This window comes from Pinus tabuliformis, chromosome 1_1 (genome assembly GCF_031772625.1).
Source record: "Pinus tabuliformis cultivar Carrire ecotype Pingquan chromosome 1_1, CPIR1, whole genome shotgun sequence".
Taxonomy (NCBI): domain Eukaryota; kingdom Viridiplantae; phylum Streptophyta; class Pinopsida; order Pinales; family Pinaceae; genus Pinus; species Pinus tabuliformis.
The window spans coordinates 702,947,086-703,235,443 of record NC_142297.1 but is presented as its reverse complement, the minus strand read 5'-3'; the positions used below and the strand labels follow the sequence as shown (position 1 = coordinate 703,235,443).

At 36.2% G+C, this 288,358-nt stretch overlaps 3 protein-coding genes across 3 annotated transcripts; all 3 read left to right on the top strand.

The window, feature by feature from the left end:
* The first annotated feature begins 9,455 nt into the window (after positions 1-9,455).
* On the top strand, positions 9,456-42,414 carry LOC149215452 (pectin acetylesterase 8-like). Its single transcript, XM_089389718.1, has 12 exons — positions 9,456-9,578; positions 9,648-9,728; positions 10,051-10,180; positions 10,267-10,346; positions 10,440-10,530; positions 39,989-40,112; positions 40,392-40,452; positions 40,601-40,657; positions 40,868-40,945; positions 41,106-41,211; positions 41,808-41,953; positions 42,280-42,414. The coding sequence occupies exons 1-12, from the start codon at positions 9,456-9,458 to the stop codon at positions 42,412-42,414; spliced, it is 1,212 nt and encodes a 403-aa protein (XP_089245844.1).
* Positions 42,415-54,305: 11,891 nt separating this feature from the next.
* Positions 54,306-217,729, top strand: LOC149215451 (pectin acetylesterase 8-like). The gene is made up of 7 exons (XM_089389717.1): positions 54,306-54,432; positions 54,509-54,591; positions 54,873-55,002; positions 55,089-55,168; positions 55,262-55,352; positions 216,614-216,737; positions 217,630-217,729. The coding sequence occupies exons 1-7, from the start codon at positions 54,306-54,308 to the stop codon at positions 217,727-217,729; spliced, it is 735 nt and encodes a 244-aa protein (XP_089245843.1).
* A 10,784-nt stretch (positions 217,730-228,513) lies between these two features.
* Positions 228,514-288,151, top strand: LOC149215450 (pectin acetylesterase 8-like). Its single transcript, XM_089389716.1, has 14 exons — positions 228,514-228,640; positions 228,714-228,796; positions 229,150-229,279; positions 229,366-229,445; positions 229,539-229,625; positions 251,579-251,703; positions 251,982-252,042; positions 252,191-252,247; positions 252,450-252,527; positions 252,629-252,734; positions 256,028-256,173; positions 256,498-256,593; positions 284,903-285,045; positions 287,956-288,151. Exons 1-14 carry the CDS (start codon positions 228,514-228,516, stop codon positions 288,149-288,151), a joined length of 1,515 nt encoding a protein of 504 aa, XP_089245842.1.
* The last annotated feature ends 207 nt before the right edge of the window (positions 288,152-288,358 follow it).

Sequence of the window (288,358 nt, the reverse complement as noted above, 5' to 3'; positions counted from 1 at the left end):
ATTTGCAATACATATTTCTAGTGATAAAGGTAAGGATGTTGAGGATGCAAAGGTAATGATTAAGTACCTAGTTTTACAACAGTTTCAGGATGCTTTTCCCATAGATATTTCAGAGTTACTACCTCACAAGAAGTGGAATTTTTTATTGAGTTGGTACATGGCGAAGCACCAACATCTAAGGCACCTTAAAAGATGAGTACACCAAAGTTACTGGAACTGAAGTTGTCGTTAAAAGAAATACTTGATAAATGATACATTAGGAAAAGTGTGTCGCCTTGGAGTGTACCAATGTTGTTCGTGAAGAAGAAGGATGGCACTCTCAGGTTGTGCATGAATTACAAGTAGTTGGACATGGTAACCATCAAGAATAAATATCCGTTGCCAAGGGTCGATGATTTGTTTAACCAGTTGAAGGGAGAAACAATGTTCTGAATATTGACCTGAGATCAGGGTATCATTAGGTACACATTAAATAAGAGGACATATACAAGAGTTCTTTCTAGACCATGTATGGGCATTATGAGTTAGTTGTAGTTCCTTTCAGTTTGAATAATGCTCTAGCTACTTTTATGTGCTTGATGAATAGTGTATTGTTTCCTCATCTGGACAAGTTTGTTATTTTATTCATTGATGGAATCTTGATATATTCTAAGAATGAGGAAAAATATGTCAAACATTTAGTAGCAGTATTGAGATTGTTGAGAGAACATCAATTGTATGTTAAGCTCATTAAATATAATTTCTTTCAACCATAGGTACATTATTTGGAACATATGGTTTCCAAGGAATGCATAGAACTGGATTTAGACAAGGTAAGAGCTATCATAGAATGTGTAGCTCTTAGGAAAGTGGATGAGGTAAGGTCCTTTATGGGGTTATCATGTTATTATAGGAAGTTCATCAAGAACTTTTCTCAGATTTCCTATCCTATTACATCATTACAATGAAAAGGTAAGAAATTTTAATGGATAGAGGAATGTGCAACAAGTTTTCAGAAGTTGAAGAAAATGTCCAAAAATTCTTCAGTTCTAAAGATTGCATATCCAGATAAAGAGTTCATACTATGTATAGATGCTTAAAAGAGAGGAGTTGTTAGAGTCCTTATGTAGGAAGGATAGGTGATATGCTATGAGTCATGGAAACTAAATTAACATGAGTAGAATTATCCGACACATGATCATGAGTTGGAAGCGATCATCCATACATTGAAGATGTGGAGGAACTATCTTCTTGGAAGGAGGTTTGTATTGACGAGTGATCACATTGGATTTAGGTATCTATTTGGGCAACTAAATCTGAATGCCAGACAAGCTAGATGGTTAGCCATGATCAATGAGTTCGAATTTGATATTAGGTACATTAAAGGTAAAGAGAACAAAGCTGTATATGCTCTTAGTAGAAGAGTGCAGGTGAATCATATAGAATCTATGAGTTCTTACAGGACACATTTACATGATCGGAACTTGCAGGCAGAACAAAATAATGACAGGTATAAGGAGCTTATGCATAGGTTACAATAGGGTGTAGGTAATCAGGATGTGGACTATCGTCTCACAACATATGGTTTGGTCAGATTGAGGGATAAGATATATGTGAAAGAAAACAATGAGCTCAAGAATATTATATTGATGGAATTTAATGTTAAGTCATATTCAAGTCATCTGGGATATCAAGAGACATTGACATCAGTGAAGAAGTTCTACTACTATCCGAATATGAAGAAGGAAGTGGCAGATTTTGTGGCTAGATGTTTAGATTGTCAATATGTAAACATCCACATGGATTACTACAACCGATTCAAATTCCAGAGTGGAAATGGGAGGTCATTTCCATGGATTTCATTATAGGTTTTCTGCGGACATCTAGACAATATTGTTCTATTATGGTTGTGGTTGACAAGTTTAGTAAGGTAGGGCACTTCATCCCAGTGAAGTCTACATATTCAGCTAATGATGTAGCATAGGTCTTCATCAGAGATGTAATGAGGCTTCATGGTGCTCCAAGAAAGATTATGTCAAACATGGATGCTAAATTCACTTCCAAGTTTTGGAAAGAGTTATTCGCAAGCTTGGGTACAAAGTTGGCCTTTAGTAAAACTTATCATCCATATACAGATCTATAGAAAAAGAGGGCCAACAAGATATTGGAGGATATGTTGAGAATGTATGTGATGCATCAACAATGAAATTGGGAAGAGTATCTTCCATTATTTGAGTCCGCCTATAACAATGGGTATCAGGATTCTCTGTGGATGAGTCCATTAGAGGCACTCTATGAGTAGATTTGTAATACTCCCATCAGTTGGAGTGATCCAGTGAACAAGGTATTGATTGGACCAGACATGTTGACAGAGATGGAACAAGAAATATAGGAAATCAAGAAGAATCCGAAGACAACACAGGATAGAGAAAAGAGTTATGCAAATCATCACAAGTTGTTTAAGGACTTTTAGATTAGGGAACAAGTGTACTTCCTCATCAAGCCCAAGAAGAGGTCCTTAAGGATTGGATCATGAGCCAAGATGGAACCTCAGTATTGTGGACCTTTCAAGATTCTTGAGAGGATTGGATCAATAGCCTATCTACTTGTAGTACGTCCGACAGTGAAATTCCATGATGTTTTCCATGTGTCATTTCTTAAGAAGTACGTTAAAGATATTGATCATGTGATTGACTCGTCTGTATTGGAGGTGTAGCCAGAAGGAGAATTCCAACCGAAACCTCAGTGCATTTGACAATAAAAGATGCTCATGCTCTAGAATCGAGCAATCAAGCAAGTTAAAGTGTAATGGAAGCATTTTGGGCCTGGTGAGGCTACATGGGAGATGGTTGATCAGATGTGGGCTATGTATCCTTCTCGATCGGCTGGTTGAGTAGATGTGCTTTTGGTATATGTGTGTGTATATATATATGTGAGTTTTGTTATAAATCTCCAATAAGCAATATGGGTGTCATGACACTATGGTTGTTATGATTGTTATGTTTGTCATGTTCGTTTTCTTTTCAGCAGGTTGTTCATTGTAAGAACTGCAACAAGATATGTTATAAAGATCCATGGGTAGTATGTTTTGGTTTTCAGCAGTCTTGTTCGATGTAAGTGTCATTCAACACTGCAGACGCTTTTCCCACAAGGGGGAGGGTTATGTAACAACCATGGTTAAAAATCCATGTAATAAAGTCAATAATGACATATTAATAACCAAGCTCATGGGACATGTATTCCAAGTTGAATGTTGGGGAAAAAATAGTGATGGAGATCTCTTATTATTAGTTAATGGCTATGGAAATTGGCAAAGGCAATGGCAAAGGCTTTGGAAAGGCGTGAGACATTTATTGGCATTTTATTTATGAAAATAATGGAAAATAGGAGAAAAGGAAGGTGAAAGGTCACAAGCTGCATGTGAGGAGGAAAATAAAGGAAAATAATAGAAAACGAAGAAAATAGAGACCTCAATGATAAAAAGTCTTATGAGGATCAGTTCATGGATTTTGTCAGTTAAACTTTTGATAATTCAGTTTTAGAGCTCTCTCATTCTACTCTCTTTCTCTCATAAACTTGGACACTTAGATTTTCCTTAGAGCACCCTTGGAGGAGTGTGGCATACTTTTGATTTGGAGTTAGAAGGTAAAGGAAGAGCAGGAAAGCATAAGAGGACGACGAGATCAACAACTACAACAAGTTTTGCTTACAGGTATCGAGTTGCATTAATGATTTCCTTGCTAGTTTTGGCATGCATGACATATGGATGTGGTTTCTTGGTTATGATATGTCATTGGCATGGAGGATTTCCTGGATTGATATAGCCTTTCCATTTCTGAGATAGCCATGGGTTTGTGGGTTTTACTCTTATTTTTTGGTTAGTTCTCATGTTCCTTTGGTTGTGGGTTGAGTTACTAGTTCCTGGAGCCTTGGTTGGACAAACGATTTAGAATCCCTATAAAAACTTCAGTTGAGTTACTAGTCCTGGAACCCTTGGTTGGAAAAATGCTCTGGAGCCATTGGTGGGTTGAGTCACGCATCCTGAAAGCCCTGGTTGGACAAATTCTCTAGAGCTTGGTGACATTTGTGGGTTGAGTTACTAGTCTTGGAAGCATTGGTTCGAACAAATGATTTGGAGCCCTAGACAACTTCGGTAGAGACAAATATGGTGATGGTTAGTGATGTCCAACTATGAGGTGGAATCATTGGTTGAGAGTTGAGGTGCTTTGTCCTCTGGAAGCCCTATTTTTTTTTCTTGGTTTATTCCATGAGATCCCACATTTATGCTTGGAATATGTTGCAGGGGTGATTGGCTTACAAAGGGATTTGGTTTAGCTCAATCTATGGTCGAGTGGTACGTGGGAGCCCCTGACTTGGTTGTATTTGCATATGTTAATATGAGCTCCTTTTCCTTTGGTATTTTATGAGTAAATGTGCTTGTCATTATATGGATTTAACGGTTGTTTCATCATGGATATATCTTTGGTTATTTGCTGGTTATAAGCATGATTTATGACAATTTTGATTTATGGTTCTCATCATGTTTTGGTTAGTATAATAAATGTTAGTGAAGGAATGACCTAATAGATAACATTGCATCTATTGGGAGGAGACATCTATCCTTCTTGACAATTCCCAGATAAGTATGAGATCCCTATGTTCAGATCTATTATTATGACCCGTAGATTACAACTTCATGATTTGTTTGACAAAATTCATGTCATGGCTGGTAGGGGTCCGGTCAAGTACTTGTTCAAATTTTTGCATTAGTAGCATTCTTTCATTGTCATTTATCATTTCTGGAAGTTTCATGAAGTTCTTGGGATTGGTGTGAGTTCTAGCCCTGAAAAGGTGGCTCAAAATCTGGGGTCACTGGCACAAAATTTCCTGCGAAAGGCATTAGCCACATGGATTGCTTGTTGTGGGAGTGATTGGAGGGTCTTAGTTGCATGCATGCCTTGTCATGGGAGTGACTAGGGGTCTAGTTTAGCAAAGCATTAATTTCTCTCAGGGGTTGGACACTTGAAGGTGTTGGTTGGCTCCTGAAGGTTCTATAGCTCCCGAGGAAGGGAAAATTGGTCTTGTCTTGTTGATTCCACTTCCTTAACTGCACATGGGGAGTTGAATCATATCATGGTAACTCTTCGTCACATGTTTAGCCTGATGGACTGATTATCTTGGGTAAATGTGGGAGGAAGGTGTTACACTTTACTTCAACATCATGTTTTATCATGTATACCCATTTGTTTTCTAGGGCATTTCTTTCTTTCAGAAGCCTTACTAACTCCCAATTTTTTTTTCCAAGATGGAGTCCATTTCTTCCTCCATTGCTTTCTTCCACTCTTTTTGAGTCTCCATATTACAAGCCTCTAGAAAATAATGCAGTCAACCTTCATGAGTTAAAAAAATATAAATATGATTTGAGGGTGGATATCTTTGTGACGGCTTATGAGGCATAATAGACCTGCGAACCAACTATGGTGGTGTGCTTTCTAGTTGGATCTATTTTAATAAATGGTGCAAGGTTTCTCCTTCCTATTGTCCACCATTTTCCACTTCTTGTCCATGATTTTATTAAATTCTTTGCCCAGTTTCTTGTAATCATGGGGTATTTTCTTGCTATTCTGAAAACTTGTCAACAATTTTCTTGACCTCCGTGTCACCTGTAGATGACTTATACATATATGACTCATTGAATACAACATTATTGATTATAACAATTTTGTGTTTAACTAGATCCGTTAGACGACAACCAAAATCACATTTACATATCCCATAAAAATAAATTTCATTATTTATCATCTAACTTGGTTCTTTGTTGTTTGGGAATATTCATAAATGCTTCGAATCCAAAATGTTTCATATGAGAATAGTTTATCTTCTTACCAATCCAAGCTTCTTTAGGAATGCTACCATCTAAGGCTATATCAGGTAATTGATTGATGAGGTAACAAGTTTTCCTCACTACTATCTAAAAGTGTTTCTCTAATCCAAAGTTTGACAATATACTCCCCACCTTCTCGATGATAGTGTGATTCATTTTTTCTAAATTACTATTTTGTTGAGGGAGTACTAGGTATAGTCTTCTCATGTTTTATGCCAAACATATTGCAATAATCCTTGAATGCATTGGAGAAATAATCTCCACATTTATCTATCCTCAAGCACTTGAATAGTTTGTTAGCCTCTCTTCCAATAACAACATGAAATTTTAGAAACATCTTAAACACCTCACCGTTTTCTTTTAGTGGGGTGGGCCCAAGCCTTATGGGATGTATAATCTATGAATGTGACAAAACATGAGGCTCCTTTTAAAGACTTAACATTGAGTAGCCCAAACACAATGGAGTGTATCAATTCTAATAGATGTTTTTTCCTTTAATGACCACCTCTCATAAATGAAAATATTTATTGTGTATCATATAAACAATGCTCATAAAGGTCATGTTTATAGGATTTCAAACATCGAAGTAAATTTTTTCCAACAATACTTTTTAGGCCATTTTCACTCCTATGATCCAAGCTTCTATTCCATATATCCACCGAGTTTTCTTATTTTTTAATAGAAACCATATCTTATGTTATTTCCCTCAATGTGCACAATGTTCTTTTCTTGAATCCTTTTCCCCATAACCAATGACCCTTTACTAATTTTCCATCCAGCTTTACCAAAGCTTGTGGAGCAAATATTCATCATCTAATTGTGTGATAGAGATTAGCCTCCTCTTATGTATCTCTAAAATATGCCTAATCTGTTGTAGCAAGTGATTATGTCTACTCTTCATCTTGATTCAAACATCTCTCACTACAATAATATTATATTACATAAGTGATTGATTTTGAAATGTACTCTACCATAATCACTGACCTCATATCCAATAAAATTATGTTTACATGGAATTACATGATGAGATGCCAGAGAGTCAAGTAACCTATTATTCCTTCTATTACAAGTATATGACCATTCTTTAGTTTTTGAAGTGAGTCCACTAGTCCACTAGTCTTCATAGTGCTTAACAAACTAGCTTACATGAATAATAAGAAGAACCTTTGATACCTATTGTTAATAATAATAAAAACAAAGATAAAAGTAAACTTAAAAATAGATATAAAATTTATCACAATACACTATATTTACGTGGAAATCACAACAATGGGAAAAACCAAGGGAAAATAAAATTAAAAATCAACATAGATCCATCTTAAGCACGGATCTAACATGAAACAAATCAAATTTATTCAAGTGCAAACTTGTTTTAGAGTGGAGAAAATAAGGTGTAATTTCTCATTCTTATTTTCAAATGGTATAGAGATCTCATAACTTAAACTTGTAAGTCCAAAAATTCTCTGTTATACCTACAAATATTGAAACCACTTCTAATTACTTTACATGAAATTATATTAGGCTAATTAAAGATGAATAACATATTTTTTTGTTTTTTATTATAACCAATATTTCATTTCTATTTAGATGATATTTTATTTTTATTTTTATTTTAAGAGGGACATTGTCTTTTTTTTTTTTTTTTTTGTAGGCTTCGGGACCCTCTCATTTTCCACATTACAACATTTTACACCCTCTGCAGGGATTCGAACTTGGGTGGGGGGTGTGAAAACCATCCTCCCCAGCCATTACATCATGCACGGATATACTTACACAAATCCTTCACATTAGGGTGTAGAATGAGCCAATAGGTTCAATAAATAAGTAAAGATAAAATTTAGCACAAAGTGTGCCCCATGATAAATGCCTTATAATGTATTATATAAACCATGAGATTCAATGTTCAAATACCAATGCATCAAACTAACAAAGAAATTATTTTTTACCACAATACAACATATTTACATAAAAAAACTAACAAAAATAATAATTAAATATTTATTTAATCAACAAATAAAAATACATATATCCACTCACTTCTAATAAATATGCTCATTTTTTATTATAAATAATTTCTCAGTTGTAAATATATTTTATTATAATACTTGGAATAACATTTATTTTTTTTCACTTACTGGTTCACAGATACCCGGGTCAGTGGGTAGCCGCTACCTCGAGGGTTTTAAACACCCCTCGGCCTATTTAATGACCTAACCCCAAGAGTTTTTGGGATTCGACCCTGTAACCTCCCATTGGCGAGGCACTTGATTTGACCAATTGAACTAACTCTTGGAGCTTTATACTTGGAATAACATTATAAATTAAATATTACAATTTTTTTTATAAATAATTTCTCACTTGTAAATATACTTTATTACAATGCCTAGAATAATACCTAGAATAATATAATGAACTAATATTATAAATTAAATGTTACTGAATTGTCAACCCTATACACCAAAAAAAAATGTTAACTCAATTGACTTCTTCTCAAACATTATAAAAGCATGAAGAAGCCACAATATTATATATTTTAAAGAAGCCACAATATTATATATTTTAATTTAAATTGATTTTCTCTCACATTTAACACTTCTATTTATCCAACTAAATTTCCAAAACATAGATTTTGAACCAGTTTTAATTATTAGCTCTTTATGCTCCATTTTTGCTCATCAATCTAGATTTGTCAAACACTATTTTTACGCTATATTTAATTGGCTCCTTGTACTCTATTCTCACCATGGTTTACTAATGTTATTGCAGGATTTAAACTCAGACTTTTTCAAGATAAAAAAATTCATAGCAAATCCCCAAACAAAATAATATCTTTCACCCTTATCGCTGAATTTGAGATGTTGCCTGCAAGACAAAAATTGACCCTCATAATACGCTGATATTAAGCAAATAATTAATACAGACACTATTACAGTATTATTATCGGAGAAGAATAAGTGATATCAAACAAATAATTAATACAGAGACTATTACAATATTATTCTCGGAGAAGAATACGCTGATATCAAAAATATAAATAATACAGAGACTATTCCAATATTATTCTCGGCCAAGAATACTATGATGTTAAAAAAATAATAATACAGAGACTAAGTTAATAATACAGAGACTAAGTTAGGATGGGAACCAATAACATAATTTAATTTTTATGGGTATTTGGTGAGATTATTTGTAAATCAATTTTAAGTATCAAAATTTTAGAGGCTAAAGTTAGTGATGGCATTTATTTTTATATGGATTATATTTTCTTTCATTAGAGTGATGCCAAATTTAAACACAAATAAAATTACTTACAAATCAATTTCAAACATCAAAATTCCAAAAAGTCAAATTGGTGATAATACTCTCATTCTTAGTCACACTGCAAAACGAAAAAATATAATAATATTAATTTAAAAAAAATCTAAAATCATGTTGGTTTAAGCATTTAAGAAGCACTGACTGAACTTTCTCGCAGCGCTGTTTGATCATATTTGGTATGTTTAGGCATAATTCGCTATCCAATATGGTTAACTCGCGGGGATCTGTCAAATAATTTTCCCTTGTAGTATTTGTCATGACAATGGCACGAATAATGGATGCAGACATACTCCATAGTGCGGATTCTGTGATAACAAATGAGTTATCACTTGCTGATTCGTCCAACATCACTGTGTTGCAGGACGCTGTAGCCAAAGGAGCTGGTAAGTGTATTTGTGTGTCTCAAAATTTGAAGTTGATTTCTGAGCAGAACTAATAAGGCCATTGCTTATTGCAGTTTGTTTAGATGGAACTTGGAAGCCCACCAGCGTACCATTTAGACCGAGGATTTGGATCTGGAGCAAAAAACTGGCTTGTTTTCATGCAGGTGAGTAATTTGTCTGGTTATTTTTATATTTATTTATTTACCGGTTGTTTTTGTTAATTAAATATTGATATTTTGTTTATTGATATTTTGTTTTGTTATACTGATTTTTTTCTTACCGTAATTATTTTTATTTAAAAAAAAATATCTTTACAGATTCCAGATAATATCTAACATCTTTATATCCATTACAGATTCAAGATATTAAAAAATAATATGTTTATAACTTTTACAACCCATCTACCTCTATGGAATTGTTTATAACTTTTATAACCCATCTACCTTGATGGAATTGAAGTCTTATTTAGTGCAAATTATTATGCAGGGTGGAGGATGGTGTAACGACACAGCAACCTGCTTGAACCGCTCTCACTCTGCATTGGGTTCATCTCTGTACATGGGGGAATCAATAGCATTTACAGGAATTTTAACTGATGTTCAAACACAAAATCCAGGTATCTCAAGGCTATACTCTAAAGCAATGTGATGATAAATTGGCTTTTTAAAGGATTTATTGAAAGCAGAGAAAACTGTTGAACAGATTTTTATAGTTGGAACCGCGTTATGATTAGATACTGTGATGGGTCTTCATTCACGGGAGATGTCGAAATACTAGAGCCGGTATGTTAATTTCAATACATAGGTGAATAGGAATTTTAATTCTCATAATCCTATACCAATGGAAACTTTTGTATCTAATGAACAGTATTTCAGGGTATCGAACTTTATTCGAGAGGACAAAGGATAGGGGAAGCTGTAATGGAAGATCTTTTGGCTCAGGGAATGGATAAAGCAGAAGAGGTACGTTTTGAAAAGTCAATATTTCTTAAGTATATATTTAAATGCCCAGCCATTCTGAATATGATGGTTATAGAATATTTATTATTTTAAAAATATTATAAAGTATATATTTTAAATATTCTAAGGGTTATTTATTTATTTATTTAATAAATAAATAAATAAAGTTATATATTAATTAAAGTATTTCAATTTATTTAAATTAATTGAAATAGTTTTGATTTAATATTTGTTATTTTGTTAATTAAATTCATTAATTTTTACATGAGTATGAGAAAAGAAGAGAGAATATTTTGATTTGGGTGTTTATATATATATATATATATATATAGAGGTAGGTATATGTATATATTTTTATATTGTAATTTGCATTTTTATTGATATTAACAAGTAGAATTGTGCTCTATCTTTATCCTTTTCCAACTATTTATTCTAAAAATTGATTCAGTTCTCTATAAATAGTGAATAAGTTTATAATTAGATTACTTAATGTTAAATTAATATTTCAGCTCATGGGCATCTATCTTATGAATAAAATGCTTGAAACATGTCAAGTTCTAAGAACTAATATAATTGGGAAAAATAAATTGTTTCATTTGGTAATGATCATATATGGGGAGAGAGGGATTTAACCCTCAAAATCTATAAAGCCAATGACTTTTCCCACTAGTGAAATTTGCATTGTTGTTAACATTAACACGTAGAATCGTGCTCTATCTTTATCCACGCTCAACCATTTATTCCAAAAATTGATTGAATTCTCTATTTATAGTGAATACATTTATAATTGGATTACTTAATGTCAAATCAGTGTTTCAGCTCATTGGCATCTATCCTATGAATAAAATGCTTGGAACATTTCAAGTTTTAATTACCAGTTTTATGTAACGTTATATAAAATTCCAACTTTTGAGGTGTAAATAGAGTGTTCTATAAATATAGTATTGGACCAAATTAGATTCATTCCTTAGAATAGCTTCCATTGATTCTTTTCACATATCCCCTTTCTATCTTAGGAGAAGAAACATTGTCTCCATGAACCGTATTAGGCTTAGGAATAGCCATTGAAAATATCCGAAGGTTCCCTTGCTTGGTAAGATATCACTTGGTACATTTCCATCCCAAGGCTCAATTCGATCAACTTGTAGCATCTACCAATTCCACCATATACCATTCTCAAAGAATGAGACCATATCTTGATGTAATCCTACTATGTGATATCCATTAATGTTTTTCAATGGATATTTGTTCAATAGTGGTTTGGAGAAATATCCACCTTTACTTCCCTTCTCTCGTCATCATTACACCTATGCCAATTGAATATGATTAGGAATCATTATATTATTTCTCCATTTGAAATGAGATGTTATTATCCTCTCATAGTCGATTTGGAAGAGTGAGTAAAACAATCCATATCAATTGACCCTTACTTCCCTTTTCTTTCCCTCAAAGGAATCTACATGTAGGCAATGTTTTGTTGTAATTGTAAGCTAGATTATGTCATTAAATTTGATTCACACTATAATAGTTAGGATTCCAAAAGAACCTATGGATCTCATACTAATGAAATGGGGAGTTATATTCCATTGAGCCTAATTACCTTAGAGGTTAGGGCATCACACTTGTAATGTGATGGTTATCGATTTTATCTCGATAGCTTGCTCTTTTTCGTTCCTCTCATTCCCATAATCCATAGGATGAAGATGGAATGGAGAATAATCTTACAATAATTTGTTGGTTGTGTCATGCCATGATCACTTACTCCCAACTAGGAATTGAAGGAATGAAATGATTGGAGCTATTAGGATCTATAACAAATTGAAGAAAGATCTTTGTTTTCCATATAAAAGAATTCCAATATTACTCATATGGGTTATACTATTTTTGTTTGTTTGTTAAGCTTGGTAGATATTTCTTTTTCATTATAAGATAAGCAAGTTATAACCACATATAGCGATGTTAGGTGGTCTCAACTTTCCCTTCAGTAAACCAAGTCTGTTGACCACCTAACCGCATGATAAGCCATCCAATAACAAAAAATACTAAGTCTATCTATCCAAGCAAAATAAGTTTGATTTCCATGTCCACATCCATATTCTATTTGCCTATATATAAATATGACTGCAAACTGGAAATTAAAAGCTATCCGCGTGAAAAGTAGTCAAAAATAAATGAAAGCCAACATTCTATCCATCCTTCTCGGTGGAGGCCGAAGCGACTGGGGGCAGATCTTTAGCACCAGAGTCTGTTAGCTCTGTCTGCGAAAACATGCAGGGGAAGTGTCTCTCCATGCGTTTAAGGCAAGCGTACTATTTTTGCAATTCAAATTACAACTTCTGAAACTCTTGTTTGTGATTTGGGAAATCCTGGATGGCGGACATCTATATTTGCTCCATGGCCTTACCAAGGAGGCCTTTCATTAGCCAATAAAGATGCAGGGTCTATTTAAATTTAGTCGCTTTTTCTCTAGTGTTGCCCAGGTCCAGAACCAAGAGCTTACAGTCCTCCAGATCAAGTTCATCCACACTCACTTGTCGGTTTATGTCTTCCTCCCATTCTGCTATCATCCACTTGATCTCCTCCTTAGTGCCTTCCTTGTATGTATTAGTCGCTTCACTTATCATGTTGGCCACTGGTTTTCTACCTCGATGTTTACCCAAAGTGCTTGGTTTAGCCTCGACCTCGATCTCTCGTGGCCTCTTTCCTTGGCCCTTAACTTTCCCCATTCTTCCCATTGTCGCCCTGTCACGGTATCTTCCATTCAAATCCTGAGGATGGCCTAAAACTAGCCTCTGTGCTCTTCGCATCCGATAATGATTATGGTTCGGTGGACCTGATATGGGAACAAGAAACCAAGATTGCTATAACATTATTTTTTTTATTTCCAACACTTGAAGGCTCCGCCTTTTCACAAAATCCACCACCCTTGGTTCATTTGTATAACCCCCGAAATGCAGGATCCCCCACCCAACATGACCATGAACTGCACCCTGGTAAATTTGCCCCAATAGACACCCCGAAATGCCCATTTCTTTGCAAATTCTTTGGCCTCGGACTTGGGAGTGAGCTGCCAACAACTGACCAACTATATATCATATGGAATGGTATCGAAGCCGATGGGTTTCAAGTCTCGCACCTCCCTTATCCACCATTGTATGAACATTCCCCCATCCCCCATGACTCATCACCGTTTTAGTCTTGCCTTGACCAACAATGTAGCGGAAAATCTAACCCCCGGCTCTAAGAGGTAGCTAACCCAAACTCTTCTTGCCTCTTGACTTCCCCTCAACCAGTCGAGGCCGACACGGCCAATGCTCAATTCATGCCAATTACTCTCAACACCCATGGAGAAAACCAAGAAACAAACTTTCATCAAAACATAGACATTGATAGAATCCCAGCTCCCGACCCCCAGGATTGCAAGCAGGCAAGACAAAGGTATTCTCTCGGACTACCACCCTGCCCACCAAGCCCACTAAGCTCTATGTGAGAAAGGTAAATCCCACAATAGATTGACACCAGGGAGGAACCCATGGAGCTAGGATTATTCGAGAAAATGCTCGACATCATGCATATCTCCCAGCTAGAATTACTTTCACCCACAAACCCAGTGCCCCCATACAGACCCCAATTATCAAACCAGACATAGGGAATCATTGTGTAGTGGAGGAAAAGCCAATTTACATACCCAGTAGCCAATGTTTGGAGCTGATGGAGTCCCCATCCCTTCCAAAGCCTCTACTCCACTCTTGCCTTTGGTACCTCTGTGCTTTCAAACCCCGACCTTCTATCCTTCACTGCAGTCGGTAAACTTGCCCAAATATGTTTGCCACCTTCCAGCATTCCTGATGTCTTAAGCGTGCTGAAGGCCACCGCACCCTTTTCTTCAAGTGTGTGGGGCGTGGTGGAAACATTTCCTTGTGTCCTTATCATAATCATTGCCTTAATGGGTCTGTCTGACAGCTCACACCCCGATTGGGGGCGTATGGGTTACACTATTATTTCTTCTTTTTGGCACTACTTTTTAATTAAATAAGTAGTTCCTATGTCCAATTATTGGGGATCTCATTTAAAAATAATATGTCATCTAAAAATATTAACAAACCTCAATAGTAAAATGTCATGCTAGGAGTAACTCCATGAATTTGAATTTATTTGCATTAAGGTAGAATATGAATATATACAAGGAGAGGAAGACTATTCGGTTTCATCTCCCAATGTTTCTTTGTCTTCCAACTTCATTTTATTTTTACTATTTACAACATTTACATCAATTTACCTAATCCCAAAGATTAGGTGTCAAGATTCCCCCCCTAATCTGAAGGGACGTTGGTGAGTCCAAACATCATTTTGAATCTTTCAAACTTTTCCGTTCCAAGCACTTTGGTGAAGATGTCTATAATCTACTCATTTGTGGAACAATGTTGTAGGTGGATTGTTTTGGCCTTAACATGATGTCAAATCAGATGGTATTTTTTATTGATGTGCTTCGTTCGATCATGGAAATTTGGGTTCTTGGCCAACTTTATTGCAGAAGTGTTATCAATGAAAAGAGTTGAGTGCATTTGTTTCTCCTACAAATCTTCCAAAATTTTCTTGAGCCACACAATTTCCTCATTGCTTCAACTGCTGCCACATATTTTGCTACAATTATGGAATCTGCTAGAGCTGATTATTTGCACGACCTCAAGAAGCCAACTCCTGATCCAAGACTCATAACATAACATGAATTAGATACTCCAGTTTCTTTATCTCCATCAAAATCTAAATCATAATATCCAATCAAGCTGAAGTCATCCACCTGAGTATTCTTGAGTCCAAAGTCTTGAGTTCCCTTCAAGTACTTTATAACTATTTTTGCGGCAGACTAGTGATCCTCATAATGATTTTGCATAAATCTGGAGAGGATTCCAACATCAAATGAAATGTATGGTTTGGTAGTATTCAGGTAGTTGAGAATTCCTACGAATTGTATATACTTTGTTGCATCCTCAAATTATTTTCCTTCATTGGATGTGAGCTTTATGTTTTTCTCCATTGGAGTAATAAAAGGTTTACACTCAGCCATGCCAAACATGTTAAACATATCTCCAATGTACTTCTTTTGAGAGAGGAATATAAACTTTGGATGTTGAGTTACTTCAATACCAAGATAGTAGTGAACATAGCCCAAATTTGTCATTTCAAAACATTTCCTTGGTTCTTTATTTATGGATGCAATGTAGCTCTTTTTTTACCCTGTGATCAGAAGATCATCTACATAAAGAAAAATATATACAATTGTTTTTCCAACTTTCTTGACAAAAAAAGAGGCATCATCAAGATCATAATGTTTGAAATTGAGTTTGAAAATATGCTCAGTTAACTTCTCGTACCAGGATAGCGGTGCTTGGGCCATACAAGGATTTTACAAGATTGCATACTTTGTGTTCATGGCCCTTCACAACAAATCCTTCTATTTGGGACATTAAAAAATTCTCTTTTAGATCTCCATTCAGGAAAGCATTTTTTACATCCATTTGATGGAATTTCCAACCGTTCTGACCTACCAAGGAAAAGAGTGTCTAGATAGTAGCTTGTTTTTTTGTGGGGAAAAAATTATCCTCATAGTAAACACCTTCCCTTTGTGCAAAAACTTTTTCCATAAGCTTAGATTTATGCGTGTCGAGTGAGCCATTTGCTTTATACTTGTTCTTGAAGACCCACTTTTAGCCAATTGGTCTAGTTCCAAATGGAGGATTAACCAACTTCCAGACACCAATCTTGATCAACCCATCATATTCTTCATGCATCACTTCTTTCCATTCATAATGAGAAGTGACTTCTTTGAAGGAAGTTGGTTCAAAATATGTAGACAAATTTAGTTCAAAATCAAAGAAACATCCATATCAATAGGTGAATGAAGACCGTCTACATCACCTCCATTTTTTTTAACAAAGTTTCGTGTTCCTGTTTGTCCAACCTCATCAAGATGAATAGTTTCAAGTGTCTTTGTAAACCATTTTGGAGGATCTTTCTGAGATGGCCCAAGTTGCTTAATTAGTTGACTGAGATTGGGTTGAATCAAGATTTAGTCTCCTAATTTTATCAATCACATCACTCAAAGTTTCATTAGTGGATGGATCCCCCCTTCAAGATGTAGAATCTCATTATCAAACTCTCGAAAAGACTTTGCATGTCTGAATATATCCAAGCGATCAAGCTGCTGTTCAAAAAAATTATCAGTCTTGGAAGATTCAAGAAAGATCACATCTCTAGATATTATAAACTTCTTATTCACTTCATAATAGAGATGGTATGCCTTAGAGGTTGTTGAGTACCCTAAGAAGATACATTTTTGATGCCTTGCACCGAGTTTGTTTCTTTGTTGCTTAAGTATCAAGGCATAATAGGCGGAACAAAAAACCTTGAGATGCCTCATCGAAGGAATATGGCCATACCACATTTCATAGGGAGTATTATTTTTTATAGCATGAGATGGACACATATTCTTTATATAAACAACACATAGATTTGCATAAGCCCAAAACACCAACTTAACATTCTTGAAAAACATCATCGAACGTACCATATTTAATATTGTACTCTTCATTCTTTCAGCTACTATGTTCTGTTGGGGGGTATAAGTCATGGTTGTTTGATGTTTGATCCCATGCTGGTGAAGATAGTTTACAAATTCATTTGAAGTGCATTGTTTTCCATTATCAGTACGAATAGAGCCAATATGAGCTTGTGCATCATTTTCAATCCATGCATGACAGTTCTTGAATGTTTTGAATGTTTCAGATTTGTTCTTCAATAAATAAACCCAACACATTATGTTGTATTCATCAATAAATGCCATATTATATTTATTACCATTTTCAGAAGGAATAGGAATTGAGCCACATAAATTAGAATGAATGAGTTCAAGTTTTCTATGTTCTCTAGAATGAGAATCATGAAAAGGCTATTTGTTGTGATTTCCTAAGATACAAGCATCACATTTCTTAAGTTTCCTAGGAATTTTAGGTAAACTAGTAACACCATTTTTATTCAATAAACGAAGGTTGTCATAGTTCAAGTGTCCAAATCTAGCATGACATAAAAGAATTGATGTAAATGTACCTTCATCATAGTGAGAAATGTATGAAAATTTATTTGCATGAGTAGAGGTTCCTTGCAGCGTCAGAAGTCTTTCTTCCTCTATCCAAGTCATGACAAGTGATTGATTTAATGCTTTCTTGACCTCGAATTTTCCATGAAATATCTGAATGGATTGTCCTTGCTGGCAGATGTGGACCAAAGACAACAAGTTTCTCCTCAAATATGGGAGGTATAGAACATCATGTAGAAGAAAATCTGGAAGTCCAAGCATTTTGAGCTTGATGTTGCCAAGCCCTGATGGCTTGATATTTGTCTTGTCTGCAAAGTATACTACTCCATCAACATTGTCAGTGAATTTTTCAAAAATATCTCTTTTGAAAGTCATGTGGCAAGTTGCTCCTGAATAAAGAAATCAAGCATCTTTCCATGAAGCAAGTGAAGCATCGAAGAAGTCTTGAGTTACTACAATATTGCAATGTACCACAACATCTTAAGAGGACTCGGGTGCTTTTCCTTTCCCTTTACCTAGTGTTTTACCCTTTTCTTCATTTATTTCCTACTTGATTATGTCCAAATGAAACTTACAGGTGGAAGCGTCATGTCCATCTCTATTGAATCGTATGAAATGAAGATCAAACCTTTCTCCTTGGAAATGTATTTCACCCCTACATCTAAACTTATTCCTTCCTCTTCCTCTTTGGCCACCTCTTCCTCTAGAAGAATCTTGTGCATGATTCTTATCTTTTTGTGCAACAACACAATTTCTTCAGAAGGCTAAGGAATTGTCTTATTCCCAAAATCCTTCTCTCTTTCAGAAAAATTCTTCTTAAGGGATTAAAAGGTAATATCCTTAAGTTTTCCACTTGCTTGCAAGGACTCAAGATAATGTGAATAGGTGGGATATGGTGCCTTGAAAAAATCTATGGGAGGAATATATATTTCAACACTAGCGGATTTTATGTCATGCATAAGAGATCTTACTTCTGATGCGAAGGCAAGAGGGTCATCATTTTTCAATTCAATATTGAACAACTTAATCATCAATTGAACAACTTCAATTTCAGAGTGCGAGTCACACAATTCCTTCAACTTCTTTAAGGCTTCAAAGTCATTTGAATATGCCGAAATATGTTTACTCAACTTTTCATTTATGGAGGCTGCAATCAAGGCATAGGCCTTGTTGTTCTTGTTTCCCCAAATGGTAAGATCCTTATCTGAAGTGGAGTTTTCAAGTGCGTTGTCTCTTTCTCCTTCACAAATCCCTTTCCACAACTCATTTAAAATAAGGGTGTGTTTTATCTTCCTGGACCACTCATGGTATTTCTCTTTGTCACAGAGAACCACTCCAACTATAGATATAAGTGAATGCATCATATGATCTGATATGTGCCCAAAATAATTACAATGGTTGCAACAAAAGCTTGATGTATTGTCAATAGAACTCACTGGATATGTCTTTAAAAAAACAATTAAAAATGTAGTCTCTCAAATATACCTTCATACAATTTCATTACCATATAAAATGGAGTGAATTGTACATCCCATACTACAAGAACTTTGTAAACATTATTATTCCAATATTTGAATTATTAACTCAACATACTCACTTCATATTACACCATACACACTTCACAAATTAATATACCTTATGCACTTCATATTATACCATACGCACTTCATACCATATCACTTTATATGACCCAATGATATAAAAAATTCAACGAAGGTACTCAATAGGTATTCAACGAATACCATATTCACTTCAGCAAACAATTCGATGACCCAAGCTCGCACATCAAATTACATGATGTTCAAAAAATTAGAGTAATTAATCATATCCATTGCAATGTAAAAGGCGAATGCACATGTATATACTTCATCTAGGTTAGAAGTTTATTGCAACATAGGATTTAACTTAGTCATGACAGAGCCACCACACATGGAATTCAATGCACCATTTGACTAGCTTTTGTCCAACGCCCAAAGTAAACATTCATGCACAACATTCAATCAATCCAGCAGTGCATACATACATGTTTAATGATTCAATCATAGTGTATATAATGCAAACTGTTCCACGCTCACTGCACCATATGTATCACAACACTAATCACGACCTTTGAGACTTTATGCACCATTATTCAACCAATTTAAGCTTTTCAACACAATAGGTTGCAATGAAATGCCTCAATGCAATAGAAATACAACCCCTTCAACACATAAAAACACAAATTGCTCCAGAACTCAAAGCTAGCTTTCACAACACAATTTTTTGGTATCCAATACAACTCACTATAAAATTTAACTGCGCAATAGAGTTATGTGTCTACTCAAGTCATGCAAAAACTCTCTCCTACAAATGAAACCCACAACTTCCACATACAATGCATCAGAGTCTTCAATGCACCAAACACACAGCGATAGAGAGTAATGGAATATGGCCGAGAATGTAGGATTTATTCGGCAAAAAAATGTTAATAATGGGGCATTTCTTTGATACCATGACAAGCTAGGAGTAACTCCAAGAATTTGAATTTATTTTCATTAAGGGAGAATATGAATATATACAAGGAGAGGGAGACTATTGGGTTTCATCTCCCAATGCCTCTTCATCTTCAAATTTCCTTTTATTTTTACTATTTATAGTATTTACATCAGTTTACCTAATCCCAAAGATTAGGTGTCAACATAAAATATCCAAAAACCAAAAGGATTCTATTAATTGATATTCTTTGAGGAAAATCTCTCAATATTGTATCCAGCTTGAATAAAAGTAGAAATCATTTTTTCATTACGGACTAACGGTGTGACAATTTCTTAAATATGTTCATATTTCTAGAAGAGATAAAGGATCAAAGGGTCATTTCCTATTCCAATTACTTGAAATGAATTTGAATAATATTATTTTCCAATTAGGTGTGGTTTTCACCATTCATGGAGCTAGACAATTAGTTAATCATGGACATATTTGGGTCAATGAGCATATGGTAGATATATCAACTTACCCTTGAAAACCCCACGAAGTGTTGATTTGGGGTAGCATCAGATGTTCTCTAGCCACGAAGATTGGTGGCGAGGCTAAAGCGCATGAGATATCCAATACCAAGAAATGGTTTGGGCATATTATAAACAGTTTGGAAGATATTAAAATAATTAATATTTTTAATGGTGTCCCTAAGTCTAAACTTTGAGAAAATAAAATATTAATGTGAATTAATATGAAACTGTGTTAGAAGGGTCCAAAAGTCATGGATCAAGCCAGAGTTAATCTTAGCCTTTTATTAGGGACTTAACCTCAGCCATTGAATTGTCAATGAGAAAAGTATAAGAGGAGGCTTGAGGGTCACTTGGAGAACACACCGAGTTGATGAAGATTTCTATTTTCTCGGGCAGGGTTTGCTGAGGAAGGCAAAAGAGTGATCAGAGTTACATCTGAGGGGCTGTGAATACAAAAGCAAAGAGGAAGAGATAGTATCGGGAGGATCAATGTAGAAGCCGGGAGAGAGGGATGCAGACCCAGCCAGAGGTTCACGTAGAGCCAGCCAGGCATCACGCAGAGCCAGCCAGGAGCTGTGCAGTGCATCAGAGAGCTAGTGTGGGTGACACAGATGCTCTTAGGGCTGACACAGGGCAAGCCAAGATGATGCTGGGCCAGAAAGGCTGACACAGTCCCTAGAGAATGACATTGGGGTTTTCGTGGGGAAAATTGGTGTTGGGAGCTGTCGGAGTGTTTATCCAGGGTTTCAGCCAAAATATCTGCTTCTGAGTAAAGAGGTACTACTGTCGAGATTATTCTCCATTGGGTGAGCTAGTTTTGGCACTGAGATTGTATTCAGAAACTGCATAATAATAAAACCCTGAGATAGTTGCACCAGTTTTCCCACATTGGGGTTTTCTGGGGACATTGGTCCAAAAACAATGGTGTCACTTGTGTGCTTGTTTTTCTTCCTTTAGTTGATGATATGTAGTGTGTTGAGCATGTACTTGTATTTATTTTCAGTATTTACATGGTAAATAACTTTTTAATTAATCGGAACAAGTAGGTAGAAATAAATCATAAATGTACATGAAGGGTTTCTAACAGTTAGACTTAGAAATTTCAACATGGTATCAGAGGGTGGTTGCAGATCACAGGAGAACTGAGGACATCAGCCAAGCAGAGTAGTAGCAACAAAAAACAGTTGACTCATTTGACAAAAATTGTTCCTAGTAGAGAAGGAGCAAGGAAGGGGTGATGCAGTGTCTGTGTCATCGAGTTTGATCCAGGAAGTGGATTAGAGAAGTGGAAGAGGGGAGAAGACTTGACCTACTTAATGCCTGATCATCTTTCTTAGTCAGGAAGGATTGACACCAATGGCTAGGAGGTGCGGATTTCGCTGGTGTCGGGATTACGCAAAGCCTAGAAGCTCTAACCTTCAGTTTGTTAGGGCTTAGGAGGCTGCGGGCAAGTAGCAGAGTGAAGTTGGTGGGGTACTGTAGTCAAAACAATACCTAATAGGGAAAGACCAAGGAGGAGGGAGCTGCTACCAAGGATTTCTAGCGAAGAAATCCGGATCACTGGTGCAGATGCACTAAGGATCGAAGTGGGGGAATCTCAACATTGGAAGAGGGGTTTCCAGGAGGGAAATTCAGGCTCAAAGGGAGTCACACTGAGAACATCGAGAAAGGAGGTAGAGGAGTAGCGAGATGGAAATGAATGGGGTAAGAGAGCAGGACAATCTGGATGGAGCCTCAAACTTCGTAGTCTAGAAGGCCAGAATCTTATCCGTTCTAGACATGAACTGTCTCAAGCAGTTCACCTTGAGGACAATAGCAGTCCCAGTTGACCTGGCTGATAATGATAAGTACAAGGATGCAATGGTGATGGACAATAGCATCATCCTTGACAGGGTCAAGGACCATGTAGTACCACACATTGCTGAGATGAATATGGAAAATGAGATGTGGGAGGCCCTAAAGAAGTTGTATCAACATACTTCTGTTCAGAGGAAGATGCTACTAGAAAATCAGCTGTGGTCATACAAGATGCAGAAGGGAGAACAGATCGACACCTTCCTCTGTCGATTGAAGGAGATCTGGGATTAGCTGACTTCCATGGGGGCCACATCAGATCAAGAATTGATGGTGAGAACAGCCTTGAATGTAGTCTCAAAAGACTGGGAGGTGTTTGTCCAAAGCATACTAGGCAGGGTGACCCTTCCAGATTGGGAGGAAATGTGGGCAACTCTTTGCCAAGAAGAGATCAGAAGGCTAAGAAAGGTGGGAAGCAATGGTAAGGGGATCAGAGTCAAGAAGGAGGAAGAGGAGGATGTTGCCCTAACATCTGAGGGAAAGAATGAGAAACGAAAGAAGAAGGACCTCTCCAAGGTCAAATGCTTCAACTGTGGGGAACTGGGTCACTATGCAAGCCAGTGTCCGAGGAAGAAGAGCAAAGGAGAGGCTTCCGAGACCAAGGTTGTGCCAGCAAGGAAGAGAAGGAATTGGCTTATGACTGTGCCATGAGTGCTCACACACCACTTGAGCGAAGGTGGGGAGACATTAAGTTGTAGTCGGACGGACTATAGCCAATGAGGGGCAGGATCCTCGAGGTACCCAACCTCTTGGATTATACCTTGCTACAGGATCCCCAAAGAGGAGTAGCAGGATTGATGGATGTCAGTAGAGATGGATGTGGATGAAGCGAGAGAGAGGGCTACAATACAGGAGTCCCAAGACATCGTGATGCAGTAGTCTGAGATGCATGGAGTTGTTGCAGTAGCACAGAGGTCAGAGAGGGAGAAATTTTTAGTGACAGAGGGAGTTTCAATATCCAGGGTGTCTCTAGCCTAATAGAGATGTCAGGGTTGGGAGATCAGTTACTTACTTCTCAGTAACTGAGTTGTAGTGCAGCAGTTAACAGTGGCAGTGCTATGGGCAGCATGATGCAACATGATGAGATGTGTTGTCATATGTTTGCAGCAGTGGAAGTGGCAGGGCCATGGGTAGCAGTACATGATGTAGTAGTGTAGAGGATGTTGGGCAGCAGGCCTAGCATCAACACATGGATCAATGTCGGATGATCAGGGTGATGCTCAGTGTGGAGTATTACTAGAGCACAGTCCTCACTAAGAGGAAGTGTTGATTTGGGGTAGCATCGGATGTGCTCTAGCCATGAAAATTGGTGGAGAGGCTAAAGAACATGAGATATCCAATACCATGGAATGGCTGGCGCAGATTCTAAACAATTTGGAAGATATTAAAATAATTAATATTTTTAATGGAGTCCCTAAGTCTAAACATAGGGAAAATAAAAGATTAATGTGAATTAATATAAAGCTGTGTTAGAAGGATCCAAAAGTCGTGGATCAAGCCAGAGTTAATCTTAGCTATTGATTAGGGACTTAATCTTAGCCACTGAATTCTCAACGAGAAAGTATAAGAGGAGGCTTGAGGGTCACTTGGAGAACACACCGAGTTGATCAAGATTTCGATTTTCTTGGGCAAGGTTTGCTGAGGAAGTCAAAAGAGTGATCAGAGTTGCATCTGAGGGGTTGTGAATATAGAAGCATAGATAGTACCAGGAGGATGAACATAGAAGCTAGGAGATAGGGACGTAGAGCCAACTAGAGGTTCACGCAGAGCCATCCAGGGCTCATGAAGAGGCAGCCAGGAGTTGCGCAGTGCCTCAGAGAGCCAGCGTGGTTGACACAAAGGCTCTAAGGGCTGACACAGGGCCTCCAGAGGCTAACACAGGGCAAGCCAAGGTGAGGTTGGGCAGACACTAGGCCAGAAAGAGCTGACACAGTCCGTAGAGACTCACATTGGGGTTTTCGTGCGACAGATTGGAGTTGGGAGCTGTCGAGGTGTTTATCTGGGGTTTCAGCTAGAATATCTACTTCTGATTAGAGATGTACTACTACTAAGATTATTCTCTATTGTGTGAGCTAGTTTTGGCACCTAGATTGTATTCAGAAACTGCATAATAATAAAACCCTCAGATAGCTACATTGGTTTTCTCGCATTGGGTTTTTTTTGGGGACATTGGTCCATAAACAATGGTGTCACTTATGTGCTTATTTTTTTTCCTTCAGTTGATGATCTATAATGTGTTGAGCATGTACTTGTATTTATTTTCAATATTTACATGGTAAATAATTTGTTAATTAATCAGAACAAGTAGGCAGAAATAAATCAAAAAAGTACATGAAGGGTTTCTAACAATTAGACTTAGAAATTTCAACATGGTATCATAGGGTGGTTGCAGATCATAGGAGAACTGAGGACATCAGCCGAGCAGAGTAGCAGTAGCATAAAACAATTGTCCCATGTGACAAAAGTTGTTCCTAGCAGAGAAGGAGAAAGGAAGGGGTGACACAGTGCCTGTGTCATCGAGTTTGAGCCAGGAAGAGGATCAGTGTAACAGCATAGGGGAGAAGACTCGACCTACACAATGCTCAGTTGTATTTCTCAGTCGCGAAGGATTGACGCCCATGGTGAGGAGGTGTGTATTTTGCTGGTGCCAGGATTGCACAGAGCCTAAAAGCTCTAACCTTTAGTTTGCTAGCGCTTAGGAGGCTATGGGTAAGTTGCAGAGTGAATCTGGTGGGGTACTGTAGTCAGAACAATACCTAACAGGGCAAGACCAAGGAGGAGAGAGTTGCTACCAAGGATTTCTAGCCAAGAAATCTGGATCAATGGTGCAGCTGTAGTAAGGATCAGAGTGGGGGCATCTTGACATTGGCAGAGGGGTTTCCAGGATGGAAATTGTGGCTTAGAGGGAGTCACACCGAGAAATTCTAGAAAGGAAGTAGAGGAATAGTGAGATGGAAGTGAAAGGGATAAGAGACCAGGATAGACTAGACAGAGCCTCAAACTTCATAGTCTGGAAGGCCAGAATCTTATTCATTTTAGATAGGAATTGTCTCAAGCAATTCGCCTTGAGGACAATCGCAGTCCCAGATGACCCGGATGATAATGATAGGTATAAGGATGAAATGGAGAGGGCCAAGAGCATCCTCCTTGACGGGGTCAAGGACCATGTAGTACCACACATTTCCGAGAAGAATATGAATAATGAGATGTGGGAGGTCCTAAAGAAGTTGTATCTGCATACTTTCATGCAGAGGAAGATGCTACTAGAAAATCAACTGTGGTCATATGAGATGCATAAGGGAGAATAGATCAACACCTTCCTCGGTCGATTGAAGGAGATCCGGGATCAGCTGACTTCCATAGGGGCCACGCCAGATCAAGAATTGATTGTGAGAACAACCCTGAATGCAGTCTCAAAAGACTGGGAGGTGTTTATCCAGAGCATACTGGGTAGGGAGACCCTTCCAGATTGGGAAGAAATTTGGGCGGCTCTTCGCCAAGAAGAGATCAGAAGGCTAAGCAAGGCAGGAAGTAGTGGAAAGGGGATTAGAGTCAAGGAGGAAGAGGAGGATGCTACCCTACAATCTGAGGGAAATTAGGAGAAATGGAAGAAGAAGTACCTCTCCAAGGTCAAATGATTCAACTGTGGGGAATTGGGTCACTATGCGAGTGAGTGTCTGAGGAAGAGGAGAAGAGGAGAGGCTTCTTAGACCAAGGTTGCGCCAACAATGGCAAAGAAGGAATTGGAGACAGATGATGACTGTGTCATGAGTGCTCACATGCCACTTGAGTGGAGGTGGGGATACATCAAGCTATAGTCAGACGGACTACAGGCGATGAGGGGAAAGATCCTCAAGGTACCCAACCTCCTGGATTATACCTTGCTACGGGAGCCCCGAAGAGGAGTAGCAGGACTAGTGGATGTTGGTAGAGACAGATGTGGATGAAGTGATAGAGAGGGCTACATTGCAGGATTCCCAAGACAGCGTGAGGTAGCAGTACGAGATCAATGGAGTTGTTGCAGCAACGCAGACATCAGAGAGGGATCACTTGTGAGCGAGAGAGAGAGTTTTAGCATCAAGGGTGTCTCTAGCTTGACAGAGATGTCAGAGTTGGGAGATCAGTTACTTACTTCTCAGTAACTGAGTTGCAGTGCTAGTGCTATGTGCAGCACAATGCAACATGATGAGATGGGTTGTCGTATGAATGCAACAGTGGTAGTGGTAGTGCCATGGGTAGCAGTACATAATGCAACACTGCAGAGGATGTTGGGCAACATGCCTATCATCAACATAGGGACTGATGCCGAATGATTAGGGTGATGCTCAGTGAGGAGTATTACTAGAGCATAGTCCTCACTAAGAGGGAGTGTTGATTTGGGGTAGCATCAGATGTGCTCTAGCAATGAAAATTTTTAGAGAGGCTTAATCACATGATATATCCAATTACCCAAAAATGGTTTGGGCAGATTCTAAATAGTTTGGAAGATATTAAAATAATTAATATTTTTAATGGAGTCCCTAAGTCTAAACTTAGGGAAAATAAAATATTAATGTGAATTAATATAAAACTGTGTTAGAAGGGTCCAAAAGTCATCAATCAAGATAGAATTAATCTTAGCTGTTGATTAGGGACTTAATCTCGGCCATTGAATTGTCAACGAGAAAAGTATAAGAGGAGGCTTATGGGTCACTTGGAGAACACACTGAGTTGATCAAGATTTTGATTTTCTGGGTCAGGGTTTGCTGAGGAAGTCAAAAGAGTGATCAAAGTTGCAGCTGAGGGGCAATGAATATAGAAGTAGATAGGTAGAGGTAGTACCAGGAGGACCAGTGCAAAATTCGAGAGTGAGGGACATAGAGCCAGCTAGAGGTTCACGCAGAGCTATCCAGGGCTCATGTAGAGGTAGCTAGGAGTTGCGCAATGCCTCAGAGAGCCAGAGTGGGTGATGCAGAGGCTCTAAGGCCTTATGCAAGGCCTCCAGAGGCTGACTCAGGGAAAGCCAGGGTGACGCTGGGCCAGAAAGGGCTGACGCAGCCCCTAGAGACTAATGTTGGGGTTTACGTGGGGCAGATTGGAGCTAGGACTTGTCATAGTGTTTATCCGAGGTTTCAGCCAAAATATCTGCTTCTGAGTAGAAAGGTACTACTGTAGAGATTATTCTCTATTGGGTGAGCTGGTTTTGGCACCCAGATTGTATTCAGAAACTGCATAATAATAAAACGCTCAGATAGTTACACCAATTTTCCCATATTGGGTTTTACGGGGACATTGGTACAAAAACAACGGTGTCACTTGTGTTCTTGTTTTGTTTCCTTCAGTTGATGATTTGTAATGTGTTGAGATGTACTTGTATTTATTTTCAGTATTTACATGGTAAATAACTTGTTAATTAATCAGAACAAGTAGGCACAAATAAATCAGAAAAGTACATGAAGGGTTTCTAACAATTAGACTTAGAAATTTCAACAAGAAGTGATTACTATAAGAGATTAACAAAGACTGCAATCAATCATTAATAAGAATATAGATCTATTCCAGAGAGATAAATTTTCAAAACATTTTACTTTTAATTATTTACATTATAAAATATAAAGGAATCATCAATCACATAATAGCTAGTAAATGGATCAGTTTGAGGATTAATGAATTGTTGATCAAAGAGTATTAATTTCTTCAATCTTGATTCAAGAATGAATCAAAAGGAGGGGTTAGTTGTTGGGCATCGAGAAATTATGTTCTTCTTCCTTCTCCCCCTTCTTGAAGAATAAATTTTATAATCCTTTCCTATGTTACATGCTATCCATGATACTTTTTTTTTATTTCTTCTTAAAATAGTCTTTACCCTTCCAATACTATGAACCAATGTTCATTGTTTTTTCTCTATTACATATAGAGGGAGATTGATATCGAAATTAGGAAATTGTCTTATTGGGATTCAATAGATTGAAAAAAGAATGGATGAGAAGAAAATAGTAGTGCCAAGATAGAAAAAGAGAGGGATTCAAACCCTCAATAAGTAGAGTCCTACATAGTGATTTCAATGTTATGCCTTGAATTGCTCGGCCATCATTCCTATGATACATCTTGGTTATAATTAACAAAATTAGGGAATACAAACTTCCTAATGAATTCTTTCTGTTTGGGTACAAATGTTTCAATATTTCAGAAATAAATAGATAATAAATAAGGTAATCATTCAATCCCCCCAAGAAAGACAAAGGGACATTTTATCCCATACCTCCCATTTTAGGAAATCCTCAATAATCCATGTTAGTCTATTGTATTGAGATCTCCTAATCAATAATTTAAGATAGATTAATTGATCCATTCCATATTATGATCATATATGTATTTGTAGTGATCACCTTATCATTCGTATAAAAACTAATTCTTTGGCAATGATTATGTTTCATGATGACTATATTTTTCTTGATGTTCCTTTATCTATATGGATAAGGCACATACTTGTTGGTTGGGAATTTCATTCTCATTATGAAATACTCGATCTTTTAAAGTTTTCATTATTCAGATCATGATCGAAGGACTTCCCAAGTTTATGAATATAGTATTGTTTTGGTACGAATCCCTTTTCCATGTTTTTTTTTTGTGTAAGCTTGGTAGTACTTCCATTTTCTATTAGTTATCTATAAGCAGGTAACAAAATATATTTCCTACTCGAAGGAAACTAGGCCTGTTGGCCACCGATTAGCTTCAAAAGTTGTCCAAAATTTAAATAGTTTGATCCTTATCATCCATGCTAAGTTTGCTGCTATATCTACTATATACTTAATGCTATATCTATTGATTATCTATATTCTTCAGTCAATAGATGATTCGACTGGAGTCAGGTCTTTAGCACTTGACCCAGGTGCTTCACTCTACAACGAGGTCTACATTTGCTTTTCCATCCTCTTAAAACAAAGGTTTTGGTGTTATTGATGCACTTGTATCGGCTGTATTTCCTTCTGAATATATTTTAAACCTGGTTCCTCTTTCCTGTCCCTCTCTAGTTCTTCTTTGTCCCTGAATGTTATCATTTCCCTGACTAGTAGGTTTTTCATCACCTAGTACTGATGTATGGTCTCCCTGAATAGAGTTTGGCAGCCTCTAGTATGGCCCAAGTCGCTAAGTAATGGATCCCATTCTTCCATTAGGAGCTCTTCATTTTCCACATGGGCATTTAACTCTGCTTCCCACAATGCTATTATTGCCTTTACTTGTGTTGGGGTGCCTGCATGGTAGGCATGCAGTAAATTCTGCATGCTTTCCTCTCCCATCCTTCGACCCCTTTTCTCTACGTTTTTCTCGCTGATGCCTCTGAGCTCTTCATCTTATGATCTTCCTTCTTTCCTGCTCGTCTTCCTCCTTTTCATCCTTGTTTCCCTCCTTCTTTCATGATGTTTTCCTGCTCCAGCTTCCTCCATCCCCTCCCCTCCCGCAGCCTCACCTGTTTTTTGTGCCAGAGCTTCGAAGACAGAAGAAAACCAAAATTAATGCTACCTGTAATGTTAACATGAATGTATTCATTAGAACCAGTATGAAATTTTACCATAACATTCTGTCATTCCTTTTTAGTCTATTTTTCAACATTAGAACTTCTAGTTTTCTTCTCAGCTGCCCAATTGTCCATAAGTCGCAACCATTCAATTATCACTTATGGCCTTCGCTCTATGGCCCCCCTAGTTCCCATCCCCCGGGGTCTCCACAGAGGTCCCCCACCTCTCTTGTAATCTATCCGACTAGGGGTTAGCTTTTCGACTACAGGGGAGATGTGTTTTTGCAGCCATTCCATCACAGAGAAGGACCTTCTCAGTTTTATACATTTCACCCCTCTCCTCTTGGATTTTCGAGGTTGCTCCTTCCTTCAAAGACCATTACTTTATAGAATCATAGAGATTTGTTTTACCTCTGTCAATGTAATGTACTTCAGGTCTAGAATTTCCCCCTCCCTAACCCCCTGAACCTTTTTTCATCCCCATTGGTGTAAGTAACCCCCCCAAAGCCACTCTATCCTAACAGGGCCTATTTTCCAATTATGATTCCCTCCTCTCTCCCCCTACTATTTCTCAAGGCAACAGGGCCCCTGAAAGCTAACAAAGGCATCATAGCATTTTCTCGGCTGTGGTCTGCAACATTTCCTTGTGACAGAAAACATTATCTTCCCCCCAGGTTCTAGCTGCCCTCCAAGCCCTTCACAAGTTTCATATCCCCCCCCCCCCCCACTCGCCCTTCATGGAATACCATTAATTCATACCCATGCAATATCAACAGGAAATTATACTTGAAATCACGAAGTTTTTCATTTCTTTCCATTGTTACGAGACTAGAAATTATCTTATTTCATTCATTACCTCTCTCTTTATTTTCCAAACTCTCCTCCAATTATGCGACATTGTTGCCAAATCGACACAAAGGGGAGCTTTGTTTACATACTAGTTGTTGCAGACGAAGTCCAGATGCTGGCCATCGTGCCCTCTCCAGCACTACGCTCAGCGTTCACCCACTGCTCCCTTCGATCGTTCTCCCTCTATCCTTTGCATGCATTCCCCCAGCTTCCTTTCCACCTTTCTTTCCCGTCTACTCACCCACCTACCTATTCTCATTACCGATGTGTCCTCCACTTGCTGCTTTTCCCTATCCTCCTCCCCTTCCTTCATGTGAGGTCCTTGATAGAGGCACCCACTTCCCCTCCGTTTAATTCCCTCTATCATGACCTTCCAATTTCTGGTTGCCCTAATTGTAACCTATCTTCCCTCTTTGTTATCCCCATCTAGCTGTCCTGCCCACCATCCAATTGTCCTTCCCATATTTTTTCTGGCACCAATGTCCCTCCACTCCCCAATCGAGCGTTTTGTCCTTCCTCCCTCTCTTTTCTCGAAATTTCCTTAAGGCTATTCATTCCTTCTGTTTGATTTATCTCTTCACCCAGTATGTCTAGGTTTCCTCCCGATTTGCCACATCCCTAGTTTTCTAAGAATTTGACTGCCATGTTCCCCGATGGGTGGACATGTTTCAAGATGAGGTAGTCTATACATTATACCATGATTCCTATTTCCTGGATGAGTCTTGCTATTCTCCAGCCCTTTCTTATCATTTTCCATCGAGTTCCCTATTGTAGTTTTTTCACTATGTCAATCACCAAAGTAGAGTCCCCTTCCACCTCCATCTTCTGGAAATTTTCCCTTCAAGAAATTTCTAGGCCTTGTTTGAGTGCATAGAGTTTCAGTTTGTTGTTGCTCGCTATTCCATAATCTATTGTAAATAGCCAGATTCTTTTTCTAGTTGGTCTCTAAACACTCCTCTTAGGTCTGCTTCTCCTAGATTTCCTTTGGCTGCACCATCAAAGTTTAGTTTTTAAAATCCTCTAGGGGAAATGCGAAGTAGGCTAAGGATTATTGGGGTGTATATTTCATCTTCCGAGTGTTCGGCATCAGCATTCATGGGCTCATATTTAACATTTCCATTATTCGGCTCTCCTCTGATGAATTTTCCCAGTCTTCTGGGTGCCATTTCTCTGCTAGAATTGTCTCCTACATATTCGATAATATCATTTCCCATACCTCCATTTCTATATTTTTTTCCCCTTTAAAAATTCCTCGATTCCTCTCTTTCAACACCGCCCATAGGAGAAATCCTAAGGAGATGTTCCAAGATCGGTTCAAGATGGGACTCTGGTAGATTTGTTTTCTCTAGTTTTCCATTATTTTATGTGTACTTGATTGATCCCTATTTGTATGTCCGAAGAGAATTTCATGATTCTGCCATAGGACATTATTGTACCTGCAGATATTCAAAAGATGTTCCATCGTTTCTATTTTTCCTTCACATATGCAGCAAATCTATGGTCCTAGCATCCCCCTTATTTGTAATTGGTACCATGTTAGGGCATGGCCATGAAGGACCACCAATAGTAAGAAAGATACTTTCGGCCATAGTTTATCATTCCATATTTGTTCCAATATGGATAACCCTTACTGTTGTTGTTGTTCTTCTTTTAGCTAATATCCTTCTTGGATAGTAAACATTCCTTTTATTCTATATCCCCACCTTATAATATATGATCCTTCCGCTATCACTATTCTTCTGGAGTCCATCTCCTTATCGTAGGCTTCCCACTTAATAGAATCTAGTGCATTTGGACAGTGTTGTATCCTCTTCCATTTTCTCCATAGTAATTCTATCTCTGCTTCCCAGAAGTTACTCACCATCTGATTTTCTTGGAGATTTGTATTTAAGAATATTTCCGTTAGGTCCTTCCTGCTGAATAATTTTTCTCTCTACTGCCACGCATCTTGATAATACCTAGCTCCCCAAATCTCCCAGAAGCTATGGTTTCTTATAAATTCCTTGTTTTTTGCTATTAGGTTCCATATAGTTGACCCTTTTACAGTTTCCTGGGTTCTTAGTCTTCCTTCGGTCGACCTAGGCATTCCAAATTTTCTTCCTCATATTTCTTTCCATAAGTCTATTCTTCCCTGTATCCATCTCCACCATAGCTTGGCTCCCATAACCTGGTTCAGAGTATATGGGTCACGAAGACCGAGCCCCCCTTATTTGCTTGGCTTAATTAGTTAGTTCCAAGAAAATAAAGCCCATTTCTTTGCTATTTGTGGCCCTTGCCACAATAATTTCTTGAATATATTTGTCATCTCATTACACATTGTTTTGGATACTGCCAAGCTTGAGAGTTGGTAGATCAGAATTGATTGCAACACCACCTTTAGCAGGATGACTCTACTTGCCATCTTTAATGCCCAGAAAGTCCAATTCTAAGGACAACCTTGGATCTTAGCCAAAAGAACCTTCCAATTTTCCACAATGAGTGGGTTAAGTCTTAGTAGGATCCCCAAATATTTTGATGGTAGGGTTCATATGCGGAAGCCCATTATTCTTTCCAGGAAGACTTGGGATTGAGCTATTGTGTTAAAGAAGAAGATATCCGACTTCTGTTTGACGATCTGCATTCGTGAGGCATTCATGAAATCTTGTAAAATGGGCAGGAGGGATCTGGCTTCCTTGAGAGTAGCTTGAAAAAACATCATGATGTCATCCAAGAACTATTGATGAGTTAAAGGAAGGTCATTTCCCCACATACGCAGGCCCTTAAATTGTCCTGCTTGCACCTTTTCCTTTACATATCTTCCTAGCCCTTCAGCTGCTAATATGAACAAGAATGGGGAGATCGGGTCTCCTTGTCTTAGCCCCCTTGTTTCGTTGAAGGCCTCAAATGATGCTCCATTTAGGAGGATTAAGAAAATAGGGGCCCATATGAGGGAATACATCCAATTTATCCAATGGGGGTCAAAGCTAAAGGATTTTAGAATACTTTGGAGGTAGGTATAGCTTAACCGATCGTATGCTTTCGATAGGTCTAGTTTGATCATCATTCCTTTGCCTTTGAGGTTCTTAAGGGAATGGATTGCCTCTTGAGCAGTTACTATCCCATCCACAATTTTCCTTCCTTTGACAAAACCATTTTTCTCTTCGGAAATTACTACTAGGAGGATCGGTTTGAGCCACTTTACCATTATGGTTGAGAGAATTTTGTAGATTACATTGCATAAATCTATAGGTATAAACCCTTGCAGCTCTTTAGAGTGGTAAATGTTTGGAATAAGAGCTATAAAAGTTGATTTTAGGGTACGATGTACCTTTTTTGTTCTTCTGGATTCTTTCGTTACTCCTAGGATGTTGTCTCTTAGAATCAGCCATGTTGCCTAAAAAATTTATGTCGTGAATCCATCCGAACCTGACGCTTTATTCTTTGCTAGTCATTTCACTACCTCATCCACTTTTTCCAAGGTTATAGCCCTCATTAGTGCTAGGTTCTGGTCCCTACTGACAAGCTAAGGGATATGCCTATTTATCCTATTTATTACTTCTGCCGTGTCAGGATTCGGTTCTGTCATGATATTTTGGAAGTGATTGACCAATAGGTTCTCCATCTCATCATTTTGCACTAGCTAGTTTTCTTCCTGGTCTAATAATGAAAATATTATGTTATACTGTCTATGTTGAATCATTGCTTTGTGGAAGAATCTAGTGTTCCTTTCTCCCTCCCTGAGCCACTAGACTCTCGATTTTTGTTTCCACATGATATCTTCTTGCTTCCTCCTTTCCTCCATCCTAGTCATAAGTTTTCCTTCTTCCTCCAATAAGGATTCTGAGCGACCATTTGTTATCATCTATTGTTGCATTTTTTTCATCCTTGCCTTTAACAGTTCTTGGTCTTGTCAAATATTCCCAAATAATTCTCTGTTCCATTTCATTATTTTACCTTTGAGTTATTTCAGATGCAGTTGGAATGTATGCATTTTTTTCCTCCCTTGGTCTGTAGTTGATCTCCACCATTCCTTCATTTTTTCTAAGAAGGCAGGTTCGCGCAGCCAGAAAGCTTCGAATGGGAATGGCCTCTTGCTCTGCCCTTGTTTCATGTCTACTTCCAGCCTAATTAGTGAGTGATCAAATCCCATACATGGAAATATTGACGGTTCATAATATACATCTCTACTTATTAAATTCTCCATTGCCAAGAACTTATCTAATATTGACACGATTTGGTGGGTTCCTCCTCTTCGGTTGTTCCATGTATATGTTCCATTATTGCTGGGAATATCTACTAGATGGAGCTCTTACATATCCCTGAACTATTCCATTGTAGGTTCTTCCCTTCTTATCCCTCCTTTCTTTCCTCCAATGAGGTTATCAGGTTGAAATCCCCTTCTATTAACCATAGTTTTTCTGCATGCATTTGGCTTAGTTTCCTAGTTCTTTGTGTAAATTTTTCCTTTTCTCCAGGAGTATGCGGCCCATATACTGCTGAGATTATGATCCACTCTTTTGTCCCTATATTTTGAAAGCATCCAGTCAGGATTCATGACATTCCTATCCAATGATCTACCATTATCTCTTTCGAGTTCCACAAGATGGATATTCTACCTGCCTTACTACTTCGTATCTTGGTTTCATTTTCTGTAAGATCTCCTCTAATTTTTCCCATTTTACCTTTATTTCTTGTAGGAGAAATATTTGAAGCTTTTACTTTCTCAATAAATATTCTAGGTACCTCTGTTTTCCTCACCTGTTAAGTCCCCTTATATTCCATGAAATCACTATCATTGGTTAACTTTATTAAGTTGTTGGAATACCACTAATATAAATACTACCCTTCCTATGTTTGCCAGCATCTCTTCTATTATTTGGATTGACTCCTGTAGATTTCGTCTCCCTCTTTTCTTTCCTCCTTTACTTCTGCTATGTTGTTCCTGGGAGTTTTCTTGTTGCGTGCCAATCTTCTCTACTATGTCTACTCGTTCCTGTCCTTGGTTAGCCTTATACTGTTGCAAAGTTCCCTTGTATAGTTTCTTTTGAACCTCTAGAATGAATCTTTCGTCCAGGTGTCTCCACTCATTTAAAATTCTTTTCAGAACTTTCTCTTCCATGCTCAACTCCTCCCTTCTTGCATATACTTCCATTATTGTGAGATCTATTCACTCCCTCTCTTCATTTTCTGTCAGCTCTATTTGGGATTTCCTCTTCGGGTTTTTTTTTTATTAACCCTGACTACTCTGATGTTCTTTCTCTTGATAATCAATTGTTTCTGTCTCATTTTTTGTTTCTTCTTCTACTTGCAGTACCTCATATCTATTTTTACTGGCCTTTTGCTTTTGGTTATTGTTTCCTAGATTTTGCTGCACTCTCATGGTCTTTCTCTTGTGCATGACTTCTTTAAACCCCTCATTTGCCTCTTGTGGGGGTTTCATTTGTTGCTCCTTTAGATCCGACCATTCTTCTTGGTTTAGCAGGCATTCTTTGAATAAGTGGCCATACTCATGACACTAGCGACAACAGAATGAGATATTCTCATAATCCAAGGTCTGTTGCCATATTTCGTCATGATATTCTAGTTCTATCGATTTAGGGATGGGCTCCGAAATATTCGTATACACACAGATCCTATCATATAAAGTGTATCGGCCCCTTCTTGTGGTTTTTGCTATTTTGACAAATCTTCCTATTGCATTGCCTATTCCTTCCAAAATTTATAGGTGCAAGAAATCCATTGGGAGACCAAAGAGTCACATCAAAATAGGGGCTACCAAGAATTTCTCCTTATCTAGGTTATAGATTTCTTCCCAATATCTCATGAATAGTCCTGCATTATAATGAAAATATGGACCGCTTTCAAAAACTCTTTCCTTATCTTCCAGGTTTGAAAAAATTACATTGAAAAATCCTCTGGCTCTGAGCCTGAGTTCTACACTTCCTTTTGGTTTCCATTTCTATCAAATCCACTTTATTAGGTCCTTCTCCGTCATCCAAATGCCAATGAATTTGCATATCATTGCATGATACTTCATGTAGCTACGATATTGCTCCAATTTGTTTAGGGGTATTACATATCTGGTTTTCTCAGTTGTGCATGGAAGACACTTCCCTCTACTTCTTGCCTTCCATCTAGCTCGAAGGATAAGACTATTATTAGGGCCTGCAGCTTCTGAGGAGCTTTGCTAGTTTATGACTTTCCCGCTTGCATCGCCGGTTGTTACATTCTAGTAGGAGGGGATCTCCCCCCCCGGCTGGAGCTTGCATGTCTCTTCCTTCTGTGAGTTGTTGGTCATATATGGTAGTGCCTCTAGAATTGTTAGGGTTTGTGCAGGTTTTCAAAACCTAGTTGTGCTTCGTCTCTTGTAGAGCTCGATTCCTTTGCATGTTATTGCTAACTATAATCCCTTTTCCATTATTATTCATATTACTAATAAAAATTTATTCTAAATATTCCCTATATATTCCCATTTTATAAATTGGAATGATAGAATGTGAGAACATGTTTATGATTTTTAGGAGGACTAAGAAACCCCACAAAACTCCATTCTTTCCAACAGAGAATTTAGAATGCATGCTTATTGGATTCATTAAGGAATGAGGTGATGGGAGCGAGTGGCCCTCTTTAAAACACCTTCTTGTAACCCTAATCCTACATTGGCTTGGGTATCATCCAAGAAGATTTGTCCCCTTAAAATAGGGAATTCCTCCAACTTATTAATGCATGTAATAAATAACTTGATTCATGACCACATATCGTGAGAGAAAAGGCACTAGATTAGAGTTTAAATAATTGATTGATAACTAGACTCGAATCCTCAATTACCTTAACCTGGTTCATACTTTTATAAATTTCTAGGTTCATCTACATCAACAGTGTCGATTGTTCCACTCTATTCGTAGCAGTTGTTCGTAATCCCCAAGAAAACATGATTTTTTCTTTTTAAGTGGGGAAATGATGACCCCTTCTGCTCTTTCCACCCTTTCTATTTTGGTAATCATCAAATCATATCTTCCAATTTTGAATATGAGTATATTTGTAATTATGTTATGATCATGAATTCATCAGAAATATTTCTACACTTGAATAGATGTTTTATTTTTCAAGTAGAGTTGGATAGTATAGATAAATAAAAAAGTAAAATAATAAAGATAAAAATATGTCTAACTGTGAAAACCAAGACACTCGCACAATTAAACAAGGAATTTATTTGAAAGTCAGGTTACTGGTTGGAAATGTTCTCAATAATCTCTATATCGTGTTGTTGGTCCTATAAAAGAACTCAACAATAGTTGAACCATTTCTTTTTGCAAATAAGAAGGGCATATCGATGGATGGATAGCTAGGGAAGCAACAAGTCACACCTTCATGAATTAATGAATTCTAATTGTGTGTTGCATTATTCTTCTCGAGCCTTGTGTGCCTTACAAAGAAGTATTGGAGACCATGACTTTGCATGGTGGTTGAGTAAGTTCCACCCATAATCAAATTGTTGATGTAGATAAGTTGTGTGCCTTGAAAGCAATGCAGTTATGAGATTGAACAAAATTTCCTATCCCAAGTAAAATGATCCATACCAAAGTACACTGAGACTGTGTGATGAACTGACAAACTGCATTTTTCTTTATGTTACAGAGGAACAAAACCAGGGATGGAAATTGTGAATGGGAGGGGGGGGGGATGCAAAATTATTAGAGAGTTGTGTAGATATCTTTTTGTGTATGAGAGTTGTTGAGAGAGGATGAGAGATGTTGTGTAACATCAAAGGCTGAGAGATGCTAGTTATGCAAACTGAATGAAAAAGGCTGAAAGCTTATGTATGGTGTTGCAAGGTGAGAAGAGAGAGCATAAGGCATAGAGCTACGTGGGCTGAGTAGAGTGAAGTTTGATGAGGAGAACATAGACCTAAAATCAGGCTAAGTGGGTGTCATAACAATGAGTAGATATTTCTTTATTGAGTGTGGGTTGGAGCCTAAAAAATAGGGAGTTGGATCTTCCATCTAGTAAGTGTCTATGGAGTGCTTGGAAGTTAGTTCCTCTTGCAAGTGGGTGTTTGCATAAATCCATGAAGTTGGTGTTTTATGGTAAGTTGATCAAGTGTCTGCAGAATAAGGGAGTTGGTGCTTCCTACTAGTGGGTGCTAGCAAACAATGTAAGGGAGTTGGTGCTACCTGTGAATGGGTTCTCAAAAGAGATAAATGTAAATAGAGTAGGAGCTCATATTTTACATCATAATACAAACAAAGATTTTGGTATTTTTTCTACCAAATTTAAACTATTGTGTCTTATGTGTATGTTTTCATGGTGTGTGTGTTCATGTGTTTATTTGTGTTGTTGTTATATGATATGGTGATAATGGCTCACATGAATGATTGCCAAACCTAAAATGAAAATATAAATTGGCATAAAAGTAAAAATTAACCTTAATATTGATTCACCATCCCGACCCCCAACCTCCCATCTCAGTATTAAACGTTGTTTCCAACATACTATAATAAAATAAAAATAGAAATGAATGTACATATTTCAGTTTTAATATCTAAGGCATAAATAAAATATTGCTATGTATATGTGAGATAACATACTTGTGTGTTTTGACATAGTAAAATATTTTAATGTTTAAAATAAATAATTAAAAGTAAAATAATTCTCTTATCTCATAAGAAAAGGGAGATGTGTAATTCATTTAGTTCTTATCATAAATTTGATATGTGGCATTTGAATAATAATAATAATAAAATCAATACAGCTTAAAATGCAAAGTTAAGTAAAATTGATGTGTATTTAAAAATAACTCATTATTAGAGAAACATTTTAATATACACAATGGCATTAATAGATAAAATATTTCAATGTCCATATTAAATAAAATATTTCATTCAACTATGTATATATTATATAAAATAATTTTAAAAAAAATGTTATAGTTAAAAAATTTAGAATAATCTTAAAATCTAAATTAATTTATAAGAATCACAAATTTAAATGGTATAATTTATGCAATCCAAATGACTAAAAAACATTCAAACATATATATATATATATATAAATAAAATTATCATAATTTGTTTCCTCTCCTTACTTGCTAAACTGGTATTCCCTTAGAATTAAATCTATTATTTAGGACCATAACAAATTAAAGATTGCTCTTTTATAACCTTATTGAAATGGCAAAATGTAATAAAATTTCATATGGCAGGTCCTACTCGTGGCTGCTCAGCAGGTGGCCTCGCAACATATATTCACTGCAATGAATTTGGGGATCTTCTTCCAAAGAGTGTTAATGTCAAATGCATGGCCGATGCTGGATTTTTCATGGATTTGTATGTTTTCTCTGACATTTATTTCGAATAATATATTTATTATTTATTATTCATTTAGAATATGTTTAAATATCGTTTATTTGAAGGGAATTATTTATATTTTTATGGAAAGAACAATGAGATTTATAATCGAAAATTACAAAAGTTTAAGTTTAATATTGTCGTTCTCTACTTTAATCTACAACCTGCATGCATATTTTCTATTATATACATGGATATTTAATACAAAGTCTATTGCAAATTTTGATAATTCGATTACATATTGTCGCATGACTACAGAGACGACATAGCTGGTCGAAATCTATTTAGACTTTTCTATAATGAAATCGTCACATTTCATGTATATACCTCGACTCTTTTCTACTTACGTATCCTAATCTAATTAACATGTTGTATTTGTTTTCTTCATCTCTATTTTTTATCCTTGCAATTCCATGAAACTTATTTTCCATTCTCATGGTTTTATGGAATATGATATTGTCTTTCAGGGTTCTTTAAAAAACTTACCAGCTGCTTGTACATCAAAAATGGATCCCGGAAGTCTGGTGACCTTAAGCAATTATTTTCATTTTTAATTATGATTGACGATTTTTTTTTTTTTTTTAAATATCCCAAAAAAATCTATCTAAAGAGATTACTTCCTTAACTTATTAGAAAAACCTAACTAATAACATCCCACTGAGAAACCTCTACCTATGATGGCAATTATCTTATCTATAAGAGTTGTTACTAACATTGATTTTACATAATGGCAGTGTTTCTTTCCCCAGTATCTTTTACAGTTGATCAAACCACCACTTTTTGTTGTAAACTCTGCATATGATACCACACAGGTAGATAAAATCTCTGGAGTCTTTTTCACTGTTTATTCTACATCATAGAATAATTGAATGCGATGTCATATCTTCTATGGCTGACAATTTGTTTTCTACAGGTTGCAAATAATTGAATGCGATGTCATATCTTCTATGGCTGACAATTTGTTTTCTACAGGTTGCAAATATTTGGGTGCCTACTTCAGCAGATCCCAACGGTATTTGGGACGAGTGCAAGGCGAATATCACGACCTGCGCTCCGTGGCAATTGGAAATAATGAAAGGTTACTTTCTGCATAAGTACTCGAAGCTTCTCTTTCTAGTAACATTATGCATTTTTGTTTTCTCGAATTCAGGTTTTTGTTATCATACTTGATCAATTATTCGTTCTGAAATAATTATATAGTAAATGTTTTTTCCAAAAATTTGTTATGAAATTATAGAAAAGAGATGAACTATTTAAAAGAGAAACTTTTTTTACATTACACGTTATAGTATATAAATAAACAATTTTTAGATGATAGAAATGACAGGACTTCTTTTCTATATATATAAGAGTCTAAGAGATCTCAATACAATGAAAACCTAAATAACAATAATATTGTAAGGCTACAACAATAACAATAGTAAATTTCTATCAAACATAATAATAATAACATGAGCCTATATAACAATAACAATAACGAGTTTTTATGACACATAATAATAACAACATGGTCACTGTATAGCTATAATAACAATAAAAAATTTACACTAATAATATAAAAAATTAACAAAAACTCGAATTTATGAAAAAATATTCATATATTTTTCGATATTATCAATCCCAAGATTAAATAATGTTATGTTCAGTGCAATAACATACTGTTACCAATCACAGGATACGCGGTCAAGACGATCAATGCATTAACACCTGTGTTTGACTCATGCGACGGAGGGTTGTTTATCGATTCATGCTATTCACACTGTCAAACAAACGTACAAGCTCTGTGGCACTCACCGAATTCTCCAAAATTGAATTCGAAGGTACGTCATTATTGGTCTTTTTCCAGATAATGTTCAAAATAAGTTATCTTCAAACTTTCAAAGTTCAGTTGATGTACAGATATATTTGTTCATGGTATTCCAAACAAGATACAATTTAGTTATAAAAATAATAAAAAATAATAAAATTTTGGTATATTTTGAAAATATTTAGTTGAAATTTTTAAAATTTTGCATTACATCGGTAGAGTTTATCTCAAAATCTACCATTGGAAAAAAAAATATACACTTTCACAATCTCTAAACCATTTAAACCCCTTTATGTTTTTGTTTTATAACCTATCATATACGTTTTTGTTTTGTGACAGACCATTGCAGAAGCGGTTGGTGATTGGTATTTCGATCGCAGTGTTGTCAAGTATATTGCTTCAGACGGTCCCCACCCTTGTGGTTCTACTTCGTGGAGAAAGGGAAAAAATGTTTATTTGAAATATTCATTTTGATCTTATTCTTTTAAGTTAATATAAAATAAAAATCATGTTTATGAAACTGTATTATTTAAATAAAAATTTGGTGGGGGAAATCCAGATTGATGTTAATGGAAATTTTAAAGTAATTTGTTTGATAGTGATGCAGTAAATTATAATTATATAGATTTTATAATTAAAATGTTTTTATGGCTAATTGTTTTACTGTTTTGATGATGAGGTTTTAAAATAGTTTCTAAATGGATGAAAATATGTATATTGTGAGGAAAAAGGAAAAAATGAAAAGATAATGTGTAAACAATAAGCACTTCAAAACTTGAATTCCAGTTATATAATAAAAATATTAAAGTAGTTTGAAGAAAGTTTGATGGTGATGTTGTTAATTAGTATTATAGGGATGTTAATGGAGATTTTAAAGTAATTTGTTTGATAGTGATGCAGTAAATTATGATTATATAGATCTTATAATTAAAATGTTTTCATTATTAATTGTTTTACTGTTTTGATGATAAGCCTTTAAAATAGTTTCTAAATTGATGAAAATATGTATATTGTGGGGAAAAAGGAAAAAATGAAAAAATAATGTGTAAATTGTTGAAAATTTTAAAACTTGATATATATGATATGGTAATTTTTAGAATTAAATATATGACTAAAGTTGTGATTTTCTTTTTATAGCTAATATAGATTTACATATTGATTTATATTAAATGAAACTAAATTTCCATCAAATTTCTTAGGGTGGAAGTTTTTTTACGATTAAAAAGTGAAAAAAGATTTGTACCTCAAAAAAAATTGATTTTTCTTGGCATTTAATATATTAGTGGCTAAAAGAATTTACACTGGTTATATATAAAAACTTTTGATTGTTTAAATTGAATTTTGAATGTATAAATGGATTTAACTTTAAATTTGCTATTCTAATTGATATTGGTTAGATTTTACACAAAAATAACCAAAACAATATACATAGAAAATGATCTAAATGTAGAATAATGAGAATATTTGAAACATTTTTACCATTAAAATTTATTTTTTCAATTGTTTTTTTCTTCTCTAAAAAAAAAATCATTACAAATATTTTATTTATTAACCACATTTTCAAAATCAAAATATTTTGCATTATTAATATATTTTCAAATATGTGTCATTATTATTTATAGTTGCATGTTGAAATATTTTATTCATATCTCAAATTGAATATTTTTATTTGAAAATTCCATATATTAATTTTATATAAGTATTGAATGAATTATGCATCTTTCTCTTATTACTTTTATTAGGAAAGTAACAAAAAAATTTATTTTAATTTTATTATACTTAACATTAAAACAAATAACTTTTTTATATGAAGTTGATATCAAAATAAATTAGTTAACATGAATATACAAATATTTTTTAAGTGGTGTATTGAAATATTTTTAAAATTTGTAAGAATTAATCTTGTTTCTCACAACCAAAATTGAAAATATAAGATTTTTTAATTCTTAATTACTTTATATTTCTGGTATAAAACTATGTTACTTCATATGATATCAAAATACTTTATTATATTGTTGAGAGTGAAAGTGAAATATTTTTACCACGTCCTCTTCATACTAGAGTGTAATATCAAGAAATAACGAATAGAATTATTCATATTTGTGCATATAGGCATGACTATTTTTAAATGTTCCTTTGAATTTTAATTTAATTATCAATTATAAAATCTCCAAGAAATGTTCAATATTTGTTACAAATAAAAGATTGGCATTTATTTGAAAATCAATTATGCCCTTTCTACCTTGTTAATTAAATTGGTTAATTAAAGAAAATGTCCTATGAATCTAAGTTAATCTTTATGATTTTGTTTTAATGTTGGTAACTTCAAATGCACTATGAGTTCATTTCTTTATGCTTGTTCTCTCTTAGTAGTTGCAACATTGTTGCTAATTGGTCCTCATGCACCTCCTTGGTTTCGGAATAAACCAATATATCATCCATGAAGACCAACATGAACTTGTCCATGGACTTAAAACATTGTTCATTAAACACATAATTTTTTTTGGGACAATTATGAGCCCAAATAGCGCAGTTACAAATTATAGTGCCCATACCTAGTTCTAAATTTTGTTTTATGAACATCTTCATCTTTGATGCACACCTTATGGTACCTAGACCTCAAATCAATCTTTGAGAAGACTACAACTTCCCTGAGCCAGTCAAAAAAATCATCAATCCTTGGCAAGTGATATATGCTTTTTATTTTGGCTCTATTGGGCTATCTATGATCAGTTTATGACCTCAATGTTTCATCCTTCTCCTTCAAGAATAATATAGGTGCTTCTGAGGGTGACACATTGGGTCTGATGTATCCTTTGTCCTACATTTCTTTTTACTACAATTTTATCTCTATCATGTCTAGTGTACTCATTTGGTATGGAGATTTTGATGTTGGCATTGATCCCAAAAATATTTCAATAGAGAAATCAATTTCCCTCCTTTGGGAAAATCGTAAGATCTCATCAAGGAACACGTTGTGAAATTTCTTTATTATAAAGTACTCTTCAATTTTACTCCTTTCCACCTCTGACTCATTGGTCACTTGGATAATGTGTTGATTTCTCTCCATTCTATGGTAGTTCTTCAATTCTAGCATGGTGATTTGCCAAACTATCACCGAATTCATTTTTCCTTGGAGCATCATTGTTTCCCATTTTCATTGAGACATTCAATTGATTTTCTAAAGAAATTAGCTTTGGTTCTATGTCTTTTAGTAAATCCATAATGTGTAATATGTTGTATGAATGCAGTGGTAATATGTTTATTTGTACAGTCATGGATGTGCCACCTATGATGACTGGACATGAATTCAACACATGTTCAACATGTTCCCTAGTCCTAATGGCCAAGTGGATTAGCCACGACATATCATTATTGGGGCTCTACAATGCATGCCTCTCTAAAATGTTGGGGTTCACGTAACTAAAATTAGAACTTAGGTCTATTAGAATTGAAAGTCGTTGGTTATGAGTCATCGCTTCCATTTTGATCACAGACACTTGGTAGTTAGCCTGCCTATTGTCCAATGCAGAATAGATCTGTGACACACTCTGAGCCCCATTTTTAATGGTCTCTAGCCCTTCCACATTATATGCTCTTAGAGGAGTCCTTCATTATTGAGGGTAGTCTCTTCACCGATGGTTCTCTCCACACGTCCAACAGTGCATAGGTCCTCCTCTGAACTGGTTTTCTTTTACTCCAACAAGCTTGGTGAATCGGTCCTTATTAGTAGTATTATTGTTTATTGTTACCCATCCTTATTAAAAGTGGAAAAATTCACATTTCCTCTTACATATTTTGATACGTTCCCTTTAAAACTAGGTTGTACCTTCATTTTCCAGTCAATTTTGAACTTAGGCTTGTGATTTGATTATTTATACCAATACTTAAATTTCCATATTACATCCTCCAATGTTTTAGGCTCATTGAATTCTATTTTGTCCTTGAATTCCTAATTCATTCCATTAAGATATCTCTGAAAATTTGTTTTCTCATCCTTAATGAAAGGCACACATCTCAACAACTCCAAAAAATTTGGCTTTATATTCATCAGTTGATAGCGACCTAATTTTGTGCTCATATAATTTGTTAGCCTTGCTATCATAATATCCTTCAAATAGATATGTCTCCCTAAATCACCTTACAAATATTCTCTAGGAAATATCCTTATCTATGATATCCTTTACATTCCTCAAATCTGCCTACTATATATCAACCTTTCCCTTTAGGCTAAAGACAAATACTCATGCCTTCATGTTCTCAGAGTAATAATGTACCCTGAAATATTGCTTAATCACTAACAACCATGCCTCTTCTTCCTCTCCCTTCTTCACCTCTCCTTTCCTTTTCTGTTGGTAATATCTTTTAGTGGTAGCACTAGACAACTGCACTTGACTACCTAGCCTCCTTTATGGGATACTTAGTGGAGTTCCACTTCTCACTGTATCCTTGCTTGCATGTCCATGCCTCTTCCTAGATCTACTACCTTCTACATCGTCAAACCTGAATTCATGCTTTCCAAGTTCTCATGGGCCTTGTCTTCCTTTATCATTTCATAGGTGGTTAGTACGTAGATCATGTCGCCTCTACCTTTACAAGTATGACATATTGTAAAATGTGAAGGAATTTACTTCTTCTTTCTTTTTTTGAGCCACTATGATCCTCTTTTCATCAACCTCGTAACTTCTGAACTCATCTCTTATGCTTCTAAGGGAATCGTTACAGTGAGGGGAGTCTTCCTCTATTATCTTTCGGACCGTCTCTTCTTCTTGACATGGGTGACATTTATTAAGGTTATACAACACCATTTTGTTTCTCATTCATCATGTCTTCATATGTGTTGTTATACACAAATATATGTTAGACAATCCATAATATGAATTAAACATTTCCATGATATCCTTTCCAAATCTACCATGAGAATATGGATGTGAGGCATCTGAAACACCATATTCCAAGTTAACGTGAAATTTATAATCAAAATGATACAAGAAGCACATATCGCACACTACAAAAATCATTAGAATTCACTATACTTTGTAGTAGAGGTCCAAATCTGTGTACATTCAAGCCCATACAAGTCTAATGTTGAACCATACTCTGATACCACTTTGTAAATTTCCCTCCAACCCCCTCGGAATAATCCCAGTGGAATGGTAAGTGTTGGGTTCAATTAAACTGAACTCCATTGTCCGATCATAGACATGGAGTTACAAAATTTCCCATCCTTCTCTAAACTTAACAAAATTAATCTTGGCCTTTGCCATCACATTCAACTTATGGAGATATTTCCAAGGATACAAAAATTTCCTCATTATGACCTCTGAATTGATACTTATTCTCGTTTGAATTTCAAGACATTAACCCTCGCCACATCAGTGAGGTATGCCACATGGAAACGAAGTGTCTATGTGGGCCCACCACATCCTTTGTGGCCTACGCAATCCCACCACATCATCGCACCATATTTACTTAATTCTTTACCTCACATTTATGCTTTATTTAAAATGTTCTTGATGTGACAGCAATGTATGTGTTAAGTATGGTGTCATTCCCCACCTCACACCTTCCATAAGTTTGTGACTTTACCACTTTGGTGTACACAAGTTTTACCTCCATGACATGTTGTGAATGCTTTTTAAAAGTAATTGAGGGAGTCTTTGTGAAGTGCCTCCTACTTATTTCATAAGATGTATTATATTTGTATCCCTGTTACAAAATGACACTATTAGTTTTCCTCCACGATCCTGTGGTCTGTGGTGAGGCGGTCCCTACCCACATGATTCAGCGCATCATCACCACATTTCAATCCTATTCCAAGTGTTGCCATAATCTGTAGCCACAAGTACTCTTGATGACACATCAACTATGCTCCACATCACCCACTGCAACCTTTTCCTAATGACGTATTAATGCCAAGGTGATATCACTTGATCACATGGAATTCTTGGAAGGTGCCACTTCAACTTAGGTTTTGCATCCCACCAAGTTCTCAAAAATTTGTGCAAACAATTATTTCTCATTTTTAGATAGAGAGGTATGTTTTTCGTGCCCTCTATCTATAGCACCAACATTTCCAATGCATAATATCTACTTGTCACACCATCCATGTCATGAAACGAATATTGGCAATAGAATACATAAATTTTCCCTCTTGCAATCTCTATTAAATATTCCTCTTTCCATAAGAAATATCCTAGCTTATTCATCATGGCATGACATAAATATTTTATTGTGGCTATCGGGGATTTCCTCTTCCTGTTCTTTGTTAACTCGACACCTTTGTTCATCACACTTCTTCATTAGAGTAATATCAAGGATAATTCCACTAGGATACAAGCCTCCTCAATGTGAGCCCAAAGTCAAATTCTTATAGACTTCTATGGCTATAATTAGCCATCCCAAACCTTACAATGTAAGATCACAACTTTATACTATGTCCAAAAAGAAAAGTCCAACCATCACACATGTAACATAGACTCACATTGTCCTTTAACATGTTGTAGGCAATATTTTAATGGTAGATCTTGTTGGTCTTGATAAATGGAGACTCCATCTCCATCATATCATACAACCCATGGATTTTAAGCACACCACATAATTCAATGAAATTCCTTAACCATTATCCACACATTACATATAATTGAAAAACTACACAAATTCATAGTCAACTAGTTATACCATCAATTGACATAAGCATCTATAAATATCCTCACCATTCAAGAACACAACAACATGAAAAGGATCTGCAAGTCCCTCACAACCATAATAACCATTTAAAAACCATCATATTGTAACACTCAAGAATACATGTTCCTCATTAATAGTGTTGATATACCCATTGCCAGATAATAACATGAATCATCGTTGATATTGCATAAACATACAAAAGTTACTAGTAAACAACTTATATCTTAATAGTTGGATGAGCGGAAACTAAGAGAGGGACTTGAATTCTCCTCCCAACCATAGGTACAATGAATTAAAATCCTTTCTTATAGTTAACCACCCTTGAGCTAGATTCAAATACTCAGTAAATGCTTAAGAGAATTTTACACTAGTCATTCACAACACATGGGAATCCAAAGAACATAGTGCCTCCACCTATAATCCTTTTCCTCAAGAACCCATACACCAATGTAAATTATTTTTACAATGCAACAAGGATGTGGGTGAGGGTGATTTTCAATCATTTAAAACCTGGCTAATTCCCTAAGTCATTCCCAAGTAGCTTCATCCTGGAGCTATAAATCCATGTCCTCTCTATCTTTCCAGTCATTTTTATATATCACGATTATTAAAGTCACACATGAAAATATTTACATGAGTGGGAAACAAAAAAGGATTTTCACACTTCCATTTATTTGGTTTGGATTAGCAACATTTTTTCTCTTTCCTTTGCCTCTTATAGATGTAGTTTAAGGAGAGAGAATCTTTATTCAACAAGATAATATTTCTTTTATTTCTTATGTTTCTACAAGAAGTGCTTCTGATTTTCAATGAATCTTTCTATTTCTTCTAATGAAATGATATGTTCTCCCTTAAGATATACCTCTCCATCAACATTGGCTTCATGTGAATCTAAGTTTTCTTTATTGGTGTATTGAGCCTCCATCAAAATTGGTAGGAATTTTTTTTTCTCATTATTAGATGCATATCCATTACTACCTTTTGTTGAGCCACATTCCTCGCTTTTATACTCATAGGATTTTCTTTTATCTGCGTGCTCTCCTTTATCATTACTATTTTTCAAAAATTGCATGTACATCTAACAACAAGGTGACTTATTATACTACAGTTACAAGGGAATATTATCATACCTTTTCCTTTTTTAGTTCCTCTTGAAATATATTACACATATTCTACAACTAATACATCGTTGGAATAATCATAGGCTTTGAGATTTTCTTCTCTCTTTGAATCCTTGAGAATTTCTTCCTCTGAATGTGATATCTCTTAATCAATGTATTGAGACTTCTTGGCCATTAATGGGAATCATTATTTTTCTTCATTGGATCCATATTGATAACTCATCTCCAATGAGATGCCACCTTCCATGGAATAGATGATTTTCTCCTTGAGAGATATTCCTTTCCTATTTTCATGAAATTTTCCTCTATTCTACATTTATGAGATTTGCTTCTATATTTATATTCTTCTTCATCATCACCATCTTCCAAATTTTTCATATGGATATTTAGAAGCATAACGACCTATTCTACCACAAGACATTTGAATGTTATCCTCCATTTATATTTTCTAGATCCTATTTCCAGCTTCTTTACCATTGAAATTCATCTTCATCTAATTTAGATCTAGAATGATCATGGTCCTTGTTTCCTTTTATTTTCATTGATGCTTTGAAGGCTACTTCCTTTAATCCTAACTTCACCTTTCTTGTTCTCGTCTCATATGTAGTGAGGATTATATGTAATTAATACATATTCATACTTTTATATATTTCATTTCTTTAATGGTAGACACCTTTGCATTAAATCTTAATGGAAGAGATATCAACACTTTATAAACAATTACTACTTCGTTAATCATTCCACCAAGTCCTCTAACAGTATTCACAACCTCATCTGCAAAAAGAAAGAAGCATTCAATGTCTTATTCTTTGCATTTTGTGTGTTTGCAGCTTAGCCAGCTTTACCTTTTTGTCTCCTTCATATATTCCTTGAATCTTGTTAAAAATTTCTTTAATTGAGTTGCACTACATTACATTGATCATTTTTGAATCTAAAAAACCACTTAGAATGGAATTCATTACTCTAACATTATTTAATTTTTTTTTCTCTCATTTCTATCTATTGAAGAAATTGTTGGAACTTTATAATCATCTACCATAAAAAGTCAAAATTTATCACCAAGAGACCTCATATACACTGATATCATTATCTTCCAAAATGCATAATTTTTTCCATCAAAGGGTGGGTATCTATTTCATAAATAATTATCTTTACTAGCCATTTTTCCCTCTAAGATTTACCTTCCAATGGTTAGAAGTTTTTGAAGTTACCTTCCAATGGTTAGAATTTTATGAAGGAACTCACTCTAATACCAATTCATGGATTTGAAATTTTACTAAGAGAGGCAAAATGAATCAATATACTTCTTTTTTTTACTTATTTAAACATTCAAACATCATAAAACACCAATCACATAAATGGAAAAAAGTAACAAAAAATATATGTGGAAACACTAATGGGCGAAAACCACAAAAATTCTTTATATGAATGATCTTATAGGCACCAACCTATAGGAGAGACCAATCCTCTCTACTTTTTAGGAACCAACCTTTATGAGAAATTGAACCCATATATTACTTTGTAGGAACCAACCTAGAAGAGAAATTAATCCCCTTTGTTGTTTTGTAGGGATCAGGCTACATGAGTCATCAATACCCTTTGCTAATTTTTAGGCACCAACCTAAAAGAAACATCAACCCCCTATGTTGTGTCATAGGAACCAACCTATAGGAGACACCAATCCCCACGTCTAAAACTATTCCTAGGCACTTGTTAGGGGAATTTGGAGGTCTAAAATGGGCCTCCTAAGAAAAAAAAATACAACCAAAATAAACTTTATAAGAACTTATAGGATTCAAGATGACGATGTCAACCATGGGGCATGATTCACCATTTTTTGAGTAAAAAAGTGAAAATATTAAAAAATAATAAAATAATAAAACTACTTTTTCAACTCGTATTTTCATCTTATCTCCCAAATGTTTTACTCAAATTTCAAGTGGGAGCACTTGTTGGATGAAAAATTTAATTCCTCATGCAAGAAGTACCCATGTTCCATACTTTTGATGGACCTCGCTACATGGAAAATGAGAAATACATGAAAAACGTGATTGCAATCATGTTTTTCATGTATTTCTCATTTTTCTTGTATCAGGGTCTATTGGAAGTATGCAACGTGGGTATTCCTTGGATGAAGAATCAAATTATGCATCTAATGAGTGTTTCTGCTCAAAATTTTAGTAAACCCATAGGGAGATAATTTGAAAATATGAGTTGAAATAATGGTTTTTTCTTTTTCTCCCTCTAAACTTTGATGATGTAATCTAATATTATTCTATTATTTCCACTATTATTTTATAATTTCCTTAGGAGGACCATTTTAGACCTCAAGATTCCCCTAATAAACCTATTTCCCCGAGTATGGTTGTTTCTTCACAATATTCGTTAGTTGGTTCTACTTTCACCAAGTATGATTGTTTCTACTTTTATTATAACCAATATTTCATTTCTATTTAGATGATATTTTATTTTTATTTGTATTCTAAGAGGGGCATTGTCAAGTTCAAGTTGAGCATGGATATACTTACACAAATCCTTCACATTAGGGTGTAGAATGAGCCAATAGGTTCAATAAATAAGTAAAGATAAAATTTAGCACAATGTTTGCCCCATGAAGTGTAGTTCATTTGGTGATAAATGTGTTATGACAATATTCGTTAGTTGGTTCTACTTTCACCAAGTATGATTGTTTCTACTATTATTATAACCAATATTTCATTTCTATTTAGATGATATTTTATTTGTATTTGTATTTTAAGAGGGGCATCGTCAAGTTCAAGTTGAGCATGGATATACTTACACAAATCCTTCACATTAGGGTGTAGAATGAGCCAATAGGTTCAATAAATAAGTAAAGATAAAATTTAGCACAATGTTTGCCCCATGAAGTGCAGTTCATTTGGCGATAAATGTGTTATGATGTATTACATAAACCATGAGATTCAATGTTCAAATACCAATGAATGAAACTAACAAAAAATTATTTTTTACCACAATATAACATATTTACATAGAAAAACTAAAAAAAAATAATTAAATATTTATTTAATTAACAAATAAATATACATATATCCACTCACTTGTAATAAATATGCTCATTTTTTTATTATAAATAATTTCTCACTTATAAATATACTTTATTACGATACTTGGAATAATACTTAGAATAATATAATGAGCTAATATTATAAATTAAATGTTACCAAATTGTCAATATATGAACTAATATTATGAATTAAATATTACAATTTTTTTTTTTTAATAAATGATTTCTCACTTGTAAATATAGTTTATTACAATACCTGGAATAATACCTAGAATAATATAGTGAGCTAATATTATAAATTAAATGTTACCAAATTGTCAACACCATGCGCCCCAAAAAAAAATCAATTGACTTCTTTTAAAACATTATAAAAACATGAAGAAGCCACAGTATTATATACTTTAAAAAAGCTACAATATTATATATTTTAATTTAAATTGATTTTCTCTCACATTTAACACTTCTATTTATCCAACTAAATTTCCAAAACATAGATTTTGAACCAGTTTTAATTATTAGGTCTTTATGTTCCATTTTTGCTCATCAATCTAGATTTCTCGAACACTATTTTTACACTATATAATTGGCTCCTTGTACTCTATTCTCACGATGGTTTGCTAATGTTATTGCAGGATTTAAACTCAGATTTATTTTTTTTAAGATAAAAATATTCATTCCCCAAACAAAATAAACATCTTTCACCGGACAAAATTGCCGCTCATGAATCTAAATGGCGGACAGGACAAACAAATAACTTTCGTGGAAATTTCAAACCTGCTCCAATATTATTCTCGTAGAAGAATACGCTGAGATCAAACAAAAAATTAATACAGAGACTATTACAATATTATTCTCGGAGAAGAATACGCTGATATAAATAATACAGAGACTATTCCAATATTATTCTCGGAGAAGAAGATGCTGATATAAAAAATATAAATAATACAGAGTATATTCGAATATTATTCTCGGCGAAGAATACTATGATATATTAAAAAAAAAATAGAGAGAGGCTAATTCATGATTGTAACCAATAATATAATTTTAAAGGGTATTGGGTGAGATTAATATAATTTTAAAGGGTATTGGGTGAGATTAATTGTAAATCAACTTTAAATACTAAAATTTCAGAAGTTAGAGTTAGAGTTAGTGAGGGGACTAGTTTTTATATTATTTATATTTTTTTACATCATAAGTATATAGGTATATAGTAAGGATTGATGCTTAGAAAAAAATTTAAAAGACTACTTACAAATCAATTCCAAACACTAAAATTCCAAAAACTGAAGTATCATTCTACACCCTCTATACAATAATATTAATTTAAAAAAAAAAACCTAAAATCATGTTCGTTTAAGCATTTAAGAAGCACTGACTGAACTTTCTCGCAACACTGTTTGATAATATTTGGTATGTTTAGGCATAATTCGCTATCCAATATGGTTAACTCGCGGGGATCTGTCAAATATTTTTTCCTTGCAGTATTTGTCATGAGAATGGCACGAATAATGGATGCAGACATACTCCATAGTGGGGAATTTGTGATAACAAATGAGTTGTCACTTGCTGATTCGTCCAATTTGACACTCTATGTAAACATCACTGTGTTGCAGGACGCTGTAGCCAAAGGAGCTGGTAAGTGTATTTGTGTGTGTCTCAAAATTTTAAGTTGATTCCTGACCAGAACTAATAAGGCCATTGCTTATTGCAGTTTGTTTAGATGGAAGCCCACCAGGGTACCATTTAGACCGAGGATTTGGACCTGGAGCAAACAGCTGGCTTGTTTTCATGCAGGTCAGTAATTTGTCTCGTTATTTTTATATTTATTTATTACCAAGGTTGTTTTTGTCGATTTAATATTGGTATTTTTTTTGTTAAGGTGATTTTATTTTTGTTATAGTGATTATTTTTGTGTTTCAAAAAATCATTTTATGTTTATGGCAGATTCCAGATGTTATCTAACATCTTTATATCGATTGCAGATTCAAGATATTAAAAAATAATGTGTTTATAACTTTTAAGACCCATCTACCTTGATGGAATTGAAGTCTTATCTAGTGCAAATTATTACGCAGGGTGGAGGATGGTGTAACGACACAGCATCCTGCTTGAACCGCTCTCACTCTGCATTGGGTTCATCTCCGTACATGGGGGAATCAATAGCATTTACAGGAATTTTAACTGATGTTCAAACAGAAAATCCAGGTATCTCAAGGCTATACTCTAAAGAGATGTGATGATCCATTGGTTTTTTAAAGGATTTATTGAAAGCAGAGAAAATTGTTGAACAGATTTCTATGGATGGAACCGCGTTATGGTTAGATACTGTGATGGGTCTTCATTCACCGGAGATGTGGAAGTACTAGAGCCGGTATGTTAATTTCAATACATAGGTGAATAGGAATTTTAATTCTCATAATCCTATACCAATGGAAACTTCTGTATCTAATGAACAGTATTTCAGGGTATCGAACTTTATTCAAGAGGACAAAGGATATGGGAAGCTGTAATGGAAGATCTTTTGGCTAAGGGAATGGATAAGGCAGAACAGGTACGTTTCCAGAAGTCAATATTTCTTGAAGTATATATTTAAATGCCCAGCCATTCTGAGTATGATGGTTAGAGAATATTTATTGTTTTAAAAATATTATAAGCAATATCTTTTAAGGGTTATTTATTTATCTAATAAATAAAAAAATAAATTTATACATTAATTAAAGTATTTTAAATTAATTTAAATTAATTGAAATAGTTTTGATTTAATATTTGTTATTTTGTTAATTAAATTCATGAATTAATATTTTGATCAGGCTGTTTCTATATGTATATATCAGTATATGTATGTATTTTTATATTGCAATTTGTATTGTTGTTGATATTAACACCTAAAATTGTGCTCTATCTTTATTGGCCTCCAACTATTTATTCTAAAAATTAATTGGGTTCTCTATATATAGTGAATATTTTTATAATTGGGTTCTCTATATATAGTGAATATTTTTATAATTGGATTATGTAATGTCAAATCAATATTTCAGCTCATTGGGACTAATAAAATGTTTGAAACAATTTAAGTTCTCAGAACTAATATAGTTGAGAATAATAAATTGTTTCATTTGGGAATTATCTTATCAATAAAATGTTTGAAACATTTCAAGTTCTAAGAACTAATATAATTGGGAGAAATAAATTGTTTCATTTGGGAATGATCCTATATGGGGATAGAGGGATTTAACTCTCAAAATTTATAAAGCCAATGATTTTTCTCACTAGTGCAATTTGCATTGTTGTTGATATTAACATGTAGAATTGGCTCTATCGGTATCCACATCTAACCATTTATTCCAAAAATTGATTCAATTATCTATCTATAGTGGATATATTTATAATTGGATTACTTAATGTCAAATTAGTATTTCATTTCATTGGCATCTATCGTATGAATAAAATGCTTGGAACATTTCAAATTTTAATTGCTAGTTTCATCTTACGTTATATAAAATTCCAACTTTTGAGGTGTAAATAGAGTGTTCTCTAAATATAGTATTGGACCAAATTAGATTCATTCCTTAGAATAACTTCCATTGATTCTTTTCACCTATCCCCTTTCTATCTTAGGAGAAGAAACATTGCCTCCATGAAATGGATTAGGCTCAAGAATACCCATTGAAAATATTCTAGGGTTCCTTGCTTTGTAAGATATGACTTTGTAAATTTCCATCCTAAGGCTCAATTCGATTGGCTTGTAGCATCTACTGATTCTGACATATACCATTCTCAAAGAATGAGACCATATCTTGATGTAATCCTATTATGTGATATCAATTAATGTTTTTCAATGGATATTTGTTCAATATTGGTTTGGAGAAATTTCCACCTTTAATTCCCTTCTCTTGTCATCTTTACACCTATCCTCATTGAATATGATTAGGAATCATTATATTATTTCTCCATTTGAAATGCAATGTTATTATCCTCCCCTAGTTGATTTGGAAGAGTGAGTAAAACAATCCATATCAATTGACCCTTACTTCCCCTTTTCTTTCCCTCGAAGGAATCTACATGTAGGCAATGTTCTGTTGTAATTGTAAACTAAATAATGTCATTAAATTTGATTCACACTATAATAGTTAGGATTCCAAAAGAACCTATGGATCTCATACTAATGAAATGAGGAGTTATATTCCATTGATCATAATTACCTTAGAGGCTAGGCCATCACACTTGTAATGTGATAGTCATTGATTTTATCTCGATATCTTGCTCTTTTTCATTCCTCTCATTCCATTAATCCATAGGATGAAGATGGAATGGAGAATACTCTTAAAATCATTTGTTGGTTCTGTCATGCCATGATCACTTACTCCCAACTAGAAATTGAATGAATGAAATGATTCGAGCTATTAGGATCTATAACAAATTGAAGAAAGATCTTTGTTTTCCATATAAAAGAATTCCAATATTATTCATATGGGTTATACTATTTTTTTTGTTAAGCTTGGTAGATCCTTCTTTTTCATTATAAAATAAGCAAGCTACAAGCACATAGAGTGAGGTTAGGTGGTATCAACTTGTCCATCGGGAAACCAGGTATGTTGACCACCTAACCGCATGATAAGCCATCCACTAACAAAAAATATTAAGTCTATCTATCCAAGTTAGATAAGTTTGATTGTCATGTCCACATCCATATTATTTTTTCCTATATATAAATATGACTGTAAATTGGAAATTAAAAGCTATGCGCATGAAAACTAATAAAAAATAATTGAAAGTCAGCATTCTATCCATCCTATCGATGGAGGTCGAAGTGATTGGGGTTGGATCTTTGGCACTAGAGCCTGGCAACTCTCTTTGTGAAAACAAGCAGGGGAAGTGTCTCTCCATGTGGCTAAAGAAACTGTACTATTTCGCCAATTGAAATTGCAGCTTATAAAACTCTTGTTTGTGATTTCGAAATCCTGGATGGCAGACATCCAAATTTTCTCCATGGCCTTACCAAGGAGACATTTCATCACCCAATAAAGATGTAGGGTATATTTAAATTTAGTTGCTCTTCCTCTAGTGTTGCTCGAATCCTGAACCAGGAGCTTCCAGTCCTCCAGATCAACTTCATCCATGCTCGCTTGTCGATTTATGTCTTCCTCCCATTCTTCTATCAACCACTGATCTCCTCCTTGGTGCCTTCCTTGTATGCAACAGTCGCTTCACTTATCAGGTTGGCCATTGGTTTTCTACCTCGGCGTTTACCCGAGGTGCTTGGTTTAGCCTCAGCCTTGATCACCCGTGGCCTCTTTCCTTGGCCCTTACCTTAACCCGGTCTACCCATTGTCGCCCTGTCGCGGTACCTGTCGGTCAAATCTTGAGGATGGCCCAAAACTAGCCTCTACACTCTTCGCATCCGAGAATGATTACTATTCAGTGGACCTAATATGGGAACAAGAAACCAAGATTTCCATAACATTATGTTTTGTATTTCCAACCCCTGAAGACTCTGCCTTTTCACAGAATCTTCCACCCTTGGTTCATTTCTATAACCCCCAAAATGCATGATCCCCCACCCAACATGACCATGACCCACACCCTGGTAACTTTTCCCCAGAAGATGCCCCAACATGCCCATTGCTTCGCAAATGCTTTAATCTCAGCCTTGGAGGCGAGGTGCCAATAGCGAACCAACTATATATCCTATAACATGGTAGCCAAGCTAATGGGTTCCAAGTCTCGTACCTCCCTTACTCGTCATTGTATGACCATTCCCCATCCCCCAAGACTCATCACAGTTTTATCCTTGCCTTGACTAGCACTGTAGCGCAAAATCTGACCCTTGGGCTGCAAGAGGCACCCAACCCAAACTCTTCTTGCCTCTCGACTTCCCCTCAACTAGTCGAGGCCGACATGGCTAGCGGTCAATTCATGCCAATTCCTACACTTTAGAAAACCCCTACCCATGACAACCTCCCCACTACTAGCTTTCCTTGGGTACTTGTCATCGACCGTCAGGAGCCAACCCTACCAATTACCCTCAACACCCATGGAGAAAACCAAGAAACAAACTTTCATTAAAACATAGACACTGATAGCGTTCCAGCCCTCGACCCCCAAGATTGCCATGCAGAGAAGACAAAGGTATTCTCCCAGACTTCCACCCTCCACATGAAGCCCAATAAGCTCCACACGAGAAAGTTAAATCCCATAACAGATAGACACCAGGGAGGAACCCATGAAGCTCGGATTATTCTAGCAAACGCTTGACAACATGCATATCTCCTAGCTAGAGTTACTTTCGCCCATAAACCCAGTGCCCCTAATACCCCAATTATCAAACGAGACATGGGGAATCATGGTGTAGTGGAGAAAAATCCAGTTCACATACCCGGTAGCCAATGTTTGGAGCCAATGGAGCCCCCATCCCTTGCCAGGACTCTACTCTAGTCTCGCCTTTCGTACCTCTGCTCTTTCAAACCCTGGCCTTCTATCCTTTACCATAGTTGGTAAACTTTACCAAATACTTTTGTCACCTTCCTGCATTCCTGTTGTCTTAAGCATGTCAAATGCCACGACACCCTCTCCTTCAAGTGTGTGGTGGGCAATGGAAACATTTCCTTGTGTCCTTATCATAATCACTACCTTAATGGCTTTATCTCACACCTCACACCCCGATCTGGGGCATATGGGTTATACTATTATTTCTTCTTCTCATAACTATTTTTTAATTAAATAAGGAGCTTCTTTGTCCGATTATTGATCTCATTTAAAAATAATATTTCATCTGAAAATATAAACAAATCTCAATAGTAAAATGTCATGCCAGGAGTAACTCCATGAATTTGATTTTATTTGCATTAAGGGAGAATATGAATATATACAAGGAGAGAGAGACTATTGGGTTTCATCTCCCAATGTTTCTTTGTCTTCCAACTTCCTTTTATTTTTACTATTTACAATATTTACATCAGTTTACCTAATCCCAAATATTAGGTGTCAACATTCCCCCCATTAATCTAAAGGGATGTTGGTGAGCTAAACATCATTCTGAATCTTTCAAACTTTTCCCTTCCAAGTGCTTTGATGAAGATGTCTACAATCTACTCATTTGTGGAACAATGTTGTAGGTGGATTGTTTTGGCCTTACCATGATGTCAAATCATATGGGATTTTGTATTGATGTGCTTCATTCGATCATGGAACTTTGGGTTCTTGGCCAACTTTATTGCAGAAGTGTTATCAATCAAAAGAGAAGTCGAGTGTGTTTGTTTCTCCTACAAATCTTCCATAATTTTCTTGAGCCACATAATTTCCTTCATTGGTTCAACTACTACCACATATTCTGATATAGTTATAGAATCTGTTGGAACTGATTGTTTGCATGACCTCAAGGAGACAACTCTTGATCTAAAACTCATAACATAACCTGAATTAGATACTCTAGTTTCTTTACCTCCATTGAAATCTGAATCAGAGTATCCAATCAAGTTGAAGTCATCCACCGAAGTATGCCTGAGTCCAAAGTCTTGAGCTCCCTTCAAGTACTTTAGAACTATTTTTGCAGTATACTAGTGATCCTCACAATGTTTTTCCATAAACCTAGAGAGGATTCCAACATCAAATGAAATGTATGGTTTGGTAGTATTCAGGTAGTTGAGAGTTCCTACAAGCTATCTATACTTTGTTGCATCCTCAAACTATTTTCCTTCAATGGATGTGAGCTTTAAGTTTTTCCCCATTGGAGTAATAAAGGGTTTACACTCAACCATGCAAAACATGTCAAACGCATATCCAATGTACTTCTTTTGAGAGAGGAATATAAAATTTGGATGTTGAGTTACTTCAATACCAAGATAGTAGTGAACATAGCCCAAATCTGTCATTTCAAAACATTTCCTCGGTTCTTTCTTTATGGATGCAATGTAGGTCTCTTTTCACCCTGTCATGAGAAGATCATCTACATAAAGAAAAATATATATAAATTGTTTTTCCAACTTTCTTGACAAACAAAGTTGCATCATCAAGATCATAATGTTTGAAATTGAGTTTCAAAAGATGCTCAGTTAACTTTTTGTACCAGGATTGTGGTGCTTGGGCCATTCAAGGATTTTACAAGATTGCATACTTTGCGTTCCTCACCCTTTACAAAAAATCCTTCTATTTGGGACATAAAAACATTCACTTTTAGATCTCCATTCAGGAAATCATTTTTTACATCCATTTTCTGGACTTTCCAACCGTTCTTAGCTACCAAGGAAAAGAGTGTCTAGATGGTAGCTTAATTTTCTGTGGGGGAAAAAATCTCCTCATAGTCGACCCCTTCCTCTTGTGCAAAGCCTTTTGCCACAACCTTAGCTTTATGCTTTTCGAGTGAGCCATTTTTTTTATACTTGTTCTTGAAGACCAACTTGTAGCCCATTGGTTTGGTTCCTAATGGAGGAGAAACCAACTTCCAAATGCCATTCTTGATTTTAGCATCATATTCTTCATGCATCGCTTCTTTCCATTCCTAGTGAGAAGTGGCTTCTTTGAAAGAAGTTGGTTCAAAATATGTAGACAAATTCAATTCACAGACATAAGAAACATCCATATCAATAGGTGAATCAAGACTCTCTACATCACCTCCATTTTTTCTAACAAAGCATCTTGTTCCCATTTTTCCAAGCACATCAAGATGAACACTTTCAAGTGTCTTTGTCAACCATTTTGGAGGACACTTCCGAGATGGCCTGGGTTGCTTAGTTGAATGAGATGGGGTTGAATCAAGATTTAGTCTCCCAATTTTATCAATCACATCAATCAAAGTGTCATCAGTGGATGGATTCCCCCTTCAATATGTGGAATCTCATTATCAAACTCTTGAAAATACTTTGCATGTCCGAATATATCCAAGAGATCAAGTTGTTGCTAAAAAACATTGTCAGTCTTGGAAGATTCAAGAAAGATCACATCTCTAGATATTATAAACTTCTTATTCACTTCAACATAGAGATGGTATGCTTTGGAGGTTGTTGATTACCCTAAGAAGATACATTTTCGATGCCTTGCACCGAGTTTGTTTCTTTGTTCCTTAGTTATCAAGGCATAATAGGCACAACCAAAAACCCTGAGATGCCTCATCGAAGGAATATGTCCATACCACATTTCATAGGGAGTATTGTTTTGTATAGCATGAGATGGACACCTATTCTTTATATACACAACACATAGATTTGCATCAGCCCAAAACACCAACTTAAAATTCTTGAAAAACATCATCGAATGTACCATATTTAAGCTTGTATTGTTCATTCTTTCAGCTACTCTATTCTGTTGTGGGTTATAAGTCGTGATAGTTTGATGTTTGATCCCATGTTGGTGAAGATAGTTTTCAAATTCATTTTAAGTGTGTTCTTTTCCATTATCAGTACGAATAGAGCCAATATGATATTATGCATCATTTTAAATCCATGCATGAAAGTTATTGAATGTTTCAAATGTTTTAGATTTGTTCTTCAATAAATAAATCCAACACATTATGTTGTATTCATGAATAAAGTTCATATTATATTTATTACAATTTTCAGAAGGAACAGGCATTGAGGCACTTAAATCAGAATGAATGAGTTCAATATTTCGATGTTCTCTGGAATGAGAATCATGAAAAGGTTGTTTGTTGTGCTTTCCTAAGATACAAGCATCACATTGCTTAAGTTTCCTAGGAATTTGAGGTAAATTAGAAACACCATTTTCATTCAGCTTACGGAGGTTGTCATAGTTCAAGTGTCCAAATCTAGCATGCCATAAAAGAATTGATGGAACTATACCTTCATCATAGTGAGAAATGTATGAAAATTTATTGTGCATTAGTAGAGGTTCCTTGCAGCTTCAAAAGTCTTTCCTCCTCTATCCAAGTCATTACAAGTGAGTGATCTAATGCTTTCCTCACCTCAACCTTGCCATCAAATATGTGAATGGAGTTTCCTTGCCGGTGGATGTAGACCAAAGACAACAAGTTTCTCCTCAACTCTCGGAGGTATAGAACATCTTGTAGAAGAAAATATATAAGTCCAAGCAGTTTGATCTTGATTCCACCAAGACTTGATGGCTTGAGTTTTGACTTGTCTACAAAGTATACTGCTCCATCAACATTGTGAGTGTATTCTCCAAAAAAATATCTTTTGAAATTCATGTGGCAAGTTGCTCCTGAATAAAGAAATTGAGCATCTTTCCATGAAGTAGGCGAAGCATTGAATAAGTCTTGAATCACTCCAATGTTGTAATGTACCAAAAGATATTAAGAGGAATCAAGTTCTTTTCCTTTCCCTTTACCAAGTGTTTTACCCTTTTTTTTCATTTCTTTCCTACTTGATTTAGTCCCAAGGAAGCTTACAGGTGGAAGCATCATGTCCATCTCTATTGCATCGTATGAAATGAACATCAAACATTTCTCCTTGGAAATGTCTCCCGCCCCTACATCTAAAATTATTCCTTCCTGTTCCTCTTCGACCACCTCTTCCTCTAGAAGAATCTTGTGCATGATTCTTCTCTTTTTCTGCAAAGCACACAACTTCTTCATAAGGCTGAGGAGTTTTCTTCTTCCCAAAATCCTTCTCTCTTTCCACAAACCTATTCTCAAGGGATTCAAAGGTAATATACTTAAGTTTTCCACTTTCTTGCAATGACTCAAGATAATGTGAATAGGTGGGATATAGTGCCTTGGAAAAATCTATGAGAGGAATATCTATTTCAACACTAGTGGATTTTATGTCATTCATAGTAGATCTTACTTCTAATGTTAAGGCAAGAGGGTCATCATTTTTCAATTCAATATTGAACAACTTAATCATCAACCAAACAACTTCAATTTCAGAGTGCGAGTCATACAATTCCTTCAACTTCTTTAAGTATTCAAGTCATTTTAATATGCCGAAATATGTTGACTCACCTCTTCATTTATGGAGGATTCATTATCTAGAGTGGAGTTTTCAGGTGCATTATCTCTTTCTCCTTCACAAATACCTTTCCACAACTCATTGAAAATAAGGGTATGTTTTACCTTACTGAACCACTCATGGTAGCTCTCTTTGTCGGAGGGAATCAATTCAACTACAAATAAAAGTGAATGCATCATACAATCTGATCTGTGCCCAAAATAATTACAATGGCCCCAACAAAAACTTAATGTATTTTCAAAAAAATTGACTCGATCTATCTTAAAATAAAATCAATTAAAGATGTAGTCTCTCAAATATACCTCCATACTATTTCGTTACCATATAAAAAAGGGAGTGAATGGTACATCCCATACTAAAAGAACTTTGTAAACATTATTATTCCAATAAATAAATAATTATTAACTCAACATACTCACTTCATATTATACCATACACACTTCACAACTTAATATACCATATGCACTTCAACAAACAATTTGACAACCCAAGCGTTGCACATCGAATTACAAGGTGTTCAAAAAATTAGAGTAAGGAACGATAGCCATTGCAATGTAAAAGGTGAATGCACATGTATATACTTCATCCAAGTCAGAAGTGTCTCGCAACATAGGATTTAACTTAGTCATGACAGAGCCACCGCACATGGAATTCAATGCACCATTCGACTAGATTTTTTCTAATGCTCAAAGTAAACATTCATGCACAACATTCAATCAATCCTGAAGAGCATACATACCTGCTCAATGCTTCAATCATAGTCTATATGTTGAAAATAATACTGAGAGGGTGGGTGAATCAGTATTATCAGATCAATCAAACTTTTCAATGCTCAGAAAAATATACGCTACTTCAGTTAGGTGAACCAGCGTGTACACGCTACTGTGATTAAGTAAAACAGCGTATAAGAAGAAAACTCATAATTTAGTTAGCTTATTCTTCAGTTAAGTTCATCAGGACATTATTCACCACATTAACAGTAAGCAGGTGCAGTATAACAAAACAGATCAAAAACCACACACATGAACACCAAGATATAAGGTGGAAACCCAATGTGGGTGAAAACCACCTGCTGCAAGTTGTCTCTATCTTTCTTTAATAAGAAACTTCAGTTTACAATATTTTGTACTGGTGCAGCCTTGTACCAGTACGCAGGCTACAACCTGCAGAAGGCTACAACCTTCTCTCGTTCTCCAAACTTCCTTGGAAGGGAGCTCCAACCCCCTTTGCTCTTGTACTAGCCAAGATACTAGTACGTAGGTGCTGACCTACAATCTTCTTTCCTTCAGGTACCTCCTTTCATACATTTTCAGACTGGATATTCCTGAAGCACAACATTACAATCTGTAGACCCCAATTCATTCAACTTTCACAACAGATCCATGAAGCATAAAACAACCAATACTAGAATTATCAAACTTTGAATCACTGAACCACTGAACCCTGTCAATCACCAGATACCAGAACACAGAGCAGTCTACAGAACTCTGCAATAATAGTCAGATCCAACTGCAAACCCAAAAATCAAGCTTTAAGAGATATACGCTACTTCAATGAGCGAAACCCGCATATACACGCGCTTTTACCTAGGCCAACCTGCGTACAGATCTAAAAATAGATTTTCTCAACTTGCAGCTGTACCAGACATCAGTTAGATCCAGAACATAATATTGCGACAGTATGCAGATCTAGAAATACGCATAACCAACCATATCATAATAGAGCATTTCAAACCATTAGATCCCGATTTATCCTTAGATCTAGTCTTCCATCCACCGATGTGATTTCTCCTTAGCTCATATCAAGCAACCCAGACCCTGCATATCAGATCTCTTTCTCTCTTAGATATTCAAGCCTTGTCGAAAGATGATTTTGCCTAATGATCTTCTTCTCCTTATATAGCCTTAGGCCTTGCTCAATACCAAGAGCCAAAACCATAGTAACTCAATACCATCAACTTCAAAACTAGGGATCGACACGCCCATCGAGACACAATGGTCCGAAACCATAGGCACAACTTCCAAGGACTAACCACCATGGACCAAAGGTACTTTTCCACATACACGCGCTTTTTCTGAATCCAACTAGCGTGTACACGCGACTTGGGTTTAACGAACCTGCGTATATGAACTTCCTTGGCATGCTGAACTAAGATCTGTCTTCTGATTAAGTTGCCATCACCTGTACCAACCTCTGAGCACCTGTACCAACCTCTGAGTGAGTTGCCATCAAGGACAACACTTGAATCATAATGCCAACAATCTCCCCCTTTGGACTTGATGGCAACCACCACACCAAGTCATTCTCCCCCTTTGACATCAAGGGCAAAGGGCTGTGCTCCCCCTGAGGACATGCTGATACCTCTGCTTGCTGTGCTGACTCATGCTCCCCCTGACAGTAGGCCAGATCTGCAAAAGATGTTCTTCAACAGGACTTATACACCATAAGGGACCTTCCTATCACCAAAAGACTCAATACATACATCCATATTCCCTACCAAGAAGGGACATATCAGAAACAACCAATTATATTACATCATTCATCCCAGGCATAGTGGGGAAACCAACATAGGCCGTTACATGACCTTGACAAGAGAGAAACATGACATAGAGACAACAGATCTAGACCAAGACTTATGAAAGTCACCAGCAGCATATGATAAACATCTTTTTAGATCAGCAACCAGGATTTCTTTCCGAGCTCCTTTTCCTGAAATCAACAACCAAAACATCTGAATGCCAACAAAACTTTATGAGACTTTTAAGCTGCTCCCCCTGAACCTGTGCCTGCTACACCCCCTGAAACCGTGCTTGAAGAATTCTGACATACCCATTGCTGTTCAGGACTCCAGAGTTTGCCCTTGCTGCTCAGAACTCCATATACGCGTTTTATCCTGCACAAAACGGCGTATGAACGCGGATATACTCTCTGCAACATGCGTACACCATACACGCGACTTTCCCACCATAAATCCGCGTGTATACGTGTATATATCTTTCGTAACTTGCGTATACCAACTTTTCTGTAGAACAGACAAGCTTCAACAGCAGGATGAAGCATCAACTACTCCCAGCTTTTGTCTGAGATATTCAAAAGTTTCCCTGGGCAGTGGTTTTGTGAGAATATCAGCAACTTGTTCCTTAGAAGGAACATACTCCAACTTGACCTTCTGCTCAAGCACTTGTTCCCGAAGGAAATGGTACTTGATTGGTATGTGCTTGGTCTTTGAGTGCATGACTGGATTCTTTGAAATGCTGATTGCACTTGTATTATCACATAAGATAGAGATGGGTGGAGTGCAAGTGATTTGAAAGTCCTGCAAGGTCTGCATCATCCAAAGAAGTTGTGTGCAACAAGATGCTGCAGCCACATATTCTGCTTCAGCTGTAGATAAGGCAATCGAACTCTGCTTCTTGCTGAACCAAGATACTAATCTGGAACCCATGAAGAAAGCACCACCACTTGTGCTTTTCCTATCATCCACACTTCCAGCCCAATCTGCATCTGTGTAAGCATGAAGAGTGAGATCTGTATTTCTAGGATACCATAAGCCATAGTTTTGGGTCCCTTGAAGATATTTGAAGATTCTTTTGACTGCCTGAAGATGAGTTTCCTTTGGGTTGGCTTGAAATCTTCCAACCATTCCTACTGCATGTGTAATATCTGGTCGAGTACCTGTCAAATAAAGCAAACTCCCAATCATGGATCTATAAGTGGGTTGGTGAACTGCTGCTGATTCATCATTTGCACTGAGGCTGCATCCTGTAACCATGGGTGTACATACTGGCTTTGACTCTTCCATGCCATACTTCTTCAAGATCTGCTTGAGGTATTTGGTTTGAGACAAGAAGATACCTCCTTCATTTTGTTGGATTTGCAATCCAAGAAAATATGTCAATTCTCCAAGAAGTGACATTTCGAATTCTTTCTGCATAACCAAGGCAAAGTTTTGACTCATAGTCTCTTCATTGCTGCCAAAAATAATATCATCTACATAAACAACAAGAATTAGCAATTTGTTATTTTCAACTTTTATATAGAGATTGCTATCTGCTGATCCTTTTGAAAAGCCTTGTTGGTGAAGATATTTGTCCAACCGATAGTACCAAGCCCTTGGAGCTTGTTTGAGTCCATAGAGTGCCTTTTTCAATCTGCATACAAGGTTTGGATCATTCCCAAGAATGAAACCATCTGGCTGCTCAATATATACTTCTTCTTCTAAGTCTCCATTCAGGAAGGCTGATTTCACGTCCATTTGAAATACCTTGAAGTTTTGAAAGCTTGAGAGAGCAAGGAACATTCGGATGGCCTCAAGTCTTGCCACAGGAGCAAAGGTCTCTTCAAAATCTATTCCTTCTTGCTGTGCATACCCTTTACAAACAAGTCTGGCCTTGTTTCTAATTACTTCTCCATTTTCATTTAATTTATTCTTGAAGACCCATTTTGTTCCTATTACATTCTTATCTTTTGGTCTAGGAACTAATTCCCAAGTGTTGTTCTTTTCGATTTGCTCAAGTTCTTCATCCATTGCTTTGACCCAACATTCATCTTTGCATGCCTCTTTCACATTTTGTGGTTCAGTGGAGGAGAGTAATGCCAAGTAGCTTGAAGCTTCTGCAAGTGTCCTTCTTGTTTGTACTCCTGCTTCTTTCTGCCCCACAATCTGAGTTTCTGGATGATTCTTTTGAACATATCTGGATGGAGTCTTCTCTTCCGTTCTTGTCTGCTCCTCTGGTTCTTCTTGAGATTCTTCTTCTTCTTGAGGTTCTTCTTCTTCATTATTTCGCCTTTGAGAGTAGCCTTCATCTTCTTCAATGTCTTCATGATGAACTTGCCTAGGAATATATCCCTTCTCATCAACCACTATATCAATACTGTCAACAATTCTGCCAAGTCTTTTATTGTAGCACTTGTATGCTTTGCTATGTGGAGAATAACCAAGAAGAATGCCCTCATCTGCTCTAGGTTCAAGTTTGCCAAGTTGCTCATCAGTATTCTTGATATAACATTTGCTCCCAAAGATTTTGAAGTGCTTCACGGAAGGAGTTTTACCACTCCAAAGCTCATGAGGTGTTTGAGTGCTGTTTACTCGGACATTTGTTTTGTTAAGAATAATAACAGCAGCATGTGCAGCTTCACCCCAGAAGGTTGCAGGAGTACCTGATTCATCGAGCATAGCACGAGCCATTTGTTGGATAGTTCTGTTCATTCTTTCCACAACCCCATTTTGCTGAGGAGTTCTAGCTGTAGAGAATTCTCTTCTTATCCCATGTTCATCGCAGAAATCGAAAAATTCATTTGATGTGAACTCCCCACCTCTGTCAGATCTGAGGCACTTAATTTTGTGTCCTGATTCATTTTCAGCCAATGCTTTGAAGGATTTGAATTTTTCGAATGCTTCATCTTTGTGCTTCATAAGCCCTAACCAAACAAACCTTGAGAAATCATCAATGAATAATATCAGATATTCTTCTCCTCGAGGTGTCCTTTTCCTAAATGGACCACATACATCTGTATGGACTAGCTCAAGAGGCAAGCTAGCTGATCCTTCCTTCTCTGGAAAGTTAGTTCTGGTTTGCTTTCCAAACTGACAAGATTTGCATATGGTGTTGTCTGGAATTTTGATATCTGGAAGATCGCGAACTGCCTGATATTTGCATGCTTTCCTTATTTGTGAGAAACTTAGATGTCCCAACCTTCGATGCCATAACCAGTGCTCTTCATCCTTGCTAAGATAGCATTGTTGTTGTCCTTCTTCAAATATGTACAGATTATTTGGAGTTCTTTTGCCCTTGAGAACTGTTTTCCTGTATCAAGATCACGAACAAGACATCCATTCGATCTAAAAATAACCTCGGTTTTTTGATCACACATCTGGCTGACACTTAGAAGATTATGCTTCAATCCATCAACATATAAAACATTTCCAGCCTTGACCTTTTCTTTCAAAGGAGCAATACCTTTTCCTTTTATAGTTGCAGGAGTATCATTTCCAAAAGAAACTTTCTTTCCCTTTTCTAAAGTAGAATAAGATTCAAGTTTTTCTTTATCACCTGTCATATGTTTCGAACATCCACTGTCAATGTACCATAGATTTTCCTGTCCTTCTGCATAAAATGCTATCCCACATCTTTCTGTTTGAGGTTCCTTTATTCTCCATGTTTTGGTGCTCGTGGCTTGTTCCTTTTTCTCCTGAAACCTGCTCCTGCATTCAGAGTCTTTATGACCAAAATTATTGCAAATAGAACATTCAACTTCATTTTCAAGAACCGAAAAGTTGTTATAGGTCCTTTTTGTAATCCCTGTCATACTTCTTTGTTTTTGAGCTTCCCTAGTCATGATTGTTTTATATGCAACACATTGAGCTGCTCTGTGACCAAAGTTGTGGCAAGAAAAGCATTGTCCATTGAAGAAGCTTCTGCGGTTATTGAATCTACCAGCCAACTGATTGTAATTTCTATTTTCATCTATTCTTGAGCCAAACTGAGAAGATTTTACCTGTGGTTGGTTGTAGCTTTTGTTCATCCTTAAGGAGGATTGTCCCTGATAGTTTCTGTTTGTAATTCGTCCCTGCTTTACCTGATTATCTTCATTGTTCTTCCGCTCATTTCTTCTTGCTGCATCAAGATAACTTTTTGAGGTGGATGCTTGAGAGGTTTCTCCATTATAGCCCAAACCTGTCTTGTTTAGAGGAGACCGCTGCACACTGATAATCTCATCCAAAGTTTCAGATCCTTTGACAAATTTAAGATTAATAGTTTTTGTTTTCTCAATTTCTTTTCTGAGACCAACAATTTCACCTTCTAGTTTTTCAAGATGTTTTTCCTTTTCATCAATTTGAAATTGCAAAGTATCAATGATCACATTCTTTTCTTCTATGCCTCTCTTGAGTCTAGTGATTTCATTATAGAGATTATCCACATCTACAGCATCCTCATAATCATCATCTTCAAATGCCATTAACAGCTTATATTTATTACCTTGTTCATCTTCATCACTGTTTGATAAGCCATCACTATCTTCATGGGTGTAGTAGCTTTTCTTATTTGCACTTTGTTTCTTGTTCCATCTAGCAGGTTCTTTTCCTTTATCCTTATAAGGACATTTTGCAGCATAATGACCTACTCTCCCACAAGCAAAGCATTTGAAAGGTAGCTTACCTCTGAACCTTCCAGAACCCCTTTGAAGATTTTTGACAAAATTTGATTCTTCTTCCTCTTCTTCTGGAACATGGCTTGCTTCATAGTAATCTTCTTTTCCTGATGCCTTAAAAGCAGCTTCCCTTCTGTCAGATGGACCTCCCTTTCTCATTTCATAAGCGGTTAGAATTCCATGTAGCTGAGACATAGTGAGAACACGGAGATTTTCTTTTTCTTCTATTGCAGATACTTTAGATTCAAACTTGGGGGATAATGATCTTAGAATCTTTTGAACTACTATAGTTTCTCTTATTTCTTCACCCAAATTTTTCATACAATTAACAATCTCATCTACCCGAAGAAAATAATTAGCCACACTTTCATCATTATACATCTTGAGAGTCTCATATTGAATCCTGAGAGTTTGAAGTTTAGCTTGCTTTACCTGTTCATCTCCTTCATAGCTAGTGATCATTTTGTCCCATATTTCTTTTGCTGATTTGAAGTGCATGACCTCATGAATTCTGTTTGAGATATACTTCCTAATAGAGTACTGACTGCTTTTGCATTTGTTTCATACTTCTTTTTCTCAGCTGGATCTGTAGGAGTAGCTGAAGGAAAAGCATAGCCTGTTTCTACAATGTTCCAAACTTCTGTACCAAGAGATTGAAGATATGCAGTAACTCTTACCTTCCAATAATTGAAATTTGTCCCATCAAAAATCGGTGGCCTGATTGATGCTTCTTTCTCGTAGCTGCTCATGATGAATGATCTACCTTCAAGCGATCAAACTTCTCTGAAGGACCTGCTCTGATACCAATTGTTGAAAATAATACTGAGAGGGGGGGTGAATCAGTATTATCAGATCAATCAAACTTTTCAATGCTCAGAAAAATATACGCTACTTCAGTTAGGTGAACCAGCGTGTACACGCTACTGTGATTAAGTAAAACAGCGTATAAGAAGAAAACTCATAATTTAGTTAGCTTATTCTTCAGTTAAGTTCATCAGGACATTATTCACCACATTAACAGTAAGCAGGTGCAGTATAACAGAACAGATCAAAAACCACACACATGAACACCAAGATATAAGGTGGAAACCCAATGTGGGTGAAAACCACCTGCTGCAAGTTGTCTCTATCTTTCTTTAATAAGAAACTTCAGTTTACAATATTTTGTACTGGTGCAGCCTTGTACCAGTACGCAGGCTACAACCTGCAGAAGGCTACAACCTTCTCTCGTTCTCCAAACTTCCTTGGAAGGGAGCTCCAACCCCCTTTGCTCTTGTACTAGCCAAGATACTAGTACGTAGGTGCTGACCTACAATCTTCTTTCCTTCAGGTACCTCCTTTCATACATTTTCAGACTGGATATTCCTGAAGCACAACATTACAATCTGTAGACCCCAATTCATTCAACTTTCACAACAGATCCATGAAGCATAAAACAACCAATACTAGAATTATCAAACTTTGAATCACTGAACCACTGAACCCTGTCAATCACCAGATACCAGAACACAGAGTCTACAGAACTCTGCAATAATAGTCAGATCCAACTGCAAACCCAAAAATCAAGCTTTAAGAGATATACGCTACTTCAATGAGCGAAACCCGCGTATACACGCGCTTTTACCTAGGCCAACCTGCGTACAGATCTAAAAATAGATTTTCTCAACTTGCAGCTGTACCAGACATCAGTTAGATCCAGAACATAATATTGCGACAGTATGCAGATCTAGAAATACGCATAACCAACCATATCATAATAGAGCATTTCAAACCATTAGATCCCGATTTATCCTTAGATCTAGTCTTCCATCCACCGATGTGATTTCTCCTTAGCTCATATCAAGCAACCCAAACCCTGCATATCAGATCTCTTTCTCTCTTAGATATTCAAGCCTTGTCGAAAGATGATTTTGCCTAATGATATTCTTCTCCTTATATAGCCTTAGGCCTTGCTCAATACCAAGAGCCAAAACCATAGTAACTCAATACCATCAGCTTCAAAACTAGGGATCGACACGCCCGTCGAGACACAATGGTCCGAAACCATAGGCACAACTTCCAAGGACTAACCACCATGGACCAAAGGTACTTTTCCACATACACGCGCTTTTTCTGAATCCAACTAGCGTGTACACGCGACTTGGGTTTAACGAACCTGCGTATATGAACTTCCTTGGCATGCTGAACTAAGATCTGTCTTCTGATTAAGTTGCCATCACCTGTACCAACCTCTGAGCACCTGTACCAACCTCTGAGTGAGTTGCCATCAAGGACAACACTTGAATCATAATGCCAACAGTATATAACGAAAACTGTTCCACGCTCACTACACCACATGTATTACAACACCAATCATGACCTTTGAGAGTTTATGCACCATTATTCAACCAATTTAATATTTTCAACATAGCAGGTTGCAATACAATGCCTCAATGTAGCAGGAATATGACCCCTTCAACACATAAAAAAATAATCGCTCGAGAACTCAACGCTAGCTTTCACAACATAATTTTTTGTTATCCAGTACAACAAACTGTAGATTTAACTATTCAATACAGTTATGTGTCTACTCAAAGCATGCACAAACTTCTCCTACAAATGAAACACACAACTTCCACATACAATGCATTAGAGCCTTCAATGCACCAAACACGCAAGAATAGATAACAAAGGAATATGACTGAGAATACAAGAGTTATTGGGAAAAAAAATGCTAAAAATGGGGGTTTTATTTTGTTGGACACCTGATCCTCTATGGGTTAGTGTGGAAGCAGAATAGACTAAGAAAGTCCAAGAGACCTTAGGATGTGGAACCCAACAGTCACACCATGTACTATAAATGTTTATCATTTGTTAATAAAAAATGTACTCTCATGTTTTATCTTTCATACTCTTTTTGCCATGTGTGTGTTTAACATGGTATTAGAGCTGTAGGCGAATTTGTGCCCTGCTCAAATTTGATCCACTAGTTGGGGCTTCTCTGTGCATGTCAGTTCTGCATTGCTACGAATATAACTGTCATTATTGTGTGCATGCTGCAAACTACCTGGCTGACCTCTCTCAGCAAGATTTGTGCTAGGTTCTCTATCCATTGTCTCAAATAAAAAAAAAATGCACCTGCATTCGTCACACATCTGCGTTCTGCTAGTGCAAATTCCTAACTCTGAACAATGGTGATTCTCTATGCATGAATGAATGGCTCCCTCAGTGTTCGGTTATATACCACTGTCTGTTGTCTAAACGCTTGTGAAGGTTGCTCTTACACTTGTGTTTAAATGCCCCTTCGCTCTGCGTCCATACGCCCCTCATACCTTGGCATCGAAGCATTTTGTTTCGCCCATCCATCAAGCAAAACAAATGTAACTATAGTTCCAGAAGTTTCCTCCTTCCTCTGGAATTCCTTGTCAGTTTTAACAAATCTTGCTACTTTCTCGCCATAAAGCTCGCAGTCATACAGTAATGGGTTTCACCAGAAATCATATTGATGTAATTGAAGTGGGTTTGGATGATCACCGGGAGCTCCATTAACTACGTCGGGTGCCGTCACACAAGACTCGTGCAGGTTGAAGTTACATCGTGGTTTATGACAGCTATATCTGAATCCATAGACGGATTCCTTGCAACCGTCACAGTGGTATCAGAGTGACATAGTCCAGGAATAGTTGGTTCTTGCGATATAAAGATATGTTGTGTGTCTTTTTGTTGAACTCTTTTTAAAAGGTTGAGTCTTGATGTCTGTGAGAAACTCATACATTGGTTAAAAAAAATGTTAGCCTGAGTGCTAGATTGTGACTAAACATTGTTACTCATTTTCTCAGTGCTGGAAGATTGAAGGAATTTGCGTTGAATATGTTGGTCAAAATCGTTGTCGTGGTGAACGTTAGTCTGAAATATGCATATTTTTGTGTGTTGGAATACTGAATGAGGTGAAGAAATGAACATTCCTAACGTTGAGACGATCGACATATATATATATGCGTTGATTATGTTGTACTACGTTTGCATGTTTGGAGATTGGTGAGTGGTGTGTTGAACCTTCATTGGCATGTTCTTTTGAATTATTTGAGGTCATGCGATACATTATATATGGAGACTAATCATGGTATGTAAATCGAAATCGATGTTGCAATAAGGGTTTTTAAGAAAAGGTTGAATGGTTGCATACATAGTCTAGTAAATAGAAAAATATCAACCTAATTTTTGTTGATTTTTGAGACTTGTCTGTAAGGGATTTGTGTTAAGCTGCCAAATAGAAGAGAGGATCTACACTGCCGTGTTAAGATTTTATGCACTGAAAACACGTGGAATTTCTTTGAGTGTCCACTGTGAGAACTGGTTTTTGAAGCATTGAAAAGACTGTGCATTGAGTATATGGTGGAAGTCTTAACCATGTCATGACTCTTGGTGATGTGAGCTTGGAATGGTTGGAGTGTATGGGTCGTATGCAATGGAGGGAGAAACATCCTGTTTGTGTATTACTACTCTGCATCAAGCATTGAAAAGGCATTAATTCTGGTCATATTTCTACTGCGTTGAGGCATTACATTGCAATATGGTGCATTGAAAAGTTTGAATCAGTTCAAGAATCGACATAGAGACTGGTGCATTAAATTCCTAGTATGCATTGGTCCTGTCATCCTATACGTTAAAATACTAGTATAATATTTTGTTTATATATGTTGTGTTTTTCCTCTGGTCATAAGTTGAATCACTATGGATTAAAAAAAAAATGAAGACTGTGAATACTCGCTAAGGAACCATTATCATTGTCCTATTGCTAATACTACCCTTACAACCCATCATCATGAAGGCCAAACTTAGAAGATCAAGGAGGCAGTTTGGGACAAATGTCTCCCCCATAATCACCAGAAATATGTTTCATTCCTTTTCACCTTCCTAGATTTTAATAGCAAAGACATTTGTCATTAGCTGTTCCCAGTGCATACCAACATTGTTGTTAGCGAATGAAATACTGGATTGAGCTTCAGCAGATTGATGTACTGGAAGTTATTATAGAATGTTATATCGACTTCTCATCATCTTAAATATGGTTGGTTTCTTCAATATCTTTATCCAGCGCTCATCAATTCAACATATATATCTCACATAGTTCTAAAAGATACATTGATCACTATATCACAGAAAGATGAAGGTAGACGTTATTTTTTATATCTGTAGTGTGTTTGGAATGGTTTGTAATGGCCATTGTAGCGCACATGGAAGGATGAAGATTAATTTATTAGTTAAGGATGTAGCCCTCAATAATCCTGGGATGGCTTTCATGTAAAATATATAGAATAAAACAGCCTTGATTGAAATAATAATCAAGAGACATGTCAGCTGAACTGTACAATATCATTCATATGAAGTTCATATTGTTGAACCTAGGCCATATCTGTTTTGACAGCTCTATATAAAGTGAAATAGTGAATACCGCAATAGTTTCTCCACCAGATCTCGATCATCATGACCATGAGTTATAGCATGTGGAATTTTCGATATTTGAACTACTTTGGAGATTGGAGACTATTTAAAGCTTCTTTGTTTTAACATGGTATTTCTAGTGTGACAGTAGTCGCTATTGAACTTGACTATCCTTTTCCACTGGCAGAGAAAGTGAAGGAGTATTTGAAGGATCCAAGCAAGTTTGCAGTTGTTGTTGCCCCAGTTGTGGCATTGTATTTAAAACTCATTATGGTTTTTGTGTTTAGTGTTGAAGTTCCCGTAGAGTATTAAAGTATATAGAAGTTATCCCCTTATTCCAAAAGTTGTATGATTTCACCATTCAGCCAAAACCTAGTGCAAATCGAAATTGGAGCAACTTCTAATATCTTTGAAAATAAGTTAAAATAAGTGTATTTAACAGAGTTTGATTTGTTGATAAAATGGGAAGAATTTATGGAGTATTAGAGTTACTGAATACACTAATACATTCTAGTGTCGAAAACATAGTCAAAATCAACAAAGACTCTCTCTTTGAAATTTAGACATGTCTACAATATGCACAAGAACAGATTGATTTTTTGCAGCTTGAATCTCAACTACAACAAGCAAAATTACAAAAATGGAGTCATCATTATGAACCTGTTTCTGTTCAAAACAATGAAACAGAGTCCCATAAACAACAAGACAGTGATGTTACAATTGATTTAGATCTAGTGCCCAATAAATTAGTAGTTGTACATGCAGATGCAGAACTTCAGTTTGCATGTCCCAAGCCCATCATCAGACCTCGGGAATAGCTTGTCCACAACAAGCACATAACTGGTCTTGGATATGACAAGGATGTGTCCTTTCATATTCCAGATTACTCAAAGCCCATCTAGTTTTAGAGTGCTGGATTACTTCATGACAATTCACCTTCATTTGTTCTAGATTCTGCCCCTCCTCCACAGCAACAACAACAACAATAGCTTGTGAAATGCCAACACTGTGACCGAGTTGGCCATCTAAAAGATCACTATTTTGATCTTCATCCGTGTAAGAACTATCATAAAACCAGTCATTCTTCAAATAGATGCTTTAGAAACAAACCTCCTGCAAGAATAAGGATTCATCTTGGATGGATCGCTTCTTGGAAATGGGCATCAACAACCAAGAAGATATTCCAGTCACATATCAGAACTTGTTCTAGAGTATTAAATAGTCTTGCAGTTGAGTTTCCTCCATCATCTCACCTTGTATCTAACAGGGGGGGAAATGATGGTCATCCACAAGCTTCAAAGTCACATCAAACGAGCCTGAGCCACAACCTGCTACACCAGTTTCAGAGTTGTAGCCAGAGACAAAGATGCCCCTGAGCATGCCTTTAGTTGGTAATTTGGGACACTTCCTCTAGCAAAAGACTTCAACTTCTTGCCAATTTTGAAAGAATTCCAGGAATAGAGTTGGGGGCACTTCCTCTAGCAGAAGACTTCATCTTCTTGCCAGAATTGGAAGAGTTCTAGGAATTTCATTAAGCATTCTAGAGTTGTTGGTCATCCTTAAACCATCACAGGTTGAGACTTCTCTTTTCAGGTTGAAGTTCTCCCTTTTATGCGGGTTGAGACCTCCCTTTCATGGTTAAAGGTTTCCCTCTTCAAAACATTATGAACACTTCCTCTAGTAGAAGACTTGAGCTTCATGCCAGAACTGGAAGAGTTATGGGAACTGCACTAAGCGTTCCAATGTTGGTGGTCATCCTTAAACCATCACCCTTTATACCAACATTTCAGAGAGCACATTCAACCTAGTGCTTCCATGCATTTTTTGCACATTTCGTATTACAACTCTCTTCTTGGACTCATACATAGCCCTTTGGATTAATGGGGGGAATGTTGGACACCTAATCCTCTATGCATTAGCGTGGAAGCGAAACAGACTAAGAAAGTCCAAGAGACCTTGGGATGTGGAGCCCAATGGTCACACCATGTACTATAAATGTATACCCTTTGTTAATAAAAAAGGTACTCTCATGTTTTATCTTTCACACTCTTTCTGTCATGTGTGTGTTTAACATCTTTGATACCATGACAAGCTAGGAGTAACTCCAAGAATTCGAATTCATTTTCATTAAGGGGGAATATGAATATATACAAGGAGAGGAGACTATTGGATTTCATCTCCTAATGCCTCTTCGTCTTCCAACTTCATTTTATTTTTACTATTTACAATATTTACATCAGTTTACCTAATCCCAAAGATTAGGTGTCAACATAAAATACTCAAAAACCACAAGGATTCTATGAACTTATATTCTTTGAGGAAAATCTATCAATATTGTATCCAGATCAAATAAAAATAGAAATTATTTTTCATTACGGACTAATGGAGTGATAATTTCTTACATATGTTCATATTTCTAGAAGAAATAAAGGATCAAAGGGTCAAGTCCTATTTCAATTAATTGAAATGAATTTGACTAATATATATTTTTTTAATTAGGTACGGTTTTCACCATTCATGGAGCTAGACAATTAGTTAATCATGGACATATTTGGGTCAATGAGTATATGGTAGATATATCATATTACCCTTGAAAACCTCAAGAAGTGATTACTATAAGAGATTAACAAAGATTGCCATCAATCATTGATAATAATATAGATCTATTCCAGAGAGACAAATTTCCAAAACATTTTACTTTCAATTATTTACATTGTAAAATATAAAGGATTCAACAATCACATAATAGATAGTAAATGGATCAGTTTGAAGATTAATGAATTTTTGATCAAAGAGTATTATTTTATTCAATATTTGATTCAAGAATGAATCAAAAGGAGGGGTTAGTTGTTGGACATCGAGAAAGTATGTCCTTATACCTTCCTTTCCCCTTCTTAAAGTATAAATTTTATAATCCTTTCCTATGTTGTTGATGATGATGATGATGATGGTTAACGTCCACTGAGACCAAATTGGTCTATCAGACCTATAATTTTCTTAGTTTTTAATTATCTGGCTCCTCGTCTTTCTTGGCGAGATTGGTGTTGTAGCTTTCTTTTATTTTCTCTATGGTCTTCCAACTTCCTTTATCTTGCATCTCCTTCATCTCTTTTGGTTCTTGAGACATTGGTGTCTTAGCTTCGCGATCTATTGTGTTCATCCTTTTGAAGATAGTCGTTACATGTTATCCATGATACTTTTCTTTTATTTCTTTTTAAAATAGTGTTTACCCTTCCAATACTATGAACTAATGTTTATTATTATTTCAGTAGAGGGAGATTGATATCAAAATTAGGAAATTGTCTTTTTGGGATTCAATAGATTGAAAAAAGAATGGGTGAGAAGAAAATAGTAGTGCAAAGATAGAAAAAGAGAGGGATTCGAATCCTAAATAAGTAGAATCCTACATAATGATTTCAATGCTATGCCTTGAATTCATCGGCCACCATTCCTATGAGACATCTTCATTCTTGTTAACAAAATTAGGAAATACAAACTTCCTAATGAATTCTTTTTGTTTATGTACAAGCATTTCAACATTCCATCAATAAATAGATAATAAATAAGGTAAACATTCAATCCCCCTTAGAAAGACAAAGGGACATTTTCTCCCATACTTCCCATTTTAGGAAATCCTCAATCATCCATGTTAATCTATTGTATTCATATCTCCTAATTAATAATTTAAGATAGATTAATTGATCCATTCCATATTATGATCATATATGTATTTGTAGTGATCATATTATCATTTGTATAAAAACTATTTCTATGGCAATGATTATGTTTCATGATGACTATATTTTTCTTGATATTCCTTTATCTATATGGATAAAACGCATAATTGCCGGGTGGGAATTTCATTATCATTTTGCAAAAGTCGCTCGTTTAAATTTTTCATTGTCCAGATCATGATGGAAGGACTTCCCAAGTTTATGATTATAGTATTCTTTTAGTATGAATCCTTTTTCCATTATTATTCATATTACTAATAAAAATTTATTCTAAATATTCCCTATATATTCCCATTTAAAGAATAAACTGTAATGATAAAATGTGAGAACATGTTTACGATTTTTAGGAGGACGAAGAAACCCCACAAAACTCCATTCTTGCCAACAAAGAATTTAGAATGCATGCTTATTGGATTCATTATGGAATAGGGTGATGGGAAGGGGTGGCTCTCTTTACAACTCCTTCTTGTAACCCTAATCCTATGTTGGCTTGGTTATCATCCAAGAAGATTTGTTCCCTTAAAATATGTAATTTCCTCGACCTTATTAATGCATGTAATAAATAACTTGATTCATGACCATAGATCACGAGAGAAAATGAGCTAAGATTAGAGTTTAAATAGTTGATTGATAACTAAACAAGAATCCCAATTACCTTAACCTGGTTGATACTTTTATAAATTTCCAGGTTCATCCACATCAATAATGTCGGTTGTTCCACTCTATTCTTAGTGGCAGTTCCTAAACCCTAAGAAAACATTATTTTTTCTTTTTAACTGAGGAAATGATGACCCCTTTCGCTCTTTCCACCACTTCTGTTTTGGTAGTCATTAAATCATATCTTCCAATTTTGAATACGAGTATATTTATAATTATGTTATGCTCATGAATTTAGCATAAATATTCCTACACTTGAATAGATGTTTTATATTTCAAGTAGAGTTGGATAGTATAGAAAAATAAATAAATAAAATAGTAAAGATAAAAATAAGTCTAACTATGAAAACCAAGACACTCACATAATTAAACAAGGAATTTATTTGAAATTCAAGTTACTGGTTGGAAAGGCTCTCAATAATCTCTATATCATGTTGTTGGTCCTATAAAAGAACTTGACAATAGTTGAAACCATTTATTTTTGCAAATAAGAGGGGCATATCGATGGATGGATAGCTAGGGAAGCAACAAGTTTAACCTTCATGAATTAATGAATTCTAATTGTGAGTTGCATTATTCTTTTCGAGTCTTGTGTGCCTTACAAAGAAGTATTGGAGATCATGACTTTGCATGATGGTTGAGTAAGTTCCACCAATACTCAAATTGTTGATGTAGATAAGTTGCGTGCCTTGAAAGCAATGCAATTATGAGATTGAACAAAATTTCCTATCCCAAGGAAAATGATCCATACCAATGTACACTGAGACTATGTGATGAGCTGACATATTGCATTGTTATTTGCGTTACAGAGGAACAAAACCATGGATGGAAATTGTTAATGGAGGGTGAATGCAACATTATTGGAGAGTTGTTTAGAGAGCTTTGTGTGTATGAGAGTTGTTGTGAGAGGATGAGAGATGTTATGTAACATCAAAGGCCGAGAGATGCTAGTTATGCAGATTGAATGAAGAATGCTAAATCTTATGTATCGTGTTGCAAGGAGAGAAGAGTGAGCATAAGACATAGAGCTACGTGGGATGAGTGAAGTGAAGGTTGATGAGGAGAACAAAGACTTAAAATCAGGCCAAGTGGGTGTCATAACAATGAGTAGATATTTCTTTATTTAGTGTCGGTTGGAGCCTACAAAATAGGGAGTTGGATCTTCCATCTAGTAGGTGTCTATGGAGAGCTTGGAGGTCAGTGCCTCTTGCAAGTGGGTGCTTGCATACATCCATGAAGTTGGTGCTTGATGGTAAGCTGATCATGTGTCTAAATAATAAGGGAGTTGGTGCTTCCTACTAGTGAGTGCTAGCAAACAATCGAAGGGAATTGGTGCTTCCTATGAGTGGGTTCTCAAAAAAGATAAATGTAAATAGAGTAGGAGCTCATATTTGACATCATAATACAAAAAATATTTGGTAGTTTTTCTCCGGAAAGGGTTTCCACGTTAAACTATTGTGTTATGTGTATGTTTCTCATGGCATGTGTGTTCATGTTTTTATTTGTATTGTTGTTATTTGTATTGTTGTTGTAGTGTTTCTTTCCGCAATATCTTTTACAGTTGATCAAACCACCACTTTTTGTTGTAAACCCTGCATATGATACAACACAGGTAGATAAAATCTCTGGAGACTTTTTCACTGTTTATTCAACAACATAGAATAATTGAATGCGATGTCATATTGTCTATGGCTGTCAATTTGTTTTCTACAGGTTGCAAATATTTGGGTGCCTACTTCAGCAGATCCCAACGGTATTTGGGACGAGTGCAAGGCGAATTTCACGACTTGAACTCCGTGGCAATTGAAAATAATGAAAGGTTACTTTGTGCATAAATAATCGAAGCTCTTTTTTCGTAACACAATGCATTTTTTTTGGAATTCAGGTTTTTGTGATTATATTTGGATTACACTTGAATTATTTTGAAATCATAGGAGATGTTTTTCCAGGAAAACCTATTATGGAACTAGCTCACAAAAAGTTAGAAAGGATAGATCAATGACTTAAAAATCAACTTCTTCGAGGGGGAAACCTCCTTTACATTAGACAAATGAACAATTCTTCGATTATACAAATGACAATACCTCCTTTCAATATATAAGAGTCTAAAGGGTCCCAATACAATAACAATAATATTGTAGAGGCGCAACAATAACAATAGTGGGCTTCTATGGGGCATAATAATAACAACATGGAAACTGTATGCACACAATAATACAATAAGGGGGTCAAGGGGGTCACACTAACAATAGTAAGGGGTTACACTAGTAGTATAGGGACCTAACATGCCCCTCTCCTTCAAAATGTGTTGTCCTCAAAGCTTGAGTAATTCTGAATGCTTCTGTATAAAATTCGCATCTTCCCATGTGGAATCTTCAGCGGGTAACTTCTTCCACTTGATGAGATACTCTAAAATTTATTGATTCCATAGCTGTCGATTTTATTGATTCCATAGCTGTCGATTTCTTGTTTTCGTGACTGCTTTAGGTTCCAATATGATTTTCCCTTCCTCATCAAGTTTCCGACAATATTGTTTGAATTGGGAGCTTGTCACTTATAACCTTCTTTAAGCACGAAACATGGAAAATTGGGGGCACTCGGGAAGATGCAAGAAGCTCCAATTTGTATGGCATAGTACCAATCTTTTGCAGCACATTGTAAGGACCATAGTACTTTGGTGATAATTTATTATCATTCTTAGCTTGCTTGAGGGACATTTGTTTGTATGGTTGTATTTGTAAAAATACAGTCACTTATATCAAAACTTATTTCACTATGATGTTGGTTTGTTTGTTGTTTCATTCAATTCTGTGCGAAAGTGGGGTTATCATTTTTCTTCTTGATATGTCATTCTATCTTGAGAGTTTGAGGAGTGGTAATTTCTGTGAATGCATTAAAAGATATGGTCATATTTCTTTCTTCTTTCTCTGGGGTTGGTTCCTGGTGTATATCCTCTTATTTTTACGTTTCATTATCCTTTTGTTCCTCCTTTTCACAATCAATGTAAAATAATTTCTTCTCATCACATTATGACCTTTAGTGTATTTTCTATCAAAACTGTAACAAAGTTCATTTTCTTCTTTTTATTCCAATTGTTGGGGTGTCAACCTTGTAATTTGTGGAAGGTTAGGAGCAACAACACTTCCATCTTTATAATTGTAAGTAGTAGTATTTCTTGTTGCCATAATTTTGCTTTCAATTTTTCTTTCTAGCTTGAATTATTTCTCCAATGAACCAGTTTCCAAAGGACGAACCTCATGTTAAATGTTATCCTTTAAAGTCCCTATGAAGACATCAATCCTCTGCTTCTATGGAATATCATTTACCCTTATATTCAAATTTTGGAAGTCTTCAATGTGCTCTCCCTTTGAACCCTTTTGTTTGATATTTACCAATTAGCTAAAGAAGGTGTTTCTCTTTGTATTCTCATAATGTGCTATCATTTCTTTTGTGAAAATTGAACAAGCGACAAGTGGTTTACGAGAATAAAGCCCTTTATACCATAAAAATTGTTTCAGTTCTAAATATAAAGATGCAATACGTACCTTTTGTAATATTTGCATATCATGTAGATCAAAATATTTCTCCATCTGTAGTATCCATGTTATGGGATTCATGCCATCAAACTTCCTCATATCGATCTTTGGAATACGGTGGGTCTTTAATCCAATGTTGAACTCTATGAAATCATGATTAAAATTATATTTTTTCATCATCATGAGTTTCCTCTACTACCTCTCCGTCATTAGGAGGCCTTTGTTGTAGCAGCTTTGTCCCACCTTGCTTCAAACCTTTCATGTGTTTCTTTAAATATTCCATGTCTTTTTTCAAATCTGCTTCCATGCCATGAATATTAGCTTCCATGGAAAATATAAACCTATCTATCTTATCTTCAATCACATCTTCAAATCATCCATCCAATTTTGCTTACTAGGAGTTTCTATTTTCTTGATTTGAGTCATTATTTTTATTGCTTTCAGGAGCTCGATATTAAACCATTGTAACTATGTAATTTCAGAGCATCAAGTTATGAAATTTTGGTCTGTGGTAGCCCTCTAAGTCCTATTTTTAACCCCACCAGTCTGATCAATATTGGATTCTTCAAAAAAGAGTTATGACAAATCTACTATGATGCCTTTATTATAGACATGTTCAGTAGAGCAAACTTGTACAACCTGCCACGTGTCCCTGTTTCGACCTCTTGAACTAAAATATATATATATATATATATATATATATATATATATATATATATATATATATATATATATATATATATATATATATATATATATATATATATATATATATATATATATATATTATATATATATATATATATATATATATATATATATATAAAATCAAAATCCGTCCTCTTTCTATAACTTCTTACGAAAATTCAATCTGATGCTCAGAGATAACATTAGGAAGATTTTCCCAAGGTCACTTATTTAGAATGTAATTCGAGAGTCTGCAAAAGCCCTAAATGTCCTAGACTCTATCTTCAAAAATATAGTGAAACAAGATATGAAATTTAGGCTCGAATTTCACCAAGATTTCAGCTCAAATGGGTTTTTAAGTTCAGATATTGGAAATTTCTAGAAAACAGATTATAGTGAAAATTCCACAATGACTTGTTTGAGATGGAATTTTGGAGCTTGCAAAAACACTAAGTTCCTTAGATCATATCTCTGAAAATATAGTAAGACAAGATCTGGAATTCGGACCCGAGGTTCAGAATGATTTTGGTTCAAATGGGCTTTTTTAGGTTTTGAAAATTCGTCGAAAAAACATTATAGTGAAAATTCCACGATGGTTTGTTTGGAGTAGTGAAACCCTAAAATCCAAAGCTCCCAAAAAAATGCAAAAGATAAATCAACTACTTAAGAGTCCCCCACTTTGAAGGGTAAACTCTTTTACATTACACAAATGAACAATTCTTTGATGATACAAATGACAATACCTCCTTCCTATACATAGGAGTCTAAGGGGTCCCAATACAATCACAGGCTACATAACAATAATATTGTAGGGGCACAACAATAACACTAGTAGGTTTTTATGGGACATAATAATAACAACATGGGACTATATAAACACAATAATACAATAAAAAGGTTACACTAATAAAAATAAGATATTACACTAATAATATAGTGACCTAACAAAACCCAAAACCCAAATTTGTGAAGAGATGATTCATATATTTTTCGATATCGTTATCACTGCCAAGATTAACTAATGTTATGTTCAGTCCAATAACACACTGTTACCAATCACAGGATACGCGAACAAGATGATCAATGCATTAACACCTGTGTTTGACTCAAGCGATGGAGGGTTGTTTATCGATTCATGTTATTCACACTGTCAAACAAACGTACAAGCTATGTGGCACTCAGCGAATTCTCAAAAATTGAATTCGAAGGTACGTCATGATTTGTCTTTTTGCAGATAATATTCTGGATAAGTTATGGTCAAACTTTCAAAATTCAAGTTTATGTACAAATATATTTTCTTAGGGAGTCTAAATAAGATACAATTTAGTCATAAAAGTAATTAAAAAGTGATAAAAAGTTTGGTATATTTTAAAAATATTTAGTCAAAATTTAAAAAAAAAATTAAATTACATCTATCAAATTTAATGCAAAATTTATTTTTTTAATAGATCCATTTCTACCATTTGAAAAAAAATTAAACACTCTCACAATCTCTAAACCATTTAAACCCCTTTACGTTTTTATTTTATAACGGACCATTGCAGAAGCGGTTGGTGATTGGTATTTCGAGCGCAGTGTTGTTAAGTATATTGCTTCAGACGGTCGCCACCCTTATGGTTTTACTTCGTTGGTGATTGGTATTTCGATCGCAGTGTTGTCAAGTATATTGCTTCAGAGGGTCCCCACCCTTGTGTCCCCACCCTTGTGGTTCTACTTCGTGGAGAAAGGAAAAAAATGTCTATTTGAAATATTCATTTTGATCTTACTCTTTTAAGTTAATATAAAATAAAAATCATGTTTATGAAACTATATTATTTACTGTTTTTATGATGAGTTTTTAAAATAGTTTTCAAATTGATGAAAATATGTATATTGTGAGGAAAGAGAAAAAATAAAAAAAGAACTTGTAAATTTAAAAAAACTTGATATATATGAGAGGGTAATTTTTATAATTAAATAAATAATTTAAGTTGTGATTTTATTTTTATGGCCATTATAGATTTACTATTGATTTATATTAAATGTGGCTAAGTTTGTATAATTTTTCAGACTGAAATTTTTTTATAATTAAAAAGTGAAAAAAGATTTGCGCCTCAAAATATTTGATCTTTTTTGGCATTTAATATATTAGTGGCTAAAATAATCTACATGGGTTATATATAAAGTTTTCACATTATATGCTCTTGGAGGAGTCCTTCATTAATGAAGACAATCTCTTTAGTGATGGTTCTCTCCACATGTCTGACACTGCATAGGTCCTCCTCTGAACTGGTTTTCTTTGAATCCTACAAGCTTGGTGAATTGGTCCTTATTAGCACTATTAATGTTCTATTGATACCTATACTTATTAAAAGTTGAGAAATTCACTTTTCCTCTTATGTATTTTGATCCTTTCCATTTAAAACTAGGTTTTACCTTCATTTTCTAGTCAATTTTGAACTCAGGTTTGTGATTTGATTGTTTATACCAATACTTCAATTTAATTATTACATCTTCCAATGTTTTAAGCTCATTCAATTCTATTTTGTCCCTGAATTCTTGAGTAATTTCATTGAGATATCTCTAAAAAATATTTTCTTATCCTTAATGTAAGGCACATAACTCAACAACTCCAAAAAATTTGGTTTTATATTCGTCAATTGATAGCGACCTAATTTTGTCCTCATAGAATTCGTTAGCCTTACTATCGTAATATCCTTCAAATAAATACTTCTCCTTGAAGTAACTTACAAATATTCTATAGGAAATATGCTTAACTATGATATCCTTTACATTCCTCAAATATTCCTATTATATATCAACCTTTCCCTTTAGGGTAAAGAGAAATACTCACGCCTTTATGTTCTTAGAGTAATCATGTACCTTGAAATACTTCTTCATCCCTAATAACCATGCCTCTTCATCCTCTCCCTTCTTAACCTCTCCATCAAATACAAGATGTTTTTCCTTCTTGAATTATTTGAGCATGAACTCCTTTCCTTTCCTTTTTTGTTTGAAATATCTTTTAGTGGTAGCACTAGACAACTGCACTTGACTACCTAGCCTCCTTTATGGGATAATTAGTGGAGTTCCACTTCTCACTCTATCCTTTCTTGCATGCCTATGCCTCTTCCTACATCTACGGCCTTCTACACTGTCAAACATGAATTCATACTTTCCAAGTTCTCATGGGCTTTGTCTTCCTTTACCTTTTCCTAGGTGGCTAGCACTTAGATCATGCTACCTCTACCTTTACAAGTATGACAGACTCTATAATGCGAAGGAATTTACTTTTTCTTTCTTTCTTTGAGTCACTATGATCCTTTTTTCATCAACCATGTAACTTCTAAACTCATTTCTTATGCTTCTAAGGACATCCATACAGTCAGGGGAGTCTTCCTTTATTCTCTTTCTCATTAACTCTTCTTCTTGACATGAGTGACATTTATTAAGATTGTACATATTCATTCTGTTTCTCATTCATCATGTCTTCATATATGTTGTCATACACAAATACATGTTGGAAAATCCATCATATTAATAAAACATGTCCATAATATCCTTTCCAAATCTACCATAACCATATGGTTGTGAGGCATATGAAACACCATATTCCATGTTAACGCGCAATTTATAATCAAAATGATACAAGAAGCATGCATTGGACACTACAAAAAACCACTAGAAATCACTATACTTCATAGTAGAGGTACAAATCTATGTACATTCAAGTCCATACAAGTCTAATGTTGAACCACACTCTCATACCATTTTGTAAATTTCCCTTTGACCCCCTTTGAATAATCCTAGTGGAATGGTAGGTGTTATTTTCAATTAAACCGACTTCCATTGTCTCATCATAGACATGGAGTTACAAAATTTCTTATGCTTCTCTAAACTTAACAAAATTAACCTTGGCATATGCCATCACATTCAACTTATCAAGAGATTTACAGAGATATAAAAATTTCCTTAATATGACATTTGAATTGATAGTTATTCTCATTTTAAGCACAAGCCATTAACCCTTGCCACATCACTGAGGCATGCCACGTGGAACTGAAGTGCCTACGTTGTCCCACCACATCCTTTGTGGCCTACGCAATCCCGCCACATCATCTCACCATATTTCCTTAATTCTTTACCTCAAATTTATGCTTTATTTCAAACCTTTGTGGTGTGACACCAATGTTTGTGTTAATTATGGGGTCATTCCCTATTAGGTAGTGGAGGCCTTGCATAACAGTTTTGGGGCTTGAAGCCCATAAGTTAGGGTAATGATATTGTAAAAAGTTTCGCGAAGTGCACAGAGTGCGAAATGTAATAGGTCGAGTCAAAGGGTTTTCCGCTCGAAAATAATGTAAAATAATAAAAGTAAGTTGGCCTACCCATGGTTCGCAGACCATGGGAATGTGTAAATAGAGCGAGGCTCTAAAGGTAGAAGGTAGCTTTTTGAAAGAACTTAATGCTATGGGTCTATGAAGGAAATATTCTCTCTGCATCTATAAGTCTGAGTCGAGGGTGTTGGTAGATAGATAGAAGCTCTGTAGCTGTGTGCACAGAGGCCTGGTAGAGTCTGCAGCTATGTGCGCAAACCCCTGCAGCGGAGTGCGCAGGGTAGATCTGGTTGTAATGAGCAAAGAAATTAATAAAGATAAGTTGATTCTGAAATATTCTGTTGGCTCTGAAATATTGTGGATCTGTTTATATTCTGGTTTATGTATGGGTTTTATGAGTTGATGACTGTCTTTAAGAATTATGATAGTGCGTAGTGGGTATTGTTGTTAAATGTTTGCTTAAAGACCTTGCAAACTCATTCTCATCTATAATAAATGCATATAAATAATAAGATTCGAGAAGTGACTGGCGGGATCTACGCAAAGGACAGATCTCTGTGCACAGTAATGCACGAGCGCAGAACAGTTCGCGACCATCCAGACCACATCCAGAAATCCCAAGGGTGTAGAAACCTGTTTCTAGCACCCTCTCATACTACCTCGAGTGAGACTTCAGTCCGCGCTCCACGGATTGTTGTCGAAAGGGAAGGTAGTGCGGGATTTGTTCGGCTAAACCACTTTTAAACCAGGGTCAAGCCCCAACAAGCCAAAAAATCCTTCTCTAAACTTAACAAAATTAACCTTGGCATATGCCATCACATTCAACTTATTGAGAGATTTCCATAGATATAAACATTTCCTTAATATGGCCTCTGAATTGATAGTTATGCTCATTTTAAGCACAAGCCATTAACCCTTGTGAAATCAGTGAGGTATGCCACGTGGAACTGAAGTGCCTATGTGGGCCCACCACATCCTTTGTGGCCTACACATTCCCGCCACATCAACGCACCATATTTCCTTAATTATTTACCTCAAATTTATGTTTTATTTCAAACCTTTATGGTGTGACACCAATGTTTGTGTTAATTATGGGGTCATTCCCCATCTGTCACCTTTTGTCAGCTTGCAGCTTTACCACTTTCGTGTACACAAGTTTTACCTCCATGAAATGTTGGGAATGTTTTCTAAAAGTAATGGAGGGAGTCTTTGTTAAGTGCCTCCTACTTATTTCATAAGATCTATTATCTCTATAGCCCCACTACAAAATGACACTAGTAGTTTTACTCCACGGTCCTGTGGTCTATGGTGATGCTATCTCTACCCATATGATTCACCACATCATCACCACATTTCAATCCTATGTCAAGTGTAACCATAATCCGTAGTCATGAGTACTCTTGATGACACATCAATTATGCTCCACGTCATCCACTCCAACCTTTTCCTAATGACATGTTAATGCCAAGGTGATGTCACCTGATCACATGGAATTCTTGGAAGGTGCCACTTCAGCTTTGGTTTTGGGTCCCACCAAGTTCCCCAACCTTTTTGAAAATAATGATTTCTCATTTTTAGATAGAGAGGTATGTCTATTGTGACCTCTATTTATAGCACCAACATTTTCAATGCATAATATCTACTCGTCACACCATCCATGGCATGAAAAAATATTGGCGATAGGAGACATAAATTTCCCCTCTTGTGGCCTCTCCTAAATGCTCCTCTGTCCATAAGAAATCTCCTAGCTTATTCATCATGGCACAACATAAATATTTTATTGTGGCTATTGGGGATTTCCTCGTTCTGTGCTGTCTTAACTCAACACCTTCATTTATCACAATTCTTCCTTAGAATATTATCAATGATCATTCCACAAGGATACAAGCCTCCTCAATGTGAGCCCAAATTCAAATTATTATAGACTTCAATGGTTATAATGTAAGATCACAACTTTATACTATGTCCAAAAAGAAAATTTCAACCATCGCACATGTAACATAGACTCACATAGTCCTTTAACATGTTGTAGGCAATATTTTAATGGTAGATCTCGTTGGCCTTGATACATGGAGACTCCATATCCATCATATCATACAACCCATGGATTTTAAGCAGACCACATAATTAAATGAAATGCTTAACAATTATCCACACATTACATATAATGGAAAACCATTCATAAAAAATCACCTTGTAACACCCAAGAATACATGTTCCTCATTAATAGTGTTGATATACCCATTGCCACATAATAACATCAATAATCACTGATATTGCATATACATACACAAGTTACAGGTAAACAACTTTTATCTTAATACTTGGATGACAGGAAACTAAGAGAGGGACTTGAACCCTCCTCCCAACAATAGGTAAAATGAGTTAAAATCCTTTCTTATAGTTAACCAACCCTGACCTACATTTAGATACTAAGGAGTAAGTGCTCAAGAGAAATTTACACTAATCATTCACAACACATGGGGATTCGAAGAACATAGTGCCTCGACCAATAATCCTTTTCCTCAAGAACCCATACGACAATGTAAATTATTTTTACAATGCAACAAGGATGTGGCTGACGGTGATTTTCAATCATTTAAAACTTGGCTAATTCCCTAATCCATTCCCATGCAGCTTCATCCTAGAGCTGTAAATCCATGTCCTATCTATCTTTCTATTCATTTTTATATTATCGCAATTATTACAGTCATGCATGAAAATATTTACATGAGTGGGAAACCAAAAAGGGTTTTCACACTTCATTGCCTCGTAAAGATGTAGTTTAAGGGGAGAGAATCTTGATTGAAGAAGATAATATTTCTTTTATTTCTTATGTTTCTCCCACAAATCTTTCTAATTTTTAATGAGTCTTTCTATTTATTCTAATGCAATGATAAGTTCTCCCTTAAGACATACCACTCCATCAACATTGTCTTCCTCTGAATCTAAGTTCTCTTTATCAGTGTATTGAGCCTCCATGGAAATTAGTAGGATTTTTTTTTCTCATTATTAGATGCATATCGATTAATACCATTTGATGAGCCACATTCCTCCCATTTATACTCATAGGATTTTATTTTATCTTCATGCTCTCCTTTATCATTACTATTTTTCAAAAATTGCATGTACATCTAACAACAAGGTGACTTACTATACTGTAATTACGATGGAATATTATCATACATTTTCCTTTTTTAGTTCCTCTTGAAATATATTACACATATTCTACATCTAATACATCGTTGGAATAATCATAGGCTTTGAGATTTTCTTCTCTCTTTCAATCCTTGATAATTTCTTCATCTAAATCTGATGTCCCCTAATTAATGTATTGAGACTCCATGGCCATTAATGGGAATTATTCTTATCCTTCATTGGATCCATATTGATCTCTCATCTCTAATGATGCCATCTTCCTTGGAATAGAGGCTTTTCTTCTTGAGATATATTCCTTTCCTATTTCCATGAAATTTTCCTCTATTTCTATATTTATGACATTTGCTTCTATCTTCATATTCTTCTTCATCATCACCATCTTCCAATTTTTCATATGGATATTTAGAACCATAATGACCTATTCTACCACAAGACATTTGAATGGTATCTTACATTTTTATTTTCTAGATCCTATTTTCAACTTCCTTACCACTGAACTTCGTATTCATCTAATTTAGAATTAGAATGATCAGTGTCCTTGTGTCCTTTTGTTTTCATTGATGCTTTTAAGGCTACTTCCTTTAATCGTAACTTCTCCTTTCTTGTTCTCATCTCGTACGTAGTGAGGATTATGCGTAATTAATCCATATTCATACTTTTATATATTTCATTTATTTAATGGTAGACGCCTTGAAATTAAATCTTAATGGACGAGATCTCAACACTTTATATACAATTACTACTTCATTAATCATTCCTCCAAGTCCTCTAACAGTATTCACAACCTCATACGAAAGGAAAAAAAAATTCAATGTCTTATTCTTCACTCATCTTTAAACTTTCGAATTGAATTTTGTGTGTTTGAAGCTTAGCCATCTTTACCTTCATATATTCCTTGAATCTTGTTCAAAATCTCTTCAATCAAGTCACACTACATTACCTTGATAATTTTTAAATCTACAAAACTACTTAGAATGAAATTAATTACTCTTACATTATTTACAATTCTTTTTTCTCATCTTTATCTATTAAAGAAATTGTTGGAACTTTATAACCATCTACCATAAAAAGTGAAACTTTATTACCAAGATAGCTCATATACGCCCATATCATTATCTTCCAAAATGCATAATTTGTTCCATCAAAGGGTGGGTATCTATTTGCGAAATAATTATCCTTACTAGCAATTCTTCCCTCTAAGATTTACCTTTGAATGGTTATAATTCTTCTCAAGGAACTCACTCTAATACGAATTTATCGATTCACAATTATACTAAGAGGGGCAAAATGAATCAATATAATTATTTTTTTCACTTATTTAAACATTCAAATATCATAAAACACCAATCACATAAACTAAAAAAGTAACACAAAATATATGTGGAAACCCTAATGGGAGAAAACCCCAAAAATGCTTTATATGAACGATCTTGTATATTGGTACCTACTATTACATCAATTCTTAGGCACCAAGCTATAGTAGACTCCAATCTTCTCTACTTCTTTTTAGTAACCAATCTATAGGGGACATTGAACCCCTCTACTACTTTGTAGGAACCAACCTAGAAGAGAAATTAATCCCCTTTTATTGTTTTGTAGGCATCAAGCTACAAGAGTCATCCATACCCTTTGCTAACTTTTAGGCACCAACCTAAAGGAGACATCAAACCCCTATGTTGTGTCATGTGAACCAACCTGTAGGAGACCCCAATCCCCTCTATTGTAATATTTATATGCACCTATAGGAGACACCAATCCCCACTTCTAAAACTATTCATAGGCACCCATTAGGGGAATTTTGAGGTCTAAAATGGGCCTCCTAAGAAAAATATACAACCAAAATGAACTTTATAAGAACCAATAGGATTCAAGATGATGATGTCCATCATGGGGGATGATTCACCATTTTTGGAGTAAAAAAGAAAAAAATATTAAAAAATAATAAAACAATAAAAATACTTTTTCAACTTGAATTTTGAACTTATCTCCCTAAGGTTTTACTCAAATTTTGAGTGGGAGTAATTGTTGGATGCAAACCTCATCCAAGGATTACCCATGTTGCATACTTTCGATGGACCCTCCTACACGGAAAATGAGAAATACATGAAAAATGTCATTGCAATCACATTTTCATGTATTTCTCATTTTCTGTGTAGCAGGGTCTATCAAAAGTATGAAACATGGGTACTCCTTCGATCAGGAATCAAACCATGCATCCAATGAGTGTTTCTTCTCAAAATTTGAGTAAACCCATAGGGATATAATTTGAAAATACGAGTTGAAAAAATAGTTTTTTCTTTTTTCCCTCTAAAATTTGGTGATGTAATCTAATCTTATTTTATCATTTCCATTTTTATTTTATAATTTCCTTAGGAGGACCATTTTAGACCTCAAAATTCCCCTAATGAACCTACTTCACAAAGTATGGTTGCTTCTTCAAAATGTTCATTAGTTGGTTCTACTTTCACCAAGTATGATTGTTTTGTATACCCACACTAAGTTTTTTAGTTACTTCTACCTTCATTGAGTCTACTTGCTACTTCTTCCTTCACCTATTCTACTTCACTTTGAACTTTTTTCTTTTGGCTTCTTCCCAAGAAAATACTTTCACAATATTCAACATATCAAATTTTGAAAATTTAGATCTAAAATTTGTCAAAAATACCTAGATATCTCTTCTCTGTATCCTCCATATTTCACATTTTGAAACACTTCCGAAAGAAGGTTATTGCAGAAATTTCAGGCTCATATGTTTGAAGAATGTTTTGGGAGCATTTAGGAACATTAAATTCTGCAAATCATATGTCAGAAATTGTGTCGAATAAAAGGTTTAAAATTTCTACTAAAGGTACCATGACATCTCTTCCTTGTCTCCTCTATATTTCATAATCGAAATCATCTCAAAAAGAAATTTATATTTTTGGAAGATGACTTGTTTGAATCATATGGAAGGAGCATTCAAGAATATTACCATCCTCAAATCATATGTGTAAAATTATATAATAAAGTCATACCATGTGTACCTTTACATGTCTTCTCTTTCTTCTCTATATTTCAAAGTTTGAAACATCTCAAAAAGAAATTTATGGAAAAAATTCCAATATGGCCTATTTAAAGCATGTTTCAAGAGCATTCAGGAAGACTAACTTCTTAGATGATATATTCACAATTATATTGAAACAAGGTATAAAATATCTAGCATATGTACCTTGATGTCTCATCCATATTTCACATTCTACAACATTATAGAAAGAAAGCTATAGATTAAATACCAAGCTGACCTATTTGAAGTAGATTTTAGGATAATTTAGGAAGACTAACTTCCTCAGAGAATATCTTTGAAATTATATCAAAAAAAGGTTTCAAATTTTAACCAAGAATTTATGAAGATCTTCTATCTATATCCTACGAGTTTCATTGTTTGAAACATCCCATGGGAAAGTTATAGAAAATTTTCCAAGATGGCCTATTTGAAGCTTATTTCAGGACCATTCAAAAAACCTAACTTCCTTAGAGCATATTTCTGACATTATAGTGAACCAAGGTATGAAATTTCAACCACTGGTACATTAATATATTCCATCTATATCCTCCAAGTTTCATAGTATTAAACATCCCATAAGAAAATTTATAGTGAAAATGGCAAGATGACGTGGTTAAAGTAGATTTTAGGAGCATTCAAGAAGCCTAACTTCCTCAAAGCATATCTCTAAAAAATATAATGAACCACGGTATAAGATTTCATCCACGGGTGCATGATGATATTTTATCTATATCCCCCAAATTTCAGGGTCTAAAACATCCTAGAAGAAAAGTTATAAAAAACATTCCAAGATAACTCGTTTACCCCATAAATCACATTTTTTCTTCCAACTTTAAACTCCATCAATCACCCCACAAATATTCCCTAGCTCCTCTTGTGAATCCTAGATGCATTCTTGCTTGGATGTAATTCAAATAAACTCATCTATCCTTTATTTATAATGTTTCTACATTCACTTATGGGGCCAGCTTATAAAATTGGTTGGGTCAACCTGCTTGTATTTTGGTTGGGTCATCATGCCCAAATCTTTCATATATGCTCATTCCCATGGAGATTGAGGGATTTCCATATACTATTGGAAATTTATTTGAATAAGGTTTCAAACCATACATTTTATGTGCAAATTTTTATAGGAAATTAGATTAAAAATTTCTTCAAAAAGGGTATCCAAAATAGGTTTCAAAATTCCAAAAACAATATTTCCAACAATCCTCATTTTCCACTCTTTATCTTAGACATATGTAGTCTCACCCTATATTTAACATTAATGAAAAAATATTTCCAATGCTCATCAAATTTTTGGTAGTGCATGCACTCTATCAGGCAGGTTGAACCTGGAATGACCTAATGAGGAGATTAAAATCAAAGCCACCCCTTGCATAAGCACTAGAAACACCATGAGTGGAAGGAGATAAGGAGGGTGTTTCAACACCAAAATCATCCATGATTATGAGACTTGAAATATATACAATAAATCTAGCTTCTATTAAATTTGAGACATCCATAGCAGGGGTAGTTATTGCAACACCCAATACATAAATAAATTCATAGTCGTTGGAGGAGGAGGCTAAGGACATCCATGGCAGTAGCCATAATATCACTAGGATTCTTCTTCTAACCAAAATAATCCAGCACATGATCAAGAGGCCATCACATATGGCCATTCCCTAAAGGAGAGGACAAAGTTTTGGAAAAAGGAGGGCTTGGAATGGCCTCTTATAACTCAACTAGAGGAATAAAATAAAGAAGAGGCAATAGAAATCCCTCTCGACACATAAGAACCAATAGAGAAAGTATAAGGGAATATGGAAGAAGAATCAATAAAGGTATTTATTGAAATACAAGAACTAGTAAGGATGATGAAATAAAAGGTGTAAAACCTACTAAAACACAAGAACCAATACGGGTAGAGGAAGAAGAAATGGAAAACCCTACTGACACACAAGAACCAACACTAGTAGAGGAAGAGAAAATATAAATCGCTACTGACATGTAGGAACTAGTATAGGTACACTTCAATTTACACATATGCATGCATTTTCTATTAAAATATATAAGATATTGGAAAATAACAAAATGGAGACACAACAAAATGTTAAAACCCTAGAATCCTAACTAAGGGAAAGATAATATTTTGAGAGGTTACATAATATTTCCTACTAAGTAGGTCTCCTTGGTGAAAGTGAACCAACTCTTAGGGAAGGAGAATGATTCCAAGGATAAGTACATAGAAAGAGAGCCTCTATTTAGGAGGTAATTATCTAAGAAAAAGAAGACAAATGTGAATTACAAGACAAAAACACTCAAACATAAGTCAAACTGAAAATTGAGAATCTTTTTGAACAAATGTCAAATATGTGTGGGAAAATTCCAATGATGATAAGTGGAAAAAAATGATGGGATATTACGAATAGGGGATTCTACTGGTAGGAGAGTATCACCAGGATATCAAAATCCTTAGAGAAAATGAGTGAGACATCTAGAATCCCATAGGGCTAAGTGGGATCAAATGAAGAAATAGATGGAAGAAGAACTAGAGAAGACCTTCAAATTACAAAGAAAGTTGGACAAGATAGAACCTGAGAAAATAGAGATTTCTTACTAGTAGATTTTTCCCTCAACTATAGGGCATCATCACCTATCTACACATATATGTAAGAAAACCATCTCATGTTTTAGAGGAAAGCATTGATAACTAGTAATATTTATGAGAAAATTTCTCCAATGACCACCTTAGAGACATATTATGGAGACACCAATGAAGAATATAACTTGTTGTGTGAAATATACAACAATAATGTTTTGTATCATCGCAATCCAAAAGGGAACTCTAACCACTTTCTGGTGGATGTCCAATTAATAGCCTTTGTGTCATATTTGAACATTTATGGTAACTAGATAATTGTTGATTGAGTATTTAAGAATAACAACAATTTTAATATATGGGTTATAGGAGAGTACTAAAGACCTAAGATTTTCCTCATCACACATTTGAGTTGGGTAAACTCCTACTAATTTTCACAATTCAATTCATGGCTCGCAACAGATATGAAGTTAATGATCATTCTATGATAAAAATAAAGTTGTTTTCCAAAATACATGTAGAGGGATGTATTCTATGGTGGAAATAAGACATAGAAAATATGCACCAAAAATATCCATTCAATCCCAAAAACCTTACATTTCCTTTGGAAAAAACACTAAGGTATATCATATGTATGGAAATTTGTGAGAATAAATGGATAGAACTCAAGTTTTACTACATTATTTAGGAACTAGCCCCAAAATACCAAATTTGTTATGACATGTCTAAGAATGAAGAGGCTTCCTTTAGAGAGAGATTGTGAGGAGAGAACATTATTATTTGTCCATGACATAGGGGAGGTTGAATACGACATCAAAAACCTCCATGGAAGTCAATCAAACTTTTATTCAGACTAACTGTTTAGTTGCATTAGCGCATGCAACATTTTTTGCTAAGGTGAGATGGTGGAAACCCAAATTGGAATCATTTTAGCACCCATTAAACAAAATTTTTTGATACATATTTTCCATCCCCATGCAATATTATATCCTATATTTCTCAGAACAATGCATTTTTCATAAAGGCAAACCCATATAGGTACTCTTGGAGGTGACAAAAATGGAGTTGAGAAATTTTAGCTACTGCAACAACTTTAAGTTGTTGCAACATATTTATGTTTCTATAACACTTGGGATTGTTGTGCTACAACACCTCCAACACGTCATTTATTCAACACCTCCGGCACATCATTATTGCAACACCTCCAACATGTCATTACTACAACACCCCATTAATGTTGCAACACGTGGATTATCAACACTACAACATGGTCAAGTACTAGTGTTGCAACATATTGGACTATTGGTGTTGCAACATGGATAACTATTGATTCTTTAACACCTCAACACACCAATTATAAACTACTACAACTCCTTACTAATCACAACCGTATGGATAGTTGTAGCAGCATAAGTGCAACCAACAATCGAGCTCACAACCTATCATTGCCAATTGCCCAAGAAAGGAAATGACAAGGGGCAGTTGGTCATCTACTGTGGACAGCCTCACCATAATATATTTTACCCAACTTCCTGCATATTGTAGTGGCTAAGTGATTTAACGAATGTGAATTTTTTTATCTTTTTGTTATGTCATTGTAATGGAGGGGAAAAACATGTTAATCAAATATTCTCGTGGTTTTATCTTGATTTTATGATCAATTTGAAAGATTGAATATTGTATATATACCTTGCTCTGCTCGAGCAAGGATAGTAGTAGAGAAAAAGGAAGTAACTTAAGAAATATTATTTTAACTGTGAATATTATTAATGGGATGCTTGTCGATTCATGTTTTTGATTCCCTATGTGTAATGTGTTGCTAATGTAAGCATTCTATGGTAAGTTTAATCAATGCCTCACCTAAGGAGGTAGGGCGCCCTCGTTAGTCAAGCAATTCATCTATTTTAGTTAAGGTGATTTATAATTTCAATAACATCTTACGTTATATGATTACTTACCTTGTTTCCTAACTTCTTGTAACTCATTTATCATTTTCTCTATTCTCTTAGTTACTAGTTCTTCCGTGACTCATTTATTTGTTTACTTTATCTTCTAGAATTTTGTGTGTTGATAGATTTAAGCAGAGATCCATGATGCTTTCCAAATTCTACAGTGTCAACCTTGATTCATCATGTAAAGTAGATAACATATCTTGCAGTTTTTTCTCAATTCATGATTATTTCAATTGTAATGTTTATGAATGATTAGTTAACTTAATCAAGTCACCTATTTATTTTTCTTCCTATGTGTTTCCTAATTCTAGTAGAGTGATTTATTTCCTTTCTGTTTGTTTACTTTCCAACAAAGAGTTAATTACCTTTCTGTAATAGTGTTGTAGTTAGTATTTCAATTCCTACAAGTTTCGACTGTTATATTTCAATTTGTGCAAGTGTGAAGCATGATATTTCAAATTCTGCAATATGAGGCTTTCAGTTTATTAAAAGTGTGATTAAGTGACTTGAGAAACAACATTAAAACACCCAAAAATACCATATTTAATTAATACTATAATCACATTGGCACTTAATAGATTGTATTAGTATATATGGTTCATGATAGTTCACAAGTTCCATACAAATACTTACTTGACAATTAAATGTACAACTTCTTAGTTATCTACTAAGTAATCAAGAGATAGTTGAAAGGCCCTTCACCCAACATTCTTTCCATATTCTTAAAATTTGTGGTTTACTCTTATACACTATGCCCCTACCTATTCCTAAAGTAATGCCATCAAATCCACTGGTCCTTTACAAAACTAATCAGGTAGAACTAGGCCTTTATGAGAATTCTAAATTCCTCCCACTTAGTCACTAAAGGATCCCCCTCCATCCTCGAGGATTTTCTGTGGCTTTCCCACTAGGTCAAGGCATGGCCCTTTAGCTTTAGATGAGAAAATTATTTTTTTTTCTCTTCCTTTATGTAGTGAAGACTAAAAGAAACCTCTAAGTACTACAACTATTGTTTTAACTTGAAAAGATCAATATAATTTTGATATGGCGTGATTTCAACCTTTGCTTTCATCTTGAATAAGGAATTTGAATGCTTCATTGGACTCAAACTAGGTTGTTCTCTTTTATGTTCTTTCTTAGACTTCTTTAATGATTCTTCCTAATCCCCCAATTTGTTGAAAATGCAGAAAGAAAAGTCTCAATTTTATTTTTTCTCGAATTAAACTGAGGAAATTCTAAATTCCATATCAACATATATCCTGGATGAGTTAAATTAGGTAACTTGGTTGTTATCACTTAGTTATATTAGTTAATTCTATTTAGGGACATGCAGTTCAGTTGTGTGCAGTGGGTTCCTAAATTTTAGGAACCTAGGTTGATTTAATTTCAATTGTAGCAATTTAATTCAACTAAATTGAGTGATGGTTAGCTAAACTAGTTTTAACTATTGGAGGAACTAGTGGAATGACAAGTTGTGGAAGTGGAACTTCATCCATAATCATTTATTAACCAAATATCTAATAAATAAGTCTAAGATAGCTCATGCATGCATGTGGAGAATTCGAGCTACCCAGTTGAGATGGAGATTCCAAGGAAATGTACTATCATTTGTAACATATTCCAATGTGTAGAGATGGTGCATGAAGTCAAAGGAAGGACCTAGAATAATTACACAATCCAGATGAGGGAATCTCCTCATTAATAAGGGCTTAATTCCCATATGAACATCACAAGGAATTAGGAGCTTGGAGGGCTTGAAAATTGGCTAAGTATTAGCTATGTTCAGTTAATCAACCAGATTATAGAAGATACAGGTGAGGTTGAGCTCAAGCTTGAGCAATGCATATTTTATTCATTTTGATTCTTCGATTAGTGAAATACAGATAGTAAGGGGTTTTGAGGAGATTCTTTCCTCTAGATAAATATATGTGTGTGTTTGTTTAATATTCATGCATGTTAATGTTTTTTATTCTCGATCATGAATTTACTTCCGCAGATTAGTAGAGTAGCTTCTAGTCTTGTGATTTAGAAAATTTAATGAGAAGTTTTTAATCTACGAATTAATTTCCTCGTGGTATCAGAGCATGATCCAAATTAGAACTAGTTCTTTAAGTCCTCATGTACAATGATCATGGAAGAACTAATGGTCTGTTAGGAGATAGAGTTATGGAGCCCTAGTTTAGGGCATATACAAAAGACCTTGTGTGAAAACTTCTTAATGGAGCTAGAAGGTTGCTAGTGGGAAGATCAGTGAACCAATTTTTAGTGACACAAAAAGGAGTTGTGATCACTAATATTGGTAGACCGAGGAGCAAAAATATCTCCCATGAGGAGATCAAAACCCAAAGGGAATCTATTTTTAAAGGGAGCAGCCCCATGGAATCTAGGCCTTCATGTTATTTTTTCGTAGGGCTACATTGTTCTTTGCTTTGATAATTTCATTTCTTCATTAATACATTAAGTTCACCCCATATAATCATTACATTATTCATATCTACATCATTATTCATCAACATATGAAAATATATAGAAATAAAAACATCATTATCATCAATGCAATGAAACATTAAGGAAAAATAGAAGAAAATCATGCACACACATAGGGACACCAGGATTGGTTCAAGACCAGGGAAAAACCCACTATGGGGAAAACCCTTGCAAATATTCCTCTTCTTAGATCATCATCAAATAATTAAGAAAAAATAAAGTACAATTATCTATAAATTTATCGATGCAACAAAACAACTATGATATCCATGAAATAAATCAAATCATGCTTATAATCAAAACCCTCATTCTGATGGTTGTAATGTGTTGTCAGTGACTATAGTCAACTGCTGGATATTGTTGTCATTGCGCTGAACATTGTTTTCACTGAGTGGAATCTTTGGAATACTGAAATCCCATCTTTGAGTCTTGGAAACAAGGAGGAGGGGTTGTGCGAGCATCTATAACAATCCTGGATGCTCTTTATGAACTGTATGTCAACATCTATGGTAGCCCTGATGCTTCCTAGACCATTTTGTGCATCCATCTAGAGGACCAACTAACCAGATGTGCTTAACAACCTTAGATGCTCTCTTCCAGTTACTGTGCATGCATCCAAGACTGTCTGGATGCTCTCAAGACCACCTTGTGTTACGGCCAGGGATCGCACCTCTAGATCTTCATCTAAAACCCAAGACACTCCCATAGGATTTTGTGCCATCATCGACGGCTCTCTGGAAATTTTCTTAACCACTGTGTGATAGTGTCTAAGGACTAGAATGTCCAGTTCTATGCCAGTGTCTATGAATCAGAAAACTCTAGATCGATGCAAGCATCATCCCTCAAATTTCAGACCCTTGTGTGAACTTTCCTTCGACAGACATGTGCGAAACAATACAACAAGAGAAGAGAAGATAGATTGATCAATGTGTCCAAATGAGAATGAGGTATCTTCTATTTATAGGATTTCATGAGAGTTCACTTCGGGTTGAGGCCAGCCTATCCAATTTAACATGTGCTTAGGGCTGACCAAACCTAATATACATGACTCAATAAATAATTTCAAAAACCAAATTTCACTTGTCCAAATAAAGTGATATTTAGGTTGATTTTGGTCCTATAAAAAATATGAATATAATTCAACCATCATCTCAGTTATCTAAGTTGTCCAAGGTGAAATTTGACCACAGTTGCAAAAATTAACACTCCCTCTCAACTAGGGAGAAATCCAACTACCAATATCTGTCCATCGATCAATATGCCATTCCTGTGTCTTCAAGTGTCATGACTTATCATCCCTCATCATCTCTGCCATGTAGTCATCATGTGATGACCACCTCAACTATCTCATCATCACAAATCATCAACGTACATCTCGATCTATCCCTTGCTTATTCCTGCTTATTTCTTGATTGTTCCTACTCATATGTTGAACATTCTTGAATCTATAGGAGGAAGAATTTGCTACCGGAGGGGAGATTAAGCTACTATCCTCTATTCATCATGCTACTACCTAGAATCTCTACCAATGGGATAATATCATCAATCATCATCAGAAAGCATATCATCAAGGATCACATATCAAACTGTAACCACATCGTGGAGCACATCTCAACCCAAAATCTCATGGGGGAGGTATACATCTACAACCCCATATCTAGAAATAGGATATCCAAGCACAAACGTGAGCACATCTCGACCCTGGGATCTCATTAGGGAGGTCAATCTCCACCTGGAATTGCATAGAGTTATCTCAACCCATCATATTGCCTACTAATTCTCCCATCGATGAACCTGAATAGTCATGTGGTATACACTTGAATCAGAATCGACTTGCATTGCACACCCCAAGTACACTCTCAGCTTGTTGGCCAAACGAGAAGCGGTATTCCCATCAAGCCCATCTTGTGTTTATGATTCCAACTATGGTATACTCTGCAAAGACCAAGCAAGGGATCAACATTCTCCAACCCTATGAAGACAGGGGAGAAGCATGTCCAACCCTATGGGTAATAGATAAGGGTCATACCCTATTGTCCAAAATTCCCTCAACCCCATGAGCCCTCCATCTCAATTCATCACCCTGGGAGCTTAGATAGGGAATAAGAGTTGGCTCAGTGTCCTCGATTAGCATTGATCTCATCATACTCGTATTTGGTATCAACTTATCTCAATAACAATTTTTCCCTATACATATAAGACATCAAATGAAATATCATGTTAGAACATAAATAATCATATAAATCACAAAAGGATACCATAATCATCCTCCCTCCTAAGGAGGTGTCAACCAAAATCCTAAGCTTGTTTTGAACAACTACAATGTCTCAATATATGAGAGTATCTCGGTCCCAACTATAGATATGGGATTTTCTACCAATCGAATATCACACTATGTCATTAGAATGTATCCATGTCATATCCAGATGATGCTCAGACAACTCTCTAAGGAGTTTCTTCATCGTGCCTCACAACAAGTCATGCTAGCAACATCGTACTCATCCTCAATCATATTATGGGCCTCTCATCTAGGATATCATGGAAGATATCATACTAAAGAATAATCAAAATGCGCATAACAAAAGTCCCTATAAACAACAATACATTCATGTAGTCACATATTATAGGAGAAATATCTCATCCTCAAAAATAGAATATCTCATGTAGATATTTCAAAGGATGCTCAGTGCAAAATCTATGTTAGTGAAGCAACCCACTCATGAATTTATTCAGGTTTTATGCAAATTATATATATATATATATATATATATATATATATATATATATGTATGTATGTATGTATGTATGTATGTATGTATGTATGTATGTATGTATGTATGTATGTATGTATGTATGTATGTATGTATGTTCAAAATAGAAAATCAATGCTTTAATCAATAGTCGCATACCATGTCAATTTCCACAAAATGTTAGAACTTGAAATGAGAGTATACAAGGATTTTTATTTTCATTATTAAGAAACATTTTCCAATAACTTTGCAATATAGAATTTATTTTTGAAATTCCAGAAATTGATTCATCATGCCATGATATATCATTTCGATTTTTAGAATCTATATCACTCTAATTCATATCATCATAGGCTCATCTCCTATCAAGACTAGACCATCAGTATATAAAACCAAAACCATTATAAAAATCAAAGCTATACCTTGGAATTCATCATCTTGAATTCATCAGATAACTGTCAAATATAGACATATCTGGATTGGGGAGCTTGCTTCATCAAATTCTCTAAGCATAATTCCTTGCTAAGCCAAGATAATCAAACTTATATAGATCAGTGTTGTACCATCACATCAGAAAAGTTAGCTTATCAAAGTTTAGAAGTCATATCACAACCATTATCAAAGTCATCAACATCGCAGTATCAATTCTTTTAACCAGGAGAGAGGTGGAGCTCATACCACATCTTTACTTCATTTATTCATCATCCCAACAAGTAGTCACAAACCATGCATTATCAATCCGAAATTTATCAATTCATTCTCATAATCATAATACAAGTCATTTATGTCACTAGGTGAAATTGCATACACCAAGGATGAGTCAAGTAGGTTCCATGTTCATGCTAAATCAAAACTATCAATAACTCAACGATTGTGCTAGGGGTGAGGAGGCCAATTTATGAATACCCACATAAGTCATTGTTCCCACATAACATAGATATCATGGAAAATCAATAATCATTAGATAAAATCATTAGACGTCAAGTCAATTCCAAATTGCTATAGTAGAGAGATTTATAGTCAAAACATATCGCAGTCAATAATTCAAAATTCCAAGTTATTGTCAAGTATCATGGCACAACACTAAAGACTGCTCATCTATATCAATCATCCAAATCATGCCAACCCCTTGTAGTACAAACATACTGACATATCTATATCTATGTCCCAGTTACCTGCAAACACAAGTTTTGTCTGCATGTTCTTGTTATGGAAAACATTCAAGATTTTCCTACTTCCAAATTTTTTTATCTGCAACAAAACTATGGAACTGACATTTTACAGGTGACCATCATGATTTCAAGAAAGATACTTCATTTTATGTGATAAAAAATTTAACCCATCAACTTCAGAAATTAGATTACAATGCCATAATATGTCTGAGATGCCTTGATTCAAAGTTTGGACAACTTCATAACGATTCAGATGATGGTTAACTGTAGTCAAACCCCTAGATGCTCCCTTCGTGTTACCATGGGAGTGTCTCTAGATACTTGAACGCTAACTGGGCCTAAGCATGCATGCATTTAGGGATGAGATTTCCTAGTTCAGTGCCCGTGCCTAGAGAAGAAACCCTAATTTATGTACAAGCTTCAGATCTAAGACTTTATTGTAGATCAATTATGTCATATGAACATAAATCATACTTCAATGGTATAGAATTCACATGGTGATAAGAGTAAGATTCTTGAAAAGAGATTCTCCCTCTGATAAGGAATCTATGTCATCAACGTGTCTCTATTAGAGTCAAGCAATAACAAATCTGGTATATCATAAACATATATCTATCATGGCTATGACATCAATCTTTCATCAATGGTTAGACTCAAAGAAAAATATAGATGCAACATCATATCTTAGAGATTATGAACACAATAACACATTCTATGAAATCAGTTCATCAAGTTAGGGTATTTAGCTTTACCATATGCCATCAAGATATGACCACAGGAAGTAAGAGATCTAGAATATCAGTCTCATAGTTATACCCCTAACATCAAGGCTACCATTCTTATCATGATCAATGAGATTAAGTTAGGTCATTCAATAAAACTTTACCAAAACAACAAGACTGCCAATCTCTCTTTCCATATGCTTTCATCATGCTTATCAAAATCATTCTCAACGGACTCATGTATAGGAGTCAATGAGCTACCCTTCTATATAAAATCCATCATGACAAGTGTTGAAGCCCAAAATTGTCTCCTTTTTACCACCTTCTAATGAAAACTTGACTAAACTAAGAGGGGGGTGAGTCAATTTAGTATATTCATGGACATTAAAATTCTTTTCCTTAATCTCATTAATTGAAACATTGCATGAGAAACTTAACAAATAATGGCCATCATATTCAATATGTGAAAAACAAGTAATAAGCTAATGAAAACATCACATGAACACATGATAATAACACATATTGACACCAAATATATGTGGAAACCCATAAAGGGAGAAAACCACAATTTTTTAATTGTTGTGATGTAAAGACAAGCTCCTACTCCTTATTACATCGGGTTTTCTATAGGTTCCAACCTACAAGAGGTCGCTACCTCAATTTTCTACAAGCTGCAACATGCAAGGAAGTTCCAACTCCCATATGTTTTCTGTAGGCTACAACCCATCGGAGGATCCTACCATAACCAACTCCAAATGGGTATTTATCAAGTCACAGCTTGAAAGGAGACTACCATCCCCTGATGCAAACAAGAAATAACAATGTGTTGGTTTACTTGCTCATAATTCTTCATATCTCTATCTTCATTTTTGCATCTTCTTCCCTTCAAATCTTCTTCACATTAGCTTCATAAGTGCCAGGTAACTAATTCATAATAGCTCAATAAGATCCCTTACATTCTCCCATTCTTTAACCTCTTCACGCCTTCCAGAATTACATATTTTATAAAGATAGTTTGTTGGTTGCATATATCCCACTTAGGAATATGAAGTGAATCGTATTGACTCTTTGCCTTCCACTCATTCGTTTCCAATCTTGAATATTAGAACACACACAAAAAAAAATCCATCCAATATTAATTGCAGCCACATGTAATGATTAAATGCATCAACCTAATGTCAACATCAAATAACAATAATTATCATTAGTGCATCACAACAATCTTTGCAACGTCTATGCCTTTGCATCAAAACAATTTAGCTAGATCAACAATTTTACATCACAATAAATTCTTCAATATAGCAATCTTCCCAACATTATCAAAACATTTCAATGTATCACAAGTCCTCCTTCTTCTGCTCCTTTTCTTTTTTTTGCTGCTTGCTTATCCTTGCATTATCGCTGCTCCTTGCCTTGAGCTTCTCCTTTGCTTGTTGCAACTTTGCCATCAATGACAATATTTCCAACAATATGCCCCTTTCATTCTGAGAAGTGTCTTTCTTCCTGTGATTACCTCCCCCTTTGACATCAATGGCAAGGGGGTTACAAATGTATTGTAGCCTGTAAAATAGTCCTCAGTGTAACTGTCATTATTGCATTAATGCTCTATAACCTTCAATGTATTGTTTTATATAAATAATGTTGACACTATCGTTAAATGAATGATACTCCAAATAGCTTACTAGGCCTCCTCCATATTGAATAAACGCTGCTCCAAGGTGAACATTGCTCTATATGACATATAAACATTGTAAGAGTGGTGCAAAATATTGTTGTGACAACGCTCTGAACAAGAATATTGTTGAAAGAACACTTTGTAAGGAAAACATGATATGAATTATAAATGCATTATATTGAGGACTGCTTGATATTAGAAAAATGTAGCATATTTAATACTACATGAATATATTAAAGCCATTTAAAAGAAACACATTGAAGCACGAATAAGACTCTCTTGAATGATTAATTTAAACCAATAATTCATATTTTCTTCGAGAGTCTTGATTACCCACAATAAGAAATCAACAAAGGCTTCAACAGCCTTGAACAGGCCTCTTGAATGTGTGTTTGAGATGTTGCCTTGTAGCAATTTCAAAAGCTCGAGTCCAATACATTCTCAATGTAATCCGATATGCTGCTCCAATCACTGCATACCAATATGCTCCTATGTTCTTTACTAATATACTGAATTCTACTTATATGTTGTGTATAATATGTTGGGTTTCCCATGAATGCTATGTATTCATATGTACTCTCCATCACAGTGCATACGCTACTGATCTCCACATTGTATTACCAAGCACGTTGTGGAAGAACTGTTTGGTTGTTGAAATTAAATGCGGAAATGAGTGCTTGGTTACTAGATTCAGCAATCAGAAGATTTTAGCAATATAGTTACAAAGCCATGACTGCAAAATCCCAGGAAGAGGCGACCAAATGTTTCGAGGCACTAAAAACCGAAGTATTTGACACTTCGTTTACCACCCGGGATTGAATCAGTAGAAGTTTTCAACGACTAGGAAGTAGTTGATGAAGCAAAAAGTAGGAGAAAAGCCTCAACGAAAAGACATAACTTCACCATTGATAATCAGGGCGTTACCCCATAGAAGTTAATGAAGTCTGACATGCTAGGGGAAGTTTCCTTGCATTTATATTTCCCTCAAAGTTGACTTTAACACTTTAGCAGCAAGAAAACTGTTATTCGCTTGCATGTCAGACTGCATTAACTTTTCTATGGGGTAAGAAATAGGAGTTGCAGATCAGGGGGGATTTCCTGTATTTTCAATCTTGTCAGAGATGTCACATCTCTACACCAAAAGAAAGATTTGATCTTCAGAATTGGATTTTTCTTCAGTGCCTACAATACCCTTGATTAGCTGCCATGGAACATGCCCTGAATTTAAGTCCATTGCTGATTCCCCTAGGGAATCAGATGGACATGGGCGCGGTCAAAAAATTGACGGCACCCATGTACATCTGATTCCTGAACAGCAATAGAATTAAAGATGCCCACAAACATGGAGGGATATAACCAGAATAACCATTCTGGAATTTCTGATCAAAATTCAAAGTGTCAGTCAATGATGGAGATTTTGCTTGTTCGTAACCTCATTTAATATATTGTCGTTCGCTGTTCCAACACCAACTCCATTATTATATATTCAAGACGGTTGATGAAAGTTGTAAGTCATGCAATGTTGAACTTTCAGAGTCATGGATTCCGCATCTTTCATTAATCCATATACATGCAAAAATTATACTTCATGCGTTGTTCATTTTGTATCATACATAACATTCCTTGGATAACGCATCATAATATCAAAGTATATATAAGGGAAATATAACAGAGAAAGACAAACAATTCGGGGGTATTTTCTGCAGCCGTGCAAGACATATTTGACTATGTAGGAGGAAAAACAACCATGGTCAGTTCGTATGATATAATAGTTCGCTGTCAAACCAGGTATATGGTTTCAGCAAGGGCTTGCATGAAACTTGTACTAGCAAGTTTTACTGCTGGTGTTATTGAGGGATTTATGTTCACTGAACCTTTTGTATTTTTTATTTTCATTAAAAAAATATAAGGCTAATGATGCAATACCGATGCATACAAACACATTACAACCAGTCCAAATATTTTTCCTACCACCTTATATAACGCTGATACCATATATCGCTGAGACCATATGTTGTGATCATAGAAGTCGAATTATACGATAACCAATGTTGAGGCAGCCTTGCAATAGAGAGGCATGGGAATACGATTCAATATGTTCTATGATGCCCAAAATGTTTAAGGCCTAATCTTTCCGACCATGTTTATACAGTGACCCAACCTTGCCACCACAACCTTGATTCAACACATTCAATTATCAACATGTGGTTTGTAATTAGGGCATGAAACCCTAATATCCAACATATTCAACAATCTTTTACGATTAGCCATTGGAGGATAATGCCTGATACTTAACCATTGCAAATGTTGAAGTGAATTTAATTCCAAGCCATCACTATAAATATAATAACCATATAATTCCATATCATTAATGCAACTCCAATAGATATCATCCCCACCCATAGATCTCTTCCATTATGCTTCCTCGATCGTGGTCATATCCGGCTCCGCCATGAGTATGGTGCAGTCGCTTCATCATTCACGCATATGAGAACATTAAACATTCTATTAATCATCCTGTAATATGTTTTCCCTGTGGTAACATTGTCTTGTTGTGATATGATGATATTGTCACAGTGTATTGGTTAACAATTGCCACTGTTATTAATATAATGCGCAACTATAATATATATGCCAACAGCTCAAAAACTATCAACTTGCATCATCGAGTTGGGCCGGTTGAGAATTTTCTGCTAAATTCGAAAACAACTTAACTAAATAGAACAGAGAATGATGCTCTGTTTTCCAAAGGATTGCACTGGGCATGCTCTCTAACTTTGATAGTTGCACAAATAAAAAAGGTAAAGCCGGACTCAACTTAACGCAAGGGCTCGTTGCAGACCTCTATTAGGGCGTAAAGCATGGAATTCTGCCTAACTAAGTTTGATCGGGCCTTAAAGCCTACCCATAAAAGGTGTCACGCCCCTACACCTGCGGTAGTCTTCCAACCACTTATAGCGAGGTGCGGCACCACCGAATGCGTTCTTTTCACCAATACTAACATTCGTGGACTACGCCTACTTTCACATTAACATACTTAGCTTGTGTTTCGCAACTAAGTAAAAGCAATTATCCTTTATACTTAATGAAGTCCATACTCATTCATTATCGTCATGCAATTAAACCGAGAACAACAATTGCAACAAGTATAAAGGGGAGGGGCAATTCCCTGTAGTGTGAGTCTGTCCGACAATTTTATTAAGAATATCAGCTTACAATACAACAGTGTGTCTTGCCCGAACCAAGTCTCACACTAAACCAAATTTTACAATAGACAGACCACCTGCCTTTTACAACATGTTGTGCACCCTTGCACGAAGGGAGGTGCTCACCCGAGCCACCCAAGATCCCTTAGCCAAGTCCTACACAAAACCGTACACTAGAATTCACCCCAGGCACACTAGCCCAACCTTCGCACTTATTTCAAGACTCCACCAAGCATGCAATATTCTTTAGAACAATGCGCATGAGATATGCACAGTCCCCTCTTAACTGCACACCTGTTCTTTGCCTTATGCGAAGATGTGAGAGCGAATGTCTTGTTGTAAATGAGCTCTCATGCTCCTTTATATATACCATACTTAACGTGGGTTTACATGGTGGTGTGCAGCCCCATGGCCGACCCCCAAAACCACCATCATATGCCCATGTGCATCATTTACATGTCGGCTTCATATATTTCCACCATCACATATAAAGGTGCTCACGTCCACACTTAGTCGCATAAGTGTTCCTTGTTTCGTCGCACTATTGTCGCATGCGTTTGTCGCGTTCCCGTCGCACTTTCTTTCGCGCGCCCGCTCTCGTGCACGAAAACTTGCGGCACCCGTCGCACCATAGCTCGAAGGCCTTACATCCTCCTCCACCTGAAATCATTGTCGTCCTCGACAACATACCATCTTGGTAGCTCTCCACCAAGATCATCATCATCCATGATGTTGACTCCTCCACATAAAGCAACCATCATTGCAACATATGTAGAGCCTCATCTCCATCATGCTTCGGCTTAGTGACCAACTGCCACCAAGCTCACCATACCAAGGTATGCACCTCAACGGTATGCTCTCCATCAGATGTCATCTCGATCCATGATTACCGACCTCCTGTCTTCATCATGTGTCCCCATGTGAACTGCTGCCATGATAATCCAACATAATGCCAACACATCTCTGTACACTTCGCGACCCCATGTCTGAACTAGTCGGGTGATCAGTCCAACTATCACGCTCAACCCATGAGAGTGAACATCCTCATGCCACCATGAGTCGTTTCTCAAAACATCGTGTCACATCCTCGACTCATCAAGAATCTATCTCCATAATCCATGCTCAGGTCCATGGAACTCCATCCATCTTATCTGCAACATGCTGTCCATGATGTTTGGTGTCAATGTGCTACAATAAATCAGCCACATCTATCCCAACATCATCATGTGTGAAAAGTAGTTGAGTCTCGGCTCAACCCATGCCCAAGTGTAGCCACCAAGGCATCATCATCATCATTGTAACTCCATCACTCCAAAGTGTCTCATATCAATCCTCCACATCAAGTCACTCTTCCAAGCCATGCCCATACATGTACTTTGAAAGTATGCATCCCATACTGCATCAAAGTCTCTCGACCTCAGCTCCTCAATGCATCAAATCCTCTAAGTCCACCATGTATGAAGTCCCTAAAAGTCACAACAATCTCATGTCATCATGAGCTCCTTGAGTCATCTCCAACCAACATCTCCATGTAGTAGGAATGCTCCATAATCTGCTCACAAATCCAACCAAGTCCATGGTCTTGTTGCACAAGAGTGTACAACCTCTCCATAGGCTTATAAGTAATAAGTCTCCATGTCACACTAGCAAATCCATCTGCACAACATCCTTGTCTTGGCACTCCTCATTGGATGTCCATGACACCTCTACAAGTGCTCCCACACAATGTCCCTGCATAAGACTGCCATGCTCCATGCCTCCAACCTGATGTCCATGACTGAGTTGCCCATGTAGTCCAATCAAGTAGACTCATTACAACCATCGGTCATCTCACCCAAGTCTTCAATCTTCGGTTTAGTGAACTCGGTCACCCAACCATATCATCATGTCATGAGTCCCTCCATCATAGCTCCTCCACCAAAGTGTCCACCAAGACTATCTCTTGGTCTCGGCCATGAGAAGTCCACCCAAGAGTGTGTCGTCCAATCTGTCCATGAGTCATGCCGGGCACTTAGCCATGTGGCTAAAGCACGACTCATTCATCCACAACGGTCATCAAGTTCCTCCCTTGTCACCGGCCATTGCACCTTCTACCATAAGGTCACAAGCAGCCCCAACAAGTCCTGCAACAATTGACAATCCTTGTTCCTCCATACAAGGTCTCATCATAGACACCCATGGAAAGATCCTCCATAGCATCCGCAAACTGGCTTTGCCCTTCCCTGCATACGGTCCATCTACCAAATGCCCAAATGAAACACAAGTATTAATACTTACTTCATCATCATGAGGCTCTTCCTCATTCATCCATGTCCGCAAACTGCACAATCCTGGTCCAACTTGATCATCCTCAAGTTCATCCTCCATCATGGTCATGTCTGCAACATCTTCAATTATCACGGCTTCCTCTTCCTTGTTAGCACAATCTGCAACTTCATCTTGCTCCATTGTCCAACCAAGTTGAAGAAGCTCTTCTTCAACATTCTTTTCCAAGGCTTCAAGTTCTTCACGGATACAGGGCTTCTCTTCCTTCAACCTTTTCAACCTGTCCAAGGTAAGCAAGAGCTTCCTTCCACCTTCTCCCAAACTTGCCATGCCTTATCGTTCAGCTTGGTCCAAGCACCGAGCTTCACCTCTGCTAAACCTGCTTCCACTATAATCAACTGTCAAGTTTCCAAGTGTACCCACGCTTGCACTTCGTCACAAGCAACCCTGCTCTAACACCAGCTCCAACCGAGCTCCGATACCAACTGTCAAGTTGAGTATCGGCTTTAAACCTCCACGAGCAAACCTTGCTTTGATACCAATTGTCATGCCCCTACACCTGTAGTAGTCTTACAACCGCTTATAGCGAGGTGCGGCACCACCGAACGCGTTCTTTTCACCAATACTAACATTCGTGGACTACGCCTACTTTCACATTAACATACTTAGCTTGCGTTTTGCAACTAAGTAAAAGCAATTATCCTTTATACTTAATGAAGCCCACACTCATTCATTATCATCATGCAATTAAACCGAGAACAACAATTGCAACAAGTATAAAGGGGAGGGGCAACTCCCCGTAATGTGAGTCTGCCCGACAATTTTATTAAGAATATCAGCTTACAATACAACAGTGTGTCTTGGCCGAACCAAGTCTCACACTTAACCAAATTTTACAATAGACAGGCCACCTGCCTTTTACAACATGTTGTGCACCCTTGCACGAAGGGAGGTGCTCACCCGAGCCACCAAAGATCCCTTAGCCAAGTCCTACACAAAACCGTACACTAGAATTCACCCCAGGCACACTAGCCCAACCTTCGTACTTATTTCAAGACTCCACCAAGCATGCAATCCTCTTGGAACAATGCGCATGAGATATGCGTAGTCCCCTCTTAACTGCGCACTTGTTCTTTGCCTTATGCGAAGATGTGAGAGCGAATGTCTTGTCGTAAATGAGCTCTCATGCTCCTTTATATATACCATACTTAACGTGGGTTTACATGGGGGTGTGCAGCCCCATGGCCGACCCCCAAAACCACCATCGTATGCCCATGTGCATCATTTACATGTCGGCTTCATATATTTCCACCATCACATATAAAGGTGCTCACGTCCACACTTAGTCGCATAAGTGTTCCTTGTTTCGTCGCACTATTGTCGCATGCGTTTGTCGCGTTCTCGTCGCACTTTCTTCCGCGCGCCCGTGCACCCGCCCGCGCGCCCGCTCTCGTGCACGAAAACTCGCGGCGCCCGTCGCACCGCAGCTCGAAGGCCTTACAAAAGGGAACCTAAACTTGATTGCTGAAGAACACAATTTCAGATGCACAATAAATCCTTTATATTCAATAATAAATTCAACAGTTACAAAAAGATTTTCTTAAACCAGGAACACTTCAGTTCCAAAAACCTTCACTGTGTCAAAAAAAATTACTATGTTTCAGCTGCAAATTTTTACACTACTGTGTGTAAAAATAAAACTTACATTTAATGCTCTAAAAAAATCTCTTTTGCATTTGCTGCATTCTTCACATTCGTTACATCAACAAACAAATCAAAACAGTTTTACTCCCCATGCTGCGCATTCCATTTCATATTAACCAACAAAAAACTTTCACTTCATTTACACTGCTTTGTATATTTTGTTTTTCTTCCTGCTTGGACACTACTCCATTTTTACATTGCAATACCTGTGCAATGAACAACACTAACCTTCACACTGATTTGTGAATTTTCATATCATATATCGCACACACCAAAAACATAACAATACATTCGTTTTTACTTGTCCCATAAAAAACTACACTTGTGAATAAAACTAAAAACAATATAATTAAAGTGCTTTACCTACAATCTACGACCACAATAAATTTTCATTAATTACTTTACTGAGACAAACGGCGGTCAAACCCAAAACTTCACACAAGGTTCATGGACCAATGGCAGAGACCTGTACAGCAACTTTAGTTCCAATCGGACGGTGGACAGCCAAGCTTTTCGATCGAACAGATATGGCTCAATCAAACCAAACGAATGTTATGCTACGATGAAACGCTGTTTTGGAAAACGTACTGAGGACACGCATCAAATGGTGACTGTATCGCTGCCCCTCCAGAGAATATCACTTGCTGATAAAACGTGGTTGTTTTGCTGGAATAAATGCGCCGCATGACAGTTGAAATTATAATTTCAATACTCCCCTTTAATTTCAACTGCTCGGTTATCAGTCATACCCAGACATTTCCTCAAAAATTCAAAACTTTTCTGGCCCAATGGCTTGGTCAGTATATCAGCAACGTGCTCCTGCGTTTTGCAATGTTCTAAGACAATTTCTCCACTGTTTACCAATTCCCTGATGTAATGAAACATTGTGTCAATGTGTTTCGTTTTCTTATGAAACACCGAATTCTTGGATAATGCAATAGATGATCTATTGTCACAAAAAATCATTGTTCCTTTTGTTTGCTCTTAGCATAAGATCCTCAACATCCTTCTCATCCAAACTGCTTGGCATGCTATTGCTGTAGCTGCCACCTATTTTGCCTCTGCTGTAGACAATGCTACAATAGGTTGTTTCTTAGAAGCCCATGAAATGGCTCCTGAACCCATATGAAAAACATAACCGGATGTGATTTTTCGGTCATCTACACTTCCAGCCGAATCATTATCAATGTATCCAACTAAATCTGAACATTCTGAAGTAGTATATAAAATGCCAAACCTTTTAGTACCTTTAACATACCTCAGAATCCTTTCTGCTGCCTGCCAATGTGCTTCTTTTGGCCTCTCCATGAATCTGGAAATTAAAATAACAAAAAACATTATATCCAGCCTAGTTGCAGTCAAATACATGAGGCTGCCAACTATGCTCTTGTACAAACTAGGATCAAAATCCTTGTTGCTATCCTCTTTGCTGAGTTTTAATCCCATCACTGTGGGAGTGATTGCTGCTTTGCTCTCCTGCATATTAAATCTTTCCAATACTTCATTAACATATTTCGCTTGTGAGATAAAAATCTCATTTTCATTCCGTTTCTATTCCTAAGAAGTATCTCAACAAACCCATGTCAATCATTTCAAATTCTTCTTTCATTATTGTTTTGAAATTTTCAATAAGATAAACATCATTGCCTATGAAAATAATATCATCAACATACAACAAAACAATTAGTAATTTACCATCCTTTTCTATGATGTAGAAGGTGGGTTCTCCCTCACACTTTTCAAATCCATTTTCCAGTAGATAGGAATCTATCCTACTGTACCACGCTCTTGGTGCTTGCTTCAGCCCATAAAGAGCTTTTTTCAATCTGAACACTTTGAGCTCTTGGCCTTTCTTTTCATAGCCTAAAGGTTGTTCAATGTAAACCTCTTCCTTTAACACTCCATTTAGGAATGCTAACTTCACATCCATTTGGTAAACTATCCACTTGTTTTGTGCTGCTATGGACAACATTGCTCTCACGGTTTCCATTCTAGCAACCGGTGAAAACGTTTCCTCATAGTCTTTCCCATACTGCTACTTATATCCTTTGACAACTAGTCTTGCCTTATGTCTTTCTATTTTTCCTTCAGCATTACTCTTGGTCTTGTAGAACCATTTGACTCCAATGACATCCTTTCCTTTTGGTAGTTCAACCAAATCCATGTCTTGTTTCTTTCTATAGCATTGATCTCCTCATTCATAGCGTCTATCCATTTCTTATCCTTAATTTCTTCCTCGAAATGAACAGGGTCATCAACATGAAAATATAAAGCAAACAAAGAATTCATACATTCATTTGCTGCCTCTTGCTCATAAATATCACTTAAATTTCTGAACTTCTTACTTCTTTCTTTTGGTGTACAAGTGCTTGAAGAAGCACTTGAATTTCCTCCTTGTGGTGTGCTTGTAGAAGCACTTTCATTTCTCCTCAAGGGTGTCCCTTTCTATCCTTGTGTTGGTGCTGCTGTTTGGGGATGTATTTCAGCCATCTCCTCATCATCTACATCATATGACAAAGAGATTTTAACATTCACTGTTTTCTCTATGCTTCCATCCCAAGCTTTCTCCTCAATAAACTGAACATCTCTACTCACAATGAGCTTCTTGTTGGATGGGCTATACAACCTGTAAGCTTTGGATTCCTCACTGTATCCAATGAAAATACATTTATCCCCTTTGCTGTCCAACTTCTTCCTTAACTGATCTAGAATGTGTGCATAAGCTACACATACAAAAACTTTCATGTGGGTGACTCCTTTCTTTATCCCACACCATGCTTCTTCCAGCACTCTATTCATGACTGCTTTTGTAGGGCATCTATTCAAAATGTATGATGCACAGTGTACAGCTTTAGCCCAATAACCATTTGGCAAATGCTTTGCCTTTAACATGCTCCTCGCCATATCCATGATTGTCCTATTCTTCCTTTCAGCAACTCCATTTTGCTGTGGGGTGTGCGTAGCTGTAAACTGCTTATGAATTCCATTTTCTCTACAAAAACATAGAAATTCCTTGGAGATATACTCACCTCCTCTATCAGTTCTCAGAACTTTGACATGCAGCCACATTGGTTTTCCACAAGTGTCTTGAAATTGCAAAATATTTCAAACACTTCATTTTCGTTCTTAAGAAAATAAACCCAAGTTTTTCTTATAAAATCATCAATGAATGTTAATATGTAGTGGCTGCCTGCAAGTGATGAACTTTGTATCGGTCCACATAAATCTGAGTTGACAATCTCTAAGGGTGATTTTGCCCTTACGCTTTTCCCAGATGGAAAACTTTCTCTGTGTTGTTTCCCCAAGATGCAACCTTCACAAAGGCTGTTTGGTTTCTCTATCAATGGTAATCCTCTTATCATTCCTTTTATACTCAACAAATTAAGACTTCCAAAGTTGAGATGTCCAAATCTCAAGTGCCACAACCAATTTTCATTTTTTGGTTCACTTTGGAAAGTCTCTTGTGTCACTGCTGCAATTACTTCTTTATTTCTTAAATATGCCTTCATTCTGAAAGGGAACATCCTGTTCCTTGTCATCTTCACTTCATCAATACATTGTTTGCTCGGTGCTCTGTCCATGATGGTGCATACATCATTTACAAAGAAAACATTGTAACCCTTTTGAACACACTGTCCAATACTGAAGATGTTACATTTCATTCCAGGAACATAATAAACATCTACTATGGTTTTCCTTTCGCCTTTCTTTGTTAAAACTTTTACTTCTCCTTTTTCCATAACATAAACTTTATTATCAGTCCCTAGTGTGACTTGTGACTTCACATTCTGATCTAACATAGAAAACAAGGCTATGTTTCCTGTCATATGGTTACTGCAACTGGAGCCTGAACACCATACATCTTCACTCTGTTTTCAACCATATTACAAGCTAAAAACAAATTATTTTCGCTGATATTTTCTCTAGTGAAATTTTCACTAGTTCTATTATTCATATCATACTGCTTCTTCCTACATTCATTTGCATAATGCCCATATTTTTTACAATAATAACATTGGACAATTGATTTTACATACCTTTGTCCTTGAGCATCATATTGTCCACTTTGTTTGCTGCTGCCTTGGCCTTGGTTCTGATTTGGATTGCTGCCTCTTCCTTGAGCATTTGCTGGACTGTTTCTTCCACCTATGTTTTGGCTTCTGCATCTTCCTCTCTTGTTTCCTCTACCCTGACCTATTCCTCTTCCAAAGGACATCTGGGTCCTGAAAGCATGTTATAGAGATGAGTTTTCATTTCTACTCAATCTATGCTCATGTGTTATCAGTGATGCATGTAGTTCATCAACTCTTAAGTTTGTGAGATCCTTTGTCTCTTCTATGGTCGTTACAATCACATCGAATTTTGAGGGTAGCACCCTCAACAATTTCTCTACAATCCTCCTTTTTTCAAGAATCTCTCCATGAGACCTTATCTGTGTGACCAGACCAATGACTTGTGTGAAGAATGATTCAATATTTTCTGACTCCTTCATGCATAGATTCTCAAAATCTCTCCTCAGCAGTTGTATTTTTGTTGTCTTCACTTTCTCCATGCCTTGATAGGCTATCTTGAGAGTTTTCCATGCTTCTCTGGATGTCTTTGTTGTTGCTATCCTTGGAAACACACTCTCATGCACTGCTTGATACAAAAGTAAGAGGGCTTTAGAATCCTTCTTCTTATAGCTCTTCAACAGATCTTTCTCTACTTGAGTTAACCTATTAAACTCATCTTCATCTGCTGGTTTTTCAAATCCATTCTCAACAAATTCCCATAAGTCTTATGAGGCAATCAAAACCTTCATGGTTATTTTCCAATAGTCATAGTTTTTCCCATTAAACTGTGAGAGCTGAGTATTAAATATAACCATGCTAGTGCTGGTTCCAGCCATCCTTGCACTCTCTCAGCTATGCTTCAAAATATAGTCAAGTATTTAAATAACTAGCTTGAGAAATACCTTTGAATCTTTTTTGACTGAGTCTTCACTCTGCTGGAGAAGCTGCCTCAGCAAGAAACCTTCCTTCAGCTTCTTTGACACCTTCAAAGGGCCTAGACAAGCTCTGATACCACTGTTGGGAATTTTATGCTAAATTCCAAAATAAATTAACTGAACAGAATAGGAATGATGCTCTGTTTTCCACAGGATCTTAACACATGGAAGCTAAACTTGATTGCTGAAGAACAGAGTTTCAGATGCACAATAAAGCCTTTGTATTCAATAATAAAATCAACAGTTACAAAAGGATCTTCCTCTTAACAGAGGGATTAAACCAGGAACACTTCAGTTCTGAAAACCTTCACTATCTCAAAAAAAATTACTCTGTTTCAGCTGCAAATTTTTACACTACTGTGTGTAAAAATAAAACTTACAGTTATTGCTGTAAAAAATCTCTTTTACATTTTCTGCATTCTTCACATTCGTTATATCAACGAACAAAACAAAACATTTTTACTCCCCCTGCTGCGCATTCCATTTCATATTAACCAACAAAAAACTTTCACTTCATTAACACTGCTGTGTACATTTTGTTTTTCTTCTTGCTTGGACACTGCTACGTTTTTACATTGCTATACCTATGCAATGAAAAAAACTAACCTTCACACTGTTGTGTGAATTTTCATATCATATTTCGTACACACCAAAAACATAACAATACATTCGTTTTTACTTGTCCTGTAAAAAACTACACCCGTGAATAAAATTAAAAACAATATAATTAAAATACTTTACCTACAATCTACAACCACAATAAATTTTCATTAATTACTTTACTGAGACAAACGGTGGTCAAACCCGAAACTTCACGCAAGGTTCATGGATGAATGGCGGAGACTTGTACAGCAACTTTAGTTCCAATCGGATGGTGGACAACCATCCTTTTCAATCGAACGGATATTGCTCAATCAAACCAAATGAATGTTATGCTCCGATGAAAAGCTATTTTGGAAAACGTACTGAGGACACGCGTCAAATGGTGATTGTATTGCTGCCCCTCCAAAGAATACCACTTGCTCAGTGAAAGCGATGCGATAAAACGTTCACTATTTTTCTGGAATAAATGCGCTGCATGGCAGTTGAAATTATAATTTCAACAGGGCCTTAAGGAGGAAAGGGTGAGTGCATATGTGAATGCCGGTAGTGAGAATGAATTGGTTCCTCCTACTACATCTGATGACAAATCTGGAATTCCTGCGCCTGGATATGAGGAAACCAGGGATATGCTACGTGATACCAAGTGCTGGAAAACTGGTATTGACTATGGGAAAAGAATTTCCATGAATGTATGCATTCTAACCGGTAACGGAATGAATGTCTGCATTCCAACCAGTAACGGGCAAAGTCAGTTTCACATACCAAATCCAGACCTATGGCTTCTATTGGCTATATCTAAGTCGAACTATTATGATGCATCCAGGTCGATAATTTGCTCTGCATCGTCTGACTGATCCTTTCGATTGTTAGTCCAGAGCAAGCATAACACACAGCAGATTTATACTCAGAGAAATAGATGGCAATAGCAGAGAATAATTCATAGACAAATGGATAAACAACAAGATTACCTAGTCAGAAACAGTGGAATAGATAAAACAATCACTGGAGAACAAAAATCACTTTTCATTACATAACAGGATTGGGCCTTGGCTTGCTTTCCTTGGCCAGAGAAATTACAAATTTATAGAGACAGAAGGAGGATCTAGAATCCTGTGTGTGATTCAGATGGAGATCTAGAATGATCTAGAAACCACTGGCGGTGTAGGAGGATCTAGAATCCTGTGTGTGATTCAGATGGAGATCTAGAATGATCTAGAAACCACTGGCGGTGTAGGAGGATCTAGAATCTTGCATGTGATTCTAGGAACTAATGGCAATGTAGAAAGATCTAGAATCCTGGAGATCTAGAAAGATCTGATCTACAAAGATCTGATCTAGAAACCTCCGTGAATTTTGCTTCAGACTTAACATTCTCCCATTTGAAGCCAAATAAGAGTCATCAAGTCACACCGATTCCTACCATTCATTTACATAACTCATGTTTATTTTGTGGTAGAATTTAGTGAGCATATCAGCAGGGTTCCTATCTGTATGGATTTCTTCAAAGGATAACTGTTCTTCCTCCAACACATGCTGGATCCAATGGTACCTTAAGTCAATGTGCTTGGTTTTTGAATGAAATGTTGGGTTTTTTGCCAAGTGAATGACACTCTGACTATCACAATATAACACATACTTGTCCTGCTTTATTCCTATTTCTCCTAGGAATCGCTGCATCCACAACATCTCTTTACAAGCTTCTGTTGCAGCTATGTACTCTGTTTCTGTTGTAGAGAGGACTACTATTCTTTGCAACCTTGACACGTAAGATACTGTTGCACCTGAAAATTTATACAAATAACCTGTTGTGGACTTTCTGGTATCCATATCTCCAGCCATATCTGCATCTATAAATCCTTCAAGCACAGTCTCATCATGACCAAAACATAAACAATAATGACTAGTACCCTTGAGATACCTTAAAATCCATTTTACTACTTGTTAATGTTGTTTGCCAGGATTGGTAAAGAACCTGCTCACTACTCCCATTGAATATGCAATGTCTGGTCGTGTGCATACCATGGCATACATTAAGCTACCAGCCGCTAAAGCATAAGGAATCCTGCTCATTTCTTCTTTCTCTTTGTCATTACTAGGACATAATTCAGTGCTCAGCTTGAAGTGGGCTGCAAGGGGTGTACCAACTGGGTTGGCATCCTTCATATTAAACCTGTCAAGCACCTTCTTGATATATTTTTCTTGTGACAGCCACAACCTTTTGTTTTTCCTATCACACATAATCCACATGCCCAATATCTGTTGCGTTGGTCTCAAATCCTTCATTGCAAATTTGCTACCAAAATCTTTCTTCAACCTATTGATCTTATTCTTATCATGCACAACAATCAACATGTCATCTACATATAACAATAATATGATATACTTTCCTTGATCATACCTCTTGATATAGAAACAATGGTCAACTTCCAACTTTTGAAAAACATGTTCCAACATGAATGAATCAAATTTCTTGTACCATTGTCGATGTGCCTGTTTCAACCCATAGAAACTCTTCTTCAACCTATAAAAAATATCTTCTTTTCCTTTTTATATGAAGCCTTCTGGTTGCTCCATAAAAATTTATTCCTCTAATTCACCATGAAGGAAAGCAGTTTTTACATCTAACTGTTCACATTCTAGGTCTAAAGCAGCAACTAGACCAAGAATGACTATAATGGATGACATTTTAACAACAGGTGAGAAAATTTCAGTGAAGTCAATACCTTCTTTTTGGGCAAAACCTTGCACCACTAGTCTTGCTTTATACCTCTCCTTCTTTTAGTCACCTTCATGCTTAATCCTGTACACCCATTTGTTTTGTTGAGCCTTTCTACCTTTTGGGAGGTTTACCAACTCCCAAGTTTTATTTTCCTGCAAAGAGTTCATTTCTTCTTCCATTTCTTTCTTCCACTCTTTATTGTGCTCGACTTTATAAGATTCTTGAAAACAATTAAGTTCACCTTCATCAATCAACAAAATATAGCTTGAAGGAGGATACCCTTTTGAAGGCTTATAAGGCCTAGAAGATCTGCGAACCAACTATGGTGGTGCATTGTCAGGTTAAATCTCCTGTAAAGGTTCCTACAACATTCCTTCTTCTTGTTGTTCACTATTTTCTACTTTTTGTTCTTCATGCTCCTGAATTTGTTGTTCATTTTCTTGTATTGGTGGTATGTTTTCTTGCTGCTCTTCAAACCTGTCAATAACCTTCTTGACCTCCAACTATCCTACAATCCTCTTGAACATTTCTAACTCATTAAATATAACATCCTTGCTTCTAATAATTTTATGTTTGACTGGATCCCATAGACGATAACCAAGATCTTCATCCGCATATCCCAAAAAAATGCATTTCATAGATTTATCATCTAGCTTAGTTCTATTTTCTTTGGGAATATGTACGAATGCTTCACATCCAAAGATTTTCAAGTGAGAATAATTCAAATTCTTACCAGTCCAAACTTCTTTAGGGATACCACAATCCAAGGCTATAGTTGGAGATCTATTTATGAGGTAGCAAGTGGTCGTGATTGCTTCAACCCAAAAATTCTTCTCCAAACCGGAATTGGACAACATGCTTTGCACCATTTCAATAATGGTGTGATTCCTCCTTTCTACAACACCATTTTGTTGAGGAGTACCAGGCACAGTCTTCTCATGCTTTATGCCAAACCTGTTAGAATATTTCTTAAATGCATTTGAGCAATATTTTCCACCATTATCTGTTCTTAAACACTTCAACAATTTTTCAGTCTCTCTTTCAACAGTAACATGGAATTTTTGAAATATTCCAAACACTTCACTTTTATTTTTCATAGGATATGCCCAAAATTTCCTGGATGCATCATCTATAAATGTTACAAAATATGATGCTCCTCCTAATGATTTGATGTTAACAGGCCCAAAAACATCCAACTGTACCAATTCTAACACATTTTTCTTTCTATCATGGCCACCTCTAAGGAATGAAACCCTTCTTTGTCTAACATATATACAATGCTCACAAAGATCAAGATTGTAGGATTTCAAACGTGGCAATAAATTTTTACCAACAAGGATTTTTAAGCCCTTCTCGCTCATGTGACCCAAACGCTTATGCCACAAATCTACTGAATTTCCTTCTTTTGTGACAACAGCCAAATCTGATTTCCCTATTAGTGTCTTTAATGTGTATAATGTTCCTGTCTTGGGTCCTTTGGTCATGACCAATGCACCTGTGTTAATTTTCCAGCCTCCTTTTCCAAAGCTTGTCAAATAGACTTCATCATCTTGTCGTCCCATAGAGATTAAACTCATGGGCATTTCTACTACATGCCTAGCCTGTTTCAACAATATATCTTGTCCATCTTTCATCTTGATCTGGACATATCCCACTCCAACAATGCTGTAAAAATGATTATTCCCCAAATGCACTCTACCATAATCACCAAGATTATATGAAACAAAACCATCTTGGCATGGGGTTACATGGTGAGATGCCCCAGAGTCAAGGATCCAATCAAAGCTACTGCTAGATGTATGTACACATGCATCCTCTACTGAAACAGTAAAGAACACATCACAATCTGTCTCTACAGCAGTAGTCTCACCTTCATTTTGTGCTGGATGACTTGTGATTTGAACTCGACGGTCTCTAATCCTTTTCTCCTTTCTTCCAGAATCGACATTCTTTCTTCATGTGCCCGGGTTTGCCACAATGAAAGAAGATGATCGTTCCTCTCCTTGATTTTTATCGGCCTCTCGATCTTGATCGCCCTTGCTAGCCTCGATCCATTCTCCTACCATGATCAGCTAGAGCTAGAGCCTCTCCTCCCTAGTTTTCACAATTGACTTGCGTCGCAGCTCCTCATTCATTAAACTAGAACACCACGTTTCAACTCCAATCTCCACAGATCTCCACTTTTCAAACTCTAGCAACACGTTTCAACATAGGTCCACGACCTTGTTTTTCTTGCAGCAACTGTCTTTTAGTTCCAGCATTCCTCAACTATTTCCTGGACAGATCCTTCAACAGCTCTAGGGGTAACAACCAACGTTTTAACAAATGCTGCTAGAGCAAGGCAATGGCACTAAGCGGCTTGCATGGTGGATATTCGAACCTAGCTCTGATACCAATTGTTAGTCTAGAGCAAGCATAACACATAGCATATTTATACTAAGAGACTTAGATGGCAATAGCAGAGAATAAATCACAGAGACAGACAAATGGAGAAACAACAAGATTAATTAGTCAGAAACAACAGAATAGATAAAACAATCACTGGAGAACAAAAATCACTTTGCATTACATAACAGGCTTGGATCTTGGCTTGCTTTCCTTGGCCAGAGAAATTACAAATTTATAGAGGCAAAAAAAGGATCTAGAATCCTGTGTGTGATTCAGATGGAGATCTGGAATGATCTAGAAACCACTGGCAGTGTAGGAGGATCTAGAATCTTGCATGTGATTCTAGAAACTAATGGTAGTGTAGAAAGATCTAGAATCCTGGAGATATAGAAAGATCTTATCTAGAATCCTCCGTGAATTTGGCTTCACACTTAACATCGACCCCATTGTTAGTGAAGTGAAATCTATTTTTGGTGTTTCTTTCGCTTTTTCTTGTTTGTAGTAATTTAGGCACGTGCCTCTACTAATAGTAATAAGAATTCGATCAGAAGGTTTTGATCATGGACAGATGTAACCAATTTCAGGTACTTGGAAAAACTAGCAAATTCATCAAGTCGAGGGGAGTGGGAATGGTTCGAGTATACCATGACAAGATTGAAGCGTTCTAGTTGGTATTTCTGCTACACCATCAAAGTGCTCCTAGCCCTATCCTCAGAGTCAATAGTAGAAGGTTCATGAAATGCCAATATTGAGTAAAAACAAAATCCATCAACATGAAAGGAAAGCCACCTTCGCACTGGTCATTTTTCCATCCCAATAGGCCACGTTCACATCTTGATACGCAACGTTTCTCTAGTGGCCAGGATTGGAGTTTGTGGGAAAGACATTGCCCCAAAAATAAAGAGGGATTTAGCCTGAATTATCTCATTTTCTAATTGAAAGCTAGTTGCTAGTTGAGTTGAATTATTTCAAGTAAGTAAAACTGAGTGTCAAAAGCCTTTCCAACTAGTAGCTTTTGATCCTTGTCCTTCTTTGAAACAATGCCATCAGCTTGCCCTAGTTTTCTTCTATATGAAACGTAAGGGATCAAAATGATATTGGCTCCTTCAGGAAGCCATCTAGCCATCTAGCCAGGCATCTCCATCCAAACCCATCTTGGGGTTCTACCAGCCTTGATTTAGCTCAACCAGCCTCAAGTTCAACCACCCCATTCCTGCTCTATTCATTTACTAGCCCTTGGTTCATTGACCAGCCAGTAAGCAGAAATATCAGGAATTATAGTTGTGGCATCCCTCTATCCGTTAGAAAAATTGTGAAATTCAATTTTTCTTGAATAACCAATCACTTGAAGTTCCCCAATGACAATATGTCACATGCCCACTCAACCTTGGGTTTTCGTAATCAAAAACCTATGGATTGATGTGAATATTGTTTTATAAGCTGATGGTTCTGTAAGGATGTGCTATCATCATGACTAAGTGAACAACCTCTCCATGTCGACTTAGGTGTTATAGCTTTCTAATAAATCTAACCTATGGATTGATGTGAATATTGTTTTATAAGCTGATGGCTCTGAAAGGATGTGTTGTCGGCATGATTGAGTGAACTACCTCTCCATATCAACTTAGGTGCTATAGATTTCTAATAAATCTGATTTACTTCCAACTTCAATAAAGCTCTGAGAGTGTTATTGACAGCGTAGACATCAGTAGGGTGCTAAATGATTTCGCATCACTGTTCTGCAGGATCCTGGAGGGTGGTGTCATATAGTAGTGGACTATTAACATTGTATCTGCACATATAAAATACCACACCATTGTAATATTACTCCACATATCCATCGTTGAAATATGATGTTTTCTATCATCCTTCATAACAAGAGAGCATGCAACCACCATGACACCTTGACCAACTATTAGGTTTCCTAAAATTGTTTCCCAAGCTCCAATTAGAACTCCTCCAATTTTGGGATTTCGATCACTAATATCCTTTTCTGTGCCCCCTCAAGTCACATCCTGCAACATTGATACTCTATCTCAAACAATGGCAATTTCAGCAATGACTACACCTGTGCCATGATCAAGCAAAATTTCCTTTCCAATGCGACCAACTGGATGAATTTTCACTGTGAATACCTCACTTATGTGGCTTTGCAATGCTAAAGCTAACACACATTTCCCTAGAATCCATAATGCATGTGCAACTGGATATGACTGCAAAGCATGATATCCATTCAAGTACAATAAATCCCATCTACATGAAAAGAATGTAAAATTTTGTCGAAGAAAAATAATAAATTTACTATCCATTGTAAAATCAACAAATCAACCCCCAATATAAAACGATGCCACCATTGTGATACCAATGCCACCAGAAATTGCTGCCACCATTATAATATTATTGTTTTGTTGTTATACAAACATATGTACTACAAATATCAAGCTACAAATACGAATGCATTCTATTGATGTCAGAGCATGATAAACTTTGACATGGGTTAAACTAGAGCATGACACCCTAAAATTCATAAAACATGCTGCAATGTAATTAATATTGTTTTGAACTAACACTTCCACCAATACATTATGGAATCTATAATAGGTCTAGCGAATGTAACACCTCTCTTTCATTTGAATCTACTTCACCTACAAATGACTGAAATATAATTGTAATTCATACCAATCCAACGCACCTCTTTCATCAGAATCTCCTTTACCCTGCTATTGAAACCGTAATGTTTATTTATTCAAGTCCATTGGTCACTTCCCCTTGGCATAATTTTGATGTCTATCCATACAGAATCGTACTTGAGGTTTCTACTCTGGGATTACAGTCTATATGTATGAACACCTTTCCTCATTGACGTTTACAAAAAGTAGCTAGTGCTTCTCTATTCAGCTCATTGTCAAGAGTTTCTGGCATCTATCTCCTCATAGTTAACAATTCCAACTGGGATATCCATTTCAACGATAGTCCTTGGAATGTTAGCTTTTTAATTGCATTGTTTTATGAAAAAAATATTTCAAGTAATCCCAGCTAGCATGCCTCTTGTGACAGGATGGTTCAACATGCCTGTAAATGTTGTTTTTGTCTTAGTTTTCTTTTCGATCTAAAGAACATTTTCACCATCGATGTCAATATATTCATTCATATGGACACCATATGCCTTTGTTTCAAAAAAATAGACCAGGTGTACATTCTAATGAGAACATCAATTTTATGCCAAATTCAAAATCCCTTCGATACAACTCATTTTTTCTTGGGAAAGAATCACATCTTCTTTATGTAACCACTTAGTGGCCCTTTATATTGTATTTTTAACTTATAGTATAGAGTGGTATATCCACCTTTGCGGTTTCCATTGGTAAACAACCAATGTTGAGGTCAAAGGTGTTTACTAGTGTAACAATATTTTGAAATTGTTTCAAGTGTGCTACACATTCGCACTTTGTTACCAAATTTATCCAAGGCCAAGTCCTGGGAGGATTTTTATCATCCTAAGTCATTCCTTTAACAAGCATATTTTCTATGCTCAATCCACCATCTCTCGTACTCCAAACCAATTTGATTTTTTATAATGGAAACTTGTTAAAGTGAGTCATGAATGAGGCACATCTTATGCTACTCAAATACAATGTGTGTTAGCATGGAATGTTTCAAAACATAGTGGTGCTAATGTATTTTAAAAGGGATCTATTTTGGAAACTATGATGTCCACTTAAAATCCCGAGTTTGATATGAAAAAAAGATAAAAAATATTGGATATCTAATAGCTCTTTCCAATTTTATACCCTCAAAATAATTGATGTTTATATGATTTTTGTTTCTTTCACATTTTCCTACTTCTTTTCATAACAATCTCATGACATCCTACACACAACCCATAAAGCCTTTGAATCACATTTATTTTCCAATCATGTCTTTAAGGAACATTGTCTTAACATGGATGTTGACAAGAGTGTTCATTGCTTCATGAGAAACTCCCCTTGATATTATGATGAATCCATTATATTATTGAAATCATAGGATGATCATTTTTCTTCCTATTCCATATTTTGGTAGGTTGCTTTCTAATGTCTGCATTTATTTTTAATTCAAAGTTTGGTTTGTTTTGATTTTCTTCCATCATATGTTTAGGATTCTTTTGGGTATATAGCCTGCAGCCATTGGCTTTGTGTCAAAGGTTGTCACATAAATAACATCTGTTTTTACCAAGGTATGGCAGAGTTGGTGTGTGTCTTTTTGTGCCCCTTTTTTCATATAGTTTACATTCAAGAAGTTTATGTCCAAATTCATTGCACAAATAATAGTAACTATGGAAATGGTTTGTGTACATGGTGAATGACTATCCTTTTTGTTTTGTTTCTTGAGGGGGTATTCTCATTTACTTCATATTTTGCTAATTAAACTTTATTTTCTTGGTATTATATTTTGCTCCAACATGTCCTCGTTCACGACAAGAAAAAAAATTGATATTTTTCCCAGGAGAAAAGAATCTCCTTTGAGATCTTCCAAATTTGTTCAACTCATTTTCAGGATAGAATGATCTTCTTATAGTGAACCCTTTCTACATCTCATTCATTTTCTTTTGATGTTGTTGTTTTTTTCGTTTTATTTTTTGTTAATCTTGGTTCTTGTCCCTTCTCCTACGAGTCCTTTTCAAAAATCTTCATTATCATCATTAATGTTTTCCTTTTTTGCATTCTTTGTGGAGGCAAGGTCTGTTGGCAATCGCAATTGTCGTTAGACCAAAACCCACAGGTGTTAGTCAACAACCACATTGCCAAATATAAAGACCCACAAGAGGTGGTTTGTCCATGTCATGAAACACATGGGGAGCATTGGTTTATCCAATGTCCAACAACATCCCCCCCAACATGAGTCGAGTGTGTATCGAGCTTGTGACCTACACTCTAATACCACTTGTTGGGAATCATGATTGTTGTTAAACCAAAACCTATACGTGTTAGTCAATGATCGCATCGCTAGAGATAAGGATCCATGAGAGACAATTAGTCCATGTCACGAAACACATGGGGAGTGTTGGTTTATCCAATGTCCAACAAGGTCCTCTTCTAGATGGTTACACAACCTATTCTTTTCTTCTAACTTACTTCTCACTAAATCAACCTCAGCTTCTAATCTTTTACATTGTAGGTCTCTCTCCTTGATTTTATTTCTCATCACCTCTTCTAGCCTCCTTCCTTATTCCAGTTGTGTCTTTAGGCTGATAATTTCCTCCTTGTACTCATTCTCTTTCTCATCACATATGTACACCAGTTTATTCAGTTTTTTTTTTTCATTCTTCAATCTTTCTATACTAGCCAATGATAAGTCAAGCCTAGCTTGTTTTTCATCTATGTTTTCTTCATGAGAGCTAGGCACATTCACACAGGTAGAGATTTTGTTTAACTAAACACTTTCCTTTTGACATGGGTTTTTCCCTTTCCTCTTTCTCTTTTCGTTCTCTACATTGTTGTTTCTAGCCTCTTCATGCATGAGCTGCAATCGATCCCAGATTTATTTTGCATAAGTTAAATATATTATTGTATCAAGATCTTTATTCTGAATATTGTTATACATGACACATTTTTCTTTAGCATTCCATTGATTTCTTGGAAAGGGGAAGAGACTTTGCAGTAACAGTCACACACGAGATTCCATACACCAAACCCATAATCTTCCAGTTCATATTTTACCTTATCTCTCCATTCATGAAAGTTTGTTGTACTCAACACAGGTACAATTTGATAGTCCATGACTCAACCAGATCTACCTTCAAGTCGTTAGACTTACACAGAAGGAACATTCTCTAATATCAATTGATGAAAACTTGACTAAACGGAGAGAGGGGGAGGGGGGTGAATTAGTTTAGTATATTCATGGACATTAAAATTATTTTCCTTAATCTCATTAACTAAAACATTGCATGAGAAACTTAAGAAATAATAGCCAACTTATTGAATATGTGAACAACAAGTAACAAGCTAATCAAAACATCACATCAACACATGATAATGACACATATTGACGCAAGATATATGTGGAAACCCATAAAGGGAGAAAACCATGATTTTATTATTGTTTTGATGCAAAGGCAAGCTCCTACTGCTTATTACATCTTATTTTCTGTAGGCTCAAACCTACAGGAGAAAACTACCTCAATTTTCTACAAGCTACAACATGCAAGGAAGCTCCAACTCCCATATGTGTTTTATAGGCGACAACCCATAGGAGGCTCCTACCTCAACCAGCTCCAACTAGGTATTTATCAAGCCACAAATTGAAAGGATACTACCATCCCTTGATGCAAACAAGAAATAACAATGTGTTGTTTTACCTACTCATAAATTCTTCATATATCCATATTCATTTTTTCATCTTCTTCCCTTCAAATTTGCTTCACATCAACTTCATAAGTGCCAGTAAATAATGCATAATAGCTCAATCAACTCCATCACATTATCCCATTCTCTAACCTCTTCATGGCTTCCAAAATTACAACTTTTATAAAGATCTTTTTTGGGTTTGTTTGTATCCCACATAGGAATATGAAGTGAATAGGCTTAACCCTTTGGCCTCCACTCATTCATTTCCAATCTTGAATATTAGAACACAAAAGTAAATAATCCATCCAATATTAATTGAAGCCACATGTAATGATTAAATACATCAACCTGATGTGAACATCAAATAACAATATTTATCGTTAATGCATCACAACAATCTTTGCAACATCTATTCCTTTGCCTTGGAGCCTTTCCTTTGCATCACAACAATTCAGCTAGATCAACAATTTTACATCACAATAAATTCTTCAATATAGCAATCTTTGCAACATTATAAAACCATTTCAATTTATCACAACTCCTCATCTTCCTTTTTCTCCTTTGTTTTCTTTTGTTCCTTGCTTCTCATTGCATTGATGTTGCTCCTTGCATTTTTTCTAGCCTTTTCCTCGCACTTCTCCTTTTCTTACTACTCCTTTTCCATCAATGGAAATATTTCCAACACCGTCTTCCACTCCATCCTCCTTCTTTTTTACTCCAATAACTCTAATTGAGCATAAATCTATAAGGTTCATGGAAATAGAAGGCACTTAAACATATTTTATTTCATAATTTTTATTGGTATTTATTATTTAACTTAATATTTGAATGAGCTACAAAATTTCATCAACTCTGCAGTTAATGACTAATTCTACAACAAGGTCGAAGTTTTGAGAGTTTCTGAAACTCCAGTTGAGGAACAAGATATATGGGTAGGTGGCTAATTGTTGGCACAAGTATATGTTCCTATATTCATGATCTGGATCGATGATAAGAACACCACATAGGGTCAGTCAATGCTAAAGTCAACCAACGATGAAGGTGCCCAATGAAAACTAAGCGAGTGAGGGAATTAATTGAAGCACATATTTAGCATCATGATTTGCTTCTGCGATAAAAAATAATGAGGAAATCACGAGATATTATATTTTTATGATATTTTTAGTCTCTATCAAGTAGGATACGCTCATAAATCTCTAAACAGTTATTTGATGGAGGTTATAAATCTACCTCTTGGGATGACAAGCATAGTCTTTCATATTGTTTGAAAAACTTTGTTTTACAGTTATAAAACCTTGTTTTATTTGATATATTTGTTGTGTGTTTCATTGATACGTATGTAGTCAATTTGAAGAGTCATGGTGTTTCTTACGTATCATAGGAGGCCCCCTGGGGTTGTAAGGTTTTATTGTTTTCAATTAACATTTCAATTATGCATTTTATATTGCTTTTAATTCATTAATCTAATTGTCCAGTTTGATTGCTAGTGAATGCTTTTAATAGTGATCACAAAGTTTATAACAGAGCATGTTTTGTTTAGTCATTTTGTTGTAGGATGAATGAGTGAAGCTGAGATTTCCTGTTCACATGATAATTAGTATAGCATAGTGTGGATTGATTTAAAATTTTCAGTATAGTTAGAGTTTGGTGAAGAGGATTTCAATTTCCAATTAGCGTTAATTTCTCTTTTTCTATGATTTATATTTAGTTTCAATATTTAGTTGAGTAAGTGTGTATTCTTTTTTGCAAAGTGTGGTCTTTCTTTTGAGCAAGTGCGACAATCCTTGCTTCATATATCTTTCAAGAAAGTATGATCTTTCTTTCAAGTAAATTTTGATAATTTTGATTTCATTTTTGTTAGAGTGTGTTGTAGTGACGACAAGAACCCTCCAAAATTTTGCTTGCATGCAAATTTCAGAGCTTGTCTTGGATTCCCTAATCGATCATTCCTTGGTCACTTATTGGTAAGATGATGAGCTCAAGCCTCCCTCCTTGATCTTACAAGTTGTTTGCATTCTCATCTTTATGCAACATGTGTCAGCCTTAGGCATGGGCATTATTGTTTGTCATGCAAAGGGAAATTTGTTCTGCTTCAAGGGGAAATCTTTATGCGTATGAGTCATTCTCATCACATAAACATGTTTCACTAATCCAGGTGGATATTGGTGGCCACCTGCCAATTCCACTTGGAACCCCACCATTGTTTCTTTCAGTTTTTCATTTTCCTTAACTGTAGCACAATTTACTATTTTTAGCAGTTTTTCAGGTCATGAACTTCCAGAGCCATTTTGAGGCCCTAAACAATGTTTTTTTGGGAAAACTAGGAGCAACATGTGTCCATGTGCCAATGTTTCTCTTCCAAAAGTTGTATTCCTCAGATAGATCTTTCTAATGAGGTATTTCGCGCATCAAACAGAGATCGTATGCCAAAGTTACGACCCCAGGAAGTTGATGTACCAATTTACCCAAAACGGGGCCCACAATTTGGCACTTCATCTCCTAGGGTTAGGTTTTTGGATGTTTATGGTTTTTCATTATTTCTCAAAAATAAATAGGCCTTTGAGCCTCATTGTAAGATGGTTTAGAGGCATGTAGGTGCCACATCTCTTCTTAGACATAAGCTACCATCGCCCTAGCTACTTTATTTCCATTTCTGTTTGTAAGAATATTTCAGTATTTTACAGTAATGAAATGAAGTATTATTTCTGCTGCATCTTTGTATGTATGATTATATATGTAATTTGTTGCTTTCCTATTTAAATACGGATTAGTGGTATCAGAGCGGTCTGATATTTCTCTCTCTTTCTTTGCATGTCCCCAATGAGGTCATGATATAAGGAGTTAGGGCTTGAACTGATCGAACCTTTCCAAGACCAGCCTCGCAAATCTCGATGACCTCCCATGGCGAATGAAAAGAAAGATGAGGGTGCAGGAGATCCTATCAAAATATTTCTCAAAGAGGCCCTCGAGCAACAAAGGAATGTGGTGATGTACAACTTTGTCTAGATCCTTCAGTGGCTACCCAGGGGTGACACATCTACTTCCAGTAGCTACTCTGGAAGTGCCACACCCTTTAAGGTACAAGTTAACTTTGACATTCCCATATTTGAGGGTAAGATAGATGTAGAGACCATAGATAAATGGTTAAATCTACTAGAAGGGTATTTTTTTTATTCATGATTTTTCCGTCCGTGAAAAGATTACTTTCGCTCTTCTCAAAGCTACCCCCTAAGTCAAGGACCTATGGGAAACCTACTGTGAGCAGAATGATGAAAGTATGACCTCACTGTTCTTAGTTGCACCCAATTGGAATTCATTTCGGGCTGCCATCAAATAGCAGTACTACCCTGCAGGAAGCTATGAGGATCAATACATGAAGTGTACCATGCTACGGTAGGGAAGGGACCAAGACGTACCGAAGTTTACCAATATTTTCCATACCCTTCACACAAAGTTGGGTATCAAGGATTCGTAACGGCATTTGGTACTCAAATACCGCATTTGCCTACACAGGAACATCCAGGATGAAATATAATTCTTGAACATCTCCTCGATTGGCACGGCCTACCGACATGCTATCAAGATCGAGCAAAAGTTTAAACAATAGAAGCGAGACTTTGGATTTACAAATCTGAATCAAGGGAAAGGTGTCCCCAAACCACAGAACAAAGGAAAAAGCCAAGGCAGGGTGGCCCAAGACAACCTGCCAAAGCTGCAAGCAAAGAACAAGGTTGTGAAGCCGAAAAATGACACAGGAAAGTGGTGTGAGTTCCATAAGATCTCCACTCACAACACAAGTTGGTTTCTGACCAAGTAGTCACTAGTGGCCGAGATAAAGGTTTCAGAATCACATGAATGTTCTGACTCTAAGTCAGAACCTAACAAGGGGAATGCCAAAGGGAAGTAGATTATCGATGCGAAGCCTAACGCCACTGTTGCCACCATGAAGATCCAAAAGGAGGAACCCAAAGATCCAGAGCAGGAGGAGTGCCTCTTCCACTCCCAGATGTGGGTAAAGGGCTCCCTGCTATAATTCATTATTGACAACGGGAGCCAAAATAACCTCATTTTGGTAGAGTTCGTGAAGCGGTTGGGCTTACCGACCACAGCACATCCACAATCGTACACCATCGGGTGGCTTCACGAAGGATAGGATCTTGCATGAGCCAATGGTGTCACCTTCTATACAACATCAAGCCCTTCATGGATGAGGTATTGTGCGACGTTGCTCCCCTTGATGTTTGTGATGTATTATTAAGCCAACCATACTTGTGGAAGTGACATGTTGTGTATGAATCAAGGCCTCATGTTTTTATTGTTACTTTGGGAAATAAGTTGTACAAGATATCAGAGGTAGCACTACCTATCGCCATCTCTTTGGTTACTGTAAAAAAATGCAATCAACTTATTTCCAAAACCGGGAAATTTGTTTTCCTAATGATACGCTCTCAAGGAAAGAAGAAGACTGTGGCCACGACCTCTAGATAGGGCCCCTCCACACGACAACTATAGATGGACAAGGTCGTGGAGGAGTATGAGGACATCTTTACCTCCCCCTCAGGGGTTCCTCTGCACTGTCAAGTCAAGCACTCTATCGATCTGACCCCAGGTGCACTGCTGCCGAATGGACTAATCTATCGGTGCTCCATTTTGGAGAACGATGAAATCAAGAGGTAGATTCAGGAGCTGTTGCAAAAAGATCACATATAACCGAGTTCATCTCCCAGTGGGAACCCGATCTTGTTAATACAGAAGAAGGATGTGACTTGGAGACTCTATATTGACTATCAGGTGCTGAACAGGATCACTGTCCAGAATAGGTACTCGATCCCATAGATTGATGACCTTGTGGATCAACTGAAGGGGGAAAAATATTTCAGCAAGATCGATTTGAAGTCAAGATATCACCAAGTACTAATCGAACCCTCGGATGTGTGGAAGAATGCCTTCAAATCCAAGGATGGCCTTTTGGAATGGTTGGTTATGCCTTTCAGGTTGACGAATGCTCCTGCAACCTTCATGAGGCTAATGGATGACATCTTGCGGCCATTCACCTACTCATTTGTAGTGGTATACTTGGATTACATCCTGATCTTCAGCCAGAGTTGGGAAGCACACCTCCACCACATCCGATAGGTTCTCCAGACACTGCGACAACACAAATTATGTGCCAATTTGGAGAATTGCACTTTTGGCATGACCCAAGTTTAGTATCTAGGATACAATATTGATGAATAGGGGGTGCATGTGGATCCATCCAATATCCAAGTCATTCATGATCGGCCATCTCAAATCACTCTGATAGGGCTCCAAAACTTTCTGGGCCTTGCCAACTTATACCTCATGTTCATGTTGGGATTTTCTCATATCACTTGGCCCTTGAGTCAAGTCACCAAGGGAGGAGAGAGAAAAATTCTTTTGGTCTGAATCTCAACGGAAGGCATTCATAGAGTTGAAACATCACCTCTGCTCGGTACCAACGCTCACATTACCAGACTTGCAACAACCATTTGAGATTGAGACAGATGCCTCTGACTATGCTATTGGGGAGGTCCTTACTCAACACGGGCTTCCAATGGCATATCACAGTGAGACACTTTCAGACATAGTCTGGAAGTATCCCACTTATGACAAAGAGATGTATTCCATTGTGCAAGCCTACCGACAATGGAAGAATTGCATTTTGGGGAAGGAAATGGTCATCCACATAGACCATCGACCCCTACAGTTCATAGAGATGCAAGGAAGTTGCAGAATGATTTCCATCAAAAATGGTCCACATACATGCAACAGTTCCATTTAAATATCATGTATGAGAAGGGAAACACCAATAATCTTGCAGATTGCCTCAGTCGACCACCTATCACGGCATTAACCATTGTGCTCAACTCTTGTGGGCATAAGAATTCTGATTGGACACTTCTCTACAAAAGTGACCTAGAATTCGACCACATATACCAGACACTCTTGGAGGGTCAGCATGCTCTAGATTTTGACCTCCAGGATGCCTTATTATTCCACCTGGGTCACCTTTGTGTTCCTTCAAGTGAACATGCCAAGATGATTTGGGAAGCACACTATAGTCGAGTTGATGGCAATTTCGGGGTCGAGAAAATGGTGGCAGTACTACAAAAGCATTTCTATTGGTTGAATCTTCAATAGGATGTCAGGAAGTACATCAGATCTTGCACTGCTTGTGCCATTGACAAAACGACCATCAAGAAGAAAGGCCTCTATACTCTGCTGCCTACACTTAGTCGAAATTGGGAATCCATCTTCATGGATTACATGTCGGGCCTTCCTTCTACTAAGCATGGAAATTAATGTGTTTTTGTGGTCATTGGAAGGTTCTCAAAGATGGCCATTACGGCGGCCTGCAAGAAGAATATCACAACATAAGCCACTGTTAAACTCTTCTTTGAACAAGTATGGGTACACTTTGGGATCCCACAGTCTATCATCTCAGACCGGGACAGAAGGTTCCGCAGTACATTTTGGTCCAGTCTCTGGTCGATGCTAGACACCAAACTCACTAAGTCCATAGCCTTCCATCCCTAAACAGATGGCTAGACATAGGTTGTCAACAGGATGATCATACACATTCTGTGCATGTATAACTCAAATCATCCACGCACATGGGATGAGAGCCTGATCTGGAATTGATCCAAGACAATTAATTAAGGTATTACAGACTCATGTGCATGGATGTGCCTATGTTACTTTATGCAACGGATCGATAAGATTGCGAAGTACACAAACACTGAAGTAGGTAGAGAAAACATAATAGGAAAAACACATAAACACAAAAAGTTTAATAAGGAGTTCACCCAACACTCCTCGGCTATGTCTCCTAGTCCACCCTTCAGTGGTGGCCTCTCTATTATGTTTTCAAAGCAGAGTTTTTACAATAGTGAGCTCAATCTGAGTCTCACACAACAGATATAAATTAGTGGGACTGTATTTGGATCCCCCAAGACTCTGGAGTACACAGACTCTCCTTACTAAAACTTGACCTCTATTGGTCATATTAGTATGAGCCCAATCTAAGACTCATGCATGACAGGCATATACATAGGAGTTCGCTTGAACCTCTCAAGCCTTCTCTGGAGTACAAAGACTCTCTGACTCTCTCTCTGGATCTGTTTGGCTCGATGCTGCCTTCAGGTCAGCTCAGCTTCTTCTCTCTGTTCTGTACTCTTGGCTTTCTCCGTCTAACTAACTTGTTTCTTTCTTTATCAATTCATGGCTTTAAAGCCAATCTACTTTCTGACTGTTCGTTTCCACTTCCCAGCTTTCTAGTTTCCCTATCCCTGTCCATTCAAATTCCTCTATTTTGCATCATCATCACTGTGTACTGCCTCACAAGGAGGTGGCCACCTATTTCGTAGCAAGCTAAGTGTCAGTTCTCTTGGAAATCTATGAAACGATCATTTTTACCATTAGCTCCAAGAATTCCCATGAACATGATCCTCTGCGAACTCATCATCCATGTCGTACTTCAAACCTTATATAACTCGGCCTGTTTACCCCATTGAATCTATTCATCCATCGGATCGTATTTTTGCCATCGATCCAGAGCCTCAAGATCATACGGTCTCCATCCATATCAGGTGGGTAAGTAGCATGACGTTTACCCATCTTCTGTGAGCGGTTTTCTCTCTCTTCCCCCAGACGTGTGGCACCCAGTGTGTGGCATTGGGCGCGACTCAGTTGAAATTGCTTACCGCTTGAAGCCCTTCCGATATCGAACTAGTTTTTGTGTGGGACCCACCTCAGATGGAAACAGCGCGATATCCATATGGTTTTATGACTTTTTGGGTCCGAGTTGTTCAGGGATTTTCATCTTTGAGGGGTTTTCCCGGCGATATGTGATTAGTGACTTGTCACTAATCCCATATCAAAAATCCTCCCTCATTTCTCAAAAATACCTCCCATTTTTCCAATTTGTGATAGCAAGCGTTACCATGGGCCAATGGTCTACGCGCTTGACTGAGGGTCCTCGTTTCTCTACGCTGCCCACAAATTACAACCGTTTAGAGGATATTTCTGATACGCTCGACCTTTGTAAGTCTTTGAAACTTTGGCATGAATTTTTCAAAGTTATGAAAACTTAGAGAGTGTTTTAGGATCCAATTCGGATCATGGCCTTCCCACTAAAAAAGATTTTGGACCACTAAAAGTTTGTTTTTAAGCATCCATCAAGTGTGGCTATAGATTCCTCACTTGCCCAATTTCTATCCATTCCACACTGCTTGGTTTTGGACCTTTGAGTCCAATCCTGAGGCACTCAACATGCCCTCTGTGCGTGGTTCTCACCTTCCTGTCCAGAACTGTATCTTCGTACAATTCATTAAGATATTCAGGCAACAGATCATCAATAGAAGGCAATTGACTCTGCTCTTCAGGATCTTCAATTAATGAAGGTTCAAATAGTCTCAAACTATTTGCATGGACAACTAAGTAGATGTGCATGTAAGATGGTAAATCAAGGCAAAAAGCATTCTCACCAATTTTCTCAAGTATCTTGAAAGGTCCATAGCTTATTGGCTTGAGCTTATTACCTTCACCTTGCATTCGGTCTTTGTTGATATACAGCCAAACTTGATCACCAACTTGGAAATTATGCTCCATCCAATGCTTATCATGCCTTGCCTTGTACTTGGCTTGGCTCTTTTCCAATTGTTCCTATACTGCCTGGTGATTCTCTTGGATTTTTTCAATGAACTTGGTTTCCTTGTCCACATCATTGTGTCCATCAACCATTGTGTCTTCACCAAAGACAGAATTCAAGGGAGACCTTGGTGTGAAGCCAAAACAGGTCTCAAAAGGAGATCTCTGTGTAGAAGAATGTTTAGCTTGGATGTAAGCATGCTGCACATAACATAAATGTTCATCCCAAAGCTTGGGATTCTTGCTGCAATAGCCTCTCAGCAACTCGATCACTGACCTATTGATCACTTTTGTTTGGCCATCTATTTGCGGATGAAAATCTGTCCTCTTCTTCAGTCTGGTGTCCATCAATTCCCACAAACTTGACCAAAATTTCCCAACCAATTTGTTCAGCTGTAAACTGTTTGTTACAAGGTACTAAAATACACATTTCACTGAACCTATCCACAATAACATATAAATAGTCATGACCTTTACTAGATTTAGGCAGTCCCCCAAAAAAGTCCATGGAAATACTTTCCCAAGGATGAGAAGGAACTGGTAGCGGAGTGTACTAGCCTAGTTTTATATCTCTCAGCTTGCTTTTAGCACACATAGTACACCCTCTCACATATCTAGAAACAACCTCATTCATTTTTCGGCAGTAACAAATTTTTTGTAGTTGTGCAACTATTTTACCCAAAGTGACCTGATATTAGAGAAGTGTGTGCTTCTCGAATTATCTTTACTCTTTTAGTTTGTGGAATGCATAACTTTCCAAAATGATACAAGAGTTGGCCCTTAACATGATAATCCAATTCTTCTACTTCTTTCCCGTGACTTAAAGTTGCATATACATATTTAAAATATATATCTTGAGCATACTGTTCAATGTAGCTTTCATGCAATACTGAATTATGCTTAAATATAGTAGATGCATTTATGATTGGTCTAGACAACATATCTGCAACTTTATTATGTATGCCCTTTTTATATCTAATGACAAGATGAAACTGTTGTAGAAAACCCATCCACCTATAGTGTCTTGATTGCTACAACTTAGTTTGGGAGTGTAAATATTGAAGTGGTTGATGATCAATATGTATAACTATCTCTTTCCCCATTAAATAATGTTTCCACTTTTTCACACTCTATACTAATGCATACAATTCCTTATCATATGTGGGATAATTAAATACTATAGAATTAAATGTCTCAGAATGATAACATATGGGTTTACCGTGCTGCATTAACACTGCTCCCATGGCATAGTCAATGGCATCCGTTTCAATCTCAAACGGTTTTTGAAGATCGGGCAGTGCTAGTACTGGTGCTATACTAATCTTTTCTTTCAAGGTGTCAAAGGCTTTCTGTTGTTTGCCTCCCCACTGAAACACCTTGTTTAATCCTGTTAAAGCATGTAAGGGAGCTGAAATTTAAGGAAAAGTTAGAAATAAACTTTCTCCAATACTGTGTTGCTCCTAGGAAGCTTCTAACTTCTGTAGCAGATTTGGGTTTAGGCCAGTTTACAATAACTGCAACCTTAGAGGGATCTATCTCAATTCACCACCCCTTACAATATGACCCAAATAATTCAAAGAGGTTTTGCCAAATTCACATTTTGAGAGCTTAACATAGAGATTTTCTCTTTTCAAAACTTCTAGAGTCTGCTTGGCATGCTTTAAATGTGCTTCCCATGTTTTACTAAATATAATAATGTCATCTAAATATACAATGAAAAAATCATCAATAAAAGGTCTAAGTACATCATTCATTACTCTCATCAAAGTAGTAGGAGAATTAGTCAAGCCAAAAGGCGTAACCAACCACTCATACAATCCCTGCTTTGTTTTGAAAGAAGTCTTCCATGCATCTTGCTCTGTAACTCTGACCTAATGATAGCCACTATGCAAGTCCAACTTGGAAAAATAAGCAACTTCTTTCAACTGATCTAATAGATCATCTATGCAAGGAAGGGGATAACGATTTTTTATTGTTATCTTATTCAATGCTCGGTAATCAATGCACATTCTCCATGAGTCATCTTTCTTTCTCACCAAGACAATAGGAGACCCACATGGTGATGTGCTAGGTCTTATGAACCCTTTCTCGAGTAGCTCTTGTACCTGCTTCTTGATTTATGCATTTTCTAAAGCCGACAACCTATAAATTCAGATCTTAAGCAATGGAGCATCCTACTGCAAATTAATATCATGTACTATTTCCTTTTTAGGTGGCATACCTTCAAGTTCTTGAAATAGTATTTCATATTCTAAAACAACCTTCTCTAAATCACCTTGCTGTTTAGCATTACAACCCTCAAATACATTGGTTTTATTAGGTTTCTTTTCTTTTACAACCATCAATAAAAATTGTTTGCATGAATTTACAATTCTTTTCATCCACCCTAAGTTTATGAGAGTATAATTATTTTTGAGTTTATGAGCTCTTACAATATATTTGATTCCATATTTAACGAGTTGATACTTGTTTTCAACTCTATAGAAAATAACTTTCCTATCATATAAGTAAGGACTTCCTAAAACAATTCCACATATATCCAAATGAACTATAACTCAACCTCATCTACAAATGCTGACCCAAAAGAAAACTTAAGTTTACATTGTCTAGTCACTTGTAGCTTTTCTTTATCACATAACCAACCTAATGGATATGGCTTCTCGTGAGGTGTAGTTAGTAATCCTAGCTTCTTTACAATTGCTTCAGAAATTAGATTTACTTGTGAGCCACTATCAAAAAAAGTATCAATATTTTGATGCTTGGAAATAACTTGAATATGAAAAAGCTCATGTCTTTTCCTCTCGTTTTGTTCATTATTAGTAGATTGTGTAGAATTACTAGTAGATGCTTCAAAATTTTTACCTTTTATACCTATGGCTGCAATCGTTGTTTCATCTCCTGAGTCTGACCCCAAATCCTTTTGAATAGCTGCAGTAGTCTTCTTCTTTTTTCCGTTGAACTTCTTGGGTCTTAGCTTTGCATGTAGAATCCAGCAGTGTTCATCATCATGTCCATCCTTTGCAGTGAGTGCATGAAGGCTTCGTCTTTTGTACAAAATTTGTCTTCCTCTCTTTTTGTTTCTATTTTTCCTTCTTATTCTTTCTTGCAGTCGGGTTTGATGATCCTCCAACTTCTGGGTTGACATTCTTTCCTCTAGCCTCTAGATGTGTAGCATGAACAGATACCTCATCTATGCTAGTCGGATTAAACATGAGAATGGTATGTCTTAAATAACTATGTATACCACCTATATACTTCAGCAAAGTTTTAGGTGAGTCCAAAGAAATGCCTAGAATCAAAGCTCTTTTCCTAAATTCTTGGGTGTAGCCTTGTACACTTTTCCCTTTTAATTGGTAAAGAGTTTGCCAACTCATCATGGCTTGTTTCATATAAGCTAGTGGATAGAATTTCCTTTTAATTGCAGAAACAAATTCACTCCAGATAGAAAGAATTATACCATGCTTCTTCATGTTAGCTTGTGTCCTGCCTTCCCACCATACCAAGGCAGTGCCTCCAATGCGTAGGCTGGCAAGCTGAATCGTACTTTTTTCTGAATCAATGCTCTGCACCCTACAATACACATCAATATGTCTAATCCAATTATCCATTTTCTCTGCATTTAACTCTCCATCATATATCGACAAATCCAATTTAACATCTAATTTAATCAAAGATGTTTTCTTTTTATTTTCAGGGCTACTAGGAGGTGTGGGAAACTTTCCTTCTTTCCCTTTTCCTTTAAAATGGTCATGGAGGAGAGATTCTGCTACTCCTTTATCTTGTTTCGAGTTCGCTGAATCTTCTTCTCTACCTTTCTTAAATTCTCTATACATTTCCTCCACCATGGCTCTCATGGTCATAAAACTGTCCATGAACTGGGAGTCTAATTCCAAGGGACTTTCTTCTGACATTTTCCTCTTGGGATAGACTCTTCAAATTTCAGGGTTAGCTTCAACCGACTCTCATTATCCCAATTTAAGCTCTGATCTAGTTAGCATTCAACAACAAAATCCAGCACAAGCTTGTCTAACCTTAGTAACCTAGAGCTCTGATACCACTTGATCTAGAATTGATCCAAGACAATTAATTAAGGTATTAAAAATCATGTGCATGGATGTGCCTATGTTACTTTATGCAATGGATTGATAAGATTGTGAAGTACATAGACACTGAAGTAGTTAGAGAAAACATAACAGGAAAAACACATAAACACAATAAGTTTAATAAGGAGTTCACCCAACACTCCTGGGCTACATCTCCTAGTCTAGCCTTCAGTGGTGGCCTCTCTATTATGTTTTCAAAGTAGAGTTTTTACAACAGTGAAGTCAATCTGAGTCTGACACAGCAGATATAAATTAGTAGGACTTTACTTGGATGCCCCAAGTCTCTGGAGTACATAAACTCTCCTTACTGAAACTTGACCTCTATTGGTCATAGTAGTATGAGCCCAATCTGAGGCTCATACATGACAGGCATAAACAAAGTAGTTCACTTGAACCTCTCAAACCTTCTCTGGAGTACACGAACTCTCTGACTCTCTCTTTGGCTCTATCTGGCTCGATGCTGCCTTCAGGTCAGCTCAGCTTCTTCTCTCAATTCTTTGCTCTTGGCTTTCTGCATCTAAATAACTTGTTTCTTTCTATGTCAATTCATGGCTTTAAAGCCAATCTACTTTCTGACTATTCATTTCCGCTTCCTGACGTTCTGGTTTCCCTACCCCTGTCTATTCAAATTCCTCTATTCTGCATCATCATCACTATGTAATGCCTCACAGGGAGGTGGCCACCTATTTCGTAACAAACTGAGTGTTAGTTCTCTTGGACGTCTATGAAACAAACGCTTTTACCGTTAGCTCCAAGAATTCCCATGAACATGATCCTCTGCCAACTCATCGTCCATGCTGGACTTCAAACCTTATACAACTCAGTCTCTTTACCCTGTTGAATCTGGTCATCCATCGGATTGCATTTCCGCTGTCGATCTGGAGCCTCTAGATCCTACGATATCTGTCCATATCGGGTGGGTAAGTAGCACAACGTTTACCCATCCAATGTGAGCAGTTTTCTCTCTCTTCTACCGAATGTGTGGCACCTACTGTGTGGCATCGGGTAGGACTCGGTTGAAACTTCTTACCGCTTGAAGCCCTTCCGATATCCTACCGATTTCTGTGTGGGACCCGCTTCTAATAGAATCAGTGAGATATCTATATGATTTTATGACTTTATGGGTCTGGGTTGCTCAAGGCTTCTCCATATTTAAGGGGTTCTCCCGGCGATATGCAATTAGCGACTTATCGCTAATCGCATATTAGAAGCCTCCCCCGTTTCTCCAAAAGACCTCGCATTTCGCCAATTCGTGACAGTGCACGTTACCATGGCCCAATAGTCTGCGCGCTTGACTAAGGATCCTCTTTGTTCCATGCTGCAGACAAATTACAACTATTCTGAGGATATTTCTGATACGCTCGACCTTTGTGAGTCTTTGAAACTTTGGCATGAATTTTTCATTGTTATGAAAAACATAGAGAGTGTTTTAGGATCAAATTCGGATCAGAGTCTGCCCTATGTTCAACACAGCTATAACCGATCTCTCCACAACTTGACTAGCCACAACCCTTTTCAGGTGGGCTTGGGATTCTAGCCACTATGTCCCATTGATGTGGTCATGCCATTTGTAGCTACTCAGGTAGATTCGGCTCATGTCTAGGCTGAAATAGATAAGGAAAACAACTTCATTGAGCACATCCAACATATCCACCAGTAGGTCCATGAAATTCTTTAGAAATCAAATGCCAAGTACAGGAAGTGACATGAGCAACATTGGGTGCCACACAAGTTTTAGGTGGGCGACAAAGTCTGGTTGCATTTGCAGAAGGAACGATTTACCGGAGCCTATCGGAAACTCGAACCAATTTGATATGGTGCTTACACCCTTACTAAGGTTGTGGGAGACAATGCATTTGAGCTCAGCATTCCCCCATTCCTTGGCCTGCACCCAGTGTTCAATGTGGACCACCTCCAGCCATAATTTCCACCATTACTAAACACATCTGACATTGCAGAACAACTCACACCAAAAGAGTTAAGTCTAGATTGCATGGAACGAGTTGCAACTGATCGGATCATGGAAACACAGATCAAGCACATTCACGAGTAGAATATCCAACTATATCAAGTTGTCAAAGCTGGCCAACTCCTTCGCCAAGGCAAGTGGCTCACCAGCGACCAAGTTTAGTAGAAGTTTCCTCATCTCATGGAGGAATTCAACGCAATGGGGACCATTGATTCCTAAGGGAGGAGGAATGATACAGGTGGATATTGGTGGCCACCCACCAATACCACTTAAACCCCGACCATTTTTTCTTTCAGTTTTTTAGTTTCCTTAATTGTAGCACAATTTACTATTTTTAGCAGTTTTTTGGGTCCTGAACTTCTAAAGCCATTTTGAGCCCTAAATGTGTTGGGTGTGGAGCCTGATTATCTTCTGTATTCAAAGGCTTCAGCCAGATGTATACACCAGGAAGACTGTACACCCCTCAATGCGGGAGGGTGCGAGGGGACATGTGCCCCCCGTGGGGTTTCGGGGGTCCTAATTCCCCCTGGCTGGGGGGTCTGGGGGCTAGCGGTCCCCTGGTGGGGATTCGGGGGTAGACCCCCGAAGCTAAAAACAAATGTAAAATTGCCTTGTAAAAGTCTAGTAATTTCTAGTCAATCAGGGTCGTTCATTAGGTGAATGATCTGATGGTAGAAGTTATGTTTAGTTTAGGGTTTTTTTCCCTAGAAGGAAACCCCTCAGTATATATGAGGGAATTGTATTGCGTCTATGTAGATATCTGTATTCCGAGTGAGGAAGAGAGAGGAGATTGAGAGTGAAGAGGGTGTTACAGCAGATCTGCGGTAGGTTGCATCTCCTTAGTTTGTTGGATAATATAAAAGGAAGGACTGGCTATTTCTCTGTGGATGTAGCCCAAACTGGGTGAACCACGTATATTTGTGTCTCTCTTGTTTTATGTGTTTTCTGTGTTTATATTTCTATAATATTTTATGTGATCCATTGCTCTATAATATATAATTTTCTAACAAAATGACGTTTTTTGGGAAAAACTAGGACTGATGTTGCTTGTCTCAAAGTTGTAGCCCTCGGATAGATCTTTCTAACAAGGTATTGTGTGCGTAAAACGGAGATCCTATGCCAAAGTTATGACCCCGCGAATTTGATGTACCAATTTACCCAAAACGAGGCCCATAGTTTAGTGCTTCATCTCCTAGGGTTAGGTTCTTGGATGTTTAGGGGTTTCCATTGTTTCTCAACAATACATAGGCCTTTGAACCTCATTGTAAGATAGTTCAGAGGCAAGTAGCCGCCACATCTCTTCTCAGAGATAAGCTACCATCACCCTAGCTAGTTTATTTTCATTTTTGTTTGTAAGCATATTTCAATATTTTATAGTAATGAAATGAAGTATTATTTCTACTGCATCTCTATATGTATGATTATATCTATAATTTGTTGTGTTCTTGCTTAAATCCGGATCACTCACTCTCACTTCATGAACTCTTGTCACAAATTTTTTTACCTCAAGCGAAGTATGTTTAATATGTTTTGGGTGGTCTATGTTGTATCACTAAGTGTTCTAGTGTGTGATCATAGTAAATGTTCTATCACTGTTCACATGAGTTCCACTCATCCCACATTTAGCCAAATTTTGGAGTTCCTTAGAAACTTAGCCTCATCCATCTCTCCGAAACTACACACTTTGCATCTACAACCCTCAAGCTTTTTTCGCTTGCCCGCAGGAGTTGCGCAATGCGCAGAGATGCCAACATCCCTTGGCATCCAGAACTGCACAGTTATTTCTTCAAGTTTCCTTCCCTCAACTGGAACCCACTATCTCTAGAAACTGCACAATGTTGTCCCTCAGATGCCCACTCTACCTTACATCAAAAAAATGCACAGAGGTGTCCTCCCAGGACCTCATCCCATAGTATTTTCTTGCATCCAGAAACCGCACAGTATTGTCCCCAATTGTCTAGTCTTCCTTGCATCAAGAAACTGCGCACATATGTCCTCCCAGGACCTTATCCTGATAGCACTCACTACCCACTAAAACTGCACAGAGGTGTCCTCCGATGACCTCATCCTGGAAACAATCACTACCCGCTAAAACTGCACAAATTTATCTCTCAGTGACCACAAGGAAAGGTGACATGCTATATGACTTTCAAGGATTTGAGGAGAAATACCAAGGAACTCAAGTTATAGTTGAATATCGGGACCGCATGGAAACTCTATTGGATGCATAACCATTTGGAGGGTATGTATGGTAAGTAAAGTACACCTTTTTGAAATGTATCTCTTAGTGTAGCTTGAAGGACTTCTTATCATTGTCATATCATTCTATCTTCAATAACATGCATGTTAGCAAACACTAAAAGTCATTCTGTGTGTTTCCTTTACATGTCTTGCTCCCTTTCGCTTGTTGGACTAGCAGTCATATTTAGCATATTCAATTCTTTGTCATGTTTTCGATCTTGTTCTAGTGACATTGAGGGTTTGTCTTTGTGTGTTGGGTTTTCTTCTCTATGTTAACATCTATCGTACTCACACAAGGTTGTAAGAACTATCATGCAAGTGTCGTCATAGTCATCTGAAGGTCTATCTCAAGTGTCGAGCTTGTCTGTAATAGATATGACCTGCAAATTATATGAAATGATGCCAATATACCCAATAACTGTAAATAATCTCAAGAGAATTACAAACACAAAATATAGAAATGTTTCTTTATTGCTCAAAACCCTTAAGGTAGGGTAACAGCATACAATCACCCCTTAAGGAAGGAGAACACTCCACAAGCCTTATGCCTATTCATATAATATATTCCTTGACATCTCTCAATGGGGAGCTTCTAGCCTTTATATATGATTCATACATACAATACCATGGATCATTACCATGCTTCTCTCAATACCATCTATCTAATACAATGGGCTTATTACATTATTTCTAACTACTTGTATTCCCTTACAAGATGCGGGTTAACCACTTTATTATTAACTATGGCCCATCCCATTATTACATTATTCCCTTGGGTACCTCCATTTGTACCCCATAATATCCCCCCAAGATATACTGCATTGTCTGTCTCATCTCTAAGACAGTCTCACAAAGGGCATGCTTTGTCTTGTTGTACGGGTGGTTTGTGTCATCTTGCCATCAAAGGATTCTCAGTGTGTGATCACAATGTCACATTTTTACAAGTTCACTTGCTTTCAACACAACCATTTTCCTGAAAATTTGTCCGACTGGACAACCCTCTTCCACTAGACCTCGACAGAGTTGCACTACATAGTCTTAGCCCTCAGTGACCCTGATTTTCTACCTAGAACTATGTAGTCCTTAAGGCTTTCCTCCAGGTAATCTACATTGCACAATCTCAGAGGTGAGAAGCCTATCTAACTTCCAAAACTGTCAAAAACTGCCTCCATGTCCAAATTGAACTGCACATTTCTCAAGAACATTCATCAAGCCTCCTTCTAGTCCATTCAAAACCTACACTACACTGGGACCTGGGTCTGCACTCCTCTCCAAAATTGTGTAGACATGCCCAGCTGATCCCCCTACTACATGCTCTGCATTGCCTCCAAACTGCGCAGTCATGTCTAGCAATCCTCCTGCTTCCTTACTCTACATTGCCTCCAAAACTACAGAGCCATGTCTAGTAGTTCCCCTGCTACCTGTCTTGTACTATCCTGGAAAACTACATAGATATGCCCCAGGCTAGTTCCCGACTACCTATCCTTCATTGTTCCCCAAAATTGTGTAGTCATGATCAACAGTTCCCCTGCAACCATTTCATGCACTGTTCCTAAAAACTATGAAGAACCACCCAACAGGTCCCATGCAACATGTCCTATGTTGTACCCCAAAACTAGAAGTCATAATTAGTAGTTCCTCTGTATCATTGTCATTCATTGTTCTTGAAAACTATGCAAAAGTTCCTAGAAGTTCCCCTATAGGCTTGTCTTGCCTTCCCTTCAGAAACTGCATAGAACTTACGAGGAGGTTCCCACCTTTTAGCTTCCACTAGTGTCCTTCCCTACATAATTATGCCTCCCAGTGGTCACTATGCAATTTTTCCTGAATGTACAGGTTGTCCACCTAGACTTCCTCATCCTAGCCTGAGTTATTCTTTGTGTTGCCTCAGTGACTTTTCCTCCCTCCCTATCACCTGAACATGGATGAAAATGAATCATGCTAGACTAGGAGGTTTTGGATTTGATGGCATCCCATCATGAGTGAATTGCATGAATAGGTACATTGACGGATCATGGTGAGATGATGAACGAGATGAAGAAGGATGGTGCATGGTTGAAGACGTACTTGTAGCTAGATGAATGAATAAAGGAAAATATCAAGCAACAAATGAAAGAAACACATGCATGGAACCATCTTGCAAAGACCAATACCATTGAAGACCCTACAACACCAAGCTATGCAAAGGTGGAGACAAAGCACATCCAATAACACATCCATCAGTTAGAAGCACAACAACTTGACATGGATAACATAATCAACCAGTACATGTCATTAGTGTCATGTCGAGTTGTGTCATGAGTTGTCTTGACTACCTCACTACTATGATCCATATCAGTTGTAGTTAAATGTAATGTAAAGTGAAATTCCAAGTGTCATTAATGGAATGAAAATAGTCACTATGTAATGTAAGGAGTTATATGCAATGAAGTTGAAGAATCATGAGGGTAGTCCAAGAGTGAAAGGGGAATGTCAAAGGGTCACCCCGCCATTTTCAATATATATATTACCTCATAACTCATAGACCAGGCTTTTGGAAGCCAAGATTTTGCTAGTCATTGCTTAGAGAGGGTTTGGAGAGTATTGTGACGAGTTGTGTATTCTCCATAGTGCAAAGAAAGTACATATTTTGGAGGAGCAGGCAGTGTTGACTGTAATTTTCCACTATTGGGGCTAGTGGCTATCATGGTGTATGTATGGATGGAACTTTTAGTTTATATAATATAACAGAGCCAACACATTTTCATGCATATGTTGTTATTGTAGTTGGACTATTCTAGTTCGTCTAGCAATGTATGTTATTTAACTTAAGCATTTATGTATGAACTATTTTGTATATGACTGTATGAATCTTGTTGGAGATGTGCTATTGGTTTAACCCATCATCTTGGATTGTGGACTACTCTGCTTCCCGTGATGTGATTATGCTTGTATGCACCTTTCAGGCTACATACTATTACAGGATTCTAAGCGACACACTTCCTTTTCCCCTCCATGTGTTGTAAACCCCATGCATCTCTCTTGACTAGCCGCAAGGTCACACACTTTCTTCCGAAAAGGTTATCTTACTTACCTCTATGCTCTACCGCAGTCAAGGCACTACTGTACTACCCACTGTTGGGAATCCTATTCCAAACGGTCTGAGGTCTAGTTGGGACTTCTTATTGGGGAGATCCCCTGACATATTGGCAGGTCAAGTACCATCAATAGAGTGACATATTTATTTTCATGTAAGAATGATGAAAACATGTGCATCTTGATATCTCAATTTAATCTAGGAATTTTTTGAATAATTGGGACTTCTAGTACATATAGTACATATACACTTCATCAATATACTAGCCATGGTTGATAATTTATGTAGTAATTTTACATCAATTAAATTACCAAAAACTTTGGCGTCATTGTCAGGGAGGTGTATATATGAGTCTTTTTATTCTTCTTTTCATTAAAAATAAAAAATAAAAATGATATGCATAGGGAAAGAGATTGTAGAGCTAGATTTGTAGGTAGAGGTAGGAGTTTTACTCCAATATCGTAACTCACCCCACTATGACCTCGTAGCGCCACACCATCCATCCAGGCTCATATTCCATCAATTGGAGGTAGAAATAGACTTCCTGAGGTACTTAGATTTTAAATCCAACCTAAATATTCACCAAATTCCTTTACCGAAGTTGTAGCAGAAGAAGAATATCCTACATCCCCAATAGAAGGAGTAATTTTTCTATCTTCAATTGGAGAAAAACTTCTAGGACAAGAACAGGAAATCCCTAGTGAAGAGGAAGAAGAACAAACTTATTTTAATATTCCATTGATAGAAGAACCAGGTGAGCTAGAGGAGGAACTAGAAACCCCAATTTCGGAACCTTACATTAGCTCTAAGAGAATATACAATGGCAGGAGAAGGTGAAGGAGAAGTACATAATGTAAATGGTGCATAACCCAGGATTGGAGATGGAAGAGGAAGAACTAGAGGAGGTGGAGGAAGAGGAAGAGGAGGTGGTAAAGGAGATCCATAACCTTTTGTATTTCCCATCTTTGATGAATGTACCACATCCGCAATGAGAATGATCTCACCCTATGTCCTCCCTAATTTCCATGTATTATGAAATGAGGACACAGAAACATTTCTCTTTGAGATTGAAGTCTTGGGTAGATACTATATTGACTACTTTCTTGATACTCAAAATTTGAAATTGTTTCCAACCATTTTTAAGGATGCAACAATAAAATGGTTTATGGGCTTAGGAGTACATTCTATAAGAACATGGGAACAAATGAAAACTACATTCTTAGAAAAACACATGGATTATTGTATGCATCATAACCTTAAATATGATGTCTTTAAAATGATGCAAAACTAAGATGAAAATCTGAAAGATTTCGTTGAAATATTTTCTTATAATGTAAAAAAGGCTAAAATGCATAATCTAGATGAAGAAACTTTGAAATTTCTCTTGCTGAAACCTAGCAAAGATGAGTGGATAGATATTCTTAATTTGATGGGTAAAAGGAGATATTTATCAGTTATCATTTCGAGATATTTGTGATTTATGCATACACATTTCAAGAGGAGAGGCAAGAACTGGGAAAAATCCAAGAGATCTTGTTATGTGTAGGATTAATAAATCCATAGTTGGGATAGTAAGTAGGCTTAAATTGGGAATTTGGTTGATAAATTTAAAACATATATTTTGGGGATTTTTAGTGAACATATAGATACCCTTAAAGTAAAAAACAAGAAAAATGTTGAAAATGCTACATTATCTATCTTTTGTCCAAAATGTAGAAAGAAGCATGCCTTGATAGAATGCCCTCTTGACTTAAAAAATGTAGAAACCTATCTTATATGTGTAGAAAATCATGATACAAAGGAATGTACTTAAATACTAGGTCAAAGTTTTCTATCAAGAGAAAGTAATGCAAAATCATGTAGAACCTCATTGTTTTATTTCCAATATACCATGGAAAAATCCACAATCGAATACGACTTTAGGTTTCAACACTCAAACATATGTAGAACCATCACAAAGCAATTGGACTTCACCCATGCCTTGGAAACCTTGGCCTCAACCTTGGGCACAAGGATGGAAAAAGCCTTATCGAAAGTATCCTCAATATCCTTAATTTCAACAACCTTACCCTGTTTTTCCACCACAATATTTTCCTTACTCTGTTCAACCCTCTCAACCTCAAAATCCAAACCCACAACTTTCACTACCATTTCCACAAAATCAGAATCAACTTCCTACTTAGCCACTTCCAAATCCAAATAATAAAAACTAACAGCCTGTTTACAACATGGAAGGGCATAATTCCCAAACTTACATCATAAATCCATTAGATCTAAACAATATCCAACTTAGATCTGGTAGAGTATTAGAAAATAAGTCATAAGCATAGTTTCCGCAGCTGCCTGAACAAAAATCTAAACCAAACAACAGTCATAAGCATAGTTAGAAAACCATGTCAGAAGCTCATTTTAGACTATAATGCAATGATTTAATAGCTTGGTGGATGAAGTAAGTGGAAAAAGAAGGTTGAGAGGGTGTATAGGAAGGTGCAGGTTTGAGGCTCAACATACCCCCACTGTGAAGGTGTTGCGTGTCCTCATGTAACCAAAATTTAGTTGTTTCCCTCTAATCCATATGTTCTGAGGCTTATGCTAGGACATCTAGCCATCTTTTCTTCTTCTTTGATGCTAACATCATCCTGGGTTTCCTGACTAGACATTTGAACTTGAGATTAATCAATGCTCTGCTTAACTTTTTGCAATTTTTCTTCAATTTCCTATTTTTCTTTTGCCACAGTCCTAAATGGAGCATAGTGTTATCATGGAGAATCTTATCTACCTTGCTCTACTCTTTGAGTGCTTCATTTTCCTGTTTGATATGCCTATTTAGGACTTCTAATTCAAATACCTACTGTTTCAAAGACTGAACTTGTGCATCTAATGTTAGATTGGTACTTGGTCCTGCAGCTGATTGTTCTAAGGATTCTAGGTAGTTATATACCTCTTGCTAATTAGGATCTACCTCAGCTGTCTTTCTCGGACTAGGCTCAAAATCTGGTGGAGGAGGATTGCTCTCTCTTTCCGGCCGAAAAGGGCTTTCATCATGTGGAGGACTTGGTTCAATGCTTGGCTGAGCTGGAGATTTCTCAAGTGTCTCTTCACCTAAATCAATAAAGTGAGGTTGTTTTTCATGGGTTTTATTCACCTTTCCTTTTAGCCTAGTGCTCCTCCTTAAGTATGGACTAGTACTCTTTTCTTGTGCACTTTGTTTTCCTTTTTGCTTTTTCTTTGCTATAGCAGCTACCTGAAGATGTATTAATCTTTCTGACAGTGGTGGATAATCCTCCTCTATGGATTTCTCATGGGATGGATAGACTTCTTGAATGGTTCTTTTGCCTTTTTCTTTCTTCTATTTCTTATTTTTAGCTCTATCTTCTTCTTCTTTTTGGATAGTTTCTTGAGTTTCTATAGTAGGGGAGTCTTTACGCGATGGCCCTTACCGCGGTGGCGGGACTATGTGCTTGCTCCTCCCGCCCCGGAAGCATGGGCTTGTGGAAGAATCCTGCCCCCTTTTGGTGTCCGCTGGGTACTCCAGGCTAGACCAACAATTAGGAATGGAAGTGAAAGAGACGCTATTTCCACCCGCAGGTGACCGAATAACACGCGTGGACTGTAGTGTTCTTTTCTCTCCTCCTACTTTTCCTTGGAATCTTTGGTGGACTACTTCCAGAGGCCTCAGATGGCTCTTGGAAGTAGTTTCTTGTCAAGAATTGCTCCCAAGTATCTTTAGTTTTCTTCAACTGGTCCTCAATAAGAATTTTTATGAGTCCATGATGGTAGAGATGAGGTTCAATGTTGCCTATGTGTTTTTGAACTGTAATACTCATCTTTTTCAGACTCAATAGTAGAAAATGAGGCAAATTAAGAGTGTAACCTTCTAGGAAATTCATCATCAGTCTAGCATGATACATATACATAGAACCAAAATGACCTTCACACGTGATACATTTCTGGATAACTAACAGTAGACTAGACCATTCCTCTTTTAGTGCATGAACAGGGATGCCTGTTGTAAATACGGCGGTATCCATACCTTGGTTTTGTAGTATGATTCTCCATATCTGATCATCCACACTTCTATTTTTAAACCACCTTTCACCTTCTTGAGGTAGGCCTGTGATAGCTGCTACTATGGCCTCAGTCACTGTGAACTTCAAGTCTCCAATCTCCACTGTTTGTCCATCAAAAGACTGTGCAAAAGCTTTGGTCACCTCCTTGTTATGGCCTTTAAACTTTTGGATAAATCGTAACCATCTGGCTTTCTTCAGCAATTCCTTAGTTTGAGGATAACCTTCCAAGTATTTCGGTCCTTCCGGCTCTGCTCTCAGTAATTTTCCCATCCTCTGTTTTAAATTCCAACTGAGAGTTCTTCTGCGTGTGAGGGTTCAGAAAAAAAATGGCTCGGTTACAGGATTTAGGATAGACTGTAGTGGCTACAATCAGGGTTTAGAACAAACTGTAGTGGCTGCAGTCGGGGTTTAGGATAACTGTAGTGGCTGCAATCGGGGTTTAGAACAAACTGTAGTGGCTGCAGTCGAAAATGGAGAACAGGGAATGGAAGTACCTGAATTATCAGAGGAACAGAGGGTGAGCAGCAGTAAACAAGTTCAAAATAAAATGCGGATGCATGCGAGGAGTATGGTATTAGTGGAGTGGTAAACGAATGGAGTAACGTCGGGATTTTTTTGAATCGGATGACTGTGTATGAAATTTTTACACGTCTCAACAGACGGCTGTGGAAATTACGGCTAAGAAGAACCGTAACACAATAGGTCACGTCTCAAGAGTACGGGTAATAAATGGAAGTGCAGTCAGTCTTGAGTTTAAACTCGGAATAATCATGAGACCGTTGGAGAAATGAATGCAAGGTGTGTGGAGTGATATCGTGGAATAGGAGTGGTAATGGAGCTATCGTATCAAATCATTGCACATAGTAGAACTTGTTATGGTTTGATAACTATGCGTAATTATGACTTGAATTGTTATTTGATAAAAAAAATTGATCATACCTTTGGAAACTTTGTCATTTCTTGCTCAAGGCTTCTAACCAATTGCTCTTCCTTGATGTCTTGGAGATGCCCCATGTCTTTAGCTCAATTACACCTGCATTTCATGATTATTGCACTAACAGTTGACTGTAAATTTGAAAACAGAGTGATGCTGGCTACGGAAACTGCTTCTGGCTGCGGAAACGGCTTCCAGCTGCGGAAACTGAGACAACACCCACTTAACTGAACAAAGGTAGTTAGAGAAGAACTAACTGAATGAAAATAGTCCTGAAAGGGACTTTTATTGATGAAATGAAATGGAATGAGTGGAATGAAATGAAAATGAAGTGGAGTGAAGTGAAATGGAAATGAGAATGAGATGGAGGTGAAGTGAAATGGCAAATGAGATGGAGTGAAGATGGAAAGAGAAGGAGAGGAGATTTTTTTTTGGAAAATATAGAGTGTCAGGTGTCCCTGATTTTCACTCTACATTTTCTGTATAAGACCGCCAATCTATGATTGGTTTTCAGGCTTATACAATTTATTTTTTTTGTTTCTTTTTTTTTCTTTTTTTTTTCACTGAAAGAAACAAAGGCTAGGCTGATGGGGGAGAAGGATTCTTCTCCACCAGCCTTATTGTAGAATTCTCTTGGAACATTTTGACAAATTCCTCTTTTGAGAGTGGCTTATGATAAATTTTCAATCGGTGGCCATTCACAATGAGAGGAGTTTGAAATTCATCAATGGTCTTGATTCTTACTGCTCCATTTTTAAAGACTTTGTCAATCTCATATGGCCCAAGCCAATGAGTCTGAAATTTTCCTTTGAAGTCTTTAAACTTGGAATCAAATAGTAACGTCCAATCTCCCTCTTGAAACTTTATCTCTTTGATGTATCTATCATGCCACTTAGCTCTTTGATGTTGAAATAGATCAGTCCTTAAAATTGCATCTTGTCTAATCTCATCTAGCTCATTCAGCTGCTCCATTCTATGCTTTTGGGCTTCTGATAGATTCATCCCCAACTGGACTACTGTTACACTAAAATTTGTCACCATGACTATCTACAGTTAGTATGGCTCTATCAACCATCATACTATCCTCCTTGGCAAGTCTCATACCTCTACTCCTCATGTCAAACTCCAAGAAAGAGAGAAAGTCCTTAAAAAGTCAATTAACTCTGGTTACGCAGTTTCTCTTAGCCTTACCCGCGTGTACGCACCTCCAGTTCATAAAACCTGCGTACTTGTATGCTCTGTATATAAAGGGGTGGGTGCGTACTCCTATAAAGGTCAAAAGGCGCAAGTTTCACTTCAAGAAAGTTACTTGTGGTCATTTCTAGAGCATTCTAGAAGATGGTTTGACGTGGATTGAGCGCCTCCAGATGGTTCATGCATCCCTATGTAAGAGGAACTTATCCCATGAAGAGGGGAGCTATCCCATTGAAAGAGGGGCTTATCCCATTCATGGTGGACCTGATTAACTTCCTCCAAAGCACTATAAATACAGGCATTGGGCCAGAGGGAGAGGAGGTTGAAAGCTGAACATTCCTAAGGGTAGATGTTGCTGAGATTAGGACTCCCTTATAGAGCTTGAGAGGAGAGATTCCCATCCTTTCTTAGCTTCATTTGGAAGTGGGTGAGCTGATCAAAGTAAAGGAGAACTCTTGCTGGACCCTGGAAGAGACCTGCACAACACCAAGGCACAAGTTGTAATGGTTTCTTTTGTTTCCACTTAATACAATTAAGCTCATTTTTCTCAACAAGTTGTTATACATGATTTGTTTCATATACTCCTTGGTCTGTTTGATGAATATGTTTTATTTTATGAGTTATTCAGGTGCTATGTAATCGTTTGCTTGTTAGTGAATGTAGGTTTTGAAGAGAAGGAGGAGCTCATCCGGATCGGCGAGGCTGGACTGCTACAAAGCGTTGGACTAAAGGTATTTTATAAACACCTGATTACTTGTATTCTAAACGCATATTTAGGGAAAGATAGTGTTTAATTGTCTTGTTTGTCACTAGAAAGCCTTAGCTTCTAGGGAGGTCGGTTTTGTCTGCAAAATTGACTCTTTCCGCATGACAAAATGGCGACCATACTAGGGAACTCCATGATTTGAATGATTTCTCCTTTGTGTGAAACTTTGATTTGAGAAGAGTCGATTTCTTTCTGGTTTTTGGCTGATTGACTGTGCATTTTGGTGGAATAGCTTAGGGTTAAATTAGATTTTATTTTTTCTTAGTTTTGCTAGCCGTACGCACCCTCTGCGTTAAGCACAGTGCGTACCTGTACGCACTTTTGCTGTGTACACAGAGCGTGGCCGCACCTGTGCAAACAGGCTGCCTGCGTACCCCTGTCAAAAGCTTAGAAAATTTCCATTTTTCCTTTTTCTCCTGTTAGATTTTGTTTATAGCTTCTTTCTACTGCCCAGAACCACTGGTTACCTGTCAGAAGCTTTCATCTTGGCTAATTTCATTGGCATTCCTGCTTTAAGCTTTTATCAATTGGGTGTTTTGAGTCTCTTTTTTGAGAAATTCTAAATTTGATTTCCTTTGGTCATTACTTGGAGGTTTGTCTCAGTCTTTTCACAATTTTGCATCTTTTTGCTCTTGTTTTTTGCAAAAAAAATTCCCCCTCATTCGCCGGGGGGGGGGCTAAATTGTGTATGAGTGTTAATCGCCTTTCAGTGTTTTTATTTTTTGATCTTTGGAACTCTCACCCAATTTTCTCGACTTGCACTTGATTGGTTCTTAGATTACATTAGAATCATCTTGTGTTTGAGAATTCTCTTGCATAGATCACATTTGCATAATTAGAATTCTCATTTTCAGAATATCAATGAAAAATGTGCATAGATTACATTTGCATACTTTTCGAGTGAATTGTGCATAGATTACAGTTGCATAGTTTACATTCTGAAAAATCAATCGTAGATTTAGATCAGTTTTCTTTTATTTGAATTTACACAAAAAATAAAAATAAAAATAAAAACTATTTTGGAATTGATTTGCATTAGTTTTTCTTGATGAAATTAGTGCATTAGAGAATTTGTTATATTTTCTCTTAGTGATCAATTTTTTGCATTGTTGGAAGTGAATGGAAACTCTCTCCTTACCATAGTTAGGATTCATCGAATTGAAAAGATTACATTATCATATTCGATTGCATTCAGTTTTGGGTCGGGTCATAACACCATTGGTTTCGTATCCATTTACCCATTTGAGTAATAACAGCCTTAATAACACAACGCTTAATTAAAATTCATCTAGTAATATTTTTATTTTCTAGGGTTCTGATACACCAACTTAGCTTAGGCTAGTGTCTTGGAGTAGGGAGTAATTAACTCTCCAAGACAGTAAAACCAAACAAGTAGCTTATCTTGTGGTAGAATAAATTCAACTGTTTCATTTGTACTCTGGGAAAGCTCCTCTTAAAGGAGAAGCACGAGACTGTGTCCGAACCAGTGAGGGGATCAACGCTCCTTCATTGGGAAAGACGCCAGATACGCACGTACTACAAATGGTAAACCTCAGATTATTGTCGAGGAGCCTGGGGTCACTTGTCGGTAAACCTTGGATTATTGTCAAGGAGCCGGCAAGGGGATTGAGCTTGTTACTCTGCCCTTGCGTGCTATCGGGTCGTAGACTGTTCCCCCAGGTATATTTTTCGTTGTTGGTAACCTTAGTGACCATTATCTTTAGGATTCTACCCAAGGTGACGGTGGAGGGAAGATCCCACTGTACCTGGAGCAGATGCCGGCTAGACTCACTTAGATTTTCTGGGGGGTTCACTTCACTCGAGACGGTTAAAGTGGAGGAACTTGGTCCAGTCTATTCATTAAGCAGGTTGCCGGGGTAACTGTTCCACCCACCACTTCTGTACTGAATTCTGCGATGTTGGATTTCATCACCAACTAGTGTTTTCGGTCCGGAAGGCTACTGTTTGTGTGTGGTTTGACTCCTAGATTTGATAGCGCGTGTTAATTTGTTTGTTTTTACTTTTAGAGACCATAGGTGTGAATTGTGAATTTTAATTGTTAGGTGTGAATTGTGAATTGTTAATTTTAGTTTTAAATTGTTAATAAAATTCACTGAAGTTGAATATAATGGCAAATGTTCCGGAATTTACCAACCTAGGAACCCCTCCTAACGAGAATCCTAGTACTTTTCCTTACTTTGGAAATGTTGGTCCTCCTTATATGGCTACTTTGTCATTACCTGGATTTACAATAGGTTTACCGATATGGTTATTTTCAACTTCGTTGGCCCAAAATACTCCAATTGTTCCACCTCAACCGAATGCTTCACCTCAACAGAGTTCACCATCTCAACATCACCAACCTTATGTTGACCCTTTACCTTCTTCGCCTAATTTTTCTTCCTCCATTTCTTCCTCTTCACTTGGTAAAAGCCTTGATGCTAGTAACCAGGTGTCTACGAAGAAGAAGAAAGGGAAGAAGAAGAAGAAGAAGAAGAAGAAGCAAGATAAGAAAGAAGTCAACCAACCAACCATGGCTGTAAGTGTTAGTTGTGTTGAGGAAAACTCCAACATGCATCGTAAACCCAAATACCCTTGCAGGCTTTGTAAGGGTGACCACTTCCTTGTCAATTGTCCTGGTATTCTAAAGGTCTTGGAAGTATGGTCAGGAAAATCTCATCAATTTTCCATTGATCCATCAACCAGTGATAGTCAGGTTCCTGGGAAAAAGGGTAAAGTTAGGTTTCCTTGTAAGTTATGCAAAGGGAGTCATCAAACTCACATTTGCCCTCACATGGATGAAGCCTCGAAATTGTTGGAAAACCTTACTGTTCCACAGCAAGAATTTCTAGCTGGTTACCGTAAACTTTCTCCCAACCTACCGTCAACTGACGGAGTGGTCGATTCAATTTCACATACAGTCGATCACACTCTTCCATTGGAGAGTGAAACTCATGTCACTCAGGTTGATGATCCATTAGTTGATCAAGTGGTCAATTCAATTTCACAAAGAGTCGATCCCACTTTCCCCTTAGAGAGCGAACTTCATACCGCTAAGGTTCTTTTTGTTACATCAGATTCTTCTATGCTGGGGGGCATTTCACCTGTTTCTATAGAACCCCCTCCAAGCACTGAGGTTTTTTCCTTTGATTGGAATAGGCTGACAGAACCTCGTCTTCCTTCCTCCATCCCTTTCCAAATCATTGTCAAGGTTGGTAGTAGGGATATACATCGTACACAGGTAGATGAAGGTGCTTCTGTTAGTATTTTATCCTCAACTGTTTGGAAAGCTTTGGGTTCCCCTTAGCTTGCGCCTATTACGCAGAATCTGAAAGCTTTTAACAGAACCATTAGTGAACCTTTAGGGATCCTTCCTGAGTTTTCTATTACCTTGGAAGGTAAAACTGTCTGTATTGATCTTATGGTAGTTCGAGGTCCCTTGGATTTCAATTTACTCCTTGGGCGAGACTATGTTTATGCAATGAAATCTATCGTATCGACACTCTTTCGCGTGATGCCTTTCCCTCACAATGGCAGTATTGTGACTGTAGACCAGCATTCGTTCCCTAGTCTTGTCTCAACTACCAATAATATGACACCCCTAAAAGTTCCTGATTCTAAAGTGGTATCTACCCTGCCACGGGTTAATTATGTGGCAACTAGTCCCATGTTTTCAGTTACCAATGTAAGTGAGCCTCTCTCTGTGTGCTCATCTTCCTTTGATTTAGATTCGGTAATTGACATGGAAAACTCTATGGGATTACTTGAACACGATGTTCTTATCCCTTTTGAGTCCCTTGACATGTGTTCCGTCCAGAGAAGTATTCTTCCTTCTGATGAAGAACTCTTGGGAGCCATGATCAAGGTGTGTCCATTGACATGTCTTTCTTCCAGTTGGAAGCCATGATCAGTGTGTGCGAGGATAGTTTTTTCCTGTATCAACCTCGTTAAAAAATGAAACAGGCTAGTACGAGGATAGTTTTTTCCTGTATCAACCTCGTTAAAAAATGAAACAGACTGCTATGAGGATAGTTCTTTTCCTGTGTCAACCTCGTTAAAAAATGAATCAGTTAAACGAGGAAAGTTCCTTTTACTGTGTCAACCTCGTTAAAAAATGAATCAGTTGGTCAGAGGATAGTTCTTTTTACTGAGTCAACCTCGTTCAAAAATGAATCAGGGGTGAGGATAGTTCTTGTTACTGAGTCAACCTCGTTAAAAAATGAATCAGGTATGAGCATAGTTCCTTGTCTTGTGTCAAGCTCATTAAAAAATGAATCAAGGTTTTGCGAGCATGGTTCCTTGTCTTGTGTCAAGCTCGTTAAAAAAAAAATGAATCAAGGATTTTCGAGGATAGTTCCTTGTCTTGTGTCAACCTCGTTAAAAAAATGAAACAAGGATAGGTTAAATAGGTAGATTGTAGAGAGTAGTCATGAGCATAGTTCCTTGTCTTGTGTCAAGCTCATTAAACAATGAAACAAGGATTTTAGAGCATAGTTCCTTGTCTTGTGTCAAGCTCGTTAAAAAAAGAAACAAGGAGTCATGAGCATAGTTCCTTGTCTTGCGTCAAGCTTGTTAAAAAATGAATCAAGGTTTTTAGAGTAAAGTTTATTGTTAGGTAGATTGTAGAGAGTAGTTATGAGCATAGTTCCTTATCTTGTGTCAAGCTCGTTTAAAAAATGAAACAAGGGTTTTGAGGATAGTTCTTTTCCTGTGTCAACCTCACTAAACAATGAAACAACTCCCACGAGTCTTTCCAAGATTTCGAAAGTAAAGCTTCATTCCATCCACCTCATTGAATGCAATGAAGCTTGGGGGGCATGTACCTCGTTTTGCGTCATTATGCTGGGGGCATGTGAACTTATAACAAGCATAGTTTTTCGTTTCAAGCTTGTGTAAACATGAAACTGAATCCGAGCACAGTTCTTTTCCTGTGTCAAGCTCGTTAAAAAATGAAACAAATCCTCCTCTACTTGAGTCGAGAGTTTGACTAGATCTCAAATGTTAAGTTGTATATTTAGGTTAGTTTTTTCAGTTTTTTGCATAATTTTCTTACAGTTTTAGGTCGAATCTTTCAAATGATCTCGTTCATGAACCTTCATTCCATCCAGCTTGTACTTAGTTGAATGAAATGAAGCTGGGGGGGCATGCGCTCTAACAGTTATGCTTAGGGGAAATCAAGCACAGTTTTCTCTCTATTTCAAGCTTGTGTAAAAATGAAACTACTTTGAAGCATAGTTTTTCTCAGTTTCAAGATTTTGTAAAAATGAAACCTATCTCGAGTCAATTTCAGTTATTTTCAAGACTCGTTAAACTCATGAAAATCCCGAGATTATTTTGCTATCTTTCATTCTCATAAAACAAATGAAAATGCCGAGTTCTTTCCGTCTTTTCCTGCTCGTAAATTAAATTGAAAGTCGGCCATGTGAGTACATTTTTATCATTTTTTCGAACTCATTAAAACTTACGAAAAATGAAAACCATGAGTACATTTTTATCATTTTTTTGAACTCGTTAAAACTTACGAAAAAGTGAAACCTTGGAGTTATCTTTTAAGCCCTTTTCTGACTCCTAAAACATGAAAATATTGCTGAGTGTTTCTTTTACACTCGTTAAAACGGAATTAAAAGACGGTCCCCTTGTAGCCCTTTTCTGACCGTAAAAAAAGGAAAAGATTGCCGGGTTTTTGTCGTTTCAAACTCGATATTGGAAATAAAACGACGTGTCCTTGATCGCTTTTTACTTTTCAGGTCAAAGACACTAACTATGAAAGTACTCCTTGGTCATAAAAGATCAAGCGGTTTTCTCAAGTATTATTTTATACTTTTTCGGGCTTGGGAGACACAAATTTACGAAAATGTTCAACCCTGGAGTCTTCTTAAGTTTTTCAGATTCTCTAAAATTGAAAAATACCGAGTTTCTCCTATACCGGACTCGTTAAAATTTCACAGTAAAGGACCTGTTCGATTACAAACAGGAACGGACCACTCCTTCTTAGGGTTCGAATCTAAGCGAAGTTGGACTCATCCAAAGGATGAGCTTATAATCAAGCATATGTTATCCTCCTCAAGCTTGTAAAAAATAAAGAGGTACTTGCCAGAAATGGTGGGGGAAAAGAGAGGAAAATGAGCCTATTTGCTATCCTTTGTCTCAGAAGAAACCTTATCACCACTCTTGAACACGACACTTTTAATTCACCTGGGTTGGGAAACCCTTTGCCTCACATTTGACTGAACCACATTGAAAGTCTTCAGCCGGGTATTAACTTTGGGTCAAATGTCACCAAGCCATCTGTTGTGTCGTTATGTGTTCAAGAGGTCGCTGCAAATAAACCATTCATCTGCAAAATATCTGTCATCCATCTTGACCATCCCTGGGTCAGTCCTTACAGCTACATTTCTTCAACTTGATTTATGATTTCATGTTGTGGGCTTGCCTACGACGGATCGCTTTCTATCGACGTCAGCACATTATCTAGAAAGATGATCTAGAAATCGTCAGTACCTTGAAATCCACATGCATCAATGGCAGATTTCTTGCCTTCGACGACAATTTACATCATTGACTTCCGATCGAAGGATTCCGTGACATGTTCGACATCAGCGCATTCATTCACATCTCATGGATTGTACTGGGTACTTTGAGAACCATTGACATCACTGGTGGTTTCTCTCACACTTGTTAACAGTTTACATCATTGACTGGTAATCAAGTGGTTTCTACCATGCTCGACATCAACTCATTTATTCGCATGGATAGAATCGTACTATTTCGGGAAGTAGAAATGAAGACCCTGGATCTAGTTTCCACCATCCAGGCTGCGAGGAGTTTTGTATTCATTGTATAGTAGACTAACTATAAACATATGGCTGCGTCCATACTGTGTCTACATAAGTCTATGATTATGATGTACTGCGAAATCATTCCTGTATCAGAGCAGTAGTTAGTTTGTTAGTTAAAGTTTTTGATCTGAGTATGGGAATGCCTACCTCAACGATGATATGATCTCATACATGTATTTTGTGTTGAATACTTGCAGGTTCCATCCGGGCTCTCCACAAGATAATCCTTGAAATGATAAAGTACTTCACCCTTCCTAGATGATATGAAACCCTAAATCTACTACAGGCTTCGCACTTTAGGGGGCAATCTGTTACACTAAAATTTGTCACCATGACTATCTACAGTTAGTATGGCTCTATCAACTGTCATACTATCCTCCTTGGCAAGTCTCATACCTCTGCTCCTCATGTCAAACTCCAAGAAAGAGAGAAAGTCCTTAAAAAGTCAATTAACTCTGGTTACGCAATTTCTCTTAGCCTTACCCGCGTGTACGCACCTCCAGTTCATAAAACCTGCGTACTTGTACGCTCTGTATATAAAGGGGTGGGTGCGTACTCCTGTAAAGGTCAAAAGGTGCAAGTTTCACTTCAAAAAAGTTACTTGTGGTCATTTCTAGAGCATTCTAGAAGATGGTTTGACGTGGATTGAGCGCCTCCAGATGGTTCATGCATCCCTATGTAAGAGGAACTTATCCCATGAAGAGGGGAGCTATCCCATTGAAAGAGGGGCTTATCCCATTCATTGTGGACCTGATTAACTTCCTCCAAAGCACTATAAATACAGGCATTGGGCCAGAGGGAGAGGAGGTTGAAAGCTGAACATTCCTAAGGGTAGATGTTGTTGAGATTAGGACTCCCTTATAGAGCTTGAGAGGAGAGATTCTCATCCTTTCTTAGCTTCATTTGGAAGTGGGTGAGCTGATCAAAGTAAAGGAGAACTCTTGCTGGACCCTGGGAGGGACCTGCACAACAACAAGGCACATGTTGTAATGGTTTCTTTTGTTTCCACTTAATACAATTAAGCTCATTTTTCTCAACAAGTTGTTATACATGATTTGTTTCATATACTCTTTGGTATGTATGATGAATATGTTTTATTTTATGAGTTATTCAGGTGCTATGTAATCGTTTGCTTGTTAGTGAATGCAGGTTTCGAACAAAAGGAGGAGCTCATCCGGATCGGCGAGGTTGGACTGCTACAAAGCGTTGGACTAAAGGTATTTTATAAACACCTGATTACTTGTATTCTAAACGCATATTTAGGGAAATATAGTGTTTAATTGTCTTGTTTGTCACTAGAAAGCCTTAGCTTCTAGGGAGGCCGGTTTTGTCCGCAAAATTGACTCTTTCCGCATGACAACTACCATCTTGAAAGTCTTGACTTGAAACTCAATGGGGAGCAGGACCTCTTTCCCATAAACAAGTTCATAGGGAGAATGTCCTGTTGTATTCCTCCATGTAGTTCTGTAGGCCCATAAGGCTTCAGGAAGCCTTTCTGCCCAATCTCTTCTATGTAGATGAACAGTTTTGGTGATGATGTTCTCAAGAACTTTGTTTGTAGATTCCACTTGGCCATTTGCTTGTGGATGGTAAGGAGTAGATTTTCTGTGCTTGATTTTGTATTCTTCCATCATCTTCTCCATCAAGTTAGATGTAAATTGACTTCCCTGATCTATCACAATTTCTCTTGGGACACCAAAACGAGTAAAAATATCCTCAAAAAGAAATTGAACAACTGAATTTTCAGTGGCAGAAGGCAATTCTTTGGCTTCTACCCATTTAGTGACATAATCAGTGCATACCAATATATACTTCTTTTGTTTAGATGGTGGATTAATGGGTCCAATGAAATCTAAAGCCCATTTTTCAAAGGGTTCGATGAGTACCTGTGGTTGTAATGGCATTTTATTTGAAAGAGTCGGTCTCCCAACTCTTTGGCAGCTGTCACACCTTCTGACATATTGTTTTGCATCTTTGAAAAGGGAAGGCCAATAATATCCTAAAGAAAGGATTTTATAGGCCATCCTTTTGCCAGAAAAGTGTCCACCGCATGGTTCATCATGACGTGCCTTGAGGATGTCAGGCATTTCATCTTCCCGAACACATCTTCTGATCACACAATCTAGCCTTGTTTTAAACAATTCATTAGAAATCCATGAATAACTTGAACTCTCCTGAATAATTTTTCTTTTTTCACCAGGAAATAGATGTGGAGGTAGCTTCCCTGTAACCAAATAGTTAGCAATATCTGCATACGATGGAGTCTTAGTAGTTACTGCAAACAAATATTCATATGGAAACTTATCCTCTACAGGAGAATCTTCATTAGTATTTTAGATTCTAGACAAGAAATCATCTACTGTATTTTGTTTCCCTAGTCTATCCAACACAGTAATATTGAATTATTTTAAAAGTAAGAGCCATCTTGTAACTCTGGCATTAGTAACAGGTTTATTCATGAGATATCTAATTGCAGAATGATCAGTATGGAAAAAAGTTTCATAGCTAGTTATATAGTGTCTAAACTTATTGATTGCATGAACAACAGCTAAGAACTCTTTCTCAGTCACAGTATAGTTTAACTCAGTGGGAGTCAAATGTTTACTAGTGTAGTAAATGGCATAAGGAACTAAATCCTTTTGTCCCAACACAGCTCCTAGAGCTATATCTGAAGCATCTATGGAAATATGGAAAGGAAGTTTCCAATTCAACCCTCTCAAAATGGGTGCTTCAGATATTGTTGTTTTCAAAGTTTCAAATGCAGATTGACAATCAGGATCCCATTTGAATTCACAATCTTTTGTAAGATATTTCGAAGAGTGGAGATGCTATTTTGGTGAAGTTTTCAATAAATCTTCTATAGTATCCAGTAAATCCAAGAAAACTTCTAACATCTTTTTGAAAATTTGGAATAGGCAACTTGGAGATGACTTCAACTTTTGATCTATCAACTTTAATCCCATCTCCTGAAATATGATGTCCTAAAACAATCCCTTCAGTAAACATCATAAAGCATTTTTCATGACTTAACGATAGGTTTGTTTCTTTACATCTTATAAGGACTTTTTCCAAATTCTTTAATGCCTCTTCAAATGAATTACCATAAACTATAAAATCATTCATATAAACCTCTACACAATCATGGATTAGATCAGAAAAGATTCCTAGTACTGCCTTTTGAAATGTTGCGGGTGCATTACATAATCCAAAAGGAAGTACTCGGTAAGAAAAAGTTCCCCATGGACAGGTAAATGTGGTCTTGTCCTGATCTTTAGGTGCTACCTGAATCTGATTGTAACCACTAAAACCATCCAAAAATGAAAAATACTTTTTGCCTACTAAAGTATCAAATACCTGATCGATAAAGGGTAAAGGAAAGTGATCCTTCAAAGTTGCTTTGTTCAATTCCCTGTAATCAATGCATACCCTCCATTTACCATTCCTTTTAGGTACTACAACCAAAGGAGAAACCCATCGACTATCTGAAATTGGATAAATGAAGTTTACATTAAGTAACTTTTGGAGCTCTTCATTCACTATATCCCTAAGGTTTGGATTCATCCTTCTCTGAGGTTGTCTGATTGGTCTACTGTTTTCCTCAATGTAGATGTGATGAATGCAAGTATTAGGGTCAATACCTTTCATATCGGTATACTCCCATGCAAATGCAGTAGAATGTTTTTGCAAGATTTTGGTTAGTTCTTCGTGTTGTGATCTTTCCAAATTTTTGTTGATATTCAATGTTTTTCCTGTAAAGATCTCAATGGCGGAACTACCAAATTCTTCCATAGAGAAAAGAGACATTTGTCTAGATGATAGATACTCAATGTCAGAATCTAACTGAAATTGTGTGTGGTCATATTCTGAAGATGTTTCAAAATTTTCTAATGTGTTCAGAATTTGACTATCTTCACTAACTTCAGAAATGGTAAAGACAGGTTGTATAGTATCTTCATCATCAATCCATTCATTATCTCCTATTTCTGTAATTGCTTTTGCTGGAGAATACAGATTGAATTTCTTTGTCGAATTACCATCAGAAATATACATATCCCTAGACCTACAACTGATGAAAGCATCGGCTGTGGCTAGCCAAGGTCTTCCTAAGATGAGAGGATGTCCTCCTAAATTACTCTTGGGAGTTAAAATCATGAAATCCACTGGATATTCCCAAGAGTCTAAGGAGATTGAAAAGTCTTCTAATACACCATCTGGTTTAATAATTGATCAATCTACAAGTTGCAGTAAAGTAGGTGTAAAGAGAAGGTTAGGAAGTTTCAGTTTTTCCATAGTCTGTCTACTCATAGTGTTGATAAGAGCCCCTAAATCAATCAAAGTATTTGGAATTTCAACCCCATTGATATGTGTTTTGACAATTGGACTACCGGGATCTACATACTTCGGCATAGTAATTTTTCCCATCATGATGTCTATAATTTTCCCTACCAGGTGGATTCTTCTTGTATCTTTAGGTTTCCTTCCTGGTCTTTTAAGACTTAACTCCTTTATTGTTTTTGCTAGAATAGGAATCTATTTAATGGCTTGTAACAAAGGAATCTTGATAGAGACATTCTTCAATTCATCTACAAAATCATAGTCAGGCAACAAGATTTGTTTTTCCACCCCTTTGTCAATTTGTAATCTTTAAGGAAAGGGAGGTGTTGATGAAGATGCAGGTTGCTCAACTATAGGAGTTGTGGGGGTTAGGTATTTTTCATTTTCTTTCTGAGTGTTTGGGTTTTGAAGAGATGCTTCAGAACACTTATTGGCTTCAAGAGATTCTTCCTCAGAAATTCTTTGATTTTGGGCATGTATAGAAGGTTTATCTAGAACTCTACCAGATCTGAGTTGTAAATCATTGAGAGGAACAATCATATAGGCAGGAAATTGTTGACTTTCTATCATGTAAGCATTTTGAGGGTTTTAATTATTAGGGTTTGGCAATGGCTGAGAAGGAAGTTGATTTGACTTCTGTTGGAATGGAAGCAAGAGTTGAGAATTTTGGTTTTGTTGAGAGGGTTGTTGTTGTTGAAATGGCAATGACAGTTGTGGGTTTTGATTTGGAAGTTGTGGAGCTTGTTGGTTTCGAAAAGATGGACGATATTGATAAAATTGAGCAAATCTCCCATAGGGATTTTGCATACCTTGTACCCATGTTTGAAAAGGATTTTGAGGTTGGGACCAAGGTTGTTGCCAAGGATTCCAATTTGGTGGGGGTTGAAAGTTCATAGAGTTGTTAAACCCTTGATTTTGTTGCCCCTGCCAAGGTCTCCTTGCAACAAAACAAAGAGACTCAATTGTATTTGGATCTTCTTGAAAGACAGCTTTGAGCCCAAGAATTGAAGGACAATCCTTGGTCTCATGATTCTCTAAACAAATCGCACATGTTTCTAAATTTTTTGCATCCAAGGGACATTCCCTGAGAGCATGCTTTTTTCTACATTCTGGGCAAAAGATGGCTAAAGCTTCAGCTTCTGCTTTCTGCTTATTGTGGATCTTAAGAGTGTCTAGTTGCTCACTAAGACTCCCTAATATATCAGTTTTGAATTCATCAAGCATATTGCCAATCTCAGCCCTACTTACTGATCCAGTTGCATATTTGTTTGCTCTGATGAGAGAAGGATCTCTAGGCCCTTTTCCAGTTTTAGATTTTCCTCTTGAGAGATGGACACACAGTTCTGCTATGTCATGAAGTGGAAGTTGAGATATGTCTCCTTTTCCCATCATGTTCAAAATGTCTATCCATTCATCTCTAATGGCTTTTAATAGAAGGGCTTTTAAGGTCTCCTCATCTAAGTTACTCATTTTTGCTCTTTTCAGATTGTATTGGAATCTTTCAAGTAAATCCTCCAAGTTTTCATCTTCTCTTTGTACCATTTTAAATACTTCATCCTTGTGGTTGGTAGGCATACAATAATCCATCTATCTATCCAAAAAATTTTGTTTAATATCATTCCATGTCCTAATGGATTGAGTGAGTAATCCCATGAACCATTTCAAAGCAGCTCCTTTCAATGTTGAAGGAAACAGTTTGAGTTTTTTAGAGTCTTCCAGATAATCATATGTTCGACACAGGACCTCAAACTCAAATAGAAATGTTTCAGGATCTTCATTTCTTAACCCATGAAAGTTTGGGAGGACAGATGGTGAAATATTTTTCATTGTTGCTCAAGAATCCTCATCAACTATAGGAAATCCAAATGAGTTATCTCCATCCCTATTTCCCCCATTGTTACCTCTACCTCCTCCATTATTTCCTCCTCCCCCTCTTCTACCTCTACCAAATCCGTTAACTCCCTCTTCTGTCATGGTAGTTTTCTCAGAGATTTCAGAGTCCTCTGGTTCCTCTACTAATGGCGAACAAGGAAGAATTTCTCCCTCTTCTTCCTCAGATGATTCTACTTCTTCAATTACAATGTGTCTCCCTATAGAAGAAAAGAAATTGTCTTTTCCTAATTTAGATTCAATGGATGATGAGGAAGAGTCTCCTAACTCAACTACTGTCTCTTGAATTCCAGGAATCCTAGGGCCAGGAGTGTAGGTTGGAGATGATGGAGGTGTCTCTTGTCTATTCCTTGAGGTAGAAGGAGTTGTAAAAATCGAACTCTTGGCTCTAGCTAAAAACCTTCCCCTAGAATCTCTTGCTCTATGCATGTCACTTTTTTATTTTTCTTCAAGTCGGGCTAATAATTCTCTTTCTGATCTTCCAGGTCACTCTAGGTGCAAGAAGAGAGCATACTCAAGAAGCTATTAAACCAATAACTTTCTCTTTTCTGATCCTCCAGATCACACTAAGTGCAAGAGGAGAGCATACTTTGAGAGGTTATCAATTTTCCTTCCTTGAAATTTTCTTGTTTTTTTTTTTTTTTAAGAAATTGGCTACCTAATTTCACTTCCCCGGCAACGACGCCAAAATGTTTGGTCAATTTAGTGTGTTCTAAATTGCTATTTAAGATGTCAATCCGAGATTCGTAAACTGACGAAGTGAATTGTACTGTATGTACAAGATAACCATTTCCTTAGTCATTTGTTGTTTTTGAGTTTTTGAGTTTGTTTTTGGATTTATCCTTCCCTAATGTGTGATGGCGAAAATGAAAGTTAAGTATGGATGGTAATGGTGATTTCTACAGTGATTTTCCCAAACTTAAAAGTGTTCAAAAAGAAAGCTTTAAAACAACTGTAATGAAATCAATTCTTAAGAGGAAGTAAATGTATCAAACAGTGAACTAATGACAATGGCCCAGTATCCTTGCTGTTGTATGAAAAAGAAAGTAAAAACTGAACTTAAAGCAACTCAAAAACTAAAAGCAAAGCAACTAATTCACACTACTTCAACTCTTTTGATCCTTTACCCTTCAGCTCAATCTACCTTGTGGGAAGAAATCATGAACAAGTTAAGCAATATGATATCTAAATGGAAAGAAATTAAATTGCATAAAGGAAACTAATCACACTACTTCAACTCTTCTGATCCTTTACCCTTCAGCTCAATCTACCTTATGGGAAGCAATCATGAACAAGTTAAGCAATATGATATCTAAATTGCAAGAAATTAAATTGCATAAAGGAAACTAATCACACTACTTCAACTCTTCTGATCTTGTACCCTTCAGCTCAATCTACCTTATGGGAAGTAATCATGAATAAGTTAAGCAATATGATAACTAAATCACACTACAATAAGTAATATTCTGATTCCTTACTAATAGAGTCACTTGACTATAGAAAGAAACCATAAACAAATGAGTAGTGTGATGTCTAAGTAGCAGAAAAATAAATAAGCAAAACAGAATTTGAAAAAGGACAGTGCTGGAATTAAACTTCAAAAAATGAAAATTAGCAGGAAGGACAAGATGATCTCATATGTCAGTAGTTATCAAAAAGATGAAAATTTGCCCGGGCTGCCTAAGAAAACCTGTAGAAATGCATTGATCAGCTGACAACTATAAGAAAACATAAATGAAAATGTAAACAACAGTGAATTAAAACATCAAAACATAATGTTATATAGAAGCTAATGATTATGAAAACAGAAACATAATAAAATCAAATGAAAACTATACAAGGATTTAGTGCGCAGGGGCCCTCTGCCACCTCAGCCAGTCAACAAACAGTCACAAAAACGAGCTCAGGAAAGTAGTTTTCTCATGTATTAAAGCAGCAACAAAATATATAAAACAGTGCAGTGGGGTGATAATAATAACAATTTAGAAATTACATCTCCAAAAGCTCCTACACAACGTTTATCAACGCGTTATTTATAATGAAAAGTGTTGTAACTAACTAACTAAATCCTATGCTGTCAACTGCGTGGCCAGAGACACGTAGATCTCCTAAGCCCGAGAGCTATCGTAACGGTCATCATGTCCATTAAATCTTCAGAGTGGTAGCTGTTGGATTCAGGTTACGGGGTTGATCTCCAGGTGTGCCGATGTCTCCGTGAGCTGAGGACTGTGCCACGTAAACTTTCACATGCTCAAAACAGAGACGTGCCACCGCTAAATTCCTTGGTTGGCTTTGCCTTTGACCCTTGTTGACCGTGACCTTTTATGGATGATTTGGCTGATCTGAAGGGACACGTTCCATGTACCCATCGCGTGTAGCTTGCCCATGTGGCTCGTTTCTTCATAGGACACTTGTAGCATAGCCTTTAACAAAATGGTTGTAGAATCCTGTGTTGGCTGTGGAAACCTGTGCTGGCTGCGGAAACTGACAAGTTTCCGCAGCTTCCTGAACAAAAATATAAACCAAACAACAGTCATAAGCATAGTTAGAAAACCATGTCAGAAGCACTTTTTAGACTATAATGTAATGATTTAACAGCTTGGTGGATGAAGTAAGTGGAAAAAGAAGGCTGAGAGGGTGTATAGGAAGGTGCAGGCTTGAGGCTCAACACTTATCATAATCACTGCCTTAATGGCTCTATCTGACAGCTCACACTCCGATCGGGGGTGTATGGGTTACACTATTATTTCTTCTTTTCAACACTACTTTTTAATTAAATAAGTAGTTTCTGTTAACACTCAGGTTGTTCCCTTGGACTCCTAAGGGAATATGGCCGAGGCAACCACAAACCAATCTTTGGACTGCAAGTCCTAGCCTACCAGCAGTCAGAGAGGGTTTTCACTTTAGGATTTAGCTTTGTCTAAGGGATGATTTTAGGCTAGATATGATGCACACGGGTTTTGTTTGATTTTTGGTGGGATGGTTGATCTATTCAAGCAGAGTTGGGATGCAAAGTGTAAGAAGTTCAAACCATTGGGCATGGAGTCCATGAATGTGAACTAAAGGGTGTGTTTTCCTTGGCAGAAGAGGGGAATATGGTGCAGGATAGCTACACATGGCACAATGATTAATGTTGGAACAAGGATGAAATGGAGGTTAGGGGATGAGAGGCAATTAAGGATCTCTCATCTAGCCAGAGAGGGAAAGTGAATGAAGACTATGTAGGACCAATGAAGGATTCCTAGATAACATTTAGAAATGAGAAATAGCTTAAACATGATCAATTAAGTATGCATATTCATCACTAATTCAGAGGAAAACATAGAAAAGTTACAAGAATTGAGCGCAGAGGGCATGAAAACCAGTTCTGATCTATTCCTTCTTCCTGCAACTTAGATTATGATATATAGATGATAGTGATACATATAAACTGATAAACAGAGGGAGAAAAGACTTATTGGACCATGAGCAAGCACGAGAATTCCATATCAAGCTCTTCAACCATTGAAAGCACAACCAACCATTTCAGATGCAAACATTCCAGCAATCTTTGATTACAGAAGTTCTCAACATATACAACGCAAGTCTAGAATGAGAAATACAACCAACCAACTCTTTTCACAATGCATAGGGTGGTATAAATAGAGAAAATATTTAAAAAATATCTACAACAGCAGATCTGAGACAGATCTAAAGAAATAAGTGTCTTTAACCTAACATCCACTGAAATAAATGCAGGAAGATCTCTATTTAAGTTGCGCTAGGGGCAGCTGCATCAAATCATGAGGCTATATGCGTCCTTTAGGCTCTGTGTTGTCCATTTTAAAATAACTGCTCTTTATTTCTGAACTGCTGCTTCTATTCAGTTCTGCTTTTCTTAACTGTGATCAGATTTGGCCTTTAATGGCTTTAACTCCTGCTTTGATATTCTTTGACTTTGTTGGATCCTCTTAAATGCTCCTTTGCTGTGGCTTTACTGCTCCACTGATACACTTTAATGTTTCGCTTGAACCGATACACTTTAACTAGATTGATACACTTTAACGTTGAATGGATGGACTTTTCTCCACTGATACTCTTTATTCAGCTAATCACCCTTGCTTTATCACTAAAAGGGAAAAATATAACTGCTGCTGCGCTTGTTGCTTTTCCGCGGGCTTTAGAAGTGTTTCGGCGCTTGGCCGATCCAAATATCATAAAAAATGAGGAATATTGCAAAATGGCGGAAGATCCGCATAATGATAACTGTGCTTGAGGCCTTAAACTTGCTGTCTGGAGCTTTTCTGCATGGAGGCGATGAAAATTGATGAAGAAATGACCTTCTACCTTTGCTGTTGAAGTGCGAGCAGGCGCCGAATCAAAAATATGAAGAAAAATCCTTTTTAACCCATAGGTTGGAAAAAACCACTTTACACAGGAAATGGCTGCTTTTCCAAGCAAGAGCAACCAATATTGAAGAAAATAGGGAAGATTAAACGCAGGTTGTTGGATCGCACGAGGGCAGATCCAACGGCTGTGACGAAGTCACAATATCGCATCGGTGGGGGAGCGAGGGGTCATACATATATGGGAATGCCGATGGGCTGATCGCCGATATCGCTATCGGCGATCGGCTATCGGAGGATACAATGGAGGCTTTATAATATGGGCGAGCGAAATGGGGGGGCGTGATTGAATGTGGGCCGTCAAATCTGAGGGCCCGATCTGACAGCCACGATTAAATCGGCGCATCGGCGATCGATGGGCAACAATAATATACATGATATGATATATGTGCGATGCGATATGCATCGGCGGAGGGAGTTGGGGGCATATATACGGGGCATATATCATTGTGATACGCCAATTGCGAAATCGCATCAGCGGCTTTGTAATCGGGACACAATATATGTAAAGGGGCCATCACTGTCGCGACCTCCGACAGCGATATCGCGTCGGAGGGGGGGCGAATGAATCGGTGGCATGTTTATATGTATTAAAGGGGGTTATAAAGCATCGGAAGGGTTTTTTGCCTTTGAAAAAAGGTAAAATGAAATCAGAGGAAGGCTTTCAAATGAAGAAAGGGGTTTGTATGATCGGAAGAAGGTTTTTATGCAATGGAAGAAGTCCAAATGCATTTCGAATATGGTTACTGAGCAGGGTGATGGTTCTTATTAAGTTTCAGGCAAACTTAGTAATTCCTAAGGGATACTTATGGTTTTTTTTCAACCAGGGGGAGGGGATATGTATATAGGGGAGCTTTTTAGTGCTTTTTAGTAGGGGGAGGGGAAATAGATAGGGAGTTACATAGTAAAGTTAGTAGTTAACATGATAATGATAGGAAAGAGTGCTAAGTATGAGATCTTAGGCTATTAAGGGGGAAAATGACTCATAGAGGAAGTATGGACATTCCTTGAGTAAAGCAGATCTTTACCAAGGCAACTGATATGAAAATGATGAGACTAAGAGATATCAAGCAGATCTTGACCTCTTTAGGGGAAGTTAGTGAGTGATTTGGGGAAGAGGAAGAAGGGGATGTTAGACATGCCTCGCTTGAGCTCCTTTAAATGGAAAACTGCCTCATGCTTGAGATGTGAATAGATATGACACTTGAAAATATGAAATGGATCACAAGCCATGATTCTGCAACCACAAAGCTACCTACCCGGCCTACTCACCTAGCATTTTCTCTTCTTTTTGGTTTGGGTGCACTTGAACTAGCAAACCCAGCTTTTCATTCTTTTCTTCTTGCTGTCCTCCTATCTAAATCTACACTTATTGCATCCAGGGGCTCAGATTAAGCTGTTGAGCACCCTTGTTTCTCTACCTATCTACAAATCTGCCAAGATTAAGCTGTTTGGACAGATATTCAACTCTATATTCTAAACAAGCAATTGAAACCTAGGGAGGCCAAGATTAAGCTGTTTGGCCTTCCCTTAACTGAAAACTTATCAAAATGGATTAACTCATCAAAATTTGGAATACAACAGTGGCATTTAGACTAGCACACTCTCATGGCCTCTTCTTTGGCCTCTTAAGGAAATATGGAACATTGCAGCATGCAAATTATGACATATTTGGCATGTAAAAATGTCGATCATGAAAGATGAATACCTGTTGCAACAGGAGGCTAACAGTGGCTCCACTTGGGGATGGATTTTCCTTGCGAAACGTCAAGAACAGCAGGTCAGATGGCCTTGTATTCAATTGTTACTGAATTCTGCAAAATTCCCTTTGTTGGATGCCTTATTAATCCTACCTACTTACACTAATCAGCACTTACTTTGCTGTTAGGTGAAATGAAACAGCCAATGCAGCCACTTAAGCATTACAAACATGAATGATCTTTGTTGCTTGTGTTTGCTGGTACTTGAAATGGAGATCTTGCAATCAAATGTGGCTTTGTTAATCCTTGCAAAGACAAGGACAGCCTTGATCTCCTTTGCTGAAACAAGAAACTATACAAAAGGGTCCTGCAACATATATACATTATTGCTGGGCTGGATTAAAGAACTGTACAAAGGTTTGGGACAGTTATCATGCTTTGGAATTGGGAGATCATCAACAACTTGACATTGAGCCTTGTAGCCTTCTAATGGAGAAGAGCACTGATTTATTTCATCACTCAACCTGCCATCTGATGGATTATTCAAAACTTGGAATGAAACCTGCAACTCATAAAAAATAGTCTCGAATGGGACTCGACTGATTTGCACTTCTTGTTCTTCTTCTTCAAATACCTAAGATGGCTGAAAACCAAGAGGCAGGGGATCCACTTGGATCATTTGATCACATGTTGCTGCTTCCAAGTCTTCCTCTTCAATCTCATATTCGATGGCTCTTTGGGGCTGCAAAACTAGAGGCATTATATTTTGAACAATGATTTGATTATCCTCTAGACGGTCAATATCAACACTTGCTGACACTTGCTTATTAATTGCATGATAGTTCTCTTTAATAAAATGAAAAGATTAAAAACAAAAAGGTAAAGTTCCTTTGTTGAAATCAAAACACTCTGCATTTTCCTCCTCATCTTCATAGCTGAAATGGGCACGCTGATCATTGGATTCAAGCTGCTGATCCTGAACTGTGCTTCTTGCCAAAATAAGCTCTGACTCCTCTGCAAGGTCGATTTGGTTGTTAGGCTCATAATCATCATCATACAGATCATATTTGGGCAGACAGTTGAAAGAAGAGAAGCTATTATATTCACACAATATATCAGGAGGCTGCTCCTTGATATATGGCTTTATGAATATGTCATTTGATTTGTGGTAGGTTCGTTCGTGAATGTCACTACTTTCCTTTTGCAAAACAGATCTGTTCTGGTGCTCTAAACATTCCACTTTCATTGTGATCAGCTGCAACATTTCCTCTAACTTTTGTAACACACTATGAAGTCTTTCTTCTTGCTCTTCTTTGCGCATATCATCTCTCCTCTTCAGATTTGCCTCCACGTCCACAGCTATGCCCTGCATTTGTTTCATGGTGGACGGGCTCCTTTCTCTTAAACAGAATTCTATTTCTATATCAAAAGCTCTTGGATAATGCAATAGAGCTATATCAGGAGGAGGTCTTATATTCAATGGCATAGAAAGATAAACTTGATTGAATCGATCAGAAAATTGCTGAACAGCTTCATTAGGAAGCCTTTTTAATTGATCATATTCTTCAATGAGCGAGAGGAAATTAAGTTTGATCATCCATCTATCAAGGAAAAGATTGAGAAACTGCTAAAGTTTAGAGATGCGAGCCTCAGGCAATGCTTTAAACCAAGTCCTAACTTCACTTTGCAAAGAAAGGGCAAACAACCTAATACTAACATCCTCATCTTCCACTTCAAAAATATTTAAATAATCTTCAAAAGCCTGGACATGCTTTTGGGCAGTAACTCCATTCTCTCCATCAAATCTTGGGAGATACTCAGGATGATCTTTAGGCAAAGGATTGAGCGTGGGAGGCAAAATGAGTGGCTTATATCTATCTGGAACTTTACGAGGCACGGGATTATGTACAAGGATTGAATGAATGGGCTTGACATGAACAGAGATAGGATGATTTTCTTTGATACATGTTTCCTCCTTGGCTGCATGATGATCTTCAGCAGCGTTTAAAGGCTGCTGTTCTAATGTGCAAGGAGGGCTTTCGTCAACATTTTCAAAAGGAAAATCATAAAAATCAAATTTAAACTCGTCTTTAAAATACAATATATACAACAAAATTTTATGGAAGAGAAAGAACATGATCTTTTGGATAATGATCCGGGTCAACAGCCTGATCTGCTCATATATTTCATTTGGGTTCATTTCTCCAGCAAAGTCTTTATTATGAGGATTATGTGGAGTCGCCAGGTGGATAAATTAACTTTGAAGGGTCTGATCTCTGTCCACCAACACAGACCAGAGCTAAATATGAAATAAACTTGAAGAAAAAGGGGAATTTTCTTCAGGAAACAAAATGTTTTGAGATTTTTTGAGATTTTTTGTTTTTTTGGGATCTTTCAAAACAAGCTTAAGACTTATTCGAAAGGAAAACTGATCAAAATTGGGGATTGACAGTCATAAACAAATGATTCGTCCCCAGCGGAGTCGCCAATATGTTAACACTCAGGTTGTTCCCTTTGACCCCTAAGGGAGTATGGCTGAGGTAACCACAAACCAATCTTTGGACTGCAAGTCCTAGCATACCGGCAGTCAGAGAGGGCTCTCTCTTTAGGATTTAGCTTTATTTAAGGGATGATTTTAGGCTAGATATGATGCACACGGGTTTTGTTTGAGTTTTGGTGGGATGGTTGATCTATTCAAGCAGAGTTGGCATGCAAAGTGTAAGAAGTTCAAACCATTGGGCATGGAGTCCATGAATGTGAACTGAAGGGTGTGTTTTCCTTGGCAGAAGAGGGGAATATGGAGCAGGATAGCTACACATGGCACAATGATTAATGTTGGAACAAGGATGAAATGGAGGTCAGGGGATGAGAGGCAATTAAGGATCTCTCATCTAGCCAAAGAGGGAAAGTGAATGAAGACTATGTAGGAGCAATGAAGGATTCCTAGACAGCATTAAAAAATGAGAAATAGCTTAAACATGATCAATTAAGTATGCATATTCATCACTAATTCAGAGGAAAACATAGAAAAGTTACAAGAATTGAGCACAAAGGGCATGAAAACCAGTTTTGATCTATTCCTTCTTCCTGCAACTTAGATTATGATAAACAGATGATAGTGATACATATAAACTGATAAACAAAGGGAGAAAAGACTTATTGGACCATGATCAAGCACGAGAATTCCATATCAAGCTCTTCAGCCATTGAAAGCACAACCAGCCATTTTAGATGCAAACATTCCAGCAATCTTTGATTACAGAGTTCTCAACATATACAACGCAAGTATAGAATGAGAAATACAACAAACCAAACCTTTTCACAATGCATAGGGTGGTATAAATAGAGAAAATATCTAAAAAATATCTACAACAGAAGATCTGAGACAGATCTGAAGAAATAAGTGTCTTTAGCCTAACATCTACTGAAATAAATGCAAGAAGATCTCTATTTGAGTTGCGCTGGGGGCAGTTGCATCAAATCATGAGGCTATAGGCGTCCTTTAGGCTTTATGCTGTCCATTTTACAATAACTGCTCTTTATTTCTGAATTGCTGCTTCTATTTGGTTTTGCTTTTCTTAACTGTGATCAGATTTGGCCTTTAATGGCTTTAACTCCTGCTCTGATATTCTTTGACTTTGCTGGATCCTCTTAAATGCTCCTTTGTTCTGGCTTTACTGCTCCACTGATACACTTTAATGTTTCGCTTGAACTGATACACTTTAACTGGACTGATACACTTTAATGCTGAATCGATGTACTTTTCTCCACTGATACTCTTTATTCAGCTAATCACCCTTTGCTTTATCACTAAAATGGCAAAATATAACTACTGCTGCGCTTGTTGCTTTTCCGTGGGCTTTAGAAGTGTTTCGACACTTGGCCGATCCAAATATCATAAAAAATGAGGAATATTGCAAAATGGCGGAAGATCCGCACAATGATAACTGTGCTTGAGGCCTTAAACTTGTTGTCTGGAGCTTTTCCGCATGGAGGCGATGAAAATCGATGAAGAAATGACCTCGTACCTTTGCTGTTGAAGTACAAGCAGGCGCCGAATCAAAAATATGAAGAAAAAGCCTTTTGAACCCATAGGTGGGCAAAAACCACTTTACACAGGAAATGGCTGCTTTTCCAAGTGGGAGCGACCAATATTGAAGAAAATAGGGAAGATTGAACGCGGGCTGTTGGATCGCACGAGGGTAGATCCAACGGCTGCGACGAAGTCGCAATATCGCATCGGCAGGGGAGCGAGGGGTCATACATATATGGGAATGCCAATGGGCCGATCACTGATATCGCTATCGGCGATCGGCTATCGGAGGATACAATGGAGGCTTTATAATATGGGTGAGTGAAATGAGGGGGCGCAATTGAATGTGGGCCATCAGATCTGAGGGCCCGATCCGACGGCCACGATTAAATCAGCGCATCGACGATCGGCAGGCAACAACAATATACATGATATGATATATGCGCGATGCGATATGCTGTCGGGTGTGATGGTGATATCGCATTAGCGGAGGGAGTCGGGGGCATATATATGGGGCATATATCATTACGATACGCCGATTGCGAAATCACATCAGCAACTTTGTAATCAGGACACAATATATGTAAAGGGGCCATCATTGTCGCGACCTCCGACAACGATATCACCTCAGAGGGGGGGAAAATGAATCGGTGGCATGTTTATATGTATTAAATGGGGTTATAAAGCATCAGAAGGGTTTTTTTCCTTTGAGAAAAGGTAAAATGAAATTGGAGGAAGGCTTTCAAATGAATAAAGGGGTTTTTATGATCGAAAGAAAGTTTTTATGCAATGGAAGAAGTTCAAATGCATTTGGAAGATGGTTAATGAGCAGGGTGAGGTTTCTTACTATGTTTCAGGCAAACTTAGTAATTCCCAAGGGATACTTATGGTTATTTTTCAACCAGGGGGAGTGGATATGTATATATGGGAGCTATTTAGTGCTTTTTAGTAGGGGGATGGGAAATAGATAGGGAGTTACATAGTAAAGTTAGTAGTTAACATGATAATGATAAGAAAAATCTCTAAGTATGAGATCTTAGGCTATTAAGGGGGAAAATGACTCATATAGGAAGTATGGACATTCCTTTAGTAAAGCAGATCTTTACCAAGGCAACTGATATGAAAATGATGAGAGTAAGAGATATCAAGCAGATCTTGACCTCTTTAGGGGAAGTTAGTGAGTGATTTGGGGAAGAGGAAGAAGGGGAAGTTAGACATGCCTCGCTTGAGCTCCTTTAAATGGAAAACTACCTCATGCTTGAGATGTGAATAGATATGACACTTGAAAATATGAAATGGATCACAAGCCATGATTCTGCAACCACAAAGCTACCTACCCGTCCTACTCAGCTAGCATTTTCTCTTCTTTTTGGTTTGGGTGCACTTGAACTAGCAAGCCCAGCTTTTCATTCTTTTCTTCTTGTTGTCCTCCTATCTAAATCTACACTTATTGCATCCAGGGGCTCAAATTAAGCTGTTGAGCACCTTTGTTTCTCTACCTATCTACAAATCTACCAAGATTAAGCTGTTTGGACAGATATTCAACTCTATATTCTACACAAGCAATTGAAACCTAGGGAAGCCAAGATTAAGCTGTTTGGCCTTCCCTTAACTGAAAACTCGTCAAAATGGATTAACTCATCAAAATTTGGAATACAACAGTGGCATTTAGACTAGCACACTCTCATGGCCTCTTTTTTGGCCTCTTAAGGAAATATGGAACATTGCGGCATGCAAGTTTGACATATTTGTCATGTAAAAATGTCGATCATGAAAGATGAATACCTATTGCAACAGGAGGCTAACAGTTTCTATGTCTGAATATTGGGGATCTCATTTAAAAATAATATGTCATCTGAAAATATTAACAAATCTCAATAGTAAAATGTCATGCCAGGAGTAACTCCATGAATTTGAATTTATTTGCATTAAGGGAGAATATGAATATATACAAGAAGAGGGAGACTATTCGGTTTCATCTCCCAACGTTTCTTCGTCTTCCAACTTCATTTTATTTTTACTATTTACAACATTTACATCAGTTTACCTAATCCCAAAGATTAGGTGTCATGATTCCCCCCTTAATCTGAATGGAAGTTGGTGTGTCCAAACATCATTCTGAATCTTTCAAACTTTTCCCTTCCAAGCGCTTTGGTGAAGATGTCTACAATCTACTCATTTGTGGAACAATGTTGTAGGTGGATTGTTTTGGCCTTAAAATGATGTCGAATCAGATGGTATTTTGTATTGATGTCTTCGTCCGATCATGGAAATTTGGGTTCTTGGCCAACTTTATTGCAAAAATGTTATCAATCAAAAGAGTTGAGTGCATTTGTTTCTCCTACAAATATTCCAAAATTTTCTTCAGACACAAAATTGCCTTCATTGCTTCAACTGCTGCCACATATTCTGCTAGAATTATGGTATCTGCTGGAGCTGATTGTTTGCATGAGCTCAAGGATACAACTCTTGATCCAAGACTCATAACATAACATGAATTAGATACTCTCATTTATTTATCTCCATCAAAATCTAAATTAGAGTATCCAATCAAGCTAAAGTCATCCACCTGAGTATTATTGATTCCAAAGTCTTGAGTTCCCTTCAAGTACTTTATAACTATTTTTGTAGCAGACTAGTGATCCTCACAATGTTTTTGCATAAATTTGGAGAGGATTCCAACATCAAATGAAATGTATGGTTTGGTAGTATTCAGGTAGTTGAGAATTCCTACGAGTTGTCTATACTTTGTTGCATCCTCAAATTATTTTCCTTCAGTGGATGTGAGCTTTAAGTTTTTTTCCATTGGAGTAATAAAAGGTTTACACTCAGCCATGCCAAACATGTTAAACATATCTCCAATGTACTTCTTTTGAGAGAGGAATATAAACTTTGGATGTTGAGTTACTTCAATACCAAGATAGTAGTGAACATAGCCCAAATCTATCATTTCAAAACATTTCCTTGGTTCTTTATTTATGGATGCAATGTAGCTCTTTTTTACCCTGTCATCAGAAGATCATCTACATAAAGAAAAATATATACAATTGTTTTTCCAACTTTCTTGACAAATAAAGTTGCATCATCAAGATCATAATGTTTTAAATTGATTTTGAAAAGATGCTCAATTAACTTCTCGTACCAAGATAGTGGTGCTTGGGCCATACAAGGATTTTACAAGATTGCATACTTTGTGTTACTGGCCCTTCACAACAAATCCTTCTATTTGGGACATAAAAAAATTCTCTTTTAGATGTCCATTCAGGAAAGCATTTTTTACATCCATTTGATGGACTTTCCAACCGTTCTGACCTACCAAGGAAAAGAGTGTCTAGATGGTATCTTGTTTTTTTGTGGAGCAAAAAGTATCCTCATAGTCAACCCCTTCCCTTTGTGCAAACCTTTTTTCCACAAGCTTAGCTTTATGCGTGTCGAGTGAGCCATTTGATTTATACTTGTTCTTGAAGACCCACTTGTAGCCAATTGGTCTAGTTCCCAATGGAGGATCAACCAACTTCCAGATACCAATCTTGATCAAACCATCATATTCTTCATGCATTACTTCTTTCCATTCATAATGAGAAGTGACTTCTTTTAAGGAAGTTTGTTCAAAATATGTAGACAAATTTAGTTCACAATAAATTAAACATCCATATCAATAGGTGAATCAAGACCATCTACATCACCTTCATTTTGTCTAACAAAGCCTTTTGTTCATGTTTTTCTAACCTCATCAAGATGAATAGTTTCAAGTGTCTTTGTAAACCATTTTGGAGGATCTTTTTGAGATGGCCCAAGTTGTTAGAAAAATATTATATATGACAGAGAAATGATAGACATATAATATGCGGAAAAACATAAACACATAAAACCAGAGAGACATAGATATATGTGGTTCACCCAGTTTGGGCTACGTCCACCCCGAAAAACCAGTCCTTCCTTTATATTATCCATAAAAATGACGAGACACAACCTACAACAGATTTTCTGTAATATCCTCTATTTCTCTCACAGTCTCGCCTCTCTGTTTCTCGCTTTGAGAATACACATCTATTACATAGCCTCAATAAAATTCCCTCATACAAAGAGAGGGGTTTCCTTCTAGGGGAAGAAACCCTAAACTAAACATAAGTTCTACTGTTAGATCATCCACCTAATGAACGACCCAGATTGACTAGAAATTACTATACTTTTACAAGGCAATTTTACATCTATTTTTTAGCGATGGCCCCCAGACCCCTCAGCCGGGGGGGATCGGCCTCCCCCCCGAACCCTTTTCCCCCCACACCCCCCCACGTGGAGGAGTGTACAATATTCCTAGGGTATACATCTGGCTGAAACAAAGACCTCTAAATAATCATGCTCCACGCCCAACACAAGTTGCTTAATTAGTTGACTGAGATGGGGTTGAATCAAGATTTTGTCTCCAAATTTTATCAATCACATCACTCAAAGTGTCATCAGTGGATGAATCCCCCCTTCAAGATGTGGAATATCATTATCAAACTCTCGAAAAGACTTTGCATGTCTGAATATATCCAAGCGATCAAGCTGTTGCTCAAAAAAATTATTAGTCTTGGAAGATTCAAGAAATATAACATATCTAGATATTATAAATTTCTTATTCACTTCATCATAGAGATGGTATGTTTTAGAGGTTTTTGAGTACCCTAAGAAGATACATTTTCGGTGCCTTTCACCGAGTTTGTTTCTTTGTTCCTTAAGTATCAAGGAAAATAGGCAGAACAAAAAACCCTAAGATGCCTCATCGAAGGAATATGGCCATACCACATTTCATAAGGAGTATTGTTTTTTATAGCATGAGATGGACACATATTCTTTATATACACAGCACATAGATTTGCATAAGCCCAAAAAACCAACTTAACATTCTTGAAAATCATCATCAATGTACCATATTTAAGATTGTACTGTTCATTCTTTCATCTACTATGTTCTGTTGGGGGGTATAAGTCACAGTTGCTTGATGTTTGATCCCATGCTAGCGAAGATAGTTTACAAATTTATTTGAAGTGCATTTTTTTCCATTATCAGTACAAATAGAGCCAATATGAGCTTGTGCATAAGTTTCAATCCATGTGTGATAGTTCTTGAATGTTTCAAACGTTTCAGATTTGTTCTTCAATAAATAAACCTAACACATTATGTTGTATTCATCAATAAATGCCATCTTATATATTTTACCATTTTCAGAAGGAATAGGAATTGATCCACATAAATCATAATGAATGAGTTCAAGTTTTCTATGTTCTCTAGAATGAGAATCATGAAAAGACTATTTGTTGTGATTTCCTAAGATACAAGCATCACATTTCTTAAGATTCCTAGGAATTTTAGGTAAACTAGTAACACCATTTTTATTCAATAAATGAAGGTTGTCATAGTTCAAGTGTCAAATCTAGCATGCCATAAAAGAATTGATGTAAAAGTACCTTCATCATAGTCAGAAACATATGAAAATCTATTTTCATGAGTAGAGGTTCCTTGTAGCATCAAAAGTCTTTCTTCCTCTATCCAAGTCATGATGAGTGAGTGATTTGATGCTTTCCTGAACTCAAATTTTCCATCAAATATCTGAATGGATTGTCCTTGCTGACGGATGTGAACCAAATACAACAAGTTTCTCCTCAAATCTGGGAGGTATAGAACATCATGTAGAAGAAAATCTAGAAGTCCAAGTAGTTTGAGCTTGATGCTGCCAAGCCCTGATGGCTTGATATTTGACTTGTCTGCAAAGTATACTCCTCCATCAACATTGTCAGTGAATTATTCAAAAAAATCTCTTTTGAAAGTCATGTGGAAAATTGCTCCTAAATAAAGCAATCAAGCATCTTTCCATGAAGCAAGTGAAGCATTGAAGAAGTCTTGAGTTACTCCAATATTGCAATGTACCACAACATCTTAAGGGGACTCGGGTGCTTTTGATTTCCCTTTACCAAGTGTTTTACCCTTTTCTTCATTTATTTCCTACCTGATTTTGTCCCAATGCAACTTACAGGTGGAAGCATTATGTCCATCTCTATTGAATTGTATGAAATGAAGATCAAGTCTTTCTCCATGGAAATGTCTGTCGCCCCTACATCTAAAATTATTCCTTCCTCTTCCTCTTAGGCCACCTTTTCCTCTAGAAGAATCTTGTGCATGATTCTTTTCTTTTTGTGCAACACATAAAACTTCTTTAGAAGGTTAAGGAGTTGTATTATTCCCAAAATCCTTCTCTCTTTTTGAAAACTTCTTCTCAAGTGATTCAAAGGTAATATCCTTAAGTTTTCCACTTGCTTGCAATGACTCAAGATAATGTGAATAGGTGGGATATAGTGCCTTGACAAAATCTATGGGAGGAATATCTATTTCAACACTAGTGGATTTTATGTCATGCATAAGAGATCTTACTTCTGATGCTAAGGCAACAGATTCATCATTTTTCAATTCAATATTGAACAACTTAATCATTAATCGAACAACTTCAATTTCAGAGTGTGAGTCACACAATTCCTTTGACTTCTTTAAGGCTTCAAAGTCATTTGAATATGCCGAAGTATGTTAACTCACATTGTTGTTCTTGTTTTCCAAAGTGGAAAGATCCTTATCTGAAGTGGAGTTTTCAAGTGCTTTGTCTCCTTCTCCTTCAAAAATCACTTTCCACAACTCATTGAAAATAAGGGTGTCTTTTATCTTCCTGGACCACTCATGGTAGTTCTCTTTGTCACAAAGAACCACTCCAACTACAGAGATAAGTGAATGCATCATATGATCTGATATGTGCCCAAAATAATTACAATGGTTGCACCAAAAGCGTGATGTATTGTCAATAGAACTATCTAGATATGTCTTAAAAAAACAATTAAAAATGTAGTCTCTCAAATATACCTCCATACAATTTCATTACCATATAAAATGGAGTGAATTGTACATCCCATACTACAAGAACATTGTAAACATTATTATTCCAATATATAAAGAATTATTAACTCAACATACTCACTTCATATTACACCATACACACTTCACAACTTAATATACCTTATGCACTTCATATTATACCATATGCACTTCATACCATATCACTTTATATGACCCAATTATATAAAAAATTCAATGGAGGTACTCAATAGGTATTCAACGAATACCATACTCACTTCAGCAAACAATTCAACGATGCAAACTCACACATCAAATTACACGATGTTCAAAAAGTTAGAGTAATTAATCATATCCATTGCAATGTAAAAGGCGAATGCACATGTATATACTTCATCTAGGTCAGAATTTTATTGTAACATAGGATTTAAATTAGTCATGACAGAGCCACCACACATGGAATTCAATGCACCATTCGAGTAGCTTTTGTCCAATACCTAAAGTAAACATTCATGCACAACATTCAATAAATCCAACAATGCATACATACATGTTTAATGATTCAATCATAGTGTATATAATGCAAACTATTCCACTCTCACCGCACCATATGTATCACAACACCAATCACGACCTTTGAGAGTTTATGCACCATTATTCAACCAATTTAAGCTTTTCAACACAATAGGTTGCAATACAATGCCTCAACGCAATAGAAATACAACCCCTTCAACACATAAAAAAAATTCGCTCCAGAACTCAACGCTAGCTTTCACAACACACTTTTTTGGTATCCAATATAGTGCACTGTAAAATTTAACTGCTCAATAGAGTTATGTGTCTACTCAAATAATGCACAAACTCACTCCTACAAATGAAACCCACAACTTCCACATATAGTGCATCAGGGTCTTCAATGCACCAAACACATAGGGATAGAGAGTAATGGAATATGGCCCAGAATGCAGGATTTATTGGGCAAAAAAAATGCTAAAATGGGGCTTTTCTTTGATATCATGACAAGCTAGGAGTAACTCCAAGAATTTGAATTTATTTTCCTTAAGGGAGAATATGAATATATACAAGGAGAGGGAGACTATTGGGTTTCATCTCCCAATGCCTCTTCGTCTTCAAACTTCCTTTTATTTGTACTATTTACAGTATTTACATCAGTTTACCTAATCCAAAAGATTAGGTGTCAACATAAAATACCCAAAAACCAAACGGATTATATGAATTGATATTCCTTTAGGAAAATCTCTCAATATTGTATCTAGCTTGAATAAAAATAGAAATCGCTTTTTCATTACGGACTAATGGAGTGAAAATTTCTTAAATATGTTCATATTTCTAGAAGAGACAAAGGATCAAAGGGTCAGGTCCTATTCCAATTACTTGAAATGAATTTGAATAATATTATTTTCCAATTAGGTGTGGTTTTCACCATTCATGGAGCTAGACAATTAGTTAATCATTGACATATTTGGGTCAATGAGCATATGGTAGATATATCAATTTACCCTTGAAAGCCCCACGAAGTGTTGATTTGGGGTAGCATCGAATGTTCTCTAGCCAAGAATATTGGTGGAGAGGCTAAAGCGCATGAGATATCCAATACCAAGAAATGGTTTGGGAAGATTATAAAAAGTTTGGAAGATATTAAAATAATTAATATTTTTAATGGAGTCCCTAAGTCTAAACTTCGGGAAAATAAAATATTAATGTGAATTAATATAAAACTATGTTAGAAGGGTCCAAAAGTCATGTATCAAGCCAGAGTTAATCTCAGTGATTGATTAGGGACTTAATCTCAGCCGTTGAATTGTCAATGAGAAAAGTTTAAGAGGAGGCTTGAGGGTCACTTGGAGAACACATCGAGTTGATCAAGATTTCAATTTTTTCGGGCAAGGTTTGCTGAGGAAGTCAAAAAAGTGATCAGATTTGTAGCTGAAGGGCAGTGAATACAGAAGCAAAGAGGAAGAGATAGTACCAGGAGTATCAACATAGAATCCGGGAGAGAGGGACGCAAACCCAACAAGAGGTTCACGCAGAGCCATCCAGGGCTCATGCAGAGCCAACCAGGAGCTGCGCAGTGCCTCAGAGAGCCAGTGTGGGTGACACAAAGGCTCTAAGGGCTCACGCATGGCCTCCAGAGGCTGACACAGAGCAAGATTGGGTGAAGTTGGGCTAGAAAGGGCTGACGTATTCACTAGAGAATGACGTTGGGGTTTTCGTGGGGAAAATTTGTGTTGGGAGCTGTCAGAGTGTCTATCCGGGTTTTCAGCCAGAATATATGCTTCCGAGTGGAGAGGTACTACTGCCTAGATTATTATTTGTTGGGTGAACCAGTTTTGGCACTGATATTGTATTCAGAAACTGCATAATAATAAAACCCTCAGATAGCTACATTGGTTTTCCCACATTTGGGTTTTCTGGGGACATTGGTCCAAAAACAATGGTGTCACTTGTATGCTTGTTTTGTTTCCTTCAGTTGACGATATGTAGTGTGTTGAACACGTACTTGTATTTATTTTCAGTATTTACATGGTAAATAACTTGTTAATTAATCAGAACAAGCAAGTAGAAATAAATCAGAATGTACATCAAGTGTTTCTAAAAATTAGACTTAGAAATTTCAACATGATATTAGAGGGTGGTTTCAGATCACAGGATAACTAAGGACATCAACTGAGCAAAGCAGCAACAACAGAAAATAGTTGTCTCATCTGACAGAAGTTGTTCCTAGCAGAGAAGGAGCAAGGAAGGGGTGACACAGTGTCTACATCATCGAGTTTGATACAGGAAGAGGATCAGAGCAGTGGAAGAGAGGAGCAGACTTGACCTATGCAATGCCCGGTCATCTTTCTCAGTCAGGAAGGATTGACACCAATAGCCAGGAGGTGTGGATTTTGTTGGTGTTGGGATTACGCAAAGCCTAGAAGCTATAACCTTTAGTTGGCTAGGGATTAGGAGGCTGTGGGCAAGTAGCAAAGTGAATCTGGTGGGGTACTGTAGTTAGAAAAATACCTAATAGGGAAAGACCAAGGAGGAGGGAGTTGCTACCGAGGATTTCTAGCCAAGAAATCGAGATCAGTGGTGCAATTGCACTAAGGATCGAAGTGGGGGAATCTTGACATTGGAAGAGGGGTTTCTAGGAGGGAAATCCAGGCCCAGAGGGAGTCACACTAAGAACATCGAGAAAGGAAGTAGAGGAGTAGCGAGATGGCAATGAATGGTGTAAGAGACCAGGATAGACCAAACGAAGCCTCAAACTTTGTAGTCTAGAAGGCTAGAATCTTATCCGTTCTAGACATGAACCGTCTCAAGCAATTCACCTTGAGGACAATAGTGGTCCCAGTAGAGCCGGCTGATAATGATAAGTACAAGGATGCAATGGTGATGACAAATAGCATCATCCTTGATGGGGTCAAGGACCATGTAGTACCACACATTGCTGAGAAGAATACAGAAAATGAGATGTGGGGGGCCCTAAAGAAGTTGTATCAACACAATTCTATGCAGAGGAAGATGCTACTATAAAATCAGTTGTGGTCATACAAGATGCAGAAGGGAGAACAAATCGACACCTTCCTCGGTCGATTGAATGAGATCCAGGATCAGCTGACTTCCATAAGGGCCACACTAGATCAAGAATTGATGGTGAGAACAGCCTTGAACGCAGTCTCAGAAGACCGGGAGGTGTTTGTCCAAAGCATACTGGGCAGGGTGACCCTTCCATATTGGGAGGAAATGTGAGTGACTCTTTGCCAAGAAGAGATCATAAAGCTAAGAAAGGCATGAAGCAACGACAAGGGGATCAGAGTCAAGAAGGAGGAAAAGGAGGATGTTGCCCTAGCATCTGAGGGAAAGAATGAGAAATGGAAGAAGAAGGACCTCTACAAGGTCAAATGCTTCAATTGTGGGGAACTGGGTCACTATGCGAGCCAGTGTCAAAGGAAGAAGAGAAAAGGAGAGGCTTCCAAGGCCAAGGCTGTGCCAGCAAGGACGGAGAAGGAATTCGAGATAGATGATGATTGTGACATGAGTTCTCACACACCACTTGAGTGGAGGTGGGGAGACATCGAGCTGTAGCCGAATGGACTACAGGTGATGAGGGGCAGGATCCTCGAGGTACCCAACCTTTTGGATTATACCTTGCTACAGGAGCCCCAAAGAGGAGTAGCAGTATTAGTAGATGTTGATAGAGATGCATGTGGATGAAGCGAGAGAGACGACTATAATGTAAGAGTCCCAGGACATTGTGAGGTAGTAGTCCGAGATGCATGGAGTTCTTGTAGTAGTGTAGAGGTCAGAGAGGGAGAATTTGTTAGCGACAGAGGGAGTTTTAGCATCAAGGGTGTCTCTAGCTTAATAGAGATGTCAGAGTTGGGAGATCAGTTACTTACTTCTTAGTAACTGAGTTGCAGTGCAACAATTAGTAGTGGTAGTGCTATGGGTAGCACAATGCAACATGGTGAGATGGGCTGTCATACATTTGCAGCAATGGAAGTGGCAGGGACATGGGTAGCAGTACATGATGAAGTAGTGTAGAGGATGTTGTGCAGCAGGCCTAGCATCAACACAGGGACCGATGCCGGATGATCAGGGTGATTCTCATTGAGGAGTATTACTAGAGCATAGTCCTCGATAAGAGGGAGTGTTGATTTGGGGTAGCATCAGATTTGCTCTAGCCACAAAAATTGGTGGAGAGGCTAAAACACATGAGATATCCAATACCCCGGAATGGTTGGGGCAAATTCTAAATAGTTTGGAAGATATTAAAATAATTAATATTTTTAATGGAGTCCCTAAGTCTAAACTTAGGGAAAATAAAAGATTAATGTGAATTAATATAAAATTGTGTTAGAAGGGTCCAAAATTCATGGATCAAGCCAGAGTTAATCTTAGCCGTTGATTAGGGACTTAATCTCAGGCATTGAATTGTCAATGAAAAGAGTATAAGAGGAGGCTCGAGGGTCACGTGGAGAACACACCGAGTTGATCAAGATTTCGATTTTCTCAGGCAGGGTTTGCTGAGGAAGTCTAAAGAGTGACCAGAGTTTCATTTGAGGGACTGTGAATATAGAAGCGTAGATAATACCAGGAGGATCAACATAGAAGCTGGGATAGAGGGACAAAGAGCCAACTATACGTTCACATAGAGCCATCCAGGGCTCATGCAGAGACAACCAAGAGTTGCATAGTGCCTCAGAGAGCCAGTGTGGGTGACACAAAGGCTCTAATGGCTGACACAGGGCCTCTAGAGGCTAATGCAGGGTAATCCAGCATGACGCTGGGCAGACACTAGGCCAGAAAGAGCTGACGCAGTCCGTAGAGACTCGCGTTGGGGTTTTTGTGTGACAGATTAGAGCTGGGAGCTTTCGAGGTGTTTATATGGGGTTTCAGCCAGAATATCTGCTTCTGAGTAGAGAGGTACTACTACTGAGATTATTCTCTATTGTGTGAGTTGGTTTTGGCACCTAGATTGTATTCAGAAACTACATAATAATAAAACCATCAGATAGCCACACCAGTTTTCCCGAATCGGTTTTTTTGGGGACATTGGTCAAAAAACAATGGTGTCACTTATGTGCTTGTTTTGTTTCCTTCAATTGATGATCTGTAATGTGTTGATCATGTACCTATATTTATTTTCTATATTTACATGGTAAATAATTTGTCAATTAATCAGAACAAGTACGCAGAAATAAATCAGAAAAGTATGTGAAGGGTTTCTAACAGTTAGACTTAGAAATTTCAACATGGTACTAGAGGGTGGCTGTAGATCATAGGATAACTGAGGACATCAGCCAAGCAGAGTAGTAGCAACAGAAAACAACTGTCCCGTGTGACAGAAGTTGTTCCTAGAAGAGAAGGAGCATGGAAGGGGTGACACAGTGCCTGTGTCATCGAGTTTAAGCTGCGAAGAGGATCAGTTCAGTGGAAGAGGGGAGAAGACTCGACCTACACAATGCTCAGTCGTATTTCTCAATCAGCAAGGATTGATGGCCATGGCGAGGAGGTGTGGATTTTGCTGGTGCCAGGATTACACAGAGCCTAAAAGCTGTAACCTTCAGTTTGCTGGGGCTTAGGAGGCTATGGGTAAGTTGCAAAGTGAAGCTGGTAGGGTACTGTAGTTAGAACAATACCTAACAGGGCAAGACCAAGGATGAGGGAGTTGCTACCAAGGATTTCTAGCCAAGAAATCTGGATCAGTGGTGCAGCTGCAGTAAGTATCGAAGTGGGGGCATCTCGACATTTGCAGAGGGGTTTCTAGGAGGGAAATTGAGGCTTAGAGGGAGTCACACCGAGAACTTCCAGAAAGGAAGTAGAGGAGCAGTGAGATGGCAGTGAAAGGGGTAAGAGACCAGGAAAGACTGGATGGAGCCTCAAACTTCATAGTTTGGAAGGCCAGAATCTTATCCATTCTAGAAAGGAATTGTCTAAAGCAATTATCCTTGAGGACAATCGTAGTCCCAGATGACCTGGCTGATAATGATAGGTACGAGAATGTAATGGAGAGGGCCAAGAGCATCATCCTTGATGGGGTCAAGGACCATGTAGTACCACACATTGCCAAGAAGAATACGAAAAATCAGATGTGGGAGGTCCTAAAGAATTTGTATCAGCATACTTTCATGCAGAGGAAGATGCTACTAGAAAATCAGTTGTGGTCATATGAGATGCATAAGGGAGAACAGATCAACTCCTTCCTCAGTCGATTAAAGGAGATCTGGGATCAACTAACTTCCATAGGGGCCACGCCATATCAAGAATTGATGGTGAGAACAACCCTGAATGCAGTCTCAGAAACTGGTAGGTGTTTGTCCAAAGCATACTGGGTAGGGCGACCCTTCCAGATTGGGAGGAAATTTTGGCAGCTCTTCACCAAGAAGAGATCAAAAGGCTAAGCAAGGAGGGAAGCAACAGAAAGGAGATCAGAGTTCAGGATGAAGAGGAGGATGCTTACCTAGAATCTGAGGGAAATCAAGAGAAACAGAAGAAGAAGGACCTCTCCAAGGTCAAATGATTCAACTGTGGGGAATTGGGTCACTATGTGAGCGTTTGTCCATGGAAGAGGAGAAAAGGAGAGGCTTTCTAGACCAAGGTTGCACCAGCAAGGGTGGAGAAGGAATTGGAGACAGATGATGACTGTGCCATGAGTGCTCACATGCCACTTGAGTGGAGGTGGGGATACATTGAGCTATAGTCAGACAGACTACAGGTGATGAGGGGAAGGATCCTCAAGGTACCCAACCTCTTGGATTATACCTTGCTATGGGAGCCCCAAAGAGGAGTAGCAGGACTGGAAGATGTCAGTAGAGATAGATGCGAATGAAACGACGGAGAGGGCTACAGTGAAGTTGACCCAAGACAACGTGAGGCAGCAGTGCGAAATCAATGGAGTTGTTGCAGTAATGCAGAGGTCAGAGAGGGAGCACTTGTGAGTGAGAGAGGGAGTTTCAGCATCGGGGATGTCTCTAGCCTAACATAGATGTCAGAGTTGGGAGATCAATTACTTACTTCTCAGTAAATGAGTTGGAGTACAACAGTTAGCGGTGGCAGTGCTATGGGCAGCACAATGCAACATGATGAGATGGGTTGTCGTACGAATGCAGCAATGGCAGTGGTAGTGCCATGGGTAGCAGTACATGATGCAATAGTGTAGAGGATGTTGGGCTACATGCCTGGCATCAGCACAAGGACTGATGTCGAATGATCAGGGTGATGCTCAGTGAGGAGTATTACTAGAGCACAGTCCTCAATAAGAGGGAGAGTTGATTTGGTGTAGCATTGGATGCGTTGTAGCCATGAAATTTTTTGGAGAGGCTTAAGCACATGATATCTCCAACACCCAAAAATGGTTTGAGCATACTCTAAACAGTTTGGAAGATATTAAAATAATTATATTTTTAATGGAGTCCCTAAGTCTAAACTTAGGGAAAATAAAATATTAATGTGAATTAATATAAAACTGTGTTAGAAGGGTCCAAAAGTCATGAATCAAGCCAGAGTTAATCTTAGCTATTGATTCGGGACTTAATCTCGTCTGTTGAATTGTCAACGAGAAAAGTATAAGAGGAGGCTTGTGGGTCACTTGGAGAACACACCAAGTTGATCAAGATTTCAATTTTTTGGGGCAGGGTTTGCTAAGGAAGTCGAAAGAGTGATCAGAGTTGAGTTGACGGGAAGTGAATACAAAAGTAGATAGGCAGAGGTACTACCAAGAGGACCAACAAAAAATCCGAGAGAGAGGGATGCAGATCCAACTAGAGGTTCACGCAGAGCCATCCAGGGATCATGCAAAGGCAGCTAGGAGTTGCGTAGTGCCTCAGAGAGCTAGAGTGGGTGATGCAGAGGCTCTAAGGCCTGACGCAGGGCCTCCAAAGGCTGACACAGGGCAAGCCAGGGTCACATTGGGCCAGAAAGGGCTGATGCAGTCCCTAGAGACCAACGTTGGGGTTGACGTGGGGCAGATTGGAGCTGGGCACTGTCGGAGTATTTATCCGGGGTTTCAGCCAAAATATCTGCTTCTGAGTAGAGAGGTACTACTGTAGAGATTATTCTCTATTGGTTGAGTCAGTTTTGGCACCCAGATTGTATTAGAAACTGCATAATAATAAAATGCTTAGATAGCTACACCGACTTTCCCATATTGGATTTTATGGGGACATTGGTCCAAAAACAACAGTGTCACTTGTGTTCTTGTTTTGTTTCCTTCTATTGATAATCTGTAATGTGTTGAGATGTACTTGTATTTATTTTCAGTATTTTACATGGTAAATAACTTGTTAACTAATCAGAACAAGTAGGCAAAAATAGACCAGAAAAGTACATGAAGGGTTTCTAACAGTTAGACATAGAAATTTCAACAAGAAGTGATTACTATAAGAGATTAACAAAGACTGCGATCAATCATTAATAAGAATATAGATCTATTCCAAAGAGATAAATTTCCAAAACATTTTACTTTTAATTATTTGCGTTGTAAAATATAAAGGATTCATCAATCACATAACAGATAGGAAATGGATCAGTTTGAGGATTAATGAATTGTTGATCAAAGAGTATTATTTTCTTCAATCTTGATTCAAGAATGAATCAAAAGGAGGGGTTAGTTGTTGGACATCGAGAAATTATGTTCTTCTTCCTTATTTTCCCCCTTCTTGAAGCGTAAATTTTATAATCGTTTCCTATGTTTCATGTTATCCATGATACTTTTCTTTTATTTCTTCTTAAAATAGTCTTTACCCTTCCAACACTATGAACCAATGTTCATTGTTTCTTCTCTATTACATATAGAGGGAGATTGATATTGAAATTAGGAAATTGCCTTATTGGGATTCAATAGATTGAAAAAAGAATGGATGATAAGAAAATAATAGTGCCAAGATAGAAAAAGAGAGGGATTCAAACCCTCAATAAGTAGAATCCTACATAGTGATTTCAATGTTATGCCTTGAATTGCTCGGCCATCATTCCTACGAGACATCTTGGTTCTAATTAAAAAATTATGGAATACAAACTTCCTAATGAATTCTTTTTGTTTGGGGACAAACATTTCAATATTTCAGAAATAAATAGATAATAAATAAGGTAATCATTCAATCCCCCCGGGAAAGACAAAGGGACATTTTCTCCCATACCTCCCATTTTAGGAAATCCTCAATCATCCATGTTTTTCCTATTGTATTCAGATTTCCTAATCAATAATTTAAGATAGATTAATTGATCCATTCCATATTATGATCATATATGTATTTGTAGTGATCACCTTATCATTCGTATAAAAACTAATTCTTTGGAAATGATTATGTTTCATGATGACTATATTTTTCTTGATGTTCCTTTATCTATATGGATAAGGAACATACTTATTGGTTGGGAATTTCATTCTCATTATGAAATACTCGATCGTTTAAATTTTTCATTGTTCAGATCATGATCGAAGGACTTCCGAAGCTTGTGAATATAGTATTCTTTTGGTACGAATCCCCTTTCCATTTTTTTTGTAAGATTGGTAGTACTTCCATTCTCTATTAGTTATCTATAAGCAGGTAACAAAATATATGTCTGGTGGCCTCAACCTACCTGAAGGAAACTAGGCCTGTTGGCCACCGATCAGCTTCAAAAGCTATCCAAAATTTAAATAGTTTGATCCTTATCATCCATGCTAAGTTTGTTGCTAAATCTACTATATACTTAATGCTATATCTATTGATTATCTATATTCTTCAGTCAATAGATGATTCGACTGGAGCCAGGTCTTTAGCACTTGACCTGGGTGCTTTACTCTACAACGAGGTCTGGATCTACTTTTCCATCCACTTAAAAGAAAGGTTTTGGTGATATTGATGCACTTGTATTGACTGTATTTCATTCTGAATATATTTTAGACTTGGTTCCTCTTTCTTGTCCCTCTCTGGTTCTTCTTTGTCCTTGAATGTTATCAATTCCCTTGCCAGTATGGTCTCCCTGAACAGAGTTTGGCGGCCTCTAGTATGGTCTCCCTGAACAGAGTTTGGCGGCCTCTAGTATGGCCCACGTCGCTAAGTAATGGATCCCATTCTTCCATTGGGAGCTCTTCATTTTCCACAAGGGAATTTAACTTTGCTTCCGACGATGCTATTATTTCCTTTATTTATGCTGAGGTGCCTACATGGTAGGCATGCATTAAATTCTTCATACTTTCCTCTCCCATCCTTCAACCCCCTTTTCTCTACATTTTTCTCACTAATGCCTCTAAGCTCTTCATCTTATGATCTTCCTTCTTGCCCACTCATCTTCCTCCTTTTCTTCCTTATTTCCCTCCTTCTTTCATGATATTTTCCTGCTCCAGCTTCCTGCATCCCCTCCCCTCCCACAACCTCACCTGTTTCAGGTGCCAAGGCTTCGAAGACGGAAGAAAACCAAAATTAATGCTACCTATAATGTTCACATGAATGTTTTCATTAGAACCAGTATGAAATTTTACCATAACATTCAGCCATTCCTTTTTAATCTGTTTTTCAACATTAGAACTTCTAGTTTTCTTCTCAATCACTACCCAATTGCCCATAAGTTGCAACCATTCAATTATATCTTCTAGCCTTTGCTCTATGCTCCCCCTAGTTCCCATCCCCTGGGGTCTCCACAAAGGTCCCCCACCTCTCTTGTAATATAGCCAGCTAGGGGTTATCTTTCCAACTACAGGGGAGATGTGTTTTTGCAGCCATTCCATCACAGAGAAGGACCTTCTCAGTTTCCTATGCTTCACCCCCATCCTCTTGGCTTTTCAAGGTTGCGCCTTCCTTTGAAGACCATTCCTTAATAGAATCATAGAGGTTTGTTTTACCTTCGTCCATGCAATGTCCTTCAGGTCTAGAATTTTCCCCTCCCTAACCCCCTGAACCTTTTTTCTTCCCCATTGGTGTAAGTATCCCCCCCAAAGCCAGACTATCCTAGTAGGGCCTATTTTCCAATTTTTGTTCCCTCCTCTCTCCCCCCACTGTTTCTCGAGGCAACAGGGCCCCTGAAAGCTAACAAAGGCATCATAGCATTTTCTCAGCTCTGGTCTGCAACATTTCCTTGTGACAGGAAACATTATCTTCCCCCCAAGTTCTAGCTGCCCTCCAAGCCCTTCACAAGTTTCATATTCCCCCCCCCCCCCTTCCTGCCCTTCATGGAATACAATTAATTCATACCCATGCAATATCAATAGGCAATTATACTTGAAATCACAATGTTTTTCATTTTTTTCCATAGTTATGAGACTAGACATTATCTTATTTCATTCAACACCTCTCTCCTTATTTTCCAGACTCTCCTCCAATTGAGTGACATTTTTTCCAAATCGACACAAAGGGGAGCTTTGTTTGCATACCAGTTGTTGCAGATGAAGTCTAGATGATGGCCATCGTGCCCTCTCCATCATTGCGCTCGGAGTTCACCCATTGCTCCCTTCGATCGTTCTCCCTCTATCCTTTGCATGCATTCCCCCAGCTTCCCTGCCACCTTTCTTTCCTATCTACTCACCCACCTTCCTATTCTTATTAGTGATACATCCCCTACTTTCCACTTTTCCCTATCCCCCTACCCTTCCTTCATGTGAGTTCCTTGATAGAGGCACACACTTCCCTTCCATTTAATTCCCTCTATCATGGCTTTCCAATTTTTGGTTGCCCTAACCGTAACCTGTCTTCCCTCTTTGTTATCCCCATCTAGCTATCCTGCCGACCATCCAACTATCCTTCCCATATTTCATCTGGCACCAATGTCCCTATGCACCCCAATCAGGGGTTTCGTCCTTCCTCCCTCCCTTTTCTTAGAATTTCCTTAAGGCTATTCATTCCTTCTGCTTGATTTATCTCTTCACCCAGTATGTCTAGGTTTCCTCCTAGTTTGCCACCTCCCTAGTTTTCTAAGAATTGGACTACCAAGTTCCCCGATTGGTAGACATGTGTTGGGATGAGGTAGTCTATCCATTATGCCATGATTCCTATTTCCTGGATGAGTCTTGCCATTCTCCAGCCCTTTCTTATCTTTTTCCATTGAGTTCCCTATTATATCTTTTTCACTATGTCAATCACCAAAGTAGAGTTCCCTTCCACCTCCATCTTCTAGAAATTTTCCTTTCAAAAAATTTCTAGGCCTTGTTTGAGTGAATAGAGTTTCGCTTCGTTGTTGCTTGCTATTCCATAATCCATTGCAAATAGCCAATTGGTCTTTGAACACTCCTCTTAGGTCTTCTTCTCCTAGATTTCCTTTTGCTGCATCGTGAAAGTTTAGTTTTATAAAATCCTCTAGGGGAAATGTGAAGTAGGATAAGGATTACCGAGGTGTATATTTCATCTTCCAGGTGTGCAGAATCAGCATTCATGGGCTCATATTTAACATTTCCATTATTTGGCTCTCATGTGATGTGTTTCCCAGTCTTTCGGGTGCCATTTCTCCGCTAGAATCATCTCTTACATATTCGATAATATTATTTCCCATACCTCCATTTCTGTCTTTTTTCCCCTTTACAAATTCCCCGATTCCTCTCTTTCAACACCAGCCATAGGAGAAATTCTAAGGAGACGTTCTAGGATCAGTTTAGGATGGGACTCTGGTAGATTTTTTTCCTCTAGTTTTCCGTTGTTTTTTTTTTACTTGATTGATCCCTATCTATATGTTCAAAGAGAGTTTCATGATTCTGCCATAGGACATTATTGTACCTGCAGATATTCAGAAGGTGTTCCATCATTTCTATTTGTCCTTCACATATGCATCAAATCTATGGTCCCTGCATCCCCCTTATCTATAATTGGTACCATGTTAGGGTGTGCCCAAGAAGGACCGCCGATAGGAAGAAAGATACTTTTGGCCATAGTTTATCATTCCATATTTGTTCCCATATGGGTAACCCTTGCTATTGTTGGTGTTTTTCTTTTAGCTAATATCCTTCTTAGATAGTAAACATTCCTTTTCTTTTATATCCCCACCTTATAATATCTGATCCTTCTGCTATCGCTATTCTTCTGGAGTCCATCTCCTTATCATAGGCTTCCCACTTAATAGAATCTAGTGCATCTGGACAATGTTGTCTCCTCTTCCATTTTCTCCATAGTAATTCTATCTCTGCTTCCCAAAAGTTATTCACCATCTGATTTTCTTGCCGATTTGTATTTAAGAATATTTCCGTTAGGTCCTTCCTGCTAAATAATTTGTCTCTCTGCTGCCACGCATCTTGCTATAACCTAGCTATGTATCCTCCCCAAATCTCCTAGAAGCTATGGTTTCTTATAAATTATTTGTTTTCTCTTATTATGTTCCATATAGTTGACCCTTTTATAGTATCCTGGGTTCTTAGTCTTCCTTCGGTTGACCTAAGCATTCCATATTTTCTTCCTCATATTTCTTTCCATAAGTCTGTTCCTCCCTGTATCCATCTCCGCCATAGCATGGCTCCCATATGCTGGTTCAGAGTATATGGGTCACGAAGATCGAGCCCCCCTTCTTTTCTTGGCTTAATTAGTCACTTCCAAGAAAACAAAGCCCATTTCTTTTCTATTTGTGGCCCTTGCCACATGAATTTCTTGAATATATTTGTTCTCATTACACACTGTTTTGGGTATTGCCAAGCTTAAGAGTTGGTAGATCAAAATTGATTGCAACACCACCTTTAGCAAGATGACTCTACTCGCCATGTTTAATACCCGGAAAGTCCAGTTCAAAAGACAACCTTCGATCTTAGCAAAAAGAACCTTCCAATTTGCCACTCTAAGTGGGTTAAGACTTAGTAGGATCCCCAAATATTGGGATTGAGTTGTTGTGTTAAAGAAGAAGATATCTGACTTCTATTTGATGATCTGCATTCGTGAGGCATTCATGAAATCTTATAAAATGGCTAGGAGGGATCTGGCTTCCTTGAGAATAGCTTGACAGAAAATCATGATGTCGTCCAAGAGCTATTGATGAGTTAAAGGAAGCTCATTTCCCCACATACACAAGCCCTTAAATTGTCCTGCTTGCACATTTTCCTTTACATATTTTCCCAGCCCTTCAGCTGCTAATATGAACAAGAATAGGGAGATCAGGTCTCCTTGTCTTAACCCCCTTGTTTCATTGAACGCCCCAGACGATGCTCCATTTAGGAGGATTAACAAAACATGAGCCCATATGAGGGAATAGATCCAATTTATCCAACGAGGGTCAAATCCAAAGGATTTCAGGATACTTTGGAGGTAGGTATAGTTTAACCGATTGTATTCTTTTGATAGGTCTAGTTTGATCATCATTCCTTTGCCTTTGAGGTTCTTAAGGGAATGGATTGCCTCTTGAGCAGTTATTATCCCATCCACAATTTTCCTTCCTTTGAAAAAACCAATTTTCTCTTCGAAGATTACTGCTAGGAGGATCAGTTTGAGCCACTTTACCATTATGGTTGAGAGAATTTTGTAGATTACATTGCGTAAATCTATAGGTCTAAACCCTTGCGGATCTTGAAAGTGGTAAACTTTTGGAATAAGAGCTATAAAAGTTGATTTTAGGGCAGGATGTATGCTTTTTTGTTCTTCTGGATTCTTCCACTATTCTTAGCATGTCGTCTCCTAGAATCAACCATGTTGTCTAGAAAAAATATGTCGTGAATCCATCCGAGCTCGACGCTTTATTCTTTGCTAGTCCTTTGATTACATCCTCCACTTTTTCCAAGGTTATAGCCCTCATTAGTGCTAGGTTTTGGTCCCTACTGACCAGTTGAGGGATATGCCTAGTTATCCTATTTATTGCTTCTACCATTTCAGGATTCAGTTCTATCATGATATTTTGGGAGTGATTGGCCAACAGGTTCTCCATATCATCATTTTGCACTAGCTAGTTTCCTTCCTGGTCTAATAATGAAAATATTATGGTATATTGTCTATGTTGAATCATTGCTTTGTGGAAGAATCTAGCATTACTTTATCCCTCCCTAAGCCACTCGACTCTCGATTTTCTTTTCCACAAGATATCTTCTTTCTAATTCCTTTCCTCCATCCTAGTCATAAGTTTTCCTTCTTCCTCCAATAAGGATTCTGAGCGACCATTTGTTATCATCTATTGTTGCACTCTTTTCATCCTCGCCTGTAACAGTTCTTGGTCTTGTTGAATATTCCAAAATTATTCTTTGTTCCATTTCTTTATTTTACCTTTGAGTTATTTCAGACGCAGTTGGAATGTATGCATTTTATTCCTCCCTTTTTCTATAGTTAATCTCCACCATTCCTTCATTTTTCTAAGAAGGTGGGTTCACACAGCCAGAAAGCTTCGAACAGGAATGGCCTCTTGCTATGCCCTTGTTTCATGTCTACTTCCAACCTAATCGGTGAGTGATCAAATCCCATACATGGCAATATTGATGCTTCATAATATACATCTCTACTTATTAAATTCTCCGTTGCCAAGAACTTATCTAATCTTGACACGATTTGGCGGGTTCCTCCTCTTCAGTTGTTCCATGTATATGTTCCATTGTTGCTGGGAATATCTACTAGATGGAGCTCTTACATATCCCTGAACTGTTCCATTTCAGGTTCCTCCCTTCCTATCCCTCCCTTTTTTTCCTCAAGTGAGGTTATCAAGTTGAAATCCCCTACTATTAACCATAGTCTTTTTGCATGCATTTGGCTTAATTTCCTAGTTCTTTGTATAAATTATTCCTTTTCTCCAGGATTATGCGGCCCATATACTGCTAAGATTATGATACACCCTTTTTTCCCTATATTTTGAAAGCATCCAGTCAGGATTCATGACATTCTTATCCAATGATCTACCGTTATCTCTTTCAGGCTCCACAAGATGGATATTCTGCCTACACTTCCTATTTCATCTAGTGCTACTACTTTGTATCTTGGTTTCATTTTCCGTAAGAGCTCCTCTAGTTTTTCTCTTTTTACCTTTCTTTCTTGTAGGAGAACTATTTAATGCTTTTACTTTCTCAATAAATCTTGTAGGTACCTCTATTTTCCTCGGCTGTTAAGGCCCCTTATATTCCATGATATCACTATCATTGGTTAACTTTGTTAAGTTGTTGGAATACCGCTAATAGTGGTACTACCCTTCCTACGTTTACCAACATCTCTTCGATTATTTGGATTGACTCCTGCAGATTTCGTCTCCCTCTTTTCTTGCCTCCTTTACTTCTGCTATGTTGTTCCTGGGAGTTTTCTTGTTGCATGCCAATCTTCTTTACTATGTCTACTTGCCCCTATCCTTGGTTAGCCTTATATTGCTAGAAAGTTTCCTTGTATAGTTTCTTTTGAATCTATAGAATGAATCTTTCGTCCAGATGTCTCCACTCATTTAAAAGTCTTTTCAGAACTTTCTCTTCCATGCTCAACTCCTCCCTTCCTGCATATACTTCCATTACTGTGAGATCTATTCACTCCCTCTCTTCATTTTCTATCAGATCTATTTGGGATTTCCTCTTTGGGGTTGCTTTTTATTTACCTTGACTACTCTCATGTTATTTGTCTTAATAATCCATTGTTTCTGTCTCATTTTTTGTTTCTTCTTCTACTTGTAGTACCTCATATCTATTTTTACTGGCCTTTTGGTTTTGGTTATTGTTTCATGGATTTCGCTGCACTATTGTGGTCTTTCTCTTGTGGATGACTTCCTTAAACCCCTCATTTGCCTCTTGTGGGGATTTCATTTTTTGCTCCTTTAGATCCGACCGTTCTTCTTGGTTTAGCTGGCATTATTTGAATAAGTGGACATACTCATGACACTAGCGGAAATGGAACGAGATATGCTCATAATCCAAGGTCTATTTCCATATTTCGTCAAGATATTCTAGTTCTATCAATTTAGGGATGGGCTTTGAAATATTCCTATACACACAGATCCTATCATATGAAGTGTATCGGCCCCTTCGTGTGGTTTTTGCTATTTTGAGAAATATTCCTATTGCATTGCCTATTCCTTCTAGAATTTATGGGTCCAAGAAATCCATTGGGAGGCCAAAGAGTCGAATCCAAATACGGGCTACCAGGAATTTCTCCTTATGTGGGTTATAGATTCCCTCCCAATATCTCATGAATATTCCTACATTATAATGATAATATGGATCGTTTTCAAAAACTCTTTCCTTACCTTGCAGGTTTGAAAAAATTACAATGAAAAATCATCTGGCTCTAAGCCTGAGTTCTACACGGCCTTTTGGTTTCCATTTCTATTGGATCCACTTTATTAGGTCCTTCTTCATCATCCAGAGGCCAATGAATATGCATATCATTACATGATACTTCATGTAGCTACGATATTTCCCCAATTTATTCAATGGTATTACAAATGTGTTTTTCTCAGCTGCACATGGAAGACACTTCCCTTTACTTCTTGCCTGCCATCTAGCTCGAAGGGCAAGACTATTATTAGGGCCTACAGCTTCCGGGGAGCCTTGATAGTTTATGACTTTCCCGCCTGCATCACCGGTTGTTACATTCTAGTAGGAGGGGATCTCCCCCCCCCGGGCAAAGCTTGCATGTCTCTTCCTTCTGTCAACTACTGGTCGTATATGGCAGTGCCTCCGGAATTGTTAGGGTTTGGGCAGGTTTTCAAAACCTAGTTGTGCTTTGTCTCTTGTAGAGCTTGATTCATTTGTATATTATTGCTAACTATAATCCATTTTCCATTATTATTCATATTACTAATAAAAATTTATTCTAAATATTCCCTATATATTCCCATTTTAAAGAATAAATTGGAATGATAGAATGTGAGAATATGTTTATGATTTTTAGGAGGACTAAGAAACCCCACAAAACTCCATTCTCTCCAGTAGAGAATTTAGAATGCATGCTTATTGGATTCATTAAGGAATGAGGTGATGGGAGGGGGTGACCCGCTTTAAAACACCTTCTTGTAACCCTAATCCTACATTGGCTTGGGTATCTCCAAGAAGATTTGTCCCCTTAAAATAGGGAATTCCTCCAACTTATTAATGCATGTAATAAATAACTTGATTCATGACCATAATAAAAGGCGCTAGATTAGAGTTTAAATAATTGATTGATAACTAGACTCGAATCCCCAATTACCTTAACCTCGTTCATAGTTTTATAAATTTCCAGGTTCATCTACATCGATAGTGTCATTTGTTCCACTCTTTTCATAGTGGTTGTTCCTAATCCACAAGAAAACATGTTTCTTTCTTTTTAACTAGGGAAATTATGACCCCTTCCTCTCTTGCCACCCCTTCTATTTTGGTAATCATCAAATCATATCTTCCAATTTTGAATATGAGTATATTTGTAATTATGTTATGCTCATGAATTCATTAGAAATATTTCTACACTTGAATAGATGTTTTATTTTTCAAGTAGAGTTGGATAATATAGATAAATAAATAAATAAAATAATAAATATAAAAATATGTCTAACTGTGAAAACCAAGACACTCGCACAATTAAACAAGGAATTTATTTGAAAGTCAGGTTACTAGTTGGAAATGTTCTCAATAATGTCTATATTGTGTTGTTGGTCCTATAAAAGAACTAAACAATAGTTGAAACCATTTATTTTTGCAAATAAGAAGGGCATATCAATGGATGGATAGATAGGGAAGAAACAAGTCACACCTTCATGAATTAATGAATTCTAATTGTGCGTTGCATTATTCTTCTCGAGCGTTGTGTGCCTTACAAAGAAGTATTGGAGACCATGACTCTGCATGATGGTCGAGTAAGTTCCACCCATACCCAAAATCTTGATGTAGATAAGTTGTGTGCCTTGAAAGTAATGCAGTAATGAGATTGAACAAAATTTCCTATCCCAAGTAAAATGATCCATACCAAAGTACACTGAGACTCTGTGATGAATTGACAAACTACATTTTTCTTTGCATCACAGAGAAACAAAACTGTTGACACCTAATCATTTAGATTGGGTGAATAAGTGTAACTGATGTAAATAAATAATGGAAAATATGAAGAGTCACAGGGAGATGAAATGAACAGTCTCTCCCTCATGTATATAATAAAGACCAACCTGAATGAATTGAACGAATTGTTTTTGAGGAGTTACTTCCAATTCTGATATGGTATCAGAGCCAGTGCCATTTTTGGCTTCTGTCTGCTTTGTAACTCCCAATTCTACCTATGGTATTTTGAATCCTATGCAGACTAGCTAGCCTGGCAACTCTAACACTTCCACTAGCCTAAACACATTATTCTCTATTATTCTCTGCTACGCTGCTCCTGTCATTGCTCCACCTATTATTCACTATTATTACTCCTGTCGCTACTCCGCCTACTATTCAATATCACTATTCTCTACTACATAGGTATCAGAGCATACAAAACACTCATTGTGCATTGTGCGCATTTCATTTATGTCATTGATATTCGGCATTACCATTATTGTTAGCAATGACATTCTCCTCCTCTCAGTCAGCGTCGTGTCGTGCTTGTTCTGTTTCATGAGGGAGGCCACACCGCCATTGTATTCGATCTTGCAACCTTGAGTCTCCATCCCACGCACCACAAACATAGTCATTGTTTGAATACCACTCAATAGTAATTGTTTGATTACCCACTGTGTTTTCATTCTTACACATACCACTAGTCCTCTGCCTCAATCTCTCCTTGGCGCACACGAATAGACATTGAAATATGACAAGAAAAGAATTCAGAGTTGGAGAGACGCTCTGTCTCATGTTGCAATTATAAGCGGCTTGGAGCGGGAGGCATCGAATGAGGAACTCTTGCATAAGGTCGTCGAGAACATGTTGAAATTCTACAAGCCCGAGTTCGAGACTGGTCGGTGAATTTGGTCATTTTGCCCAAGTTCGAGGCAACTGTTATTAGTGCGGTGACTTTGGTCATTTTTCCCGAGACTGCCCGAGATTGCTCGAGAGTGCGGTATCACTGTTGTAAGCCTGCTCCGTTGATGGTTTTAATACACTCGTTTTTTACATCATTTTAATACATGTGCGCTGCCTCTGTTGTGTAATACCGCGCTGCCATACACATTTAGCTCTCTCCATCGGTCGCCATACCACTTTCCCACACCGCCTCACTGGTTGTGGCATCACACTCCCCACTGCACTTTCATGCATCCATACTCCCATCCCTTGAATGATGCATTGAATGTTGTTGAATGCACAATACACCGCCCTCCTGGTTTGTTGTGTTAAAATATTCGAACATGTTGAATATTGTGTTGAATCCAAACTGCGGTAGCCATTGAAGTAGTTCTTGAGCAGATCATGCGTTGGTCTAGATTGCATAAGTTTTGTGCGCTGGTCAAAGTTGGTAGTGCATTGTATGGAGAGTGTGAATGGTGCATTGAACAATCTAGTTAGTGCATTGTGTGTAAGTTTTGTGCGCTGGTCAAAGTTCGTAGTGCATTGTATGGAGAGTGTGAATGGTGCATTGAACAATCTAGTTAGTGCAGTGTGTGTGTTTTTAATGGTGAATGCCAAATGCTGCTGCAATAACCATATGCGTTGAGCTCTTGTAAAAATTGATTAATGTGTTGGTTGGGATATAAAAGATTATTTATATTTTGATGATCGTGTGCACAAGAACCTGACCTATGATTTTTTTGGGCCCCTGCAATTTCTTTCATGATTTTGTGCCCCTATTTTGTAAGATATTGCAGCTTGTTTCTTGGTTGTCATAAGAATTCAGAATATTGCTACTACAGTGCAATTTTTTTTACATCAAAAGCACATTTTTTGCCAACAGAAGTATTTTTACAACACTCAGATTTTTCAATGCATTCAATCATATCTTCTTCTGAAAAGGCTGTGTGCCTTGCTCATAAAGAAAAGAATCTTGCCCAAGATTCTTCCAGAGGAAGATATTTTAGAGGCAGGTGGGGTAGACACTTTCAAGGAGAAAATTCAGATTTGCACTGCATATGCTGCAAAAGAAATGGATCACATGATGCCTCCACATGCAAGTTACCATGGGACAAAATTGAGCAGGAAAGAAACCAACCCAAAGGTAAAACTAATGACACAGACAAAGGTAAAGCACCTGAATCCACTCATTATGTTGTGGCCCAATGTAATATTGGAGTAAATGAACACTTATTTAATGCTTCACTTGCTTCTTGGAAAAATGATTGGTTTCTTGATTTAGGAGAAACTTGCCAAATGACTCATAGAAAAGATTTTTTTGAAGAACTTACTGACAATGTTGATGGAGCAATATACTTTGCAAACCAATCAAAACTCAAACCATCAGGGCTTGGCACAATCAGGCTTAAATTGACTGGTCTTCCAGACTTTCTTCTGCAACATGTTCTATATCTCCCACAAATAAAGAGAAACTTGTTGTCCTTGGTCCACATCTGCCAGCAAGGTCACTCCCTTCATATGTTTGATGGCAAGCTTGAGGTGAGAAAATCATCTGACCACTCACTTGTCATGAGGGGGATGGAAGAAGAAAGGCTTCTCAAGTTGCAGGGTACCTCTGCTCATGCACAGCATTTCTCATACAATTCTAATTATGAAGAAGGTCCACTTCCATCAAGTTTATTATGGCATGCTAGATTTGGACATTTGAACTATGACAGCCTCCACCTGTTGAATAAAAATGGTGTTACTGGTTTTCCTACAATTCCTAGGAAACTTAGGCAATGTGATGCTTGTATTCTAGGAAATCATAGCAAACAATCTTTTCATGATTCACATTCAAGAGCACATAGAAAACTTGAAATCATTGATTCATATTTATGTGGTCCAATGTTTGTTCCTTTTGCAAATGGAAATAAATATATGATGAAATTTATTGATGACTACACCAAAATGTGTTGTGTTTATTTATTGAAGAACAAATATGATGCTTTTCAAACATTCAAGAACTTTCATAAATGGATTGGAAATGATGCACAATCTCGTATTTGCTCTATTCACACTGATAATGGAAAAGAATACACTTCAAATGAATTTGAAAAATATCTTTGCCAACATGGGATCAAACATCAAACAACCATGCCTTATAATCCCCAACAGAATAATGTAGTTGAAAGAATGAATAGGACAATCTTAAATATGGTGTGCCCCATGATGTTTTTCAAAAATGTAAAATTGATGTTTTGGGCTGATGCAGTTCTATGTGTTCTATATATAAAGAATAGATGTCCATCTAATGCTATCAGAAACAAGACTCCCTATGAAATGTGGTATGGGCACATTCCTTTGGTAAAGCATCTCATGGTCTTTGGTTCCAACTGTTATGCCTTGATACCAAAGGTACATAGAAAAAACTTGGTGCAAGAAGTCGTAAGTGTATCTTCCTGAGGTATTCAAACACCTCCAAAGCATACCATCTCTATGATGAAGCCAATAAAAAGTTTGTTATATTTAGAGATGTAATCTTTCTTGAATCATCCAAAACTGACAATGTTGTTGAGTGACAACTTGATCGCTTGGATAGATTCGCAAATGCAAAACCATTTCAAGAATTTGATAATCAGATTCCACATCTTGAAGGGGGATTCTTATACTAAATCAACCGGTGGAATCTTCTTCTAAAGCACTCTCTCCCCCGCATGAAACTCCAACAACGGATGACACTTTAAATGATGTGATTGATAGAATTGGGAGACTCAATCTTGATTTAGTCCCAACTCAATCATTGGAGTAGGTTGGACCATCTGAGAAAGGTCCCCCAAAGTGGCTAACAAAGACACTTGAAAGTGTTCATCCTGATGAGGTTCGAAAGACAGGAACTAAAAATTCAAACTGACAAAATGGAGGTGATGTAGATGACTCTGATTCACCTATTGATATGCATTTTTCTTATGATTGTGAATTGAATTTGTCTACAGATTTTGAACCAACTTCCTTCAGAGAAGTTGCTTCTCATGATGAATGGAAAGAAGTGATGCAAAAGGAGTATGATGCCCTGATAAAGAATGGCACTTGGAAGTTGGTTGATCCTCCATTAGGAACCAAACCAATTGGTTGCAAGTGGGTCTACAAGAACAAGTATAAAACTGATGGCTCACTTGAAAAGAATAAAGCCAGGCTTGTGGAAAAAGGTTTTGCACAGAAGGAAGGGGTTGATTACGAGGATACTTTCACCCCCACAGCAAAATGGGCTACCATCCATATACTCTTTTCCCTATTAGCTCCAAATAGTTGGAAAGTCCATAAAATGGATGTTAAAACTGCTTTCTTGAATGGAGATCTAAAAGAGAATGCTTTTATGTCCCAACCTGAAGGATTTGCTGTGAAAGGACATGAACATAAAGTATGAAAACTTGTGAAATCCTTGTATGGCCTCAAACAAGAACCGTGAGCCTAGCATGAAAAACTAAGCATCTTCTGAAACTCAATTTCAAACATTATGATCTTGAGGTTGCAACTTTATTTGTCAAGAAAGATGGCAAAACAGTTGTATATCTTGTGTTATATGTAAATGATCTTTTGATGGTAGGGAACAATGAAAGCTACATTGCATCCATAAAGAAGGAATTGAGGAAAGGTTTTGAAATGACTAATTTGGGCTATGTTCATTACTATCTTGGTATTGGAGTAACTCAACATTCGAAGTCCATATTCCTTTATCAAAAGAAGTACTTTGGAGATCTGTTGAATAGGTTTGGCATGACAAAATGCAATCCTCTTACTACTCCAATGGAACAAAACTTAAAGCTTACATCCATCGAAGGAAAAGAATTTGAGGATGCAACAAAGTATAGACAACTTGTAGGAAGTCTCAACTACCTAACTACTACCAGACCAGACATTTCATTTACTGTTGGAATCCTCTCTAGTTTTATGCAAAAGCCTTGTGAGGGACATTGGTTTGCTGCAAAAAGAGTTCTAAGGTACTTGAAGGGAACTCAAGACTTTAGAATCAAGTAGACACACGTGGACGACTTCAGCTTGATTGGATACTTTGATTCAGACTCCAATGGAGACAAAGAAACTGGGGTATCTACTTCAAGTTATGCTATGAGTCTTGGATCAGGAGCTGTCTCATGGAGATCACACAAACAATCAGTTACAACAAATTCCACAACAGAAGCACAGTATGTGGCAGCAGCTGAGGAAACAAAAGAAATTGTGTGGCTCACCAAAATTCTTCAAGATTTGAAAGTAAAACAAGTATAATCAACTCCACTCATGATTGAAAATACCTCAGCAATAAAGTTGGTCAAGAACCCAAAGTTCCATGATCGAACGAAGCACATAAATACTAAATATCATCTGATTCGACATCATGTTGAGGCCAAAACAATCCATATTCGTCATTGTTCCACTAATGAGCAAATTGCACACATCTTCACCAAAGCTTTTGGAACAGAAAAGCTTGAAAGATTCAAAACGATGCTTGGACTCACCAACATCCCTTCAGATTAAGGGGGGGAATTTTCACACCTAATCATCAGGATTGGGTGAATAAGTGTAACTGATGTAAATAAATAATGTAAAATATGAAGAGTCACCGGGAGATGAAGTAAACAGTGTCTTTCTCATGTATATAATAAAGACCAACCTGAATGAATAGAATGAATTGTTTTTGAGGAGTTATTGCTTGGTCTGATAAAAACCATGGATGGAAATTGTGAATGGGAGGGGGGGGAATGCAACATTATTAGAGAGTTGTGTAGATATCTTTGTGTGTATGAGAGTTGGTGAGAGAGGATGAAAGATGCTGTGTAACATCAAAGGCCGAGAGATGCTAGTTATGCAAACTGAATGAAAAAGGTTGAAATATTATGTATGGTGTTGCAAGGTGAGGAGAGAGAGTGTAAGACATAGAGCTACGTGTGAGTAAAGTGAAAGTTGATGAGGAGAACATAGACCTAAAATCAGGCCAAGCGTGTGTCATAACAATGAGTAGATATTTCCTTATTGGGTGTGGGTTGGAGCCTAAAAAATAGGGAGTTGGATCTTCCATCTAGTGTGTGTCTATGGAGTGCTTGGAGGTCAATTCCTCTTGGAGGTGGGTGTTTGCATAAATCCATGAAGTTGGTGTTTGATGGTAAGTTGATCAACTATCTGCAGAATAAGGGAGTTGGTGCTTCCTACTAGTGGGTGCTAGTAAACAATGTAGAGGAGTTGGTGCTGCCTATGAGTGGGTTCTCAGAAAAGATAAATGTAGCTAGAGTAGGAGCTCATATTTTACATCATAATACAAACAAAGATTTTGGTATTTTTTCTCCCAAAGTTAAACTATTGTGCCTTATGTGTATGTTTCTCAGGGTGTGTGTTTATGTGTTTATTTGTGTTGTTGTTATATGATATGATGATAATGGCTCACATGAATGATTGCCAAACCTAAAATGAAAATATAAATTGGCATAAAAGTAAAAAAATAACCTTAATATTGATTCACCGTCATGACCCCCAACCTCCCATCTCAGTATTAAACATTGTTTCCAACATACTATAATAAAATAAAAATCGAAATGAATGTACATATTTCACTTTTAATATCTAAGGCATAAATAAAATATTGCTCTGTATATGTGAGATAACATAATTGTGTGTTTTGACATAGTAAAATATTTTAATGTTTAAAAGAAATAATTAAAAGTAAAATAATTCTCTTATCTCATAAGAAAAGGGAGATGTGTAATTCATTTAATGCTTATCATAAATTTGATATGTGACATTTAAATAATAATAATAATAAAATCAATACAACTTATAATGCAAAGTTAAGTAAAATTGATGTGTATTTAAAAATAACTCATTATTAGAAAAAAAAATTAATATACACAATGACATTAATGGATAAAATATTTCAATGTCCATATTAAATAAAATATTTAATTCAACTATATATATTATATAAAATAATTTTTAAAAATATGTTATAGTTAAAAAATTTAGAATAATCTTAAAATCTAAATAAAAATTTATAAGAATTACAAATTTAAATTGTGTAATTTATCCAATCCAAATGACTTAAAAACTTTCAAATATATATATATAAATAAAAAAATTATCATAATTTGTTTCCTCTCCTTCCGTGCTAAACTGTTATTCCCTTCGAATTAAATCTATTATTTATGACCATAACAAATTAAAGATTGCTCTTTAATAACCTTATTGAAATGGTAAAATGTAATAAAATTTCATATGGCAAGTCCTACTCACTGGCTGCTCAGCAGGTGGCCTCGCAACATATATTCACTGCAATGAATTTGGGGATCTTCTTCCAAAGAGTGTTAATGTCAAATGCATGGCCGATGCTGGATTTTTCATGGATTTGTATGTTTTCTCTTACATTTATTTCGAAAAATATATTTATTATTCATTTAGAATATGTTTAAATATCGTTTATTTGAAGGGAATTATTTATATTTTTATAGAAAAAACAATGAGATTTATAATCGAAAATTACAAAGGTTTAATATTGTCGTTCTCTACTTTAATCTACAACCTGCATGCATATTTCCTATTATATACATGGATATTTAATACAAAGTTTATTGCAAATTTTGATAATTGGATTACATATTGTCGCATGACTACAGAGACGACATATCTGGTCGAAACCTATTTAGACTTTTCTATAATGAAATCGTCACATTTCATGTATATAGCTCGACTCTTTTCTACTTACGTATCCTAATCTAATTAACATGTTGTATTTGTTTTCTTCATCTCTATTAACATGTTGTATCCTAATCTAATTAACATGTTGTATTTTCCATTCTCATGGTTTTATTGAATATGATATTATATTTCAGGGTTCTTTAAAAAACTTACCAGCTGCTTGTACATCAAAAATGGATCCCGGAAGTCTGGTAATATGACCTTAAGCAATTATTTTCATTTTAAATTATGTTTGAGGATTTCTTTTTTCAAATATCGCAAAAAAATCCATCTAAAGAGATTAGAGATTACTTCCTTAACTTATTAGTAAAACCTAACTAATAACATCCCACTGCCTATGATAGGCAATTATCTTCTCTATAAGAGTCGTTACTAACATTGATTTTACATAATGGCAGTGCTTCTTTCCCCAGTATCTTTTACAGTTGATAAAACCGCCACTTTTTGTTGTAAACTCTGGAGACTTTTTCACTGTTTATTCTACATCATAGAATAATTGAATGCGATGTCATATCTTCTATGGCTGACAATTTGTTTTCTACAGGTTGCAAATATTTGGGTGCCTACTTCAGCAGATCCCAACGGTATTTGGGACGAGTGCAAGGCGAATATCACGACCTGCGCTCAGTGGCAATTGGAAATAATGAAAGGTTACTTTCTGCATAAATACTCGAAGCTTCTCTTTCTAGTAACACTGTGCTTTTTTGTTTTTACGAATTCAGGTTTTTCTTATTTAAATAAAAATTTGTTGTGAGGAAATCCAGATTGCGGTGAGAGAACAATACGCACTTCAAAACTTGAATTCCAGTTATATAATAAAAATGTTAAAGTAGTTTGAAGAAAGTTGGATGCTGATGTTGTTAATTAGTAGTATAGGATGTTAATGGAAATTTTGAAGTAATTTGTTTGATAGCCATGCAGTAAATTATAATTATATAGATTTTATAATTAAAATGTCTCCATTGCTAATTGTTTTACTGTTTTGATGAGGAGCTTTTAAAATAGTTTCTAAATTGATGAAAATATGTATCTTGAGAGGAAAAAGGAAAAAATGAAAAAATAATGTGTAAACAATAAACACTTCAAAACTTGAATTCCAGTTATATAATAAGAATATTAAAATGTTAAAGTAGTTTGAAGAAAGTTTGATGGTGATGCTGTTACTTAGTATTATAAGGATGTTAATGGAAATTTTAAAGTGATTTGTCTATAGCGATGCAGTAAATTATAATTCTATAGATTTTATAATTAAAATGTCTCCACTGCTAATTGTTTTACTGTTTTGATGATGAGCTTTTAAAATAGTTTCTAAATTGATGAAAATATGTATACTGTGAGGAAAAAGGAAAAAATGAAAAAATAATGTGTAAACAATACGCACTTCAAAACTTGAATTCCAGTTATATAATAAAAATGTTAAAGTAGTTTGAAGAAAGTTTAATGGTGATGTTGTTAATTAGTATTATAGGGATGTTAATGGAGATTCTAAAGTAATTTGTTTGATAGTGATGCAGTAAATTATGATTATATAGATCTTATAATTAAAATGTTTTCCTTGCTAATTGTTTTATTGTTTTGATGATGAGCTTTTAACATAGTTTCTAAATTGATGAAAGTATGTATATTCTGAGGAAAAAGAAAAAAATGAAAAAATAATGTGTAAATTGTTGAAAATTTAAAAACTTGATGTATATGATATGGTAATTTTTAGAATTAAATATTTAACTGAAGTTGTGATTTTATTTTTATACCTATTATAGGTTTACGTATTGATTTATATTAAATGTGACTAAGTTTCCATCAAATTTCTTGGGGTGGAAGTTTTTTTATGATTAAAAAGTGAAAAAAGATTTGTACCTCAAAAAAATTGATTTTTCTTGCCATTTAATATATTAGTGACTAAAATAATTTACACCAGTGATATATAAAAACTTTTCATTGTTTAAATTGAAATTTGAATGTTTAAATGGATTTAACTTTAAATTTGCTATTCTAACTTATATTGGTTAAATTTTAAACAAAAATAACCAAAACAATATACATGGAAAATGATCAAAATGTAGAATAATGAGAATATTTGAAACATTTTTACCATTAAAATTTATTTTTTCCATAGATTTTTTCTTCTCTAAAAGAAATCATTACAAATCTTTTATTTATTAACCACATTTTCAAAACCAAAATATTTTTTATTATTAATATATTTTCAAATATATGTCAATATTATTTATAGTTGCATGTTGAAATATTCTATTTATATCTCAAATTGAATATTTTTATTTTAAAATTCCATATATTAATTTTATGTAAGTATTTAATGAATTACGCATCTTCCTCTTATTACTTTTATGAGGAAAGTAACAAAAAAAAATTATTTTCATTTTATTATTCTTAACATTAAAATAAATAATTTTTTATGTGAAGTTGATATCAAAATAAAATAGTTAACATGAATATACAAATATTTTTTAAGTGGTTTATTGAAATATTTTTAGAACTGGTAAGAATTACTCTTGTTTCTCACAACTAAAATTGAAAATATAAGATTTTTTAATTCTTAATTACATTATATTTCTGGTATAAAACTATGTTACTTTATATGATATCAAAATACTTTATTATATTGTTGAGATTGAGAGTGAAATATTTTTACCACATCTTCTTCATACTAGAATGTAATATCAAGAAATAACTAATAGAATTATTCATATTTATGAATATAGGCATGACTATTTTTAAATGTTCCTTTGAATTTTAATTTAATTATGAGCTATTAATCTCCAAGAAATGTTCAGTACTTGTTACAAATAAAATATTGGCATTTATTTGAAAATCAATTATTCCCTTTCCACCTTGTTAATTAAAATGGTTAATTAAAGAAAATGTCCTATGAACCTAAGTTAATTTTTATGATTTTGTTTTAATGTTGGTAACTTCAAATGCATTATGAGCTCTTTTTTTATGCTTTTTCTCTCTTGGTAGTTGCAACATTGTTGCTAATTGGTCCTCATGCTCCTCCTTGGTTTTGGAATAAACCAATATATCATCCATGAAGACCAACATGAACTTTTCCAAATATGGACTTAAAACATTGTTCATTAAACACATAAATTTTGTTGGGGCGTTTATGAGCCCAAATAGGGCAACGACAAATTTATAGTGCCCATACCTACTTCTAAATATTGTTTTATGAACATCTTCATCTTTGATGCAGACCTTATGGTACCTACACCTCAAATCAATCTTCGAGAAGGCTACAACTTCCCTTAGCGAGTCAAAAAAATCATCAATCCTTAGCAAATGGTATATGCTTTTTATTTTGGCTCTATTGGGCTATCTATGATCAGTACATAACCTCAATGTTTCATCCTTCTCCTTCAAAAATAATATAGGTGCTCCCGAGGGTGACACATTGGGTCTGATGTATCCTTTGTCCTACATTTCTTTTAACTACAATTCTATCTCTATCATGTCTAGTGTACTCATTTAGTATGGAGCTTTTAATGTTGGCATTGATCCCAAAAATATTTCAATAGAGAAATCAATTTCCCTCCTTAGGGAAAATCATAGGATCTCATCAAGGAACACGTTGTGAAATTGCTTTATTACTGAGTACTCTTCAATTTTACTCCTTTCCACCTTTGACTCATTGATCACTTGGATAACGTGTAGATTGCTTTCCATTCTATGGTAGCTCTTCAATTGTAGCTTGGTGATTTGTCAAACTATCACCGACTTCATTTTTCCTTGGAGCATCAGTGTTTCCCCTTTTTCATTGAGACATTCAATTGATTTTCTAAAGAAATCAGCTTTGGTTCTATGGTCTTTTAGTCAATCCATAATGTGTAATATGTTGTATGACTGTAGTGGTAATATTTTTATTTTTACAGTTGTGGATGTGCCACCTATGATGACTGGGCATGAATTCAACACATGTTCAACATGTTCCTTAGTCCTAATGGCCAAGTGGATTAGCCACAGCATATCATCATTAGGGCTCTACAATGTCTGCCTCTCTGAAATGTTGGGGTTAACATAAATAAAATTAGAACTTAGGTCTATTAGAATTGAAACTAGTTGGTTATGAGTCATCGCTTCCATTTTGATCACAGACGCTTGGTGATTAGCCTGCCTATTGTCCAATGCAAAATAGATCTGTGACACACTCTAAGCCCCATTTTTAATTGTCTCTATCCCTTTCAAATTATATGCTTTTGGAGGAGTCCTTCATTATTGAGAGCAATCTCTTCACTGATGGTTCTCTCCACACGTCCAACGCTACATAGGTCCTCCTCTAAACTGGTTTTCTTTTACTCCAACAAGCTTAGTGAATTGGTCCTTATTAGTAGTATTGTTGTTTTATTGATACCCATCCTTATTAAAAGTGGAAAAATTCACATTTCCTCTTACATATTTTGATCCGTTCCCTTTAAAACTAGGTTTTACCTTCATTTTCCAATCAATTTTAAACTTAGGTTTGTGATTTGATTATTTATACCAATACTTAAATTTCCATATTACATCCTCCAATGTATTAGGCTCATTGAATTCTATTTTTTCCTTGAATTCCCGATTCATTGCATTAAGATATCTCTGAAAATTTGTTTTCTCATCCTTAATGAAAGGCACACATCTCAACAACTCCAAAAAAATTGTCTTTATATTCGTCAGTTGATAGCAACCTAATTTTGTGCTCATAGAATTAGTTAGCCTTGCTATCATAATATCCTTCAAATAGATACTTCTCCCTGAATTACCTTACAAATATTCTCTAGGAAATATCCTTATATATGATATCCTTTACATTCCTCAAATATTCCTATTATATATCAACCTTTACCTTTAGGCTAAAGACAAATACTCATGCCTTCATGTTCTCAGAGTAATAATGTAACATGAAATATTGCTTAATCACTAACAACCATGCCTCTTCTTCCTCTCCCTTCTTCACCTCTCCACTAAATGTAGGATGTTCTTACTTCTTGAATTATTTGAGCATGAACTCCTTTCCTTTCCTTTTCTATTGGTAATATCTTTTAGTGGTAGCACTAGACAACTGCACTTGACTACCTAGCCTCCTTTATGGGATACTTAGTGGAGTTCCACTTCTCACCGTATCCTTGCTTGCATGTCTATGCCTCTTCCTAGATCTACTACCTTCTACACCGTCAAACCTGAATTCATGCTTTCCAAGTTCTCATGGGCCTTGTCTTCCTTTATCATTTCATAGGTGGTTAGCACGTAGATCATGTTTCCTCTACCTTTACAAGTATGACATATTGTACAATGTGAAGGAATTTACTTCTTCTTTCTTTTGTTGAGCCACTATGATCCTGTTTTCATCAACCTTGTAACTTCTGAACTCATCTCTTATGCTTCTAAGGGAATCCATACAATGAGGGGAGTCTTCCTCTATTTTCTTTCCAACTGACTCCTCTTCTTGACATGAGTGACATTTATTAAGATTATACAACACCATTTTGTTTCTCATTCATCATGTCTTCATATGTGTTGTTATACACACATATATGTTAGACAATCCATAATATGAATTAAACATTTCCGTCATATCCTTTCCAAATATACCATAAGAATATGGATGTGAGGCATCTAAAACACCATATTCCAAGTTAACGTGCAATTTATAATCAAAATGATACAAGAAGCACATATTGCACACTACAAAAATCACTAGAAATCACTATACTTTGTAGTAGAGGTCCAAATCTATGTACATTTAAGCCCATACAGGTCTACTGTTGAACCATACTGTGATACCAATTTGTAAATTTCCCTCCAACCCCCTTGGAATAATCCCGGTGGAATGGTAGGTGTTGGGTTCAATTAAACCAAACTCCATTATCTGATCATAGACATGGAGTTACAAAATTTCCCATCCTTCTCTAAACTTAACAAAATTAATCTTGGCATATGCCATCACATTGAACTTATCCAGAGATTTCCAAGGATATAAAAATTTCCTCAACATGACGTCTGAGTTGATAGTTATGCTCATTTTAAGTTCAAGACATTAACCCTTGCCACATCATTGAGGTATGCCACATGGAAACGGAGTGCCTATGTGGGCCCACCACATCCTTTGTGGCCTACGCAATCCCACCACATCATCGCACCATATTTACTTAATTCTTTACCTCACATTTATGCTTTATTTCAAATGTTCTTGATGTGACACCAATGTTTGCGTTAAGTATGGGGTCATTCCCCATCTTGCACCTTCCGTTAGTTTGTGACTTTACCACTCTGGTGTACACAAGTTTTACCTCCATGACATGTTGTGAATTCTTTTTAAAAGTAACAGAGGGTGTCTTTGTGAAGTGCCTCCTACTTATTTCATAAGATGTATTATATTTGTATCCCTGCTACAAAATGACAGTTTTAGTTTTCCTCCACGGTCCTGTGCTCTATGGTGATGTGGTCCCAAACCACATGATTCACCACATCATCACCATAATCCGTAGCCACAAGTACTCTTGATGACACATCAACTATGCTCCACATCACCCACTGCAACCTTTTCCTAATGACATGTTAATGCCAAGGTGATATCACTTGATCACATGGCATTCTTGGAAGGTGCCACTTCAACTTAGGTTTTACATCCCACCAAATTCCCAAACCTTTGTGAAAACAATTATTTCTCATTTTTAGATAGAGAGGTATGTCTATTGTGCCCTCTATCTATAGCACCAACATTTCCAATTCATAATATCTACTCATCACACCATCCATGGCATGAAAAAAATATTGGCGATAGGATACATAAATTTTCCCTCTTGCGGTCTCTATTAAATATTCCTCTGTCCATAAGAAATATCCTAGCTTATTCATCATGGCATGACATAAATATTTTATTGTGTCTATTGGGGATTTCCTCTTCTTGTTCTCGACACCTTTGTTTATCACACTTCTTCCCTAGAGTATTATCAAGGATCATTCCACTAGGATACAAGCCTCCTCAATGTGAGCCAAAAGTCAAATTCCTATAGTCTTCTATGGTTATAATTAGCCATCCCAAACCTTAAAATGTAAGATCACAACTTTATACTATGTCCAAAAAGAAAAGTCCAACCATCACACATGTAACATAGGCTCACATGGTCCTTTAACATGTTGTAGGAAATATTTTAGTGGTAGATCTCGTTGGTCTTGATACATGGAGACTCCATATCCATCATATTCATCATCACCATGTTCTAATTTTTCATATGGATATTTAGAAGCATAATGACCTATTCTACCGCAAGACATTTGAATGTTATCCTACATTTATATTTTCTAGATCCTATTTTCACCTTCCTTACCATTGAAATTTGTCTTCATCTAATTTAGATCTAAAATTATCACAGTCCTTGTTTCCTTTTATTTTCATTGATGCTTTGAAGGTTACTTCCTTTAATCCTAACTTCACCTTTCTTGTTCTCATCTCATATGTAGTGAGGATTACATGTAATTAATACATATTCATACTTTTATATATTTCACTTCTTCACTGGTAGACACCTTTGCATTAAATCTTAATGGAAGAGATATCGACACTTTATAAACAATTACTACTTCGTTAATCATTCCACCAAGTCCTCTAATAGTATTCACAACCTCATCTGCAAAAAGAAAAAAAAAATCAATGTCTTATTCTTCATTCACGTTTAAACTTTCAAATTGCATTTTGTGTGTTTGCAGCTTAGCCATCTTTACCTTTTTGTCTCCTTCGTATATTCCTTGAATCTTGTTCAAAATTTCTTTAATTGAGTCACACTGCATTACCTTGATCATATTTGAATCTAAAAGCCCACTTAGAATGGAATTCATTACTCTAACATTATTTACATTTTTTTTCTCTCATTTCTATCTATTGAAGAAATTGTTGGAACTTTATAATGATCTACCATAAAAAGTCAAAATTTATCACCAAGAGACCTCATATACACACATATTATTATCTTCCAAAATGCATAATTTGTTCCATCAAAGGGTGGGTATCTATTTGATAAATAATTATCCTTACTAGCCATTTTTCCCTCTAAGATTTACCTTCCAATGGTTAGAATTCTTATGAAGGAACTCACTCTAATACCAATTGATGGATTCACAATTTCACTAAGAGGGGAAAAATGAATCAATATACTTTTTTTTTTACTTATTTAAACATTGAAACATCATAAAACACCAATCACATAAATGAAAAAAGTAACACAGAATATATGTGGAAACACTAATGGGAGAAAACCACAAAAATTCTTTATATGAATGATCTTGTAAGCACCAACCTACAGGAGACACCAATCCTCTCTACTTCTTTTTAGGAACCAACCTTTATGAGACATTGAACCCATATACTACTTTGTAGGAACCAACCTAGAAGAGAAATTAATCCCCTTTGTTGTTTTGTAGGGATCAAGCTACAAGAGTCATCAATACCCTTTGCTAATTTTTAGGCACCAACCTGAAAGAGACATCAACCCCCTATGTTGTGTCATAGGAACCAATCTATAGGAGACACAAATCCCCACGTCTAAAACTATTCCTAGGCACCCATTAGGGGACTTTTGAGGTCTAAAATGGGCCTCCTAAGAAAAATATACAACCAAAATAAACTTTATAAGAACCTATAGGATTCAAGATGGCGATGTCAATCATTGGGATGATTTACCATTTTTTGAGTAAAAAAGTGAAAATAATAAAAAATAATAAAATAATAACTCGTATTTTCATGTTATCTCCCAAAGTTTTTACTTAAATTTCAAGTGGGAGTACTTGTTGGATGCAAAATTTAATTCCTAATCCAAGAAGTACCCATGTTCCATACTTTCGATGGACCTTGCTACATGGAAAATGAGAAATACATGAAAAACGTGATTGCAATCATGTTTTTCATGTATTTCTTATTTTTCGTGTAGCAGGGTCTATTGAAAGTATGCAACGTGGATACTCCTTGGATGAGGAATCAAATTATACATCTAATGAGTGTTTCCGCCCAAAAGTTTAGTAAACCCATAGGGAGATAATTTGAAAATATGAATTGGAAAAATGGTTTTTTCTTTTTTCCCTCTAAACATTGATGATGTAATCTAATATTATTTTATTATTTCCACTATTATTTTATAATTTCCTTAGGAGGACCATTTTAGACCTCAAAATTCCCCCCTATGAACCTATTTCACGGAGTATGGTTGCTTCTTCACAATATTCATTAGTTGGTTCTCCTTTCACCAAGTATGATTGTTTCTACTTTTATTATAACCGATATTTCATTTCTATTTAGATGATATTTTATTTTTATTTTTATTTTAAAAGGTAGATTGTCAAGTTCAAGTTGAGCAAGGATATACTTACATAAATCCTTCACATTACGGTGTAGAATGAGCCAATAGGTCAATAAATAAGTAAAGATAAAATTTAGCACGTGTGCCCCATGAAGTGTAGTTCCTTTGGCGATAAATGTGTTATGATGTATTATATAAACCATGAGATTCAATGTTCAAATACCAATGAATCACTAACAAAATATTATTTTTTACCACAATACAACATATTTACATAAAAATAAATGTGTTATGATGTATTATATAAACCATGAGATTCAATGTTCAAATACCAATGAATCATACTAACAAAATATTATTTTTTACCACAATACAACATATTTACATAAAAAAACTAACAGAAAATAATTAAATATTTATTTAATCAACAAATAAAAATACATATATCTACTCACTTCTAATAAATATGATTTTTTTATTATAAGTAATTTCTCACTTATAAATATACTTTATTACAATGCCTGGAATAATATATGAACTAATATTATGAATTAATTTTTTTTTTTTTATAAATGATTTCTCACTAATAAATATACTTTATTATAGTGCCTGGAATAATACCTAGAATGTGCATGGAATAATACGTAGAATAATAAAATGACCTAATATTATAAATTAAATGTTACCAAATTGTCAACACCATACACCAAAAAAAAAAAAGTTGTTAAATCAATTGACTTCTTCTAAAACATTATAGAAGCATGAAGAAGCCACAATATTATATACTTTAAAGAAGCCACAATATTATATAATTTAATTTAAATTGATTTTCTCTCACATTTAACACTTCTATTTATCCAACTAAATTTCCAAAACATAGATTTTGAACCAGTTTTAATTATTAGCTCTTTATGTTCCATTTTTGCTCATCAATATAGATTTCTCAAACACTATTTTTACTCTATATTTAATTGGCTCCTTGGCTCCTTGTACTCTATTCTCACCATGGTTTACTAATGTTATTGCAGGATTTAAACTCAGATTTATTTTTTTAAGCTAAAAATATTCATAGAAAATCCCCAAACAAAATAAACATCTTTCACCCATATCCTTTTTGCTCATCAATCTAGATTTCTCAAACACTATTTTTACTCTATATTTAATTGGCTCCTTGTACTCTATTCTCACCATGGTTTACTAATGTTATTGCAGGATTTAAACTCAGATTTATTTTTTTTAAGATAAAAATATTCATAGAAAATCCCCAAACAAAATAAACATCTTTCACCCATGTCGCTGAATTTGAGAGGTTGCCTGCAAGACAAAAATTGCCGCTCATGAATCTAAATGGCGGACAAGACAAACAAATAACTTTCGTGGAAATTTCAAACCTGCTCCAATATTATTCTCGTAGAAGAATACGCTGATATCAAACAAATAATTAATACAGAGACTATTACAATATTATTCTCGGAGAAGAATACGCTGATATAAAAAATATAAATAATACAGAGACTATTCCAATATTATTCTCGGAGAAGAAGATGCTGATATCAAAAATATAAATAATACAGAGACTATTCGAATATTATTCTCGGCGAAGAATACTATGATATAAAAAAAATAAAAAATAAAAATACAGAGGCTAATGCATGATTGTAACCAATATATAATTTTAAAGGGTATTGGGTGAGATTAATTGTAAATCAATTTTAAATACTAAAATTTCAGAAGTTAGATTTAGCGATGTGACTAGTTTTTAAATTATTTATATTTTTTTACACTATAAGTATATATAGGTATATACTAGTGATTGAAGCGTAGAAAAAAATTTAAACACAAATAAAAGTACTTGCAAATCAATTCCAAATACTAGAACTCCAAAAACAGATGTATCATTCTACCCACTCCCTACAATAATATTAATTAAAAAAAAAACTAAAATCATGTTGGTTTAAGCATTTAAAAAACTAAAATCATGCTGGTTTAAGCATTTAAGAAGCACTGACTGAACTTTCTCGCAGCGCTGTTTGATAATATTTGGTATGTTTAGGCATAATTCGCTATCCAATATGGTTAACTCGCGGGGATCTGTCAAATATTTTTTCCTTGTAATATTTGTCATGAGAATGGCACGAATAATGGATGCAGAAATACTCCATAGTGGGGAATTTGTGATAACAAATGAGTTGTCACTTGCTGATTCGTCCAATTTGACACTCTATGTAAACATCACTGTGTTGCAGGACGCTGTAGCCAAAGGAGCTGGTAAGTGTATTTGTGTGTGTCAAAATTTAAGTTGATTTCTGAGCAGAACTAATAAGGCCATTGCTTATTGCAGTTTGTTTAGATGGAAGCCCACCAGGGTACCATTTAGACCGAGGATTTGGATCTGGAGCAAACAGCTGGCTTGTTTTCATGCAGGTCAGTAATCTGTCTCGTTATTTTTATATTTATTTATTTACCAAGGTTGTTTTTGTCAATTTAATATGGGTATTTTTTTTGTTAGGGTGAATTTTTTGTTATATATTTATTTACGAAGGTTGTTTTTGTCGGTTTAATATTAGTATTTTTTTTTGTTAGGGTGGTTTTTTTGTTATAGTGATTATTTTCATTTTTCAAAAAAACATTTTATGTTTATGGCAGATTCCAGATATTATTTAACATCTTTATATCTATTGCAGATTCAAGGTATTAAAAAATAATGTGTTTATAACTTTTAAGACCCATCTACCTTGATGGAATTGAAGTCTTATCCAGTGCAAATTATTACGCAGGGTGGAGGATGGTGTAACGACACAGCATCCTGCTTGAACCGCTCTCAATCTGCATTGGGTTCATCTCTGTACATGGGGGAATCAATAGAATTTACAGGAATTTTAAGTGATGTTCAAACACAAAATCCAGGTATCTCAAGGCTATATTCTAAAGAAATGTGATGATCCATTGGCTTTTTAAAGGATTTATTGAAAGCAGAGAAAAATGTTGAACAGATTTCTATGGATGGAACCGCGTTATGGTTAGATACTGTGATGGGTCTTCATTCACCGGAGATGTGGAAGTACTAGAGCCGGTATGTTAATTTCAATACATAGGTGAATAGGAATTTTAATTCTCATAATCCTGTACCAATGGAAACTTCTGTATCTAATGAACAGTATTTCAGGGTATCGAACTTTATTCGAGAGGACAAAGGATATGGAAAGCTGTAATGGAAGATCTTTTGGCTCAAGGAATGGATAAAGCAGAACAGGTACGTTTTCAAAAGTCAATATTTCTTGAAGTATATATTTAAATGCCCAGCCATTCTGAATCTAATGGTTAGAGAATATTTATTATTTTAAAAATATGGTAAAGAATATATTTTAAGGGTTATTTATTCATCTAATAAATAAAAAAATAAATTTATACATTAATTAAAGTATTTAAATTTATAGAAATAGTTTTGATTTAATATTTGTTATTTTGTTAATTAAATTCATGAATTAATATATTGATCGGGCTGTTTCTATAGGTATATGTATGTATTTTTATATTGCAATTTGTATTGTTGTTGATATTAACACCTAGAATTGTGCTGTATCTTTGTTGACCTCCAATTATTTATTCTAAAAAATAATTCAATTGTCCATATATAGTGAATGTTTTTATAATTGGATTACTTAAAGTCAAATCAATATTTCAGTTCATTGGGAGGGCTCCAACTATTTATTCTAGAAATTAATTAGTTCTTTATATATAATGAATGCTTTTATAATTGGATTACTTAATGTTAAATCAATATTTCAGCTCATTGGGAGGAATAAAATGCTTGAAACAATTCAAGTTTTAAGAACTAATATAATTGGGAAAAATAAATTGCTTCATTTGAGAATTTTCTTGAATAAAATGCTTGAAACATTTCAAGTTCTAAGAACTAATATAATTGGGAAAAATAAATTGTTTCATTTGGGAATGATCTTATATGGGGATATAGGGATTTAACCCTCAAAATTTATAAAGCCAATGATTTTTCCCAGTAGAGCAATTTGAATTGTTGTTGACATTAACACATAGAATTGTCTCTATATTCCAAAAATTGATTCAATTATCTATCTATAGTGGATACATTTATAATTGGATTACTTAATGTCAAATTAGTATTTCATCTCATTGGCATCTATCGTATGAATAAAATGCTTGGAACATTTCATGTTTTAATTGCCAGTTTCATCTTACGTTATATAAAATTCTAACTTTTTAGGTGTAAATAGAGTGTTCTATAAATATAGTATTGGACCAAATTAGATCCTTAGAATAACATCCATTGATTCTTTTCACCTATCCCCTTTCTATCTTAGGAGAAGAAACATTGCCTCCATGAAACGGATTAGGCTCAAGAATACCCATTGAAAATATCCTAGGGTTCCCTTGTTTGTTAAGATATGACTTTGTACATCTTCATCCCAAGGCTCAATTCGATAGGCTTGTAGCATCTACTGATTCTGACATATACCATTCTCAAAGAATGAAACCATATCTTGATGTAATCCTATTATGTGATATCCATTAATGTTTTTCAATGGTTATTTGTTCAATATTGGTTTGGAGAAATTTCCACCTTTAATTCCCTTCTCTTGTCATCTTTACACCTATCCCCATTGAATATGATTAAGAATCATTATATTATTTCTCCATTTGAAATGCAATGTTATTATCCTCCCTTAGTTGATTTGGAAGAGTGAGTGAAACAATCCATATCAATTGACCCTTACTCTCCTTTTCTTTCCCTTGAAGGAATCTACATGTAGGCAAGCAATGTTATGTTGTAATTGTAAACTAAATTATGTCATTAAATTTGATTCACACTATAATAGTTAGGATTCCAAAAGAACCTACGGATATCATACTAATGAAATGAGGAGTTATATTCCATTGAGCATAATTACCTTAGAGGTTAGGGCATCACACTTGTAATGTGATAGTCATTGATTTTATCTCGATAGCTTTCTCTTTTTCGTTCCTCTCATTCCCATAATCCATAGGATGAAGATGGAATGGAGAATACTCTTACAATCATTTGTTGGTTCTGTCATGCCATGTCACTTACTCCCAACTAGGAATTGAATGAATGAAATGATTGGAGCTATTAGGATCTATAACAAATTGAAGAAAGATCTTTGTTTTCCATATAAAAGAATTCCAATATTATTCATATGGGTTATAATATTTCTTTTTGTTAAGCTTGGAAAATCCTTCTTTTTCATTATAAAATAAGCAAGTTACAAGCACATAGAGTGAGGTTAGGTGGTATCGACTTGCCCATCCGGAAACCAAGTATGTTGACCACCTAACTGCATGATGAGCCATACACTGACCAAAAATATTGAGTCTATCTATCCAAGTTAGATAAGTTTGATTGTCACGTCCACATCCATATTATTTTTTCCTATATATAAATATGACTGTAAATTGGAAATTAAAAGCTATGTGCATGAAAAGTAATAAAAAATAACTGAAATCTAACATTCTATCCATCGTTCTCGGTGGAGGCCAAAGCGAATGGGGTCAGATCTTTAGCACTGGAGCCTGGCAACTCTCTTTGTGAAAACAGGCACGGGAAGTGTCTCTCCATGCAGCCAAGGAGACCATACTATTTCTGCAATTGAAATTGTAGCTTCTGGAACTCTTGTTTGTAATTTTCGAAATCCTAGATGGCAGACATCCAAATTTTCTCCATGGCCTTTCCACGGAGGCATTTCATCACCCAATAAAGATGTAGGGCCTATTTAAATTTAGTCACTCTTCCTTTAGTGTTGCCCAAATCTAGAACTAGGAGCTTCGAGTCCTCCAGATCAGGTTCATCCATGCTCACTTGTCAGTTTATGTCTTCCTCCCATTTTTCTATCATCCACCTAATCTCTTCCTTGGTGCCTTCCTTGTACGCAACAACTGCTTCAATTATCAAGTTGGCCACTGGTTTTCTACCTCAGCGTTTACCCGAAGTGCTTGGTTTAGCCTCAACCTCGATCTCGTGTGGCCTCTTTCCATGGCCCTTACCTTAACCCGGTCTACCCATTGTCACATTGTCGCGGTACCTGTCGGTCAAATCTTGAGGATGGCCCATAACTAGCCCCTGTACTCTTTGCATCTGAGAATGATTACCATTTAGTGGACCTGATATGGGAACAAGAAAACATGATTTCCATAACATTATGTTTTTTATTTCCAACACCTGAAGACTCTGTCTTTTCACAAAATCTTCCACCCTTTGTTCATTTCTATAACCCCAAAATGCAGGATCCCCCACCCAACATGACCATGACCTGCACCCTGGTAACTTTTCCTCGGTAGATGCCCCGACATGGCCATTTCTTTACAAATGTTTCAGTCTTGGCCTTGGGATCAAGGTGCCAACAGTGGACCAACTATATATCCTATAACACAGTAGCCAAGCTGATGGGTTCCAAGTTCCGCACCTCCCTTACCCACCGTTGTATGACCATTCCCCATCCCTCCTGACTCATCACAGTTTTAGCCTTGCCCTAACTACCACTATAGTGCAAAATCTGACCCCTGGGCCACAAGAGGCACCCAACCCAAACTCTTCTTGCCTCTCGATTTCCCCTCAACCAGCTGAGGCCAACATGGCTAGCACTTAATTCATGCCAATTCCTAGAATTTAGAAGACCCCTACCCTCCACAACCTCCCCACTACTAGCTTTCCTCGGGTACTTGTCATCGACCCTCACGAGCCAGCCCTACCAATTATCCTCAACACCCATGGAGAAAACGAAGAAAAAAAATTCATCAAAACATAGACATTGATAACATCCCAGCCCCTAACCCCCAAGATTGCCATGCAGATAAGACAAAGGTATTATCCCAGACATCCACCCGCCCCATGAAGCCTGATAATCTCCACAGGAGAAAGTTAAATCCCATAATAGATTGATACCAGGGAGGAACCCATGGAGCTGGGATTATTCCAGCAAACGCCTGACAACATGCATATCTCCCAGCTAGAATTACTTTCGCCCGCAAACCCAGTGCCCCCAATACCCCAATTATCAAACCAAACATAGGGAATCATGGTGTAGTGGATGAAAAGCTAGTTTACATACCCAGTAGCCAATGTTTAGAGTCGATGGAGCCCTCGTCCCTTCCCAAGCCTCTACTCTAGTCTCGCCTTTAGTACCTCCACTCTTTCAAACCCTGGCCTTCTATCCTTCACCATAGCTAGTAAACTTTCCCAAATACGTTTGTCACCTTCCTGCATTCTTGTTGTCTTAAGCATGTCGAAGGCCAACACACCCTTTGCTTCAAGCATGTGGTGGGCGATGGAAACATTTCCTTGTGTCCTTATCATAATCACTGCCTTAATGGCTCTATCTGACAACTCACACCCCCATCGGTGGCATATGGGTTCTACTATTATTACTTCTTCTCATACCTATTTTTTAATTAAATAAGGAGCTTGTATGTCCGATTATTAGAGATCTCATTTAAAAATAATATGTCATCTGAAAATATTAACAAAGCTCACTAATAAAATGTCATGCTAGGAGTAACTCCATGAATTTGAATTTATTTGCATTAAGGGACAATATCAATATATACAAGGAGAGAGATACTATTGGGTTTCATCTCCCAATATTTCTTCGTCTTCCAAATTCCTTTTATTTTTACTATTTACAATATTTACATCAATTTACCTAATCCCAAATATTAGGTGTCAACATTCCCCCCATTAATCTGAAGGGATGTTGGTGAGCTAAACATCATTCTGAATCTTTCAAACTTTTCCCTTTTAAGCACTTTGGTGAAGATGTCTACAACTACTCATTTGTGGAACAATGTGGGTGGATTGTTTTGGCCTTAACATGATGTCAAATCATATGGTATTTTGTATTGATGTGCTTCATTCGATCATGGAACTTTGGGTCCTTGGCCAACTTTATTGTAGAACTGTTATCAATCAAAAGAGGAGTTGAGTGTGTTTGTTTCTCCTACAAATCTTCTATAATTTTCTTGAGACACACACTTTCGTTCATTGCTTCAACTACAGCCGCATATTCTAATACAATTATAGGATCTGTTGGAACTGATTGTTTGTATAACCTCAAGGAGACAACTCCTGATCCAAGACTCATAACATAGCCTGAATTAGATTCTCCATGTTATGAAACCAACTCACAAAAAGATAGAAAAGATAGTTGAACGCCTTAGAATTCATCCTCTTCGAGGGGGAAACCTCCTTTACATTACAAAAATGAATAATTCTTGGATGTTACAGATGACAAGACCTCCTTTCTATATATAGGAGTCTAAGGAGTCATAATATAATCAGAGCTGACATAACAATAATAATGTAAGGGCACAATAATAATAATAGTGAGCTTCTATGGGGCACAATAGTAACGATATGGAGACTACATGGGTACAACAATATAATAAGGGGGTTGTACTAATAACAATAAGGGGTTACACTAGTAGTATAATGGCTTAACATGGCCCTCTCCTTCAAAAATTGTTGTCCTCAATGCTTGAGTAGTTCTTGATGCTTCTGTAGAATATTCTTGTCCTCCCTTGTGGAATCTTCAGTGGGTAAGTTCTTCCGCTTGATGAGATGCTTTGAAATTGGTCGATTTCATAGCTATCGGGTTCTTGTTTCTGTGACTGCTCTAGGTTCCAATATGATTTTTCCTTCCTCTTCAAGTTCTAGCAATATTGTTTGAATTGGGATCTTTTGCAACTTTTGAATGAGTGGCCACACTTCTTCATCCTTCTTCCATTCATCGCTCACATCGTTTATCCAATTTGGTTGGATAATAGAAATAGCACAAAACAATTCTTCCACATCCTCATCTTTCTTGAGAGTGCATCTGCAGCAAAAAAGTTCTTCCCTTTTCTGTAGATGATGTCAAAATCATAACCTAACATATTTGTGACCCATTTTTTATGTTCTTCTAATGATAATATTTGTTCTAAAATGTATTTAACACTATCATGATCCATCATTACCTTGAAGTGCCTTCCCATTGCGTAAGGTCACCATTTCTTAAGTGCATGTAGTATTGCCAACTTTTCCTTCTCATAAATAGCTTGCTTGAGATGTAACCGTAAAAATACCCAATCACCTACATCAAAACATTTTTCACTGCGATGTTGATCTACCTGTTTTTTCATTCGATTCTACACCAAAGTGGCGTTATCCTTTAAAAGTTGGAGAACTTGTTGTTGATGCTTGATCTGTTCTTTTATTACTTGAACCATTTTCTTCTTGATATTTCCTTCTATCTTGAGAGTTTGAGGAGTGGTAATTTCTTCCAATGTTTTACAAGATATGGTCGGATTCATTTCTTGATGCTCGATGTGATCTTTCACTTCTTGGACATTTTTCTTCTTGATATGTCCTTCTATCTTGATAGTTTGAGGAGTAGTAATTCCGGACAATGCATTACAAGATATGGTTGGATTCATTTCTTCATTCTCAATGTGATATTTCACTTCTTGAACCTTTTTCTTCTTGATATGTCCTTCTACCTTGAGATTTTGAGTGGTAATTCTTGCCAATGCTTTACAAGATATGGTCGGATTCATTTCTTCTTTCTCTGGGGTTGGGTCCTGGCATATATCCTCTTCTTGTGATGTTTCTTGACCCTTTTCTTCCTCCTCTTTATACTCTATATAAAATGATTTCTTCTCAGCACACTTATGACCTTTAGTGCATTTCTGTCACAATTGTAACAAAGCCCTTTTTCTCTTTTTCTTCCAATGTTGTGGTGTAAGCCTTGTAGGTTGTGGAAGGTTAGGAGAAGAAACACTTCCATAATTATAGTCATCAGTGGTGGGATTCCTTGTTTTCATAATTTCGCTTTCAATTTTTCTTGCCAACTTGAATAACTCCTACAATGAATCAAGTTCCCAAAAACAAACCTCATGTTGAATGTTATCATTTAAAGTCCCTATGAAGGCATCAATCCTTTGCTTCTCTAGAATATAATTTACCCTTCTATTCAATTTTTGAAAGTATTCAATGTGCTCTTTTATTGAAACCTTTTGTTTGAAATTTATCAATTGGATAAAGAAGGAGTTTCTCTTTGTATCCTCATATTGTGCTATCATTTCCTCCGTGAAAATTGACCACGTGACAAGTGGTTTTCGGGAACAAAGCCATTTATACCATAAAAATTGATTCAGTTCTAAATAATTAGATGCAATACATACATTTTATAACAGTGGTACACCATGTAGATAAAAATATTTCTCCATCTGTAGTATCCAATTTACCAGATCCTTGCCATCAAACTTCCTCATCTCGCTTTTTATTGATTTTAGGAGCTCGATCTTGAAACGACTGTAACGCTGTAATTTCGGATCTTCCAGTTCTAAAATCACAAATTGCAGTAGCCCTTTGTGTCCTCTTTCCAATTCCACCAGCCTGATCCAAATTGGATTCTCCAGGGAAGAGTTATGCCAAATCTCCCACGGTGACCTAATTATATACTAGTTTAGTTGATTGAACTTGTACGATGTGACACGTGTCACTGTTTCGACCTTTGGATCTAAAAAATGTACACAAGAAACTAAAGTTCGTCCCCTTTCTATAACTTCCTACGAAATTTCAATCTGATTCTCAGAGAGAAAGTTATGTTGATTTCCCCAGGTCACCTGTTTGGAATGTAATTTGGGGGTCTGCAAAAACCCTAACTTCCTTAGACTATGTCTTCGAAAATATAGTGAGACAGCATCTAAAATTCAAAGCCAAGGTTCAGACCTGTTTCGTCTCAAATGGGCTTTTTTCTTAGCTTCTGAAACTTGGTAGCGAAATAGTTATAGCAAAACTCCCACGATGACCTGTTTGGAGCAGCGAAACCCTATAATCTATAGCTCTGATACCAAATGTTATGAAACTAGCTCACAAAAAGAGAGAAAAGATAGTTGAACGCCTTAGAATTCAGCCTCTTCGACGGGGAAACCTCCTTTACATTACAAAAATGAATAATTATTCGATGTTACAGATGACAAGACCTCCTTTCTATATATAGGAGTCTAAGGAGTCATAATATAATCAGAGCTGACATAATAATAATAATGTAAGGGCACAATAATAACAATAGTGTGCTTCTATGGGGCACAATAGTAACAATATGGGGACTACATGGGTACAATAATATAATAAGAGGGTTGTACTAATAACAATAAGGGTTACACTAGCAGTATAGTGGCCTAACACTCCGGCTTCTTTAGCTCCATCGAAATCTGAATCAAAGCATCCAATCAAGTTGAAGTCATCCACCGAAGTATGCTTGAGTCCAAAGTCTTGAGTTCCCTTCAAGTGCTTTAGAAATATTTTTGCAGTAGACTAGTGATCCTCACAATGTTTTTTCATAAACCTAGAGAGGATTCCAACATCAAATGAAATGTATGGTTTGGTAGTATTTAGGTATTTGAGACTTCCTATGAGTTTTCTATACTTTGTTGCATCCTCAAACTATTTTCTTGCAGTCGATGTGACCTTTAAGTTTTTCCCCATTGGAGTAATAAAGGGTTTACACTCAACCATGCAAAACATGTTAAAAACATATCCAATGTACTTCTTCTAAAAGAGGAATATAAAATTCAGATGTTGAGTTACTTCAATACCAAGATATTAGTGAACATAGCCAAAATCTGTCATTTCGAAACATTTCCTCATTTCTTTCTTTATGGATGCAATGTAGCTCTCTCTTTACCTGCTCATCATAAGATCATCTACATAAAGAAAAATATATAAAATTGTTTTTCCAACTTTCTTGACAAACAAAGTTGCATCATCAAGATCATAATGTTTGAAATTGAGTTTCAAAATATTCTAAGTTAACTTTTCATACCAGGATTGTGGTGCTTGGGCCATACAAGGATTTTACAAGATTTCATACTTTGTGTTGCTGACCCTTCATAACAAATCCTTCTGTTTGGGACATAAAAACATTCTCTTTTAGATCTCCATTCAGGAAATCATTTTTTACATCCATTTTTTGGACTTTCCATCCGTTCTAAGCTACCAAGGAAAAGAGTGTCTAGATGGTAGCTTGTTTTTCTGTGGAGGGAAAAATCTCCTCATAGCTGACCCCTTCCTTTTGTGCAAAAACTTTTGCCACAAGCTTAGCTTTATGCTTGTCGAGTGGGCCATTTTCTTTATACCTGTTCTTGAAGACCAACTTGTAGCCTATTGGTTTGGTTCCCAATGGAGGATCAACCATCTTCCAATTGCCATTCTTGATCAAAGCATCATACTCTTCATGCATCACTTATTTCCATTCATAATGAGAAGTGACTTCTTTGAAAGAAGTTGGTTCAAAATATGTAGACAAATTCAGTTCATAGACATAAGAAACATCCATATCAATAGGTGAATCAAGACTGTCTACATCACCTCCATTTTTTTTAACAAAGCATCTTGTTCCCCTTTTTCCAACCACATCAAGATGAACACTTTCCAGTGACCTTGTCAATCATTTTGGAGGACCTTTCCGAGATGGCCCAGTTGCTTAGTTGATTGAGATGGGGTTGAATCAAGATTTAATCTCCCAATTTTATCAATCACATCATTCAAAGTGACATCAGTGGATGGATCGCCCCTTCAATATGTGGAATCTCATTATCAAACTCTTCAAAAGACTTTGCATGTCCAAATATACCCAAGAGATCAAGTTGTTGTTGAAAAAGATTGTTAGTCTTGGAAGATTCAAGAAAGATCACATCTCTAGATATTATAAACTTCTTACTCACTTCAACATAGAGATGGTATGCTTTGGAGGTTGTTGATTACCCTAAGAAGATACATTTTAAATGCCTTGCATTGAGTTTGTTTCTTTATTCCTAAGTTATCAAGGCATAATAGGCAGAACCAAAAACCCTGAGATGCCTCATCGAAGGAATATGTCCATACCACATTTCATAGGGAGTACTGTTTTTTATAGCATGAGATGGATGCCTCTTCTTTATATACACAACACATAGATTTGCATCAGCCCAAAACACCAACTTTAAATTCTTTAAAAACATCATCAAACATACCATATTTAAGATTGTATTGTTCATTCATTCAGCTACTCTATTTTGTTGGGGGTTATAAGTAGTGATAGTTTGATGTTGATCCCATGTTGGCAAAGATAGTTTTCAAATTCATTTTAAGTGTATTATTTCCCATTATCAGTACAAACAGAGCCAATATGATATTGTGCATCATTTTCAACCCATGCATGAAAGTTATTGAATGTTTCAGATTTGTTCTTCAATAAATAAAGCCAACACATTATGTTGTATTAATCAATAAAGTTCATCTTATATTTATTACAATTTTCAGAAGGAAGAGGCATTGAGCCACATAAATCAGAATGAATGAGCTCAATATTTATATGTTCTCTGGAATGAGAATAATGAAAATGTTATTTTTTGTGCTTTCCTAAGATACAATCATCCAATTGCTTAAGTTTCCTATGAATTTGAGGTAAATAAATGACACCATTTTTATTCAATTTACGAAGGTTGTCATAGTTCAAATGTCCAAATCTAGCATGCCATAAAAGAATTGATGGAAATGTACCTTCATCATAGTGAGAAATGTGTGAAAATTTATGTGCACGAGTAGAGGTTCCTTGCATATTTAGAAGTCTTTCTTCCTCTATCCAAGTCATTACAGGTGAGAGATCTGATGCTTTCTTCACCTCAACCTTGCCATCAAATATGTGAATTGAGTGTCCTTGTTGGTGGATGTGGACCAAAGAAAACAAATTTCTCCTCAACTCTGGCAGATATAGAACATCTTGTAGAAGAAAATCTAAAAGTCCAAGTAGTTTGAGCTTGATTCCACCAAGACCTGATGGCTTGAGTTTTGACTTGTTTGCAAAGTATATTTCTCCATCAATATTGTGAGTGAATTCTCCAAAAAAATATCTTTTTGAGAGTCATGTGGAAAGTTGCTCCTGAAGAAAGGAATTGAGCATCTTTCCATGAAGCAGGTGAAGCATTGAATAAGTCTTGAGTTACTCCAATGTTGCAATGTACCAAAACATATTAAGAGGACTCAGGTTCTTTTCCTTTCCCTTTACCAAGTGTTTTACCATTTTCTTCATTTCTTTCCTACTTGATTTAGTCCCAAGGAAGCTTACAATTGGAAGCATCATGTCCATATCTATTGCATCGTATGAAATGAATATCAAACATTTCTCCTTGGAAATGTCTGCCACCCCTACATCTAAAATTATTCCTTCCTCCTCCTCTTCAATCACCTCTTCCTCTAGAAGAATATTGTGCATGATTCTTCTCTTTTTCTGCAAGGCACACAACTTCTTCATAAGGCTGAGGAGTTTTCTTCTTCCCAAAATCCTTCTCTCTTTCCACAAACTTATTCTCAAGGGATTCAGAGGTAATATACTTATGTTTTCTACTTTCTTGCAATGACTCAAGATAATGTGAATAGGTGGGATATAGTGCCTTGACAAAATCTATGAGAGGAATATCTATTTCAACACCAGTGGATTATATGTCATTCATAATATATCTTACTTCTAATGTTAAGGCAAGAGCGTCATCATTTTTCAATTCAAGATTGAACAACTTAATGATCAACCGAACAACTTCAATTTCAGAGTGCGAGTCATACAATTCCTTCAACTTCTTTAAGGATTCAAAGCCATTTGAATATGCCAAAATATGTTGACTCACCTCTTCGTTTATGAAATATGCAATCAAGGAATATGCCTTATTGTTCTTGTTTTCCCAAATGGTAAGATCCTTATCTAAAGTGGAGTTTTCAGGTGCATTGTATCTTTCTCCTTCACAAATCCCTTTCCACAACTCATTGAAAATAAGGGTATGTTTTATCTTCCTGGACCACTCATGGTAGTTCTCTTTATCCGAGAGAATTTATTCAACTACAAATATAAGTGAATGCATCATATGATCTGATCTGTGCCCAAAATAATTACAATGGTGGCAACAAAAACTTGATGTATTTTCAAAAAATCTGACTGGATATGTCTTAAAATAAAATCAATTAAAGATGTAGTCTCTGAAATATGCCTCCATACTACTTCATTACCATATAAAAGGGAGTGAATAGTACATACCATACTACAATAACTTTGTAAACATTATTATTCCAATAAATAAATAATTATTAGCTCAACATACTCACTTCATATTATACCATACACACTTCACAGCTTAATATACCATATGCACTTCATACCATATCACTTTATATGACCCAACGGTATAAAAAATTCAACAGAGGTTTTCAAAAGGTATTCAACGAATACCATATGCGCTTCAACAAACAATTCAGCAACCCATGCATTGCACATCAAATTACACGGTGTTCAGAAAATTAGAGTAAGGAACAATAGCCATTGTAATGTAAAAGGTGAATACACATGTATATACTTCATCGAGGTCGGAAGTTTCTTGCAACATAGGAATTAACTTAGTCATGACAGAGCCACCGCACATGGAATTTAATGCACCATTTGACTAGCTTTTGTCCAATGCTCATAGTAAACATTCATGCACATCATTCAATCAATCCAGAAGAGCATACATACATGTTTAGTGCTTCAATCATAGTGTATATAATGCAACCTGTTCCACGCTCACTACATCATATGTATTACAACACCAATCACGACCTTTGAGATTTTATGCACTATTATTCAACTAATTTAAGCTTTTCAACACAACAGGTTGCAATAAAATGCCTCAATACAGCAGGTATATGACCCCTTCAACACATAAAAAAATAATCACTCCAGAACTCAATGCTAGCTTTCATAGCACAATATTTTGGTATCCAATACAATGCACTATAGATTTAACTATTCAATAGAGTTATGTGTCTACTCAAAGCATGCATAAACTCTCTCCTACAAATGAAACATACAACTTCCACATAGAGTGCATCAAAGCCTTTAATGCACCAAACACATAGGGATAGATAAAAAGGAATATGACCGAAAATGTAGGAGTTATTGGGAAAAAAATGCTAAAAATGGGGGTTTTCTTTTGTTGGGCACCTAATCTGCTATGGGTTAGTGTGGAAGTGGAATAGACGAAGAAAGTCTAAGAGACCTTGGGATGTGGAACCCAACAGTCACACCATGTACTATAAATGTTTATCATTTGTTAATAAAAAACATACTCTCATGTTTTATCTTTCATACTCTTTCTGCCATGTGTGTGTTTAACATGGTATCAGAGTTGCAGGCGAATTTCTGCCCTGGTCAAATTTGAGCCACTAGTTGTGGCCTCTCTGTGCATGTTAGTTCTGCATTCCTACGGATAAAACTATCATTATTGTGTGCATGTTGCAAACCATCTGGCTGACCTCTCTTAGCTAGATTTGTGTTGGGTTCTCTATCCACTATCTCAAATAAATAAATAAAAAACGCACCTGTACTCCTGACACATCTCCCTTCTACCAGCACAAATTCTTGACTCTAAACAATGGTGATTCTCTGCACATGAATGAATGGCTTCCTCAGTGTTTGGTTATATACCACTATCTGCTGTCTAAACGCTTGTGAAGGCTTCTCTTATGCTTGTGTTTAAATGCCCCTTCGCTCTGCGTCCATACACCCCTCATACCTTGGCATCGAAGCATTTTGTTTCGCCATCCATCAAGTAAAACAAATGTAACTGTAGTTCTAGAAGTTTCCTCATTCCTTTCAAATTCCTTGTCAGTTTTAACAAATCGTGCTACTTTCTTACACAAAGCTCACAGTCATACAGTAACTGGTTTCGTTGGAAATGATATCGATGTAATTGAAGTGGGTGTGGATGATCATTGGGAGCTCCGTTAATTACACTAGGTTCTATTGCGCATGACTCGTGGAGGTTGAAGTTACATCACAGTCAATGGTAGTTGTATCTGAATCCATAGCCGGATTCCTTGCAACTGTCGCATTGGTATCAGAGTGACATAGTCGAGGAATAGTTGGTTCTTGCGATATAAAGATGTGTTGTGTGTCTTTGTGTTGAACTCTTTTTAAAAGGCTCAGTCTTGATGTCCATGAGAAACTCATATATTGGTTAAAAAAATGTTAGCTTGAATGCTAGATTGTGACTGAACATTGTTACTCATTTTCTCAATGCTGGAAGACTGAAGGACTTTGCGTTGAATATGTTGGTCGAAATCATTGCCGTGGTGAACGTTAGCCTGAATTATACATATTGTTATGTGTTGGAATATTGAATGAGGTGAAGAAATGAACGTTTCCTAATGTTGAGACGATCGACATATATATATGTGTTGATTATGTTGTACTGCATTTGCATGATTGGAGACTGGTGAGTGGTGCGTTGAACCTTCATTCGCATGTTGTTTTGAATTATTTGAGGTCATGCCATACATTATATATGGAGACTGATCATGGTATGTAAATCCAAATCGATTTTGCATTAAGGGGTTTTTAAAAAGGTTGAATGGTTGCATACATAGTCCAGTAAATAGAAAAATATCAACCTTATTTTCTGTTGATATTTTGAGACTTGTCTCTAAGGGCTCCATGTTAAGCTGCCGAAAAAAAGCGAGGATCTACAATTACGTGTTAAGATTTTATGCATTCAAAACACGTGGAATTGCGTTGAATGTCCACTCTAAGAACTGATTTTTGAAGTGTTGAAAAGACTGTGCATTGACTATATGGTGGAAATCTTAACCATGTTGTGACTCTTGGTGTTGTGAGCTTGAAATGGTTGGAGTGTATGGGTCGTATGTGATGGAGGGAGAAACATCCTGTTTGTGTATTAATTCTCTGCATCAAGCATTGGAAAGGCATTAATTTTGGTCATATTTCTACTACATTGAGGCGTTACATTGCAATATGGTGCATTGGAAAGTTTGAATTGGTTGAAGAATCAACGTAGAGACTGGTGCATTAAATTCCTAGTATGCATTGGTCTTGTCATCCTGTACGTTTAACTATTGGTATAATATTCTGTTTATATATGTTGTGTTTTTCCTCTGATCATAAGTTGAATCACTATGGATTAAAAAAAAAAAGGAAGATTGTGAATACTCACTAAGGAACCATTATCACTGTCCTATCATTAATACTGCCCTTACGACCCATCATTGTGAAGCCCAAGCTTAGAATATCAAGGAGGCAGTTTGGGACAAATGTCTCCCCCATAATCACCAGAAATATGTTTCATTCCTTTTCACCTTCCCAGATTTTAATAGCAAAGACATTTGTCATTAGTCGCTCCCATTGCATACCAACATTGTCGTTAGGGAATGAAATACTTGATTGAGCTTTAGCAAATTGATGTATTGGAAGTTATTATAGAATGTTATATCGACCTCTCATCATCTTAAAGATGGTTGGTTTCTTCAATATCTTTATCCAACGCTCATCAATTCAAGGTATATATCTCACACAATTCTAAAAGATACATTGATCACTGTATCATAGAAAGATGAAGGTAGACGTTATAGTTTTGTATCTGTAGCGTCTTTGGAATGGTTTGTAATAGCCATTATAGTGCACATGGAAGGATGAAGATTACTTTGCTGGTTAAGGATGTATCCCTCAATAATTATGGGATGGCTTTCATGTAAAATATGTAGAATAAAATGGCCTTGATTGAAAGAATAATCAAGAGACATGTCAACTGAACCATACAATATCATTCATATGAACTTCATATTTTTGAACCCATGCCATATCTGTTTTGAGAGCTCTATATAAAGTGAAATAGTGAATAACGCAATAGTTTCTCCACCAAATCTCGATCATCATGACCAAGAGTTATAGCATGTGGGATTTTCGATATTTGAATTAATTTGGAGATTGGAGACTATTGAAAGCTTCTGCGTTTTAACATGGTATTTCTAGTGCGACAGTAATTTCTATTGAACTTGACTATCCTTTTCCACTGGCCGAGAAAGTGAAGGAGTATTTGAAGGATCCAAGCAAGTTTGCAGTTGTTGATGCCCCAGTTGTGGCATTGTATTTAAAACTCATTACGGTTTTTGTGTTCAGTGTTGAAGTTCACATAGAGTGTTAAAGTATATAGAAGTTATCCCCTCATTGCAAAAGTTGTATGATTTCACCATTCAGCCAAATCCTGGTGGAAATCGAAATTGGAGCAACTTCTAATATCTTTGAAAATAAGTTAAAATAAGTGTATTTAACAGAGTTTGATTTGATGATAAACTGGGAAGACTTTATGGAGTATTAAAGTTACTGAATACATTAATACATTCTAGTGTCGAAAACATAGTCAAAATCAACAAAGACTCTCTCTTTGAAATTTAGGCATGTATACAATACAATATGCACAAGAGCAAATTGATTTTTCGCAGCTTGAATCTCAACTACACCAAGCATAATTACAACAATGGAGTCATCATTATGAACTTGTTTCTGTTCAAAACAATGAAACAGTCTCCCATAAACAATAAGACAATAATGTTAGAATTGATTCAGATCCAGTGCCCAATAAAGCAACAGTTGTACATGCAGATGTAGAAGTTTAGTTTGCACTTCCCGAGCCCATCATCAGACCTTGGGAACAACTTGTCCACAACAAGCATAGAACTAGTCTTGGATATGACAAGGATGTGTCCTTTCATATTCCAGATTACTCAAATCCCATCCAGTTTCAGAGTGCTAGATTACTTCATGACAATTCACCTTCAGCTGTTATAGATTCCGCCCCTCCTCCACAGCAACAACGATAACAACAGACTGTGAAATGCTAACACTGTGACCAAGTTAGCCATCTGAAATATCACTGTTTTGATCTTCATCCATGTAAGCATTGTCATAAAACCAATCATTCTTCAAACAGATGCTTCAGAAACAAACCTCCTGCAAGAAAAAAGATTCATCTTGGATGGATCACTTCTTGGTAATGGGAATCAACAACCAAGAAGATATTCTAGTCACATGTTAGAACATGTTCTAGATTATTGAACAATCTTGCAGTTAAGTTTTCTCCATCGTCTCACCTTGTATCTGACAGGGGGGAAATGATGGTCAACTACAAGCTTCAAAGTCACATCAAGCGAGCTTGAGCCACAACCTACACACCAGTTTTAGAGTTGTAGCCAGAGACAAAGATGCCCCTGAGCATGCCTTCAGTTGGTAATCTGGGACACTTCCTCTAGCAAAAGACTTCAGCTTCTTGCCAATTTTGGAAGAATTCCAGGAATAGAGTTGGGGACACTTCCTCTAGCAGAAGACTTCATATTCTTGTCAAACTTGGAAGAGTTCTAGGAATTGCATCAAGCATTCCAGATTTGTTGGTCATCCTTAAACCATCACAGGTTGAGACTTCCCTTTTCACATTGAAGTTCTTCCTTTTATGTGGGGTGAGACCTCCCTTTCATGGTCGAAGCTTTCCCTCTTCAAAACATCATGTACACTTCCACTAGCAGAAGACTTTAGCTTCATGCTAGAATTGGAAGAGTTTCAGGAACTGCACTAAGTGTTCTAGTGTTGGTGGTCATCCTTAAACCAATGCCCTTTATACCAACATTTCAGAGAGCAAATTTAGCCTAGTGCTGCCATGCATTTTTTCCACATTTTGTATTACAACTCTCTTCTTAGACTCGTACATAACCCTTCGGATTAAGGGGGGGAATGTTGGACACCTAATCCTCTATGGGTTAGTGTGGAAGCGAAATAGACTAAGAAAGTCCAAGAGACCTTGGGATGTGGAACCCAACGGTCACACCATGTACTATAAATGTATATCACTTGTTAAGAAAAAAAGTACTCTCATGTTTTATCTTTCATACTCTTTCTACCATGTGTGTGTTTAACATCTTTGATACCATGACATGCTAGGAGTAACTCTAAGAATTTGAATTGATTTTCATTAAGGGAGATTATGAATATATACAAGGAGAGAAGACTATTGGGTTTCATCTCCCAATGCCTCCTCATCTTCCAACTTCCTTTTATTTTTACTATCTACAATATTTACATCAGTTTACCTAATCCCAAAGATTAGGTGTCATCATAAAATACCCAAAAACCAAAAGGATTCTATGAACTTATATTGTTTGAGAAAAACCTATCAATATTGTATCCACCTAGAATAAAAATAGAAATGGTTTTTCATTACATACTAATGGAGTGATAATTTCTTAAATGTGTTCATATTTCTAGAAGAAATAAAGGATCAAAGGGTCAAGTCCTATTTCAAGCAAATTTTTTTTTTCAATTAGGTATGGTTTTCACCATTCATGGAGCTAGACAACTAGTTAATCATGGACATATTTGGGTCAATGAGCATCTGGTAGATATATCAAATTACCGTTGAAAACCTCAAGGAGTGATTAATATAAGAGATTAACAAAGATTGCCATCAATCATTAATAATAATATAGATCTATTCCAGAGAGACAAATTTCCAGAACATTTTACTTTTAATTATTTACATTGTAAAATATAAAGGATTCAACAATCACATAACAGATAGTAAATGGATCAGTTTGAAGATTAATTAATTGTTGATCAAAGGGTATTATTTTATTCAATATTTGATTAAAGAATGAATCAAAAGGAGGGGTTAGTTGTTGGCCATCGAGAAATTATGTTCTTATACGTTCTTTTCCCCCTTCTTAAAGGATAAATTTTATAATCCTTTCCTACGTTCCATGTTACCCGTGATATTTTTGCTTTATTTATTTTTAAAATAGTATTTACCCTTCCAATACTGTGAACTAATGTTCATTATTTTTTGAATAGAGGGAGATTGATATCGAAATTAGGAAATTGCCTTATTGGGATTCAATAGATTGAAAAAAGAATGGGTAGGAAGAAAATAGTAGTGCGAAGATAGAAAAAGAGAGGGATTTGAATCCTAAATATGTAGAATCCTACATAATGATTTCAATGCTATGCCTTGAATTCCTCGGCCATCATTCCTATGATACATGTTCGTTCTAGTTAACAAAACTAGGGAATACAAACTTCCTAATGAATTCCTCTTGTTTGGGTACAAGCATTTCAATATTTCATAAATAAATAGATAATAAATAAGGTAATCATTCAATCCCCCTCAGAAAGACAAATGGACATTTTCTCCCATACTTCCCATTTTAGGAAATCCTCAATAATCCATGTTAGTCTTTTGTATTCAGATCCCCTAATCAATAATTTAAGATAGATTAATTGATCCATTCCATATTATGGTCATATATGTATTTGTAGTGATCATATTATCATTCATATAAAAACTAATTTTGTGGCGATGATTATATGTTTCATGATGACTATATTTTTCTTGATATTCCTTTATCTATATGGATAAAACACAGAATTGTTGGGTGGGAATTTCATTTCATTATGTAATAGTCAATTGTTTAAATTTTTCATTGTCTAGATCATGATGGAAGGACTTCCCAAGTTTATGAATATAGTATTCTTTTAGTATGAATCCTTTTTCCATTATTATTCATATTACTAATAAAAATTATTATAAATATTCCCTACATATTCCCATTTAAAGAATAAATTATAATGATAGAATGTGAGAACATGTTTATGATTTTTAGGAGGACTAAGAAACCCCACAAAACTCCATTCTTGCCAACAAATAATTTAGAATGCATGCTTATTGGATTCATTATGGAATGGGGTGATGGGAGGGGGTGGCCCTCTTTACAACTCCTTCTTGTAACCCTAATCCTAGGTTGGCTTGGGTATCATCCAAGAAGATTTGTGCCCTTAAAATATGTAAATTCCTCCACCTTATTAATGCATGTAATAAATAACTTGATTCATGACCATAGATCACGAGAGAAAATGCGCTAAGATTAGAGCTTAAATAGTTGATTGATAATTAGACAAGAATCCCCAATTACCTTAACGTGGTTGATACTTTTATAAATTTCCAGGTTCATCCACATCGATAATGTCGATTGTTCCACTATATTCTTAGTGGTAGTTCCTAATACCCAAGAAAACATTACTTTTTCTTTTTAACTGAGGAAATAATGACCCCTTCCACTCTTGCCACCCCTTCTATTTTGGTAATCATTAAATCATATCTTCCAATTTTGAATATGAGTATATTTATAATTATGTTATGCGCGTGAATTCAACATAAATATTCCTACATTTGAATAGATGTTTTATATTTCAAGTAGCGTTGGATAGTATAGAAAAATAAATAAATAAAGTAGTAAAGATAAAAATAAGTCTAACTGTGAAAACCAAGACACTCACATAATTAAACAATGAATTTATTTGAAATTCAGGTTACTGGTTGGAAATTCTCTCAATAATCTCTATATCATGTTGTTGGTCCTATAAAAGAACTCAACAATAGTTGAAACCATTTATTTTTGCAAATAAGAGGGGCATATCGATGGATGGATAGCTAGGGAAGCAACAAGTTTAACCTTCATGAATTTATGAATTCTAATTGTGTGTTGCATTATTCTTCTCAAGTCTTATGTGCCTTAAAAAGAAGTATTGGAGACCATGACTCTGCATGATGGTTGAGTGAGTTCCACCAATACTCCAATTGTTGATGTAGATAAGTTGTGTGCCTTGAAAGCAATGCAATTATGAGATTGAACAAAATTTCCTATCCCAAGAAAAATGATCCATACTAATGTACATTGATACTACGTGATGAGTTGACATATTGCATTGTTCTCTGTGTTACAGAGGAACAAAAACATGGATGGAAATTGTGAATGGTGGGGGAATGCAACATTATTGGAGAGTTGTGTAGAGAGCTTTGTGTGTATGAGTGTTGTTGAGAGAGGATGAGAGATGTTATGTAACATCAAAGGCCGAGAGATTCTAGTTATGCAATTTGAATGAAGAATGCTAAATCTTGTGTATCATATTGCAGGGAGAGCAGAGTGAGCATAAGACATAGAGCTATGTGGGATGAGTGAAGTGAAGGTTGATGAGGAGAACAGGGACTTAAAATCAGGCCAAGTGGGTGTCATAACAATGAGTAGATATTTCTTTATTTAGTGTGGGTTGGAGCCTACAAAATAGGATGTTGGACCTTCCATTTAGTAGGTGTCTATGGAGACCTTGGAGGTCAGTGCCTCTTGCAAGTGGATGCTTGCATAAATCCATGAAGTTGGTGGTTGATGGTAAGTTGATCATGTATTTGCATAATAAGGGAGTTGGTTCTTCCTACTAGTGAGTGCTAGCAAACAATTGAAGGGAGTTGGTGTTTCCTATGAGTGGGTTTTCTAAAAGGTAAATGTAAATAGGGTAGGAGCTCATATTTAACATCATAATACAAACGAAGATTTGGTAGTTTTCCTTCGGAAAGGGTTTCCACATTAAACTATTGTGTCTTATGTGTATCTCATGGTATGTGTGTTCATATTTTTATTTGTATTGTTTTCATATGATATGATGATAATGACTCACATGAATGATTTCCAAGCCTAAAATGAAAATACAAATTAGCATAAAAGTAAAAATTAACCTTAATATTGATTCAGCGTCCCCACCCACAACCCCCCATCTTAGTATTAAACATTGTTTCCAACATACTATAATAAAATAAAAAATAGAAATCAATATACATATTTCACGTTTAATATCTAAGTCATTATTAAAATATTTCTATGTATATGTGAGATAACGTACTTGTATATTAATCAAATATTTCTATGTATATGTGAAATAACATGTGTGTTTTGACATAGTAAAATATTTTAATGTTTGAATGAAATAATTAAAAATAAAATAATTCTCTTATCTCATAAAGAAAGGGAGATGTGCAATTCATCTAATTCTTATTACAAATTTGATATGTGGCATTTGAATAATGAATAATAATAAAATCAATACACTTATAATGCAAAGTTAAATAAAACTAATATGTATTTAAAAATAACTCACTATTAGAAAAGCATTTTAATATACACAATGTCATTAATAGATAAAATATTTCAATGTACATATTAAATAAAATATTTCATTCAACTATATATATATTATATAAAATAATTTTTTTAAAATGTTATAGTTAAAAAATTTCAAATAGCCTTAAAATCTAAATAAAAATTTATAAGAATTACAAATTTAATAAAAATTTATAAGAATTACAAATTTAAGTTGTGTAATTTATCCCATCCAAATTACTAAAAAAGACTTTCAAACCTACGTATAGAGTAACCAATTGAAAATTGCTCTTTTATAACCTTATTGAAATGGTAAAAAGTAATAAAATTTCATATGGCAGGTCCTACTCACTGGCTGCTCAGCAGGTGGCCTCGCAACGTATATTCACTGCAATGAATTTGGGGATCTTCTTCCAAAGAGTGTTAGTGTCAAATGCATGGCCGATGCTGGATTTTTCATGGATTTGTATGTTTTCTCTGACATTTATTTCCAATAATATACTTGTTACTTATTATTTATTATTCATTTAGATTATGTTAAAATATCGTTTATTTGAAGGGAATTATCTATATTTTTATACGAAGAACAATGAGATTTATAATCGAAAATTACAAAAGTTTAATATTGTCGCTCTACTTTAATCTACAACCTGCATGCATATTTTCGATTATATACATCGATATTTAATACAAAGTTTATTGCAAATTTTGATAATTCGATTACATATTGTTGCATGATCACAGAGACAACGTAGCTGGTCGAAATCTATTTAGAATTTTCTATAATGAAATCGTCACATTTCATGTATATGCCTCGACTCTTTTCTACTTACATATCCTAATCTAATTAACATTTTGTATTTGTTTTCTTCATCTCTATTTTTTATAATTGTAATTCCATGAAACCTATTTTCCATTCTCATGGTTTTATTGAATATGATATTGCATTTCAGGGTTCTTTAAAAAACTTACCAGCTGCTTGTACATCAAAAATGGATCCGGGAAGTCTGGTAATATAACGTTAATCAATTATTTTCATTTTAAATTCTATTTTTTTTGCTTTTTAAATATCTCAAAAAATCCACAGAAAGAGATTACTTCCTTAACTTATTAATAAAACTTAACTAATAACATCCCACAGAGAAACCTCTACCTATAATGGCAATTATATCTATCAGAGTTTTTACTAACATTGATTTTACATAATGGCAGTGTTTCTTTCCGCAATATCTTTTACAGTTGATCAAACCACCACTTTTTGTTGTAAACCCTGCCTATGATACAACACAGGTAGATAAAATCTTTGGAGACTTTTTCACTGTTTATTCAACAACATAGAATAATTGAATGCGATGTCATATCTTCTATGGCTGTCAATTTGTTTTCTACAGGTTGCAAATATTTGGGTGCCTACTTCAGCGGATCCCAACGGTATTTGGGACGAGTGCAAGGCGAATATCACGACTTGCGCTCCGTGGCAATTGAAAATAATGAAAGGTTACTTTTGTGCATAAATACTCGAAGCTTTTCTTTTTCTTTCGTAACACAATGCATTTTTTTTTTCGAATTCAGTTTCTGTGATTATATTTGGATTACATTTGAATTATTGTGAAACCTTTGTGCCATAATTACATAGGAGATGTTTTGTCAAAAAACTTATTATGAAGCTATATCAATGAGTTAAAAATCAATTTCTTCGAGAGGGAAACCTCTTTCACATTAATCAAATGAATAATTCTTCCATCATACAAATGATAATAACTCCTTTCAATATATAAGAGTCTAAGGGGTCCCAATACAATCATAGTCTGCATAACAATAATATTGTAGGGGCCCAACAATAACAATAATGGGCTCTAATAATAACAACATGGGAAGTGTATGCGCACAATAATACAATAAGGGAGTCACACTAATAACAATAAGAGGTTACACTAGTAGTATGGAGCCCTAACATGCCCCTCTCCTTCAAAATGTGTTGTCCTCAATGCTTGAGTAGTTCTGGAAGCTTATGTATAAAATTCGCATCCTCCCATGTGGAATCTTCAGCAGGTAAGTTCTTCCACTTGATGAAATACTCTAAAATTTATTGATTTCGTAGGTATTGATTTCTTGTTTTTGTGACTGCTTTAGGTTCCAATATGATTTTTTCTTCCTCATCAAGTTCTGACAATATTGTTTGAAGTGGGAGCTTGTCACTTATAACCTTCTTTAAGCACTAAACATGGAAAATTGGGGGCACTCGGGAAGATGCAAGAAGCTCCAATTTATATGGCATAGTAACAATCTTTTGCAACACATTGTATGGACCATAGCACTTTGGTCATAATTTATTATCATTCCTAGCTTGCTTGAGGGACATTATTTTGTATGGTTTTATTTGTAAAAATACAGTCGCTTATATCAAAACTTATTACACTATGATGTTGGTTTGTCTGTTGTTTCATTCGATTCTGTGCGAAAGTGGGGTTATCCTCTTTCTTCTTGATATGTCATTCTATCTTGAGAGTTTGACGAGTAGTAATTCCTGCTAATGCATTAAAAGATATGGTCGGATTCATTTCTTCTTTCTCTGGGGTGGGTTCGTGGTGTATATCCTCTTATTTTGACGTTTCTTTATCCTTTTGTTCCCCCTCTTCACAATCAATGTAAAATAATTGCTTCTCATCACACTTATGACCTTTAATGTATTTTCTATCAAAACTGTAACAAAGTTCATTTTCTTCCTTTTATTCCAATTGTTGTGGTGTCAACCTTGTAGGTTGTGGAAGGTTAGGAGCAGCAACACTTCCATCTTTATAATTGTAAGTAGTAGGATTTATTGTTGCCATTATTTTGCTTTCAATTTTTCTTTCCAGCTTGAAATCTTTCTCCAATGAATCAGGTTCCAACGGACGAACTTCATGTTGAATGTTATCCTTTAAAGTCTCTATGAAGACATCAATCCTCTGCTTCTATGGAATATCATTTACCCTTATATTCAAATTTTGGAAGTCCTCAATGTGCTCTCCCATTGAACCTTTTTGTTTGATATTTGCCAATTAGCTAAAGAAGTTGTTTCTCTTTGTATCCTCATAATGTGCTACTATTTCCTTTGTGAAAATTGTGACAAATGGTTTAGGAGAACAAAGCCCTTCATACCATAAAAATTGATTCAGTTCTAAATATAAAGATGCAATACGTAACTTTTGTAATATTTGCACATCATGTAGATCAAAATATTTCTCCATATGTAGTATCCATGTTATGGGATTCTTGCCATCAAACTTCCTCATATCGATCTTTGGAAGACGGTGGGTCTTCAGTCCAATGTTAAACACTATGAAATCATGATTAACATTTATTTTTTTCTCATCATGAGTTTCCTCTACTACCTTTTTCCGTCATTAGGAGGCCTTTGTTATAGCAGCGTTGTCCCACTTTCCTTCAAACTTTTCATGTGTTTCTTTAAATATTTCATGTTTTTTTTCAAATCTACTTCCATACTACGAATATTAGTTTCCATGGAAAATATAAACCTATCTATCTTATCTTAGATCACATTCTTCAAATCATCCATCCAATTTTGCTTACTAGGTGTTTCTATTTTCTTGATTCGAGTCATTATTTTTATTGCTTTTAGGAGCTCGATATTAAACCACTGTAACTATGTAATTTCAGATCATCAAGTTATGAAATTTTAGCTTATGGTAGCCCTCTAAGTCCTATTTCTAACCCCACCAGTCTTATCAGTATTGAATTCTTCAAAAAAGAGTGATGACAAATCTACTATGATGCCTTTATTATAGACTTTTTCAGTAGAGCGAACTTGTATGACCTGCCACGTGTCGCTGTTTCGACCTTTTGACCTAAAAAAAATATATAAAAAATCACAATTCGTTCTCTTTCTATAACTTCTTACGAAAATTCAATCTGATGCTCAGAGATAACATTATGACGATTTTCCCAAGGTCACTTATTTAGAATGTAATTTGAGAGTCTGCAAAAACCCTAAATGTCCTCGACCGTATCTTCGAAAATATAGTGAAACAAGATCTGAAATTTGGGCCCAAGATTCACCAAGCTTTCAGCTCAAATGGGTTTTAAGTTCAGATATTGAACGTTTCTAGAAATCAAATTATAGTGAAAATTCCACAATGACTTGTTTGAGATGGAATTTTGGAGCTTGCAAAAACACTAAGTTCCTTAGATCATATCTCTGAAAATATAGCAAGACAAGATCTGAAATTTGGACCACAGGTTCAGAATGATTTTGGTTCAAATGGGTTTTTTTAGCTTTTGAAAATTCGTCGAAAAAACATTATAGTGAAAATTCCACGATGGCTTGTTTGGAGTAACGAAACCCTAAAATCCAAAGCTCCCAAAAAAAATACAAAAGATAAATCAAAGACTTAAAAATCCCCCACTTTGAGAGAGTGAAACCTCCTTTACATTATACAAATGAACAATTCTTTGATAATACAAATGACAATCCCTCTTTTCTATACATAGGACTCTAACGGGTCCCAATACAATCATAGCCTACATAACAATAATATTATAGAGGCACAACAATAACACTATTAGGTTTCTATGAGGCATAATAATAACAACATGGGACTATATAAACACAATAATACAATAAAAAGATTACACTAATAAAAATAAGATATTACTAACATATTACACTAATAGTATAGTGACCTGCCCAAATTTGTGAAGAGATATTCATATATTTTTCGATATTGTTATCAATCCCAAAATTAACTAATGTTATGTTCAGTCCAATAACACACTGTTACCAATCACAGGATACGCGGACAAGACTATCAATGCATTAACACCTGTGTTTGACTCATGCGATGGAGGGTTGTTTATCGATTCATGTTGTTCACACTGTCAAACAAACGTACAAGCCATGTGGCACTCAGCGAATTCTCCAAAATTGAATTCGAAGGTACGTCATGATTTGTCTTTTTGTAGATAATATTCTGGATAAGTTTGGTCAAAATTTCAAAATTCAAGTTGATGTACAAATATATTTTCTTAGGGAGTCTAAATAAGATACAATTTAGTCATAAAAGTAATTAAAAAATGATAAAAAGTTTGGTATATTTTAAAAAAATTTAGTCAAAATTTTTAAAAAATTTAAATTACATCTATCAAATTTAATGCAAAATTTATTTTTTTAATAGATCCATTTCTACCATTGGAAAAAGAATTAAACACTCTCACAATCTCTAAACCATTTAAACCCCTTTACGTTTTTATTTTATAACAGACCATTGCAGAAGCGGTTGGTGATTGGTATTTCGATCGCAGTGTTGTTAAGTATATTGCTTCAGACGGTCGCCACCCTTATGGTTTTACTTCGTTGGTGATTGGTATTTCGATCGCAGTGTTGTCAAGTATATTGCTTCAGAGGGTCCCCACCCTTGTGGTTCTACTTCGTGGAGAAAGGAAAAAAATGTCTATTTGAAATATTCATTTTGATCTTACTCTTTTAAGTTAATATAAAATAAAAATGAAACTATATTATTTAAGTAGAAAATTGTTGTGGGGAAATCCAGATTGCGGTGAGAGAACAATAAGCACTTCAAAACTTGAATTCCAGACGCTTTAAAGTTGTAAGTGGTTGATTTAAATCCCAATTGGAACTTATAACCGTAGTTGATTTGATCAAGAGGATATATGTATATATGATAAAAATGTTAAAGTAATTTGAAGAAAGTTTAATGGTGATGTTGTTAATTAGTATTATAAGGGTGTTAATAGAACTTTTAAAGTAATTTGTTTGATAGTGATGCAGTAAATTTTAATTATATAGATATTATAATTAAAATGTTTTTATTGGCAATTTCTTTACTGTTTTCATGATGAGTTTTTAAAATAGTTTTCAAATCGATGAAAATAGGTTTGTGAGGAAAGAGGAAAAATAAAAATAAAAACCAAGTGTAAATTTAAAAACTTGATATATATGAGAGGGTAATTTTTATAATTAAATATATAATTTAAGTTGTGATTTTATTTTTATAGCTATTATAGATTTATTATTGATTTATATTAAATGTGGTTAAGTTTGTATAATTTTTCAGAGTGAAATTTTTTTATAATTAAAAAGTGAAAAAAGATTTGCACCTCAAAATATTTGATTTTTTTGGCATTTAATATATTAGTGGCTAAAATAATCTACATGGGTTATATATAAATTTTTCATTGTTTAAATTGCATTTTGAATGTATAAATGGATTTAACCCCTTGGATTTGGTAACTATACAATTTAAATTTTCAATTCTAACTAGTATTGGTTAGATTTTAAACAAAAATAGCCAAAAAAAAATATACATGGAAAATGATCAAAATGTAGAATAATGAGAATATTTGAAATATTTTACCCATTATTTTTTTTGCAATAGTTTTTTTTTCTTCTCTAAAAAAAATCATTACAAATATTCTATTTGTGAACCACATTTTCAAAATAAAAATGTTTTTTTATTATTAATATATTTTCAAATATATGTTAATATTATTTATAGCCGCATATTGGAATATTTTATTTATAACTCAAATTGAATATTTTTATCTTAAAATTCCATATATTAATTTTATATAAGCATTGAATGAATTACACATCTTCCTCTTATTACTTTTATTAGGAAAGTAACAATTTTTTTTATTTTCATTTTATTATGATTAACATTAAAATATATAATTTTTTTAATATGAAGTTGATATCAAAATAAATTAGTTAGCATGAAGAGACAAATAATTTTTAATTGGTGTTTTGAAATATTTTTTAAAAATTGTTTCTCACAACCAAAATTGAAAATATAAGATTTTTTTATTCTTAATTACTTTATATTTCCGGTATAAATTTATGTTACTTTCTATGATATCAAAATACTTTATTATATTGTTGAGACTGAGAGTGAAATATTTTTAACACATCTTCTTCATACTAGAGTGTAATATGAAGAAATAACTAGTAGAATTATTCATATTTATGCATATAGGCATGACTATTTTAAATGTGGCTTTGAATTTTAATTTAATTATCAATAATTAATTCTCCAAGAAATATTTAGTATTTGTTACAAATAAAAGATTGGCATTTATTTGAAAAGTAATTATGCACTTTCACCCTTGTTAATTGAATTGGTTAATGGAAGAAAATGTCCTATGCACCTAAGTTAATTTTTATGATTTTGTTTTAATGTTGGTAACTTCAAATACATTATGAGTTGAATTTTTTTATGCCCGTGCTTTTTTGGTAGTTGCAATATTGTTGCTAATTGGTCCTCATGCTCCTCCTTGGTTTTGGAATAAACCAATATATCATCCATGAAGACCAACATGAACTTGTCCTAGTATGGACTTAAAACATTGTTCATCAAATACATAAATTTTGTTGGGGTGTTTATGAGCCCAAATGGCGTAGCTACAAATTTATAGTGTCCATACTTGGTTCTAAATGTTTTTTTATGAATATCTTCATCTTTGATGCACACCTTATGGTACATAGACCTCAAATCAATCTTCGAGAAGACTACAACTTATCTTAACTAATCAAACAAATAATCAATCCTTGGAAAATGATATATGTTTTTTTATTTTGGCTCTATTGGGCTATATATAATGAGTACATAACCTCAATGTTTCACCCTTCTCGTTCACAAATAATATAGGTGCTCACAAGGGTGACACACTGGGTGTGATGTATCCTTTGTCCCACATTTCTTTTAACTGCAATTTTATCTCTATCATGTCTAGTGTACTCATTTAGTATGGAGATTTTGATGTTGGCATTGATACCGAAAATATTTCAATAGTGAAACAAATTTCCCTCCTTAGCGACAATCTTAGGATCTTGTCAGGGAAAACACTGTGAAACTACTTTATTATTGAGTGCTCTTCAATTTTACTCCTTTCCACATCTGACTCGTTGGTCACTTGGATAATAGGTAGCCTCACTCCATTCTATGGTAGCTCTTCAATTGCAACATGGTGATTTTCCAAACTATCACCAACTTCATTTTTCCTCGCAGCATCACTGGTTCCCCTTTGTCATTGAGACATTCAATTGATTTTCTAAAGAAATCAACTTTGGTTCTATGTTCTTTTAGTCAATCCATAATGCATAATATGATGTATGAATGCAGTGGTAATATGTTTAGTTTTAGAGTTGTGGATGTGCCACCTATCACGAATGGGAATGAATTCAACACCTGTTCAACATGTTCCCTAGTCCTAATGGCCAATTGGATTAGCCACGACATATCATTATTGGGACTCTATAATGTATGCCTCTATGGAATGTTGGGGTCAACGTAACTAAAATTAGGACTTAGGTCTATTACAATTCAAACTGGTTGGTTATGGGTCATTGCTTCCATTTTGATCGCAGATGCTTGGTGATTAGCCTTCCTATTGTCCAATGCAGCATAGATCCATGACACACTTTGAGCCACATTTTTCATGGTCTCTAGCCCTTTCACATTATATGCTCTTGGAGGAGTCCTTTATTATTGAAGGCAGTCTCTTTACTGATGGTTCTCTCCACACGTCTAACACTACATAGGTTCTCCTCTGAACTGGTTTTCTTTGAATCCAAAAAGCTTGGTGAATTGTTCATTATTAGCAGTATCATTGTTCTATTGATACCTATCCTTATTAAAAGTTGAAAATTTCACTTTTCCTCTTATATATGTTGATCCTTTCCATTTAAAACTAGGTTTTACCTTCATTTTCTAGTCAATTTTGAACTCAAGTTTGTGATTTGATTGTTTACACCAATACTTCAATTTACATATTACATCCTCCCATGTTTTAAGCTCATTTAATTCTATTTTGTCCCTAAATTCTTGAGTCATTCTATTGAGATATCTCTAAAAAATGTTTTCTCATCCTTAATGTAAGGCACATAACTCAACAACTCCAAAAAAATTGGTTTTATATTCGTCAATCGATAGCAACCTAATTTTGTGCTCATAAAATTCATTAGCCTTACTATCATAATATCCTTCAAATAGATATTTCTCCCTAAAGTAACTTACAAATATTCTATAGGAAATATCCTTAACTATGATATCCTTTACATTCCTCAAATCTTCCTATTATATATCAACCTTTCCCTTTAAGGTAAATACAAATACTCATGCCTTCATGTTCTTAGAGTAATCATGTACCCTGAAATATTGCTTCATCCCTAACAACCATGCCTCTTCATCCTCTCCCTCCTTCACCTCTCCATAGAATATAAGATGTTTTTCCTTCTTGAATTATTTGAGCATGAACTCCTTTCCTTTCCTTTTTTCTTGGCAATATCTTTTAGTGGTAGCACTAGACAATTGCACTTGACTACCTAGCCTCCTTTATGGGATAATTAGTGGAGTTCCACTTCTTACCCTATCCTTTCTTGTATGCCTATGCCTCTTCCTACATCTACGACCTTCTACACCGTCAAACATGAATTCATACTTTCCAAGTTCTCATGGGCTTTGTCTTCCTTTATCATTTCCTAGGTGGCTAGCACTTAGATCATGTTGCCTCTACCTTTACAAGTATGACATACTCTATAATGCGAAGGAATTTACTTTTCTTTCTTTCGTTGAGCCACTATGATCCTTTTTTCATTAATCATGTAACTTCTCAACTCATCTCTTATGCTTCTAAGGGCATCCATACAGTCGCGGGAGTCTTCCTTTATTCTCTTTCCCATTAACTCTTCATCTTGACATGAGTGACATTTATTAAGATTGTACAACACCATTTTGTTTCTCATTCATCATGTCTTCATTTGTGTTGTCATACAGAAATACATGTTAGACAATCCATCATATGAATAAAACATGTCCATAATATCCTTTCCAAATCTACCATAAGCATATGGTTGTGAGGCATATGAAACACCATATTCCATGTTAATGTGCAATTTATAATTAAAATGATACAAGAAGCACACATTGGACACTATAAAAAACCACTAGAAATCACTATACTTCGTAGTAGAGGTCCAAATCTATGTACACTAAATTCCATACAAGTCTAATGTTGAACCATATTCTAATACCAGTTTGTAAATTTCACTCTAACCCCCTTGGAATAATCCCAGTGGAATGGTAGGTGTTATTTTCAATTAAACCAACCTCCATTGTCCCATCATAGACATGGAGTTACAAAAAATTTCATCCTTCTCTAAACTTAACAAAATTAACCTTCGCATATGCCATCACATTCAACTTATCGAGAGATTTCCAAAGATATAAAAATTTCCTTAATATTACCTCTAAATTGATAGTTATGCTCATTCTAAGCACAAATCATTAACCCTTGCCACATCAGTGAGGTATGCCATGTGGAACTGAAGTTCCTACGTGGTCCCACCACATCCTTTGTGGCCTATTCAATCCCACCACATCATCGCACCATATTTCCTTAATTCTTTACCTCAAATTTATGCTTTATTTCAAACCTTTGTGTTGTGACACCAATGTTTGTGTGAATTATGGGGTCATTCCCTGTTAGGTAGTGGAGGCCCCGCGTAACATTTTTGGGGCTTGAAGCCCATAATTTAGGGTAATGATATTGTAAAAAGTTCCGTGAAGTTCGTGGAGCACAAAATGTAATAGGTCGATTCAAAGGGTTGTTCGCCTGAAAAGAATGTAAAATAATAAAAGTAAGTCGGCCTACCCATGGTCCGTGGACCATGGGAATGCATAAATAGAGCCAAGCTCTAAGGGTAGAACATAGCTTTTTGGAAGATATTAATGTTATGGGTTTATGAAGGAAATATTTTCTCTGCGTCTGTAACTCTAAGTCAAGGGTGTTGATAGATAGATATAGGCTTTGCAGCTATGTGTGGAGAGGCCTGGTAGTGTCCGTAGCTATGTGTACGGACCCCTGCAGTTGAGTGCACAGGGTAGATCTAGTTGTACTGAGCAAAGAAATTAATAAAGATAAGTTGATTCTCAAATATTATGTTGTCTTCGAAATATTGTGGATCTGTTTATATTCTTGTTTATGTATTGGTTTTATGATTTTATGACTGTATTTAAGAATTATGATAGTGCGCACTGGGTATTGTTATTAAATGTTTGCTTAAAGACCTTACGAATTTGTTTTGATCTATAATAAATCCATATAAATTATAGTATTCGGGAAGCGACTGGCACGGATCTACGCGAAGGACACATCTCTGTGCAGAGTAGCGTAGGAGTGCAAAACATTTCGCGACCTTCTAGACCACATCTAGACATCCCAAGGGTGCGGAAACCTGGTTCCAGTACCCTCCCATACTACCTCAGGTGAGACTTCAGTCCATGCTCTGCGATTGTTGCCGAAAGGGCCGGTAGTGTGGGATTTGTTCAGTTAAACCAATTCTAAACTTGGGTCAGGCCACAACAAGCCAACAAATCCTTCTCTAAACTTAAAAAAATTAACCTTGGCATATGCCATCACATTCAACTTATTTAGAGATTTCTAGAGATATAAAATTTTCCTTAATACGACCTCTGAAATGATAGTTATGCTCATTTTAAGCACAAGCCATTAACCCTTTCCACATCAATGAGGTATGCCACATGGAACTGAAGTGCCTACATGGGCCCATCACATCCTTTATGGCCTACTCAATCCCGCCACATCATCGCACCATATTTCCTTAATTCTTTACCTCAAATTTATGCTTTATTTCAAACCTTTATGGTGTGGCACCAATGTTTGTTTTAATTATGGGATCATTCCCCATCTGGCACCTTCCGTCAGTTTGTGGCTTTACTGCTTTGGTGTACAGAAGTTGAACCTCCATGACATGTTGTGAATGTTTTCTAAAAGTAATGGAGGGAGTCTTTGTTAAGTGCCTCCTACTTATTTCATAAGATCTATTATCTCTGTAGCCCCACTACAAAATGACACTAGTAGTTTTACTCCACAGTACTGTGGTCTATGGTGATGCAATCCCTACCCACATGATTCACCACATTTCAATCCTATGTCAAATGTCACCATAATCCGTAGTCATGAGTACTCTTAACGATACATCAACTATGCTCCACATCACCCACTCCAACCTTTTTTTAATTACGTTTTAATGCCAAGGTGATGTCACTTGATCACATGGAATTCTTGGAAGGTGCCACTTCAACTTTGGTTTTGGGTCCCACCAAGTTCCCAAACCTTTTTGAAAATAGTGATTTCTCATTTTTATATAGAGAGGTATGTCTATCTTTCCCTCTATCTATAGCACCAACATTTCCAATGCATAATATTTACTCATCACACCGTCCATGGCATGAAAAAATATTGGTGATAGGAGACATAAATTTCCCCTCTTGCGGCCTCTCCTAAATGTTCCTCAATCCATAAGAAATCTCCTAGCTTAATCATCATGGAATGACATAAATATTTTATTGTGGCTATTGGGTATTTCCTCGTTCTGTGATCTATTAACTCAACACCTTCATTTATCACAATTCTTCCTTAGAATATTATCAATCATCATTCCACTATGATACAAGCCTCCTCAATGTGAGCCCAAATTCAAATTATTATAGACTTCTATGGTTATAATTATCCATCCCAACCCTTACAATGTAACATCACAACTTTATACTATGTCCAAAAAGAGAATTCGAACCATCACACATGTCACATAGACTCACATGGTCCTTTAACACGTTGTAGGCAATATTTTAATGGTAGATCTCGTTGGTCCTAATACATGGAGACTCCATCTCCATCATATCATACAACCCATGGATTTTAAGCACACCACATAATTAAATGAAATTGCTTAACAATTATCCACACATTACATATAATGGAAAAAATACACAAAGTTATAGTCAACTAGTTATACCATCAATTAACATAAGCATATATAAATAACCTCACCATTCAAGAACATAACAACATGAAAAGGATCTGCAAGTCCCTCACAACCATAAAAACCATTCACAAACCATCACCTTGTAACACCCAAGAATACATGTTCCCCATTAATAGTGTTGATATACTCATTGCCACATAATAACATCAATAATCACTGATATTGCATAAACATACAAAAGTTACAGGTAAAAAACTTTTATCTTAATACTTGGATGAGAGGAAACTAAGAGAGGGACTTGAACTCTCTTCCCAGCAATAGGTAAAATGAATTAAAATCCTTTCTTATAGTTAACCACCCCTGAGCTACATTCAGATACTAAGGAGTACGTGCTCAAGAGAAATTTATGCTAATCATTCACAACATGTGGGAATTCGAAGAACATAGTGCCTCCACCAATAATCATTTTCCTCAAGAACCCATGTGACAATTTAAATTATTTTTACAATGCAACAAGGATGTGGGTGACGGTGATTTTCAATCATTTAAAACTTAGCTACTTCCCTAAGCCATTCCCGAGTAGCTTCATCCTAGAGCTATAAATCGATGTCCTATCTATCTTTCTAGTCATTTTTATATTATCGCAATTATTACAGTCACGCATGAAAATATTTACATGAGGAGGAAACCAAAAAGGGTTTTCACACTTCATTGCCTCGTATAGATGTAGTTTAAGGAGAGAGAATCTTGATTCAAGAAGATAATATTTCTTTTATTTCTTATGTTTCTACCACAAATCCTTCTAATTTTTAATGAGTATTTCTATTTATTCTAATGCATTGATAATTTCTCCCTTAAGATATACCTCTCCATCAACATTTTCTTCCTCTGAATCTAAGTTCTCTTTATCAGTGTATTGAGCCTCCATGGAAATTAGTAGGAATTCTTTTCTCTCATTATTAGATGCATATCGATTACTAACTTTTGATGAGCCACATTCCTCCCATTTATACTCATAGGATTTTATTTTATCTTCATGCTCTCCTTTATCATTACAATTTTTCAAAAATTGCATGTACATCTAACAACAAGGTGACCTAATATACTGCAATTATGATGGATTATTATCATACATTTTCCTTTTTTAGTTCCTCTTGAAATATATTACACATATTCTACATTTGATACATCGTTGGAATAATCATAGGCTTTGAGATTTTCTTCTCTCTTTGAATCCTTGATAATTTCTTCATTTGAATCTGATATCTCCTAATCAATGTATTGAGACTTCATGGCGATTAATTGGAATTATTCTTATTCTTCATTGGATCCATATTGATCTCTCATCTCTAATGAGATGTCGTCTTCCTTGGAATAGAGGCTTTTCTCCTTGAGATACATTCCTTTCCTATTTCCATCAAATTTTCCTCTATTTCTATATTTATGAAATTTGCTTCTATCTTTATATTCTTCTTCATCATCACCATCTTCCAATTTTTCATCTGGATATTTAGAAGCATAATGACATATTCTACCACAAGACATTTGAATGGTATCTTACATTTATATTTTCTAGATCCTATTTTCAGCTTCATTACCACTGAGCTTCGTCTTCATCTAATTTAGAATTAGAATGATCATTGTCCTTGTTTCCTTTCGTTTTCGTTGATGCTTTGAAGGCAACTTCCTTTAATCCTAACTTCTCCTTTCTTGTTTTCATCTCATACGTAGTGAGGATTATGTTTAATTAATCCATATTCATACTTTTATATATTTCATTTCTTTAATGGTAGATGCCTTGGCATTAAATCTTAACGGACGAGATCTCAACACTTTATATGAAATTACTAGTTCGTTAATCATTCCACCAAGTCCTCTAGCAGTATTCACAACCTCATCTACAAAAGGAAAAAAACATTCAATGTCTTATTCTTCACTCATCTTTAAACATTCAAATTGAATTTTGTGTGTTGGAAGCTTAGCCATCTTTACCTTCATATATTCCTTGAATCTTGTTCAAAATTTCTTTAATCAAGTCACATTGCATTACCTTGATAATTTTTATATCTACAAAACTACTTAGAATGGAATTCATTACTCTTACATTATTTACAAAAAGAAATTCTCATGTTTATCTATTGAAGAAATTGTTGGAACTTGATAACCATATACCATAAAAAGTGAAACCTTATCACAAATATACCTCATATATGCCCATATCATTATCTTCCAAAATGCATAATTTGTTCCATCAAAGGGTGGGTATCTATTTCTGAAATAATTATCCTTACTAGCAATTTTTCCCTCTAAGATTTACCTTCCAATGGTTAGGAATCTTCTGAAGGAACTCACTCTAATACCAATTGATGGATTCACAATTATACTAAGAGGGGCAAAATGAATCAATATAATGACTTTTTTTACTTATTTAAACATTCAAATATCATAAAACACCAATCACATAAACTAAAAAATTAACACAAAATATATGTGGAAACCCTAATGGGAGAAAATCACAAAAATGCTTTATATGAATGATATTGTATATTTATACCTATTATTACATCAATTCTTAGGCACCAACCTATAGGATACACCAATCCTCTCTACTTATTTTTAGTAACCAACATATAAGGGACATTGGGCCCCTCTACTACTTTGTAGGAACCGACCTAGAAGAGAAATTAATCCCCTTTTATTGTTTAGTAGGCAGCAAGCTACAAGAGTCATCCATACCCTTTGCTAATTTTTAGGCACCAACCTAAACGAGACATTAAACCCCTATGTTTTTTCATTTTAACTAACCTACAAGAGACCCCAACCCCCTCTATTGTAATATTTATATGCACCTATAGGAGACACCAATCTCCATTTCTAAAACTATTCATAGGCACCCATTAGGTGAATTTTGAGGTCTAAAATGGGCCTCCTAAGAAAAATATACAACCAAAATGAACTTTATAAGAACGAATAGGATTCAAGATGATGATGTCAATCATGGGGGATGATTCACCATTTTTGGAGTAAAAAAGAAAAAATATTAAAAAATAATAAAACAATAAAACTAATTTTTCAACTTTTATTTTGAATGTATCTCCCTAAGGTTTTACTCAAATTTTGTGTGGGAGTACTTGTTGGATGCAAAATTTAATTCCTCATCCAAGGAGTACCCATGTTTCATACTTTCGATGAACCCTCCTAAACAAAAATGAGAAATACCTGAAAAAGGTGATTGCAATCACATATTTCATGTATTTCTCATTTTCTGTGTAGCAGGCTCTATCAAAAGTATAAAAAATGGGTAATCCTTGGATCAGGAATCAAATTATGCATCTAACGAGTGTTTCTTCTCAAAATTTGAGTAAAACCTTAGGGAGATAATTTGAAAATACGTGCTGAAAAAATAGTTTTTCTTTTTTCCCTCTAAAATTTGATGATGTAATCTAATCTTATTTTATTATTTCCACTGTTATTTTATAATTTCCTTAGGAGGACTATTTTAGACCTAAAAATTCCCATAATGAACCTACTTCACAGAGTATGGTTGCTTCTTCAAAATTTTCAATAGTTGGTTCTACTTTCACCAAGTATGATTGTTTCGTATACCTACACCAAGTTTGTTGTTTACTTCTACCTTCACTGGTACTACTTGCTACTTCTTCCTTCACCTGTTCTACTTCACCCTGAACTTCTTTCTTTTGGCTTCTTCCCAAGAAAAAACTTTCACAATATTCAACATATCAAATTTTGAAAGTTTAGATCTAAAATTTGTCAAAAGTACCTAGATATCTCTTCTTTGTATCCTCCATATTTCACATTTTGAAACACTTCAGAAAGAGGGTTATTGCAGAAATTCCAAGCTCATATGTTTGAAGAAAGTTTTGGGAGCATTCAGGAACACTAAATTCCGCAAATGATATCTCAAAAATTGTGTAGAAAAAATTGTTTAAAATTTCTACTATCTTGACATCTCTTCCTCGTCTCATCTATTTTTCACAATCGAAAACATCTCAAAAAGAAATTTATATTTTTTGAAGATGACTTGTTTGAATCATATGGTAGGAGCATTCAAGAATACTACCGTCTTCAAATCATATGTCTAAAATTATATAAAAACAAGGTCTTAAAGTCATACCATGTGTACCTTTACAGATCTTCTCTTTCCTCTCTATATTTCATAGTTTGAAAGATCTCAAAAAGAAATGTATGGAAAAAATTCCAATATGGTCTATTTAAAGCATTTTTCAAGAGCATTCAGGAAGACTAACTTCTTAGATGATATATTCACAATTATATTGAAACAAGGTCTAAAATATCTAGCATATGTACCTTGATGTCTCCTCCATATTTCACATTCTACAACGTTACAGAAAGAAAGCTATAGATCAAATACTGAGCTGGCCTATTTGAAGTAAATTTTAGGAGAATTTAGGAAGACTAACTTCCTCAGACAATATCTTTGAAATTATATCAAAAAAAGGTTTCCAATTTTAACCAAGGGTTTATGAAGATCTTCTATCTATATCCTGCAAGTTTCATTGGATGAAACATCCCACGGGAAGGTTATAGAAAATTTTCCAAGATGGCCTATTTGAAGCTTATTTCAGGACCATTCAAAAAACCTAACTTCCTTAGAGCATATTTCTGACATTATAGTGAACCAAGGATGAAATTTCAACCACATTAATATATTACATTTGTATCCTCCAAGTTTCATAGTATTCAACATCCCATAAGAAAATTTATAGTGAAAATGGCAAGATGACATGGTTAAAGAAGATTTTAGGAGCATTCAAGAAGCCTAACTTCCTCAAATCATATCTCTAAAAAATATAATGAACCACGGTATAATATTTCATCCACAGATGCATGATGATATTTTATCTATATCCTCCAAATTTTAGGGTCTAAAACATCCTATAAGAATAGTTATACAAAACATTCCAAGATAACTCGTTTATTCCATAAATCACATTTTTCCTCCCAACTTTAAACTCCATCAATCACCCCACAAATATTCCCTAGCTCCTCTTGTGAATCCTAGATATAGTCTTGCTTGGTTGTAATTCAAATAAACTCATCTATCCTTTATTTATAGTGTTTCTACATTCACGTATGGGGCCAACTTATAAAATTTGTTGGGTCAACCTACTTGTATTTTGGTTGGGTCATCCTGTCCAAATCTTTCATATTTGTTCATTCCCATGGAGATAGAGGGATTTCCATATACTATTGGAAATTTATCTGAATAATATTTCAAACCATACATTTTATGTTCAAATTTTTATACGAAATTAGATTTAAAATTTCTTCAAAAAGGGTATCCAAAATAGGCGTCAAAATTCCAAAAAACAATATTTCCAACAATCCTCATTTTCCACTCTTTATCTTGGACATATGTAGTCTCACCCTATATTCAACATTAATGAAAAATATTTCCAATGCTCATCAAATTTTTGGCAGTGCATACACTCTATCAAGCAGGTTGAAGCTAGAATGACCTAGTGAGGAGATTAAAATCAAAGCCACCCCTAGCATAAGCACTAGACACACCATGAGAGGAAGGAGATAAGGAGGGTGTTTCAACACCAAAATCATCCATGATTATGAGACCTGAAACATATATAATAAGTCTAGATTCTACAAAATTTAAGACATCCATAGCAGGGGTAGCTATTGCAACACCCAATACATAAATAAATTCATAGTCATTGGAGGAGGAGGCTAAGGACATCCATGGCAATAGCCATAATATCACTAGGATTCTTCTTCTAACCAAAATAATCCAGCACATGATTAAGAGGTCATCACATATGGCCATTCCCTAAAGGAGATGACAAAGTTTTGGAAAAAGGAGGACTTGGAATGGCCTTTTATAACTCAACTAGAGGAATAAAATAAAGAAGAGGCAATAGAAATCCCTCTCGACACATACAAACCAATAGAGAAATTATAAGGGAATATGGAAGAAGAAGCAATAAAGGTCTTATTGAAATACAAGAACTAGTAAGGATGGTGAAATAAAAGGTATAAAACCTACTAAAACACAAGAACCAATACGGGTAGAGGAAGAAGAAGTGGGAAACCCTACTGACACACAAGAACCAACACTAGTAGAGGAAGAGGAAATATAAATTGCTATTGACATGTAAGAACTAGTATAGGTAATCGAGGAAGAGACAAAGATACGCAATGAAACACAAGAACTAGTATGAATGATGGAATAAGAGATTAAACCCATTACTACTACCCAAGAACTAGCGGGGGAATACTTGAAAGAAGGTTTTTTTGCACAAGGGGGTGATTAGAAGGAGTATATAGATGGAAGAGGATGACACAATAGAGATAGGAATAGAGATACAACAAACAGTTACAAATCAACAAGCCATTATTTGGTACACAAGCCCGAAGGAAACTACAAAAGGCCAAGAGGAATCATAAAATTGTAGGTACACTTCAATACACATATGCATGTATTTTATGTTAAAATATATAACATATTGGAAAATAACAACAAGGAGATGCAACGAAATGTTAAAACCCTAGAATCCAAACTAAGGGAAAAATAATATTTTGAGGGGTTAGATAATATTTCCTACGAAGTAGGTCTCCTTAGTGAAAATGAACCAACTCTTAGGGAAGGAGAACCATTCCAAGGATAGTACATAGAAAGAGAGCCTCTATTCAGGAGGTAATTATCTATGAAAAATAAGACAAACATGAATTACAAGACAAAAACACTCAAACATGAGTCAAATTGAAAATTGAGAATCTATTTTAACAAATGTCAAATATGTGTGGGAAAAATCCAATGATGATAAGTGGAAAAAGATGATGGGATCTTATGAATAGGGGATTCTACTGGTAGGAAAGCATCACCAGGATATCAAAATCCTTAGAGAAAATGGGTGAGACATCTAGAATTCCACAGGGCTAAGTGGGATCAATAGAAGAAATAGATGGAAGAAGAACTAGAGAATACCTTGAAATTACAAACAAAGGTGTACAAGATAGAACCTGAGAAAATAGAGATTTCTCACTAGTATATTTTTCCCTCAACTATAGGGCATCATCCCCTATCTACACATATATGTAAGAAAACTATCTCATGTTTTAGAGGAAAGTATTGATAACTAGTAATATTTATGAGACAACTTCTCCAATGACCACCTTAGAGACCTATTATGGAGACACCAATAAAGAATATAACTTTTTGTGTGAAATATACAACAATAATGTTTTGTAGCATCGCAATCCAAAAGGGAACTCTAACCACTTTGTGGTGGATGTCCAATTAACAGCCTTTGTGTCATATTTGAACATTTATGGTAACTAGATAATTGTTGATTAAGTATTTAAGAATAACAACAATTTTATTATATGGGTTATAGGAGAGTACTAAAGACCTAAGATTTTCCTCATCACACATTTGAGTTGGGTAAACCCCTGTTAATTTGGAAAATTTAGTTCATGGATCGCAACAGGTATGAAGTTATTGATCATTTTATGATACAAATAAAGTTGTTTTCCAAAATACGTGTAGAGGGATGTATTCTATGGTGGAAATAAAACATAAAAAATATGCACCAGAAATATCCATTCAATCCCAAAAGCCTTGCATTTCCTTTGGAAAAAACACAAAGGTACATTAGATGTATGTAAATTTGTGAGAATAAGTGGATAGAACTCAAGTTTTACTACATTATTTAGGAACTAGCCCAAAAATATCAAATTTGTTATGACATTTCTAACAATGAAGAGGCTTCCTTTAGAGAGATATTGTGAGGAGAGAACATGATTTATTTGTCAGTGACATAGGGGAGGTTGAATACAATATCAACAACCTCCATGGGAGTCACTCTCACTTTTATTGAGACTAACTGTTTAGTTGCATTAGTGCATGCAACATTTTTGGCTAAGGTGAGATGGTGGAAACCCAAATTGGAATCATTTTAGCACCCATTACACAAAAAAAATTGATACATATTTTCCATCCCGGTGCCATATTATAGCCCATATTTCTCTATACAATGCATTTTTCACAAAGGCAAACCCATATAGGTACCCTTGGAGGTGATAAAAAAGGAGTTGAGAAATTTTAGCTACTGCAACAACTTTAAGTTGTTGCAACATATTTATGTTTCTATAACACTTGGGATTGTTGTGCTACAAAACCTCCAACATGCCATTTATTCAACACCTCCAGCACATCGTTATTGCAACACCTCCAACATGCCATTACTACAACACCCCATTGATGCTACAACACATGGATTATCAACACTACAACATGGTAGAGTACTGATGTTGCAACATATTGGATTATTGATGTTGTAACATGGATAAATATTGATTTTTTAACACCTCAATACACCAATTATAAACTACTACAACTCCTTACTGATCACGACCGTATGGATAGTTGTAGCAGCATAAGTGCAACAAACTATTGAGCTCACAACCTATCACTGCCAATTGCCCAAAAAAGGAAATGGAAAGGGGCAGTTCGTCATCTACTTTGGAGAGCCTCACCATAATATATTTTACCCAACTTCCTGCATATTGTAGTGGCTAAGTGATTTAACAACTATGTTTTTTTTAATCTTTTTGTTATGTCATTGTAATGGAGGAGAAAAACATGATAATCAAATATTCTCATGGTTTTATCTTGATTTTATGATCAATTTGAAAGATTGAATATTCTATATATACCTTGCTCTACTCGAGCAGGGATAGTAGTAGAGAAAAAGGAAGTAACTTAAGAAATATTATTTTAACTGTGACTATTATTAATGGGATGCTTGTTGATTCATGTGTTTGTAATGTGTTGCTAATATAAGCATTCTATGGCAAGTTTAATCAATGCCTCACCTAAGGAGGTAGGGCACCCTCCTTAGTCAAGTAATTAATCTATTTTAGTTAGGGTAATTTATAATTTCAATAACATCTTATTTTATATGATTATGTACCTTGCTTCCTAACTTCTTGTAACTCGTTTATCATTTTCTCTATTCTCTTAGTTACTAGTTCTTCTAAGACTCGTTAAGTTGTTTACTTTATCTTCTAGAATTTCGTGTGTTGATAGACTTAAGCAGAGATCCATGATGCTTTCCAAATTCTACAGTGTCAACCTTGATTCATCATTTTAAGTAGATAACATATCTTGCAGTGTTTTCTCAATTCATGAATATTTCAATTGCAATGTTTATGAATGATTAGTTAGCTTGATCAAGTCACCTATTTATTTTTCTTCCTATGTGCTTCCTAATTCTAGAAGAGTGATTTATTTCCTTCATGTTATTTTACTTTCCAACAAAGATTTAATTACCTTTCTGTAATAGTGTTGTAGTTAGTATTTCAATTCCTACAAGTTTCAACTATTATATTTCAATTTGTGAAAGTGTGAAGCATGATATTTCAAATTCTGAAATAGGAGCCTTTCAGTTTATTAAAAGTGTGATTAAGTGACTTGAGAAACAACATTAAAACACCCAAAAATACCTTATTTAATTAATACTATAATCACATTGGCACTTAATAGATTGTATTAGTATATATGGTTCATGATCTTTCACAAGTTCCATACAAATACTTGTTTGACAATTAAATGTACAACTTCTTAGTTATCTACTAAGTAATCAGGAGATAGTTGAAAGGCCCTTAACCCAAAATTATTGCCATATTGTTAACATTTTTGGTTTACTCTTATACACTATGCCCCTACCTATTCCTAAAGTAATGCCATCAAATCCACTGGTCCTTTACAAAACTAATCAGGTAGAATGTGGCCTTTATGAGAGTTTTAAAATCCTCCCACTTAGTCACTAAAGGATCCCCCTCTATCCTCGATGATTTTGTGTGGCTTTCCCACAAGGTCAAGGCATGGCCCTCTAGTTTCAGATGAGAAAACGATCTTTTTTTCTCTTCCTCTATGTAGTGAATACTAAAAGAAAACTCTAAGTACCACAACTATTGTTTTAACTTGAAAAAATCAATATAATTTTGATATGGCTTGATTTCAACCTTTGCTTTCATCTTGAATAAGGAATTTGAATGCTTCATTGGACTCAAACTAAGTTGTTCTCTTTTATGTTCGTTCTTAGACTTCTTTAATGATTCTTCCTAATCCACCAATTTGTTGAAAATGCAAAAAGAAAAGTTTGAATTTTTTTTTTCCTGAATTAAACTAAGGAAATTCTAAATTCCATATCAACATATATCTTGGATGAGTTAAATGAGGTGACATGGTTGTTATCACTTAGTTATATTAGTTAATTCTATTTAGGGACATGCATCTAGTTGTGTGCAATGGGTTCCTAAATTTTAGGAGCCTAGGTTCATTTAATTTCAGTCGTAGCAATTTAATTCAATTAAATTGAGTTATGGTTAGTTAAACTAGTTTTAACTGTTGGAGGAACTAGTGGAATTACAAGTTGTGGAAGTGGAACTTCATCCACACTCATTTATTAACTAGATAACTGATAAATAAGTCTAATATAGCTCATGCATGCATGAAAATAATTCGAATTATCCAGTTGAGATGGAGATTCTAAGGAAATGTACTATCATTCATAACATATTCCAATGTGTAGAGATGGTGCATGAAGTCAGAGGAGGGACCTAGAATAATTGCACAATCAAGATGAAGGAATTTCATAACTAATAAGGGCTTAATTCCCATATGAACATCACAAGGAATTAGGAGCTTGGAGGGCTTGAAAATTGGCTAAGTATTAGCTATGTTCAGTCAATCAAGCAGATTATAGAAGATACAGGTGAGGTTGAGCTCAAGCTTGAGCAATGCATATTGTATTCATTTTCATTCTTTGATTAGTCAAATATAGACAATAAGGGGTTTTGAGGAGATTATTTCCTCTAGATAAATATGTGTGTCTGTTTTTTTAACCTTGGTGCATGTTAATGTTTTTTGTTCTCGATCATGATTTTACTTCCGTAGATCAGTAGAATAGCTTATGGTCTTGTGATTTAGAAAATTTAATAAGCATCTTTGAATATACACATTAATTTCCTCATGGTATCAGAGCATGATCCAAATTAGAATCAATCCTTAAAGTCCTCATGTACAATGACCATGGAAGAACTAATGATCCATTAGGAGATAGAGTTATGGAGCCGTAATTTAGGGCATATACAAAAGACCTTGTGTGCAAACTTCTTAATGGAGCTAGAAGGTTGCTAGTGGGAAGATCAACAAACCAATTTTTGGTGACACAAAAAGGAGTTGTGATCATTAATATTGGTAGACAGAGGAGCAGCAATATTTCCCACGGGGAGATCGAAACCCAAAGGGATTCTAGTTTTAGAGGGAGCGGCCCTATGGAATCTAGTACTTCATGTTATTTTTTCATAGGGCTCCATTGTTCTTTGCTTTGATAATTTCATTTCTTCATTAATACATTAAGTTCACCACATATAATCATTACATTATTCATATCTACACCATTATTCATCAACATATGCAAATATATAGAAATAACAACATCATCATCATTAATGCAATGAAACATTAAGGAAAAATAGAAGAAAATCATGCAAACACATAGGGATACCAGGATTCGTTCAAGACTAGGGCAAAACCCACTATGGGGAAACCCTTGCAAATATTCTTCTTCTTAGATCATCATCAAATAATTTAGAAAAAAGAGAGTATAATGATCCATAAATTTATCGATGCAACAAAACAACTATGATATCCATGAAATAAATCTAATCATGCTTATAATCAAAACCCTCATTCTGATGGTTGTGATGTGTTGTCACTAACTGTAGTCAACTGCTAGATATTGTTGTCATTGTGTTGAACATTTCTTTCACTGAGTGGAATCTTTGGAATACTGAAATCCCATCTTTGAGTCCTGGACACAGGGAGGAGGGTTGTGTAAGCATCTATAACAATCTTGGATGCTCTTTATGAATGTATGTCAACATCTATGGTAACCCAGATGCTTCCTAGACCATTTTGTTCGTCCATCTAGGGACCAACTAACCAGATGTGATTAACAGCCTCAAACGCTCTCTTTTAGTTACTGTGCATGCATCCAAGACTGCTTGGACGCTCTCAGGACCACCTTGTGTTAGCGTCTAGGGACTGCACCTCTAAATCTTCATCTAAAACCCACGACGCTCTCATAGGATTTTGTTCCATCATTGAGGGCTCTCTGGACATTTTCTTGACCACTATGTGTTAGTTTCTAAGGACTAAAATGTCTAGTTCTGTGCCAGTGTCTACTAATCAGAAAACTCTAGATCGATGCAAGCATCATCCCTTAGATTTCAGACCCTTGTGTGAACTTTCCTTCGACAGACCTGTGTGAAACAAGACAATAAGAGAAGAGAATATGGATTGATCAATGTGTCTAAATGAGATTGGGGTATCTTCTATTTATAGGATTTCATGAGGGTCCACTTCAGGTTGAGGACAACCCGTCCAATTTAACATGTGCTTAGGGCCAACGAAACCCAATATACATGACTAAATAAATAAATTCAAAAACCAAATTTCACTTGTCCAAACAAAGTGACATTTAGGTCGATTTTGGTCCTCTAAAAATATGAATATAATTCAACCATCATCTCATTTATCTAAGATGTCCAAGGTGAAATTTGACCACAGTTGCAAAAATTAACACTCCCTCTAAACTAGGGAGAAATCAAACTACCAATATCTATCCATCGATCAATATGCCATTCTTGTGTCTTCAAGTGTCATGACTTATCATACCTAATCATCTCTATCATGTAATCATCATGTGATGACCACCTCAACTATCTCATCATCACAAATCATCATTGTACATCTCGATCTATCCCTTGCTTACTCCTGCTTATTTCTTGATTGTTCCTACTCATATGTTGAACATTCTTGAATCTATAAGAAGAAGAATTTGTTACTGGAGGGGAGATTAAGTTACCATCCTCTATCCATCAGGTTGCTACCTGGAATCTCTTCCAGTGGGATAATATCATCAATCATCATCAAAGAGCATATCATCAAGGATCACATATCAAACTGTAACCACATCAGGGAGCACGTCTCGACCTAGAATCTCATGGGGAAGGTATACATCTAAAACCCCATATCTAGAAATAGGATATCCAAACACAAAAGAGAGCACATCTCGACCCTGGGATCTCATCAGGGAGCTCAATCTCCACTTGGGATCACATAGATTTATCTCAACCCGTCATATTGCCTACTAATTTTTCCATCGATGAACCTGAATAGTCATGTGGTATACACCTGAATCAGAATTGACTTGGGTTTTACACCCCAAGTACACTCTTAACTCGTTGGCCAAACGAGAAGCGGTATTCCCAACAAGCCCATCTTGTGTTTATGAACCCAACTATGGTATACTCTGGAAACACCAAGTAGGGGATCAACATTCTCCAACCCTATGAAGAAAAGTGAGAAGCATTTCCAACCCTATGGGTAATAGATAAGGGGCATACCCTATTGTCCATAGTTCCCTCAACCCCATGAGCCCTCCATCTCAATTCATCACCCTGGGAGCTTAGATAGGGATGAAGAGTTGGCTCAGTGTCCTCAATTAGCATTGATCTCATCATACTCATATTTGGTATTAGCTTATATCAATAGCAATTGTTTCCTATATATATAGGACATCAAATGAAATATCATGTTAGAACATAAATAATCATATAAATCACAAAACAATACCATAATCGTCCTCCCTCCTAAGGAGGTGTCAACCAAAATCCTGAGCCTGTTTTGAACAACTAAAATGTCTCAATATATGAGAGTATCTCAGTCCCAACTATAGATATGGGATTTTCTACCAATTAGATATCACACTATGTCATCACAATGTATCCATTTCATATCCAGATGACGCTCAAACAACTCTCTAAGGAGATTCTTCATCCTGTCTCACAACAAGTCATGCTAGCAACATCGTACTCATCCTCAACCGTATTATGGACCTCTCGTCCAGGATATCATGGTAGATATCATACTAAAGAATAATTAAAATGTGCTTAACAAAACTCCCTATAAACAACAATACATTCATTTAGTCACATATTATAGGAGAAATATCTTAGCCTCAAAAATAGAATATCTCAAGTAGATATTTCAAAGGATGCTCAGTGTAAACTCTACGTTAATGAAGCAACTCACTCATGAATTTAAAATAGAAAATAGAAAACCAATGCTTTAATCAAAATAGAAAATCAATGCTTTAATCAACAGTTGCATACCATTTCAATTTCCACAAAATGTTAGAACTTCAAATCAGAGTATACAAGGATTTCTATTTTCATTATTAAAAAACATTTTCCAATAACTTTGCAATTTAGAATTTATTTCCAAAATTCCAGAAATTGACTCATCATGCCATGATATATCATTTCGATCTTTAGAATCTATATCCCTCTAATTCATATCATCATAGGCTCATCTCCTATCAAGAGTAGACCATCAGGATATAAAACCAAAACTATAATGAAAATCAAAGCTATAGCTTGGAACTCATCATCCTGAATTCATCAGATAAGTGTCAAATATAGACATATCTGGATCGGGGAGCTTGCTTCATGAAATTCTCTAAGCATAATGCCTTGCTAAGCCAACATAATCAAACTTACATAAATCAATGTTGTACCATCACATCAAAAAAGTTAGCTTATCAAAGTTTAGAAGTAAGATCAGAACCGTTATCAAAGTCATCAACATCGCAGTATCAATTCTTTTAACCAGGAGAGAGGTGGAGCTCAGAACACATATTTAATTCATTTATTCATCATGCCAACTAGTCATAAACCATGCATTCGCAATCCGAATTTTATCAATTCATTCTGATAATCATAATACAAGTCATTTATGTCACTAGGTGAAAATGCATACACCAAGGATGAGTCAAGTAGGTTCCATGTTCATGTTGAATCAAAACTATCAATAACTCAACACTTATGCTAGGAATGAGTAGGCTAATTTATGAAAACCCACATAAGTCATTGTTCCCACATAGCATAGATATCATGGAAAATCAATAATCATTAGATCAAATCATTAGACATCAAGTCAATTCCAAATTTCTATCGTAGAGAGATTTATAGTCAAAACATATTGTAGTTATCAATTCAAACTTCCAAGTTATTGTCAAATATCATGGCACAACACTAAATATTTCTCATCTATATCAATCATCCAAATCATGCCAACCTCTTATAGCACAAACATAGTGACATATCTATATATATGTCTCGGTCCCCTGCAAACACAAGTTTAGTCTGCATGTTCTTGTTATGGAAAACATTCAAGATTTTCCTACTTCCAAATTTTGTTATATATGCAACACAACTATGGAACTAACATCTTACAGGTGACCATCATGATTTCAAGAAAGATACTTCATTTTATGTGATAAAAAATTTAACCCATCAACTTCAAAAATCAGATTACAATGGCATAATATGTCAGAGACACCTTGATTCAAAGTTTGGACAACTTCATAAAGATTCAGATGATGGTTAACTGTAGTGAAACCCTTAGATGCTCCCTTCAAGTTACCATGGGTGTGTCTCTAGATACCTGAACGCTAACTGGGCCTCAGCATGCATGCGTTTAGGGATGAGATTTCCTAGTTTAGTGCCTGTGCCTAGAGAAGAAACCCTAATTTATGTACAAGCTTCAGATCTAATACTTTGTTGTAGATCAGTTATGTCATATGAACATAAATCATACTTCAACGATATAGAATTTAAATGGTAATAATAGTAAGATTCTTGAAAAGAGATTCTCCCTCTGATTGGGAATCTATGTCATCAACCTATCTCTACTAGAGTCAAGTAATAACAAATCTGGTATATCATAAACATATATCTATCATGGTTATGACATCAATCTTTCATCAATGGTTAGACTCAAAGAAAAATATAGATGCAACATCATATCTCAGAGATTATGAACACAATAACACTTTCTATCAAATCAGTTCATCAAGTTAGGGTATTTAGCTTTACTATATTCCATCAAGATATGACCACAGGAAGTAAGAGATCTAGAATATCAATCTCATAGTTATACCTCTAACATCAAGGCTACTATTCTTATCATGATCAATGAGATTAAGTTAGGTCATTCAATAAAACCTTACCAAAACAACAAGAGTGCCAATCTCTCTTTCCATATGCTTTCATCATGCATATCAAAATCATTCTCAACAGAGTCATATATAGGAGTCAATAAGCTACCCTTCTATATAAAATCCATCATGACAAGTGTTGAAGCACAAAATTGTCTCTTTTTTACCACCTTCTAATGAAAACTTGACTAAACTAGGGGGGGGTTGCGGTGAGTCAATTTAGTATATTCATGGACATTAAAATTATTTTCCTTAATCTCATTAATTGAAACATTGCATGAGAAACTTAACAAATAATGGCCATCATATTGAATATGTGAACAACAAGTAATAAGCTAATGAAAACATCACATCAACACATGATAACAACACATATTGACACCAAATATATGTGGAAACCCATAAAGGGAGAAAACCACAAATTTTTAATTGTTGTGTTGTAAAGACAAGCTCCTACGCCTTATTACATCTGGTTTTCTATAGGTTCCAACCTGCAGAAGGCCACTACCTCAATTTTCTACAAGCTGCAACATGTAAGGAAGTTCCAACTTGTAGGTTTTAACCCCATACAGAAATTACCTTCATACGAATTCTAAAACATAGAAAATAAACAATGTGAAATCATAACACATATACACAGAGATTTTCCGTTGGATCGCAAAACTGGGACTACCAGCTTGATTTTTCATTATGTTCCTTTCAAAGTTATAATACATATTTATACATGCCGAAACATCCAATACCATGGACCAAAAACCATCGCGTCCAATACCATATACCAAAAAACCATCGCGTCCAAAAAACATGTGCAAAAATCATGCACAAAACCATAGGTCGGTCCGACCAACCTAACATAGGGTCCAAAATAAAAATTTTCCAGGGCGCTGCCCCGGATCCCATAAAGTCAGGCTACGGGTACCCCTCAAACTCCCTGTTAACTACGTAGAAAGAATATAACACAACCCAACACAACTCCCATATGTTTTCTGTAGCGTACAACCCATAGGAGGATCCTACCTTAACCAACTCCAAATGGGTATTTATCAAGCCACAACTTGAAAGGAGACTACCATCCGCCGATGCAAACAAGAAATAACAATGTCTTTCTTTACTTGTTCATAAATTCTTCATATTTCTATCTTCATTTCTGCATCTTCTTCCCTTCAAATCTGCTTCACATCAGTTTCATAAGTGCCAGGTAACTAATTCATAATAGCTCAATAAGATCCCTCACATTCTCCCATTCTTTAACCTCTTCACGCCTTCCAAAATTACATATTTTATAAAGATAGTTTGTTGGTTTCTTGTATCCCACTTAGGAACATGAAGTGAATAGTATTGACTCTTTGCCTTCCACTCATTCGTTTCCAATCTTGAATATTAAAACACACACAAAAAATATCCATCCAATATTAATTGCAGCCACATGTGATGATTAAATGTATCAACCTAATGTTAACATCAAATAACAATATTTATCATTAATTCATCACAACAATCTTTGCAACATCTATGCCTTTGCCTTGGATTCTTGCCTTTGCATCAAAACAATTCAGCTAGATCAACAGTTTTACATCACAATAAATTATTCAATTTAGCAATCTTTGCAACATTATCAAACATTTCAATGTATCACAACTCCTCCTCCTCCTTCTGCTCCTTTTCATTTTTTTGCTACGTGCTTATCCTTGCATTGTTACTACTCCTTGCCTTGATCTTCTCCTTTGCTTGTTGCAACTTTTCCATCAATGACAATATTTCCAACAATCTCCCCCTTTCATTCTGAGAAGTGTCTTCCTTCCTGTGATTACCTCCCCCTTTGACATCAATGGCAAGGTGGTTACAAATGTATTTTAGCCTATAAAATAGTCCTCATTGTAGGTGTCAGTATTGCATTAATGCTCTATAACCTGCAATGTATTGTTTTATATAAATAATGTTGACATTATCGTTAAATGAATGATACTCCAAATAGCTTATTAGGGCTCCTCCATATTGAATAAATGCCACTCCAAGGTGAATGTTGCTCTATATGACATAAACATTGTAAAAGTGGTGCAAAATATTGTTGTGACAGCACCCTGAACAAGAATATTGTTAAGAAAACACTTTGTAAAGAAAACATGGTATGAATTATAAATGCATTATATTGAGGATTGCTTGATATTACAAAAATATAGCATATTTAATACCACGTGATAATATTAAAGCCATTTAAAAGAAACACATTAAAGCAAGAATAAGACTCTCTTGAATGATGATTTAAACCAATAATTCATATTTTCTTATAGAGTCTTGAATACCAACCATAAGGAATCAACAAAGGCTTCAACACCCTCGAACAATCCTATTGAACAATCCTATTGAATGTGTGTTTGAGATGTTGGCTTGTAGCAATTTCAAAAGCTCGAGTCCAATACATTCTCAGTGTAATCCGATATGCGCTCCAATCACTGCATACCAATATGCTCCTATGTTCTTTATTAATACACTGAATTCTACTTATATGTTGTGTATAATATGTTGGGTTTACCATGAATGCTATGAACTCATATGTACTCTCCATCACAGTGCATACGCTACTCTCCATGTTGTATTAACCAGCACGTTGTGGAAGAACTGTTTGGTTGTTGAAATTAAATGCGGAAATGAGTGCTTGGTTACTAGATTCAGCAACGAGAAGCCTCGTTACCAGCTGCAACGATGAAAAGATTCTTACTTCTGTTCACTGCACATAGCCTTTCCATCGAGCATGCAAATATTCTTTTCCCATATAACGTTGTTGCTCCTGTAGATATAAATAGAAAAGGCCCAAAGGGTTCCGGATAAACAATTTTAGCAATATAGTTACAAAGGCGGGGAGAGGCGATCACATGCTTCGAGGCACTAAAAACCCAAGTATTTGACACTTCGTTTACCACCCGGGATTGAATCACTAGAAGTTTTCAACGACTAGGAAGTAGTTGATGAAGCAAAAAGTAGGAGAAAGGCCGCAACGAAAAGACATAACTTCACCATTGATAATCGGGGGGGATTTCCTGTATTTTCAATCTGGTCAATCAGAGGTCACATCTCTGCACCGAAAGGAAAGATTTTATCTTCAGAATTGGATTTTTCTTGATTGCCGAGGATACTCTTGGTTAGCTACCATGGAAAATGTCCTGAATATAAAGGAATATTAAGGAATCAGACTAACATCGAAAATAAAGATTTGATCTTCAGAATTGGATTTTTCTTGAGTACCAACCATACCATTGGTTAGTTACCATAAAACATGGCCTGAGTTTAAGTGGATTGCTGATTCCCCAATATTAGTGGAATCAGATGGACATGGGCGCAGTGAAAAAATTCACCCCACCATGTCTGTCCGATTCAATTAACAACTTAAAGATGCCCACAAACATGGAGGGATATAACCAGAATAACCATTGTGGAATTTCTGATCAAAATTCAAAGTTTCAGTCAAAGTTTCAGTCAATGATGGAGATTTTTCTTGTTCATAACCTCATTTAATATATTGTCGTTCACTGTTCCAACACCAACTCCATTACGAAATATTCAATACGGTTGATGAAAGTTGTAAGTCATGCAATGTTGAATTTTTCAGAGTCATGGATTCCGCATCTTTCATTAGTCCATATACATGCAAAAATTATACTTCATTCGTTGTTCTTTTTGTATGATACATAACATTCCTTGGATAACTCATCATAATATCAAAGTATATATAAGAGAAATATAACAGAGGAAGACAGACAATTCGGGGTATTTTCTGCAGCCGTGCAAGACAGATTTGACTATGTAGGAGGAAAAACAACCATGGTCTGTTCGTCTGATATAATAGTTCGCTGTCAACCCAGGTATATGGTTTCAGCAAGGGCTTGCATGAAACTTGTACTAGCAAGTTTTACTGCTGGAGTTATTGAGGGATTTATGTTGACTGAACCTTTTGTATTTTTCATTTTCATTAAAAAACATAAGGCTAACGATGCAATATCGATGCATACAAACACATATCAACCAGTCCAAATATTTTTCCTACCACGTTATATAACGCTGATACCAGATATCGCTGAGACCATATGTTGTGATCATAGAAGTCGAATCGTACAATAACCAATGTTGAGGCATAGGAATACGATTCAATATGTTCTTGTTGGCACTATGATTCTTATATGGCTCTATGATACAAGTGTTGTAATTGATGGCAACTCACTCAAGTGGATAAGCTCTGCTCTCAAAATGATGGAAATTAAAAGGTTCGCAGGTGAATGGTTCAAAAGGTGCGGACCCACAGGTTCGATGTCCAGGAAGTGCGGTCATACCCGAAGGTTATCCGTTCAGAAGGTGCGGTCCCACAGTTCACTCACTTCAAGGGCTCACGTGGGGTTTCTTATGTTTGGCCCGTGGTATTTAGCCCGTCGTTCTTGATCCTATGGTTTTGGCCCGTGGTATAGGATCTAAAGTATTGAACCCCGGTTTGGATCCCTTGTATTGGTTCTTGATGGTTTTGTCCCAAGGTGTGAATAAGGGCTTGTCTATAAATAGGGAAGGAGATCACTTCGCCAAGGCATCTTTGCAATTTGAACATCTGAAGATCTGAAATATTGGGTTATCAATGTTAAAAGGTTGATCTAAATCAAAGTAAATTTGAAGGTGAATCTATTAAGTCATGATCTCTCGGGTGCATGATCTGGAGGGTTGTTAATTCGGTTCAAATCAAATGTTCGTAGGCGATTCACAGTGCAGATGCGGAGGTTCGTAGTCCAGTGAAAAGTGAAGCTGCGGAGGTTCGTAGTCCAGGTGCGGAGGCACGCGGAAGCGCAAAAAGGCGCATGCGGAGGCACGCGGAGCGTAAAAAAGGTGCAATGCGAAGGTACATTAGAGGTACGCGGCGCAACTGAAGGCACAGTTGTGGGGGCACGCGAAGCGACAGAAGGCGCAGCTGCAGAGATACATTAGGGTACACGGCGCGACAGAAGGTGCAGGTGCGGAGGCACAGTAGAGGTACGCAGCAAGACGGAAGGCGAAGAGCGGAGGTACGCAGTGTAGCAGAAGGCACTCTGCGTGGATATGCAGAAAAACATAAGGCGCGGTGCGGAGCCACGCAGCGCAGATAAGGAAAAACTGCGGATCTGTCTTAAAACATTTGTTGATTATCTTTTATCTATTGCCGCAGAGTTCTCGGTTTATATTTCTGGTACTACCTTTCTGTTTACAACATTCTGAGAAGTTGGGTGATTCTTTTATTGATTGTATAAGGAGTTTGGGTGATTTGCATGTACTTGATGATTATTTGATCTTCTTGGATCCAATTTGAAAATTTATGAAAAGTGGTCCTTGAAAGAAAAGAAGTAGGGGGTTGTAGCTCCCTTCCATGAGAGACTGGAAAACGAGAGAGAGTTGTAGCTCTCTGCAGGTTGCAGCCTGCGTACTGGTAAAGCACTGCACCAGTACAAAATCATTGTAAAATGAGTTTCTAATTGAAAGAAGATAGAGACATATTGCACAAGGTGGTTTTCACCCACATTGGGTTTCCAACTTATATCTGGTGTTCTTTTGTCTGAATATCTGTTTTTCTTGTTCATGCTCATTATTTATGGTACTGACATACAAAGTAAACATCAATATTTGAAGAATAATTCAAAATATAAATAAGGAAGATATATTGAAAAAAAATTGCTAATACTGATTTACCCCCCTCTGAGTGTTATTTCCAATAGTTCTATGATGCCCAAAATGTTTAAGGCCTATTCTATTCGACCATGTTTATACACTAACCCAACCTTGCCACCACAACCTTGATTCAACATATTCAATTTTCAACATGTGGTTTGTAATTAGGCATGAAACCCTAATATCCAAGATATTCAAGAATCTTCTACGATTAGCCATTGGAAGATAACGACTCATACTTAACCATTGCAAAGGTTGAAGTGAATTTAATTCCAAGCCATCACTATAAATATAATAACCATATAATTCCATATCATTAATGCAATTCCAATAGATATCATCGCCAGCCATAGATCTCTTCCATTATGCTTCCTCGATCGTGGTCATATCCGGCTTCATCATTCACGCATATGAGAACATTAAACATTATATTAATCACCCTGTAATATGTTTTCCCTGTGGTAACATTGTCTTCTTGTAATATGATGATATTGTTGCACTGTATTGGTTATCAATTGCCACTGTTATTAATATAATGCGCCACTATAATATATATGCCAACAGCTCAAAAACTATCAACGCATCATGTAGTTGGGCCTTAAGGAGGAAAGGGTGAGTGCGTATGTGAGTGCCGGTAGTGAGAATGAATTGGTTCCTCGTACTGCATCTGATGACGAATCTGGAATTCCTGCGCCTGGATATGAGGAAACCAGGGATATGCTATGTGATACCAAGCGGTGGAAAACCGGTATTGACTATGGGAAAATAATTTCCATGAATGTATGCATTCTAACTGGTAACGGAATGAATGTCTGCATTCCAACCGGTAACGGACGAAGTCAGTTTCACGTACCAAATCCAGACCTAAGGCTTCTATCGACTTTACCTATGTTGAACTATTATGATGCATCCGGGTCGATAATTCGCTCTGCATCGTCTGACCGATCCTTTCGACCCCATTGTTAGTGAAGTGAAATCTATTTTTGGTGTTTCTTTCCCTTTTTTTTGTTTTTAGTAATTCAGGCGCGTGCCTCTACTAATAGTAGTAAGAATTCGATCGAAAGGTTTTGATCATGGATGGACGTAACCAATTTCAGGTACTTGGCAAAACTAGCAAATTCATCAAGTCGAGGGGAGTGGGAATGGTTCGAGTAGACCATGACAAGATTGAAACGTTCTAGTTGGTATTTCTGCTACACCATCAAAGTGCTCCTAGCCCTATCCCTGGAGTCAATAGTAGAAGGTTCATGATGTTGGAAATTTTTTCATGAAGAAAATACCTAAAACCAAATAAACAAGCACACAGAGGCAATGCCCTGTTTTACCTCCACAGGATCTTTTATGCAGGAAGACTTAAAAAAATTTCACTCAGAGAGACAGAGTATTTCACTACCATAAGAACATTCTATTCATTAAAATCTGATGCAAAGATTTACCACTGTAAAATCCTTTTTATATTCACTGGTGTGAAAAACAACTTACTGCTGTAATAAAAGGATTTACATAAGTTTACTGCTGTGAAAAACAAAATTACACAGGCTTACAAAATTTCAGGCTCCACCATTTCCTTTATCCACTACTTGTCCAAAACCACACATGGTTTTTCAGTTTTTACTGCATCTTCGTATTACAATGGTCCAGACAAAAACTTTACAACATATTTTGTGCACTGCTGTGCATTCACCCTCTGGTTCTTCACATTTTACACACTGCTATTTATTCACCCTCTGGTTCTTCACATTTTACACACTACTGTGTATTCACCCTCTGGTTCTTCACATTTTACACACTGCTGTGTGTTTTTCTTTTTACTGCACCCTCGTATATTTACGCTACTGTGAACACACCATATATCCTCCCATGTGCGATACATTATATAAAAAAAATCAACACTAAAACATATTACATACGATTTTGCATTTTTTTAATACATGTCGTAAAAAACATAGACTTGTATTAAAACGTGCCCATATCTTTTCATAAAAAAACTTACGAGCTCTATATAAAAACTTTAATATTCTACCTACCACTATGACATTTCATTAAGACGTATGGCCAACCAAAAGTTTAATCCATACAATGAATTGATTTGACGTTTGTTGGTATGCAGCTTCAATCGATCAACGGTGGAGAACACGCAACCAGATCGGACGATGGAGAGGATATCGGAAGGCAGATTTTCACCGAGCTTTAACTTCCGATGGGTTTTGTTTGCTGATGTCATGCGGGTGACACGCGTCGCCTCCAAATCGCATTGGAGCTCAACAATACGGAAACCACTTTTCATGGATGGCGGTGCGATATGATCCTGGCCGGTTTTATAGTTTTGTTCGATGGTTTTGGAGTAGTACGTGCGCGTTGAAATTAAATTTTCAACACTCCCCTTTAATTTCAACTGCTGGGCATTCGGTCATACCCAAACACTTCCTCAAAAATTCAAAGCTCTTCTGATCCAATGGCTTTGTCAAGATGTCTGCTACCTGTTCTTGAGTCCTACAATGTTCCAAGACAAT

What these genes read in the sequence shown, in the direction of transcription:
- LOC149215452 (XM_089389718.1), top strand. Translation starts at nt 9,456, where the DNA reads ATGGATGCAGACATACTCCATAGTGCGGATTCTGTGATAACAAATGAG. An exon ending in GCTGGATTTTTCATGGATTT is followed by an intron (nt 40,113 to 40,391) that starts GTATGTTTTCTC and finishes GCATGACTACAG; the next exon opens with AGACGACATAGCTGGTCGAA. An exon ending in GCAATTGGAAATAATGAAAG is followed by an intron (nt 41,212 to 41,807) that starts GTTACTTTCTGC and finishes TACCAATCACAG; the next exon opens with GATACGCGGTCAAGACGATC.
- LOC149215450 (XM_089389716.1), top strand. Translation starts at nt 228,514, where the DNA reads ATGGATGCAGAAATACTCCATAGTGGGGAATTTGTGATAACAAATGAG. An exon ending in ATGTGGAAGTACTAGAGCCG is followed by an intron (nt 229,446 to 229,538) that starts GTATGTTAATTT and finishes ACAGTATTTCAG; the next exon opens with GGTATCGAACTTTATTCGAG. An exon ending in GAATGGATAAAGCAGAACAG is followed by an intron (nt 229,626 to 251,578) that starts GTACGTTTTCAA and finishes TTCATATGGCAG; the next exon opens with GTCCTACTCACTGGCTGCTC.
- LOC149215451 (XM_089389717.1), top strand. Translation starts at nt 54,306, where the DNA reads ATGGATGCAGACATACTCCATAGTGGGGAATTTGTGATAACAAATGAG. An exon ending in ATGTGGAAGTACTAGAGCCG is followed by an intron (nt 55,169 to 55,261) that starts GTATGTTAATTT and finishes ACAGTATTTCAG; the next exon opens with GGTATCGAACTTTATTCAAG. An exon ending in GGATAAGGCAGAACAGGTAC is followed by an intron (nt 55,353 to 216,613) that starts GTTTCCAGAAGT and finishes TCATATGGCAAG; the next exon opens with TCCTACTCACTGGCTGCTCA.